Source organism: Homalodisca vitripennis, chromosome 2 (assembly GCF_021130785.1).
Source record: "Homalodisca vitripennis isolate AUS2020 chromosome 2, UT_GWSS_2.1, whole genome shotgun sequence".
Taxonomy (NCBI): Eukaryota; Metazoa; Arthropoda; class Insecta; order Hemiptera; family Cicadellidae; genus Homalodisca; species Homalodisca vitripennis.
This window is the reverse complement of record NC_060208.1, coordinates 187,593,664-187,864,979: the sequence shown is the minus strand read 5'-3', so window position 1 is coordinate 187,864,979 and position 271,316 is coordinate 187,593,664. Positions and strand designations below refer to the sequence as shown.

General features: G+C 33.2%; 6 protein-coding genes across 12 annotated transcripts; 3 read left to right on the top strand and 3 right to left on the bottom strand.

Moving 5' to 3' along the window:
* Positions 1-3,462: 3,462 nt before the first annotated feature.
* On the bottom strand, positions 3,463-51,327 carry LOC124355168. 4 transcript variants are annotated; one of them, XM_046806169.1, is made up of 9 exons: positions 51,144-51,327; positions 27,231-27,373; positions 24,798-24,962; positions 23,373-23,472; positions 14,717-14,925; positions 13,909-14,140; positions 6,721-6,980; positions 5,664-5,807; positions 3,463-3,729 (listed from the first exon to the last, which is right to left on the bottom strand). In XM_046806169.1, the coding sequence occupies exons 1-9, from the start codon at positions 51,151-51,153 to the stop codon at positions 3,643-3,645; spliced, it is 1,350 nt and encodes a 449-aa protein (XP_046662125.1). In that variant the 5' UTR covers positions 51,154-51,327; the 3' UTR covers positions 3,463-3,642. The 4 variants fall into 4 exon arrangements, with proteins under 4 accessions (XP_046662125.1, XP_046662123.1, XP_046662124.1 ...); XM_046806167.1 differs by lacking the exon at positions 51,144-51,327 and adding an exon at positions 40,743-40,891; XM_046806168.1 differs by lacking the exon at positions 51,144-51,327 and adding an exon at positions 40,743-40,890 and having other exon boundaries at positions 6,721-6,941.
* A 9,033-nt stretch (positions 51,328-60,360) lies between these two features.
* LOC124355166 (feline leukemia virus subgroup C receptor-related protein 2-like) lies at positions 60,361-117,326 on the top strand. Of its 3 annotated transcripts, XM_046806164.1 has the most exons (11): positions 60,361-60,432; positions 70,062-70,131; positions 79,294-79,346; positions 86,743-86,969; positions 87,928-88,152; positions 88,646-88,787; positions 91,134-91,345; positions 94,152-94,255; positions 108,033-108,143; positions 115,036-115,251; positions 115,747-117,326. In XM_046806164.1, the coding sequence occupies exons 4-11, from the start codon at positions 86,745-86,747 to the stop codon at positions 115,832-115,834; spliced, it is 1,323 nt and encodes a 440-aa protein (XP_046662120.1). In that variant the 5' UTR covers positions 60,361-60,432; positions 70,062-70,131; positions 79,294-79,346; positions 86,743-86,744; the 3' UTR covers positions 115,835-117,326. The 3 variants fall into 3 exon arrangements, with proteins under 3 accessions (XP_046662120.1, XP_046662119.1, XP_046662118.1); XM_046806163.1 differs by lacking the exons at positions 60,361-60,432; positions 70,062-70,131 and adding an exon at positions 73,104-73,279; XM_046806162.1 differs by lacking the exons at positions 60,361-60,432; positions 70,062-70,131; positions 79,294-79,346 and adding an exon at positions 73,104-73,279.
* A 7,415-nt stretch (positions 117,327-124,741) lies between these two features.
* Positions 124,742-208,257, bottom strand: LOC124355167 (carbonic anhydrase 13). Of its 2 annotated transcripts, none has more exons than XM_046806166.1 (7): positions 208,106-208,257; positions 133,917-134,114; positions 132,293-132,411; positions 130,461-130,556; positions 129,045-129,162; positions 128,003-128,109; positions 124,742-126,291 (listed from the first exon to the last, which is right to left on the bottom strand). In XM_046806166.1, exons 1-7 carry the CDS (start codon positions 208,131-208,133, stop codon positions 126,157-126,159), a joined length of 801 nt encoding a protein of 266 aa, XP_046662122.1. In that variant the 5' UTR covers positions 208,134-208,257; the 3' UTR covers positions 124,742-126,156. The 2 variants fall into 2 exon arrangements, with proteins under 2 accessions (XP_046662122.1, XP_046662121.1); XM_046806165.1 differs by lacking the exon at positions 124,742-126,291 and adding an exon at positions 126,298-126,472.
* A 588-nt stretch (positions 208,258-208,845) lies between these two features.
* Positions 208,846-241,721, top strand: LOC124355164 (ubiquitin-like modifier-activating enzyme 5). Its single transcript, XM_046806160.1, has 8 exons — positions 208,846-209,094; positions 217,813-217,948; positions 223,923-224,119; positions 227,927-228,113; positions 229,882-230,009; positions 232,322-232,536; positions 236,420-236,608; positions 238,116-241,721. The coding sequence occupies exons 1-7, from the start codon at positions 208,958-208,960 to the stop codon at positions 236,605-236,607; spliced, it is 1,188 nt and encodes a 395-aa protein (XP_046662116.1). The 5' UTR covers positions 208,846-208,957; the 3' UTR covers position 236,608; positions 238,116-241,721.
* Positions 236,953-261,614, bottom strand: LOC124355165 (transmembrane protein 41A-like). Its single transcript, XM_046806161.1, has 5 exons — positions 261,321-261,614; positions 247,715-247,870; positions 245,126-245,287; positions 242,770-242,908; positions 236,953-238,255 (listed from the first exon to the last, which is right to left on the bottom strand). Exons 1-5 carry the CDS (start codon positions 261,414-261,416, stop codon positions 238,041-238,043), a joined length of 768 nt encoding a protein of 255 aa, XP_046662117.1. The 5' UTR covers positions 261,417-261,614; the 3' UTR covers positions 236,953-238,040.
* Positions 261,615-262,285: 671 nt separating this feature from the next.
* Positions 262,286-268,386, top strand: LOC124355163. Its single transcript, XM_046806159.1, has 2 exons — positions 262,286-263,220; positions 267,885-268,386. Exon 1 carries the CDS (start codon positions 262,428-262,430, stop codon positions 263,205-263,207), a length of 780 nt encoding a protein of 259 aa, XP_046662115.1. The 5' UTR covers positions 262,286-262,427; the 3' UTR covers positions 263,208-263,220; positions 267,885-268,386.
* Positions 268,387-271,316: the final 2,930 nt, after the last annotated feature.

Sequence of the window (271,316 nt, the reverse complement as noted above, 5' to 3'; positions counted from 1 at the left end):
CTGCCGGGTCCACGACAGCAGTTGTGAAAGATCGCATGTACCCGATGAGGTCATTACTATAAGGTTATGCGTATTTCATTCAACCGGTTTATACCAAACAGATTTACATCATCTTGTCACCTCAACATTATAGAATGAAATGTCAGCTGCTGTTTAGAATGGCTTAGTTTTACATCGTTTTTCATTATGCAGTATTAATATTCCATTGTTTTAATTTATACAGATTGTAGTATAAGTCTAAATGTGTTTTAATACATAAATCTGCAAAATAGTGAGCCACAATTGTAGCTAGGTACACTTTTTGTCCTAATTAGAAAGATTTTGTTTTTATTTTATAAAATTGAAAAAGTTACAAAACAACAGTAATGGAATTACTGCTCGTATTATGTTATACATTTATTTCAGTTATGTTTTCACTATATTTTAAAAAGTAACTGGGAATAAATGGGTAATAACAATAACCAGGTACCTGATTCACAAAGTCAGTGTTGCACAATTTTTTCACTTGTTCATCAGTTGCACAATTAATGAAACAGTGAGAACTGCTCTTCACCTAGATTACACTACAATATTATATTTTGTAGTGTGTCAACAGTGTCTCTGATGTTGAAACGATGTGAAGAGTTCGTTTTGAGCTACTTTGTCACTGACTATTTTTGGATCTCTTCATATGAACATGACTTCAGATTCCAGAAGTCAAGTCTGTGAAATCAGTTTCCAGATACTGCGCTGAGAGGAAAGTGAACTGCAGCTAAACTCAACATTCACATTGAATCAACTCTTCTCAGCATAGCTTCACCATAGCATATTGAGCCTAGGAGGAATAGTTAATATAAATAGATTGTGTTCCAAAATGCTAGCCCAAATATTTACTGAAAATTTATTGTGAATGATTCTGTCTGATGGCATGTGGATTCCCATCTGCTCAAACATGTTTCTTATGGACTCTAATTGTAGCTGTCCTTGGAATTTGATGCTATACATTAAATAAAACTCTGGATAAACAGTTTGGATCAACACACAGTAATGTGGCAATAGAGTTTCGACTTGCTGAGTGCAGTCATGTGGCAATAGTTTCGACTTGCTGAACTTAGTAGAAATATATATTTCTAGAACCCTACAACATTGGCGTCATTGGAATTTACCCGTACATCAATTTCTCTGGTACTCTTCAGGGTTTACAAAAATTTCGCCAAGTACCATGCCCTAAAAAAAATTGCATTACTATTGATTTACAACAGTGCATTTATGTTTAAGAGTGTCATCTGATTTAGGAACACCTGTAAAAAGTGTTTAACTTCTGTTTAAATATTATTAGTATTATTAGTTCTAAAAATTGTGAAATGATATTGTTGATAAAAATACAATTTCTCTGTTATTTGTGAACCGATCTTAATACTTGAGGTGTCAAACATTTCATTAATTATCGAGTTGTTTTTAATGTTTTTTATAATGTTGTATCTACCATGGTTTTCATCAACATTATTATCAATTAATTATTATTATTAATTAAATTTGACTAACTAATTTAATTAGTTCAATTTAGCATAAAAGTGCTTAAACAATCATTTTGTAACAAGTCAAGATTCTTTATTCATTTTTTGCAAAGTATTACATTTAAAAAAGATAGTCATACAAAACTACAATCCGGTAGCTTAAGGAACTTATGTAAAAAAAAAGCAGAAAACAAAGCATTTTAAGACAGGTTTTTTTTCTCTCTCTCGTAGGACTCTTGTCTTCTTAACTTAGAAATTGCACCTTATCCTAAAAGGTCCTTTGCGTTGCTTCCGGATATTCTGGTTGGGTAAGATTGGGAGTAGAGACCACCTCCTGTCGAGATTCATGAGGACGAATTTAGGGCATTAATTTCAGCCATATCCTCTTGGAAGAAGGGGAAGTCAGCTCTGAACCAGCCTCTCCAGTCAAAGCAAGCTGGGGGTGTCACACTCTCTTATGTCTAGGCTAGCAAGAACCTTTGACCCTTAGGGAACCCCACCAACTTCAACAGTCATCTCCCGCCGAAGACTAGACCTATTGAACTACCCTTTCACCCCAGAATTTCGATAATTACAATTAGTGATGTGCTGCTCCTGGACATCCATAAGGTTGCCCAAATGTAAGTGATGCATCGGTTTTTGCTTTGCATAGTGTGGGTTAACTGCAAGGTATAAACCAGCCAGAAGTGAAGCCTCCTGGGGTTAACACATGTTTATAGGAACTTTTTTTCTTTGTTCACCACTATAATTAATAATTTTCTACAATTTCTTAAAATAATTTTGAATCATTCTTTGTAAACTACAAAAAAGGTTACTTACCACTTTTTTACTATTAAATGTTGTGTTAGTTATGAATATGGAAGTGCCCATAAATGGAGTAGGCAACTAAGCAACAGATTTGTACTGTCGATGTAATAGTGTAGTTACAAGTTTGTTACCTTACAACTCTTCAAATTACTATCCTTTATGTAAGAATTAAAAAAAGTTTATATATTTCTATTTTTATATTGCAAAAAAGAGCTTTGAGAATCATAACAAAATTAAATTTTAGATCATCTTGTAGGTCTATATTTAAACAGTTAAATTTATTGACCATTCCGTCACTTTATATATATGAGGTCTTAATGTATACCCATAAAAACTTACTTAATAATATCACCACAAAAGATCATGATTATAATACAAGACAGAGAGACAGACTTACATACCCAATCCATAGAACTAAATTATTTGAAATGTCCCCTTATTACAAAGGACTAAAATTTTACAATAAAATTCCAATATCTCTATCCTCTTTGCCTCCAGAAAAGTTCTCTATAAAATTAAAACATATTTTAATAGAGAAAGAATATTATTCAGAAACTGATTTTCTAAATGATGCAACCTTCATTAATTAAATTACCCCCAACCGTATCAAAACATTTTGATGTATATATATTAATTCCACTGTATTTATTTTATCACTAATTATTTTTAAATGTGTTTTATGTTTTGTAAATTATGTTATTTTAGTGTAATAATAGCTACATCTATCTTTATTTAATTTTAATATGAATTATAATCTGTACCTGTATCATTAGAGTTTACTGTTTTATATACTTACTGGATCACTGTTTGTGCGATTAATATTGATTATTTATCAATGAATTGTTAATTATGTTTATAACTTTTTTTAATTAGGTTTAGTATATTTTAAACTATATTGACGTGTCACCTGTTCATTGTAGATTTTATCTACTACATTTATGTAACGTTATGTGACAATAAATTTCTGATTCTGATTCTAAACAATACAGTAAATAACAATAAATTGTATTTCATGTTATGTTATTATGATAGGTCACTTCTGCTTGTATAAATAAAAGCAGAAGTTATCTAATGAACTTTCTAATTTGAGAGTTCATTTAAACTATATGTAACAAAGCACTGTACAAGAAAATAGTAGAGGTAATAAAATAGAATCATGTCTAGTAAATAAATATCCTTTTATTATCAATATGTTACATATCAATATTAATTGCTGTTAAGCTTTCTGAGTAGAAATCTAAAAAATTGTATAACAGAAAATTATAAACAAGAGCAGCAAGGCAGTTCCCGCAAACGGTGGCGGGATCAGATCTAGGATGGAGAGATGGGGATAGTTCTGTTACTGCTGGACCAGTACTTCATACTCCGGGTATCCCAACTCTTGGCCTCCATAGGGAATGTAGCAGACCGCATGGCTTGGCTGAATCTGCAATTGCAATATATTTTGTAATGTTACTCAACACTGTTATTCCAATATTATCACTGAACACTGTACCTTAAATACATTGCATTTAGTCTTTTCACTTGATGAATGACACTTTTCTTACCTTTGATTTCTTTATCAGAAGGATAATTACTGCTGATGGACAAATACATAAAGTAGTCAGTTGTTCAAGACCTAACTATTTACTGCTGCTGGACAAATACATAAAGTACTCAGTTGTTCAAGACCTAACTAATTACTGCTGCTGGACAAATACATAAAGTACTCAGTTGTTCAAGACCTAACTAATTACTGCTGCTGGACAAATACATAAAGTACTCAGTTGTTCAAGACCTAACTAATTACTGCTGCTGGACAAAAACATAAAGTACTCAGTTGTTCAAGACCTAACTAATTACTGCTGCTGGACAAATACATAAAGTGCTCAGGTGTTCAAGACCTAACTAATTACTGCTGCTGGACAAATACATAAAGTGCTCAGGTGTTCAAGACCTAACTATTTACTGCTGCTGGACAAACACATAAAGTACTCAGTTGTTCAAGACCTAACTAATTACTGCTGCTGGACAAATACATAAAGTGCTCAGTTGTTCAAGACCTAACTAATTACTGCTGCTGGACAAATACACAAAAGTGCTCAGTTGTTCAAGACCTAACAACCTTTGAGTTCACAGTAAAGTTTGAGTGAAATTTAACAATATAACATATAACAATAATTTTGATACATATAACACCTCCCATTTTATAAACTTTTTCAAAAGTTTTGTAAACAAACAATGTGTGTACATATAAAAATAAAAATGTTTTTCTACCTCAACATTTATTATTTCTATTTGAAAACAATGGTATAGTTATAACATAATGTATATTACCAACTTCATTTCAATTTTTGTTTATATGTAACTTTTTTACAAAATCAGTCTATTTTAAATAAAATGTAATTTGATAATCCTCATAAAAGGCCTGTCAACAAGAAATGAAACAACTACAAGAATAATAGTTGAATTTATGTCAGTATAAGCATTTGCAAAGTGTATTTCAGATACTAAAATAATAGAAGATTACTAGTTAAAGATCTTCCTAAAACTGACAAAAGAAAGGTATCTTTTGTTTGGCAAAGACAAGTTTTGGCACTGGATGTTTGCAATGTCTACACAGGTGTGCTGAAAAGTATGAGAAAACTGTAACAACTTATAATAATTTACCCTATATAAATAAAACTTTGCACATATACTGTTGGTGATTCTTAGTCAGTTCACGTAAGGAGTCACTGGAATATGTCATAAATTCAGGTGTATTAAAAGTCTTCAAGAAACAACTGTATAAACAATTTAGACAACACTGAAAAATGGTGGATATTTTAAATTTTTAACTTGCTCTTTCAAAAAAGTGTGTCACTCAAAAAGCTGGCAAAATTTATCTTCTATCTACCACTCTGCTAGATGTCTAAAAGAAATGTACCTACACACTTAAAATTGTGCATGAATCTTCATTTTTATATAACCAACATCAATTTCTATGAGTGTGCCTATCCCTCAATGGAATTTGACTAAGTGTTAGTGAAGCTACAATGTCTGCATGATATCTCAAGAACAAATTATATAGACTCAAATTTTGGATATTTTGCTATCACTAAGAGAACTGGCTTGCATTAGTCGTGGAGCACGGTGGTGAGCTAGAAAATTGTACCTCTCTTCTGAAATCCATAATGTGCTTCTTGCATTTCTAGCTTTATCTTGGTCATTTAATTATTTGAGTTATTGATGATTATTGTTGTTGTATATAAAACAGAATTCTACAACCATGAGGTACTTTACAAAGACTGACAGTTCCAAGATTAAATTCATAATAGATGAATAATGTACCCACATTTCATTGGTCAAATAAAACCTAAATTTGGTGTTTAGTGACATTACCTTGCCAATGGTGGTGGATCCCTCATGTTGTGCTCGGCCGATGAACAAAGTCTCACCGGTTTCACTAGTACCTCCTACAACGGCATTGGGTGGCACCTGGCCCTCCACAGATGGTACCCATTGCAAGTTACTGCCTGTCAATACCTGCACAGAGTCGTGTGTCATTACACTGCCAATGGTGGTGGATCCCTCATGTGCACAACCGCCAAACAAAGATATATCGCTTTTGGAATAATTAATATTTCTATGATTTGAGCAAATCATATATACGTTTGATATACCTGCTTTGAGAGGGTCTGTCATGTCAAGTTATAAGAAAATCTTTAAGATGAATTAAAATTCTGTTTGCAATCCAAGAAAAAAGTTGAACTCCATTATAATGTAGATTAAATGTTAATCTTTAATGTATAACAGATAGATCTTAAAGCTTAAAGGCAATGAAGTTATAATAATACAAATGTTTGTTAAATATTACAACCATTAATCACTTTTTTCCATGTCAAGTTTACTTACTCCAAAACCATAACATACAAATAAAATATACTATATTTCATATCCTATCAAAGTGACATTTTTGTTTATAAATTCAGTTTTGAGTTTTCATTTAATTCAATGGAAAATATCAGTTGATATATCTTTTCATACAAAAATGTATATGGAAAATAAATAAATAGAGAGAAAGGGACCTTCTTTGTCCAGACTAGAAATCCAAATGCTATTTTATAAATCTTTGATCATATATTCAAGTGAAAATATTGTATAAAGATTTATAAAATAGCATTTGGATTTTTGGTCTGGACAAAGAAGGTCCCTTTCTCTCTGATAATAACCAAGTTAATTACAACTCCCTGGGACGACATCAATCCAGAATGGACATCAAACAGTGTGATATGATTTTAAGTAGAATGAGGTGAAATTCTAATCGTACAAATAAGAAATAACACAATCAAGAGGGAGCATAATGTTAAAAGAGATACTGAAATGAATACAATTTATGTAAAACATTCATGACAAGAATAGAGATTTGTGATTACGTGACATTTAAGTAATGATTTACCTCATAGTCCTGTTTGCCGTGTTCAGCACCACCCCAGGCCACGTAGCAGACTCCATGAGAGCTGAGCACCTTGCCGGGTATCACCCCACCCTCGTGTTGGGCTCGTCCCACATACAGGTTCTCATTGTCAAACCCTCCCAGCACGGCGTTGGGCGGGATAACACCACCCTCGCTCGGCACCCACGCCACCTCACCGCTAGCAGACGGCACGTCCGGCGTATCTACAATGTTGCGCAGCGGGTCGATATCATAGTTCTCGTCTGGCCAACAGTCAAGCAACGTGCAGCGTCAAGCAAAGCACATTTAGCGGAGACAGATTAGCAAGATAACGTACACTTAGCCCCAAGTTAGAGAGTTACTTTTAGAGTACACATTTAGTTGCATTTAGTTACTTTTCTAATTCACAGTTGTTATTATTGAGTTTCCCCATTACCTACTAATCTACTACTTACTACCTTCTATGATTACTAGGTCCTCTGGTTAAGCTAACAGTAAACTACTTGGTCTACAATAATACAAATTAAATGCATGATTGTTTCTTTCTAATGGATTTATTGAAATACTTTCTCTCTTTTTCCACTTTTCATTCTGCTTAGAGATATGAACTGACTACCAAGTCTTCAATTTGTTGCTGTTGTAATGAATAGTGATTCAAGCTTTGATATGTAAATGTGCATAATTTTGAGGTCCTTTATAGGAAGTAAAAATTGGGCGTGCTAGAGAAGAACAAATTATTGAGTATGTTTAATTTAATTTAATTCCTATTTTTTGTATATTAATGTTCCGATTCCATAGTGGTGTAACAACAACATGCATGCTACCATTCAATCTATAAACTAGACAGTTCCAAAGAGTATTTTTAGTGGCATAATACTGTGAAAAGACCCTCATGTTCATGTAGAAAGAATCATTTTATTCAAAATCCCACATTATAGACAGGTTGATATCTGTGTCATTAACAGTAAGAACAGTTGTGTTTGTTTAGTTAATCCTTTGGAAAAGTAACAAAATATTATGATATTCAGCTAAATATAAAATACAGGTAGGATACATTTTGAAATTGGTTGATCAGTGATGATGTAGCTAGACTTAAAATTATTATAGTCTGCTAAAAAAGTTATAAAAAGTCTTTGCCACCATTGTTTATGTATGTAAGGAAACAGGTATTGTTTAGTGATATCCTCTTTATGTATACAGAGTAGATAATTTAATCTTCCAGAATAATCTCCATTACATACAAGCACAAAATAAGCCTATACAAATAGTTTGCATGCAATTTAGAAATATTACTTTAAATTTTGCTTTATTTTAAGAAATTACTGTAATCAGTAATTATAGATATTCAAAAATAAATTACAATATTTCTCTTTAGAACACTGGTTTTATGAAATTAATATTCATATTGATTTTTGGTATTATGATCTTAGTTATGTACTCATTTAATCTGGCATACAATTATTATTTTTACCATATTTGTATTTAAAGAATTGGTGTGCAATTACATTATTATGCTTTTTAGGTTTCAATGCGAATTAATTCATTCTTAGTATTGACAATATTTTAACCCTACATCCAAAAATAACTTTTCACAATATTGGAATAAGGTACATATTGGTGCAATTGCATGCAATTTATGTGATTATATATATTACAGTTCTGTAAGTGACAATTGATAGAAGAGCATTCTAGGGATCACTATTTCTCCCTAACCGTAACAAGACAATTATGAAATCTGAGAAGGATATAATCTAATAGTTTTAATATCTAGCCATTTTATATATTGAATTTTTAGTTGTAATAACTTAAATAAACATATAAATGTTGATCTACAAATGAGAAATCTGCATCAATTAGTTCCACCCAGAACCGTTACGATTGGGACAAACCCTTGATCAATTCAGTGTGAGGCAGGCGTGACTTAACTGGTGAGCTTGCATTACAAGTGTGATTCTTAGCAGCTATATAAGAGTAGTTGTAAGATAGTCAATATGTTTTGTGCATGATGTACATTTAAAAATTTGAATTAAGGCAGAAACTCAATTCGGAAGGATTCCCAGAGACAATGGTATCATCGCAACATAGTTGGTGGTACCGAGTTTCATACACATTACAAGGATAATATATAATGGTAAATAGATTTTTGTTTGATAAATTCCATTACCCTTACATTACATTCCAATTTATTTTTTCATAGTCTATTATTTTGCACTTTTTGTGGACATTTAATTTTATATTGACAAGCAGTTTACAGTTTGTTATGACATAAAATATAGTTGAAAATATATCAACTTAAAAAAATTAAGTAAGATAGAATTTCTTAGCTAAGAACAATTTCTAGCTAGTGTAGTTTCTACTTTATATACATCTGGTACTCTTGCTGTGTGTCTAGATCTGGATCTAGCGTTATGTGATTGGTATTCACAAAATATTAAACATTTATTGCCAGGTTTATTGATTTTCTCTTCTTAATATGGCTTACAATTAAATAAAATTAATAACCAGTTAAATTTATTAATTTTACATTATGTAATTACCATTTTAAATCTAATTTTGTAAAATTAAACTGATATTAGAATTAAAATTATTATGTAAAACACATTAAAAGTTTTCTTACATAATAAATGATATACAAATAATAATTTACCATAATTTAGAATAATTTTTTAATAAAGTGAATTTAATGATAAATATAGTTTTAAATAAGTAAATTATTAAAAGTTAACGATAATATTTTGGGTATAATAATACATATGTATATTTTTAAGCAAAAAATAATACTATCCAATATTTTGTGTGTAATAATATAATATATATATGTATATTTTTAAGCAGAAAAGAGTACTATCTTCTTAGATTATATTTGACCATCTAAAGAAAAATAGTAAGGCATTCATTCACATTTTAAAGCATCTAAGTAAATAATCATGCATGAATTTTCTGGCTCAAGTCATCTCGTTTAGGCATTTAAATATAGAAACTTGAGATGATGAAACTTACCGATAGATTCTGCAGTTGATGGATTATGTAACACAAAATGGTACATCAATAGAATAGGAAAAGACACAGTAGTGTTTGTGAACTACCTTATATTCTATGGGTGGACATATTCTACTTCAATTTTATGTAAAGTACTTTATACATGGTATTTAAAAGTTTTAGTAGAAACAATCATATACTGATTTGATCATTTAAGTTTTTGAGAAACCATTCATATGTAAACTCATGATGACGCATCTTCAAATCCAAGAGTTATAGCCATAAAATTGCACAGCCATACTGCAATTGTTTGAAATTATGTTATAAATATACACACCTTCAAATTAACCACATATCAAAGATATCTCCAGATTTTTTTTACTCCAAAAAAAGGCCATACGAATTATATTATATTATATCTTAAAGAAATATTATTTATGGCTTTTGGAGAACCCATTCTACTCTGTAGAGGAATTTTTCTCCAATAAGTCTGTTTTGTTTTAATAAGATTATGTTATGTTTTCAATACAGATCCATCGATGTAACTACAGTGGTACCATTGTTATTTACTGTATAGTTCTTTGCATTGCCAAATAATGTAAATTATTATTAAATTACATTAAGTGCATTAATGCTGATATTGTTGATGTAACTGTGTTGAAACTTTTAACTTTTAACTATCTATGTTGGACTTGGCTACCAGAATGTACTGTATTTATGACTTTGTCAATGATCATGAGATTTATACGACAATAAAGTGATTTTGATTTTGATTTTGATTTTTGATTTTGATTAAATTATACCTTGAATTGACGAATAACTCGGAAATATGTGATATATTATTTGAATATTATACTTTAAAAACTGTAATAAATAAAAATTGTAAACATGTAGTGCAACATGTTTGTGCGTTAATGGACAATGTACTCTTTTATTTCATCTTTATCAAATAGACAATTAGCTGATATTAACCATTTTGAATGTTACATGAAATTAAATTGAGTAATCAGTTCAAATTGTGACAATGTTCTGTGTTGAAAGCAATATATGTTATATGTAATAACAACTGGATAACCCAATTCAATAAAAACAATCTGTTTTTGGGACTAACTTATTTTTTATTTATGCTATGTTATAAAACGAACATCGAAAATCAAACTTAGTTGAACCCATATTACGAGTATGAAGGTTGGAGGGAGTAGGTAGATCATTGATACGGTTTTGCTTAATAAGTATATAATGTTGTATGAAAAATGGAAATCATTTGGATGTAGAATTATCTAATGAAATATGTCGGATAAGCCGTTCAGTGTTTCAAGTTGTTTTAGTGTGAGCTTTAATCTATTAGCCATTCAATAAAACCTAAACTCCTTGCCTTGTACAAATCCAATTAAATATGCAAAAAATGTAAGGGTTTAGCAATACTTTCATCAATTCAGTTCAAATTCAGTTTTATTGCTATTTGGTTGAGTCAGTGTGTGTCTTACACAAATCTAAATAAAAACGAAGAAACAAGGGTTTGGTAAAAACTCACAAAAATTTCAATTTTATTGTGAATTGATTAACTGAGCTATTTATAGTTTTTTAGCTAATGCAGCAGATTAGAATATAATCTCATTTATGAGAAAATACTATCAAACTAATTTGAAGGCAAACCCATGTTCGCAAAATTCAAACTACACCACCATAATAACAAAACAGAAATAACGTCAACCAGTACCATGTTTGTTTACTCAAACCATAGATTATACTGCAGAATTAACATATATCAGAGACATCTAAAATTAATATACAAACTTTAACAAAATAAGACACTGATCGATCGTTTTACCGAAATATAACATCACCGACAATTCAAGTACGTAAATGGTTAGAAATATATATATATATATATTTATATGTATAGTACATGTTTTTATGTTTAATTTAAATATATAAACTTTATTAATTTAGTTCATAAAATGCTTATATATATATATATATATGTATATATATATATATGTAATTACGTCTTCGTCATCACCACGGTACTGTCTTGTAATGGATGTTTTGGTACTGTGTGCCCCATCATGAGACAGCACCATGATAAGTGGTTAATGGGTTTAAACAACAGTGAATAAGGTAGAATTATATAAAAATAAATTACTTCCCAACTGCAGCTATGCAAATAATTCTTTATTTTCTTTTTTGTTTAAAAATTAAAACAGAGCAAAATGATAGTGATTAATGTATATATTGTTGCAGAATTACTTTCCAAGGCACTAACTACAAAGAAGTACTAAGGGAAAGTGTTGGCGTAACGTAAATTAGAGGCTTTAGGATTTGACCTTTGTAACTTTTAGTTAGCTTACTTTCCTATCCAAATACACAGTACCACTATATGATTTTTATCTTTAAAGAAAAGTGTGTTTCTATACAGATAATTTATGCTGAAAATCCAATGCCAACAATTATATGCAACCTCTACTTTCCTCCACAACTTTTCATGTCAACTAAATACTTATGATTTCATTATATTTACTTGTATGTCATTAATTTAAATAATGGTACTTGGTTGAAGTAAGCCTAATACAATATTTATAACCATATAATAAAACATATCCTAGTAAATAACTTAATTAATAGTATTGGAATACAAATTATTATTACCATTGATTGCCGTTTTCTAATTAGGTACCTTCAAATACGTCAAATATAAATGTCAAATATGAAACTGTGTTTAATTAATAAAGATTAATAATGATACCTATAAATATTGTTTATATCTACTTGTACTAATTGGGTTTAAAAAACTCACACACCAACCAAAAACTGTTAAAATTCTAAAAGCACCTTTTTATGACAGCTGATATAACATCAAAGTCATATAATACAAAATAGCTATTAGCAACTAAAATTGCGAGCCAAGCTCTCTAAAACAAATATAAGCAATGCAAACAAATAAAAATAAAAACATATACAACAGGTACTCAGTAACCAACTCAAATTACCAAACAAAATGTCGTGCTATGAAACACAATCCAGAAATAAGGATAAAGTGCAAAAGAAACAGTTAAATAAAACATAAAAACCACAAACATTCATATTTTCTTTAGCACCATAATTTTATAAAAATTATTAGAATAAAAGCTAATAATACATGTAATAATCAATATTAAGATTAAACATTGTGGTAGTTATTGGAGCTTTGAGTGTTTTGTATTGTGTTGTAAATATCGCTGGTATTGTAAGAAGAAAAGGTAACATATACAATTATTGTTGAACAAAAATTATAAAACTCATAAAACATTGTGATGTAACACGTCATGTTAATGGTTGGAAAAAATCAATACACAATCTCTTCATCAGAGACAGTAACAAAATATTCTTAACTGAGAATAATAATTAAAGAAAATATTATTTTCTAAATATCTCCTAAAGAGTAAATAGAATACATATAGGCAACAGTTTAAAAGCCACACAACAACCCACCCCCAAAACGTACAGACATGAACTATCCTATCTGAATCTAGCACTATAACCTAATGTAACATCAGTCTTATGGCAAGTCTGTGACATTTCACACTCCAACATTTAACAGCTGATTGTAAAGCATGCAGTTATCTCAAGCGACACGAACAGCAACCTTTTGATTTTTCCACGAAAGGCATTGGACTGGCACGGAGTGTATAACTTTACAGCTATTTTTATTTATTTCTTTGCTAGACTAAGCATAGCATTTAAAATTCTATGAGTAACATTATAAATTATTGTAAATTTTCAAATAATTCTTTTATTTACATGTCCATTAAAAAATTGTTTTTACGGTCAACCTGAGAATGTATCAAACTAAAATTACAGTTTACTCATGAAATACTGAATAATTTTAAATTTCCAAAAATATAATCTAAATACTGATCATTCACCTTCCCATTATTAAGCTTTGCCTCAAACTTTACTAAGTGTGATTTTATAAGAGAATAAGTTCTTAAAAGAATTTCCTATATCTCTTGAAATTTAATTTGAACACCCAAAAGTCCTGCACCAATTTTTAAGATGCTCAAGGTGTAAAGGCCATCAAACAAACAGAAATTTGTAAGTGTTTGGTAATTTAAAACTATTTTTGTGAAATTCATATCCTTACAGTCACTCTTGGCTGAACTATAAGCGTTACAGGTGACAGTCCAATACCTCCCCACCTCCAGGTTGCTTTAATCAATCACGCGATCTAACCCCACATCTGATCTCCTATGCCGTCCACATCGTTGACAGGGGTGACACTCCACAGTCCTGTGGCTCCCCAGGCCGTACGAAGGCCGAAATGACTCACGCCGAACGGTGCAGGGTCCTGCCACTCCATCAAAGTTCGCCCCTCTGTCTCCACTCGTACTAACCCGCTATGCCAGCTGATCCGGAAGTGTTTGTGATCTCCGGTTGTCAAAAGTCCAGGGGTAGGAACTCGCACCTTTTTAAATACAGGTTTTATCTAAGTATTTTAAATGTTTTTACAAACATCATGCATTTTATTATCCTGTTTCATATATAATTTTTAATTTTTCATTGACAATACACTCAACAGTAAATTTAACTGTACAAGATGTTTACACTCAGATTTTACAGTTTATAACATTTTTATAAAAAATACTTTACAATTCATACTAAACAAAATTCTAATGAAATTTATTTAGCCTGTGTGTTTATACAAAATTTATTTATCTGTATGTTTTAATAATGTTTAATTGAGATGGTTTGATACTACTGTCAATCCTACTTGGTGGTTAGCCTTCCATGTGTTTTAAAAAGTGCAGTGATGATGATAGTGATAAGATTTTTATAATAAAAAAAAAATAATCATATAAAACTTTTTACTGCAAAACAAATTAAAGCTACTATTTAAATTTTTTTTGCAATTAAAATTGTTCTTAATTTACTTTAAAATATTTGTTTAGCACCGACATTTAACTGGCAATACTACTTTTCCAACTTAGTGATTTGAGTACGGTATTTATATTTTTCAGGTTGATATTTGTTTAAAATTCACCTTATCAGGCTGTTGTCGGTTGTAACGGATGGCAGAGCCAGAGTTCTCCCAGCCTCCGAGAAAGATCTCATACATGGGGGATGTCTCCTTGGGTGCACTCGTGAGAGCGATGTGTGCGTTGTGTGCAGCACGTACATGTATGTCCAGCGAGTACCTGGGAATGGGTCGGTACGTGTACTCCAGCGTGTCGTGAGTCACCATCGTCTGACCTACCGGGCCATGTCATTTAGACTCTTCTCACCACACATTCAGTAGACACCATTCTTCATTCTTCTACTAATAAATTTAAATACACTCTTGAAACTATTAAAGAGTGTCTTCTTTTCCATTATCTTGTGAACTAGTTAGAAAAATTGATCTTCATTCTTCATCAATAAAATATAGAAAACAATTAATGTTTCAAATTACTGGGTATATATCATTTCTGTATTTAAAAGACTACAATACAAGTTTTTAAATAATTAACCTATTAATGACCATTCCCGTAGCTATGTGATCAGCCATGATCTCAACGTTGGCCATGCTCATATATATGTTAATTTTTAGAATTTCACACACTATATTGTAGCAGATGACCAGAAAGCTTTGTATTTGATATCAAACTGCATGGAAGATGTTAAGAATTCTTTATTGTCGTTTTGTCCAAATATTTGTGATACATTATAGTGCTTATTGAATTCTTTAAATCAGGTCAGCTGACAACATATATATATATATATATATATATATATATATATATAAGGAAAAAACCTATATATATATATATATATATATATATATAAGGAAAAAACCTATATATATATATATATTGGATATTTACTGTTTTTGTTTGGAAACTAAATAAAATATCAGCCTGACAACATTAAAAAAATATATTTTCTATTGAATTTTAAATATTAAATCTTAAATCATTTACCCTTGAACTGGGAGTAATTTTTTCCTCAGATGGCAGGCCATTTTTTAGTGTTTGGTACTCGTACTTTAGACATTAGTAAAAAAAATTCATTTTTACTATAAACCTATATGTGTAATACATAATTGTTCAGAAAAATGTGGACATAATTATGGTATAAAGACATTACGCATAAACCATAAAAAAAGCTACAATAAACTTTTTGAGACTAAACTTTTTGAGTAGTGGTGGAACTGCCTCTTGTAAACAGGCCCGGCGACAGGGGGGGGCAAGGGGGGCAAATGCATAGGGGCCCGGGGCCACAGGGGGCCCGGGCCGACTAAAATATGTATTTTTATTTTTTTTTTATCATTGCCCATTTACCATCGGCCCAGGGCCTGTGCGGTGAAAATATTCAGGAAATAACATGCAATGTTAATTTTAAACTACTTTCTTTGCTCCGATTTAAACCAATAAAATTGTAAACACTGAGGTGGCGCGAACCGTTGTGGTTGTGGCTGTCAGACGTCGGGCCCGGGGTCCGCATCGCCCAGACGCGAAGGCAGTGACTCTTCTCCACCCCCTCCCCTCCGGCCCCCTCCCCTCCTTGCTCACTACAAGTTGCAACCTGAGCGTCGGATGACAGTGATACCGACACGATAATAAACTAATGTTTCTTTCAATCTTGCATTTCTATGCTGGTTGCTGGTGGTAATGGTTTTATTAAGTTATCGTGATTGGTTGTTTTGTACACTTCTAGTTTTAGTTTGTTGTCGTGCTTAAATTAGGTTTGTTGTTGTTGTTTGTTTGTAAGGAGATTGAGATTGATTTAACCGTGAATTAAAGAAACATACAGGTGAGTTAGTAAAATATTTTTTATCATTTAATTTTAGAAAATAAGTTCCAAATTTCCGAAAAAATTAAAAAAACTGAATAAATTTTACCATGGATCCCACATTTGATTGCGGGCCCTGTTACCCAGGATCAGGCTCAGGGCCCGCTCCTTCTGTTTCACTTGTCATGCTGTAGGGCATATAATTAAAACATGAGATTTTTAATTTTAATGTAACGCAGATTTTTTATTTTAACTGATGATTATAATATAAACATAATAAAATAAAAATTGTAAAATATATAAAATTAGGGACAGAGCCGGGCCCCCAGGGGCCCAGGCCTGGGACCAGGGGGTCTCACCACCCAACCCATGTGGAGCCATTGATTTTTACCCCTCATTATAAATTTGAATTATACAGTAATCAGTTTCATAAAATAAATTAGGCTACAGTTAACTCCCGATTATCCAAGGGCTGGTTAACCTTTAAGACGATCAACAAGGTTCCATAACAGCAAAAAAATACAAATAAACTTAATTATTACTGGGCTGCAAAATTTGAGACGTTGTAATCGTCTTATAAACGTACCTATGTAATAAGACGTGAAATTATAAATGTTACTGACGTTACTGTGTATCTAAATCTAAACTAAAACATTTGAGGAGTAGGATGGTTAAAAATTAAAAAAAACAACACATAAATTCGGTTTGCTACTGCTACTGAACGTCGTTTTTAAGTTTCAATTAATCAAGTTTATCCTATTAAATCAGAGAGAACGACGGCTCATCGCTCACTCTTTTGTGGTTGTTCACATGCTTGTATGCAGTAATGCACGTTAGCACGTAGAAAATATTATTCAATGACGACATAGTTTTGGTATTGTTTTCGTGGTTGGCTCGTTGGCTGATATATTGGTTGTTATGACAACCAACTTGAGGCGACGCATCGCATCACTAGTTGCGCAGTTTACGAGAGGGAATGGGGAGTGAGGACAGGATAAACAGAGAGAGAAAACAGGAAGTAAACCCCCAATATGTTGGCAAGACAGGTAAACAATAGAGATCGCTGGGTGAACGTCTTAAAAAACTTGACCTTGGAAATCTGAGTGAGAGCGCAGCAAGCGATACAGTATCCGAAAATAGCTCAATGACTCATCACATCCCCTCACGTGTCCTGTGATTGCACCTGTCGGTTTTGATTAGTTTAGCCCAGTTGAGATACATTACTACTTTAAACGCAGCGTTTGATAATTTACATTCCGTATTTATTTTAGCAACTGCTCTCGGTTTAGGCCTAGTAATCAATACTAATTTTTAATTGTCTAATAGTGTTTTATGATCAATTTGATACATTTTTAAATTTGTATTTTGATATTTTAGGTTCTAAAATTCTATTTCAAATATTATTTTATGATCTGCCCACATCAATTTATTATTCTTGACTAATCCAAGATATTTATTTTTAGGTCCATTCACAGTATTTTATCATCATTTCGCATAAAAAACACCGTTATATCTCAAAATGGACACTTACAAACATAAATCTGGTGCTCAAAAAACGTAAAGAAAGGCAAAAGAAAATTGAAAGTTCAAATAAAGGATCCAGGACATTATTTGACGTTGGAATCAAAGTAGACGTAGCTACAACTAGTTCTAACAGCGGCCCTAACGACCCTGGCGCCGCCAGGGAGAAACTTTGCGAAGTTTCTCACAGTTTTTCATGAACACCCTAATACTGAAGACAGCGAAGATCTTGAAAGCTGTAGGCCTAATGCTGATGAAGGAGAAACAATGGTAGATAGCTTTACCTCAGAACCTGATCCTAAAGATGATATTGTTTTGGAAGATCACAATCGTGACATTCTAAATGCTAATGTAGATTCGGGGTTAGGAACTATAATTACCAGTTCAGATTTGGGACTTCTGAAAAACAAGGTGGTGACTGACAGTGTGATTGAGACTTTAGTGAAAAGGGGTCCATCTTTGATGCCGTCAGATCTGCCAAGTGATGGAAAAAAGAGCGTTTCCAAAAACGGTTCTTTTTTCAAAAAAGGCCGAACGGAGAGAGCGTCAGAAGAGATTGGCTTGTATGGAGTGAGACTGCTGAGTCCTTTATTTTGTTTTCCATGTAGACTTTTCAATAATAATAGTGGGGGTGAAAAACACGATTCAAATAAGTCAGTTTTGTTAAGTAACGATGGATGGAAAAAGGAATATGGATGGCGGAAGCTTTACAACAAGCTACCTTTGCATGAAACCAGCGCTTCCCACAAAAATTGCTACATCCAATGGAGAGAGTTAGAAAGAGGCTAAGTGATGGATCAGACATACATTCTCAACTCGACTCAGAACTGGCATTCAAGAACCAAATATTGGAGGGATATATTTCAAAGATTGCTCTCCGTGGTCATGTTCCTTGGAGAGCGAGGATTAGCTCTCAGAGGGGACCTCTGAAAAAATTGGGGATCCCAACAATGGAAACTTTCTGGGTCTGATAGAGCTGTTAGCGGAATATGACCCTTTACTAAGAGAACATATTGCAAAAGTAAAAAAGGCCCAAGAAGAGGAAAACGTGTTTCAAGCTCATTATCTGTCTAAAGACTCTCAAAATGAATTCATTCAAGTTTGTGGGGAAAGAGTTCGACAGAAGGTATTGGAAGAAAGGAAGAAATCAAAATATTATGCTATTATTGCTGACTCTACCCCCGATGCCTCACATACTGAGCAAACAACGTTGATCTTGAGATATCTCTTAGATTGTGAATCAGAATTTAAAATTTTGCGAACGATTTTTAAATTTTGTTGACTGTAACAAAAAAACTGGAATGGATGTGGCTAAGTTGATTATTAGCGAGCTCAACAAACACTCAATTCGTTGAAGGAATGCAGAGGCCAGGGGTATACGACAATGGATCCAATATGGCTGGAATATACAAAGGTGCCCAAGCCATCATAATGGAGACCAACAATTTGGCTTTTTATAATAACTGTGCCGCACATAGCCTCAACCTGTGTGGGGTTAATGCTGCTGAATGCTGCGAGGAAGCTACAACATTTTTTTTGGCATGCTGCAAAAGACGTATAACTTCTTTTCTAGAAGCCCTCAAAGATGGGGAGTACTTAGAAAACAGAATAGGCTCTTCTCTGCACAGTATTTCTCAAACGAGATGTCAGCCCGAGTAGATTTAGTGTGCGCCCTTTCGTAAAGCATTTGCCTCTCATCATCAATGCCTCAATGATTGTAAAGAACTGAATCTATCTGCAGAATGCAAGACAGATCTGAAAGGGCTATTGAAATATCTACAATCGTTCGAATGTATCATGATGTCGACAATATGCTAAAGGTGCTTGTTGCAATAGACAACAAAAATAAAGTATTACAAGGCCCGATCAACAACTCTAGACGTTGAAACAAAAAAATCTGAATGATTTAATAGAGGAACTAAAAGTACTGAGAGACAGATGGAGCAATCTCTACACTGAGGCCAAGCTAGTGGCAGGCAACATGGCTGAGAGTGTAGATTGCGAAACTGATTTTAAGGAAAAAAGATTAAAGAAAAGAAAGATTTTTCATGACGAAACAAGGGACGGCACGGAACATCAATTAAAAAACGAAGAGGAACGTTTTAGGATTGATGTCTTCTTCAAGATCTTAGACTCAGTCTTAGGGGGACTGTCTCAGAGATTCGAGTTTGCTGGAAAAATCAGCAACCTTTTCCAATGTCTTTGGAAATATATTGAGGAAGACGACAGTTTTATTGAGCAGCAATGTTTGAGTCTGTGTCAAACATACAAAGAGGATATTGAGATGGAAATTTTAAATGAATTTAAACATTTGAAATCGATTCATCGCACTAACTTGGGGGAACAAACTCTTCAACCATTAAGTCTAATAAACGCTCTAAGGAAGAACAAACTAGATAGTTTATTTCCAAATATCACTACAGCGATCCGGTTGTTCTGTTGCATACCTGTATCTGTCAGCCAAGGGGAGAGGAGCTTCAGTTTGATGAAAAGAATTAAAAGTGCAAATCGTTCTAACGATGACGCAAGACCGCATGAATGACCTGAGTATTCTAGCCATGGAGTCAGATTTGGCACGTAGTTTGAAATATGACGACATTATAGAAGACTTTGCTGGGAAGAAGGCCCGACGAGTTGTGTTTTTAGTCATGTTTAATGTTAGTGAGTAACATAGCCCAATGTTTCTTTATTAATTTTCAATTTATGTTTTGTACAATGTTCATTAGGTTTTGTTCATTTAATTTTTTTTTAGTTTTGTTCGTTAAGTGATTGTTCAATGATATTTAGTTTTGTTTCATTAGGTTTTCCAGGAACCTATTCATTAAGTTTTGTTTTCTACTAAAAAGGAGAGCGACACGAGTTGAACTTTAATTTTAATGATTTTATTCTTTGTTAATTATGTTTTGTCCATTTAGTTCATTAAGTGTATATTTTTTAAGGATGGTGTTTTTGATTTTAATTAAGTTCAGTGAGTTTTGTTTTGTATTGATTTAATAGTAAAAAAATAATCACTACATAATTATAAACCTCAATTCTTTCCATTTGTTTAGCAACATTTATTTATATAACTTAAATTGAAGTAAATACAGGAAAATCACGGATTTGGCATAATTTTGAAGAAGTGAATCATTTAACAAATAAGTAAATCAAGTAATGGAGTAGTAAGTTTTGGAATAAAATAATGCTTGCTATGTTAATATAACCAATATGGGAATTTTGTTCTAAACGTTGGGGGGGGGGTGAATTTTAATGTAATTAGGTTGGTTTGCCTGTTGAATCTTTGGGGGGGGGGGCCCCCGGTCTTCATGATTGCATAGGGGCCCGAGAATCCTGTCGCCGGGCCCTGCTTGTAAAAGTGTATTAATACTACAAATATTCAAATCTGAGATAGCCTATTTATTCTTCATTTGATCTACTTTCAGAAAATATATAATAGTATCCGAGTTCTTTTGAAGAAAAAGTATATATATATATAGTGTAAAAACCACACAAATAGTACACGATAGGCTAAAATTTGTTACTATGAGTTTGATTATTTACAAAAAATATAATTCTTACACCAAATGTTTCCAAAATAAACCACTATTTAGGGAATTATATGCACTACATAAACAATAAATAATTAAAAACCAATTTCTAAAATTTTTTACTTTTGAAAAGTGGTGGAACACACCTAAATTTGTACGGTTATTTGAAAAATTAACAAAAAATATAATTTTTACACTAAATATTTCCAAAAGATACAAAAATTTAGCATAGGATAGGCTAAAACAGCAATAACAAGCTATAAATCAACATTATAAACCATACCCATGATATATCACTAATTTTCAAAATGGCTAAATGAAGACAATTTTTCTGACAAGATTTATGATGTCACTGTAACACCAATGTTGCCAAAACAGCAAAACAAATTTCACCATTGAAATCAGCAAGTCTTTCTGTTTGAAATGGTATTCAAATAGTGATGGTAGTGTTGATTTATGTACTATATGAACTCACAAAACATGTGCATGTCAGATCGACATTATAATTTTGATTGCCACTTTTAGATCGATTTAGATCAACATTGCCAGTTCGAGGTAAAGTAATGTTTTTAAAGCCTCAAACCGTAGAACGCTAGCTAAACAATCAAATGCGTACTGTTTATTACATAGTAAGTGTTAACTGACAATTTCCCATCTACCTGTACTACGGTAATTGATTTTAGCCTCTAGGGTACAAACAACATGTTGTAACACAACGAAATCTTGCGTGTGCATTTATATCATTTACAGAGTTTTTTGGGTTGTCAGTAATTTATGAAAAACGTCAATTTGCTGGAAAAACAATCAGCTAGGGACAGTCCCTAGTATTATGAAATCCAAGTTGTTAAGAGGTTAACCATTAAAGTTTTATTCTTAAAAATGAAGTGAAAGGAAATGAAAAGTAATGAAATGAATTCGTATGTCAGTAAAAAAAGAGATTAAATTTTGCCAAAATGCTTCACTGTTTTTTCAGATCTTAGTGATAATTTTATAAGTTTAACAATATACAACTACAAATGACTAATGAATAATTTAATTAATTTTCTGAAATATATTATAAATAAGCTAAGAAAACAGTTTTATTTCAATACTAAACTAAACTGTAATGATTACCCCAGACCTTAGTAATCAAACTAGGCTAAATGCATACATGAAAAAATGTATTACAACAGACAACAATATGTTATATTTGTTTTATATTTCCTAAGATAACATTTAACTTAACATACATTAGTAGTAAAATATATATATATATATTTATCTCTAGTAGTTTTCGGCTATTCAATTGTTGTCTACAATATAAATGTAGATGTGAATATAACTCATCGCAACACAAAGATATATATATATATATATATATACAATGCATTTCTTGCTGATTTAAATACACATTTATTAATTGTACTATATTTACACATAATATAATTTAATCTGCACAGTTTTAGCATTGATAATTATTTAAACTATTGTATTTAGAATTGAATACACTAATAAAGTAAATATCCCATACCATGTTCCTGTTGAATAAATATATAATAAATTTATGAGCACTTAACGTCTAAGTGGGAACTCTTTTCTGTTCTCTTCTTTTATTGACAGCAAAGGGGTTTTAAGGCATGGTTTACTATTGAACGATTAAAAATTAATTAATTTAGTTGGCAACATGTTAAAGTTATTAAAATATTCCCATTTTGGGAGTTTGATATTGAATTACAATGATTTAAATCCCTTCAAACAAAAAACTTATAAATAAACCTTAATAAAGAAACAAAGGATGTATCGACCACAACCCATGCAAAGGAAAATAAAAAATAGGCGCATCTAAATAGGGAAATCAGCTGCTTAAGCGATGTGAAGCAAAGCTAAGCAAAATTTTCTTACCATCAATGACCCATTCCCCTGAAGCACCATAGCCAGTGGAGACGCCAAAGAATGCTACATTGATAGGAGATGGATCAGTCCACGTGAGAAAAGGTTCAACCTGCACATAAGACAAGTTTTTATAAATTTATAAAAATTAGTAAACAAGCTTAATAAATCAAAGACTTGATTACTTATATACCATCGTTTAGCTCAATAAAAGTGTGTATGATCATGATGTGTTCTGATGCAACTGCATCATTATTAGTTTGTTCATCCGATAGAAATTATTAATTAATCAGAAGGCTTGAGACAGCCAAGTGCCCATGAAGTCCTCCATATTGACTATAAAAACTTTAACTTCATAAATATATATACCATTATATGCATGACCTAAATAAATTTTTCATTCAGATTAGACAATTTGCACTCTTCACAAAATGGGGGAGTGAGGATAACTCAAAATTTTAAATACAAACCTATACTTACTTTTGACACCTCTTTTAGACATCATGTTACAAGAAAAATACCAAGAAAACTAGAATTTTTCTATTTTAACACTGTCTACATTTCACTTAAAATGCCAATAATTACATTTCAATTGTTGAGTGAATTACTAAAAGAGTAATAAACATAGAACTTTCTAAAATTAACAGTTAAAAACATTTGTATTTTGACACTATTGTTTTTAAAGTTGACCCAAATTAATCAAGGAAGAAATTATTATACTCATTTCAAAACCGTTCAAGGAGGTATCTGGTCAAAAAGGCATTCTGCTTAATTAAAGAGGCCTTGGGGAAGGGAAAGGCCAGAATGTATTTCATGTCAATTTAGCGATAATTTTAAAACTATCTTTAAATTTTTATTAATATTTATTGCATGCATCTTATTTAAGAATGTATATAGATTTACACATAAACTGAATGTTTTATTGGGTAAAAAAAAAAATTAATTGAATATAAGTAAAAAGTTACGATCATTCTATAGTGATTTTACTGAATATATCTAATCAGTGGCATGTCCTGATCATGTCAGCACTATAAATGAACTTTGTATACTGTGACGCTCTGTAATAGATCAGAGACTGGTAGTTGTTCTTAGGTCATCTACAGCACTTTCATACACCAACAAACTTTATGATTCATGGGTGAACAAAAATCAAATACATGATTCACTGTTGACTTTATGTCACAGCGACTGAAAGATTATAAATTGAACAACATATTGGACATATTAATACAGAAATTATTTAAAGTTGTATGCATAACTGGTTGATTCACTTTATCACAATGTATGCTGCATACATAATAAAAAATGCTTTAAGAGTTAATCTACCATGCAAAAGTTGTAGATAAGTGTAGACAAATGACACCTACAGGGTATTTAAGATAAGGTTTAACAGTTCAGTAGAGACAGTAATGCTCTCTAACTGCGATAGTATCATACCTCGCTCTCTTTGCCAACAGCTATCGCACCACCAAGATAGTTGATCCAGAAACCTCGCAGTTCATCATTGCTGAGGATATCAGGCGTCTCGACGTTCGCCTTGTCTGGAGTCGCCCTGTCTCTCCGGATAGCGGACTTCTGGTTGGACCAACCGCCGATGAACACCTGCCATAAAAATTTTGATAGTTAATATGATTTTTTAATGAGTTGAAGATACGGAATCACTTCCGAAGAAGAGTTCAAGCTGTCATGGAGTCTTAAAGAGTCTGTTACATTGAAACAGAAAGAATATTCTGTTTAAGAATTGAAGATAAATTATATATCAGTCAAGATCTTACAAAATCTTTCCTAGGTCTACATGCAGGGCCCATCGAGAGCCAGAATGGGCCCCAGGGCAAAACATTGGCAAGGACCCCACATATTTTAATATATTCTTTTATCTTCATGTTCTACTAAAACTAATGTACTTACTAATTAGACACTAAAACTGTTTGTAAATAACTGTAATTTCTTTGTAAAGTGTTATAGTTTTGATCTTGACCAATTATTGGTTTAGTAGGTGGGAAAAATTCTTTATTTTTAATATTAGTACATTCTTAATATTGCTTCCTCTTGTAATCAAGGGTGCGGGCAAGCATGACTGTAGCAATGCTGCCATCAGCAGTTTTAAATTTTAGTTTACAAAATTACATACCCAAAATTATGGTTTTAAGAGTTCCATAATGTACTGATGCCGAATGTTTGAATTCTTTACTGAATATAATTTGATAACAACTTGCAAGTGTACCTATCTTATATAAAAATTTGGTGTTAATAGAATCACAAGTTTTCGAGTTATGAATTTTCACAGATGCAGTTTTGTAGAAAAGTGTTAAAAACCAATACCTTATTTTGTTCTTGCCAACATAAAAACGTGAAATTATATTGTGTAAATAATTTGCTTTAAAACATGAACCCAGAAATAAACTAACTCAATTTTAATGTAACTCCCGTAATTTTATTCTGCTAGTTAGTTTTTGGTTTATGTTCAAATATAGATATCCCCAACACCTTTAACATGTATTAAGGTTTGTAAAAGTTCGAAACACAAAAAATTTACAATAAAAACTACAACAAATGTACTGAACAAATAACCTAATAAAGTAATAAAGTACATTATCACAAAATTATAACTATTTTTACCATTAGGATGTTGGTTATAGATAACAGTAAGGATATATTTTGAGAAAGAAATGAAAATGTCAAAACCACATTAGTGCATTGTTGTTATTAACCTAATAGATTTTTGCTTAATACTTAACGCTTTTCTGATATTTTTCAGCAAATGTTTTAATTATAGACTTAAAAACTAATGCCCCTACCTGGTTTGGATTCAACTGATAAAATTCCAAGCTCGGTCAAACTTAGCAAGGGTAGACTGGCGTGGAGCCCGCCCACATTAAGATAATCAAACATTACGTTCAACAAAATAGCCACACAAGTAGGATGACACATAGTCGTTGTGGCTGTTCTGACATGTTTATGGCTGTTCAGAGGTCAAACAGGAAGCAGTTACAAAAACGATTCATAATTATTTTTTTATCCATTACTTCCATTACTATGAATGTGGTACAAACATCTCTCTCATCTTGAGTTTTGAGTTAATTACAAGTGTCTATATTTACAAGTTGCAAATTAAATAAACCAAGATATTCTGAGTAGTGATATTTTTGTAGAGGTTAAGTGGCAGAGAAAACTGATTAGTCCTATGTTTACTTCATTAGTAAAACATTTTTAATTTCATCTCTGATAACATAATACCACCTCTGTCAAGATAACATAAATCCAGTGCTTGATTTCTAGATTAGAGATGGTAGAACTGTAACCTCTTAGGGGCAGTGGTAGGTATAATCTATAGAATAAACCTCTTAGGGTCAGAGGTAGGTATAATCTATAGAATACCTATTAGTAGAAAGAGGGGCGTTTGGAGCCCTTCTTAAGTAAATTTTAAAAATATGAAGTCCCAAAACAAATGTTATGCCTTTCTAGGGTCCAGTAAAAAAATAATATGCATATGAAAAGAGCTCATTTTTTCAGAGATAGGTATACCAGAATCAGTTTCGGCTCAAATCAAGCACTAAATAAATAAAATTACATCATTAATACCTCAAACTAGTTGTAATTCTTATTCAATTCGATCTCATGATCTTTTTTGTTTTATTTTTTTATTTTTTGTAATTACTCAGACAGTTGTTAAGGTTATGTATATAGGTGTAGATACATTTCTACAGTTTTAGAAGTAAAGAACAACTTCTAAACTTGTTTGTCATTATAGTTATGATCTTTTTTCTTCACCTGTGTGCCTTCCCTGGCACCTGTTTGGTTAGTGAAACAAATTCTATTACTAAAAATCTGTAAAGAAACTACTAAAATACTGAAGGTGATTTCCCTCACCTCAAGGACAGGATCTGAGCCCTCAGGGTTGGCTGTGGCAGACAGCATGACATGGGCATCGTTGGCTGCTCTGACCTTGAACCTGAGTGTCCTGCTAGGTACGGGGTGGAAAACATATTCCAGGGTGTCTTGGGTCTTGAGTTCTGCAACAGGCATTGATTATAAATAAGAATTTGTATAGGATGCTTGAGACAAATTAAATATTAAACAGATTATGCGTGGATGGATGAGAAGTAATTTGTAAACAAGAGAAGTGAAGTAATAACACAGAACAATGTATGTATGTATGATTGTATTAGTGTTTTGGTATTTTTATGTTGATAGTACAGTCAACAGCTGTGTGAGTATTAATTCAAAATAGGGTGTAATAACTGTTAACAGAAGGCTGCAGCATAGGGGACAGGAAAAGAATGTTATATATGTTAAAGACCAAAAGACAATAAAAAAATCATTATATAAAATTAATAACCGCTATATTTTTTTAAGTTCATGCAGGTATAATTTTTAAGACACTGGCATAGCAAACCTCATAAATAGGTTAAAAAATACAGATTTGGACTTTTATGATTTCTCTCTGTAGACAACAGAAGAAACTCTGCAAACAGAAGAATTAACTAGATAAACAACCTTGTTCTAGAGTTGAATAATTGTATTGAAATAGTTACAAAGCAACTCTTAAAAATTAGTCTCTTAAAAAAAAAAAATGGATTTCTTCACTGATCTTTTGGAGAAGTCAGTGAAGTTCAGAGTTTTTATTATAGTCATAGTCATAGTCATAGTCATATTTCTTTATTAACATATTCTTCAAGAACAGTAATAGAGTCACAATGTTATTAATATTATTAATAACAATTAACTAACAACTTCTTATCATATATTAGCTCACACTATATTTATGTATTTTCACAACAAACTTTCAATAGACGTTTTAATAAAATAATTTATAAACAATTTTTAAAGTTTGTACAGATACTTTCCATCTGCCTAGGGTTATAATCATTAACAAATTAATTTTTCATCAGCTTTTAGGTATTAATTATCCGTGAATTCAGGCTAAAAATCAAAACAATATGGTATGATATTTATTTTTTATTTTCTTAGATGTAGATATTTCCTAATTTAGGTTGGAATTTCTAATAATTAACTATTAATTTTAACAGTTTCTGTACTGTTAAAACTATAGTTTTACTTTACTAATCTAAATGTGGAATGAATCAACATTAACTCTGGTTTTAATGAGGCTTTGGCTATTTTCACATTCCTGCTATATCTTGCTGGGTAAACAAACAAGTTATCAGAGTTGTCATACTTCTTATCATAACATTCAGAGTTTGTTGTTACTTTCCTTTCCAGGAATAAAAGAGATATATCTACAAAGAAATAGTGATTATCAATTGCAGAATCTTTAAAACAATTCCATACAATAAACAAACATACTTAAGTTCAGATGTAATTCGAGAGATTAAAGTTTGAAGACTTAGAATGGGGTGAAGAACTAAACTGCTCATTAAATTTCATTCATCATAAGACACAACTTGATTTAGCCATTCACTGACAACCAAGATAGATATATGGTCATTATTCATCTCTATAATGAGTAGACATTGTAGGACGTGGCAGTTAAGATTGTATGATGTTTTATAATAGTGTCTCATGATGTGTCTGTATTATTCTAGTGTTCTTGTTTCTGTCCAAACAATAATATAATGTGTATTACTGTTGTTGGTCTCACAATCCCAGGAAGTAGGAAAAGAGAGGAAATTAGTTTTTTGTTCAAGCCATATTTTGAGTTCAAAATCAGGATTACTCAAATGTGAGGAAGAATCTAAATATTGTTGCCGCTTTTATATACCAATTTAATAATGTTTTTACAAAGCGGTTGCACTATCACTGCCTCTCTAAGTTGCCCATCACAATATTTTAGGACATTAATGCTTCCTAAATAGTGCAATACTGCAATGGTACATTAGTGGAGATAGGATTGTAGTGCATACCCTGTTAGTAAATATCTAAGGTGCAAGTATTTATGAATCCAAATGTACATCGTATTTTTAGCTTGATGGTTACCATCTTCTAATAATTTTAGCCAATGACAGCACAGTTTAGAGATGTGCTCAATTAAATAATTGATCAATTTCCTCTCAAAACCAAGAATCCTTTCATAACTACAACAAAGGCTTTAGTAACTACGACCTGGCACTTACTTATTGTGTTTGCATACCTGAGAAACACTAAGAAATCTATTTATTGAGTATATATTATCTACTTGTGATAAGGTATTAATTCCCATAAAAGTCAATTTAACTAATGTTCATCAGTATTTAAAAATGTTACCCATTGTGGGGATAATTTTTAAAACTGAAGTGAGAATCTTCCAATATTATTATTGCTAAAACATGGTACCTACTACTACTAATAAAATTTACAAACCAAATTAAATTCTTAACAAACTAAGTTTTTGCATAAACATTCTTATATGGATTTCAATAGATAAACTAAATTGCATCATGAATATTCCCCCGGTTTACCTATATGGTATTTTAGGATTATTCTGTAAAAGAGATGTGATGTTTTAAAATATACAGGCCAAGTAAAGATTTGTAAAGCTTGTATAATCCTCTTGTGATGAGGTATTAATTCCCATAAAAGTCAATTTATCTACTGTTCATCAGTATTTAAAAATGTTACCCATTGTTAGGGTAATTTTGAAAACTAGAGTGAGAATCTTCTTATTGTAGCTAAAAAATTGTACCTACTACTGCTGAAATTTACAAACCAAAATAAATTCATTCTTAATAAACTAATTTTTGGCAAAAACATTCTTATACGCATTTCAATAGCTAAGCTAAATTGTGTCATGAATATTTTCCCGGTTTACTTACAGGATATTTTAGGATTATTCTGTAAAAGAGATGTGTTAAGATATTTAAAAAATATACAGTATATTTAAGTAAAGATTTGTAAAGCAAATTACTACATGAATGCACAGTGACGTCATGCACTTACTCCAGACGGCAATTGCTGGGCCAGGAAGTCATCACCCAATCAGCGCATCAACTTCGATTGTCGACTTGACTTCTTCAATCAACTTTGACTTCCTCTCAATTAAGACACTTGTTTTGGCATTTAATGGTTTATTTGCTAAATGACTGAACTCAGGGCTTAAGAGGCTTTCAATTTGTCAAATAACCTAATTCTGTTGACCGTAATTTCATTTAGTAGACTAACAAATAAAAAAATGGAAACCATTATAAGTTCAAATATACATATTTTATTAAATCGTGATATTTTTACTAAAATGCTAATCCCAATTTTTATTTGACAGCTGGTAAAAGTTTCATTTGTTATTGTAGTTTGTAGAATTTCTATTCAACATGTAAGTAAACTGCAATAAAAGATAATCTGAACTATGTTCAGAAGTCGTTAACTATTTCTTAGCATATCTCACTAATATAATTTATTTATTATTCATTAACTAAATTACTAAAATTTATAGATGTGTTGTAGACTATAGATAACTGCAAATAATTTTTCTACGTATTAAAAATTAATACGATTATGTATTAAGTACAAAGACTATTTAAATCCGTGAAATGTTTTGGAAATGCTCACAGTGAAAAGAGGTTTATTTATTGAAAAGTTTGCAAAAACATTATATACAGTTAGTTAAGCCTACCATAACTACCCTATTTTACAACAAAATACAGTAAATAAACAAGATAAAATTTATTAAATGTCAATACAGTACTATTAACTAAATTGATCATTTTCTTATGACTTAATTACAAATAAGTTAGGCAATTTAGGAATAAGCCACACCACGTATTGTGTAACAGACTTCACTAAGTGTGCTTGCAAAATTTTTAAATCTATAGCTAATTTCATTCTTGATATGGCCTGCAGACAGAGAATCATATAGAAGAGAAATGTTTACAACCCCCCTCCCCACCAGCAGAAAAAAAGATTTCTTCTGTGGAAATGAACTATTACATGAATTTACCTACAGATAGAGTCTTTCTCGATATATCTTGCCACATGAAACATACACATTTTTGTTCAATGACTCAGGTTTCATAGTGGTGTTTGAATAATAAAGGTTCCAGTGAGGTAGGATCTGAACAACAAAAAGAGTACACTGTAATCAAACCTTGTCGTCACTGATGTTTAACATTGACTTGCTAGAGGTTTTTTTTTTGTATTTTTACTGTAGGAATCAGCTACAATTGTGTTAATATATCACATTTTAAAATCTTATTTGATTGGGGAAGCAGGAGGTCTGTCCTCCCAAAGAGCATTCTATTTTAAAATAATTGGATTGCCTAGTAGTCTATTTTAATTTCATGTAACACAGAAACTACAAAATTTCATACTCGGTTACAGTACACTTGTATCTACATTGGATCACAAATTTCTGTGTTATGGATTTTCAAAGTTAAGAAATTTGGTTGAAAAGTACCAAAACCTGTATTTGTTTTGTTTTGATCTATATCAAAACTGGAAGTTACGGTTAGTAAACAGTTTAATATGTAGAAAAGTAGAAATAAACAAGCTAAATTTTAATATAACTCCCGTTAATGTTGCTCTATTACTTAGTTTGTGATCAACTTTCAAAGTTGTATATCTATACATTTTGATTGGAGAGTAGACATTAAGATTTAGCTTTGGTCTTCATCTGTGATTTTAAATGAACTTTTTTGGCTAATATTTTGTTTGTGTTATGATTAACTTTTGTTTTAGTTAAATACACTTCATATAAACTGTTACAAAAGATATTAATTATCCCGTAATAAGCTTCCTGGTGATTGATTGGTGGTATTGTGATTTTATTATAACATAACTATTTTAGGACCTAATATTTCAAACTTTTCTCCGAACCCTTCTACTGTTGAGGGAGATTTTCCATATCCCCAGCTCCACAATGTTCCGTACACCCCACAGAGTAGATTTCTTGGTACACCACTGACTCAGCTTGTTTACAAATTTATTTATTCTTGTTTCCATCATGGTTTACCCATAAGACCAATGTAAAACATATTTGCTAAATCTCAGCCAAATACCATGGAGTGACATGCACCATCATCGAATTCAGTGTTGCCTACATAAAAAATAAGTTGCATGCAAACTTTCAAGTCTATGGGTTAGTTCGTTTTGATAGACAAACAGGCAGACAAAAATAAAATGTTTCCTGTTCTTCATGTTCATTTGATGTTCATTAACAGGTTAAAGAAAAAGAATTTATAACATTATTAAAGGTTTTACAAATAAATCCATATTTCATTATAGTTAATACATTCATATAATTTATATTGTGAATTTACTACTCACAATAGAGTAAATTGTAGTTGTAGACTATATAGGCGTTAAAAACTATTCAAACCTCCATCTACTTCAATACAATTATCCTGTTTTATACTTGAAACTAACTTTTTACATACATTTTTGTCATTATTATTAACAATTAAAATTCTTTTCCTATAGTAGCTCTACATTTTTGTAAATATGAGGGATTTTGAACAAAACGCATTATTTTCCAGAACTCTCCAAAATTAAAGTCTGGCTGTGTTTACATGATGTCTGGGACCAATCAGTTTTACCATGCCTTCTGATTGCCTCTTTGAATACATTGTTGAGAAATTCTTTACAATTAAACTGTAATGATGTCAGCACAATCTTGTTTCCAACTAAGGTCTTCAAACAAAATCTTCTTAAGGGGATTCTGGACACACATTTGGCCAAAAATGTCAAATTATTACATTTTTTTATTATTATTTATTTTTGCTCCCTGGACATTTCTCTACAAGAAAAAATTAGGTTTTAGTGTTTTTGGACCTTATTTCCTAAAGAAAAATTAAATTTTCATTAGGTACTACACGGGCGTCAGCGGCAACAAAGTTAGCTATTTCTTGCCCACTGAAAAAATCCTCTAATATTATTATCTATGCACATATTATAGTATGGCTACTAATATACATTGTTTATTTTACATGCCTTTGAAGTTTGTATTTATTCTCTGTCAGCTGTCATAGATCAGAAAGAAAAAAAAAACTGTGTACTATAATGTTATTGTTTTGACAGTTGTTCCTAGTTACACTCAACATTATTATTGCAGTATATTCTTCTTTGTTTTTATTTGGAAGAAGAGGAGGGGATTAAAGAAAAAGAAGGACAGATGTATGGAGCTGGAGAGTTTTGAGGCATATAATCTATGTGTTTGTTTATCTCGTTCTAAAATAATGTTACTTTCCACTCTAAGCAAATAAACATGGTTTCTTATGTAAATGAAAAATTATTTTCAGTATACAGTAGGCCTATGGTAAGAAAGTATTGTTGTTAGTGATAATGGTAGAAAATTATTGTTTATTGAATTAAATTTATATAGGTTAGTTTATGTTTATTTTCTTCAGTTTGTTTCTTTAAAAAAACTAACAAAAACCTTAAATGTCATTTTCCGAAAATCACATTTTACAGCGTTTTGTGAAGAATAGATTTGAATAACTCAGGTAATAAACAAGATATCAAGCTGAAATTTTTACTTCATGTTCTTGATTATATAAAGCAACTTTTTGGGTATAATTAAGTGTCTAGCATTAGTAGATTTTAAAATAAAAATTGGTTTATAATGTGTGCTAATAAAAAAATTTTGTAAAACTATTTTCAACCTGGTTAAAAAATAATATATGCATGGTATGGTCAAACAAATACCCAAAAATTTAGATAGTATCCATGGTTACAAAATGACACAAATTTGAAGGTGTTAGGTGAAATATTAGTCGAGTTATATCAATATTAAAAAAGTGTTACATTTTGCTGAATAAAAAATTTATAAAATGGTACGTATGGTATTTATACGTCCTTCCACCACTTAATGTGGGGTTTCTGAACCCAATCAATGTTTAAAAAATACTAAAAGTCTTCTTTCATCAAAAACTAAAAAAAAGATATGTCTGAGTCCAGAATCCCCTTAATACAGTAATTATTCAATAATTTCAACAGTATTACTCAGTCTGTATATGCTGTACAGTTCAGAAATACCAAATATTTGAACAAGGGCCAAATACCACCGGTCTAGATTTCCTAATTTCTGCACCAAGATGGCCTAGTGTCCTAGTGCAACAGAATTGACCACCTGACCATTCCCCTACACCACTGACGATGACTCATGCCAGAGTGTAGTAGGACGAAGAAGGGGGCACGCCCAACGTACGCCACTGCCCACACCAGTCACCGATACACGCGTGTGGGCATGTCCAGGCATTCCATCGAAGGTCTGCCGCTTGCCGCTATGGATAAGCCAGGCTTGAGTGGCTGGCAAAAGAAGCGTTCACTCTCTACTGCAGCATTACCGCGCTTGTTTCACAGTCAGTTTTCTTTACTACTTCCTCTATCCTTAGTCGCTGCAACACAAGGTCTAAAGCATGTTTGTGATATCAAAAAATTATTCTCTTGGAAACAATGAAACTAAAATGTCCGTGAGGGATGTGTTTGAGTAGATTGTTGAACAATACAATCATTCAATACAAATTGTTTTTAAATGACATATCATACAGTATATACTTAAAACTATGTTTATTATTTGCAAACTTTTATGCCACGGGAAAAATCTTGGTTAGATCACTCTACAGTTGTTAGCCTTTAAGAACTGAACGGCTATTAAGTATTTGTACACGCCAGCGAAGAATCCCTAGGCGCCCATCTGTGCCAATTATCCTGCAGTCGGAAGGAACATCCGGTTCCACCCCACCCATTCATTAGTGTCGGCATCCGGTTCCGAGTGTAGTGACGATGGCGTTGTGGACGGTGTAGTATGACCTGTGATGACCCCACAACACGATGCGGCCCCAGCGCCGCGGCAGCCATCTTGTCTTGCGAAACTCGTAACCGGCGCAGCGGACGAGGTCTTGCCTTGAGACGCTCCTTCCTTGCCTTCTCCCGGTTCGCTGGCTACGGTCACACCTGCGGCTGTGGTCGGATACCCTTGCCAAGGTTACGTCTAGAAATTTGACACGCCGCGAATTCTATACGGTTCACGCTGCACCGCAGACAGACTTTGTGCATTCTTTCATACTTATTCTAAACTCAATATAATATTCGATATGTTTGGCTAATTCACTGAAGTTTATGTTCTTTCTTATTGTAGGTGTTTAATTATATTTTAACCGAAGCGTAGGAAAGAGTATGCGGTTCTTCCTAGAGGTTACGGATTGGACTACAGGAAGGTTATACAATTTTGTATTAAAAACTGTGGACATCGTTCCAACATGGTTAAAGCAGAGATCAAAAATAACAAAACGACTTCATTCTACGAGCATTCCCTGCTGTAATGTGGTGGATAGGAAAATCCTTAAATACGCAAATCAAGTGATTTAACAATTCCTACTCTGATAAGGAGCAAAGCGTTTTTTGTCATACTAATTTTCTAATAATTCTTCGTATTTCGTAAATTTTCTAGATATTTAACGCTACTTTCACAATTATTTGATCAGATCGACAAAGTGGACCACAGTGTGACGGTCTAGCCAGCGGTCCACTGAAAGTGGACTACTTCAATATTATGCACAATCCTACACTATGTGGACACTGTCAAACTAGCCCACCAAGCCAACTATCGTGCAAGAGGGCATTCATTTTGAGAAACTTCTATTTTGAGTAGTTTCCTAGAAACAAGGACTGCGCTATCGGACTGGACAATTTATGGAACACCTAGCGATCAACGATATGTTGCGTGACCAAACCCTAACGGTGCAAACTTGAGAACAGACCTGGAAGGAAGGAGAGGATAGCATTCATACTATGTTGCTGATTTTGTTGCAGCTAGGTCCAGAGGGAGATCTTTAATCTGATGAATTTAGAAAATCTTTATTAATTAGCCGCATTGATAGGGAACTTGGGAACTAGTGTGGTAACTTGTGATAACATGTAGTATGCTGTGTTCTAACAGGACAAACTACTCTATTAGCCGCGTTGACATGGGACTTAGTCTAACAGGCTGCTACAGAACATACGAGTCAAACTACTTACTCTATTAGTGTAAACCGAAGTACTGACTACTAGAAAACCGCTACCAAATAAACAAGCTTATGAGTAGAAACTTGTACGAAGCGACTATTAAAGTACCTTGATTTGACACAACCTTTACATCCTCTTCCCTCCTCTCCCTCCGCCACCAAATAAAGTAGAATTATGACTCAGAATGGCCAGGGAGTGGACAAACTAGGTCGTATGATTTTGCAAGATATCTTAGGAATATTTGATAAGAGAGCTATTATTTTCATAGACGCGTCCGGCAAACACTGTCTCCTATGCATTCAATTACAATCTAATACTATTGCTGTACATACAAAATATCACAGTTCATCTATGGTTCAACGACTGCCAACATTGTAATCTGCAGACTCTGGACTAGTTATGTTATGCGATAAATATGACACTGAACAGATCTAAAATAATAAATAGGATTCTACAGAGAAAACTTGTTTGCGAAGGGATAGGGAATAGTATTTCGGTATATCCAAGTTACCCAAGTTTTATTTTGCAACCTTTAAAAGCATATAAAACTAATAACATCTAGATCACTCTTTCCCAAGCGTTAAATTAATAAAACACCCAATTTTATTTTTATTTTTTTTGTTTCCTTTTGTGGAAGACAAGCAATTTCACAATTCCACTCAACGAAAAAATACAGTAGTGGTAGTGAGAAATCGAAATGTTATCGACGTTAATTTGCCTCGTTTACTTGAAATCCCGAAATATTTTTTCATCAATCGGCATCTAAAATTTGTGTAGAAACTAAATTTTCAAATTAAAATTCTTAGTTTAATTTCTTCGTGGCCGTGTTTCATAGAATGTTTCACTTTTATATCTTGAGTTGGCGCACCCCAATTTAGTGATTATACGTTTTGTAGCAAGTTCTTAGTAACTGAAAATCGGACTTGTCAAATACAAACTAATTACGCATGCAATAGTTTTGGCTTTTTGAAACGCAAAATTACGTGTGTCTTAAATATTGAATAATAATATCCACAACTGATTAATTCAGTAATTGAGTTAATAGGTCAGGTGTTTACAGACATTGCATATTATCAGTTACTTATCGACTGTGGTCTGTGGTTATTATCTAACTGGTCGAGGATGAGACAAAATCGAATCATTGCAACAAATGCAGTTTCCTGGAACCAATGACAATTACCAATAGTCGCTAGCTAGCTCAGTGATAAGAAAGGTCAAGCAAGAGGTAAAACGCGATGCGGCGCCGGTCTAGCAGAACTAGGCGGCCCCAATCAATACAACTCACGAAACTAGGCTACTCCCTTGCCAACTCGGTTTTATTTCTTTACGATTCTCCTACACTGTCATGTCTCGTCTTGTCTGAGTATGGCGGCAGAGAATGCTTTCAGTATTTTACTACAGACGAGTAATTAGTGTGCAAATCCAAAGCGGTTAAAATTAAAGGAAAGATAAGAAGGTGCACATATTTGTACAACTCAAAAAGAAATTATGTGCACTTAAAAGTAAACAATTTAGATCAATTAAAATAACGTGTTAAGTAAAAAGGCTGGAGATAAAAATTATAAATTTTTACTTTATATACATACATTAATTATAGACTCAAAAACATACATTATTTTTGATAATATTTACGATTGAAATCAATTTAATTTTAAGTGAACTATAAACTAAGAGAATGGTTTTTTATACCATATGTTTAATGAAATTATTTTTGTGTGAATAAAACACGCAGTCATCTTCCATATACAGACATTAACAATGCTTATCCTTATCTTCAAAAGTTTTTCTTTGGGACTATCATAAGATAACCTCAAATCTGCTTCGAATCCCTACAATTCCTTGTATAACTATTAAAAACTTTTCTAATTTTCCTAACTCTAGAAAGAGTGCCTCGAAGGTATCTATAACAAACTGTTACAAAAACATATTTCCGCCGAAAACCGATGAAACCATATGAAAGTTTAAATTTAATTTCTTATACACAAGTCATAAAACTAGAACACACTTAGCTATATTTCGTTTATAATTTATTATACTTAGCCGGTTACATAGTAAGATGTGTAATTTGTTATTCATAAATAGAATTCTTCAGAAAATTTTTATAATTTCAGATTTACCAATTTTTGTTCAGAAATATTGGACTGCAATTATCAAGATTTTGACAATGACAATTTAAACAAACTTGAAATAACTTTTTCCTTAACAGCATTGGATACGGTATCCTGCCAATGTTTTCTCTACAAACAGCTAATGAAAGTTTGTAAAAAAAAAATAAAAAGCTAGTACAACACACAAATTTCATTATCAGAATGTCTTACGGACAGATTGACAGATATTCTATCGTACAGAAATAAAATTTTACTCTTCCGGCGCACAAAAGAAAGATTGCATCGGCCTATAAAGTGATAGATTTCAATGACGATTAGTTAAATTCTAAGGTTGGACATGCATCATAATTGGTACTCAACCTGGCCTGCGTGAAAAAGAAAATTCTTGAAACATTTAACGTCTACGGATGAAATATTTCTCAAAAATATCTTGCAACATGAGATATTCTCATTTTGTTCGTCAATTAGGTTTCATAGGAGGATTCAAATAATGAAAGTTCCGGAAAGCTAGGGAGAGCACTACAACGCAAGAGTGCCATGAAAACCAATCTAGTCACTGACTTTAACTTTGACTTTGACTTTCCACTCTACATTTTTTCTGTTTATTCTATAACCAAATAAAAATGTCAGATGTTAAAATATCATACGCTTGTACTCAGTTTGTTTGCACAAATTTATTTATTCTGCTAATTTCTCGCAACCATCATGGTAACCAATTATTTTCCAACGCTCAGTCAAATACCATGGAGTGACATGTACCATCATCGAACACAGTGTTGCCAATATAAAAGTTAGGCTAAGCAAAATTATGTCTATAGGTCAGCTCGTTTTCGAGATGTGCAGTTAGCCATACAGACAGAGACAGAAATAAAAGTTTCCCAGCCCCACGAATCTTCGCTAACGCTCAGCTAATGAGAAGATGTATAGTATCACTGTTGTGTCATCAGCATTGGTTGGCATCTATCCTGTCTCACGACAGACCTTACAGAGAGCTAATGATGCTCCGGTACTGACGATAAACCTCAGTTCTGTTCCGTTCACTTAGGGCAAGTGACTCTTACTGAAAAATGTGCGCTGCTTCCGGAGTGACAGAAAGTACAGGATGTGGATAGGTCCGTCTTCTGTTGAAACCCCATGGCGCCTGTTACAGTAAAAGAAGGGATATCGGATACGAATCTGCCATGTCACCTTGTGAGAAGGCGGAGCTAGCTAGCGAGCTATGTTCAAGCTTCTTCCAGCCAAAGCGGGCAAAGGGACGGTAATTCTCATGTTTAGGCTTGCAAAACCTTTAACACTAAGGGACACTCACCTACTCCAACAGTCATCCTCCAAACCTTTTGCCCTGTCATCTCGAAATTTGCAGTTAGTGAAGTGCTGCTCTTGAACAACAACGGGGTGGCTTATATGTATGTAAATGACACATCGATTTATGCTGCGTCCAGTATAGAAAGAATATAAACCAGCCAGAAGTGAATCCTTCTGGGGGATGATGCCCATCATAGCCATCGAGGTCTTACCATTTCATTTTTCTTCTTATTCACCAAATTGCAGCGTTTACGCACCCTACCACAGGTTTTCCTCTAGTTTCATAAATAACAAAGTTTTTAATGGTTTGAAGTTCGAAAAGCCACCACATCAGAATAAAACGGCCTACCAATTTAGACTTAAATTTCGATAAGCGAGTATCCCAATGAATACTGACGTCATACTATTGGAGATTAGCTATTAGACAAACCATGTAGTTTTATTTACGGACACGAAAATTAACCTAGCTACAATACCATACATACGAGTATTTACACTCGTTATGACATCAATCCTGAACTCACTGCATTTACGAGTGGTTTAATTCTTTTGATATTTTATAATTGCTGTGCAATGTGGGCAATATACATTGGTTTTTTTTTTATATCTAGGTCGAGTAAAACCAACAGTAAGGACCAATAAAATATATTATTTTAAGTAATAGCAACATTTGCATTGTTCAAAGCAATACTTTTATCGATGCTTCGATTTTAAGGGAAAAACCGAAAATACCTCTCAATTAAATGTATGACGCGACGAACTGATTTCAACTTTAATGTTCAGAATTACTTTTCTTTTTATCTAATGAATATCTCATACTATCATTAATAATTATTTGTGTAGTGAATAGTGCTCTTTAACAACTAAATTCTAGAACCGTAATGCTATTTCAACAGTAACATATTTCCGTGTTCAATTTTTAAGTGCTTAAACTCAATGTAATGGATTCAAACGAAGTAGTTGTTGAAAAGTGAAAATAACAGAATAGTTCTAAAGGTACTGTATCATGAATGCTTGAAATTTTAATGTGCCGGTACTCGAAAAACGTGAACGAAATAACTAGATAGCCTACACTTGAATGGTAAGTACATACGTTTTCCTCTTCTTTCCCGTTGTTCCTTTCTCTCCCTCAGGTGCTGGACGATGGGGCTGTTGGCCAACAGGTCCAAGAGGAGGTCACACCGCCGCTTTCCAGCCATCGACTAGAACTACCGTCTTGTAAGAGATACAAGTATTCGACAGGTAGGCTGCAGTTCGTGGCAACAGACGTTACGCGCGAATGACTCAATGGCAGCGACTGACTGTGGTAAATCTGTCATAGTTATCATTTCCACGTAGTATGATATAGCGCGCATGTGTAAACTGTGAATAAGAGTATAAAAAATAGTTCTCTTATAAGATCACGTGACTAAAGACTTTTCATGAGAATTGTGAAACAATTTTAGGTATAACAATTGATAGACGCTGAAAAAATTAATCACCATAATAGTTAAAACTATGAATGCTACATAAGCAAGATTATTTTTATAAAATTACTATAAGGTGTATAATAAGGTGTAAAATTAGTAATATTTTGATTTCTTGCAATTTTTAAAAGGAAAGAATGTTGTGTTCAATTCTTTTCCAAACTTACGGTATTTCTCATGATAATATATATATATATATATATATATATATATATATATATATATATATATATATATATATACGCAATCAAATTGTCGTAACTGAGTTATGAATTTTGTAAGTTATATAAATACATAAACAGCAAAACGATGCAATTCCATGTTTAATCCAATTGTTATATTGTTTACCTGAGAAGTTTTTAACCACAGTTCGAAAAACATCGCGTACCGTAATGAAACATTATTTAAAAACAATCAAATATATTTTCAAAATTAAGGGCACTTAAGAAATTGCAAAGAAGACTAATTGGACACGTATGTAGCAAAGTTTAGCCAATTGAAGGATTGCAGTACGAGGACAATGGAAGCAGCTATTCCCTATTGTTGATACAAATTGCAAATCTAGACTTGGCTGGTTGCCAATCACGCATACTACCGCCCGCCATCACTGCACCATCTCGTGGGTTACGTGAGCTCATCTCTCAGCCGGTACCAGGCTTGTACAGAGAGGCGGCCTCAATAAAATATACTGACATTACCATCCCGAGCGTGGAGTTAGTCATTCCGGGCGTGGAGTTAGTCATTCCGGGCATGGAGTTAGTCATTCCGGGCATGGAGTTAGTCATTCCGACAATGGAGTTAGTCATTCCGGGCATGGAGTTAGTCATTCCGAGCGTGGAGTTAGTCATTCCGAGCATGGAGTTAGTCATTCCGAGCACGGGTTAGTCATTCCGAGCATGGAGTTAGTATACCACAGGTGTCGGTGTCACCAGTATCAGGTTCCTCCACCTTATAATATAGATGGATACTTATAAAAATCTTAAAATTGTATCTTATCTTTAGGTTCTTTAGTTTTGGTCACACAACTTGAATATTTAATCGTATAGGTCTATTATGCATAAAACCCCATTCATTTTGAGTAATCCGGTATTACTCCTTTTATAATTATAGACTACTGACGCAGCAAATAATCTTACCAAATTGTTATAACACATTATAATACTCAATCATTCAATAATGTAAAAACTACTTGCAAGTAATAAATAATACTTCACGAGTAGAGTGCCAAAGTGACAATCAGTTGGCTACAACAATGCCAAACCCCACTGTCAACTCTAAATTCGCTGTATTACTCAATGGGGAATTTATAATCGTTCCATCGTCCTAACCTAAGGTAATATGGGCAACACTGAATTATTATTAAACTAATCCTACATAACGTTTGAACCGATGTTATTATTAACCTAGTGTCTTTTTAGTTGTGTCAATTCGAAAACGTTGATAAAAAACTAATAGATTAAACACAAATCACGGTAGGTAAAATTCTAAATTTACTTTTTGCGAGTCTAGAAAATAAATTCGAAATATTGTTGTGTACCTAGAATGAGTGGTCTGTGCTTCCACTATTAGCTTTCTTATACAAATATTCTTATTGACAACTAACTCAAAGACATCAAAGTATTGAATACGGGTTAAGCCTATTTTTTTATAGCTTGATCTCTTCAGACGGACGTGGACTCCAGCGGATTCCAGGAGTTACTTCTGTGACAGTTTCCGATTTCAGATACTGGATTAAGTGGAAGGTGAAATGACTCAATACTCCCATCGAACCAATCTTTTTCCAACGTAGCTGTGATTTGTGTAGATTAAGCGGTTGTTCCACCGTGCGTTAGATGTCAGTTGTTGTGCACCTGATTAAACAAATACAACACATCTTCCATCTACACATTACATAGGACGGCTGACTAATAATCCAGACACGGCTCTTTTGTGGTCTACGTGTATCGAAACGACGCGAAGAGTTCATTTTTAACGTCTTTGTCGCCGACATTTTTTTTATCCCTCTAGGCGAACGTGAACCTCAGATTCTACGGGTCAGTCCTGTGACAGTGTCAGATTTCAGACGCTGCTCTACGCGGAAGGTGAAATTGTGCTTAACCTCAAAATTCCCAATGTACTATTAGATAAAGATGATGGAATGTTTATTCCACACTGTATATATTATTGGAAAATATATTAGTGGAAACTGAAAGCGTATGCCCAAGAATAACGAATTAAAACTAGTTTACTGCATTTGCAGTATATTTCTTGAAAACATCACTTCTTGAAATCCGTACACATTTGCCGACTTTGCCGAAGGGATATTAAACCGGGCAATTGTAACCTGAGTTTTTGTTGAAAAAGTGATATTTTAAAACAACGAGAAGAAATACTAGCAAATATGTTCATCCTCTGTCGAATTTGTATTGACTGTTCACCATAGCCTCATTAACAATAACATTATTACTTATTAGTATACCTTACATGGTCACTACATTAATGCCAGCAATGTATGTTTATGTACATTGTCTGTAACCTGCATATACAGGGTGAGGCAGACCACCCGTCCTCGATGTACAGCTGAACCGAGAAACCTACCTTCTTTGTTTTAACAAAACCCCCCATATTTCGACCCCACAAAATTCGAGAAAATAATTTTGAATACCAAAAATTCCCCGGAATGAGACTATGGGGAGGGGGAGTTATTTTTACAGGTACTCCTCGAGTACCTTTATATATGAAAATCTTTAAAAAAATTTTCTCTAACTCCCTCACACCCCCCCCCCCCCTCAAAGTACATCACGGATAGGTGGTCTGCCTCACCCTGTATAATGAAATTGTTATGCTTAAGAAACCAAATAGTATTTTTATACATTAAATTTTATGTTTCTGAGGTCATAATTTTAATAAATCTCAAAGTTGCCATTGACGTAATGCAGTTTTTCCCTGGTGTATTTAAAAACAACACTGAGTTTCCACAAATTCAAGGTCAAAATAAACAACACAATTGCACCATCGTACTGTATGTGCCATGTGGAAACGCCGGATGCGGAAGCGATAGATAGAAAGGCAGGCGTTGTGCAGGAAATAGGGAGGTTGTAAACAGATACTCGTATACTGAACGATCGGAGAAACGGTGTTATCAATTTGTATAGTTAACTCTTTCACTACCCCCCCCCATTTCGATCCCCAACACTAACATGACAGAAATCGAATTCATTCTCAAGAGTGTAGTGAAGCGACGTTAGTATTTCCCTATAAGAATAATGTTGAAAACCTCAAGCACTTTTGCGTCCTGATCGAAGCGACATAGAAACTTTCCTATTTTAAATATCTTTTTTTTAATATCCATTTTTAATTTTATTGTAAACTTTATATGTTTTGTTTATAAATGATAAATGAAGTACAAAAGAATTTGATATTATTATATGAATAACAAATAGAAAATAATTTTACCTAACCTTAAAAAAGCGTTAAAATAATACAACGAAATAATTATACGACTAAAAATAGATCCGTACAAGTACAGGACATAGATCGTATGGAGTCTGATACCAAGAATGCCGTCACTATACCCGATACGTAAACGTAGTTTATACTTCTTGCAGACAGTCTGCTGATTTTACGAAGACTGGTTTTAAAGTCCTAGGTTAATCTTGTGACAACTGAAATACTTATTTACTAAATTTATTTCTCGTGGGATTTACATGTAGCCAATACTTCGAAAATTGTTCGAGATACAAAAAAATTGTTTATGACAAAAGAAAAATCGGGTTGCATTAGTTTGTTCAACTTTTCGTTCGCATTCCATGTCTTGTCCACAAAAGCTCCACACATGTAGACTTCAAACAAAAAGATGTAATTCGTGTTTTCCATTTTTACGCAGAAAACATTGTATTTTGTCTTCATAAACACTAAAACGTGTATCGAAACTGTTTGCAAACAAATTCCATACACAATGCATACAGTTTGTAAACTTATGCAAAGAATCTGTAGATTGTAAGAAAACAATCTGAAAACGTCTCCACTTAAAAACTACGAACAAGATGTACATCTTGGATGTATTCTCCATACAACATTTCCGAATACAAATCTGAGAACGTCGAGGATTTAGAAGAAATTCCTCCGTCAATTTCACGAAAAACTAGTTTGTGTTATTATGCTTGAGACTGTGAGACAGCTATTTCTAAATACAACCACGACAGATTATTTAAAGCTCAAAAGAAAGCTGTCAGAATTCTTTACAAATTAAATGTACTTGTACATGTACTGTAAAAAATTAAATCATACAAAGATGACTTCAGAGACCCTGGATTGCATGGACATAACTTTACCCTGTCTCTACATTTTCGACGCCACGTCGCGTCGTTCTATACAGTCGACTCAAATTCGAGTTGGTCCAAGGCAGTGATGTCCACCAATACAAGACTAGAGGCAGGGACAACTTTCGGATTGTATATCAATAGAACGACGGCGAGCGTTTGAACGCTTGCCGTCCCAAGTTAGTGTAAAACTGATACAAGCTGTCAGAGGGAATTAAACATCTCAATGATTCTAAACAATTCAAATTTAGATTAAAACACCTCCTGGTGTCAAAGGCGTTTTAATACGTTGAAGAGTTCATGTTGGGTCGCTGGGATAAAAATTATTGAAAAATGAAAATAAACCTCCAATCCTGATATGTAACACAGAATGTTATATAATTGAATGCATCTGACGCATGCATGCAATTTTTTAATTGTTGATGCAATAAAGATTATTATTATTGTGCGAGTATACAAAGCAAATCGGTTCATGGCTCTCGGAATATTACATCATGTGGGTGTTGACCGATCGCTACGACCAAGGATTTTTCTTCTACGTATACTAATTATTATACGGCATTATGTTTAATTTGGAACTTTATGTTTTGTAACATTTTTTATAAATTATATTTTAGTCAAAACCTCTTAAAAAGAAATAAAAACAACACTGTCAAAATGTATGATCTCTCATACATGTCCCTAGAAAATCCTAAAACTATGTTCCTCCAAAAAAGTTCCAACGCCCAACATAAATGCTTAATAAAAAAATTAATAATAAATAAAATGATAGAACATTTTATTTGTACCAAATTTGGCACTGTATCAAAATGTTACAAGAATAGGTCTAGCAAGAATAAGTTTTTTTTTTAATATAGTACCATGATTCTAAAAGAATAAATATAAATGCACTTTAAAAATTATTTGTTTTTACAGTACTGGCGCGCATTCAAGGGGACATATAGTTGTGAAGCACCCTGAAGAAGAGGATAGATTCCAATATTCGAAACGTAGTGTTCTATTTTTGTAGGTAACATATAACTACAGTAAAAGTCCTAAATCCTATTAACCAGTTTAGCCTTTAGCCTATACCTGGAACATACATTTTTTCGATATATGCAAGTCGAAACGATGAATGCAAACTCTAACGCAACGGAAATGGCGTTTTAAATTAACATGTTTCGTGGCTGGGAGGGGGGAGTACACAACCCTCCGACATACTCCTGAATTGCACTGCAGTACTGGCTACTGCCTAACATATCCTGCTATATTTAGTCGAACGAGTTCATCATTTCTTTAAATACTACAAATGATTCAATAGTCAACTCGGCATTGCAGTCTAAGATAACGGTGGTCAGTGAGCTATTAACAGATTGTTGTAAACTTACTAAAGTCTGTTTCAAGTGATTGAACTTTGTAGTAGATTTCAACGGGCTATGTAGATTATTCTTATATTTGCAAGACAAAGTGAATAAATGACCAAAGCTTCGTAAAAAAATAATACTGATAACCTCAACACATATTTTCATAAGTATTTAAACACCAAATTAATTACGCCTACTAAATATATATATATATATATATATATATATATATATATATATATATATATATATATTATAAACACGCCAAGAGTAAAAGGCATTAAATCTACAAGAACTAATGTCTGTCTACAGTTATAATTGAAATCCTACGAGTCATCTATTTACCAAAAAATACATTTGTTCACTTTCAGGACTTACGTCTTCAAACTATTAACAGATTTGTACCACTGAACGTATAGAAGATATTCATACCATTCGTTTTACGTATTGATCTTTTTAAATTCCAGCTAGAGTGGTTTCCAATAATAGAAAAGTAATTTATAAGTAAAACAAAAATCCTTTGTATTTTCTGTAGGCTACAACTTTCTGTCCAATTACAACCCCCTTCCCACCCCGCGATAACAGCCTGCTACGTACGGCACTGAGTAGTTATGGGGTGACGTCATAGTGACTCAGACCGGCTAGCTATCATGTCATGTGACTATATGACTAAACTGGCTCGGTACCGGTTGGTCAAGGCGGTTTTATCGTGCTGTTTACAACGAGTGTTCAATGCCATTGATAGACCAGAGTTGGAGATTATCTTGAACATTCCCAAGCTACACGTGGTCACCTGCTCACTGACACACATAAGACACTTCCCCTTATGTTGGGAACTTGAAATTTTGAATAGGCTATAAGTTGGGATTTTGGGCATAAACCGGAACAATTTAAAAATTGCTTACATTCCGATGTTTAGGGGCAAACGGCCACCCATTACTTATGGAAACAGTGTTATATAAATATATTTTTTTAATTAAAGTTCACCCAAAAGTTATTATCATCAGATTCAACACATAAAAAGGTCTGAAAACAGTATACGCATACTGTAATTTTGAATCTCCATTTCAAAACGTTCACGTAATCGGGACCAAAAATAGGCAACTGGAAAATATAAAATATAACAATATTGCTCCATTACAAATCAGTGGTGTGCCAAATTAAAAACAACCCCAGGATGAAACATGAAAAAGAAAACAATTTGTCATCGTTAGAAAACAAATAAAATAGTTGTGACAAATATATTTCAACATTCTTTACATTTCAAAATTCTTAATTCTAACGATTATAAGTACTATATTTGTCTCCAAGTAGTTTAAAATACAAAACGAACAAAATTAGTGACTTCACTCATGAATACCCAAATTAATCTAAAATGTTGCACCATTCGCTTATTTCCAAATTTGAATATTTTAATAGGATCACGTTTTCCATTACATTGATGTTTAATTTTTATGGGAATATGCGTTGATTTGTCAATGCCAAAGAATGTATTATATATTTCTGCTGCTCATCTTTAAAGGCTAAAGTCCGATGAGACACTACGGAGTATGTTGTTCCGTATGCAAAACTAGTATGAAATTATTATTAGCCTAGGGTATAAAATTGATACTATATGCCTGGAAACCAACGTTTTTTGCGATTAATTCAGTACTTTTACGGAGGTTATTATTATATGTGTTATATTTTATAATATGAAATAAATCACTTCTTTACGAGTATAAAATGAAATAAATAGCTAAGATAGAGATCTGGGTCAATGAATTATACACAGTCTAAACTTATTAAATAAGTTTCAAATAATCTTGGTACAAACTCAAAGCATATGCTTATATCCAGTATTACACAAATGCTTCGATTAATAAAGCTAAAGTATATCCTTCATATACTCATGGGTGTTCAATCACTGGATAAGTTTATTTGGACTAAATCTATTCATTTCCACTTCTGCTACAGAATATCGAACTTTATATATTTTTTTAATATGGATTAATATGGAGCTATGGATTACAATGGACGGAAGTGTTAACCAGTATACCGCCTCTCTGCAGTATGTATTGTACGCGTGCGTGCACTCATTATACTTCCGGTTTGCAGTTCAAAGAGCACAATTTAACTCCGCAAATTCCATTTCTTAGTTTTTGTTTTGTTTTTACGCTACTGTCTAATAACATACAATGTAAAATTTCAGATAGGTAAGACCAGAAACCAACACAAATATGTTTTCGCTTTTTAATTCAACTTTTAGTATTATGAGGGCAAGACAAAGAGACCTTGAAAAAAACTCTGTTTGGGAACTAATCACTCTAAACTATTCAATTTCCCATGAAATAACCATATTGTTCTTTCTTTTGTATGATCTGGAGGCCACTTTGTACACTATTTGATATTTGGCAATAATTAGGTTAAATTACATTGTACTATTATAAACAGACAAAATTAAAGTTCACATTTACGAGCGTCCACGTGATCTGAGATTCAATTTAAGTACTACATCGATTGATGTTTTCCTTTTTATGCCAGAAATGCCGAAGGTGCCGCAACCGAATCCCGCACTGATGGGACGGCATTTCCGATCGGTACTTTCCCGACCACAGATCACGCAAATTTTCCGACGACAGATCACGTTGGACGGTCTTCTCGAGAAAAAGGAAAAAACACCCCTGGAGATAGTACCCCAATTCAAGCTCAAATCACGTGATCGCTCGTAAAGGTTAACTTTAACTTTGGTACAACTGGTAAACTTATTTTTTCTCGCTCTCTTTCAAGCATCAGCCTTAGCTATGTCGGCTTCGAAACACACTGTTTTTTATTGTCCAAGTACACACAGTGTATCTTGTCTACAGTATACACGATTGGCCCTCTCCGGGATTTGAATCCGTGATCTCCCAGTTAGAGCCGAGACTATATCCATTAGTCAACGAGGAGGACTGATAACATATTTATGATAACCTAACCTAAACCTCATTATATCGCGTAATAACAAGTAGTAGATAGGGACATGGTTACATCCCGATAATAACAAAATACCCTTTTTTCTGGTATTCAAAGATCCCAAGGATTGGATTAGTTACCAAGATGTGTTTTATTTCCTGGCGTATTTATTTATGTTTAGGCGGTGCATGTTTATATATAGAACTTTTGATAGTATGTCGATGAAGACATAAACAAAAGTATGTTTATATGAAACGACTGTTTGAATTAAAACCTGACGATAACATGTTAGGTGTTGAAAGGCCTCATGGAATTTTAAATTATTGGACAACTGCGTATTTTGTATACTGCAATAATTTATAGACAGTTTCAAAAGACACACAATAACGATGTACTATTGCCATATGTTTTTTTGTTATTAAATTCAAACCATAAAATTACCTACTTCTGAGTCTGGAAACTCGAAATAGGACGTGTAGAAACAAATGAATCGAAACAGAAAAATCTTACCATTGTTGGCAAGTTTACAAAATAATATTATATGATTCATAGATCAATTGAATTCCATCTGCACATTTCAGATTGATTAATTTATTAAAATCCGAGTCAGAGCGCTGACGCAGCGGGGCGCAGTGATAGCCGAAGGGTCAAAGTTCGCAGTGGGTGTGTCATGCGGGCCAAAAATATCCCTCCTCCCAACAATGACATCAGGTCTAATACGGTCCAGCTGTCAAGGTCATAAATAGTTTCTTCTTCCTCTCGCGCATTCCATTGCAGCTGTTTTATTTAGTGACCAGTAACGCAGCTCTTCCTGGTACGAAAAATAGCCAAATTACCCATCTCGAAGGACTGGTGCCTTCTTTTGGAAACGCACAGCTACAAATTCTACTGTTCAGCTATATATTTAGGCTATTTATTTCTGTGAAATTAAAATTAATTAGGCTAAAAGAATGCTATCAATTTACAATAATCAAGTAAATTTCAGTAATAGAGTGAAATTCTTCTGTACACAGTAAATCTTAATAGGCCTACTACAATGTACTTTTATCTCAATTGTTGAATCCATAATTTGAACGAAATCCAAGTACTGAAAGTAGAACACATATTTTTATATATCATTTTTACTTTTTTCAGAGCCTGTACACTAAAATTTTTGAAAATACGTCAATATTTTTCAAATACAACAAAATCACAAGTTTCAGATAAAAAAAACTTCCACCGATCTAATTTATACTATAAAAATCGCAGTCATTATTATACTCGCATTATTTGCGGTTTAGTTTTTCCCGATTTAGTGGCCATACAGAACACAAAACCAAAAGTCAACCTGTGCCGGCTGTCATTGTAGAACGAACATTTCTTGTGTAGAAATAGATAGACATGATGTTAAACTATACATATATCTATGATATGCACATTATCACAACTACTGGTTTAAATCATTACTTACCAATTGGCATTATGAATAAGTTTTCTCACAGAACAACTGCAAAGAAACGCGGATGTCTCTGATCAGTCACACTCCGCCTGTCTAACCGCGAGGAACCGACGAGCAAGTCCGAGAATATGTAGCTGTCTGTCTAGGAAGTTCTGCCACCGCCCGAGTCCACTGGATGAGAGAGACAGCGCTGCCGTCGCGTAGGAAAAACTGCTCACGCATGCGCAGAGGATCCTCGTCATCGACGCCGCCGGACGCTGTGGATCATTGTTGGCGCATCAGATTTATCCAACGCGTGATTAATTTACACGTCAATCATCGTAATATCGGTATGACGCGTAGGCTATAGTGCGAATAGAAAGCATCATTAATAACATCTTGTACATTATGAGTAAGATTAATATTAGATACTTTACCAGTTTGAGGAATCTACGGATTTTGGTTTAGGCTAAAGCAGCATTGTAAATTTTTTTTATTCGCTTAAAATGTTTTTTTTGTAAATCTTATGTGAGTGCCTCATATGCCTGTTAATGACGATAAACAAGAATGTTGTATAGAACAACAATTTCATGCTAATTCTTTGTTTGAAGTTTGTTTTTGACAATGGAAGGATTGTGAAGGAAACAGGACTTTTTCCGGAAATTTGCCACCGTTCAGTTATACAATAAAATCAGTAACACTACGTTTCGAGATCTGCAATCTGATCTCTTCTTCAGGTAAATAATTTGCAGATCTCGAAACGTAGTGTTACTGATTTTTTGCATCACTGAACGATGGCAAATGTCCGGAAAATTCTGTTTCCTTTACGAGAATGTTGAGATCAGCTCTATCACGCATTGTTTAACATTCGCATTAAATCAACCCTTCCCAACAGAGCTACGTTATGTGTAGAATAACTTCATATTCGATATTATCTTAGGTTAGGAAAACGTCCTTGTGGAAATAAGAAGTATTTGAAAAATGCCTAAATTCTTAACGAGTAGGTTAATGGAATCTCTGCTAATTAAAAAATCAACCCACCCAGTTACTGATGGCGGTGTGGGAAATCACAGATACACTCTGTGAATCGTCAATATTCTAGACTGGTAAGCGGAGTGTGAAATTGATTTCAACTTTAATTCCATGTCAATTGGTGTAATTCACATCACCAAGCCAATTCGTACTTGAAAACACTATGCAATTTAAGCCTTCATAGAGATTTTTTTAAAAATAATTATTTGTTATTTTTTAATAATTAATTATATAATTATTAATAATTACAGTATTATTTACCATTTTAAGCCGAACACAATAATTTTGATATCGACAAATTTATTCCACATAATATACTGCTCTTGAGTTTGATTTGTTTTCAAAATATTTACGATCAAATACAACAATTTATACACTCAAAATACGTGTTGTCAACAGTTCCCGCTCTGTTTTTCTTCCTCTATGTATATACACTTTCCACAAAGAGGAACAGCTAATATTAAAATACGAACCAAGAAAAATTTTTCACTGGCTTTAATGAAAATTTGTAGATAAATTATGAGATTTGTTCATAATAGTAGTCCTATGTGTAATTCTTCCAATTACTTTCAGAACTGATTTTTTCTTTCAAATTGTGTAATTTAATACATGTAGCCTATGTGTTAGATTAAGTAAAAGTGAAAATATCTTTAAAAGTTGTACACGTTTTACTTATTTCGGTTAAACAGCCCTTTCGAAACAGTGATAGTTTTGACGAAATATAGAATACATTATGAAAAGAGATTACTACGTTCAGGATCACAAATTGGTTATCCCTTATAAGAACGACTAAACATCAATAAATAGGCTTATTAACTTTGCCATAAACATCTTTGAACAGTGATGATCATATTAATGAGTTCAAATTATTTAATTCCAAAACCAAATATCTTATATCCAGTTTTCTTTTCTGAACCAGGATCCTTGATGTTGCAAGATCAAATCGTACGCCGGTAATAAATGTGAGGCAGTTACCAGTAACGAAGAATATTCTACTAGTATTCTAAAATAATGAAGGCGTTCACTACCGATGCATGCCATTTTGAAAGGTACATAACTTGTTAATTTTGAACAAATTTAATTTCGTCAGAAATTACTGCACAACTTTTGTATATATTTCAAGTTTTTCATTATTTTTACTATCTATTGATATAAAATTTTAATTGCATCCATTAAGTTTGCAATATAAAAATCTTAATACTTATTGCAATTTGCTCTCAATAAGGTAGTGAAGTTATAATACAATGAAATATTTGTTTTTTAATATGTGATCGGAAGACTAAATGTCTGTCTGTCAAACGACTTTTTATTTACATGACTTAAATTTAAGTAGCACTCTCACACGGTATATGAGAAATCGAGTCCCGGCGGAGCAAGTACTTTTTGTGATTCAATGTGTATTGAAATTAAATTAGGCTATTGCCATTTATACAAATTTTATGAATATGTGTGCTTTGTACAGCATTACTGGCTTTTAAAGGTTAATTGACTCGGTTTTTCCCACAAACAATCATATCAAGTGATAACACTTCGAAGGCTACAACAATCAATCTATAATTCATTTTCGACAATAATTTCATTTAACTCCTTCTTTCCCTTAGCTGTATAAAAATTCTGAATCAAGTTTAATTTCCTTTAAAAACAGTGTTATAGGTTTGGTTACATTTTCATTACTGTACTGCAAATCAATCAATTGTGTGTTTTCAATGGAATTCGAGAATGGTTTAGATTCACAATTTGATCCAATTTAAATGGTTTATTTAATTAATTTTTAATGTATAAATTGTTGTTGATGTTGGAGTGTTTTATATTGGATCCGACAGACTGCGCTACGACACGTAATACAAAGCGAACTGATACTTAACAGATGTTAATACTTTCAGCTGAAGTTCATCAAAGAGGCAGAAACATGTGTTTACATTTAAAATTTAGAAAATTGTTATTGTAAAGTACTTGATCAGTAGTGTAATGCAGTTTGCACAGAAGACGTCATTGCCTAATTTTAAATTTAGATTGCACCAATGATCAATAAACTATCTAATGCAATGAAAATACTGTTAAACGCTATTATGAAAACAACCTCATTGTACAAATCCGTGAATGTTTGCACATAAGGTAATCGAATTTGGTTAGATCGAAGGTAAATGAAAAGAGCCGAAAGAAGACGCTTTATGATCGAAATTGGTTTTCGTTGATACATTTTCTTGAAGGCACACTCCTCAATAATACTGGAAATATCTTAGACAGAAAAATAATTTTAACAGACCGAATTTGATTCTTTATAACCTAATTAGTTTATCGAGATTCATCCATATAAATTAATTGTTCTGAATAACTTATCGACACCTAGCAAAAACCACGAAAGATAGAGGCAGGAAATATGGTACATACCTTCATAATGCGCCCAAGAGGCTCACGAAGGAACGACTATCAATTATCTCAGCAATGTTTAGAATGTGATAGAAAAAGAATATGTGAATATAGTGTAGTGTTTTGTTTTTGAACGAGAAATTGCGTGCGAAGCCGCGGGCAACTGCTAGTTTTATTATATTTTACTGGCGATACCTTTACGCATGTATTACAGGTAAAATTCGTAAGAATTGATAAATTGGGGCTCCATATCTATAGTGTATTGTACTGTCCACAATTTACAGTACATATAACTTCTCCTTGATTCTGAATAAAGTGTTCACCTCAAAAAATATTTAAAATATTGACATTGAATATGATTTATTGGCTTAGTCAATAAATCATTCATTCATTGGCTTAGTCAACCTCACCAAATCAATTAAATTGTAGTAGCCAACTCACTTTTTATGTTTAACGGCTTGTTTAAAGATAATTCAATGTTGAAAAAACACAAACGTGTTTCGCTCGGTTTACTTATTTCTCAAGACAAACTATTTCACTGTTGTCTGGTACCATCTCCATTGTCATTATATGTTCTTCAATTGTACAAAATGAAATAAAACCTTATCTGTAACTGTTTTTTTTTCTAACTGTGTTGACGAAACGCGGCGAATTAAAATTTATGCCAGAATCGGGCAGTGATTCGGACGGTAGGAATTCTGAGAGATGCTGAATCGGATTCAATTTCCGCACTGAATCGAGCTTATGAAATGCCAGTCTATTATATTCCTTAGTCTCTAATCGATCCACTACAGCAGGGGTTTCTTTAATAATTAACTTGTACTGTATTTCTTTCTCGTACACATATATGTTATAATTATGTAATCTCTTAACTTTATTATTATCTAGAGCATCTGAACAATACATCCTGTCTTTATCAACTGTCAGGAACAACAGGTATTAGTAGTTCTACAATTCGCTACGTGATGGCACTCAAGTCGTGAACTCAAATAGCTTAGTTTGGTGTCTGCAAGATTGTGCTAGTGTCTTATAAAAACTTTATACTATGTAAATATGTTATTATATTTTATTTAAAAAATTTTTTTAGATAAAAATTATCAAGATATTTATAAACAAAAATATTATTAGTACTAAAAATAAGTTTTTCGGTTTATTCTCTTAGATTTCCTTTTTAATTTTCTAAATAATAATGATTAACTTCAACCGGTGTACACTTCCTATACACACGAAGAGTTTTTAAAAAGTCCCGAACGGGCTTGATAATTTCCAAACGAATACAGGTAAAGAAATACAACTTGGTACACCATTGTTGCACCTATAAATATACTTTTTGAGGTAAATATAATTTTTTCTCATGTCCGGAGATGGGTAGCAAAGAATCAGAAGGAAATCTTAAATGAGAGCATAGGTCGAGTATTAGATCAAATTAAAGTTCTTTATTAGTAGAGTACAATCCCGCAAATCCGATCTGTAAAGGTTCAGTCTAAAAAAATTACGCTGATTTAAAGTTTGAAACATTCACAGTGTAAGTAAGTCCTGTTCTAGATGGTTTAATATTCTTGTCTTGGGTCAAGTAGTGAAAGTTAAAGTTAGTAAATGAATACTGGGCCTAATAAATAGTTTTTGAGGTAATTATTGACTCTTCACATCCAATGGTGTACAAGGAGTTCGGCATAAAATTATAGTAAGCATAACTCAATATGTACATCGATTGAAAGTGTAATACAGTATAAGATGTGCATTAAGTCAAGTCCAAATCCCAAGCCAAAATAAGAACTTTGTATTATAATAACTGATACCAGGGTTTCCTTTTATCATTCAGATCTGCTAAGCAACCCCTTTATAATAATGTACATCTTGAGCTATGCTTACGTTAACATTGTTGCCGATATTACCGATATCATAATGTATTCGTAAGAACATACAGGAACCTACGATATACATATACCGAAAACCTAGTTATCATATTTAAATGTGGGTAAGTTACATGCTATGCTGTGAAATTGACCTACTCACATTTATTAAAAGCTTTAAAATTAGTAATATTGCTGAAACCAATGAATTTTTATCAGAAGAAAAAGGAACTAACGATGTACTGTATACGAAAAATGTGGTATAGTTATAAGTTGGGTACGTCAAATTCACAGACCTCTGGGGAACGATGACGCTCGGTCACAATATTGTTGCCTGAAGACACAGACTGTACTATACTCTCGCTCCAGGAAGCAGCCACTGCTCACCCGTTGTAACCACCAGAAACTCTTTTGAAGTATCTTCTAGTTGTGGGATGATGTAAAACTTAAGTATCACGAATCCTAATCAGTATTCACGACCAGTGCGTACAGAATCATGGTCTTTTAAAAATCTCAAAATTATAGCTAATAACTGATATTGAAAGGGTTTACAAAATCATCATTTCCTCCTTTAATTATTAACTTAGAACTCTCAATGTTTGTTATATCGTTCTTCAAGAGACATAAAAAACATTCTGCATAAGAATTATTTTTACTGTCAATTTTACTGTTAATTTTTGAATAATGATAAGTTAAGGTAGAGAAATCCTAAATTTTAAACAGAAAACCGTTTTTTCAATCTTTTTGGCTGGTACTCGAAAATATGGGTAAATACTGTCCAAAGAGTAAAACATTATTTCCGAGGTAATATATGTGTATATTTTAATATGGTAGAAGTTTGAAGTGAGATGTTTAGCATGTGAGAGAAGTCGCCGAGGCTCAGTTAGAGATAGTCTTTAGAAAAACAAACTGTAGTGACTCCTGAATAACTTCCAATTTCGGCTGTTTTTTTTTTTAATTCAACAATTTTCCTGCCATGCGTTTCATAACCAAAACATTTGAAAAACTTTCATGACATGAGCCAATTGATATTCCAACATCATCTTTGAAATGTTATTTATAGCACTCGTAAACCCTTGTTTTATTTAAAGCAGACTCATCATAGGCCTTTTTTTAACACTTCCCGAACTTTGGTACACTTTATTTCATATTTCACACACAATTTGATCCTTTTTTCCAAATTGATCCATTGAATATAGCTGTAAATTATATTTGGCTTCAGGAGCACGAATACCAACATAATAAAATATCTTAATAATCGGACTTTTCGAACCCGCGAAACTTAAAAATTACCGTTACTTTTTTGACTCACCTCGTACATTAGTATTTTTTCTCACTCACTATTTTTACTATTATATTGCATTATTTTTATCACAATCAAACTTTAGCACTTACTGTTTTTAACGATGCCTTTACACGTGTTGTTACATTTAGACTACACTTTTACACGAATGTTTCCACAATTAAGACATTGTATTAATATCACAGAACAGAGCAACATACATCTATATATATAAAAATGAAAACTGTTCGTGTGTAACAGCATCACTCACAAACGGCTGGACGGATTCGCCTAATTTTTTTTTAATTTGTTCGTCTTGATCTGTAGAAGGTTATAGGATACTTTTTATCCCTTTCCCGATTCAGGATTCCGCCCCACTGGTTACAGAAATACCCGTAAGAAATGCATTGCAGCAAACATATGTTATTAAGTGAAAGAGTCTTTTCAAATTTTTAATCAGCTGTTCTTTGTAAACATATATAATGCGACAAAAAATTGTTGTTATTTTTGACAGTAACTAAGTAAACATAAATATTTTTGACGTTTCTATGTAAACAAACATTTTTTGACATTTACAACGTGTCACAAATGTCAAATTTTTGATAAACGTGATTTGATATCTTTTTTACAATTTCCAAGAACAGTGTTAATTTCCATCAGTAAAAGGTTTAAAAAAATAGGCAAGTATTTTTGTTTTCTCAAGGCAAACTGTACGTCGGTGTTGGAAATAATATGAGTCACTTGAAGCAAGTACACATACACGGGCAAAGCTTACGAAAAGCGTGCGAAGCCGTGGGAAACAGCTAGTTTAGGATAAAAATAGACTAATGGTGGGACTGTAATATATTTTCTAGCAATTTTCTCAAATATCACAGTTAATATCATCATATTCTCTATCTGTAGTGAACCTACGTGTACAGGTTATTAGAGGTATTTTGGACACAGCAATCCGTACGAAGATATTGCAAAAGGTGAACGTAACGTTAGAAAAATGTGTAGAGATCCTCTTTAATACCAATATTAAGTGTTTAAATAGATTTTTTTAGAAAAAGTGTGGTTTTCAGAAAAAGCCTAGTTATGAGATTGTCAGACCGGACACTTATAGTAGGTGGGACGAGGTAGCGATCCGCAGTGTTGCCAAACTGTGCAAATCGGAAGTGAAAAGTTTGGAAGCACAGAGTGTAGTTGCAAACAGATTAATAGTGTATACGCTAATCTCCAATACAATCACATGAGACATCAACCCAGGTACTTTGCTCATAGCGGATCAGGAAACCGGTTTAATCTCTAAGAACTTAATGTTATTATTCTGTTACATTTTATTCTGGGCTATTTAAAAACAAACTACCTGTATTTCATGTAATTATCTACAATAGGGCTTTTACACTCATATATTTCTTACGAGTTAAAAACTGGAATTGTACGCAAACATGTGACCAACAAAGTTTAACGAAATGGTCTTCAAAATTATAAATGCATTTTCAATTTAGTATTTTCAGACAAGAAACACTCAACAAATCTACATTTTTCCAACTGTGTTTGAAGAGACATTTAAATTACTTCTCGATCACATTCAACGATTCCTTTAATTGATTGTCACACAACAATAACCACGCATATTCCCGCACCGGATAGCGGTGCAATAGTTTGGTCTCGGAGTAGGTGTCAACCTGATCAATGGGCCTGCTGACAGTTTAAAATTAGACGAATGAAAATAAATTCAAGGCTCACTAGGAGCGCCTATTGGTGTTAAACATGTTTAATTCTAATTGAGATCAGTTTATAAAATAGAAACTGAAATTAACAGTTGCCAGGTGCTGTGTGAAGTGTAAATGAATTAATAAATGTGAGCATGTGTTTAGTTAATTGCATGTAAGTTGAGAAGGCGAATGCATGGTTTAGATTCTTCTGTACGAGTATTAATCAGGCTATTGTAATTATAAAAATAAAATCTGATTAGATAGAATTACTATTATTCATCTACATATGTAAAAATGAATTGTTGTCTTTATGTCCTTTATAGACTCGGAAACTATTTGACCTATCATTATAAAAATGTGCATGTACGAGTATGTGAATTAGTCTACGTAGAAGGTTTATATGTTATGCCTATTAATTGTACTCACCACCAGGTGGCGCTGCAAAATATAATAGTTATCATTTATCAAAGCACATATAAACTGCAATTACGAGACAGTTACGTATATTGAATAGCCAAACACTATTTGAAGGCGCTAAGTTTTGATGTACATTTGTCTTTAAAATAAATTTCTGGTTGAACTTAAAACTTGAGTGTTAGACCACTTTATAATAAAGTACATGTACGTGTACAATGGCTATAAACATACACTTTTGACAAGTTTTCTTGATCGTAGAAACAAGGTAAACTCTACATCGGCGTTGGAAATATAAATCACTTGAACCAGAAGAGCCCATATCGGGTAAAGCTTACGAAAAGGGAAACAGCTAGTTTATCATAAACGTTTTTGCTCTGTTATTTACATATTTTACCAAATATTAATAATTAAATGAAAATATTCATAAGCTGTTCTTCGAAGCTGTTGAGACATTCTGCTCACACATGTCAACACGCAAGATGAGCTTGGCTCGCATTATAATGTATGATAATCGCGGGAGCACACGAGCAGACAGATTGCGAGGGCCGTGCTCTGAGACCGGTTTGGCACGCTGCCTTCTGAACGGAAGTTGCCAAGTCGGTACCAAGTTTGTAATCATTCCGGCCGCACTTACACCAGCTGACGGTAGACGGCTTCCATCTGTCCAGGTAAGCCGCAGGCAGTTTATTGCTCTTCTATCATCACGGTGGTCGTAACTGAGTGAACGTTCTGTCTACGTGAAAGGGCTACTAATTTGAACTTAAAAACAATCTTGTTAATTAGCCAAATAATATCAGAGCCAGCTGTCAAGATGGTTTCAAACAAATAATTGTTTAGCAAGAAAAGAATAGGTATGACGTTAATTAATTTGTCCTGCTTTTGATGGGTTTCTTTTTGTAAATGGCTTCTTTGTTTCACACTTAAACTATGAAGTAAAAATTCTTTAAGAATTTTAAAACAACAAACAACAAAATTTAAAACTAAAAAGCGTTTGGAAGGCAACTCCCCCATAATGCTACAATAATAACTGAAAAGTGTTATACATTGTTAAAAGAGCTTATACATTGTTTTTATACAGTTAAAATCCAAGATGGGCGTTTGTACAGCCGACTCAGGTTTTTTCTACATAAACCAAACAAATTCTACTGACTATGTACGAGTATTTTACCTAGTTTCGTAGCTCCTATCATCATGTTTAACGTTTATAATCATAGTATTCACACTCTTTGTTAAAATAAAAGCATAAGCTTGAAGAAAAAAGTATTACTGGCTGAGCGTCAGCGAAGCCCAACTCAATGAACAAAAATGTGAATGTATCATTTGGTAAGATATACCGATAAAGATCAACTGCAGACTTTAAATTTTGGGTAAAACTCCACAGACTTCTACATAGACATAATCGACCCTGTGGTGGTTCATGGCCAAAGATAGAATTTGGCTGAGCGTCATTGAAGCCTATTACTGAATAACCAGACACAATTTCTTTCTTTGTCTACTGGATAGATGTAAACATTTCTTTTCTATATGTTTTTCTGTTTATCTACCTGACTGCAGAACATCTCTAGATTAAAATAGCTATGGGCTTGAAATTTGCTATACAATCTTAGCGAAGCCTGTTACGCGACAATTTGGTGTGTGGCGTAAGCCTTCTCCTACTTTGTTATTTTTTTAAGGAGACAGATAAAAAATACCGTGATTTAAAATTGCAAAGTTTAATGTTTGGTTTAGCTTAAGCCTTCTGTACATTATTATCCATTTTATATATTAAATGTATATACTCGTGTTTGAACAAGAACTATAAATAATGTGGGGATATTGCTATTTCATGTACTACTAAACTGTACTAGACTGTAGTTAAATATTATTTACAAAGCACTTTATTTATGTAATTTCGGACTTTCACACACAAAGTACGACACTAACACATGCTTACGATCGGTTAATAACTTTTGTAATAATGAACGAACGTAGGAACTCGAATATAAATCAACAAAAATTAATGTTTCTTGGAAAGTTTAATGTTATCCTCCAAATAAGAACAACGGCTCTACTGCTATATTCCATATTCTTTTTAGTTACAGTTTATAAGCATTGACCTGATGACTATCAGATAAGGCAGGGCATAGACAACATTTTGTTATTCTTTCACATAACATATTTTGAAACTCTCCAATCTTGCTTGTTTGACAACGAAGTCTTTTTATTTAGCAGTTTCTCAGTATCAAGTATGTATACTGAACCGTAAAAAATAAAACTGAACATTTTTAGTGAGAGTTTAAATAACACTTTCAGAAAATGTCACGATTAGAATATTGGAATTATGTTTTCAATAAAACAGATGTTGATAAAACAGTCCACTAAATGTTTCTAGGTCTACACACTTCCAACGAAGCGTTCCCTTTAATTCAGATAGCAATATCAGTTAATGCAAGCTGAATTTGGTTAGTCATAGAATTATAAATAACAGACAAGAACTTCAAGGTGCCTTTATATAAGGTTAATGGAGCTCAAGAATTGAAGAATTATTGTAAATTAAAGACGTTTTAGCATTTAAAATAAAAACCATGGAAGCGTAGGCTACACTGTTCACTGTGTTTTAGTCCTAAAGCTGTTAGCACATCTAATTTTTCCAACTGCACCTTTGTTAAATGAAATAACAGCATTATAAACACCAATCTTCATTGTTGCAATTCTAATATAAACAGTTTTAGGAATGTGTTTCCAAATAACCCCCGAAGAACTTGTTCGGGTTTAGAGTTCGCCCCACAGTACACCTACTCATAATAGTGTAGTTTGTCAAATATTGAAAAATGGGTTTCATCTCTTTTAGCTTCTCTTCAGGAAGAGAATGTATGTGGATGTACTTTTCCTTGGCTATTTTTGCTCTGTTCAAACCATAAAAACATATAATATCAAACATAAAATCCCTATTTTTACTGTGTGTTGCCTTGACAATTTAATCTTTTTGGGGTATAAATTATTAGAAAAACATGGGAGTAGTAACAAAATGTTAAGAAAAAAAAACAATAACCAAATAACAAAAAACAGAAAATGTGAAAATACGTTAGTACCATGTCACCTTAAAATAGTTCTACAATCATTTAAACGCTTCATAGCATAACTTCCTATGTAGTCTATCATAAGTTATGGTATTTTTATAGGTAGGTTATAAAAACACGTTTCCATAAACATAAGATTTGTATATATCTGACTTTTAGTTGTGTTGTTAAAATTGTCTACCAAAACTCAATGCAAAGTGTAACAATAACAGGGAGTGAAATAAAAGATTTGAATATAGTTTAAGCATCAAACTGAAAGAGTGCTAAAAGCATCAACTTATTTTTTTCATTGGTACTTATTAACATAATTCATTAATAAACGGCTAGCGTCAACAACCAAAGCGGTGATAACGATATTAGACTTCTAAAATTAGCCGTTCCAAGAGATACTCGGTAGGCGTTCATTGTGATTTGTCGCTATCTCTAGCGCTCGAAGCGCGGTAGCTGTAGTAGAAGTGGCTACATTGTACACATTTATCAACCCATACAGGTTGCATATGGACTTGCCATTTTTAAAAATTACTAAGCGCATGTTTTGGTGTACTGTCTGCCAGCCATTATAGATAAATATCTAAACACATACAAACTATGAAACATGGTTCGACTACGAGTACACATTCAGTTTAACGTAAGTTGAATATAGTTTAACACTAGTTTAATATACCAGAAATGTTGTATCATTGCGGTGGGAGGAGGGGGAGTTACAACTCCCAAAACCACCTCCTGAATACGCCTGTAATAAATAACAGTAATAAGCTATATTTTTATAGTTGTAAAAGCGGAACGGAACTATAAAAAATAATTAAATTAACACTTAGAAAGTTAAACAAATCTTAAGACATATCCTACAATATATAAAAGTACAATGTATAACAAGTTAATTATCTTTTTTAAATTATCGTAGGAATTACCGATAGAAGTTGACTTTATCACAAGTCACACTAAAATCATTGTTTTAGTGTAGCTACTTAGAAGACAATACGCAATGTGACTATATTTCATTACAAGACAACCGAGTTAGGCGAGGAAACCCCGCCTACACCTCCTAACACTTCAAATAAATAATAAGATTAATGTTCTAATTCATACGTTTGCTCGGCAACATTAAAGCAGTTTGATGTGCCGTAAGTACTACAATCACGGAACACTTGTTGGTTTATACTTAGTGCTTTTAAACCGTTATATATTTGCTATGTAATATATTTTATAAAAATGTCTATATTTTAACAGATATTTTGTTGCTGTATTCTTGTAATAAAACCAAGAAATCTAATTTTAAATCAATAAGTTTTAGAAAGTTAAAATGGTATAATTCATTTTACTTTAAGGAGAGGCTGTACCCTTTTGAGCCCGAATCTGCCCGTCCTCACTGTGTGGAGGATCTTATCTAACAGAACAAGGGAGAGAGTCAATACAGTACAATGTCGATGGTACTGATAAAAATGCAACGGTTACACACGCTATCTCTAATGTAGATCCAAATTCGATTCGATTCCAATGTTTTATTGCGTTTAGAATCGGCAGGCAAACTAGTGGAAGCGTATTTCATCGTTTTAAGATAAATAATGATAATAAATAATTATAATTTCACAAAAATTTGCATCTTAAGATTTTAGAGTAAAGCAAAGATTTTAGTTAAAAGCCTTGAAATGTAGAAAAATGCAATATGTCTTTCAATTCTGTTGTAATAAAAACTCTTTTATACATACATTGCATGGTTCAAACTAAACTAACTGTATTGTAGGCTATATATTCGGTAAAACTAAAGAATAATACTGTGCAATTTCACAAAAATGCTGGCCGTTACGCAAACAAGTGGAATGAGTTTACTCCATGGTCTTTATTTTTTTACTTTCGTTACTGATTTCAAAGTCGCAGTCATTTTAGATAACTTTTATAATGGCAAAAAATATAGTAAAAACGTTGTTTCGAACGTTTCACGAGGTTTTTTTGTAATCAGGCCCAAAGAAAAACGGGTGAAGATAGGAATGTGAATTGTTTACATGACTGTATACGAATTATGGCTGCAGGAATTAGCATGTTTCAATTATTTATGACATAAGATAACTGAAATAATTTATTTTACCTTACACCATTTACTGAAATATATAATTTATGAAAATTACACCTTTTTCCATAAAATTACTTAAGAAAAATAACATGTAGCATTTGCCTTAAATAATAGTTCACACTGTACAAATGTATATCTTTTGCCGTTTTTATTAAGCCTAGTTACATAACTCTTCTAAATGACTACTTTAAATGTTTGTTGTTATTCGTAGAGTAACAATTTTTTTCTATTTTTCCTTTCCAGGAAATGTATTCACTCTGATTTAGCGTCTGATAATTGTGTGTCATCACAGAACTTCTCTGTGCCATATGGTGGTAGCAAACGTGTCAAAGGGCTATGACTATGAACTGAAAAATAACCCAACTATGAACAGATCATAACATCTCATTCTGTTGGTTAGTAAGTGAGTTATTTCGATCTACCACCAGATCTATACATACACCTCAGCATGTAATTTTACCGATTGCAATCTGGTTAATCAGCTTAGACCATTGACTGATAATAATTACGGCACTGGATAGCTAGCTACCTTTAGAAAGCCGATGGTCGCTTGGTTCATGACGTGGGACTTTGGATTTGAGTCATACGAGGCCCGTCTCCAAAAGTAAGTAAACTGATTCTCACATGAATAAACTAGTAACGTAGCACCTTCATGGTGTATATACGCACATATGCTCACTCTGGTTGCATGTTCAAATTTTTTTCAACGGGATTGGTTGAATCAGTCGTGAACTAGTCATGTTTATGTTGCCGAATTTCATAACCACGTTGCGTTTGTGATGGATGACAATACGGAACAAAGGTGTGAACAATACGGTCGAACTCTGTGTGAAACTCAGCAAGCTTGCCACAAAGACATTTCATTCTTTAACTAAAGCTTATCGAGACGTCACTCTATTGTGAACATCTTTGTGGTTCAAGTATTTTAAAGAGGCCCGATAAAATGTTGACGATTATTCTCGTTCTGGAAAACCTCGTTGGCAAATGAGAACAATGTGAGGGTGGTATAACTTACGCCAGTGTAGTGTTAGGATGATATTTGCATATGCAGAAGAAATGGGATTGGATAAAAAAGTTGTTCATGGTATTTTAACAGGTAATTTGCATATGCAAATATTCTTTTCAAAAATTGTGCCGGAAAATACGATAACGCGCCAGTTCACACTGCGCTTTGAGTAATAAGACAGTTTATGGAAAACAATTCCCGTACTACCCAAAGCTCAGATCTATTTCCTTCCACATCTCCCTATTCACGAAGTTAAAGGGTTATCATTTCGGGACATCATAAAACACAAAACAAAAGAAAAAAGGAACCCGAAGAGCTGTACACTTAAGGAAAACTTTTTTCGGTAATGCTATGAACAATAGAAGTTGGAGGAAGTTCACATTTCGAAGAAGATAACTTACTGAGAAGATGTCTCAACCAAGAAGGTCGATGGTTTTCTGGTGTATAGTAAAGACATCAAGAAACATGATGATAGACGTGATGAGCTATTAAAGCTTCATCAGAGCGAATAGTACAACGCTAAACAAGGAAAATGTGAGTTTAAAACAACTTTTCTTGGATTTTTAGGCCACAGTTTGAAAAGTGAACAAGTTAACCGAGTTCCAGATAAGGTATATGCATAAAAGCTGGCCAATCCTCTCCGAATTTCAAGAGCTTGAGAATATACATCACTGGCTTTCAAAAAGCCTCTATTGATCAAAAGCTCTTTATTTTGTCATTTTGCTGCTAAAAAACAACTTTTAAACATTAACATATGTTTTGGGCTTCAGAAATATCATTCGGCACGATAATGAATACACTATTGTATTAGTAGTGTAGTATTCATTGGCAATAATCGTGAAAGATATATTAGCAAACAGTTATTTTCTTTACTGGAAATCCACATGAGTAATTTTATAAAAACCAAAATGAGGTACGTCGTTTTAAAGAAATTCGCTTTCTTATACAATTATTTTAATAAATTTGAGTTTGCATTCAAAGTTACATAGATAAACATATTCATATTCCCACCACCTTATTATCCACATTCCTATGGTTAAATAGGATAGTGTTAGGTTAGGTTAGGCTTGGTTAGGTTGGTTATTTTATGTGGAATCTCAAATAAATCAACAAGGAAAGCGCTGAGGACGTTTATTCTAAACATTTAGGACAACCTTAGCAACAAACAAACTACATAAATGGTACATAATACTTTGACATCCACATTCATATATTCTTCGGCGTCTATTTAAAAATTGTTTATCGTTCTGTTGAAATTATACGCATCATTTTAATATATAATATGCATTTCGTTTGAAAATGTAATTTTGCGTCATATTGTTTTCTAACCCTTCCTTTTGGTGGATTAATCGACACAATTATGAAAAAACGTTTTACTAGATATAAAAGAGGAAACATCTTTTCAACTATTCAAGAGACTTGTACACTTCATGCCGGTGTGTTTTACAACTTGGCATTAGAACTAGTTCCCGGTCCCCTGGCTTGCGGTCGCACGACCCTGCTGCAAGGAACGTCAGTAGTCGATGAGACGTAATCTGAACTTGTTTATTTGCTGTGGTATCAAGTGTAGGCTACAATCTCACTATTGAGTCATGTCTGGTATGTTTGAAAACTTACTTAAGTAGTAGTTTATGTGTCCACTAAGTGTTTCAAAATAACGCATTTTCCATTGCTAACTTAAGTTTTTTTCTATAATATGTAATAACAGTGATTTGCCACAAATTATGTAATGTATGTATTTGGTTTGTGTTATGTGTGTAAATACAAGTTATTTATTCACTAACATCTCACAAAACAGCATCAACTGGATTGGAATTATTTTACAACATGTCGAAATAATGACTAAGTTCTTTGTTTAAAGTTTACTTTTGACGATGGGAAGATTGTGAAGGAAACAGGATTTTCAGTCGAAGATGGTTGGTCAATGAATGCAGACGTATTGTGACCTGTATTATGTAGTTCAGTATTAATAATTAGTGTTGTGTTTAGTTTTTTAATAAGTGCATGTTTCAGAGTTAGTGTAGTTGACACACAACATGGTGGTTGTGATTCCTGACTTGAACGTATCCCACGTTCTGGTACGATTTTTTTAAATTTTAACATACTGTAGTTTGTAATTAATTATGTGTTAGGTTAGTTATTTACCTGAAGAAGAGACCAGATCGCAGGTCTCGAAACGTAGTGTTATTGATTTTTTTGTATAACTGAACGGTGGCAAATGTCTGGAAAATCCTGTTTCCTTCACAATGACTAAGTGAATAACTTCAGTAATTTTTTTTTTCCGGTTCAACGGGGTTCATTAGATTCATTAATGATTTCAATAAATGTATGGGAACAATACAAAACCACACACAAAATAAAAACTAATAAATAATAATATATGAAAAATAAAATTAAAAAATAATAATTCATTGATAACTACTTCAAATATTGCAAGGACGATGCAATTAAGTAATGTATTATAAACATTAAATAGACTATACCAAATCAATAGACTAATTTAATCATAGCGTTAAAATTTGAGAAGTACTTAATAGAATACCAGTTTAATTCAATTCAATTTTTCGAGGAGGTTTATGAGATGACACGTTACTTTTCCAATTTTGTAGTTTACGAAGATTAATAATTACGGTACTTATAAACTAAAGTTGATTAATCCAGCCAGTTGTAATTAATTATACAATATGTTTGTCCTATCTACGGTATGTGATGGTGAACTAAACATAGTTACGCAATATTTGCAACACAAGACTACATTCCATATCGACACAAGCCTATCATTTTTAGTTTTGTACCCTTATTTTAAAAATAGCATAAAATACTCTTACATTTAAAATTGACTGTTGGACTCGATTGAACCTTGACTGACAGTCTTGTAGACTGACGCTGTCGAATGCCCGAACGTGTACGCACAATCGGCAGGCATTATGGGCATAGTTTTTCGCAAATTATCGAGGTCGCTGATCTTTTACGGTGACTGGATATAACCTTAATTTTATCATCTCCGACGCAATTCGCTGTTCTTTACCATTCCTATTAAAAATGTTTATTCCAGTTAACTACTCAGCTATGGCGCTTGGTAAGTTTGTTTCCCGTACATGTATCGTACCTATGGCATGGTACGGTTAGGTGTGTATATGTACCTGCAGAGAGGATATATGTTGGTAGTGCATTAGATTTTGTGGATAGGAAAATATTTTTAATTTATAGCCTCTTAACATAATGTTTTTGGAGACAAAAAAGTCAGAAATGTTTTGTTATCACTTCACGACTAATAACAGGTATTTTAAGTAGGAAATTTAAGACTTTTATAACAAGGCCCAAATTAAAACTTCTAAATGTAAGTGTCTTATAGATTCTGGGAATTATATGTTTTGTTCATTTATGGCTTAAGGAAATGTTTAAAAAGTAACACGTTTTATCATAATTAGTTTCTTAAGAAAATTAAATAAAAACACATCTAATAAACATAAAAATTTAACTCTTGCTCCAGTTATATATCATGTAGCCTATACATTTAAAAACGTTAATACCCTGACTTTAACAGTTTTTATTTGAGCCGGATTATTGGTCTGATTCAGGTTCCTACCACTCCTCATTGAATAATTAACAAATGCCTTATTTTAATATACGTTATGACCAACATTATTGTTTCATGAATTGAAAAAAATAATCGAAAATGAGCTGTACCATTTGGAGATGGGTGTGGCGTCTATCTTGATTGTACTGTAGCCACATTAAAACAATGTTAAACTTAAATACTTATACGCTCTTATTTTCTGTAGTAGAATTATGTGAGATTCCCAATTTATACATTTTACATGAACACCTCCAAACTCTTCAGCTGTTTCGTAACCGTATCGTCCTCCCCGTTTTATTTATAGGTAGTATTGATCGCTTCGATTTCCAATTATAAACTTTGCTTAGCAGGCTTTACCAAACCATTAAATTGTGTATACAGCAGATTGTTTTTGAGACTGATTTCCCGAAGTTTCGAAAAGTTTCACAAAAATATATAAATTATTTAAAAGAAAGTAGGCTTTAAATAACAGAACAATTTGAATTAAAAAGGGGAATTATCATCATGTATATGTAGGTTATTAGATGAATAGATATTATATTCATGCGAATGTGACTAAGTGCATGTGTATGCTCTAACAGGAGCAGCCCAGCCCGAGAATGGAGATGACGCCTTCAAACCACCAAGAGCAGGCTCTGAGGAGCACTTCAGGTAATATAGTGATTGTCCTACTGATAGTACAGATGGTATTGATAAATTATAATTTATGAGTTTGGTGCAGCACAAATACTCAAGTTAATAAACTCAGAAGTAAAATACAGGGAATCTCACAATCACACCATACATCTGAAATTTAACATCAATTTTGATAAATAATTAAACCAATGATATTTTATACCACCTGGCTAATAGACTGAATTTTTATTAAACGTCTATAATTCATTTATGGTTTAATTTAAAGTAGTGTCGATTTAAATGGACGATTAATTTAAATTGGCTGGATTTTGTTCAATACTAGAATAAATTAATTTTATTATGGTTTTTTAAAACTTTGCAATTTATAATTTTATGTTCACAAAAATCGATATAGCAGCAAAATACTTAAAAAAATAGTGTATCCTGGAATAATATCTTAGGGTCAGGTAAAGAATGATCGATAACATGTATTTTAATTACTATTCTTAATATTAGACAAATAGCTATTTCAAATAGTACTGTATATGTAAAACATGATTTTATAATGTTTAAAGACAAAAATGGAAACATAAAAAGACGCTATGAAAAGCTAAATCTGAAAAATTAGTAATTAGCAGCCAATATCATTGTAGATCAGTACCAATAAGATGTACTGTTACACTTTATAAATATAAGATATATTATATTATTTAACGCTGTGTTTAAATTATTAAATGTATGAACGGTTTAGCCTGCAACCTATTTCAACGTGGTCTAGTCTATGGTGGATTGAGAGTATATTCATTAATGTGCTGAAAACACTGTTTGTCCCGTGTATACTGGTTGGATAAATATAGCTGATGTCAATGAATCTACTATTGATGACGAAACTACATGTGCTTGCATGTCATTGTGTGCTAAAATATCAGACGGCATTTAACGCTTACAATTCGAGTGATTAGCTCTAATAATTGTACTTTTTAATACAGTAGTTTACTTAGTTTTTTAATAGAACGAATATACACAACGCCAACTAAAGTAAGTAAAGCAATAGAGACAAACTTATGTATAGGTATACGCTTATTCTTCCAGTATTTTGATAGCGACCTCTGTAAATAATCAGATGTAGATTGCGTCTAAAGTTTCATAACGGGTTAATATTACAAGTATGACTTTTAAACTTTTTTCTGAGTAACTTTTTGCACTACCATTTGTACGCATTGATTGGTTAACTAGCTTGTAGCTTCCATTACTTCCGTATATACGATTGGTGGATGATGTAAATATATACAACAGCTGTAATTAATATAGTATGTAAATATAGTTATTTATCGATATTGCATGCAGTTCATTAGTTTAAGTACTATGTAGATGAACAATTAACAATTAACCGATTTCGGACATTATCGTTTCGCTATATTTTTTGTTTTGAAAAGAATTTCTATAAGACCTTTTGATTTGCAAGCGTACAACTTTCTAAGAGTTAGTTTAGTTATGTTATTTATTGATAATCCAGCTTTTTCAGAAGGAAACTATTGATATAAAAAAACTATTACGTTAGACACGTTAATTTATACTACAAAATAATACTACCTACAAAAGAACCACATAATATATGAACTAATTAACAAACAAGGCTTTTAAGAAAACAAAATTTAGTAACTTGTATTTGAGTGTGTGTTTATGTGCGTGGGCATGAATGTGAGAAGGACTAACGGAATAGCAGACACATTACTTAAGCTTTGAATGAAGACACAGGCGGCATGTAGAAATCAAATTCTGCAGTTTCCTTCCACTCTATATCAGCTTTGAAATTCCATAGTGCAGAGTTTAGTTGTTATTTTTAATCACTATAATCGCAATAACACCTTCTGCATTTGGTTCCACTAGAAAAACAATGGTCTCTTATTTCCTGATTACGGAAGAATTGTACCGGTAACAAACGTTTTCGAAAATTAAAACTAATTAAAAGAAACTTTTTGCAAAATCTTTAACGTGTTAATCATTTGATTCATAATGTATATTTTAAGAAATAGGAAATTTATACCGTCGTAACAAAACAATGTATCTTTGTTTTGCACACACACACACACACACACACACACACACACACACACACACACACACACACACACACACACACACACACACACACACACACACACACACACACACACACACACACACACACACACACACACACACACACACACACACACACACACACACACACACACACACACACACACACACACACACACACACACACACACACACACACACACACACACACACACACACACACACACACACACACACACACACACACACACACGCACGCACGCACGCACGCACGCACGCACGCACGCACGCACACACACACACACACACACACATTTATATTTATATATGAGATCCTACTTCATTCAAAAAGCGCTTCCTTATAGTAATATCCTGGTTTAGGTATTTCCGATGCCAGATCTGTAAAGTCTACTGCACAAAAACATCTACTCCCTTATATACAGCATCACAATATCTTGAGAATTTCGTCAAAAAGTTATTTATCATTCATATCAAAATTGAATTATATGTCACAGCTTATCAAGGTCGTAGACATTTCTGTTTCATAGTGAAATTTCGAATATCGAAAAACAAACATATAGGTTTTCTAGGGGTTCCAATCCTTTTCCAACCCCAATAGGTGTTTGGTCTGCTGAAAAATGTTTACTTAGTCTGTTGAGAGTATATAACACATGTATTTAAAATTTCATCTTCCTCAAAAATTGAGTAGTTATAAAATCAAAAATATATTTTTGAAAATAAATTGTTCTTTTAAAACTCTAAGATATGTAGTAGCTTACGTAAGGATATATACATATATTCTGTCTCATAACTTTATTCTATTTCAAACGTCTTTGAAATTTGATATGGGCACAACAGCTGATTTACTACCCCTTAACTACAGCACCTGTTTTGTCGTCTGCTTCCCTCCCTTTCCACTACGAGCAACAGTATCCACCCTTGTTGTTAGAGCCTGTCAAATAGATTGAAATGTAAAGGTTAAGTTATCGTGTCCATTTTATTTCGTTATTATATTTCATAATATAATAGCCATAAAAATATCCACAATGAATTTGAAGAAATAGCTTTAATTTGTTAGAAGCGTTAACTTAAACTATGAAGAGTAAGTAAATAAATCTGTGTATATGTTACTCTAGATAAAATTTAATCCAAATCTGGTTTCTTCACTTTATATACTGTTTATGAAGTCGAGTACGTTTTCAGTCTTTTGTTTACTCTCATTTACATTTATTTATATTTTCAACCTTAGCATGTAGGGATAAAGCAATTTTGATTTTTACAAACACGTTTTGTGATAAATTACTTAGTAGGCTATTCTATGTTTTTAGAAGTATAACAGAAAATTTTAACTCATGAAAAACTACGAGATATTTTATAGGTAAAATACACACTTTTTATAAAGTTGTAAAAACCTATGTAGGCCTAAAGCTCTCAAGTTAAAAACAGTATGTATAATTAGAGTATTTAAAGTGACAAGACTATTATACAGAGTGTTTAATTTATCACAAGAAAGAATATTTTGTTAATAAATCAGACATAAAAGTCAAGAAATATATAAAGTAATGGTATCAATTTACAATAACGTGACCATGGAAAGGTATGTTCATTTTTTTTTTCCTGAAAACTACAATTTTTCCTGAAAACAATAGTGAAGAAAAAATTCGTCGGCAACGAAAATCAAAGGAGTTACGATTTTTTGAAATCCTCTGAAAACTCTGTTTTTGACAGTACCTCTGGCAATTTTACTGAAATGATGGCGTTAATCCTGTCAACGATGCCTGCCCGCTGCGCAGTGCTGCGCACTGCTTGCTCTTTTAGAAAAAAAAATTAACTCGAGCTTGCAAAAGTCGAATCCCAGATCACGTGATGCCCCTGATCCTTAACCCTCCAAGTGTTGTTCGACAAAATTTTGTCGGTTATTTTCCATCTTTAATGCAATAATGCCCGAAAGGCATCAATATAATACAATGACATACTTTCCCCCCAGTTTATATGCACCTGTGATAATAATACTTGGCTATAAATGCCCAACCCATGAAAAAAAAGTCCATTTTTCATGGTCACGGTATTGTAAATAAATACCAAAGTAATTAATTTAATATCACTAAATAAAAACTAATGAAAGTATACCTGTGCAAATTGTTTTATACATGATACTCTGATATCACATAATCAATTATACAATAGTAAATAACAAGTTAGCATTGCTTCAGTAATATGTGCATTATTAATTTGCTGATAGTTTTTAAAGACTTAACGTCTTAAATATTTCTTTAAAATTTCAAATTGTCATTTCGGCCTAGTCGGAAGAAGTAGTAGATTTCGTAACAACGAAAACATTATTAATTTATTATCGTGAGATCTACATATAATCAATATCTCATAAACTGTTCAAGATAAATAAAAGTAATTACATTTTAAAAATCACAAAAGTTTTTAGATATGTTATAAGCATTGAAGAACACTTTTTATTTTTCTCTAGGTTTAAAAATAACAGAGATGTGAATTTTTTAAAGTTTGAATGGTTGCCATATTGAAACAAAATGGCGTACCAAGCTGCCCAATCAAGTTAGCCGAATTATTAGCAAGATCAACTTCTTTACTATTTCAACTTGTTTGGACATTTTTTGGGACAGTTGCTGTTTTCACAAGCCATGTTATGTAACTTTTAATATATATAAAACTTGAACTGCGGTAGTTTTGGGTTCTGGGGGTCAAGTTAGATGAAGTAATTTAGAAAGTCGTCTTTGGTGCTACTATAAGGACAATTGCAATTAGCCTGATTTGAAATTCAAAATTTACCTAAAAAGTCAGTTCTAGTAGTCGGCTTACTTTCATCTTTTTAAACAAAGGACATCTCACTGTATTATCTGTAATATTTTGACATCCACCTTCTTTGAAGTATGAATATGGTATTGATATTATGAGGAATGCTGGTGATCATTGAAGAAGTTATGGCATTTTGTTTATTTTTTAATATGTTTAAACAGTAAAACTATGTGATACATTAGCTTCCTCCTAATATGAAGTGGCTGCATTCTGAACTCTGATAAGGGAGCTTTCACATACCTACTACCACATAGCTACTCACATCATAGTCTAGATGTGAATCTAGAATACAGATTTGTAGACCTGGATTTAATTTTCTTTACTATCTAGATGTGACCCTGTTCGTGAGAACATCAAATGGCTGACTGGTACTTCACAGTTAGCCAGACAATAGTTTTGTGCGTGTTGACCAGCATACAGAGAATTAAAATTAACCCCTTGTAGATTCAAGAACATCCTAGACTAAAAAGGAATTTATTACGTTTGTGTGTCAGATGGTCAACTGAGAATGAGGTAGAAGTCACAACCTTACAAAAATAATAGATCCGTCTTACTCTTGGAGAATAGTTCCAAGTATGTGGTGATTGTCGATTTGATACTCTTCCTATACCTAGTGTAAGTGAGGATTACACACTTGATTGTAACTTAGTCTGTTGCATTAGTTTCAATATACCCTATTTGCATTTATCGTGGTTTATGTGTCTCTTTATGGAGATTGAAACGGTTGTTTAGTAAAATTTTAAATTATCATGGGTTGTAAGCTTTAGACAACATTTGGATGGATTAGGATGCCAAGAGCAAAAAGAGAAAATTGGATACCATAGAAAGATGGGGGCTTTGTGGAATTAGAAGGTTAGGAAGAAAGACATCTGCCAATAATTTATTAGTATTAAGCTAAAATTTTTTGTTTGAAGAAATTCTGTTTACACAGGTCTAATTACAATTAAAATTATTAGTCAAGAACATTAGTTTTATACCTAGCAAATGTAACAACACAGTAGAAATAAGGAGAATGTTTGAAAATGTATATATTTCTTTGTGAAAACTGATTTATGCCTCCAGATTGCCAAAGTTCAATTTTGTAAAGGTTTTATTTAAAATTAATTATTTTTGTTTTTTATTCAATATAGACCTTCCAATTAGACCTTCACCGTAGCGTATGGGTAAGGTTATAACTCTTTTAACTGTGAGGTTGAGCAATTCAATTTGTGAGCAGGTCAATTTTGCAAATTGGTTTGGATTGCTTTCCCGTAAAAATGTTATGTTTGATAGTTATTCCCTCAATGGTAGATAGCACATATGTAAAATAAAACGTTTGTCAATAGAACATACTGGACTTTCATCCTATTGTTATGATTTGATTTAAAACAAATGTCTTTTTTGTAACCAAAACTAAAACAATCAAAAATAAAATGATTTAACCCTTTGAGGAGTAATGACGTCTTGGAACGTCACTAGGTTCTGTTCCATAGGAGTAACAGCTGAAACATGAAAATATACAACATAATTTTTTGATTACATATAAAAATGTACAAAAGTTGGAATGTTTAAATTTTTTTGTGATTTACAGGTGATTTACAAATTGTTTTGGTGTGAAATTCCTCAAAACAAGAGTAAATACACAATGCTACATTGCAGTCTGGGCAGTGAAATGTGGTATCCTTCCTCTTCTTTTCACGGGTGGTTGTGTTGTAGCATACATAACACCTGTTTTGAGCTTTCCTTGCTTGACCTTCAGGAGTAGTTGTTGTTTCCAATAGATGGCGTGTGCCATATGTACCAATCTTATGGTCCGCTCGAGAAATAAGATGGTTGATAATAATGTCTTATTTGCCGATTATTCTGCCTCAAAAATTACACTACCAACTATGGTTTGGTTTAAAATTAGTTTTAAATAACTATATGGTTCTAAATGGATGCAAATAAAACGAAAACAAAAGAAAAAAATCAATTTCGTAACAAACAATAAATGACGTTTCTGGAACGTCACTACTCATTTTGACTTGGTTTTCATTTGACGTTCTGGAAAGTCATTATTATTTTGAAGCAGTTTCCCGTACTACTCAAAGGGTTAAAAATACATCAATCTCCCTTTTTAGTCAATACAGTCAATTCCTTGGAAGAATTGAAGAATCCCCTTTTGTATGAATCATTTCCTTTCTGTACTCTTGTAATATTTCACATCTATGTCTTTCTCTTTCCTTTCTTTTCTATAAAAGTAAACAAATGTATTTGAATATGGAACAATTTTAATAATATATATGTGAAAAAAAATCAGCAACAGTTCCTTTATATGCTCTTGCTTATTTTCCGTAAAATAAAAATTTGAATTGAACGATAGTAACTTAAAGGCATTGGCAATAATATTATTTAAATTGTCAAATTACATATAAGTTACTATTTAGTACTATTCAATATGGATTAAAAGAGATTATAGTTTATCGTTTTCAAACTATAAGTAAAATTAAACTTCATATAAAAGTCCTGTATCGTTGGATAGTGCCGTCAAGCCGTTGTGTTGTACTTAGCTTGAGCTCAGTGTGAGATGTCATCTCGCCAGCTGGCATAATGCCAGCTTGTCAGGGCTATTGTAGGTCAGTGCCTCATACCCGACACCAAGACTTAGCAGATTGAATAGCATATTCACAGAATTTACCAGTTGAAAAACAAGAGTATTAACGTATAGGTTGTTGATTGGATTTAAATAATATTTATTGTACATGCCAAGGGACATTTAATCTAGTAGGCTCTTTGACCTTCTTAATGGTCCTTTTTATTGGTCTTGGCAATGGCTATAGTTAGGTATTTGCCAAATGGGAGGGGGAATTTAAAAGTTTCATTCATAATTTGTTTGGAAAGAATTTTCAATGTTTGGTTGTCCCAATCTTTAGTTTTTCAGTATTAGTTTACATGATGAGAATGAAAATGAGATTGAGAATATCTTTATTTGCAATCTTTGAGATTATAAATAGTGTCATAAATACAATAGCATGAGGGGAAGGATTTTTGCAGAAATTCTTCTAGCATTGTAGAATTGGCGTTCTATAAGCCATTCATGTTGAGCGGTCTTCAATTTCATTCCTCTTTTGGACAACAGGTGAGGTTGTAGAGCTTCACACCCATGTACAAAGGTTTCCGCTCTTAAAGCCTCAGACGATGTGCTGGAAGGTTGTAGAGTTCAGCATTTCTGGTATTGTAGTGTGATGATTAAAGGGATGGTGGTAGAAATCATGGAGTTGAAAAACTCACTGTTCTTAAGGCTGAGGGGGTTTACTATTAAGAAACAGAGGAAGATAAGGTAAGAGGCTTGGGGCTGAATGAATTGGATCCAATAAGATAGGCATGGATTTTGTTATCATTTGGATATAGTAATTAATCCAGAGTTCCCAAATGTTATTTAAAGACAAACCAACAAAGTTTGAAGATGCCACCATTTTGTAAACCACCTAAAGGTTAGGATAGCAATATTCTGTGATCCAGAATCAATTTTTAATTGATCTTTAGTTGTCAATGTGTTTGAGACATCCATTGAAACTGAGATGAGTGGTTTAATTTTCTTTTAATTTCTCTTATGACATCGTTCATAGATCAGGAACCTTTCCAAAAACATGTTGGGAGATTAGAACTGAGTGACAGAGGATCAGTAGATTTGGCATTGAGATGAAGAGTCAGCAGAATATTGCTTGCTGGACTGTCCTTTGATCTTGAGCACCTTCAGGAGTGAATTGAAAAACCTTTTCCTGAGCCATTTGACAAGAGATAGATAGACCAAGAAAATTAGTGAATTTGCAACGGTCTGCAACTAAATGGGAAGTTATGGTTAAGGGAGTAAAAAAGATTGCAATACTGAAGGCAAAGCCATACTCTTCTCAGTCAAAAAGATATAGGATTTTGAGGCAGTTGGGGATAATTGGTGAATTATGTATAAGATAAATGCATTGCAATGTGTAGTTTTAATATTATCTATTGATTCGTAAAAATAGGTTTTAATTAATAGCACTAGTGAGTGGGAAAACATTAATGTCTATTTTGTAGTGTTGGTTCCATAGATTTGTATAATCTTCTAATTATTTTGAGTCATCACCCACTATTATCATTAAGCATGCTTGGGATAACTTACATAATGTTTAATTAATTCAATTAGTTTCAACTGGTCAATAATTTAATTAAAATACCATTAGTGGTTGAGTTCTTTATTGTTAAATGCTTTGGCAATTTCAAGTTAGTTTTACAAAAATACAGGATCAGATTTTAGTGTATTCAAATTTGGCATCTTTTTCTTTTCAGATCATTTGCCTCCTTAAAGAACCAAAATCTTGAGTGCCAACCTTTGCTCAACAGTAAGTACTTCTCAAAAGTGTTAACTTCTGTCACTAGACACATATTACTTTAACCATATTCACATATATGTACATACAATTTGTTAAAAGTAAATTTAATAAATATTTATTAACCAATATTTTAGAGTGTGCAATATTTTTTGTGGCGTACTATATTTTACACTAAAAGTTCTCTTATTCTTAGTGCTAGATTATATATTATTGTGACATGAATACCATAAGAGAAAGTAAAGACGTTCTTCGGTTGACCATCTAACACATATCACTATCAGTATCGTATCATGGATCTTTCTGACTTATCTAATGCTGCGGTTTCCAAATTATGTTCCTTGTAAAAAAAATTACGGTTGCCTGTAAAGTCGGTTTTACGGGCGAAGATTTTACGTGACAACGTCTTTTTCTCGGTAGAATATTTATTGATATGAATATTATTAAATTGCACAATAGGAACAAGGAATTGAATGAAAATAAGAATTGCACAAATTTTAACTATAGAAATATATTTTGTTTACTAAAACATTGTACATAATTTGAAATTAATTAAAATTTGTTATTGTAAATGGTAAAGTTGAATAAAACATTTACTAAAATTGGAATTTGAAATTCTTGCTAAACACAGTTAAATTCTAACTCCGCGAGTGGTGATTGGTCGGTTTAGTTCGTTTGTTTGGTCGCACTGTTATGACAGGTTAGAGGTTATAATTTGTTATTTTAAATGTTTGACTAGCAATACGCGCTGTTTCTTCTCAATCGACTGAATTACGATTGATTGCAGAGTGATTTAAACTAATAATTTACTTAACACTATCAACATTTGTCAATAGTATGACATAACCTATAAACTCAGTTTTCTCAACTTTTGTGTCAATCTAACAATTAATCAATCAATCATAGTTTACGATAATGAAATATCAGTGTACAATTATTTACCTTTATTGTTGTAGTTGTTGTAAATGACGAATCTAAGCACTCCACATTTTCACGAATAAACATAGTTATCTGCTTTATCCCGTGCGGCGGACCCACAGTTATCTGCTTTATCCCGTGCGGCGGACCCACTGGACGGGCATCGTAACGTTACCGGGCGTTACACTTTTTCATGAGTGACTCCGAGCCGCAACCTAATTTAAGACGTTGTCACGTCAAAAAATCTAGTCCAGGAGAGAGTGCCAACCGCCCCACAGACGGTCAGCGAAATCAATTTTGTCAATAAATAAATTAGAATTTTATTGCCAGCTTTAAATTCAAGCAAAGTGAAACCCACTATATTAAATTATATTAATTACTAAGGACAAAGTTATCATACAATAAAATCCAGTAAATCTAAAAAAAAATTAAAAGACAGACAAAATAATTTAAATCAACTGTTGTAACTTAATATAACGTAACAGATATCTTATAAAATTTCACATTGGCAGTTCTTTGGATTCAAAGATTGGATAAATTACTTTTTGGAAATAGTAGTACATGAAAAATATAGAAGATTTGTGACAGTTAACAATTGTAATTTTTTTTAAAGAGGTTTGCAATTATCCAATTTGTGAGAATCTGTGATTACTCTAACAACCTTTTTGGAAGTAGCAATATCATTTTAATTTGATTACTATTGCCCCAGAGTAAGACTTCTATTGCCAATGGCGCAGTGTAGTGGGTACGGCGGTTATCGCAAGATAACCAGGTTAAGCAACGCCGAGCGTGGCTGCTGCTTGGACAGGTGACCGCTGAGCGATCCTGTCCTTGCAAGCGGCCCGCCTGCCCGGCCATTGGTGGTGGTTCGGAAGTCACCTTTAAGCCGTTGGTCCCCAGGTTAAGTGTTAGAGAGGGCTTCTTAGCCCTAACTTCGCCTGGTAAAATAAGACATTCTTTACTTTTTTTTTTTTTTTTACTTCTGAGTAAAAATATAATGAGTAAAAATATAACTCGAGACAATGTAGCTGAAATGTATGCTACATGAGACTCCCATGAAAGTTCTTGATCAATCTAGACACCAACGATGAATAGTAATGCAACGATTGATTTCAGTACTGTGAATAAGAAATTCGCGCCAACTAGGCTGTCTTACCTATTAGTTAGAACTCACCTTATAAATAAAATCTCTAATAGTATTCCTTACATATTATGGTATTATATTTAAGTAGTAAAGTCTATTTTACTTTAATTTACCACTTGTAACTGCTCATAAGTTGGAAATATAAGCCTTTTGAGAATTAGTTTTTCTATTTTTAACAAGCAATTGTGTCACAGCGGTATATGTTCATTGTCACAGAAAAGGAAAGAAAGTAATACCCCGATTATATACTAAAGTCTATAAGAGCACTGAATTAGGTTATGAGTTCTGTACAGACCAAACCAGGCAGTGTGATGCCTAAAGAGGGGAGAGTGACAGTTCTAAAAGAAAAGGTTGATAGTGAGTGCTGTGTGTTTAACAATAAGTAGAGTTTTGACTACTTTATGGTTGAAAATGACACTGCTTTGTGTTTAATTTTGTTATATAGTTAAATTATAGACTAGTACCGAGCAGAATATATGTAATCTTTGAAAAATATATGCATCTCAATGTGAAATCTTTATTGAAAATAAATATTAGAACGATGCTGCTGTTGTAAAAGCTGTAAAAGTCACCAGTTTGTAGATGCCTGAAAGAAATTTGAGTGGTATTCGATTGCTTTTGATGAGTCAATGGATGTGTCAGATTTGGCGTAATGTTATGTGAAATGTCTCAATTTAAAGATATAATTAATAAGCATTTAGGCTTCTTAATGTCATTTTGAAAGTGTATACTTTTTAAATATTTAATTGATGAAATAAACAAAAGTTTTTCCTGAGCTGTTCCTTGCATCCCAGAATCTAGACATTTACGGTTAGTGATGTGCCGCTCCTTGACATCCGTAAGGTTGCCCAGATTTAAGTGACACATCAGTTTTTGCTGTACCCAGTGATAGATTCAACTGGAAGGTATAAACCAGTCAGAAGTGATCCCTGCTGGGTTAGTAAGATATGTTTGGAATGCAGTTAAAAATGCTGGAATTGAGAAATCCACGGAATTCCAGTTTCATGTTCATCACCAAGTCTTGTGCAGAAAGCCTTGAGAATTTAGAAGTAATGCAAGTTGCTTCTGGGACAATAAATGATGTATATTAGGTCTCAAGGTCTGGAGCATCACCCGTTTAAGAGTTTTCTTTTAGAAATCAAGAGTGAATGTCCAGACGTGCCATATCATTGTGAAGTATGTCGGCTAAGCAGAGGAAATTTGATGGAAAGATTTATTCAACTATGCCAAGCTATTGACATTCTCATGGTTTAATATGCCAAGTCCGTATGAGAGCTTTCAGATGAACAACAGCTTTGGGAGCGTGCATTTGTAGTGGATCTCACCAATCATCTCATTAGTAGGCCTATGAACTTGAAACTTTGGTCAGATTCTGTTATATGCCCCCAACGCTTAAACTTTTTTCAATGAACTTAGAACGTTATAAAACGATGTAGTTGAGTGACAGAACTAACATTCCATCAATCAACAAGCATTTCCAGGTATTGCGATCGGTATTGTTGTCGCTGTTATCTTATCTTTCTCGAGAATCCCAATTACGGCAGGCCGTGCGGCATCAGATGATTATGTAAGATTTTTTGCACGGTACATAATTGCCTTTCCATTACAATTTAATTTATATTTCTGATCAGCCCCTCTAGAATTTGATATTTTACTGATAGGTACTATCTCGAGGGATGTTTTTCTTTTGTTGACATCCTTCGGTGCTGCCCCGCGCTGATGGCCGGAGGCACTTGCATTTTGGGTGGCGGAGTGTGATCAAGAATAAAAACAAGTTTTATGTGTTATTTTCAATAAAGAGTAGTTAGTTTTTGTTTGGTAATGTTTGTTTTTGTTGAATTTTTGTGTTTGGAGAAATGTAGAGGTGTGTCGATATAATACGTAAGTACACTTTTTTCTTAGCTAGTAACCAATTGTAATTCATTATAATCATCCGTAAATTAAAAATTAGCGTTGGGGGCATAATGTTTGTTCTGTTACTCAACTACATCGTTTTATAACGTTCTAAGTTCATTGAAAAAAGTTCAAGCGTTGGGGACATATAACAGAATCTGACCGAAACTTCAAAGCAAAAATTGTTTCTGAACGATTTGTCCCAGAATGTGAGGTTTTAGAATATAACTAGCTCTCTTTGAAAATCAATTGTGGAAAACAATTTCTTTTTTTAACTTGTAAGAAGTTCATAAAACTGCGTCTTTCCCGTCGCATTGTTTACTTTATATGATTGGGAGGAATTTCATTCTTGGTTTGCTGACTTTGATGATGCATTAATTAACATTGGAAAATATAAAGCTGTTAATATAAAATTAAAAGTTAAGGTTAATCTGCTACAAGAATGCAGATTAAATAGATGGACAGATTTTACTGATATGTTTTCAAATGTACTCCGTTAATACACTTTATTAATGTATTATATTGAATATTGCAAATTGTCAATCAGCAAATTGTTACATATCCAGAATCTAAACTTTTCCATTGCTGTGATGACTTATAAGAAACAAAAAGTATTTGCAAATGCAATGTTATCAGTTTATGCATCAATAGATATTTATGAACAAACCTTCTTGAAAATGACTTATGTGAAATTCAAGTATAGAGTAAACCTTTCTCACAAACACCTAAAATCTACATATTATAACATAGCTACGGTAGGAAAGATTGATTCAACTTGAATATTGAATTTAGTTCCAATTGACCTTCCTTTTATTGCATCATCTGGTATCTTGATTCTGTCAAACTAAATAATTGAAATTTTAGACGTCATATTAATCAGTAAATTCTTGACTCTAGTATTTATGGCTTTCATTTGGTTTTTAAAAATGCAGTTATCTCTAAATGCTGCACTACGCTGAAACGAATGCAGTAAAAAACTTGAGACTTCTCAGTTCACTTCAGATCTTACAGTCTGCAGTAACAATACAGGATGGGTTTCAAAGATGAAGTTTTATTTCAATATCCTTTACTTGAGTGAATGATGCTAGAGAAAATTGTACTGTTAATGTTAAGAACCTATAGATGTTGGGGCCAAGTATCCTGGAGCATCAAAGAGTGGGAAGATTATTTCTGCAAATGATCATGACTGACTTTATCAATGCCAGTGATCAGATCATGTCTTCCATTGGAAACCATACAGTGTGTAACCTGCTGTCAAGAAGTAAGATGGCATATGAAGCAAAGATGATGTTTTCATGTAATGAGCACATCTTAACTTCTATTTTGGTAAAGAAGGTTGTGCTGTTCATGTTGATGATGCGGAATCAATCCTAAAGAAGAAAATTGGGACAGAATTGTAGAAAGAGATTTCTTTAAAATACTATAGTATTTATCAGTGATGCTAGAGACAAGGTTTTGCATAATGCTCTGATTTGTACTCATCTGGAGAGAGATTTTGGACTTAATTTCAGAGTGTAAAATTGATGCTGCTCTTAGAGGCCTTTTAAAGGCACCCAAAAGTGATCCAAAATCTTTGAGACTAGCTAGATTGCTATATTTGAGGAATATTACTATTGACCACAAATGACCATATAGATGCTAGGGTAGTTTTGTACAAATTCAATATGAAGTGTAGAAGTATTATTTTCCAATCAAGGTAACTTTTTTAAATTTAGAGGAATAAATTAGATTAGTGTAATGAATTGGCATTTGTACACAATTAATATTTATTTTCTAATTAAGACACTTGGAGATATTTATCTGCATGTAGATGTCTTGTTTTTCTGTAAACAAAACAAAATGGTCAATATACCTGGTTCTAATAGATAAGACATTATTGTAACAAATAGATTATTAGGTTATTAAATTTAATTGCTTGTTTGAATATAAAAAAAATCATTCTTAGTATGTATTCTGCAAAGTTAAAACACTCAATATCACTTTAATTAATCGAGGCAGATACATAAATCAAAAGATATGTTTTAGGTTGTAACTTTAAGATGTTATTATACTTCCATAAAAAGCTAAATGTGTAGAACGTTTTTGTTAAATAATTGTGTTTCTTTAACTAAAACCATTTTTGATTAAAAATTAAAAACATTAAATTGTTTAGTTAGGTATTTACTCTTCTACATATCAAATTTGTTTATAACAGTCCTTTTTCATTCATGTCCTGACTAAGATTAACATTAATTTATATATTCATACATAAGATCACTTACCTTGAAGATTTGTTCAAAAACCACTTTTCTTAACTGGTACGTTCAAAATATATTTCTTCACTTATATCTGAGCTTCAATTTTTTAGATCACCGTACTACAGTCTGTAATACATATGGAAAAGGTAGTAAAGAACTGTGTCAGTTTCAATATCAAAACTACTCCCACCCCATCCTAATGAGACTAAGTGTGACCTTGACTCTGAGTATGGTGCTACACTACATAATATCAAAGTCAGTAGTGTACCTAAACTTCATTACTGTGTCAAAAGTTGTTCTTACTAACAATAGTAAGCAAAATAAAGAATTGTTTATTCTATATTAAATAATAAAAGAAAAAAATCTTTACAAATCAATGTGTACTTTTATGGTCGATTCATGCTATCATGTCTTAGGTTATATAATATTTGAATTTTAATATTCTTCATTATATTATTTTTAAATATATGTTTCAGGAGACTTAACCTACTTAAGCTTACCAGTGACAATGCTATGGTCGTTTGTTTTCAGCTGAATGATGTTTGCACTTGATAATGTTATCTCTTCAAGTACCCCCTTTCTAGCAGATGGTTATTTAAAAGTACACTCAGTTATCTCCTGCTGAGATTAAACATTAGTTTTCTGCGGCACAAATGTTGAGGTGGTTGCTATTGATTCCATGATTTATGTTAGTTATGTGATTGATATTTGTACTTTTATGGATCTTAAGTTACGTCAGTGATAAATGAGATTTTAATTTCAGAATTGTACAGAGAGATCAAATCATTTGATAACGTGTATTTATGAATTTAATTGATAAAACAACTTTATTGGTACAAAACAATACTATTGGAAAATTCAAAATTTAATCTAGATAGTATGTAAAGGTAGTCAATACATCAAGTATTGATGAAGCTGAAGGGTTTGCATCTTACATGCTCTATACTGATAATTAATACATTTTTATCAAAACTTATTCCACTTTTAGTTTGAATTATTCACAATTATTACTTAAGAACGTAAGGTTTCAATTTAAGGATTACACTGATCTAACTTTGCACTGCTTTAATATTAATTAAACTAATTAGTATTCATTAGAATGCTGTTATTAAAGTGCATACTAGTAAAGTATTCTGAATTCTTTACTAAACTGACAATGAGAGTATATGAGTTAAGTACTTGTGCCTAAAGTGATATGTTATTTTGTCTGCTGTAGCAATGGGGGAACACTGTCGCGTCTACCGCAGACGTTGGGTCATGCTCTGCCTGTTTGCTCTGTGTTCTTGCGCGAACGCTACTCACTGGATCCAATACTCCATCATAGCGAACGTCTGCATGTATTACTACGATGTAAGTGCTCTCTACATCAACTGGACCTCCATGATATACATGGCAGTTTACATCCCTCTGGTGTTTCCGGCATCGTGGATATTGGAGCGGCAGGTGAGCAATAAAGAATTTGAGTTCAGTAATCTGTGGATGAGTGTCCTAATGCTCTGGGAGAACATGAAACCACTAACTCTACTCAGTGGCACAGTTTTTTTTTTTAAATAAGAGAAGTACTACTCTACATTGACACAAGAGTTTGGCTCTCAATGTATCTGGGGGGTTTATGAAATTGTTCACTCCCCTTAAAATACGAGGTAGGAGTACGTCACACCATGTGTCACACAACACGGCTTTGTTGAGATTACTTGCAAAATTTAAAATTTATAGCACATTTCATTCCTGAGATGTCCTGTGGATAGACAGACAATCATACAGAAAATAAATGTTTATATTCCCCCTGATATACAAAAAAAATATTGTATCAGCCTTCAATGATGCTCAACCAAATTCCATGGTTGGTCATGCATCATTACAGTACTTATTCTTGTCTATGTAGAAATAAAGTTATGTAGAATGTAACCAGATATCTCGAGAAAGATTTCATCATTACACTTTGAATTTTGCATGGAACATCATTTCTATATAGACAAGAATGAGTTCTATGGCGGTGCATGTCCAACCATAGAATTTGGCTGAGCTTCATTGATGCCAATCACTCAGTAAGCTAACACTCATCTCATTTCTCGTTTGTCCGTCAAGAGGATGTAAACATTTATTATCTGTGTGATTGTATGTTTGTATATCTGTTTGCATGAAATCTAGAGAATGAAATGAGCTACATAGATTTGAAATTTTGTATGAAATCTTAGAGAGCCTGTTAAGAAACATGTGGTGTGACATACTCTTACCTTGTAAAAGTACTCTTCACAAAATGTATTACGTCATTAATTAGAGATTAAACTTGGTCTATATAAATATTTTCAAATAACATTGAAAACTCACTATTTTGGTACGAGTTGAGATTACTTGTTATTTTCCTGCTCCAGTTACACTGTATGTTAATGTGTTACAGGGACTGCGAGTGTCAGTGATACTAGGTGCGGCGATGATGTGTGTAGGGGCCTGGATCAAAGTGTGGACGGCACAGCCGGACCAGTTCGCCCTCACCTTCCTCGGTCAGCTGATTGTCGGTGTAGCGCAAATGTTCACTCTGGGCGTCCCTGCGCGCCTTGCTGCCATCTGGTTTCCCCAGCATCAAGTATCAACAGCATGTGCCATTGGAGTCTTTGGAAACCAGGTATTTCTTTAAATCACGTAATATTTTAAAATAATTGCGATTAATTACCTTTTACAACAGTAAAAAAAAACCTCAAAACTTGTTGACTGTTTCTGTTTCAGTAAGGGTGGGATTTTTTACAAAAAGTTACTCTCTTTTTTAAAGTAGATAAAATATGCAAATGTTTTAGACCAATTGCAGCTCTGTAAATCTATGAGTAATAGAAAGTCTTTTTCCCAAAAGTTAAAAATTTTTGTTTTAATCATTTGTTGGCTAGAATATTGGCTCAAATGCTCATCCCATGGGGGAAGTCATATGAAAGGAAGTATGTAAAAATGACTACACTAATAAAGCAGTCAAGCTGAGAGGATGGGAGATTGTAATCTCAACTTGGATACCATGAGGAGCATGCTTTCTTATTTTCACTCTGTAGACCACTTCCTACATGCAAAGATGAACATCTATAGCTATACATAAGGTATACAAAAGATAAAGTGGTTTTGTATGTTCCTAGTTGGGGATTGCCATCGGGTTCCTGGTTCCCCCGGCAGTGGTGGATGATGTCAAGGACAAGGAAGTGATCGGAGAGCAGCTGCACATGTTGTATTTTGGCATGGCTCTTGCAGCCTCCATCGTACTGTTACTGCTTGTGCTGTGTGAGTTTCAGTAATCAAATTGTAGAAATAATTAGATTTTACTTCCATCTAAGTTACTCTGTTCCACTCCCATGAGCAAGTAAAATTCAGTACAATTATGAAAGGTACATTGCTTTTGACAGAGAAGTGAAAAAGTATTCAACCAAAGTTAAATTCCCAATGTAAACATAATGTGTCTGGTAGAATAAAGTAAATTAAAATACACTGTATTTAACCCTTTGAGTGCCGCAGCGTTTTGCTATATGGTATGCATAAAATGCAGAGCGAAAATGCCTGATTCTGCAAGGGTCTGGTTAAAAATTCATAACACATTTATTTGGTAAATTGTCTTGGGTTTTGGTTTTATTTTTTAGATAAATATATTTTCTTTATAAATATAATACATTGATCACTTATTTAACGTTTTTATACAAATAAAAAAAAATCATTAACAAACACTTTATGAGCAAGAACATTTAGTTTTTTATTTTGACACAATTTAGTGTTATTGAAATATTTTATTTTTTCACTTTTAGTTATTCTATCTTATACTCCATTTCATTCTTTACAAAAAGACATATAAACATTTTTTTATACTTATAAATAAAGTTTGGAAAATAAATATGAAAATATGAACCACTATAAAACTAGAAATTTTCTAACCTAACCTAACACTCTGTGTATTGTCTACACTGATAAATGCCTGCAATACTAGGTCTTCATTGTCAGCAATGTTTTTACGACTCATTGTTTATAAATATCACTGAACAAACATAAAAACTATATAAACGTATTTAGTAAAGTACTAGATGCTTACGATCGCCGTAACTCGCGGCCGTCATTGTTCTACTTACACACAGACTAGAACAACATACACAAACGAAATAATTTGAAGATACTAACACTACAAACCTATTTACACTTAAAAGCTTTCAATATCATTTGTGAAATTAACAGTAGCGCAAACAAAACACGTGACGGCTCGTCCGCGTAGGGGTCGATTCTAAACGCGACTGACGCGCTCACTTTACAACCGCCGTAAGAATCTGAATCTAACCAAAATGCAACAAAACCTACATCAAAAATTACGTTGAAGCCTTTGGAATGCGTATGTATAGTCATTGAGCCAATTTAGATAAATACCATATAAAATATAAGCGCTACTGCAAAAGTCGCTAACAGTGATTCTGGCATTTCTTGCATATAATGTGGGATCGCTGACAGCGATGCTCCGGCACTCAAAGAGTTAAAGAGAATAAACATCAAATGTGACCATAAAGTGAAAATCTATCTTTGTCAGATTATAGAGCACCACAAATATTTAAGAAGTTATTTTTAAAAGTTTGTCGAGGTTACCTCTGTTTAGTACTAGTTCAAGAATGAAGTATTTCTTTCACTCACTCAGTGACCGTTTGGTTAATGAGGTGGTAAAGCATTAATTGTTCACCTTGTGAGGTGTACCAGTAAGAATCAGAATAGTGAAGTTGTCCAATATATGCTCAGGCATTATTAAAACTATAAATGATAAAACTGTGTAGTCTTTTAACAGAATGTAGACAGTCAAAATCAGTCGGGATTAAATTTGAAATTATGATGAGTTCTATTATGGACTTTGTTCAGCAACTGAAGTTAGGTGAATAGTTTTTGGTACACTAGACATAATTATCCAGAATGTGGTTATCCAACGAACATTATAAGGATCCTTCAATTTTGTTTTATTATTTATTCAATGGTATTCCAGTTCATAAAAAATGTTTTCCGTAATCCAATTGTTATTGGTATACATCCATTTTAGAACAGAAAGTTACTCAATTAAAACAGTTTAAGAATTGTTTTATACATTACTGCATAGCATGAAAATCATACTGTCAGACCACAAAAAGTCTTTCAAGAGTGATATGGCAGTGATAAGTCATAAGTGACTGCTTTTAGAAGCCAGACTGTTAGCGATGTTATTGTGTACACATCACATTATTATTATGCTCACATTATACTATGCGTTGTAAAATATGTGTTATTTTGTAAACGTTTCCTACATAACAAAATTAAACTATGAACTAGTGCTGTATGTAATATTATGCCATTAGCTTGCTTTCCTTTTAGTAATGATTACATTCATTTTAGGTTTTGGTAAAACCTATCACTATGATAAGTGTAAATGAAATGAAAAGCTAGTTTTGTTTTTCTGGAGAATTCAGCATGATAATATTATAGTTTTTATATTTCATTTAATGAATTATACTTGAAGTTATAAATAATTAAAGCTTATACTGTTTACTTCTCTTTAAATCAAAAGAAATTCTAACATAGGTTAACACATTTTCCTGTAACTCATACTCATTTAATACACATATAGCGTTGTTGCAGTGTTTGAAGCTCGCCCACCCCTCCCACCCAGCATGGCCCAGCTGATTGCACTCAAGAAGGCAGGTGAGGGTGAAGGGGGACACTACCTCTCTTCCATCCGACAGTTGCTGCAAAACCGGGACTTCTCCCTGTTACTGGTCAGCTTTGGACTCAACATCGGAGTATTCTACGCCTACTCCACACTTCTCAATCAGGAACTTGTCTCTTTCCCGGTCAGTTCTCGTTGTTTGGAAAATTTTATATTTTTAAGTAAGTCAGCAGTAGGATAATGAAATTGAGGTTAGTTTTAGTGGTGTTGTATCAAGGTCAAGGAACGCTACTGGAACTGTTATATTGACTCTTCTAGTTCATAGTTTGACGTTATACTAATCTATGACTGTATTAGTTGTTTACTAGAATGATCATGGTTTGGGTTCATTGATTATCAGTGTTGAGTAAAATAGTAAAATAGCACGAAAGAGGGAATAATTATTAACAATTATAAATTTGTAAATAAGTTCTGATGAATTAGTGGTAATATATAGGAAGTTATTAGTACTACACCATGAAAGATAAAAGTCCATAAATGAGGTGTAAAATTACATTTTAAAAGGTTTTAATACATTTTAAAAGGTTAAAGTTACATCTTAATAATACTGTACAGTTAGAAGTTGACAATAAGACTTTAGTTAACCCTCCATCGGGCGCTCACGGAGGTTTCCTTTAGGTTAGCGAAAAATGGATATCATAGTCGTTTAAACTGTTTTTATTTGTTTAAATATTCATACTGATTTAATTACAATGTAATATACTAATTTTTAGAAATTAAATAAAATTACTTCTTATGTAATGAATTTTTCAAATAAGAAATTCAAAATCTTAAAAAATGTTATTGTATAATAACAACATGATTAATTTTAAGGAATAATGCAATTAATTGTAAAAATGTTTAACCTACTGTAATAATATATGGAAATTAACTTAGTTTTTTAACTTCTTACAAAAACAACTTACTTCAATTCTTGAGATATTATACAATTGTAATGTCAATTATTACTCTGAAATCAAAATTTATTCTTTACTAAAACTTTTTTACACAGTACAAACAGTTTCAAAACATTTTCTTTCTGGTTCTTATAACGACAATGTTCACTCCATAAACAGTACTGAAATGTTCCCTTGCACACTGGTACTGTACTGACAAGTCTCTCGTCTTCATTCTCCATTTCACAAAATTCGAATGAAATATATTGTAAAACATAAAAAGAAACCATCACAGGTCACACATTTAGGCGCACACGGATTATTACTCCATAAAAACTAAACACAATAAGGCGCTCACGGAGATTTCGTCCAAGCACTACAAACACAACATCGGGCACTCACAGAGGAATCGTCCAGTCTCGCACGGAAGTAGACCACGTACTGACAGATTTTGACAAAGATAAGCGGGAGGCTATTGTTTCGCTTCCCCAAAAGATGCTCGTGAAGTACACTGCGGGAAACGACTGCCAACATCAGAAAAGAAGTACTATTTTTAATAATAAAAAAAATACACGGAGGAAAACTCCGTTTAGCGCCCGATGTAGGGTTAAAGCAAAACTCTCCCAATAAATTTTTAGTTGTAAAAATTTCTGATACCCTTTTATGTTTTACTCTTCACACTGTTTAGACAGATTTAGATCAAATTTCTTAGGACATATTCACTATATCTCTTAAGACACTTTCAAAGAAACACTTTTTTAAACCGTGCAATGTATCTGTGGAGATTCTCCAACTTTAAAAAAAAATAATGGTGATAATTTTGGTTCATTATTTAGTTCTAACTAGAGAAATCATTTAAGAACCGTGAGACTACAACCTTTTCTTAATTACAAGGATATTTTGCAAACTATTGAATCAATATGTATAACACAATATTAAATAAACCTTTTAACACTTTTTTTGTAAACTTTTATTTTTGTTACAATGTACATGTATATAAATTTATAATATTGAATCAAATTCCATATAATCTCATTCATATTATCTCTAGGTGCTTACTAAAAATTGTTTTCTGTCCTTTCTCCTAATAGTGTTACATTTAATATATTACTAAAATGAAATCTTAAGAATCACTGACATTAATACCCTGTAATTTAAAAGGCATTTAAATGCCTACTGGATTTTTAATACCTTGAAAACTATCAAAATGTCACAATTCATGAACTTATTAAAACTGCCATGGATCTTTGTACAGAATCCTATTGGTCAGAACCACATTATAAATGTTAATGCTTTAGAATTTCTACAGATCTTGTACATATTTCCAATACACTGCTTCATAGTTATTCAAAATTTTCAATGAAGATTATTAAGAATTTAAAATTAATTCTGAATATTTTAAAATAATTATACTAATTAAACTAATATGTAGATATACTATGACATTTTGTGAAAATTATTGTTTCAAATGGATAATGGATAACCATTCCTAATATTACATATAATTATTTTCAGAAAATGTCATTGTATAATAATATATTTGTTATTAATGTTTTTCATTACAATGTTATCAATTATAATAATAAAAAATAAAAAATGTTAATAATGTGAAAAAATCAGTGACATTATAAGGAAATGGCTGTGTGTTAATAAATGAGACAAAATATAGTATTTTAGAGCAGACCTCTACAAGAGAGTTTGTATTATTGTGGTCCCCTAGTTAAATGATGTGACCATGCTATTTTAGTCCTTGAATTTTTTAATATATCTATATATATTAATGTTGGTGTGGTACCCAAAGAATTAAATTAAGTTTCGGTGAACAATATTCTCTCTTTACATAAAATTCAAGGACTAAAAGAGCATGGTCAAGGACTAAAATATATATATATAAAACATTCCATATAATAGGACGTTAGTATTACTCTAAATTTCTTTGTGCATCTGAATATCGGGGCATATACCCAAGGAGTTAATTATAATATTATGTTCAAAATTGATAACAGCAACAATTGTATTTAGGATTGTTTTAAAAATATGATTAAATGTTAACAGGAAGGGTTTCAACATGCCGGGCGAGTTGGTCTGACTCTGGTGGTGGGAGGAGTGATCGGTTCTGTTGTCTGGGGTGTTGTCCTTGACAAGACCCATATGTACAAGTGAGTAGTCTCATGAAATCTGTTCAGCTTTATACAAGCTTAAATAAGTATAATATACCTACATACTGTAATTAATATAGTAGCACCTGTAAAAGAGAGAGTACAATTAGCCAGGGCCTAGTATCAAGGGCTGCACCATTTTGCCTGCCGGCGTGACCCCCTGGTCACGTGACCGCATACGTCACGAACCTGACGTTTGCTGCGTCTACCCGTTTGCCACTATGGGAGCGTTACGGTTTACACGCTATTACACATCAGTAGAATAATATAATTAAGGACATCCTTATATTTCTCCTCATCTTTAAGTAGAGTTACTGGTGTTCCACAGGGAAGTTGCCTTGGGCCCATTCTATTCACCCTGTTTTTCCGCCACTATGGGTTCAGACTTGCAACATAGTCGCTTGTACTCATACGCCGATGATGCTCAACTGTGTGTTTCATATGAAGCCGGAAGAGCTGACTCAGCAGTTTCCATTTTGAATGCTGACTTAAGCATTGTCCATGATTGGTCTGAGAGGCATGGGATTAAACTGAACAAGGAAAAGTGTAGTGTGTTGTCGATTCCTTCCAATGTGGGTTCGGAGACAGTGGGTGAGGTGTTGCTTGGCAGTGTCAGACTGAAGGAGTGTGAATCCTCAAAGCTCTTGGGCCTCATGCTTGATAGTGGCCTCACACTATCTGGTCATGTAAGTGCTGTTTGTCGGCGAACACTTGGTCGACTGAGAATGCTATACAAGCATAGGCACATGTTTCCTAGAGAGACCAGGCTTCGCCTTGTCCGGGTTCTTGTGCTCTCTGTGATCGATTATTGCCTCCCTGTCTATGGCAACATTGTGTCTAAAGGAGATTTAGAATAATTACAGAGGGTCCAAAATATGTGTGTGTAAGGTATGTATGTGGTTTAAGAAGGTTTGACCATGTTTCGGAGGCTCGACAATCGCTGGGTTTGTTGACTGTAGCTGATACTTGTACCCTGCGCTCCTCATGCCTGGTTTACAGAATCCTGACCACTGGCAGGCCGGGATATCTGAGAGAAAAACTAAAAAGCAGGTCTCAAGTCCGATCTCGCAGTACTAGACAGGATCAAGTGTTGGAGATGCCTCGCGTTCGCCGTGAATTTGAAAGAAAGCGATTTGCGTACTTTGCTCCCAAATTATATAATGAACTGTCCTCCAGCGTAAAAGGCCAGCCAGGGTGTATCTGAAACGACATACAAAGAAAATATATACAAGTATTTAATGTACAATACAAGGTGATATAGCCATATATAACTGTATGTCTAATATTATGTTTTATTTATTAATAACTATAAAATAAGCTTTTAATTTTTTAAGAACTATAATAAGACATGAGTCGTTTTGTAAACCAGCAATTATTGTTGAAAAACCGCTCCAAAATAAAGTCCTTATTTATTTATTTATCTATATATATAAAAGAAAGTCGTGTTAGTTACACTATTTATAAGTCAAGAACGGCTGATCTGATTTGGCTGAAAATCGGTAGGGAGGTAGCTAAGAACTGGGAGAAGGACATAGGATACTTTTTATCCCGTTCCCGATTCAGGATTCCGCCCCACTGGTCTCTAAAAGTTGCAAAAATACCCGTAAGAAATGCATTGCAGCAAACATATGTTATTAAGTGAAAGAGCCTGTTCAAATTTAATCAGCTGTTCTTTGTAAACATATATAATGCGAGAAAAGAAATATATGTTTATATCATTTAATTACTATTTTTAAATTTCTTTACACCTATAGTTTGAAAGCATAGAGTAAAAAAAACTGTATCTTGAAAAAAACAATTGCCTGAATTCCAAAATGTAAACAAACAACTGTAAATTTGATTGACACTTTGACAGCTGCCTGTGTCATTTTTCTGGGTTACTCAGTCAAACAAAATGAAATCATGGCTACTGACATATAGATTGTCCTTTCAGTTTTACTTAATAATCAGTCAATCATTAAGTGATTTTTTTTTACCTTTGCAATAATCTGTTGGTTTTTAAAAAAAGACAAACAACTTATTACTTTGATTGCTTTCGGTTCGGATAACTTTGTTTCGCACGAAATTAAACGAGTGTTTGTGAACATTGAGAGGATTATTATAAAGATGCCACGACCCAGAAGATCAAATCTGTCTCAACAAAGCCGTAATGCAAGAAGGCTTCGTAACGTTGTGAACAATTCTACTGAAGAAGAACGTGAAATCGGACGACAAGAGCGTCGTGTTGGTATGGCCCGACTTCGTGCTTCTCAATCTCAAGAGCAAAGAGAGGAAGCCCGTGAAACAGCTCGCTTGGCTATGCGAAATCGGCGAGCTAATCAAGAACTAGATCAAGTTTGACACGCAAGAAGGAATACATCAGCTGTTGATTTGAATAGAGCATCATTTAGTTATGATTGCACTTATGATTACAGTTCGCATGTATCTGTACTTATTGGTCCAATGGATGTTGTTTGTGGGCATTGTAGTGCATTGAAGTTTGTTGGAGAGTCGCTTGGATTGTGTTGTCTTAATGGCAAAGTAAAATTGCCAATACTGACTCCCCCTCTTGATCCATCACTAATCACAAAAATAACAATTGGTTGAGTGAGCGAGCAATCTTGGCAGCTAAGAACAAGGATGTGGATGACTTGGACTTTTTAATTCAGAGTCAAATTGATGGTACTCTGCAAACATTCAAATCTATTGATTGCGTAACAAAGGAAGATGAGGCCACTAACTATCCAACTGAATTTTTAAACTCTTTGGATGTGCCCGGTTTACCACCCCATAATTTACTTTTGAAGGTTAGTGCAATAGTCATAATGCTTCGCAATCTAAATCAACCAAAATTATGCAATGGAACGCGTTTGGCTGTAAAAAAATTGATGATAAATGTGATTCACGCGACGATTCTTAAAGGAAAATTTAAAGGTGAGGAAGTTCTTATTCCAAGGATTCCGATGATTCCTACCGATATGCCTTTTGAATTTAAACGAACTCAGTTTCCGATTCGTCTTGCATTTGCCATGACGATCAATAAATCACAAGGGCAATCTTTGAGCGTTTGTGGACTAAATTTAGAAAATCCATGTTTTTCTAATGGACAACTATATGTGGCATGTTCACGTGTCGGCAAACCATCTGCTTTATTCGTTCTTGCACCTAATAACAAGATAAAAAATGTTGTATATCACAAAGTACTTGACTGAAGAAAGAGAATCAATATTAATAAATTAATGTATCTGTGGCTTTTCTGCTTATTGCGATTTAAATTATTTTAGATAACTTACGAATTGTGATTTTTATTTTGTTTTTCTATTTAAATTTCAGATTAGTTGTGAAGGAAACATAGGACCTAATTTGATTTATTTTTTACTTTGTCTTTTATTCTGCACATTTCAAGCACCAATGTGGATGCTGTGGACCCTTTAAGGCGGTACGAAGTTCGCCGGGTCAGCTAGTTTATTTATATATTCTTAAACTGTGTGATCTGCTGAAACTAGCAGTATAAATATATTTCCGTTTATATCGATTTGAAAATTGTACAACCACAAAAAGGCGTGTTTGAACTCCGAAATGCAATACATTGAAAGTTTATAAGCCTTATTTTTTTGGTTGAAAACAAACTTTTAGCGGCAAAGTTATAGTAAATTAGTTTATCTATAAGTTTCATTGGAAGAATTGGAATAAAATATTATTAATATTCCCCTAGGCTTTTCTATACAAATGAATAATAGAATAATTTTAGAAAGAAATAATATCTGTTGAATCTACTTTTTTTCAATTTGCACACATCTTATTGGTTAATAACTATTTAAATAATTTTATGGATATGTTTGAAAATATTTTGTGACTTAACTTAGGCAATGTAAATGTCTAGTAGAACCAATGACGAAAAGATTGCAAGTCCAAATAAAATTAGTTCGTTCATTTTACAACATTATTTGTTTACTGTTTTGTCAATGTTGTTTACTTAAGACGTCAATACCTAAAACTACAATTATGCATGTTAATAGATTGATACCACTTAATAGTTACAGCACTCATTTATCTAGTTCAACACTGTTCTTCAGTCTTTTTTTATTGAATCTACTTCTTAGCTTTTTTAAGCTGTTTCCTCTTGCATTCTAAGTTACTATTAACGTTCCTTAATCTAATAAAAGTTCTCACTCTGGCATATACGTGTATGGCTTGATGCAAACATTAGTTTTGTCCTCAGGGTCTTGACAGTTTTTGCATGCCTTCTTAAGGTTTTAGAATGCATTTTCCTTTTTTTCGCAATGGATTTATACAATATATCATGCTCTCTTCTCAGATTAGTTATTTTTTGTTCTAAAACATCAATGGAAGATTTCAGATTGTTGTTTTCTTCTAACAGATTCTCGCATTTTTTGCAAACAGAACTTGGTTGTACGAGGTTACTTTCGTCTAATCGGTCTGTATTTAGAGATTTTTTTGGACTTAAACTGTCTAATCGTTCAATTGCGTTTTTACGAACACGTCGTTTTTCTATCCGTTCATTGCGTACATCGTCATCGTCATTACTGATAGTGGGAAGTTTTATTGATGGAACAACAAAGGGCTTTAATAACAATTTCTGAGCCCTAATAAGCGATTTTTCATGTCATCAATGTAGTCAGATGGTGCAAAATGATCACTACACACATAGGCATACTTACAATTTACCGTGTCTCCTCTTTTACACTTTGATAACCAAATTTTACAAGTCTCACTGTCTTTTGGAAACTTATAGTACATTACTCACTGTTCACTTCCTTTAGTCTTTTTAGAGTTATTTGGACAAGTAGCCACAGCACAACAACTCATTTTGACACTGCACAAATAGACTAAATCCACATCAAATCACTGAGGATCAACCTCAATTAAATCACTTCGGCATTTGCAGCAGCGTGTAAACGACAGTGCGCCAATGTAACATATGTTCAACGCCAACACGGCCAGTCCCTACAAGTTGCAACGCGGTGCAGGCGCGGTGGCGGTATCTGGCCTGATCAGGCCAGCGACGTCACGGCACCCCCCTCCCACAACTCCGCCTGCCGTGGCGGCACCGCGCTGAGATCAAAGAAATGGCTCAGCCCTTGTTACTAGGCCCTGACAATTAGCACTTATGAGTGTGCAAAGACCCTTAGGCTACCATTGGGCTCAATTCGTGGGCTCCAATGATCCTAAAATATTGAATTATTTTATGTTACTTTACTGCAAAACAAACAAAAATCAAGAATCAGAATCAGAAAGTATATTGTCTTTAAACATGAACCATGCAATCGACAGTCATCTTTTACAGTAAGGAATCACAGCTTATCATGAGATACATGTTTTCTCAGTGTGTTAAATCAAAATATGAAATAACAAACAGTCAACATAAAAAATGCATTCCATATATCTCTTAAAAGTAATTGCTGCATAATTCTAAAATACTAAAACGTAACATTACAACAAAGACTTAACAACAATATAACAATGTTTTAGATAAAAAAAAACTACAGGGTGCGGCAAAACAAACAGTGCAGTTTTGAAGTGGTATTAAAGAAAATCGGTACGAGTTATGAAAACGTGGTTTATTTTTCTTGAATAAGTACATTACCCCATTTTTTCTGTTAAGATTTGAAGATCACATCAGAAAGATGGCGTCCTCCAGAAGCAATGCACTGATGTAGGCGATTTCTGAAGTTTTCCACTGCATTTTGGCACATATTGATTGGAATGGCGGTGATTTCCTCTCTAATACGGATCTTGAGTTCTTCCAAGTTGTGAGGACGATGCTGAAAAACCTTGTCCTTGAGATAACCCCACAGGAAAAAATCGAAAATGCTCAAATCAGGTGATCTTGCAGGCCACCGCAGGTCACCTCTCAGAGACACGAGACGCGCAGGAAACATCTGCCGCAATTTCGTCCTTGAAACATGTGCTGTGTGGGCCGTAGCCCCATCTTGTTGGAACCAAATATCCTCAAGATGTTGTTCTTCAATCAACTGATTCAATTCTGGCTCAAAAAAATCTTGCAGCATCGAAATGTAACGCTGAGCGGTCACGGTTGTTGTAAGCCCATCCTCCTCAAAGAAGTAGGGTCCAATAACACCAAATTTGGAAATCGCACACCATACAGTCACTTTCGGGGAATGGAGAGGTCGCTCATTAACTTGTTGTGGGTTTCTGTCCGACCAATAACGGAAATTCTGTTTATTAACTGAACCTGACAGGTGGAAATGGGCTTCATCACTACTGAAGAAGGTTGACCTTGGTGGGATACGTTCTAAAATTTCTTGAGCGCAATTCACGCGGTGTTGAAAGTCTGGAGGCATTAACTTCTGAACCAACATAATTTTATAGGGGTGGAAGAATAAATCTTTGTGTAAAATCCTCCTAACAGAGCGATCAGACATGTTTAACGCAGTTGCGTGTTTCCGGGCAGAGCGTGTTGGTGATTGTTCAACAGCTGCCCTCACTACTGCGACGTTTTCGGGAGTTCTCGCTGTTTTCGGTCTTCCCATACCTTTAGGCCTTTGTGTTGAACCAGTTTCTTCCAACGCACGAACCCAACTTGCAATAACATTGCGATGTGGAACGGGATCATTACGCGGAATGTTAAAGTGCACTTGGAACGCTCGTTGAGTCGTGATGTAAGAACGGCCACTTTCAAAAAACGTGCGAACGGCAAAGCCGCGATGCTCTCCGCTCCAAACCATTGCTACGACTGAAAACGGGGTGAGTGACCGAATGCAGTGAGCCCCCTCCCCGGCTCCTACCCCCACCACAGCGGATGTAGAAGCCCATCACAACTGCACTATTTGTTTTGCCGCACCCTGTATAAAAAACAATAACAACAAATAAACAGGTTTACACCTAATTTTAAATCTTAGGTATCACAGGTCAAAACACTTTTTGTAAAAGGCTTTATTTATCCTCAAGCCATTTCTTTATAACTTTTTTTAATATTCTTAATGGTACATTCCATGTTTCTTGTGGTACTTTATTGAACATCAAATCAAATCAAAATTTCTTTATTCATTTGGCACAACATTGTACACTGAATGGTGTCATCAATAGCATTGTACATCTAAAGTATTATTATTAACTATATAATTTGACATGTTCTGTATTTAAAATTCGTTTTAAAACTATAAAGAGCCTTGTCAATGAGAAAATATTTTAATTTTGATTTGAAAGTTGATTAAAAACATTTTCTGACTTTAAATATTGAGGTAATTTGTTATAAAATATTGTGCCCATATATTGAGGTTTTTTGCGGAAAAATTCTAAATGATGTGTGGGAATGGCAAGGTCATTTTGATTGCCTGGTATTGTATTGGTGAAGTGTACCAAGCTGTGGCAAATTGGAAAATCTGAGCTTTACCGATAATATTGTTTCATAAATATACATACCATACACGGTCATTATACCTAATGAAATAAAATGTTCTTTTGACGATGTGCCTGGTTTAAGTTTAAAAATTGATCTTACTGCTCTCTTTTGGATTTTTAAAATTGAGTCTAAATTTCTAACTGTTGTGGCACCATATATTGAAATCCCAAAGGAAATAATGGAATGAATATAAGAAAAATAGACTGTTCTTAGAGTTTTGACATCACAAAAATTTCTTAATCTATTTAAAGCATAAATGCCTGAAGCTGCCCTTGCAAGAAACACTTTCAATGTGAGAGCTCCAGTCCAGGTTCTCGTCAATCGATAATCCTAAAAATTTTGAATTTGCTACTTGGAAAATATGGCTATCTTTATTTATTGTTACTGTTGGCTTGATTATTTTTTTCATTTGTTTGTGGTTAAATACTATAAAGTTTGTCTTATCAACATTCAAAAGTAATTTTATTGCTTCAAAAAAATTGGGCTAAAAGTGATAAGTTAGTGCTGGATGACTCCTCCACTCCCTTTATTGAAGGTGCAGAAATTTTTAGGTTTGTGTCGTCGGCATAAAAACAAAGTTTTTCCAGGTTGCCTGATTTTAGGTACATTATTGATATAACAAATGAAAAGTAAAGGTCCCAGTATGGAACCTTGAGGAACCCCATGCTTCACATCTGAAATCGAGGATTTGTAAAGTTGTTTATACATTGTCCCTTTGTTGTGGGAGAAATATTCCAATTCGACAAATTGTTTTCTATTATTCAGATATGAGTTTAACCATTCAAAAGCTTTACCTTCTACGCCAATTTGTTTTAATTTAGACAACGACAAAACATGAGAAATTGAATCAAAAGCTTTGCTCAGATCCATGAAAACTCCAATTACCTTTTCATGATTATCTATGGAGTCAATAACTGATTCAAAGAAATTCTGTGGCTGCGGTTTAAAAACAGATTTTCCCTTTTGGAAACCATGTTGATTGCTGTTAATTATATTGTTTTTTTCCAAATAAATTTTAAATTGATTGTAAAAAGCACGTTCAAAGATTTTGGAGATTGATGGAAGCAAAGCAATGGGACGATAATTTTCTACGTGGGTTCTGTTCCCTTTTTTAAATAGAGGTTTAATCTTTGCAATTTTCAATTTTTCTGGAAATATTCCTGAAAATAAAAGAAGAATTTATTAAGTGAGTGATAGGTTTTATTAGCGATTTTCCTGGCTTTCTTAATGAGAACAACAGGAATGTCGTCATATCCAGCACTAAGCTTGTTTTTTAGACTGATCATAATTTTCTCTATATCTTCTTCTGTGACTGGCTCTAGTCTAAATCTAGAAAAATTACAAATAGGTTGTTGTTGAACTGAGGGTCCTGTGGAGCTTGACAAATTAGGCAGTATAGATTTATCTACTAGATCTGAGAAATATCTGTTTATAAATTCGCCTTAAGTTACCAGGGTCTGTACAAAGTTGATTTCTAACCTTAAGCTCTATATTTTTTATTACTATTGTTGTTTACACCAACTTCCTATTAATCATCCTCCAGGACAGTGGCATTAACATTCACAGACTTTTCCAACTGGACTATTAAGATATTGTTTCTTTTGATGCAGAATATTTGTCTTAAATAATTTGTTTTCTTGATTTTACCTCACTATAAACAAGTGGGCTTTGAAGTTCTCTAGCTAGGCTACTTAATTCAATAATATCTAAGCTTTTCTAATCTGAGCTCATCTGTTAACCACATATTTTTATTCAACTGTTTTCGACTTAAGGTTTTAGGAAAATGGAGGTTAAAGTAGAAACAATAAAATACTATGAAAAACATCATATTTTGAAGTAACAGGAGCTAAATATAAGTCTGTCCATGATTCTTGTTGCAATGAATACAAAAATGAATGTGTGTTTAAATCTGAGAACTTTCTAGTATACATTTGAATGATTCATTGGGATGAACAGTAATTTTACTTTTATGTTTAATAGGGGTATGTAATTAATGCTAAGAACTGCCCATTCATGGTCTGAGAGTTGAGTATTAATTCCGATTTAGTTTGATAAAACTCATATTAATGTTGGTGAAAAATGTTGTCTATAGTTGTGGCTGATGACTCCGTAATTCTAGTTGGAAATTTTACTAAAGAGCACATTCCATTAGAAACTAACAAGTTGTTCAGTTTCAATGCACTGTTGGATTGTCCCATCATATCAATGTTTATATCCCCCGCTATTAAAATGTGCTTATATCTTTTGTCTACATGTTTCCAATAAAACTTCCATACTTTTTAAGAATTCTGGTTCATTTTTTGTTATGGGATTTCTGTACAAGCCCACCACTAATAATTTAGACTGTTTTTCGAGAAAAATATTTTTTATTTCAACCATGCAACATTCAAATATTTCATCCTTCAATAAATATCCAATGTCTGGAATTTTGATTTCTTTCCAAATCACACTTGTTTTGGATAAAATTACTTACACCTCCTCCTCTGCAGCTTTCTCTTGCATAGCTAGAGTTTAAGACATAACCATTAATATTTAACCTTTGAAGCATCATCTTGGTCATTTTATGCTCAGTTAAAATCACCATATTTAGGGTTTATTTCACTCAACGTAATTTCTAAAGATTCTAAGGTGATTGTAATCCTCTAATATTTTGATGGAACAACCCAAATGTGCTATTGCTTACACAATGCTTCCAAAGTCACATGGCTTATCTTTAATGACAGTACATTGGATTATTGTAAGTACTGTCTGAAACATAATTTAAATTGTAACTACTACCTAGGTGACGCTCCTGTGCACAGGAGGAAGACAGTTTTTTTTTGAGGTGTAGCATTCAAAGAGCAAACTGTGCAGGTTACTGCCTGATTTAATGATTCACCACAAAACACCATTACTCTGCTTTAGCGCCCTCAGAAAAATGTGAGGTCGCCCGGTGCCACAAAACACATCACTAGCCCGATCCTGTGATTCTTGCTGATTCCTGGATAGCGTCACCAAACTCACTGGAGACCTCACTGCTGCTGGTTGATGTGACTCAAGATTGATGATTTCTGATGGGTGGTTAAGAGCTGGTAAGGTGGGAGCAGTCTTTGTTTTTCTCCTCAATAAGGTTCTTCAGTTCCCTGTTAAAATCTTCATGAGATAAAACCATTCCTTAGTGATCGAAATGATTTTTGAAAATATGAGACAATGGTAACAGTGGCTCCTGTGCATTGTTGAAATTTTTATTACATTGTCTAGAAAGAGTGTCAAACTGACCCTATCACGTACGCAGCCCATTGGGGAGCATATCAAGTGCTTCAGATCCCTCCTTTTAAAATTTTGAGACAGGTCAGAAAAAAGCAGTGTCATAGTCCTGTTTACTTGGTTTGCCATAATGTTTATCCTTAGTTATAAGACTATACACTGTTGCACTGTTTGCATTATCTTGTAGAGCCAGATGGCGTGTTAGGCAATGTGATAGTTTAGGCTGGCCAAATTCCTGTTTGAAGACGACAGCCACACCAGCTAACATGTGACGAGGGTCATCCAAGTCCCCGGAAATGCTGTGTGCGAAATCCGACAGTTTTGTCATATCGAAAGCGTTTAATAACATCTCTCATAGGTGTTTCAGTAACATTGACGTTATTACAATTTATTTGGTATTCTGTATTTGTTATACTATTGTTTGGTTGTGTATTTAATTTCAGAATATAGTCAACAATCATTGATGCAAGTTTCTTTCTTTCCACTGTGATTTAAATGAATGCCTTTTCGGGGAGAAGTGAAATCTTTGAAAAGAGTCGAGATCGATAAGACTAAACGTTGTTCATTCTAAGAAACTAGTTCCCCCTAATATAGTTGTTTTGCCAGAGCTATGTTGTAATGTATCATATGGTCTGGCTGGACATCATATCTAGGAGGAATTGTTGTGATACAGACTGGTCTGTTTCTTACTCAGGGCATTTAATTCGCATTCCATTTTATCAAAGATAACTTGTGTTGAATTTGCAGTTATATTATTTGTTACCAGCCAGCAAAAAACAGGGGTCGAGTACGTGACTTGCCAGCCTGACTACAGACATATTGTATATCTGCACCAGGCTTGACCAACCCATCAACATGAATTTTTCCATTGCTAAACAGGACCGATAAGCTCAGGTATGCCCTTCCCTGGCTGTCAGCGTAAAAAACTCGACTTTGACTGTTTCCTTCTCACTTCTGCAAACCTTAAGATCGATGGTGTTTTTTGTTTTACCTTCATAATTAGTTTTAATACAAAAGGAAATCGCCTTTAACAGCTAGATTTGTTTGCCTTGGATGGGTTTAAATTTGCAAGTGCAGTGAATCTATTTTGAAGTTGGGATAACAACATGTTTTTCCGTGTTACATTTTTTGTCTTTCATACATCTGTGATTTTGTATTCTAACCCAATCATCACTTGACTGCATGCTTATATTGCTGTCATCAATATTCTGTTGAGATTGAGACAATAAGGGCTTGAACATCATGTCTGATTACTATATGAGGATCCAAACGTAGATATTGGTAATTCTGCCACAAAATAAGCTAGTTGGGCTCGCTTTGACATAACATCTATGTGTCTCAATGAGCATTGTAGTGTGGTGACAATTGCCCTCAAGGAGTCCTCCATCCCCGATTTTACCAGATGTAAAAGAATGTCTGTAAATAAAATCATATAAATGCCACAATCAACAGTATTGGTTTGTTGTGGAACGTTAATTACTTGAAGAGGAATTTCAGCTTCCAATTTAAGATGTTTTCTAACTTTTTTGGCAATAAGCTGGGCATGAGCAAGGTTGTAAGTGCCACAAGAATCAAAGTATAGAAATCTTTGCAGTTCTTTATCATACATCATCAGGCTCCAATGAGATCCTTCTGTTTTATACAGGTTTTGTGTGTCATCCGGATCACTTTAATTTATTTGGTGTTGTACATCATGAATAGGGAAAAATATATGTGTTTTATTTACTTAATTCCAACGGTTCTAAGAGGTGGTCGGAGTCTTCAAGGCATTTAATGGCGTGTGTTATTACTGCGTTCATTAACACAATGTTTGTATCAGATCTCAAAACAGAGAAAGTAAGTGTGTCGTAGTATAATTGAATTGTTTCATCTGTTACCCACTTGTTTTCCAACACAGATAAAACAATGGATAATTTCTCGTCGGTATTTGATTGCTTATTGAATTTTTTGCATCTTGAAAGGGGTCTCCTCTGTTTGAGTATTAAATAGTATTTGAGGAGGAAGAGACTCTTCTAGATAATTTTGGTAAACCCCTGAGCATAGGAGTTCCCTTTTGTATGCCAATGATGTTTTGTTTAATCTGTGTGGTATTTTTTGTAATTGTTGTAGGTGTTTTTTTATGTTCAAATTCAATTTCATTTAGTCCTACTTTGTAACTATCCTTGTTTTTCTTTGCTGCTGATTCAAGTGTGTACTTATTCTTATTAAACTCATTATAAGGACGTATATCAGTTTCTGTTGATTTTTAGCGGTTTCATTAGTTGAGAAAAACACAACAGTGTACTTAGTGCCATTGTTGCATTTATTATTATCTATATGAGTTATTTTTGCAGGCCAGAAGGGAAATCCTCTTACTTTGGCAAACACCAAGTCATTATTTTTAAAATCATTGTTGTCAGTTATAGCAGACTTATGGTTTTCTGCTGGTGACATAAACATTTTAACAAAATAATACTGCAATAAGCATTTGATAAACCTTTATACAAAAAAGCAATAATATATACCAAGTCTAAAATAAAAGTGTGATCAGATACACTGTCTCATATGGATAGTCTATTTTCATAATGAGCAATATTTCCATATGAAAGCAACATATTTGCTTTCATAATGGAATGACTATTTCTAGTTTTTTCCAGTTTTACTGGTAACATTTCAATTGTATGGTTCATTTTAGTAGGAAAACTATGTATCTCTAGCCTAATCTTGTATATTGCATACATAACTTGTTGTTACCAGGATAACAAATTATGTTAAACCCCAAGCTCAGTTGGGTTTCTGAAAATAAAATTTTAGTAGTGAAGATACATGAATGTCAATAATGAAAATAACTGGGTACATTATTAATCTTTACTTAATAATAATAATCTAAAATAGGATTTTCATAAGAAACATATTATCCTTTATTATCTTTGCTTAGAAGAAAATGGAATATTTTTTGAAACAATACCCAAAGATATTTTCCTAATTTGTCACCTGGTCACTGAATGGTTGCTATCTCACCTTATTACAACAGGATCCTCCGTTTGAATCCAGTTGTGTGTATGATTTTCTTATGCTGACAAATAACCTAAAGTAATGTGGTAAACAGTTCTTAATTAGAACTTCAGATCATTCTCAAAAGTCAAGAAATGTTCATACGTATAATGTATTTTAAATTCTGTACAGGGAGACCACTCTGGGTATCTACATCATGGCTGTAGTAGGAATGCTCGGTTACACCTTTGCTCTGTACTCCCAACATCTGGTTTTGGTGTATGCTACTTCTGCATTTCTGGGGTGAGTGATAATACCATTGTACAAGCTAAGAATGATATTCAAACAGAGCTTTCTAGTATTATGTGTTATAAAAATCACTATGTGTGTACACAGATCTTTTGTCTGCATTAAATGTTCATTACAATTATAACATTATCCCCTCATTATATAGGCTGTTCATGGGATGCTTGCCTGAGTTTAGGACTTTTAAAGCTGTCAAATTTATTATCCCTACAACTGATATGAGTCGTTAATTACAACTCATTTACTTTCCCTTTACTGATGAAGTCGTAATTTACGACTCATTTTTTTATATTGACGTTGCTTGGCAACCACTCAATTTATTTCTTTGAAATATGCAGGAGTTGATTCCTTGATTCATTGGCTACATCGACTATAACAATCGAATACGTAGAATAATAATATTGCACCATCACCGGTAAAATAAACCAAGCGCCTCGCCGCTTGGTCAGCTGACCGCTCTACGTCTCGCTGCCTCTCAGCTGGGGCTGCAGATGACGACGTTCTGCCGTGGTGGTTAGTGTTTTAGTGTTACAGCCATTGATCATTGAGGTTATAATAATTATTATTATTTATTATGGCTGATCCATGTCGTTCAGGTGACATTAGAGATATTTTGCAAGAGGAAAGTTCTGGTGAGAGTGATATACCCGGTGATGAAATACCAGCGATATTTATTTGGCAGATATCTCATCGGATAGTGATTATGAACTGCCTGTTGATCCCGGTGAGTCTAGTGATAGTGACTCAAGTGTATCTAACTCCGACATTCCACTTTCAAATAGATTTTCACGTCCTAAATGGGTTCGTATTCTGCCACCTGAGCCAGACCTAATGATCGAAAATGAATTTACTGCACGACATGTAGGTATACAAAATTGTCCTCCTTTGAATTCTAGGCCTATTGCATACTTTTTTCTCTTTTTTACTAACTTTGTATGGGACTTGCTAATTAGAGAAACAAATGCATATGCTAACAATAAAATTAGAAGCAAAAGAGGCTCAGGTGACATGAAACAATTTTCTAGGCTAAACAAATGGAAGGATGTAACACTTACTGAAATAAAAATTTTTATTGAGTTGGTATTGAGCATGGGCTTAGTTAGAATGAAAAATATAGAGGACTATTGGAGTACAAAGAAAAATAGGGCTATGAACTTCTTCTCAAATACCATGTCAATCAATAGATTTCAATTGGTCAGTTCTATGTTTCATGTCAGCTCAAAAGAAGCATTACCAGTAATCCACCCAGACTATGATCCATGGTACAAAATAAGAGATTTTTATGACTATATAAATAACCAACTCAAAGAACACTTTGTGCCCGGTCAGAATCTTTCAATAGATGAGTCACTTATCGGGATGAAAAACAGATGTGTTTTTATTCAATATTTACCAAAAAAAAACATGCTCGATTCGGTATAAAAAAAATTTGAGCTTTGTGACAGCCAAACTAGCTATGTCATGAATGTAGGTTGTTATGGATCAGATGGCCAAATGCAATCTTTTCAATAAAGGTTATCATATATTCACGGACAACTACTACACTAAGTTACCTTTAGCCCGTGCACTGCTTGCTAAGAAAACTTTTCTAACTGGTACAGTGAATAAAAACACTAAGGACCTATCAAAAAAAGTAATTGAAGAAAAACTGGGTGTTCAGCAGAGTATTTACTACAGGCAAGATAAAATTATGTTGGTAGGCTATAAGCAAAAAGCTACAAGGAAGCCAGTGTATTTACTATCAACTGGATGTCATGCGGAAGACAAGTTGGTAACCAGTAGAAGTGGCCTTCAAGGTACTAAACCAGTTGTTATCAACAAATATAATTTACAAATGGGGGTGTAGATAATAGTGATAAAAGTATTTATTACTTGTCCTGTAGCAGATCTACCAAGAAGTACTGGAAAAAATCTGTTTTAATTTACTTGACATTGCTGTATTCAATGCCTTCATTTTATATTCTAAAAACACAGATCAGCCTATGGACAGAGATGATTTTGTTGACATTGTCCTTGAGTTGGCAGAAGGTGATCAAGAAGTTGGTCAAATTGGTCGGGGGGATTGTGAGCATTCACTCCAACACTTACCAGGTTGGAAGGAAAGATTATATGTAATTTGCGCAGATATTCCGAATATAAAAAGAAAACGGAGCAACTTGATGTAAGCCAAATTTGATGAGATGTCAATTTTGATGAGGACCCCTCGTTCCTGCGCCTATTGATGTAGGTCAAATTTGATGCAAGTGTAAATTTGATGAGAGTCCCAGGTTATAACACCAATTTGCTATGTGTCACTCCCACGTTGGTTACGATAATTTGCTGAAAGTCAGTTCTTTAGAATTATTCACTCACCATGTAGTTGTACGCGCCTTGTCACCAGTGGCACGTTGTTATACCATGTTGTTCATCATAGTATCGGTCGCCATCTTGCCCAATGCTAGCTGTATTTCCTCGTATTACTCAAAAATTATTAGATTTGAATGTCTCTGGTGTTATCACCAGAGACAAGTCTGTGTGTATGTCAGGGTTCCAAAATATATTAAGTAATAATTACAAAATTTAACATCACTCCACACTTTTTGTAAAAGGGATATTTAAAGAAAGTTAAAGCAAGTGACCACGAGATTAGTTTATTAAATGTCACACTCTCAACAATATTATAAACTCACTCACCTTGCAGTGCTTTGATAATTTTAAAAGTCTAAACAATATCCCATCCTTGATTAAATTTCAATATACTATACAACAGATCATTACTTTCCCAGGAGAACTAACACAACCTCCTTGCTTCGAGTCTGATGGTAGAAGAACGAATCTCCGTATAATACGACGGATACTGATTCAAAACAACACTCATCACTTCTCTCGTTCAAATCAGCGTCTTCACGAATAAATTTAATTTAATTCTTTCTTATAATTGTCGAAATTTATCACGTTTACTATAATTAATCAATTTAAGTATTTCTATTTTCTTTTTATTAATTTTTCAAAGCTTTTTATTTAAATTTTTAGCAACATGTGCTTTATGACGTCATAAATTTACAAGTCATTCATACCACAATTGGCTCTTCTGCGTAATTCTATTTAATGTTTTTGTAAAACACGAATTTTGGTTATGTTTACTTCATTTTAATTAATCAAATCTTTTCCCGTATAAAGTTCAATAAATGTCTTCGTTATTAAATAAATCTCAATTCCGACAACATGTGATTCACTGATGTCACAGTCTGCCGATTCATTGACGTCACAGTCTGCCAATTCCCCGCGAATATTCAAACGTCGTAATTTGACCTGTTACAAACTACTGGTGTACAAATGTAATTGTGGTTCCATCCAACCTGCTACCACAAATTACAACATTGTTATAGGCCTAACAAAGTGGGGAGAAAAAGAAAAACTCCTGAAAGTGATTCAGACTAAGAGAACATGCCAGTAGAACAGTTGTACAAAGTTTTAGTTTTGTGTGTGTAACTTTTTTATCTTTAGATTTAGTGAACTTATTCATATAAAACATTTTGATCCTAATGAAACAGTGAAGATGTTATACATTTGAAGTTTTATGCTAAGTCTTATGACATTGGAGTTATTTGCTGTGAAATTTGAAAAAATATTTTCATTTTTTAGTTTGTTATTTTTCTTCAGTGGAAAAAAATTTTTTTGACAGGTATGTACCATGTTTTGTTACTATAGAATATTCTCTAGTTTATACTGATTAAAATGGTATGCTATACTATATAGTTTGAGTTCATTGTAATTTAGATTAAGCTATGTAATTTTTATACAACCATGAAATCTGTACCAATGACGCATGTACTGGTCTCAACGAACATGTCAATAAAGTGTATTGTCTAGTGTCTATTGTCATTATTTATTTTTTATGAATTTTTAAAAGTTTATCAATAAAACTGCCAAAATCGCTGTATCAGTAAAGGCATTTAACCGTATCAGTTCTAGGGTTAAAATACTTTTATTCGTTAAAGCTTTTAAATTTTAATTCTTAACAATTGTGCAGAAAATAATGTAAACAATAACTATTACTATCCATCTCAATTTAAATATTTTTCTTATTCCTGAAAAGTCGTTTTATATTTTATCAAATAATGCTGTCTTAAAAGACCTTAAAAACCAAAATATGGGTTTTTGAGGTTTTTAATTAGTTGTATTGGAGTTGCTAAAACTTAATTATTAAAAAAGCGATAAAAATACTTTATTTGATAGTTATTTTTAGAAATTTTAGCATTAGTTAATAAGTAATAAACTTATTCATATTTGAAAAAATACACAGACTACCAGAATTTGCCATAAACGTAATAAGCGAGCCAAAAAATCATTTTTTCAATAAGTAAGGTATAAAGTTTCCTAGAAGTAATGTTTTTTAGTAATGTGAAGGGTTTGTAAGCACTTTAGACATGTAGAACATTTGTAATAGTTGTGGCTTGCACCTTTTGTATCCCAGCACGCAAACGAAGATAGAATCATGCAACTGCCATCTATTGAGAGCAATGGAAACTCTGTGAAAGTGTTCTTAAACTGTTAAGTTGCATACACATTCAGGACGTGATCAATTTTACAATGTAGAGAATACTGTTAAGTGCCGTGGCAGTCCCTGCAAGCTAATTTCTCTGACGGCTTAAGATGCGCTTCAATGTAGTTCTCGAAATTACTGGTCTATGAGTTTTAACTATTTGGCCTGAGGATTAAGGTATAGGCCTATTTCCATTTATAAATTCATACCATTTACATATGTAATATTTTTTTAACTAGCTTGAATGCCTGAAACATCTTTATGCATTTAGTCTTGATGGCAATACAATAATACTTCTCATTTCAACCCATTCTCTAAACATTATTGTGCTCACAGTGTACACAAATAAAAAAATTAGTGGTTATAGTTAAGTTACTTTACAATATAAATTTAAAAGCACACATTAATTATACAGAGTTCAATTACAAGTATACTTGTATACTGCAGCAAATAGAAATAACAAAAAAAAACTATCAAACTTTACTACAGATAGTAACAATATTCAACAGCAGGGGTCTCCAACCTACGGGCTACAGCTACATCCGGCCTGAAAACTGCTCGTGGAAAGCTAGCATACTGAAAAAAGTATTTTCGTTTGATAATATATTTTCTTTTAAGAATTTTTACCATTAAATATGAGTACAGTACTCGTCTCTCACTTGCCACTTCTTTTCTCAATAAGTGTAAAACTAGCGCTTAACAAGTAGTGACCAACCATTGAGTGATAGTGAGTGGTCAGCACGGACTGTACGTGTAAGGGTAGAAAGCTCAGCACTGTTGTACTTTACCCTGACTGTACGTGAGCAGAACCAAAATAACCTCGTTGTGTCAATGCACCCTGCCGCATGATTCATCATTGCTTTCTAAATTCTATTTTCTTGTCAATCGCTTTCCAGTGCCAGTTAAAATCACATCTACTGCAATTGTAGGTTGATGTTTGTGAAGTGCACAGTTATCATGGACAGTGTCTTTTACTTTTTTCTTTTATTGCTCATAACAATGGCTTCTTGTACAAAAAAAAGTTGAATTTGATTGCCGTGCTTTTAATAAATAGTGGATCCATGACTGTTTTATGGCAATAATAAAGAGTTATCTTATTTGTAACGAAACTGTCATTGTTCTCAAAGAATTTAATGTCAAGAAGAGTAAGTATTCCAAATTAACAGACGAATAGACGAGGACAAAATTGCTTCTTTGAAAAATTCGCTTTCAATTCACAGACAAGCAATCTCAACAAAATGAGTCTGCTGTAAAAGCCAGTTTCAAAGTTAGCCATATTCTGGTTAAAGGTAGTAAACCCTTTAACGATAACCAATTGGTGTAAGATTGCATCTTGAAGAGTGTGAATGAAATCTATCCTGTTAAACATTTACTGTTCAATGCTATTAGTTTGTTGGTGAACACAGTACTGCGCCATATGGAGGATTTTGGAAATAACATTTTTTTTTATCAGCTGAAAGATGCATGCAAGGACTTTGAATGGTTCTTAATCGCTCTTGATGAATCAACTGATGTCAGTGACTCGGTTCAAGTTCATTTATTTGTTCGTGGTGTGAGCAATGATTTTAAAATCACAGAATAGTTGACTGACGTTCACGCTATGGAGAGTAGTATGACCGGAGAGAAAATTTGTGCAAAAATTAGAGAAACCATTTCTAATCTTGGGCTCGACTTCAAACGCATGAGGGGTGTTACCACTGATAGTGGGAAAAATACGTCTGGTGCAAAACCTGGAGTAGTTGGAAACATTTGCAATTCTGTTAAAACAGCTGGCGGTTGTTTAACCCATGATTTATCACCATATTATCCATCAACAAGCATTATGTGGTAAACACATAGATGTAGCTGAAGTAATTGTTAAATCTTATTATAGATTTTCCTTGTCAGATGAACATTTAAAATCAATCCTAACGATTGGATATACAAAATTTGACCCTAAATGGGCTAAAATTTTAAGTGGCAGACAAATGCAATCTTTTCACTAACTTGTTCTTTATAAGCTTTACACTTGTTGTAAACTCATGTATTGTCAAGTTTTCTTTAATATTCAATAAAGTACATTTGTAGTAATTTGAAAAGACTTGGTTTTGTATCATCCTGTGTTTTGATTAGGCCTACTCGAAAACTTCTTTTACAGGACGAATATTATTTTGTAGCAAATATAATTATTTGATTGGTCACAGCTTTTTTACAACTAAAGAATTTTAGTTAGCCAACCACAAATATATATAAGGAAATATAGCAACTTAAAAAATTAAACAAGATAATTTCAAAAACCATCAGCAGCTCCTCATTAGAAAAAACTTTTTGGGTGAGGGCTTGACTTTATGAACAGCAATAAACATAGAATTGCACTCTTTGCAGATTCTTCATGAATGGCTACCTGACAGTAGGCTATGAATTTGGAGCAGAATTGACCTTCCCACATGCAGAGACCACAACATCTGGCCTGTTGAATGCTGTGGGGGAACTGTGTGGCATGGCATCGGTGCTGGGTGCAGGTGCAATGCTGGAGCCGTATGGTTCCACATTTACCAACCTTGCCTTGACAGTCATCCTGGCCATGGGGCTGGTGCTCAGGTCAGTCAACTGCTGCACATGTAATTGTGTCCAACTTAGGTTACATAGGACGTACAGTGTTAACTGTTGCAGTCTACTAGTTATACACGTAATGCAGCTATGGTGAGAAGGGTTTATTCAATGCGAATGTTGAGTTCAGCTCTACTTGAGTTTAGCTTTCTGATGTCAAAATGATGCAAGATTTCGTTTTGAGCTTCTTCGTTCTTCGTCACTTACTATTTTTGGCTTCCTTCAGACGAACATGACTCCAGATTTCAGGAGTCTAGTCTGCAACAGCATCAGGTTTCAGATGCTGCACGTAAAAGGAAAGGGAACTGGAGCCAAACTAAACATTCGCATTGAAACTTGTATTAGTCTATAATTCTTTGTTTATAAAAAGCAATAACCATTATTACTATGTGCTTAATTTATGAACAAACACTCCAATAATTAAGACATTTCTATTTTGTATTTTTACAGTACTATTTATTTACTGTTATTAAATTTTTATTGCAGTATGCCGATATCCAAGACCAAGTTACGACGATTGGCTGCCAGCAAAGTTAGACCTGAGGAAAACCACTTGCACATCTTTCAAGAGTAATTGATCACCAGCTCGGGTTATTAATTAAAGGGCAATCTTAATGATTTCAGCTAAAGATGCCAGTGTTTACTTTTACAATCTTCAACGACTCACTGTTGTCTGTTGATTTTTTGGTTTATAACAACTGTTTGTATCTCATACTTTGGTGCTATGAAACTAGTCGAAAATAATCCGCCCCTTCATGACTAGAGGTTGCAAGCCCAAGAGTTAAATCGTATCTGTTCTCTTAACAGAAATATTTCAGTACATATATAAATAAATATACTTTTCATCCTTTAAAATGAAGTAATATTTTATTGGCATATTCAATACATGGCAAAATATTATTTGAAAATCTAGTAACATGTAATACTTTGTTGAGTTTTATTTAATTGTGTTAGTTGCCTTGTTATGCTATATTTTTACCAATTCAGAGAGTTTGACTATCTATTGGAAATATTTACTTGTACATTTAAACCGTAAGGTTCAGTTTAAAAAATATAAAAATAAAATTTTACTAGGTTATTGTCAAAACAAACTTCATACCCATGGAAAGAATTAACATAGCATTTAAAAATTTCTTTTCAACATTTATTAAGAGTTACCTTAAGTACTTACAAATATTAAGCAATACGGAACAAGTTTAATATTTGGATATATTGATTTCACTTTTACATGCTCTTCTGATTGTCTTTACAACTTATACTGCAATGTTAATTTTTTCGAGAAATGTTTTTTTTTTCTTGGGTTAGATTTAAGTTGTTGTTACATTTATAAGCTTGGTGTTTTTATATCTATTTTTATAGAATGATCTTTATTTAAATAATCAACATATATGTTTAAAACTTTTGTGGTTGTGATTGCTGAACTAGTATTATATTGTATTTTTCTCTTGCAATTTTCTTGTTAGTACAAAATACTTATACCATTTGCCGCTACATATCATGGAGTTTTAGGATTAATACTCCAACCTAGGTAGTAATTAGTTTGTTGTACTGTTGTTGCACAAGTGATTCATTAGATTTTAATAATGCACAGTTAGGTCATGTTTAGTATAGATTTTACTAATATTATTCTTAAGTCATTTAATGTTTTTTAATCAACATTTTGTAGTATTCAATATCATGTTACTCTGCAGGCACAAAAACAACATTCATTAAGGAGAAATAAGAAAATAATTTCGTTAGCAAGAAATAAAAGTATAGAACCACAACAAGATGATTTTTGCTTTCAATTTTGTATATTTTTGAAATATGGCAAGACTAATAGAAATTAACGATGGCTTGTCTTTGATCTATTAAAATCAGCTGAGTGACTTGTGAAATAGTTGTTTCTAAGGTCTGAACTGGATAGAATCAGGTAAATATGATGATTGATTTTTGATAATAGTAATTCATTAATGAGGCAGTGGAACTTGTCAGTATTTCTATGGAACATAACAAATTTAAATATGAATCGATTCCTAAAACTGCAATTTCTGTAAATGGAAACATCCTATAAATGACTTTTAAAACAATATTGTCGTCAACTGTCATTTGTTTTACCTATTTGAACATTCAGATATTTTATAAACAAAAGGAATAAGGAATCAGGTACGTCAGATACCTAGCATTGCAAGGTTAGAAGTAACTCAGACAGGTGTAGTGTACAAGAACAGGCTCTCAAGAGAATGTTCCTCCCACTTAGAAATCTAAATAAGAAAAAATGTCAGGAATCGAGCGATATTTCATATTCTCCTCCTAGTCAGTTCATTCAGGTGTTTTTATCATACGTATTATAATTCTTGGTTTAACATCTTCATTGTCCTCGTAATGTTAGCGTGATGATAAATATTAGTATCTAAATCAAACTGTTTAGTACCTATAATCTTAGATCATTGTTTTAAAAAAAGCTAGTAGGAAATCAGCAAGACACATCTAAATGAAGAACAGTACATTTAATAAGTCCTATTAGATTGCTTCCCATTTATCTTAACATTTCATACCCGGAGCTGTTTTTTGACATATCGTAACTATTTAAAAAATCATTAATTCAAAGAGAGTTATCTTTTTCATAAAGATCGAAATTTTTACTCAGTACATAAAAAGTTTGCATTTATGTGCATGTCTATAAAAGTACAATTTAATTTAACCCTTTAAGGAGTATGGACGTCATAAGATGTCTCCTTTTGATAGGTAGGCTACAATGAGTAATGGATAAAATCCAAAAAATACCAAAAGGAGTAAAAAATTAAAATCTTTAAAATCTCTTAAAAAATGTTTATTTGCATTTGAAAGCTTAATAAAAAAGGACTACGTGTTCTAAAAGTCAATATTTCAGTACCTTTCAAAATCAAATGTCTTATTTCCTCACTACGGCAGACTCAATCAATATTGCCTGCCATTTACACAACAGTAACAAACTAGATAGTTGCTCAACAAATATGTCACTTACAAGATAAATATGGCCACAGTACACAGTATACAAGGAATGGCTAGTATAATGTGGCGGCATATTCTGACAGCAAAGCGATGCGCGCGCGACGCGACCTTGAGTCAGGGGCTTCTACCAGGTGGCTATTGCAATCTGGTGGTAAAATCAGATTACAAGTGAATGCGAGCACAAACATGGAAGTTAAGTATGTTGCCGATAGATGGAACTACTTTACAGACAAATCTACTTAAACTCAATCAGTAATAGCAATGCATTTACAAAAATATAAAGGCTTAACGTCATATGACGTCTGTACTCCTTTGGGCCACTATAAGAGTATACATCATATGACGTCCTTACTCATTATGTAGAGTTTACACGCACTCCTTAAAGGGTTAAGTAGTCTTGATTTTTAGAACTGCTATCAGGAACTATGAATCTGAGTCGAATAATCTGTATTAGAATTGGAACTTAAAAGTTACATCCAATTCATCACTACCAAATTCCAAAGTTAGCTGACTCTATCCAATAAAACCTTTTAGATTTTTGTCTTTGCAAAATATATAAATTTAGTATTGTGCCAAAGTATTTTTTTGAAATGTTTAATGTTTAAATGCTCAATATTTTTCTACCTATCTATAATATGTCTTGCCACCATGCTTGCATAGGCTAGGTTAAGGCTGTATAGTATACAGGAGGGGTCAACAGATATTTAGTAGGAAACATTTGTCATTTTTAAAACATATGATTTAAATTATGTTACTACCAATATGTATATCTTACTATTGCTTTTGAAGCATAAGTATTAATATAACTAAGAATAATACAATTTTTTTCAAATAAATTACTCCATTTAACATTTAGTCTTGTAACAATTAAATATATAACAATGTAAGTTTAAATTTTTACATACAAAAGATATAGTTTGCTTTTGAAACCGTATTAATATTGAGTCCATTATGGCCTTGGTTGTAAGTTTGTGTTTTAGATTGTAGTTAAATATTTGCTGATTTATTTATAATTAGGCCAAAATTACATGTAAAAATCTAGAAATCACTGTTAACAAATTATTTTATATTTACCATACTATTTTCTCTTAGTGGTGGAATATTTGTTAAACACATTTAACTAACATTATGATTTTTTTTTTATTTACAACAGATTACAGTTAACTAACAATGAAATTATAACAAGTTACAATGACATGGTATTTCAGAGACATACACAAGTGTATTTATATCTATTTATAAATTAGTATAAAGAAGTTGCTTATATTACTTAGAGAATGTTCCACTAGACAATTTTACCCATCCTGTAGAACATCTTGTGCTGTGAAACAGAGTAAATAGTTTTATTTTGAAAGGTTCATTCAAACCATCCTGTATTTTTAATGATTGTGCCAAAATCTTGCTTTACAATGATGACAAAGATTATAGAAAATAGAGCTATTTATAGGCATGTCTTTGAATTTTTTATGAAAATATATTACGTGTTAGCAACTTATGCCAATTTTTTAAACTGTATGGTTCAATCTTGAACTGTTTTATTGCTATAGGATGTACTACCAAGCTACATTGTGTAAGCCACTTTTCCTGGTTTTCGGATAATGATAGGATGTATAAGATGTGACCAATTAAAAACCATAAAATAATATATACATTCGCATCATACAATTCAAAAAGTTCCAATTTGTACATTATACATTTTTACATTATTCAATGGCCTGAATAGAAAAGGGAGGTAGTATTAAGAAGGGAAATGTACACTAATTTTAGTTTGTGTAATGGAGAAAAAAAACATGTTAAATCACGTGATTGTTTATACAATGGTGTAGTATGGCTTAAGACCACTTAATTCTTGCATTGAAAGGAAATTTGAGAAATAAATTTAGTTCAAAAATCTTAGTGGTGGTGATAACTCTTTAACACATTGGAGTCTGGCTCGCTATTTGCTGTTTTTATAGCCTGGTCTGCATAAATTAATGGGTTTTCAGATTTTTTGTTAAGAAAACTCTTAAATATTATGTATATGATATTATATTTTCTTGAAAGTTCTATCTTTCCTCTTTAAATTGATATGTAAAACTTTATTCCTATAAAATCTAATTAATTTTTTTTTTAATTTCAAAACTTACCTTTTTTGAAGAAAAATAAAAACTCCTGCATGTCTTGTGTTACTTGAAAACTAACTTTTGAATAACTAAAACAAGTAACAACAATTTTTTTAAAGGCATTTACTATATACATATTAACAAATAACTTTAATTGCCAAAAAAATCAAATGCTAAAAAAAAATCACACAAAATCCTTTTTAGTGTGATACTCTTCAACACAGTCAGGTACGCAGAGTGCCACATTACAGTCCTTTCAGTAGAACCTGCTGAAATCCAGAGCATCATCGGTGTCATCAACAATATTAGAGTCCGTATCTAACTTTAATTTAGCTAATATACTGCAATCTTCCATTGTTTTTTTGAAATACGCGCCTCTCCATGACTGTTGTCGTAGACAGACTGACGACGCGCCAGGCCACGTCAGTCGATAAACAAAAGCCTCAAGCGGGTATGACGTAGTAGCGCCTAGCGGAATTTTTCTGAACTAACCATCAAAGCTGGCTTTTTAATGCAGCAACCGGCACTCGAATATCACTCACTCGGGCAACTCTGTATATCAATCGGCAAAGCTGTGCTCGAGTCACGCTCGAGCGCCGGCCCGGTGATAAAACAACGGCGCTCGAGTCTGGCTCGAGCGTAGACTCGAATGTGTTAATTTAATTCAGCTGCCAGTATACTCCATGGAGCTGTATGAGGAGTAGCTGTCAATGACAGATATCTGGTGTGAAGAGCTGTTAATGCCAAATGACTTGCTCGTGATAACAATGTCTCGTGTGCATGGGTACGTTGGAATCACCATGTAACCTGCCAGTGAAGTCAGTAGCTATGTCCACACATACGATTCCATATTCCGTACTCCTCTCACCTTTTGGTTTGGTTTTCCTTGAATATATGCAGTTTTAAGGGATAATATGTGCTAAAAAAGTTAATTTTGTTACTGTCCTGACAGAAAGTATTGGTAATTTCCTTTCCAGTGATGTAATTGCAATATATATATTGTAACAATGAACATTTTTTTATGTTGTGTTTCATTCTGTGGGATCATTTGATGGGATCAAATATCGTCTCCAAGAATGATGCATTCGATTTTGAAAAGGATTTAGTTCTGAAATCATCAAAATGTGAAAACATCTGTTTAGAGTGTAAAGATGAGGCCAATAGAAAAATGCATAGTGAGCTTTACATTGCAATAAGAATACTGGATATGTGTATCAAATTAATAAAACTACTAAAAATTAGATACAGTAGACCTTGAGTATTCAGTCTAATATTCTCAACAGGAGAGTTGAGTGCAAGGACATGATCATCGATCTTGCAATAACCGTTGTGTCCACCAGGCTACTGTTGGCTAAGAAGAAACGAATCATAGTATTGTATAAGTAATTTTCCATTATTATGTTTATTCAGTTCTGTGGTGGACTTTGTGTACAGAACAAAACTGTGAAAAACTATAATTATGAAAGGTATGAAGATAAGGGTGCATACTCAAATTTTAACCTCGTTTAATAGTAAATCCACGAGAAATATTCACCACATATTCCTATGCTCATTTAATCATTTGTTAAAAAATTTTAGTAAAAATATTGGTGGTAATTTTGTGTGATTGTAAAAACAAACTGCAGAGAGGAGTTACAATAAGGCCTAAAATCTAGCACTTGAGGGGCAAAAATAAGTATGATTTCTCAGGAAAAGTCATGCCATAAGTGAAGGCAAAACTGTGTATGTGTGGACAGAGCATGATCCATTAAACAATGTTTTTTTTTTTTTTAATTATAGCCTGAGAAACTATTGTCTAAAGTAGTGGCAGCTATGGAAACTGCTTTGGTCCAATTTAAAATTCTGAAACTTGTCAATGTACTATTCAATACTTATAGTGTACTGTGTGAGGTAAAATCAAAGTGTTATAGTGAATTATAAGGAAATTGTTAAAATTACTTATGCAAGTGGCTATTACATAATATTATTGTAATGTTAAGAATAAATAAGGTTCTGTGATTGTAAAGAGTTATTGCTGTTAAGAAATTGAAATTTTGGAAATGGAATAAAGAGAGGTATTCTTTAATGTTGGTGTAATTTTAATGCCCTCTGAAAATAACTTCCTTACACCAATAACAACTTGGATTCAGTTATTTAAATAGTGTTTTGTTGTATTTAAATCATTCAGGTTTAGTTATTTAATACTGACATTTACTTTTTGTATGCTATTAGTAAAACCAACATTTTTAAACAACTGATACTATGTGCCCAACTATATACTACATACTCAAACTTATAATTTAAAATTTCAAAAGCGTAATCACACAGGATACTTCAAAGTTATATGTAAGACTTTCAGATTAGGTTTATGAGTGGCAGTAAAATTTTCATTCCATAAACATTATGCTCTAAAATTAATTCCTTTTAAGCTACATTTCCACAACTTTTGAACTATTATCTATTTTTGTGGGAAGATTTAGGTGTTAGGTATATTTTACTTTTAACACGTTCGCTACCAGGCGGCGCATATTTGCGCCGCCCGGGTCACCGTAACAGACCAACGTTACAAAATGTGGTTGTTCTACACAGACCGAGAATAATTGGTGTGAGACTAACCACAGACCAAGGATAAAATATTGTTGAATTGAGCTATAATTCAACAAAATAACTTAAAATGTACGTCTGTACTGTCCTTATTTGATATATTGCTGATTTGCGTAATTTTTACGGTGGCTCATATGTGGGACGCTCGGTCTATAGCATCAAAATCTTAACATAGACCAAGCGTCCCATATATGAGCCACTATTTATTTGCTCAGTTACTGTAGGTTTTAGGGTAAGTTTCAATCAAACATGCATATCTTATTATGAGAGTATTTTATTTCATGGTACAAAAGCTCAAACAACAGAGTCATATAAATATAGGTTCATTTAATGTTTTATTATACATGTCTTATTCGGCTATAGGCCTACAAGAATTTTAATTTTAGAAATAAAAAAAGTAGCATATAAGAAAATAAAGTAGGAATAAAGTTTATTTTATTTCGTGGTACCAAAACACAAATGGGATTTTTTTTACTCTACAAGACATAATACACGACTGTTAACCCATATCTTATAACTATCTTACAAAATAAGTGAACATTTATATAAGTTATTAAATTTACACAAATATTCAGAATGTACCACGTTACATTATATTTAAGTGCTCACACATTCATATTATAATTATTGTGCCACTGGTTATAACAAGTTAGCATGCATAGGCCAAACGGTTTATTATTTGAGTCTCTGCAGACGGAGCAGGTATAAAATGTTTGCTTCCTCCTCTGGTTTCTCTCTCTGCAAACATGGCATCTCAGACCCTTGTACACCCTTCACGGGAGTATGGGCAGACTGTGAAGAGTGGCTGGAGCGAGGATTCCTTGGCATGGGCTCTATCTGAATGTAATTTTTTATTACGATGTCCCTGAACTTCAGGTAGGTTGTTTTGGTGGCAAGACTTGAGAAAATGTAGACACCGTTCGACAGGGAGACGTCTAGCAGGGAAAAAAATTTAACAAAACTTAACCTCAACCCTAGTTCTGAAGAAAGAAGCCCGTGGTGTGAGGTTTACAACAAGAACAGTGTAGGCTGCAATGAACAAGTTTATCAACTGTGCGGGACGTAATATTTAAGACATCCCCATAGACCAATACAAAAGTATCAAGCCTCTAAAATAGACTAGTGAATTTTCAAGGCAATAATAGTGGCATGCAAACAGCGGCGCAAATATGGGACGTCAGTCTATTTGAGGTGCCCCGAGCGGCGCATATTTGGGACGCCGGTGCACGGGTAGAAACCGTGCGGCTCATATTTGGGCCGGCTGGTCTATGGGTATACGACTTTTCTTCACATGGTGGTAGCGAACGTGTTAAATCTATCTTTAAACACAAAAGAAATTGTAAAAATCTCTTAAAATATTTGACTTGGCTCTACTTAAACAATTTGAAATTAACGTTTTCTGGTTCAAACTGTTTTGACAAAATACCAGCACAATTGAAATCTTTTAGCCCCACTGTGGATACCCATCTACAGTCAACAATTAATTGTTAGATCAAAACGCATTTGTATATTGGAGATTTTTTGTATGAAGATGGCTCTCCATAGCGAAGTCGAAAGATTAAAGATTTTAATCGTGTTAGCAATTCTTTGAAGAGGTTTAAACTGTAAAATCTTCATGCTAGTCTTTACGCTGGCCGTGTTAAATTTGATAATAGATCATAAATATACAAATTTGTAATAGTTCATCTTGCTGATTAAGAATAGAAAATCTTATTATACCAGCGGATACAGCAACAGAAAAAATAAAGAAGAGCGGTTCATAATTTGTGTATCTTACAATATAGCTTTCTTTCTGCAGCAATCAGGATAAAATAAACAAAACATTTTATTTGACTCAATATTTTTATTGTTGAAGCATTGTTAAGACACTAATATCAGGTAACTAAACTAACAGCACCAATAATTGGTCATTTTTATTTTCTTTACAACTGCACTCATTAACATTGCTAGGAAACAATAAAGTAGTATACATTTTGTACTAGTCCATGAAACTAAAACTAAGCTCATGTTGTGTCAACAAGATGTAATTTGAGACAATTACTCTATGTTCAACCCTAGAAATCGTGTTTCAAAATCTAAAGACAACATTATCTTTCAATCATTATTATAAAATATTTTCATGTTTTCTATTAAATTGGAATGATATAAATAATATATTCATATTAAAGTTTTTTTTTTTATTGAACAACTATTTTTTTATTATGTAGAAAAATATGGATATTATGAAATTGATTTTAAAATCAAAAGTATTAAGTAATATTTAGTTTATACTTCTCTATTCCATTATGGGATATGTATAAACATGGTACCAGCTGTGCCAACTTTTCTAGGGTAAAACAGGTTTATTTACATGTGAAAATCACTTTCACCTTAAAAGAGTGTTTTGCTACAAACCTCCTGCTATAAAAATATTGCAACACAAGGTAAATAACAACCTGTCCTAAGTAAAGCTTTGAACCATTAAACCTATTTGTTGGTGCTAAACAACATACAGACTAGCTCCACTTCTATAGTTTGTGTTTCATAAACACCAACCAACCTCTATCTACATTGCACCCAGTGAAGAAACCTTGATCACAACTTTATTGCTTTTCACACTTTTACACACAGTGTTATTTTGTATTATTTTACTAATTCAACAATAAAATGTGCAGCCTTTTATTTTAAAGTAACAAATTAAATAAATAACTGGTCTGACACAAAAATAATTTAATCAGCATATCACGTTGCTGAACTTAGTCAAAGAATCGACTGATACAATAACAAAGTCTTAATTTTTCCTTAGTGTTAAAATAATATAGCTCTTATGTGATTAATTTGTGGGATGATAAATAGAATTAAGTTAGTTGCGACTGATAATATTATGTTATTTCAATTTCAAACATAAATTGATATACAAAACAACAAATATTTATTAATATCACATTGTGAATATATTGATTTGTTCTCTCAAATCTCATGGTAAATTAAACAAATCAACAACTTAACAATAACAAATGCCCGGTATACATAATTCAACAAGCTTACACTACAACAAAATAACAAAACAACATCAGTTCTTCTGAATTTCAGAATTAAAATAGAAATGAGTTTCAAAAATAAATAGTTTGAAAATTAACGTCCAAAGTCAAATCTGTGGACCCGTGGGTAAATGCCAAGTGGTTCTCTAATTCTAATCAGATCATAACGTGCGCTGTAAAACTAGCGGAGACTACAGCAGTTGTCGGACCAACCTAGCCTAGATCTGGCCGCACTCCCGTAGCTCCCGGTTACCGAGAGGAAGAGGGGGTCGGAAGTTGATGACAATATTCTCCTCGTCGGCGTTGCAACGTTCTTCCGGCGATATTCGCTTGATGCTTCTGAAAACTTTAAGCTGAAAAAGAAAAATCAATTCAGGGTCGCACCATGAGTATTTCCCGCTCCCCAGCAGGCAGCGGAGGTCTGAAATTTTGTAAGATAAAACCTCCGTCACAACCGTCCACTTCACAGCCTGGAGCGTCGCAATGGATCTCTTCGTCCTCCGTGTGCTTCTTGATACTGCGAAACACGGAGAGCTGAAACAGAACAATGTAGTCAGTGGAAGGAAATGGATGGAGGTGAATTCTTCGGACAGACGCAGCAACACTGAGCGAATCAGATGAGCAGGTTCAGCAGAGGCATTGTATTATCACTTACCACTTTAGTATTCAGAGATTGTTACATATTTACACAGCAGACAGTGAAAAATTTTTTTTAATAAAAAATTATTCATTGTGAATGATAGGTATTTATTAGGAGTATAGCATTACAATGTGCTTTTACTTATCCAAACAAACGGACAGTATTGATAAAAGTGAACTGCTCAGGTTGATTGTTTTATTATTTCATGATTTAATTGTCTAAAGTAAACCTCAACAAACAAAAGCAGTGGTTACAGAAATTAATAAATCACATTTCTTGAATTTAAAAAAATGTATAATATTAATTTTAATTTTGACTGACAATCTGACAAAGTGGTGAGTGACATGACAATACAAGAAGCTTAGCTGGAACATTGCCTGTCATACAGCCAATGTTTAATAAGCAATACATTAATATACAATTGCCCAAACATAAAACAAATATTATACACTTGTTCAACACATCTGCAATACTTGACATAATTTACTTATAGATTAATAATCTAATTTTAAAAGATATTGATCCAAACGATAAAAGAAGGCAATATCATATTGTGAAAACTAAAATAAAATAGTTAAAAAATAATTTTTATTAAGTACATTATGTTCGTAATTTCTTATTGGACAAATATATGTGAAGTAGACATCATAAAGAAATTTTCTATAAATGTTACACCTTTAACTGTACTTTCAAACTTGGAATTACACATGAAAATATGAAAAAAAATTATATTATTGTCAATGTAAACTATAAAATTCAGAAGGAATAAATGTTATTGTATTTGAAATGTGGCAGTGTTTTGTTTTTTATAATTGATTCCAAAACTACCTTAATGTAATTGTATACAAAAATTAAAACTCAATTAATATTATAAATTAAATCTGAGAGATATTTTCACTGAAATTTGAAACATGACAACGTATATATTGTCGTTAAAGCTTTCTTTTTAATGATCATGCACATCTATAACTTATTATAATTATAATGTATTTGAATGTTAGTTTAAAAAATGTTATAGTATTGAATGGTTAGAAGGTTAATAATTACTAGCTAAAAACTATTTTAATTTTACTAGCATATTTTAACTTTCTTGGTAATTACTTTGGTTAAAAGACAATTTGTTTTATCAACATTGTTCATTAGTATGGTATTAAACATATTAGTAGTAGACATTTTATTTTATTAATGTTAATTCACTAAATGATTGTACACTGGATTTATTATGATGTTTTAAAGAATAATTTTTAGTTTTATAAAATTTTGATATGAAGCTATTTTCTGTTAGATATGTTCTTTTTAAATTCTACCAAAATCAAATAGACGTGAAGCACTCTAACACCCACACACTTCCACACCAGTGAGTAAAGCAAAACAAGAAGCTAAGCCGAAGCACAAGCTGTACGGAAGCTCACACAGATACAGACCTGGCGCTCGGATATTTGGATGGGCTCCTTGAACAGTATCCAGGTGACACTCTCAGTGCAGGGTGGAGTGGTCAATGAGCCCAGATATGTCCAATAGTGCGTGTTTTCTAGAACATTGAAGCTTGATCAGTCATAGTAGTACCTCAGTGAGGAGAGGGTATGCTCAAACTTCGATGGCATAAATCTTAGATGTCATTCAGAGTCCCATCAGAATGACTCAGATTAACTTTATTCCATTATTTTGAGATATACAATATATTGTTTGAAGTCATAAAGACTGATGAATTTCTAAACATTAAAAATTGTATTCATTTTAATTAGCTGAGCGTTAGCGAAGTCTATTACACAGTATATCTCAAGAATGAATTAACCTATAAACTAGACATTTTGCATGAAACTTCATATCTTCAAGATTGGATTAGATGATGACCCTACAAACGATATCTCTCATTCTATTCTTGGTGAAGTCTGTTCCAAGACTTGTGGTTTGGCGTATTTCTAACTTGTTAATTACCAATCGAGATTGCAGCATGTGAGATATAGGTACAGGCAGATTATGGGATAAAATGATCAATTAAGAAAATTAAATTATTAATCTTTAGTCTCTTAAAATAGCACAGTGGTATGTATATTTGTCTATTTTTTCTGACTTAGATTTTGTGAACATCACGTTCTAGCATCAATAATTATTACGTAGAAAATATAAAAATGTAAATCTAAGGTCTTACTTTCTCAAACAAAATAATGGCTAAGATCCTCTCTTTAACATTTTTTTAAGCAGAGAACCAATTGATTAGGGATGATTTCTAAATAACCACCAACACACAAGAGAGCTGAGTGCAAGGACATGATTGGTTAGAACCCATCAAAGTAGCAGTCATGCTCATCGATCTTGCAATAACCGCTGTGTCCGCCAGGCTACTGTTGGCTAAGAAGAAATTAATCATAGTATTGTATAAGTAATTTTCCATCAATCTTTAGTCATCTATAGAGTAGTCAGAAGAATATTAGTTGATAAACAAAATATGTTGATTAACCTCACCTGGAAGGAGCTTGGTGGGATCGATGGGGGTGGAGACCGTGACAGTTTGACCTTTGTGTGTGATGCTGGGTATTAGTGATACAATCTTCTCCAACTCCGGGTGGTCAGTGGGTCCGGCCTGCAACATTACCTCAGTTTAATGTTACTTCTTGTTGGTTGCGGGTCTATGATGAAACCAATTTTAATTCAGATGCAAGTCAATCCATGTGGACCCGAAACGTTCTTCTTCAAGTCATTTCACTTTCCATCTATCTGTGTGATTACTCTTGATAGAAAGGTCCTGGAGAATTGAAAAATGCTACATAGGTTCCGCTTGGTCGAAGGAAGTATTGATTTTGGGGTCTAAAGGACAAGATTAACCCTCAAACTGGCAGTCATTCTTTCCTCGGATGGCTAGCAATTTTTGAGTGTTTTGTACCCGTACTTTAAACATTTTGGAAAAAATGCTTTTTACTATAAGCCTATATGTGTAATACATGTTTTCAGGAAAATGTGGAGATAATTATGGTATAAAAACATTATGCATGAACCATACAAAAATTATCACTAAACCTTTTTATTAAAGTGGTGGGACTGCCCGTGGTGAAGTGTGAGAATATTATAAATATTAGAATCTGAGAGAGCCAATTTATTCTTTATTTTATCTAGTTTCAGAAAATATATAATGGCATCTAGGTTCTCTTGAAGAAAAATTATATATGTCATAAAAACCATAAGTAGTACACGAAAGGCTTAATTTCTTACTATGGGTATGATTATTTTATACCCAAAATGACTAGATGAACACAATCTTTCTGGCAAGTTTTATGACATCACTCTGATATCATTGTTGCCAATATAGCAAAACAAATTTCACCATTGATATCAGCAATTTTTTCTGTTTGAAATGGTATATAAATAGCGGTGGTAGTGTTGATTTATATACTGTCAAAACATGTGGTGTCGATTGCCTGTTCTGGGGCTAAAGATAAAAATATAACAACATTGGTTTTTTGGGTAACCTTAATGGCAACAAGAAAATCACAGAATAAACAAATTTGTATATCTGAGTACAATTATATGACATTTTATTTTGTGTCATAGTAACACATGTGATAAAGGTACTTTTATAAGATTGGATAGTAAAAACGTTATTACATTCAGTCAAACCCTTTGATACTTCACTGCATCGGTTCGTGTCTCTTTTACTTATCTACCATTATTCCTCTCATATTGTTTCCCAAAATACAAATATTTTTAAAATTTTAGAATCTCAAACAATTGACAGGCATAATTGATTGGATGTTTTTGTTGCTATTTTAAAATATAGTTTACCGGGTTTATTTATTATATTATCAATGGTTTCCAATAATTAACAAGTTGCAAAGATTGTACTGTTTTTTAGGAAACATAGTTGGACCCATCAGTGATACTTACGTCTAGGAATACTCCCAACACAGCTAGGCCGTCAGGGTGTCCCGCTGCCTCGCCGAATGTTTTGTATTTGTCACAGTTCCAGTGTACGAGGTGCAGCTGCAACAGAGTCAAAGTGATATGATTAACAAAAGAATCGCAGCAAACATTTTAATTTTTAAAAAGATGTGCAGCATTTTGAACAGCATGTACATATGGAGCAATAACAAACAGGTACAATATTGCATGTCGTTTCATAAATATCATCACCTTTTTAAAGCTATTTCTCTCATCCTTTTTTATACAATGCAATGAAAATTTATATGCATTTTACTACATAAAATGTTAATTTCTTATTCTTAAATAAATTGTGAAATATACACCAGAATATAAATTTGGTAAAATCTTAGTAGTTCCATATCAAATTCTTATAGATTTTATATCAATTACGTTACAAAAGAGATGCTAAGAATTTTTACTGGCATTTGCTACTAAAGGTGACAATTAAGTTACACTATGTACAACTGCTTTAAGGTGTAATTATTATTTGCAGTATATTGCCGCCTCATACTTCAATTCATCATTCAAAATTAATTTTCCACTAAAACTATTGATTTTTTATTGTATTTTATTGTGTATTCAAGACTTGTAACATTCCATTATTAACAATTCCATGCCCTCTTTGAGTCACATCTTAGATACGGAATTGCTGTATGGGGGGGGGGGGGGTACTACCGCAGGAAACCTACAACGTGTCCTTGTACTCCAAAAGGGAGCTATTAGAATCCTAAAAGACTTACGATTGAGAGTCACCTGCAGGGAAGCCTTTCAAGAACTCAAAGTCCTCACAGTTATTGGCTTGTACATCTTATAAGCAACAACTCATGTTTACATCAAGATGCCAGACCTGGCAAACAAGGGAACACAACAACACCATTACAACACCAGGCACGCCTCCAACTGCTGTCTACTATCGGGGCCAAGATGTGGAATGCTCTGCCTGAAAACCTGAAGAAATCAAATAAGCAGCTGTTTGGCCAATATCTCAAGACGTGGCTGCAAGAACGCCCATTTTACTCTTTAAATGAATTTTTCAATCATTAACTCGAATTGTATTGTTGTATTGTATTGACCTGGTTGGACCTGTATTGTTCTTGTGTATTGTAAATTCTCTGTGACACCATTCTCATCTTGATGATGATGTAATAAAGATATTTTGACTTTGACTTTGTAATGAAACTAAGAGATAGAAATAGTGTTATTACTTCAAACATCATACTTATGAACAAATATATAAGAAATTTAAAAGATTCTTATTCAATTTTTATTGCTTTCAAAAGAGTTTATTTTTGGAGAGTCATCAAATCCATTGGTTTTATTCTTCTGTGAAAATCAGGTACTTACATTATATTATATAAATTCTTTTGACCATTGTCATATGAGCTTGAGGACAAATACCCAAAACACAGACTTTTCCTGCCAATTCTATGAGAGAGGTTTCTAGTACATGTAATCAATAAATAGGATAAAACAACGTTCTATGTCACTGGTTTCTGGCAATGATTTGGTGCACAATTTTGGTCTATCCAGTGGAAGTTACTTTATAGAATTAGTGCTTGTTGGAATTTATATTATTGATTAAATTTGCATAAATGGCAATAGCCTAATTTAATTTCAATAAACATCGAATCACAAAAAATACTTGCTCCACGAGGACTCGAACCCGGATCTCTCACTTGCCGGGTGAGTGCGCTACCACTAGACCACACACACACACACACACACACACACACACACACACACACACACACACACACACACACTTATATCACAGCAATCTCCAGTATTATACTGACCTCCCCTGCGTAACATTTGCCATCCACCGTGTGTTCCGAGCCCTTGTCACTGGTCGGTCCCCAGTGAGCGTGAAACTGTTCTAGCTTGTAGGTAGCTTGCAATGGGCCCCCTACCAGTTCTGTAACAGAATTAACATTAGTTTTGTGGTTAGCAAATGGATGCTTCACTATCTTTATTGAAAAATGGAATAAAAACTTCTCTGATCGCTTTACTGTTATTTAAAAAATGGAAAGGATCTTATCCAAAATTGATATGCTTAGCATATTATGTGGTTTACATTATTTTACAGAAAAATACATCTAACATTGTAAGTGTGAACATGTTTGTAATTATATAACTATGAATTATATCCAAAAATGTTTTAACATTGCTAAAAAAAAGAGAAAAAGAACAACAAGTGTGAACATAGTTATGTGATTGAAAAACTAACAAGTATTTATAAATGTTAAAAAAGTTATAAGTAATACTTCGATAAATTACTTATCATGGTTTGTTGTATTATTATAGGATAAATTGCTCACACATTATCATCATTCTCTACAAGCTAGATAATAAATTTATTTACAAGGTGTATTTTTTAAGTAAGTGTTGTTTTGATATGTAACAAAATCAAGTAAACTTCTAACAGTTTTATTTTTATATAAAAGCCCACACTTTTACATACTTTTCCACATAATTACCATCAATATTAAGGCACGTATTGTATCTAAAAACAACCTTTTGTGTACTGTCCTCATAGAACATTGCTGCCTGATTTAACAGAGAGTGCAACACAACCATTTTGATGCTATTGTCATCATTGCAGTATTGACCATCAAGATGCTTCTTGTGAAAAAAACAAATGCTAATCACTTGACTCTAAATTGGGGCTGTTTGTGGGGTTATCAAATTGTTCCTAGCAGAATACTGTAATGAGATCTTGAGTTTGTCAATCACATGTGGACGGACCTTCTCATACAGCAAAACGTTTCTCGATAAAAATGTCGTAGAAAACACTCCTTAAAATGAAGAAATTTTGAAATGCCTGCTTATTTTTATTGTGTAATTGTTTTCCACATGAAGTCATTGGTGACTTCATTAAGAGTTGTCAACTCTGTTACCACTACCATTATTTTGATCGTCTTTTAAGGTTCTTACCTACTTGAAGGTCATTCTATCACTTATAATGTTTTGTCCATACACTTCACGATTCTGATAGTGGATTTTAACTGCTTTAGCACCAATAAAACAATAACAGAACTTACTTCACAGTCGGTGGGTTTATCAATTGACGGGAACATTTGAAATATGTATTAATACGTGTCAAAATAATTTATTTTTGCCGTAATTGCATCTGTGACTCGTTAACAAATGAAGGTAGGCCAGTACGCAAGCCTTGGACACCAACGGCAGTGCTGCAGAGGCAGAATTTCAAAATAGTACTTACTTAAAAAATATGCCTCGTACTTTTTAATTGATTATAATTATACCTTTATCAAGCAAGCACTTTGGAGGAGAAAAAACATTACTAGTAGGTTAGGGAAAATTTCGTTATTGATTGTTTAAAGGTAAAAGTGAACAAGTGAATTGGTGAGAACGAATTAAAATAATGGAAAAGTGTACAATAATCAATGGCAAACATACCAGATCCTTCACCATTGACATCGAGACGCCAGCAGTAGCCAGGGTTGGCAATAGCCTTGCAGTTGTCTGGGACATAGCGCCAAGCAAGGGGTCGGGACCGCAGTGAGGTGTCAGAGGTCACAGCGGAGGTCACTACATCGATGGGTGACTGGCGGGGCCCGAGGGCATCAGGAAAGATTTCATGCCAGGTGTGGGGTCCTGTAACATGCAGAACAGTTTTGTTAAAAAGTCACAATAGACTCAAAAGTACACTTTTAACCACATTTCACAAAAATAACTTTCTAATTCTTCATCATGTATCACAAAAATGTGTAATGTATTACAAAAAAACACTCAATGGAGTTTCAGCATTGGATGTGTTTGGATAATAGGGGATATTCATATATTTTTCTTTAGTATTTCCATAGTAGTTAGAGAGCCACATGCTAGTCTACCAATAAATGTTTTGTTTAAATTAAAATTATTACAATACATGATATTTAACAAGAGTGTAACGATATATGAAAGGCTCGTATAACATCTTACACAAGTAGAAGAAAATATTTTTGATTTGTACATTTTATAAACAACTTAATTATGTTCATCATACAATATTAGTTTATGAAGAAACTTTTTTAAATTTTAGTGGGAAAAATTTGTGGGATTGTGTTACTTAAATGTATGAATTAGTGCTAAGTTAAATGTTATTCTGTATGTATGTAGAATGGCTCGTATTTGTTCCTGATGATCAGCCGTGGCACTCAGAGGATGAAAAATTATTTCTGGGTTTATAGGAAAACAATTTCTATGCAGTACTTTTAAGTAGAAGAACAGGATTTATTACATGAAAGATTTCACTGCTAAGTGGTAACCATACTTTTAATCATAAAACATATTTTTCAGATTTATAATCTATTGGTGTCATTAAAAAAATTCTATGAATGTTACGAAAAGATTTCAAGTAATACCCAATCTTTGGATAAAGAAGGCATCTATAATTTTGCCTTGATGAAGCACTGAACTAAAGAGTTACCAGTTCAGCCCTGCTGTGAATCATTAATTGCTCAGATAATTAACATTGTCTGTTGAAATGGCTCATTGGTTACCATATCTGATTGAACTGAAGAGTTTTAAAGTTATTAAAACAAAAGAAAAACTGTTAGCATAAAAATATATATATATATATATGTATATATGTACTGTATATTTTGAACTCAGAGCGTTTTTTTTATGTTTTCAACTAACTACAACCGCAGGGTTATAGAATAATTTGTCTTTGCATAAAGGGTATTATTTTCCAATGATCACTTATTACCTCCACATGTGCAAAAAAACCTCAGTCACATACAATCCCAATTTAATTTAATATGTTCCTAACATTTAAAATAGGATGGTATGTCATCATTTTAAACGAGTTTTTGAGCTCGTAAAACATTATAATAAAAAAAATGCAAAATAATATATTAGAGTTGGTAGGAATCAAATAATCTAGTAGACATTTAGAATGACATTATGGTTCTAAAAGGCATAATTGAAAACTAGCAGCATATTATTGATTGTGAATATTAGGAACACACTAAATTAAATTTGTTTTCCTGTAATAAAACCATGTTAATAGTATGCTTAGACATAATACACAAGTATAATTCTTAGTTACTTACTCACAATGAAAAAGTCACATCAAATATATCTAATTATCATGGTTTATAACTGTATCTACATTGCATTTTCAAGTCTGAAGGAGCTGTGTAATTAGTTGAACCTACTACTCAGGAATAGAAAGCAGTTTATCAGTTTTCAAATTTACTTTATCTGTCTTCAAATTAGTGCATGTAATATTATCAATAATAACTGATTTACAAAACGAAGTTCTATCAAATGAACCATATTTACTCCTGTTTTATTATAGAAAAACCAATATTGTGGACACCACTATCAAACCAATTAGAGAAAAAATATTCATAGGTGAGGTTTTACCTGCACTTTAAAACAACAACAAAAGATTTGTATGATAACATTTCCTTTTTTTCTTTGTGTTGTTAATCATTTCTGTGTGTTTTAAACTTTGATAGATAGTTAATAATTACTAGTTTAAAGCAATACTGATTAACTAATTCTCGATTGCTATGATTTTGTTAGCAATCCTATCTACGTTGTTTCGTTTAGTCAGACGTTCTCTGGCGCGCTTAATAAGTTAAGCACCGAAGAATATTATCAAAATATTGTCCCTGAATTTGTTCTTCGTGTGTAACGAAATAAAGCGCTGTGGAAAACACGTTCATAAACGTAATCAGGCGGTTAGAGCTGATAAGAAGTCCTCGTGCCTGTCCGTGTAAATACAGAGCGCAAGCTTCTTCTTGGTAACACTGGTTATTACTATAATTCGTGGGTGTTTAGCCTGCTGCCTACGTAACTAACCGTTGAGATTATTTTTGAAATATACTTTCCTCTATGTAAAACGCTGACAGTATAATATTAACAACAGTGAATTTGTTATTATTGGGCTTTTTCACTGAGCTGTATTTTAATTTCATAACGGGTTTTCTTGTTTCAATTAAAAATTAATAAATCATATTCTCAGTAAAAATCATATTCTAACGTATACCTAACAAACTTTGTTGATAAATAATTAGTTCTAAGATTGATCCTTGTGGGACCCCATATACATCTCAAAGATAGAACCGGAAGCATACGAACAAACAAAACCAGTTTCAACTGCATTGATATGATAACTAACACCCTTGCAATTCATATATTTCGCATTACTTATCTAACTTAATAACTCAGTGAAAAATCCAGTTTACCACACGTAATTAAATCTCTTATCAACGCGTTATCAACTGATTGTTGAGCCGAAGAACTGTCGAATTGTTGGTGACATCATGCCATGCTGCGCTCTGCCATTACTATTTGATAACACGCTAATATTAGGCCATTAAGAGTTTAGTATTCCATAATAGCTATGCAATTGATGAGATAAGGGATTATAAATAATATTCTCACAATGTTTTAAGAATAAATGAGCCATAATGGCATTTATAATGAGTTATTTTGTTCATAGGGCTGTCCCGATTATCTCGTACTGTACTAAATAAAGTTGAATATTATTTCTAAATCTCATAATTGTTTATAATATTAATCAAAACTACTTTATGGCTTTTTTTCTTAATCCTTAAAATTCGTAATTTACACTAAGGCCTGCATAACATAGTGTTACATACAATTAATTGTTTTATGAGCATGATTCTTGTAAGGCTTACATAATTTAGTCGATGGATCATGACATTGCTTTTTTGAATCGTGTATAACTTGTTAGAACTGCAACAGACATTTTATAGGAATAAATGTAATAGTTATTGTTAAGCCCTACAATTAATACATCGAACTAAATCGGATTGATTCAGTAAGTATTAGGGATCGGGTCTATTGAGTAAGAATATTAGGCTACTAAGTAAAGACGTATCGATATACTTCAAGCACATCAATAGTTTAGTGAAGGAGAATATGCGTATTTTGGAAAAAATTAAATAGTTCCCTCATCATATTCTCTAATGACGACAAAATAGTAAAATGCTCAAAATATTCATGACATTAACTGATGTCTTCAGTTTTTCTCCCTGAGTTAATGGTATTCAAATGGTACCATGATAAAATGGGTCTTATGAACTATCAAAAAACCAGAACATAAAAACACAAACAAGACACAGACATTGCAGGGACTACACTATCATTACCTCCTTGGAAAATAACCTATTTTCCTAATACGTGAACCAATACTTTACAGGTCATAGCTAGCCGACGCGACGGTTCCGTTTATAGCATTGGATTTTAGTTTTGGGTGCGTTTACATTAAAATGAACGAAACTGTTCAATACAGCTGATTTGTTTTAAACTGTTTGAATTGTATTGTCCATACCCACTTGATATATTTAGAAAAGACATTTCCGTCAGACTGCCACCGACAAAAGCGACAGTTACCTAACAAAAGCAACAATTTGTAGGAACAGACCGGATCTGATCCGCTAATCGGGACCGTGCCGGCCGCGCACTCTGACTCTGGAACTAACATTGCCAATGTTCAGGTTTGTGAAATCATTGCGAACAGAGGCGGAGAAACAGTAGCTTACTGTGTTAAAGTGGTAGTTTCTCCGATAAACTTAGAAAACTTGAATAACACGAACAGTTTCAGACAGCTTAGTCTTGTATTCGATGTGTAGCTTAATCGACCAAGAATGATGTCTCGTATAACTCAAGATCATGCTAGAAACGGACTCTTCATTGTGTTACGCTTAAAAGGTGAATTCCACGTTGACTGTAAAACATTCCAGTCCACATTCGAGATGAAGATAAGTCTTGGTCCCTGAAAGATTTTTAATCGGTCATTACTCACTAAAAGCACACTCCGAGAGCTGATCGCAGTAACTGAGCACTTTCTTATTAGGTTGCTACATGACCTATTGTGAATCATCAATTGTGTAGTAAAAATGGAAAAGGTTGTAAGTGCCAGAAACTAAAATTTTCAGTATTCAATAAAATATGTCTAAAACATTGAATATTTACTAATAAAATATTTTTTATTTATATTTATAAAAATATAAAATCAATAGGAATAACATATAATACAATTTTCTGCTATAAAATATATAAGCGGAAACCAAAAAAATATGGAAAAAGATATAAGAGCAATCGGTTTTTTTTGTGGAAAAGGATGTATGTGCCTTTCTTTATTTAATAAATGATGTAAGTGAAGGGTTAGTTTAAAAAAAAGGATGTAAGTCCAGTATTGTTTAGAAGCGTTTAATGTACACCATAACATCAAAATATGTTACAAGGATACATGATAATACGTACAAAAGATAAAACACTTTTAGTCATAGTCTTGACTTTCTGAAAAAAAGTTACATAATATCCGTAATATTATTAATATTATTTTTAATATTATTAACTCTAGGACTTTGTACATTAAAATACCTTACTTTTAATACAACTAGTAGTCCTTGTCTTCAATGTCTGCATTCCACCTCCATGACACCATCAGGAACGGTGTCTGCTGCCAGAAGATCTCTATAAAAAACTGCTTGTCTTCTGCCTTTTCTATGTAGTCTATCATTCCTATCAGATCGTTCTTCTTTTCTTGTGAGATTTTTGATTTAAACTGGATTTTTGGCAAGTCCTTTAAGTCGGGAAGATTGCCAAGGTCGGCCTTTTTCTTTAAGACGTCAACTTTGTTCCATGTTACCCATACCATCATCTTGAAGTGCCAAAACTGACGCTACCTTCACTGTGCTTGGATTCTTATGAGAAACTCGGAAGTGGGAAATTTTGCTGATAGCTAGATCTTTTTGTGTTAATGAACTGATTTGCAAGACCTTTAAAATCTATAAAGTCTTCTGTCTTCATAGAAACAACTGTGAAGGGGGATTTAAATTTTGCACTTGCAACTACATCTTCCAGGTCTTTAGGAACCATTTGCTTTTGCATTTTTGCGGCGCGTTTTTCAATAATGCCAAAGTCTCTGTCACAGTTCATATAAAACTGTGCCCACTTACAAGATACTTTCAAGTTAATAGAGCGATAAAACCCTTTGTGAACTAGGTAAATAATTGCCATTAAGAGCATCCTGTTTTTATTTTGAGCACCACAGTTGTCGCACCATATTACAAGTCTTCTCCGAGAAAAATGGCCTTGAACAGTAGCAACTTTAAACAGACAAGAAGCTAATCATTGGCTCCCCGACCTCCGATGCCCTCATGCCACATACACATAAACGCTGAGTCATTATCCCCCACATGTATTCCTAGATTATAGCAAGAAAGTTGTCTGCAGTAAAACATGGTGCTATGGGTAAGCATGGGCACGAACATCACCTGTTGCAAGTCCACCATACATAATGTTGTAGCGGGGTACCAGTTGGAAGTTGGGACAAAGTAATATCCTCTTTCATGCAGACATGGGCCTTTTCAGCTTTTCGATGGTGAATTCCTTGTTTAGTTTTAACTTCCCGTTTTGCCCTTTCATTGGTCGTTGATGAAATCTGCACTTTAAAAAGATCACATTTTTTGCAAGTATCAGCTGCAAGAGCCTTGAACTTGAGTTTTGGGAAATCTTTTTTTAATACTTCTGTATAAAAAACTATAGTTGACTGGACTTGTAGGGTATTGGGTTTTAAATGCCATAAAACATTCTGTGTTTGTTCAGGTCTGGGGACAAAAACTCATTGCTTGATACTTTTCGGCAATAATGGCTTTTCGTATCTTGGGAAAGAATTTTATATGACACCTAACCAGATTACGGTCATTTTCTGTATACTTCACCTTGTGTTCATTTGATCCAGGTGTTTTCCCTCTTTTGTCTTCGAAAATCAAGCATCCTGTTTTTTTTTTTAGTTTGTAAACCAATCAACTTCCTTTCAGAAATAGCAAAAATTTCTTTAAAGTTTTTTTTGCAAATTTGTATGTTTTTGCCAGAACCATCAGGAATGTTGTATGCAAACGAGCAGCAGTGCGTCTACTCTCACTGGGATCATCGTAATTCCCGTGTCTTCTACGGGCAATAGGTAGCATCTGCATGTGGTTGAGTAATATGTTCCCTGGCTTTTTTCGTCAACTTTGTAGAATTCCATAAACAATATCAGTTTTTGTTTCGTTACTCAAGTTTTTGCATTGGTACTTACATGAACAGCTTCGTTCAGGAGGTGGGGGAATTTTTTGCGGGGATAGTCTTTCCTTTACAAGTAACATAACTGTCTCCTTTTTCCCGAGCCCTTCGTCTTCTCTCCACTAGAACTTTCTTACGAACAGGAGGTGCTTCCATTTTTAGTAAGATAGAACACTGCACTAATAAATACTTCAACGCCTGTTACACGCAACACACTTAAATAAAATAATCACTACGTAAAACAACACAAAACGTAAAAGCGGCGAGCATGCGTAGCGTCACTGCCCGCCCGGCAACAGCAAATAACTACGGAATAGACAAGGAACATACATCATGGCGGGTGGACTTACATCGTTCTCCACTTCAAACCCCGCACGGCTCTTACACGGTGCTGACATCTTCCGACTGCTCTACAAACTAGGGGCAATTTTTTCTGGCACTTACTACCTTGTCTATCTTATTACGCTTGGCTTTTACTTCGCTTTTCACTGAAAAAGTCATTTTTTTTTATTTTTGGCACTTACAACCTTTTCCATTTTTACTACACAATTGGTAAGATACCATGGGGAGCAGAAACTATGTTATAACGTTTTTTAATGTACTGAAATAATTTCATAAAGTATGCTATCTCCATGAAAAAGTCTAAACCAGACATAGTGTAATGTGTTTTGACAGGGATGATGATTTACGTAGTATAACTCTACGCATTTAAATTTCAGTTTTGCTATTTCATGAATATTAATTTTAGTAATATAAATCATTGAATTAAATAAGAATTAACAACATTAATCAATGCTCACTGGAAACTCAGTCGATGATTGAAGAGATTGGTGCTGTGAGTGTGCGTGCGTGAGTGTGTTTTTTTGTTATTACTTTACACCACCTTTGACCATATGTGTAAGACGAGGTTGATAACAAAAGCCAATAAGGATTTTAAAAAATAGAAAAGAAACCAGTTACAACATTGCAGCTCTTTCCTATCAATTAAAGTTCACTTAATTACGGCAGGGCAACTGCAAAATATGTCTCCTACGTAATTTGTGTAATTTGTGTAATTCAAGTACAAGTTTTGTGTGGGAACTGACATCACCTTTGTGTTGTATGTTTCCATAACTGACCGATAATTTCATGTAAAACAGATTTTTAAAAAAGATGACAATTCAGTCAGTTTAAAAGACGGTTACTTTTACTAATCAATACAGTGTCTTTTTGTTGCTGTTAGACTTACGAGGGAATAAATAATATAAATAGTTTCTAGACACTACAATCCTTTAAATTGTACCTGGAGAAAGGTTCAATTCATTCAATGTCCCTTTTGACATTGATATTTTAATATTTATTCATCCTCGATAATACTGCAGTGCTTAAAACATTCTTCCAGTCACTGAAAAAGTAGATAAGGTTCATATTTTTTATAAAGACAAAACTTTTGTGTCAAAATGCTTCTTCTGTTATTCCACTTTAGAACTTTAAACTGTCGATACAAAAGCTTATTCTTATGGCAATATATTTTGTCTTCGTCTGTGTTTGTTTTATTAGTGACCAAATCAGTGTTATAAATATATTCACAGTATAGAATCGCTCCTCTGGTTTTTCTTCAGATGGTTTCTTATTTAAACATCAGCTTAACCTACTTAAAGCCTTATAAGAGGGATTCATTGTTTTTGTTTCATTATTTCCTAACGATTTAACCAACTTACAATTTGTTCTCGGAGGCTGGCTCGTTTTCAAACGTAACGCACACAAAGACGGACAGATAAGGGCAGCACGACCGGAGTAGATGGCTTTGTTTATCCGACATCACCCGCAGACAGTTCATATCATTGTTGATCAATTCAATTACGTCGACTCAATTGGTAATTCAATTGTCCGCGCCATCATTCAACTCGAGTGAGGCCGGACAGGAAATCAGCTGTGGACCCCGCACAAAAACATCTGGCACAGGAGATAAACAAACAGCTGATTCTGTTTGTCAACTGAGGCGACTTATCAGAATACAAATGATCCAGAACTAACCACACTCTTGCTCCGTTATGAATACACTGCATTTATTTAAGGTTGAAAACCTTCAATATATACAGAGGGTGGCCAAATTATTAGACTAGACATTCAAATTTACGACATTTTAAGTTATCTCGTAACTATGCTTTATAATCCTGGAATATATTGTTATTTTTCATATATTTGCATTCATTACATTATATTAGAACTTTATATTTCTATTTGAGGCATTGAAGCTAATGTCATATCCAGTTGGTAGCACTTAAATCAGCTGACGATTTTTAGACAATTTTAACTGAACATAAACTCAACTTCTGTATGTATCTAATATTGGTTATTCTTGTTTTTAGTGGGGTTTCCTTGTAATATGAGCTGGTAACAGTGTTAGTAGTGGATTCTGGTTGTAAAACCGTCAAAGGTTGTGTGTTTTTTTGGCTTTTAATATTTTAAGAATACTTCAAGAGTGAGGGCACTTTTTAACGGTCATGGGAAAAAAATTGTGTTTTTTCTCATAAGAAAAGCTTCAGTAAAGATTCTTTTGAAAGAAAGATGTTATTCACAAACTGAACTAGCGTAAAGGTTGGGTATTTCTAAAAGATCAGTAAGTAGGATCAAGTGAACCTGTGACCAAAACCTAAGTAATCAGACACATCGAGTTGGAAAATGTGGCCGCAAGCCCAAAAGGAATGATAGATTGGTCAGGAAACTAAAGAATATTGTTAAAACAAACAGGAGACTTACCACAAACAAATGGCTGACCAGATAAACGAGTATGGAGCCAATATTTCACCTAGAAGTGTGAAAAGATTGTTAAACACAGAAGGACTCAACGCTCGCAGACCAAGGAAAAAGCGAAAGGTCACGTCTACCATGGCAAAGAAGCGATTAGAGTGGGCTAAAGGCTTAGACCATTGGACAACAGAGTATTTGGAAAAAGTAAGTCATAAAATATCTATGTGCTGCAAAGGAGACTAATTCCACAGACTCAAGATCGGTTTCCAAATGGGGAGATTATTTTTAAGAATGATGGTGATCCATGCCATAAAGCCAAGACAGTAACAAGATTTCTCAGTGAAACAGACATCAGTGTGCTTCCTTGACCAGGTAACAGCCCTGACATGAATCCAATTGATAATTTGTGGTCAATTGTCAAGAAAAGAATGCTAAAGAAGAAGGTGACCACACGTCAAGGGCTTGTGAATTTTTAATTAATTAAAGCGTGGTACCACATTGAAGAAATCAAAGAGAACTGTACAAAATTGGTCCATAGCATGCCAAAGAGTTTTGAAATGTTGATAAAGAACAAGGGTATACACACAAAATATTAGTTATACAATTTGATGTACACATATTTAAAAACGATTTAATAAAATAATTTTCCCCGAAAACTAGTTCTAGTCTAATAATTTGGCCACCCTCTGTATATGCCATCAGATATAAAATGTACAAGAGCTGATGATTATATAAACACTAATACATAGTTCATAATTAATTAAAAAACCAACTTAATTTCTATCGCATTTGTGTACTGTATATAGGAGAGGGTTCAGGTACCTGGCTTCCTTAGATATTGACAATAACTACAGAATACTTATTTACACACTGAAGTGAGTGAAGAATGGTGAAGGGAATAATACTCTTAGTCACAAAAACACAAAAGATGCTGTTTTCTATATGTAACTCCCATTGTAATATAGTCTGCAAAGTACTAAGAAATGGCAAATAGAATATGATGTTACAACTTCTACCGTACTTTCTTCTCAGTGACGACGGATCACGATAATCGTTGTCATTATGCTGTGGAGTTCTTATATTGAATTACTAGATGCCAGTTATTCTAGTGAAACATAGATGATATATAAAGCATAGATCGAACAACGCATGAGTTCAGCTGTTTTATAGGTTTGCATCATGACTTATGGTTCCTTCAAAAACGTTGTTTAGTTAAATTAACTGGCTTTGTGGAAACCTAGCCAAATATTTTATAAACGGTATTTAAGGTGACGTTCAAATAATTACATTAGTATACATTCTATAGAAAAATTTATACTTTATTCCAAATGATGTCATAGTGATTAATTGTCAACAAATTTCTTGACCCTTGTTCTACTCCTTTCAAAAACTGTAATTAACTTCTCTAACATAAGTTAACTCAGAAACGTTGTATCGAATTTTGAAATAAAATCCTACTTTCTAAGGTACTTCATTAGTACCTTAAATAAAAACTTTGGTTTATAAAACCATAATTTTCAAACAATTTCCGAACGAATTCTTAATACATCGCATACATAGTATTAATAATTTCAGAAAATTTTAAACAATTGTATTGGCGCCGTTATCTTATAAGTGCTATTAAAGTATGAAAAAGGAGAATAATTCCTAATCTTTTTCAAGAAATTCCAACCATTAACTTCGAGTAAGAAGCTCGTGGCCTTCTTGATCGTGAACTTTGCATCATCTTAAGATGCTATTTTGAAATATCAAATGAGACACGAACAAGCTGATGTTTTTAAAATGTCAGACTCTTCCTTCAGAAAAAACTCCGCATGATGATGATCTTTGCTGTAAGTTGAAAAGACTACGAGACTGTAGATGACCTTGGGCTCACGGCTATACTCGGCTGTGTTTATCACGACCTTGGGTATGATGATGATGGAAGATCCGTGAACATCGCGAATAAAAAGTTCTTTTGATGCGTATTAGATTGGCTCCAACAAGTACATCTTATACGTACCCTTGCGTTTCCGTGACAAATTGAGGTTCTTGTATTTGGCTTTCTTACGTCCTCTTAATGAGACCGAAAGGCTTCACCACTGAAATTTAAAACAACTACTAAAATGAATACAATACTTTCCTCATTCAATTTTTTGCCGTCAATATTAATTTATCTTATATGACAGCTTATCAACGATATAGCATACATCTTCTCTAATGGAACATTTATTTAACACTAAAATGTTTGCTATCTTGTACTTCAGCTTACAATTGATACATCGACTTGTCACGCTAGCTTCTTCTGAATCCAACGTACGTGCAGCAGACCTTGTTGGATCGCGTTGTTTGTCATTGTTATCAAATAATGTAAGAAGTGTCGCAAACAAAATAAATCACGCCGTGTTATCGTATAGTACACGTTATCAGCGCTTAAACTCTTGTCACTAAAGCCCCCAAACTCATCATCATCTCGAGTTACGTTCAAACTAACGTCAGCAAGGACAATCTTGTTGACGTTGACTGTATCACGAGGCTGGTTTTAACGTATCCACTCGTTTTTCTTGTTAAGACTGAAAAACTGATGATTTAACTTAAGAATATAATGTTTTGCCTGATGCACTCGTACATTTAGGTCGTTACCAACAGTGCAATGATGTAATAAGGGTGAAAATTGAGCAATGGTGACGTTGAAATTTGAGCACGACATAATCAAATTACGATGACTAGAAGTCGCTGTGGCGTTCTAATTCATTCGGGAATTTGGACAACCTCAGTTTTAGAGTTCTAGTGCGATTGGATTGACCGTGTTGGATCACATATGAAGACAAGTTTGCAATTAAAACTCAGACTCATCTCACATATGAGCGGTCCGGAACCTACTTTAAATTGTAGGCCTCTTCGTTCTCTGGTCACTGTCACAATAATCCTTTTATAGGTGGATCTACCTTGGATTATAACACAGAGCATCCAAACATATTCAACACATTAGTGAAAAACTTAAATCGCTCTCTTTGGTACCTAAATATATCCTTTCTAGCGGTCAGCAGAAAGGATAGACGTGAGAAAAATGTGATAAAGATCCACTGCTAAAGTCTGAGAGCCCAGGCTCAACATTTGCATTGTATTACACTGAAGTGGGCTTTCATTAAATCCATAAAGGTGTTTCCTCTAGAAAAGAAATCGTTTATCTGCCGCGCTTGTTTTGGCGGAGGTCGAATTGCGAGGGTATTAAAAGGGGTTAAAAATACTAAATGCAATTACTTTCTTAAATGACATTTTTTTGGCTTGAAAACTTAAATTCGACAGTTGGACACGAAATTAAAAGTTAAACCGTCGTCATCTAACCATACGAAGGTCGACATTCGCTGATTATTCCGTTTTGAATCCATATGAGGTATCAATAACCCTATAAGGTTTTTGTAAATGATCTGTGAATTCTCAACCCGTTATCAGTTATCTCCAAATCTTAACCTTTTCCTCATCCCTAATTCGATAATAAGTGGTCAAAAGTCTATCATGAAGGGCTTCTAATTAGACAGACATTTATTAAAATCAGGGCACCACAAAATCCCCGCTCTTATGAAGGAATTCAATGAGTAAACGGCACAACAATAGACTGAAGATAATAGAGGACTCATAGCGAGCGTTATCCTGTATTAAAACTCACAACTGATAGTCAAGTACGCTTAAGTAACCTAGAGTACGTAGTGGCGAGACAGGAAGACGCTAACTCAACTTCCCTTGCTGTCCCATCATCCAATTAATTAAACACAGGTCCCACCTCGACTCGTCTTCCACATTTGGCAACCTGGCAAGTTGACATTAGTTGTAGTTTGTAACACTAAATAGACCAAGAAAGTCGAAACCCACAACTGTCAGTCTACCGCTCAAGTAACCTAGAGTACGTAGTAGCGAGACAGGAAGACGCTAACTCAACTTCCCTTGCTGTCCCATCATCCAATTAATTAAACACAGGTCCCACCTCGACTCGTCTTCCACATTTGGCAACCTGGCAAGTTGGCATTAGTTGTAGTTTGTAACACTAAATAGACCGAGAAAGTCGAAAACCACAACTGTCAGTCTACCGCTCAAGTAACCTAGAGTACGTAGTGGCGAGACAGGAAGACGCTAACTCAACTTCCCTTGCTGTCCCATCATCCAATTAATTAAACACAGGTCCCACCTCGACTCGTCTTCCACATTTGGCAACCTGGCAAGTTGACATTAGTTGTAGTTTGTAACACTAAATAGACCAAGAAAGTCGAAACCCACAACTGTCAGACTACCGCTCAAGTAACCTAGAGTACATAGTAGCGAGACAGGAAGACGCTAACTCAACTTCCCTTGCTGTCCCATCATCCAATTAATTAAACACAAGTCCCACCTCGACTCGTCTTCCACATTTGGCAACCTGGCAAGTTGGCATTAGTTGTAGTTTGTAACACTAAATAGACCGAGAAAGTCGAAAACCATAACTGTCAGTCTACCGCTCAAGTAACCTAGAGTACGTAGTGGCGAGACAGGAAGACGCTAACTTAACTTCCCTTGCTGTCCCATCATCCAATTAATTAAACACAGGTCCCACCTCGACTCGTCTTCCACATTTGGCAACCTGGCAAGTTGACATTAGTTGTAGTTTGTAACACTAAATAGACCAAGAAAGTCGAAACCCACAACTGTCAGACTACCGCTCAAGTAACCTAGAGTACATAGTAGCGAGACAGGAAGACGCTAACTCAACTTCCCTTGCTGTCCCATCATCCAATTAATTAAACACAAGTCCCACCTCGACTCGTCTTCCACATTTGGCAACCTGGCAAGTTGACATTAGTTGTAGTTTGTAACACTAAATAGACCAAGAAAGTCGAAACCCACAACTGTCAGACTACCGCTCAAGTAACCTAGAGTACGTAGTAGCGAGACAGGAAGACGCTAACTCAACTTCCCTTGCTGTCCCATCATCCAATTAATTAAGCACAGGTCCCACCTCGCCTCATCTTCCACATTTGGCAACCTGGCAAGTTGGCATTAGTTGTAGTTTGTAACACTAAATAGACCGAGAAAGTCGAAACCCATAACTGTCAATCTATCGCTCAAGTAACTTAGAGTATGTAGTAGCGAGACAGGAAGACGCTAACTCAACTTCCCTTGCTGTCCCATCATCCAATTAATAAAGCACAGGTCCCACCTCGACTCATCTTCCACATTTGGCAACCTGGCAAGTTGGCATTAGTTATAGTTTGTAACACTAAATAGACCGAGAAAGTCGAAAACCATAACTGTCAGTCTACCGCTCAAGTAACCTAGAGTACGTAGTGGCGAGACAGGAAGACGCTAACTCAACTTCCCTTGCTGTCCCATCATCCAATTAATTAAACACAGGTCCCACCTCGACTCGTCTTCCACATTTGGCAACCTGGCAAGTTGGCATTAGTTGTAGTTTGTAACACTAAATAGACCGAGAAAGTCGAAAACCATAACTGTCAGTCTACCGCTCAAGTAACCTAGAGTACGTAGTAGCGAGACAGGAAGACGCTAACTCAACTTCCCTTGCTGTCCCATCATCCAATTAATTAAACACAGGTCCCACCTCGACTCGTCTTCCACATTTGGCAACCTGGCAAGTTGACATTAGTTGTAGTTTGTAACACTAAATAGACCAAGAAAGTCGAAACCCACAACTGTCAGACTACCGCTCAAGTAACCTAGAGTACGTAGTAGCGAGACAGGAAGACGCTAACTCAACTTCCCTTGCTGTCTCATCATCCAATTAATTAAGCACAGGTCCCACCTCGCCTCATCTTCCACATTTGGCATCCTGGCAAGTTGGCATTAGTTGTAGTTTGTAACACTAAATAGACCGAGAAAGTCGAAACCCATAACTGTCAATCTATCGCTCAAGTAACTTAGAGTATGTAGTAGCGAGACAGGAAGACGCTAACTCAACTTTCCTTGCTGTCCCATCATCCAATTAATAAAGCACAGGTCCCACCTCGACTCATCTTCCACATTTGGCAACCTGGCAAGTTGGCATTAGTTGTAGTTTGTAAACGTTTGGGCTCTTCAGAATATACGGGAAGCTTTATCATACACTATAACACCGGATACAAATATTTTGAAGTTTCAAACCGTTTTATTTCTATATCACGTGTCCCTTTTATTTTTATCGTTACGTTTAACATTTAATTAGAATTTAATTGGTCTATATTTTGATTCTAATTTAAGTATTACATTATGCAGAAGTTGTTGTTTCACCCCTTCAAAGTTGGTCAGAAAACTCAAAAGGAGAAAGAAAGTTCTGTTTTATAACTGCGCATCACTTATTATAGTTTGTGAAAGAGAATGTTTACGTTTTCCTAGTTTATAATTGGCGCAGTTAAAAGTGGAGTAGTACAGCTTACATGGGACAATTGATATGAAAGTTACGTCCTCATCTATAAATAAGTACGTAAGGAAAACCACTGCTAAAGTCAATACAATACGAGTACATTCAGGAAAAACGTAACACCTACCAATGTGCAAATATATTTTTGTAAATTATTTGGTACAAAAACTTTATGAAAGCGAGCTAGTAAATGATAAAATATTATATACAAATAATATTTTGGACCAATTGCCAATTTAAAGCTCATCGTCACGTCAAGAAACCCCGAATTCTTTGCAAACATTAAAAATTCTATACATCACACCACTGCTGAAGTAAGATTATTCATCGAGATTTTAAAAAGTAATAAGACACTGAGAGTCGATGATTTCCACCTGTATAAATGTTTAATTAATTCAACGAATATCAATTTAATCCTGTGAAGAGATCAATAAACTTACTAATGCTCGGGAAATCTTGTGAAAAGTATTATTTAATGTACTATTTATTTGCATAATTTACGGTTAAACACAGAAGTCGGTGTTGGTTTAAACCAAAACCATGAGTGATTTATCGATGGGAGTTTTGAAGGAGAATCGTTTCTGAATTTGATTTAAATTTTTAGTGACCCTAGAACACCAGCAAAGTCAGAAATGGCCGTTACCCAAAAAGTAGAAAACACTTCGTTAACAGAAGATCTTAAATTGTATTGCAATAAAATAGGGATGTTTTCAATGAACACCCTGAATAGACCACACAATACATTCTGGCACCTATCAGTTCCGCCCCATCGATTTCCGGAATCCTAATCCTGTTAAAGACTGGCACTCCAATACGATTCTAACTTGTATTCGAGAGTGGTCACCCTGTCATCCTGTCAATCATCATTGAATATAAATTTAATACCTATTACCTACACTAAGTGTACACAGGGAGATTAGCAGTATTCATGATACATACATTATGCATTGTCGCGCCTTCAAAATGTGAATATTCAATTAAACGCTGCCACCGTGAGTTGAATAGATAGCAAGAATGCACAAGTCATGTCTCGTGTCGTCGGTTTGGGTTGGATCGGATTCGTGATGAATATTAAACCTTTGGGAACTTCCAGTATTTGCTAATCTGTCTTTAGATTATCATCAAGGACACTCCTCAAATTCTTAATCATACTATGGCAACATTTCTGGGAAATCGATTCCTTCCTACAATACACCTAAAATCACTGTAGAACGCAAGTCGTTTATCTTTAATTTTATGTTGCTATCAAACTATATATAATTTCACGTTACTGTACGATTGGTGGCGTAATCTTATAACCAGTTACTTAAGAGTCGGTTGCTGTGAAGCAACCTTGAGTTTTAAAACCCCCATACATAATTAGAATCAAGAGAATTGAGGCATATAAAAAAGACGAGCCCACAAAAATAATAAAACCTTCTGATAATTGTATAACCTTTAATATTTAATGAGTTTTTATTATTCACAGTCGAATAAAAACTAGTACAGTATGAAATAATTATTTGCCTTGCTTATTTCCATCCAACCAAATGGAAATTAAAGTAACTGATAAACTGTATATGCCACATTTTACATGCAGTTGACTGTAGCCGTAGCCGTAGTATACAAGCACAGTACATATTATTTCGCCAAAGTAAATCGAATAAATCCGCTCCCTCTTTTAAAATAACACAGGAAACAGTGGGGTTTGCCCGCTTCAAATTCAACCCTGGATATCACCACCAAATGTGAAACTTTTTTGAATTTAAGATCCATGACATAACATAGCATAAAATATCTTTTAAAACGTTAAAGCCGTGACTACGACTATATTATTAGTACTATGCTGTATATGTACATACTCGTGCACGTATTGTATGACCAATGAATCGAGGATCACATGGCAATATTAAAGTAAGCAATAAGTATGCATTGTAATGTTTTTTAATTTTCACAAATCATTTATGTAAAGATCAAATTCAGTTCAGATTCAGTTGCTGAATTGAGAGCCAAATGGATGTACAAATAGATGAAACATTACGGAAAAAAATTAGATTATTTGAATGTTTAAAGAATTAAAAACATATGTTGATGATGTTGTAAATTTTGAAATAGACATTCTTCTATGAGACCATCGCGGTGCGTTGACTTTTTAAAATTATACAGCAATCGCCCATAATCCAATATCCCGATTACGATAACCCATTCTGTTTTACGGCAACCCTCTTAAAACTGCTTAAATTGGGCCATTAAAACTCGACACACCCAACTCCGATATGATAATACGGGGACGGCTTTCTCTGCTGTCATCATAAACACAATAGTGGGCTGAGAAGAGGACAGGTTACAAGTTTGGGTTCAGGGCTAGGCATTGTTGTCAGTTACGTAACCTTATCCAGCTGTCCAGCCGCGCGTGCGCGTGCTCATTGTGCTCATTAACAGCTGATTAACTGCTGCTATCAGCTGAGCGAGAAACATCTGCGAGCGATGAACGATGAGTCACAGACATACGACTGTAACGTCTCCATTTCTATTGTCACATGATATCTGATCTAGTCTAAAAATAAAGTCAAATACTTAAATGTACTGCAATCAAATATATTATTTATTAAAACGTAAATAACATAAAGTACAGGAGATTCCACCCACGTTTTTTTCTTAATTGTTTGTGTAGACTTTAAAAATCTTGTATAGGGATTAGTACGTTTAAACCAGCTATATAATTAATTGGTATATTTCCATATTCATTAAAGATGTTTTTATATACAGAATAGTTTATTTAACTAAAATGTACTTCTGCCATGCTTTTTGTCACAAATTAACCAACCTGACTTTATTATAGCATATGTAAATCAATGTAAATTATGGAATGGAGTTAACTGACATAGATTTAAATAATATTCAAAGAAACAAAGTAGCCTGAAGATTTTATTTACCCCAACAGTAACACATTTCATGGTATTTCTCATGATTATTGCAATGGTAACAACCACAAAATTGCCAATATATCAGATTTATTTTCCGACCAGCCTAATAATATTCTTAAGGAAATGCTCGAATTCGTAATGTTATCATTATTTATACTGCATTTATAAACTATATTATTATTGTTGTATCATTTGTAAGACTTTAATATATAATATAAACATATAAACATAATGTAACAATAAACAGCCTTTTTTAATTAATAAGAGTAAATTGACTTAATGTACTTACTTTAGTTTTATTTTTTTTAATATACTGTGACATAAAATATGAATTATAATATAATGGGTTTTTAAGCCTAAATTAATATTATGTGTCCCATATGATTATTCCAACATTATATTTCATTAATTGTAATATTTTAAAATTGTTTAATACCTGGTCTAATTAGTGAAACTTTATAGTCTAATATCAATGATTATGTAATATTCTCTTGTAAATTGAAAGCTAAAACGTAAATGTCAATAAACAGTTAATTAATAGAAGTGTTACAACGGCAGTAGTAATAAAATAACTTAGTTGCAAAACATGTATACCGTTCTATGCATAAAATAACTGTTTACAGTTCCAATGTTCTGTAAAATGCTAATTTTTTACAAACAGCTGTGTACATAATCTGATACAACGGAGTCTGATAATCAAAGATACCGACAAAACATAACGAAGGAGTTATCGCACACACGGACAGACAGACAGACAGACAGACTTCTTGACCCCACAATCTATAGATCTCTTCCTTGGGCCGTTTAGAATCTGTATAGCTACCAAATGTCAAGTTTCTAGGACCTTACTATCCAGAATTATCACACATACAGACAGACAGAAAGATAGTCAAACGGCGTACTGCCATGCAACCTTTTGATCCCAAAATCACTAGAGTTCTTCCATTGGACCAAGAGAAACCTGTGTAGCCTACCAAATGACAAGTTTCTATAGTACCGTAATTCCGGGTTACTTTGGCCCTGGGGTGTTACTTTGTCCCAGAATGGAAAAAGAAACATAGCCTAGTCTGTAACAGTCCGATCGCATACGGTTCGAGTAGTAATAGGCGAATCCGCAAGGTCACAGCACTAGTCAAGGATGGCTACCTTCAAAATAGTTCATAAATTGGCCGCTAGGTTGAAGCAGTTCTTATTGCATAACCTTGTCGAAGAGTCGTGTTTTGTGGTTGTCAAACTTTCATCAGTACCGGGATTGTTTAACATACTTTAGTTAAGGTAAGTGCTACAATTCAAAGCCAATATTATCTTAATAAACAATATATATCAGGTTTCTGGATAAACTTTTAAGATATTATGTTGCTAGAATAGATAAAAGAAAGTGTGTTGGTAACTGAAGAAAAACGGGTAAACTTTGTCCCAGTAAAAAAGTGGGCCAAAGTAGCCCGTACTATGATATAAATTGACTAAAACTGTTGAAAAATGGCGTTCTATCCATTTTTTATAATGCTATTATTTATTGTTTGAGTTACCAACACTATGTTATTTATTTCAGATACAAAAAGATGCAATCAAAGTACAAGAGGCAACCAGGGAGTAGAAAATATCATGATTACACGGAAGCCAAACTTAACGACTGCTTAGAAGCTATTAGATCAGGACAAATGAGTCAACGACAGGCTGAGTCACATTTCAAAGATCTGGCCGATGCACCATCAAAAATAAGCTGAAAAACCGGCACACCTCTTCACCTGGTCATCCAAATATCTTTAGTAAAGAAGAGGAACAAGCATTTGCAAGCCACGTAGATAAGCTTTCTGAATATGGCTTTCCCATGGATGATGTTGATTTACGTTTTGTTGTTAAAGCTTATCTCTGTAGGCAAGGAAAGGTTGTTAGACAATTTAAAGACAATTTACCTGGACGAGACTGGGCTAAATCTTTCTTAGCAAGACACCCTTTATTAACAAAGCGGGTTTGCTTCAAAACATTAAAAGAGTACGGGCCGCAGTGACTGAGGATTCAATAACTGAATTTATTGAGAATCTAGAACAAGTTTTGACAGATGATGAACCGGTACCACCCAGCAATATATATAATTACGATGAAACTAACATGACTGATGACCCTGGACGTAAGAAGATCATTTGTCGTAGGGGTTGTAAGTACCCCGAACGTGTTATGACCCACAAAATCAAGCACAACAGTAATGTTTCTGTGCTAATGCTGCTGGAGAGCCAATACCACCTTATGTTATATACAAGGCTGAAACATTTATGGAACACATGGACAGAAGGTGGCCCTGTTGGAGCTAGATACAACAGGACTCGACATGGATGGATTGACTTACCAACGTTTGAAGAATGGTTTACATCACACCTCCTTCCAGAATTAAAGAAAAAAAGAGGGGAAAAAGGTAGTAATAGGGGACAATTTAAGCTCTCATTTAAGCATCAATGTACTTCAACTATGTCAGGAGAATAACATATCTTTTGTTTGCTTACCACCAAATTCAAGCCACTTAACTCAGCCTCTAGATGTGGCATATTTCAGACCATTAAAAATTAAATGGAAAGCAAACAATGGAACAATGGAAACAAACCGAAAGTGGAAAAAATGTTGCATCTCTGCCTAAAGACTTATTTCCTAGGCTTTTAAAAAAGACATTGGATTCACTTGAGAAAAACACTTCAACAAACATAATATCTGGGTTTTAGAAAGTCAGGAATTTATCCACTTAACAAAGATGAGATATTAAAACACCTCCCATCAAAAAATTGTATCAGCTGACTTAGAACTTGTTGGAGAATCTTTTCTATCTCATCTAGAAAAGAAAAGGAGTGAAATTGTGACACCCCGAAGCTCTAGAAAAAAAGAAACTAAATGTACCAGCTGGCCAAAGCATCACTGAACAAGACTTGATCCAACAACAAGAAGAAAAAATTCCAAAAGAAAAACCAAAACAAAAGAAAAAAAGAAATACGAAGAAGAATAAATGTGGGGATTTTTTTGTCATCTGATGAAGAATGTGACACTTTTAGTATTGTTTCATCTGGGCACAGTGATTTGATATTTAGTTCGGATGAGGAAGTGTATGTATCACAACCCACAAAGACTCGCAAACGAGAAAAGTGTGAAGTAATACCCCAATCCTCTGGCTTAGGCAGTAAAACTCACAACAGTTCTGTTGTAGAAAATGAGCCAATGGAATCAACTTCTACAAACAACTCTGGAAACTCACTCTGTAAAGGACGCTGTAGAAGAAGGAAAATTTGTAGTGGTTACCTGGAATGGAAAACAATTTCCAGGACTCGTTATGAGTGTACTAGACACTGGTGCTATTGTGGATTGTATGCAGCCTACACCAAGGTATTGGAAGTGGCCCAATGAAAAAGACTTGCTTTTCTATAAATGGTCTGGACATTGTACAAACTGATTAATCCTCCAAAATTGCTGAAAAGAGGACTTTTTTCTGTAAATATGCCATAAATAACAGACTTACATTACATGATATACCATATACTTAATGTTACCTACTTATATTAAGACTGATATTGTTTCACTTTCTTTTTCCTTTAATGTTTTTTAACCATTTTTTAAGTCAAGCTTAAGTCAATTTTTACTTTGCTTTTTGTAAAACATGTGAAAAGCTAGTGAAAAATAAAAATAAATAAAGTCTGATTATTTACAATGACATGAGAGAACTTTTTTATCCAAACCAGGGTGTTACATTGCTCCAACTATGATTTACAGTATTGTGAGATAGGGATATATGAAGTGGGACAAAGTTACCCTAACCAGTGTCTTACTTTGGCCCAAGATAAAAATAAATAAATTTAATAAATCAACTATTAAAAAATGTATTTTTAATATAACAATCTTTTAGAGAAAGTTTTGAACTATTAAAAATTAGCCTTCAAACTTGAGTACTTGTCAATTGTTATGTTCCAGTAACAATATCAAACAGAAAATCTGGTAAAAGTGGGCAAAGTAACCCAGTTTTACGGTACCTTTCTATCCAGAATCATCATACATGCGGACAGACGGAGAGATAGACAGACGACATACTGAACTGTAAACTTTTCGTCCCAAAATCACTAGAGTTCTTCGTTGGACTAATAGGAATCAGTATACCTATCAAATTTCAAATTTCTAGAACCTTTCTATCCAGAATTGTCACACATACGGACAGACAGAGAGATAGACAGACGGCGTACTGCCCAGCAACCTTTGGTGCTAAGAGAAAGCTGTGTACCCTACCAAATTTCAAGTCTCTAGACATTTCTATCTAGAAGTATCAAACATACGGACAAACGGAGAGATATGTAAACAGCGTACTGAACTGTAAACCTTTTGGTCTCAAAATCACTAGGGTTCCTTGAACCAAGAAAAGTATATATATATATATATATATATATATATAAAGTTTTAACTCTAAGACTTTTCGACCGAGACGGTCTGATAACGAGGTGATATAAAAAGTCCTCGTCTGGCCCTTAATAATTTTGAGCATGTCTTTGAATAATTAGTCCCTCTAAAATACGTCACTAGAGTGTATAGTATTGTACATTCTTGATAGAAGATTGGACACACTAATTGAGCAATTGACAGTTGACTATTACAATTGATAAACAAACCAGTGGACTTGCAGTACGACCTTCACAGACTACTGCAGCCATCTGAATACTCGATGATTCACGTGACATCAAATACACTTCCAAACCAACCTTCCATTTCTCTCCATATGATTCCCCTGGTGCCAATTTTGAACCCAGGGTTAACTGGCGGTCTCAAAGGTGTTCATGTTATGTCATTCAGTTGTAACATTCCCGTTGTAAAAATAATTAATATTTACTACATAATATTGGAAATATAAGTGATCTTAAAAACACAACTAAATAGACGACAACGATATATATTTAAATGATCTTATGCGCATTATTATATCTGAAATGTATAAATAGTAGTATTGATCAGGTGTGTGGAAACATTACCTATTTAAAGTTTGAAAAAAATATAGTCTATATTTTACTTTTATAAAACTGAAGTTTTACCATGATCATCGATTTTGATCTATTATTTATTTATTGTAAAATTACTGTTGGTACAGCATATACGAACAACAACTTTTAAAATATTAACAGACAGTATAACAGAAATAAAATAATTTATAACTGTTAATAAATACCACGTTAACAGATTCATAATAATGGTAGTAAACTTTGGAACAGGCACAATATTGCATTGAATGAGTCGTAATATCGTAACCTTAATCCTAATCCTAATAATATTATATAATACGAAAAGTGCCTTTTTTGTTAGTTTTTCTTTCACGCGTAAACTACTCATCTGACTGTACGGAAAATTGAACATGGACATTCTTATGGTTCTGGGATGAATGTAAGCTTATTCTTATTTCAAAAACCTCTCCGTGCTAAAACACTTAAAACAGTGAAAAATCGAATCTTGGTCTCTAAAATTTTGAAATATCAATATTGAATGAGTCTATCAAAATTTGATCAAATGTTCTGTATAAACACTGTTTTGTAACAGCACAACCATGTGTTTACTTAATTTAACTAGTATTATCAATTTGTTTACATTTATAGAGTGAAAACAACATAAGTAACAAACTTCTTATTTCTAAATCGTAGCAGCAAGGCAACCCAATTAATTTATATTTCATTTTATTAATTAAATTGTGTATGTATTCATGTAAGGTATTGAATTTGGTTTCCTTAGACATTGTGGGACAGCGTATTTACAGTAGCTAAAGGCACAAAAACGGGGAGACTGCGCATTAGCATGATTCAACAACACACTCGCTCCGTGACATATCTAAGGAAACAAGCGAGCGCAGTGAGTCCGTGATTATGACAAGTGGAATCGCAAAGCAAGAACATGTACTTTACTGTACCATGTTATCTTTACATATGGATGACAAATGCCATAATGTAATTATTATTAATGTTGATTTTTGTTTTTAAATTTCAATAACAATATCTATAACCATAATTTTAGAAAATTGTACTGTTTTGAATCCAACCTCATTACAAAATTATATGTAAGTCTATATGTATTGTTTCTCGGAGTAAAATAGCAAACTCCAAATTTGCGTTGGAAATGTAGTTATTTCAATACAAGTGCAAAACCTGAAATATGAACTATTCACAATTTTGGTCCTTTTAATCATGAACACTGAAAAAGGCGTAATTTCATTTTAAAATATCGTATTACATCATAAGTACTTTCACTAAGAGACATATGAACTTCTACTTCCTGTGAATTGATATAAAATAGTTCAAGTGATGTTGAAAATTTGGGAGCTATTCCATCAAATACACGGAATGTTGCATAGATGTTGCGGGCGAAGCCGCTGGTATGTGCTAGTGATGAAATACACAAATTAACACTTTTCTTCAACTGGAAACCAACCGGATAAATTCTGGATGTAAGTCATATTTTTCGACAATCCGTAAAGTAAAATGGATTATTCACAATATACGTACTACGAGTTTAACCATTAAAATACACATAGTTTGAGTAGCCACGTTCACTAATTTAAGTCATAATTATCAAAAAGTTTATTTTTGTAACAAAATGTATAAGTTAAAAAAAGTTAAAAGTCATATATCCAGGTGGAACGGTTGACTAATTTGTTTTGGGTTAGTCAGCCAATTTTTAATCCATCAGCATTACGTAAATGATCGTCAGCGTCTTCATCAGGAATGGCGTCAGCATTGTTTACGTGATTATTGTTGTGCTGAGAGTGTCGGTGAGTTAGAAGACATCACCTACGATCTTAATGTTGCTGCCAATCTATATCCTGTTTTTACCATAGATTTTTTCTGCCTGGAAACTACAAAGACGATGAATTAACATTTTTATAAAAGTTTTTAATCAGCAATGAATATGCTTATTATATCAGCATCTCGGAACGAATTTAGTGTTACGCAATAAAAACAACATAGTAAATCAATATGCTCGTTTGAAATAATACGGCAAAATAAATATTTTATTCTGTACTGGTCACGCTGTTTATTTAACAATGTTTGGTCTTCTTCTAAATCACGATCTCCTAATATCTCCATATGTCTGTGTGGTAGGTTGGGTCTAAACCTACCAACCGGTTTAGTTCACACTGGTAGGCCGATCGATGATCGAGTACCGGTTGGTCTAGGCAGCAACCAGCCATAACATTACCATACATAGTCCCTGTGTTATGTGTTATAACTTTCTTCATACATGAAGAAGAGGTCCTTACATAAACTACTGTCATCAGACTTTAATGCGTCTTGTCGACATGACGTACGATAGTTTTAATTGTCTGTAAGTTATATTGTGAATGTAACTCTACTTATTTATAGTGATTATTGTAATTGTACGCTTCAATTGGAACGTGAACAGATTTTAGGATTTGTGGTTCGCCACGTGCTAAAGTAGTTTTCCAAAGTCTAACCGGTTATCTCTGCCATAAACCGCACACTTCTCTAACACACTCTTAGTGTAAATATTACAAAGCCGGGTCCTCGAGTAGGAAACTGGGTTTATGATGTAATTCATCAAGATAACCCACACTTGGCGATAAGACAAGGTCACGATATCAGAGTACCGCAACTTTGGCAAGGCATGATAATTGATTAAGATAAGGAACCTCTTAATGATTTTGTTATCAATAGGAGAAGCATGGAATCGAATGTGAAAATTTGTGGTAATAAATTAAGATAAAGAAGGAAACGAAATAGGATTGGGAGATGAGCGGATAATATACAATTAGAAGATAATTTACTCTAATAAATATTGGAGATATTAAAACATAAACAATTATGTTTAATTTGAGTTAATACTGAACAAATTCATAAACTGGTAAAACGAAATTTGAAATCCAAAACATTAAAGATAGTCGGTAGTTATGTAGTTATGTTATTCGGTTTATCTCATATTTTCTTGCTCTTAAAGATAAAGTAATATTTTTTATTTATTACAATATAACACTTGAAACTAGAGAGTAACATATTATAGTTCACTTTCATTTTGGGTCATTAAGTAAGTATTTTATTGTTTTCCAGTGACAGGTTTTTTAGGATAGCAAAATTGATGATTAAACGGTTCCTTTTAAAAACACTATAACTTTACCATTTTCATAAAAAAAACAGATGGGTATAACACTAAGTATTTTTATGACAACTTTTCTTTATTAATGTGTTCATTATAAATGTAAAAAAATTTCTAAGGGACAATTTAATAAGGATCGAATAAATGAGCTGAGAAAATTAAGTCCTGGATAGAGTTTTGGTATTTAATAGTTTTTAGCAGTATATTTCAAATTTTTCTTCGTGTGATTTTGTGGATTTACCTATGCTTAGTATAATATCCGTGAATACATCCTATTAAATGAAACATATTCAAATTTTCTTTCGCAGAACATTGTCGACAAGTTGGTAAAGCCTCAGACAAGCAAAAAACAAAAAATATACAGTGTGTCGGTTTTTGGGAGCTCGACATTTTAACTACTAACACAATGTTGAATATGGTTAAGGCAGTACAATCATTTTTATATTGGGGTTTAAAAGCCAAGATACCTTTAAAATGCCTTTGCAAAATACAGGAAAATAAAAAAAAGAATCTTTTTGAACTATCAAATGGGAATTGTAGGCTTGTAAGGTATTAATTTTGGTCATGTTGAAATCAGGCCCACAGAAAAGGCTGAAGACACATTTTTACAGCACGCATATAAAGATGAGATTAATTACAAATATTACTGAGCCATACATCTGTACAAAACACACTTGATGAAATCAAATACATGCTGTAAAAAGTCTCATCCTTATCTTCAACCGCTTCGCTTGGGCTTGATTACATAACTGTGCAAATCCCTATATAAAACGCATACAAGGCCTCGTGAAGTTATTAAAACAAAATGTTAATGTTTTTTCCTATTTTAAGGGGAGGTATCTTGAATGGTTTTGAAACAATTAATCCACGGGAAACTCAATTGTACTGCCGGATGCTGAATCTTCAGCATTGGTCAAATATAATTGAGTGTTAAAACAATACCTCTGATCCGCGAGAATTTTACAATTAAGGTCCATCTTGTGTTCTATCGCGATTGTCTTTTTCGGTTTGGTAAAATTTGTATATAGATAAATGTCAATTTTATAGAATCTTGAGCTAGTAAAGCACAAAATGCACATTTTAGTGGAAATTTTACGTTTGATTTGAGATAATTTAACGATGTGAGGTATAACGTCACATTCCAAGTTATGGCGCATACTTTAAACCCTACTCTCGTTGTCCGGCAGTTGATTCAGAGTCAACACACCTGTACGAGCTAATTACTATCCTCTAATCTTTATCTAACCCATCTGACCGTATCCAGAGCCAAGGCCCCGCCACACCTCGCTCTCCAGTCCTTGAGCCTTGCCTTGCCTCTGTATGATATGCGTTCCTGCGTCCCACAGTCCGCGTCCGCCGGTCCAGAGAGGAACAGTGGGCTCGTGGCTTGCGTCAGGTTACGCGATCGTGCTGGCATACTCTGCTTTAAATAATGGAGGAAAACAAATTCTCATGTTTAACGAACAAGAAAATAACAAGCAATCAATATTGTGTATTCTCAAAAGCTGACCGTTGATTCAGGGAACACTTCATCATCACATGTCCCTATAATCCAATCTGCTTTAAGGAGCACTCTTAAGAGTACGGAGTCTTGTGAGAAATTCATGTTTAGAACAGGTATTAGCTATAATCACTGCTTTAATTTGTACAGTTGTGTACAATCTAATGATGTTTAGAACGAAATATTTTTTTAAGAAACTGATCGTAAGAGACCATTTCTGAATCAAGAATATATATATATATATATATATATATATATATATATATATATATATATATATATATATATATACACACACACATTATTTTATTCCTTCTTGAAGAGTGGTTCTGTACAAGTCACTTTTCACTATAAGTCGGTATATATATATTTTTACCAAAAGAAATGTTATATGAATGGTTGCAATTCAAGTGAAGTTAAAATGTTATATTGTGTTAATTAGCTAATAAAAGTACTCAAAACACAATATGTAATTGAAGCAGATCTTATAGTCAGGCTCAAAGACAAACCGTTAACGTGGTACGTATTATGTACATGAAATATGATCGACGGGAAGTGTACATTTTATATTTATGAAAAAGTTAGAATCCGTAAGGAAAAATAATTTTAAAAACATGTAATTTTCTCAAATTATATGAAATTGACAAAGCAACCATTAAAAAATCGCGTCCATACTGTGAACATTCCACATTTTTATCTTCAGCCTTTTTTTTTAAATTATTCGGCCCTAATTACAAAATTACCTGAATTTCGAACTTTAAAAATCCCTCGTGTAGTGTTCTAGAACGTGTCTTCTACCTTTTCTGACTTCAGGGAAGTTATCTCTAAAGGCTATGAATTGGAACAACATATGACAACATATAATAACACATTGAAATTGTTTCCGAACCAAAACTCGACTGCACCATCTAAAGACAAGGTAAGATTATTAGAAAAAGTATAACAGTTGCAATTCCCACGTTTCTTTCACTGATATAGGTACTCGTATTATGGAGGTAACGGTTTTAAAGTATTTTTAACGTCGCGGTGAATGTTTAAAACTGTTATAATTTGCGAGCCCATTACGACTTTTGTTGTGACAGCGCCATTCTGAAAAGTTTACCTCTACGGTTCTCAACCCGGTATTGTTTGTACAGCTGTCACGCGACGGTAAGAGCCAGTAGCTGTGGCTCTGGGAGACGAACAGACAAACAGATCGAAAATGGTAAAACAGGTTATGTCATTCTCGCCTTCCCTCTGCCAGCGAGATACGGTCCAACCCTCGTCGTGGAGAATATGTTGTTTACAGACTGTTCCTCGCATTACAATAAAATATGTTTAATGTATATCACTTGAATTTGGATTTGGGTATATCTTTAAATAATGAAGAATATCACAGTATACATTATATCTCTGATGGCAATCTTCAGGTTGAGAATTAAAACTAAAAAGTATAGTTAAATATTTTGTAATTACGTTTTTTTTGTCCAAGGTCAAATGGTTATAGCATCGTTTCGTGACATACAATGTTATAAATTTGGGATTTTTCACTTTTTTCCCACTGTAGTAAATTAATTGCTCTTGAGTTTTTCTCTATAAGACTATGTTACACCTTGTGCAGTTTTGCACCCTTATGTTTATGCGTATAACTTATTGGAGGTACTTCGTTTTAAAGAAATAATGAAAACAAATCGAAACGCTTTTTAGTTTTTCCCTGTTATTTTTTTGGTTATTTCGCAAAAAATATGAAACATCGTTGTACTTTATTGTTTAAATATTTTAAAAGTGTACAATTGTAACAAACTAAAAGCGGTCGAATGCGTATTAATTGTATCTTTAAAATGAGACATCACATAATGCTACGATGAAAAATAAGGGCATAAAACTGTACATGGAAAAAATTCATATTGCACATTTTCAGGAATAAATATTATTTACTATTATATTATTAAAATATAGTTATATTTAACTTAATTTCGTATCATTACCATTAAGTTAAACGAAATAAAAACGCGAAATATTCAGTAATGAGCTCCAACCGTATATAGTACGAAAGTAACAGAATTTTTTCGACATTTGCAATAATTGTTCAGTAATACACGAAATCAGTAATACTGTGATTAATATTAAACTAATTTTACTCTTGCAATGCTTTCGTCGTTAAAACGAATTTTAAACTCAAATACGAGTTTGAATGTTGAGTTTCACCTTCCTTTTATAGCAGCGTCTGTTATCTGACGCTGTCTCAGACTTAACTCCTGGAATCCGGAGTCACGTTCGTCTGAAGAGATCTAAACAAATCTGTGACGAAGAAGCTCAAAATGAACCTTTACGTCGTTTTGACATCAGAGACATCTAGAATTAGGTGAAGTGGCAGTCACATGTTCTCATTAGGTAAACAATAGTCTGAGACAGCGTCAGATACCAGCCACTGCAATAAAAGGAAAGTGAACTGGAGCAACTCAACATTCAAATTGAATCAACCCTTCCCACCATAGCTATGTCATGTGTGAATACGAGTTGGTCTATTTTAAATATCGGAGAGCTGTATTAATGATTCGAATTCATGCAAATAGATATAGTTTTAATTTTTGAAGAAAATTTAACACGAACTTTATTGTATACTCTGCTTATAAACAACAAACACAGCTTAAGGTTTCTAGATTTAATAATACATTATTGTTTGTAATGTATTTATTCAACTGGTGCGAGCAGAATGAGTACCTTTTTGGTACATTCATAGCAAAAGAGAAAATTATAAAAGATAAACACGGCTTGCTCATAACTCTTTTAGTTTTGTTGTTATAGTGAATAATCATTGCAATGTGATAGAATAAGTATCGATGTACAAGACATAGTACTTGGGTACCCCACTGTACTGTAAAAATTGGTTTGTAGATTTAATAATACATTATTGTTTGTAATGTATTTATTCAACTGGTGCGAGCAGAATGAGTACCTTTTTGGTACATTCATAGCAATAGAGAAAGTTATAAAAGATAAACACGGCTTGCTCATAACTCTTTTAGTTTTGTTGTTATAGTGAATAATCATTGCCATGTGATAGAATAAGTATCGATGTACAAGACATAGTACTTGGGTACCCTACTGTACTGTAAAAATTGGTTTGTAGATTTAATAATACATTATTGTTTGTAATGTATTTATTCAACTGGTGCGAGCAGAATGAGTACCTTTTTGGTACATTCATAGCAATAGAGAAAGTTATAAAAGATAAACACGGCTTGCTCATAACTCTTTTAGTTTTGTTGTTATAGTGAATAATCATTGCCATGTGATAGAATAAGTATCGATGTACAAGACATAGTACTTGGGTACCCTACTGTACTGTAAAAATTGGTTTGTAGATTTAATAATACATTATTGTTTGTAATGTATTTATTCAACTGGTGCGAGCAGAATGAGTACCTTTTTGGTACATTCATAGCAGAAGAGAAAATTATAAAAGATAAACACGGCTGCTCATAACTCTTTTAGTTTAGTTGTTATAGTGAATAATCATTGCCATGTGATAGAATAAGTATCGATGTACAAGACATACTTGGGCACCCTACTGTACTGTAGAAATTGGTTTGTAGATTTAATAATAAATTATTGTTTGTAATGTATTTATTCAACTGGTGCGAGCAGAATGAGTACCTTTTTGGTACATTCATAGCAAAAGAGAAAATTATAAAAGATAAACACGGCTTGCTCATAACTCTTTTAGTTTAGTTGTTATAGTGAATAATCATTGCCATGTGATAGAATAAGTATCGATGTACAAGACATAGTACTTGGGTACCCTACTGTACTGTAAAAATTGGTTTGTAGATTTAATAATACATTATTGTTTGTAATGTATTTATTCAACTGGTGCGAGCAGAATGAGTACCTTTTTTGGTACATTCATAGCAAAAGAGAAAATTATAAAAGATAAACACGGCTTGCTCATAACTCTTTTAGTTTAGTTGTTATAGTGAATAATCATTGCCATGTGATAGAATAAGTATCGATGTACAAGACATAGTACTTGGGTACCCTACTGTACTGTAAAAATTGGTTTGTAGATTTAATAATACATTATTGTTTGTAATGTATTTATTCAACTGGTGCGAGCAGAATGAGTACCTTTTTGGTACATTCATAGCAGAAGAGAAAATTATAAAAGATAAACACGGCTTACTCATAACTCTTTTAGTTTAGTTGTTATAGTGATTAATCATTGCCATGTGATAGAATAAGTATCGATGTACAAGACATACTTGGGCACCCTACTGTACTGTAAAAATTGGTTTGTAGATTTAATAATACATTATTGTTTGTAATGTATTTATTCAACTGGTGCGAGCAGAATGAGTACCTTTTTGGTACATTCATAGCAGAAGAGAAAATTATAAAAGATAAACACGGCTGCTCATAACTCTTTTAGTTTAGTTGTTATAGTGAATAATCATTGCCATGTGATAGAATAAGTATCGATGTACAAGACATACTTGGGCACCCTACTGTACTGTAAAAATTGGAAAAAATTGTTCAGTCACCCTGCTCTTCTGGGAATTAAGATAATGAGTGTAGACATTGATGAGTAGTCAAGTGAGTTTGCATTATAGCGACAGCGAAGGCAAGGCTGGCTTGTGTAGTGATAAGGCCGCGGAGTAATATTAAGGTCGCACTTGTCGGAAGAGGTGACGAATTATCGCACGATCTTTTCATCTCAGGGCCATTCGCTCGGTGTGTCGACGTTGACCTAATACAGGTCCAGAACACGGGTTCGGTTGGACTCTTCTGAGAATGGTGTAACCTCTTGTTCAGTGGAAATTTTGTCTTGTTTCAGTCCTCTAAGAACTCATAGAAATTTAGAATTTAGGACAGTTCTTTAAAGGTGGTGCGACTGGTTCTCATTCGGGTAAATTAAAAAAAAATGTTTAAACATAATTTGGTTACACCTCTCTGAGATACCTTCCCTGAAGAAGGGAAGGTAGTGCAAATTTAACTGTTACACGAATTACTGAAGATATTTAAATCACCAAATTATTAGAATTGTCTTGAAATCAAATATACGTAAAACTGTTGAAGAAGAGGATGTTATTATTTATTTACATTTTATACAGAAAAGATAACATACAGTAGAAAATCAAATATTTTTTATACTTAAAGATTTAATGTTCTTTAGTAGAGTTTGTTGAAATGTTTTTTTTAAATATTCTTCATAAAACCATATCGTTTTCTTAAGTCTTAATTAGTACACATTGTGTAAATAATTCACATGATTTATCTTTAGCAAAACTGCCATTTGCATTTTGCAAACGCTTTACGCCTGATTACAATGTCACCGATGATGCTTGTTTAAATGCCTATAATTCCTTGCGGAGTAATCACAATTTCCACTTATTTTCCGGTTTGTAAGGAAAGTATCTTAAGCATATGACTTTAATTGCTTAATTCAATAACTCAACTGCGAATTGAATATACAACCTCAAAAATGCCACAATCGTTCACTAAGTACTCATTGCTCCTTACTTCCCATCAAATTAAGCTGTAAGACTAAATTCATATAATTATTTATAGAAATTGATGGGTTAATTTTGATATAGATTGTTTTAACATATTGTATTGTCAGTTAAATTATCAATTCATAAATTAATCTTCTCTTAGCGCATAATATGGTTTAATATGTACAGTTCAAAATAACACAGTTTCGCTAACAAACAATATTATAATTGTTATTAGTAATTTATTATTATTTTTTATTAAATTGTGCTCCGTTTTTAATTCAATGAAAATGCCTGCACATTTTTATAGCTATGCATATCTTACATGAATTAGACTACGAGCCTCTGGTGTATAAAGAACACCTACCTTTAACGTAAAATAGTATATTTTCGTTGCTGTTTTATACGTCAGTAACATAATGAGGACAACATTGAGTTAAACTAAGCCTAATACCTAATAAGAGTATTGTATTGAACTAATGTTCACAATTTCTGACATTTAGTACGATTTAAAAAGTTATTTTAACTGAATTTCACATCCCACCGTTTGTTCAATTTTGGTTCTTGGTCACGATAAAACTTGTTTATCATTCAAGACCTCAGGTATGTATTCGCAATTTTCGCCGTTCTTAAATTAGTTTGGCTATCGTAGCTTCGTTGCGCAACTTCAACAACAAAGACGTATAAAAACCACAAATTGGCCGAGCCAACCAACAAAAACCTAAACTATTGTTGCGTTTTTATCATTGAAATCACCTCTTTCACTGTGATGCCTGGCCTTCAAATACTATCCGGGTTTTAAAGCATTATTGTATTACTATTTTGCACATAAATGATACACATATTTCGTATCTATTAAAAAACATTACTAGGTTAAATACTCGTAAAGATATTTATACACACAGAACCCACATTTATGACCAGAAAAACTAAGGAACTGGTGATCCAATTTATTGGGGTATGAACAAAGAAGTTATTGGCTGATTTGTCCTAATTCCTCAATTGCAGAGGCGTAGCCAAATTTCCATTCAAGGAAGCCGAGATTACGATAGAGCTTGAGCAAGAGTGGAGAGACCGAATGTGCAACTCTGGTAAAACTCGTAATAAATCCTACAAAAATAAGTAGCCTACTGATTCAAAATTTTCTGTGATTACTAAAAATAAAATACTCTAAAAAGCTGGTCGATAGGTCTAGTCTAGGATAATTATTGCAGTAGGTGGGGTTTCCATAATGTATTTTTAGCCTATTTAGCCTAATTATTAGCCCATAATTAGGCTATCTGAAGCCTAATTGTGAGGGTGTAATGTTCCCTGCTCCCTTTGATTGGAATAGGCTGGAACAGAGTTGAACTACTACTCTTTTTCTAAGGTGAATGGCTGAGATAGTGTATGTTATCCTTCCTAATGAGGATCGATAAGAAGCCAATGTTCCCATACTCATTCCGAGTATCCTATCAAACAGGAAGCTGTGTAAATGTCCTTTTAGGATTACGTGAAATTAGTGGTTTCCTCATCTTTTTGTTCAAAGTGAACAAGGAAAAATAAAAAAGATAGACACATGAGTTACAGGAAATTTCCGTAAATTCTCGTTATGAAATAATGTTTAGTTCTTTAAAAATTATGTGAACTTGGATATTGGTTTACAAATCAAAGTTCGCAAAGATACTTGATGTCTGTGAGCATATCTAAAAATTACGATGATTAATGTAGCATATCTTTGGTAAAACCATCAACAATGTAGTTCCATACAACTTTTAAAGCACCGCAGCAAACAGTTTAACTTTCTTAGTTGTGTAAGTTCTAATGCTGATTATATAGAATGATATAGAACTATCTAAGGCTATATAAAATCATATATTGACCAGTTAATATTAAACATTTTAACCTAATCCTAATGGTTTAACAGTTTACCATAATTAGATATAATTTTGTACACATCTTTATGTTTTGAATTGGCGTATTTTCATTACACACTTTTCTGTGCTCAGAGTTATATAACATATTTAATTATGAATTACATCAACCTCATTAAATTTTACCATATACACGAATAATTATGAAGTAAACTTCTGTATATTCAAGCAATTATGACCACTATTTAAATCAAATTTAACACGTTTAAGAATATTACTTTTACTTTTCAGTGGATTTTTAAGTATATTGATTTTATTTCGTATAAAAAGATATTGACATTTTTAAATACAAAGACAGTTACATAAACAAAATTAATATAGGCTAATTAGTTGTTATTTACATTATAGTTTTTATCAAACAATTTAGAGTATGGGTTAAATTATGACAGTATATATGCTAATTCTGTTTACGCTACAGAGAATAATATAATAGTGTTATCTGTGTAACCTACAGACTCATTCGTTTTGGTATTTTGCTAAAAAAAGGAGACAGAATACCGGAGATAAGTGTCACATTCTCTTGACCTACCCCAGAGACGCGACTTTAGTAACCTGATACTCAACACTCGAGGAGGAAATACGACCGCAATAATTGTAATTGCTTGTTTCGTAAGCAAACCTCAGGCAGACGAGCACGACCTTGGGCGGCGGTCGGCAGACCAACGACAGAGGAAGAGCCGTCGTGTCGCCAAACATGAATGGAGTGGGGACACGGGCAGTAGTGAAGAGTTGATGAAACTACTTCTGTTCCAATTACCTCCTATTGGTAACAACAGACAGACGCACAATGTCTAATTATCAGTCATTATTGTTGAATGCAGCTGAGTGTTACGCGACCTATTTTACAATGTCTCTCTATTCGATTGTTTGCAACTGCATATCTGTGTGGTAGTTAGGATATAAAAATGTCTATATGAAAAAATATAAAGTACAGAACATTGTGAATATAATAATACATTTTGTTCCATTTTTACAAGCACCAAAAGTAACTGAAGAAATTCATATAATTTTGGATACAAATTGGTGTCTTCATTTTGATATAGGTTGTTTTCAAATGATTTTATTGACAATTAAATTGTCAATTCATAAATTTATTTACTCTTAGCGTATAATATGTTTTAATTTGTACACTTCTAATTGACACCCTTTCTATAACAAAAAAATATTTGATTGTTATTATTAATTTATTGTTTATAAATTGAGTTCGGTTTTTAATTGAATGAAAATACCTGCATATTGGTATAGCTAGGTGTATCTTACGTGAATTAGACTTACTGAATATATTAGCACCTTGGTGTATAAAGAACACCTACATTTAACGTAAAATAATATATTTTTATTGCTATGTTTTATACGACATAATGAGGATAGAATTTAGTTAAATTAAGCCTAATACACTTCAAGTTTTATTAACATTGAAATGAAATTAAATTAAATGAAAAATTACTTTATTAGAGGCGAAGTTAGGTGTAATAGTCCTAACTTCGCCTTAATGTCCTATGTTAGGACATTGCATACCTTTCAAAATATTATGATCAAAAACGATTAAACCTATCAATATGTGTCGCATTTCTTGTTTTAATGAAAGATAATATAATTAACTATAATATAATTTTTTCATAAGAATTTAATATTTAAAATAGAATTTGAAATTTATTTAGCTAAGTGCAGGGTAACAAAATAATTCTGTGAACTAGCAATAAAATTATGCGTGTAAGTTTACAGTTAAATAACTAATTAATAAACATAAAAAATTTTAACAAAATAAAATAATATGGTTTCCGTTTAACACAATTCGACTTGAGGTAGCTCGACATAGGTAGGTCGAAATATTGCAGGAATTGAATTGAGAAAGTCAATAAACACTGTAATGTTGAAATAAAACTTACATGTTAATACTTCTAGTGTTGCCATATGACGTTGTCATAAAACTCGAGAAACAAAACTTGTGAAGTTAACTATATATAATAGGATTTATTGAAAAAGGTTTCAGAAAGTAAAAGCAAGCTAGATTGTTTTTTACCTTTCGCTCGGAAAAAGGCTCGGCAAACTTACCTGTAAAAGAGATAAATTATGTAAAAACAAAAACATAAAAACACATTTACTAAACAAATGCAATAATTTTGTACAAAACAACTGTACGTAAACAATACACTGCACGTACTCACAAATTTGTAGATTGTTGACTGAAATTATTCATCACATCTAGACTAATATTATTAATTGAACAAATCAAACACAAAAATCATATTTATGCTGCCCCTAACATAAAATATTAAAGTCACTTGAATCATGTTAAAAGGAACTTTTCCATTAAGCACGCATTAGCACAACGTAAGTTTAAACGTTTTTTTAAAAACAATATTATAGTTGATTTTACTTCTTTTTTATAGACAATTAAAAAACAGGGTTAAGGCGAAATTCATTGAACTCACTATGGCACTATCTTATCATCTTCATGCTTTCAACTAGCGCTGATAATAATTCCCACATGCCACAATCACGTCAAGTAATGGGTACTGTAAGTATGATGACAATTTCATAATTATTACGGGTTAAAGCTGCCTTCAACTTCTGCCTGTCTTCTTATATTGATAAGATAAACCATTATCTATCATGATAACCCCTACAGTTTAGCAACAACTTTATCACACCGAGTTCGTCGGTTCTTATCATAAAAAGAAATTCAGAGTTCAAGCTTTTAAATCATTGTAATGATCAACTAACGTTAAAGTTTTTAGATCTATCACTTGAGTTTGTGAAAATTCATGTTCATTTAGTACTTGGAAATACTTTATAGCCTCTTCGGATTTCCGTGAATTTTCATGGTTGGATTGGAATTGTTTTAAAATACGTTATGTGCTATCAGTAAAACAATTCATAGTATGAAATTTCATTAAAATCTACTTGGTGGTTGTATAACCATCATCATATAAGTGAATAAAAGAGGCCCTTCAAATAAAAAATTCATCAATTTGTGTGGCCTCATATATAGATTTAATACAGATATTTAATAGTTGGAAGTCCTGACGGCTACAGATTTTATATAGATCAAATAGCGTCACATTTCAACAAGATCACTGACTAACAAGCAATTAATACTTCTCTGTGCACAGACTAATTTCACAGCCCATTGAACATCGTCTGGCTATTTCCCTTAGTCTAGTCTTCAAGGTCATATTGATAACCGGTTTGTGTTTCCTACGATTTGTTCTCTCCCTCTATCTCTGCACGCTGTTTAGCAACGCTTTCCGTCTTATCTCCTCGTCTCGTGACCTCCGTGATCGTCTGTCATGATTTCTGCTGCCTTGCTAAAGAGCAGATAACCTATTTGACGTCTCTTGGTTTGTTTTGTTCCTATGCGAGAGAAAACCCACCAACATCGGTTACAAGTCTACAAGATATGTTATCTAACAAAAGTAAGATCATAGAATACACTTTTCTCTATCAATTTTTAATGTACAGTGTCCATTAAAGCTCTTAAAGTGATAACCTTTATAGCGGAGTTTGGTGTACTTGTTCAGGAAGTATTTCAGGAACGTATACATTTCGAGCGAGCCAACTTACTATACACTTTTACGCGCACTGTACGTATTATTTTAATATTAAGTATTATCTGAATCAAATATCAGCAGATCGATTTCGGTATATCTTTTTGAACCCAACAATATTATCGTCGTCAAGCTTGAGTGTGAGAAGCCAGAAAGCGAAGATTTTTCCACCGCTGCGTTTAATGCTTTCAAAACCGGTATTCATTGTATCCAACGCTTATTCGAATTTCTTGCTTTTTATTAATTATTTGTATAATTGTTACATATATTGAATAATATAAATACATATTATATACATGTGAAAATATTTTAAAATCTATAGTCATTAAAACTTGTTCACAACCCAAGAATCACTCTTTCTTAGTACGTTGCGTTAATATACCAATTAGTATACCCAACAGTACGTGGGAATAATATACCAAAGCGAAAATCCTCCAGTTTTACGTCGAGTCAGGACACAGGAATTCCGGTTTCGTCTATATTTGTGGACTTCCTAGAATTCGTTTTCCAGTGACAAACTTTATCCTTTCACCTCGCAAGTATTGTATGAATACCTTTACAAAGACCCGTGTTATTGAAAGGGCTAGCTAATGAGGACGTCACGTGACACCAGATACGTTCTAATATTCTCAAAACGTTCTCAAAATCCGATTTTTCAAGGAGGTAGATTACACAATACCATCAGTCCACCGTCAGTCCAACATCAGTCTGCCATCAGTCACACACAATCTTATTCAGCGCAACTCTTTCCACTTTAGTTGCCACCAAGGACGTATCCAGGAAGGGAGTCCAAGGGGTCCGGACTCCCCCCCCCAAAATTTTCGACTTTTCAATGACTTTTATGGTAAACTATTGTTATTATTTAAATAATTCGGTATTACTGACATGTACTGTTGAAAGATCGTTCTGAACAAACAAACGGGCCAAGAACGTTTTAATGAACAAAATGGGGCCTTACTCTGTTCACTACGGGAAAATATCAGTTGCCCGGATCACCGTAAATTATTTCTTTGCTACGTTCTTGGTTGCCACCATTATTTATGCCTGAGTTAGTTAGCTACGTAATAAGTTTTTGTATTTCTTAATGCAAAGGAAGGACGACTGGTTAATCAACTTAGCGGTTAGAAGACTAAATGAATTTAACTTTTCATTAAATCTTGCGCTTCTATTAAGGAAATATACAGTGTGCCAAGAAAAGAAAGTTTATTCCCGTTCAGGGCACACAAGATTTGGATACAATTATAATTAAAATATTGGGAATAATTGCCCTATGTCGTTGTACGAACAACATATTCTGTTGAGAAATGTTTTCTTTTCTTTTACACTTTTCTTATTTCCAGTTATTATAGTCCGACCGCACTGTATTTCTTGTACACAGATACACCGACATATCAGAGTAATGAAGGACCTGACTACCGAAGTGCTATCACATAGAAGGATGTACTTATTGATACTATTTAGTGTAGGCAATTGTAAACGTTTACAAAATAACAACCAGTTTATTTTACAGCACTTTGTTTTTTGTTATAGCATAAATCAGTAACTGTTCTTGTAACTTCGATAATCAAGGAAGGCCAATAAAACAAGACAATACAGTCTGGTAAAACTTTCATACGTTCACCTTTGAACCATAATCGACGACCGAATTAGATTAGGAACTTGTTTAAAATTGCAGGTTCGATTTCGCCTGGAGCCCGGTGAAACTGGTTTCCTACGCGCTCTACGCAACTGTTAAAGCGCTTTGGGGTCAACCTATCACGAGGCTGCTATAAACAATCCATTAAGAAATTATTAATCGGCGAGAAACTAGACTCAGTGTCCATATTTGCGCGCGTGCGCGCGCGTGTGCATAAAACAGATTTATTTTCTTCAACAAAAAAAAAATCATTGTATAATGGTTTAAAACATTTGTAAATGTTCGTGTATCTAGTACAATACTTCAAAATCAATAATAAATAATTACAACAAATATGAAATGAAAAGAAAGTAATAAATAACACAAGAAAAAAAAAAACATTTTAAATAAATACAATGGATCAGCAGTTAATGGTCCATAATTATTGACGTTCGTGAATAATTAGAACACAATAAATTTATTTCAAATTAAGACCTTTCGGACGTCTTGTTTGAAGTACCAGCTGGCGTGCAGTTTCACTTTCTACAATTTTAATGTATTAAGGTTTTAATTTAAACTTTCAGGGATCTTATTTATACCTTTGATGGTGTAACAATTTTCTAAACGATTTTGTTTGTGTACATTTATAGCGGACTGGCTAAAGGTTTTTCTATGGTGCTATGGGCAATGTCAAATCGATGGCCAGTTACTCTTATGCGTAAAGGATTCGATTTTTGGCCGACATACTGTTTTTCACAGAAATTACAATCATTTCTTATTATATAATTCTTATATAATATAATATAATATATAATATAATAATTATAATTCTTATATAATCATCTTATTCATAAATAAGATTAGTGTCACAATTATATTTCCTTTGATAGGACATACTTGATTGGTTTTATTACTTTTGACATTTTGCTTGCTGACATGATTGATGACTTAGGTTCCACAAAGAGGTTTTTGCAAGGTTTACAACCAAAAGGCTGTGATTCCTTGTTTACCTGTTCTATAAGATCATACCAGCACAGACCAACATCTGTTTGATATTGTTGGATATAATCCATTTTAATTACAACTCTTGGAGATTTAGAAAATGAACATTTTAGTTTCTTTAGAATGTTGAAGTAGGTTGAATACTTTTCTCATAATTGAGTTAATATTGTTCACAAATTTCAGGTCAGGGTAAATTTTTGTTATGAATTTGGGATTATTTTGAGGAAAGGAATATTTATTCAGTTTTATTCTTTTTCGATTAAAATGTTACTTGATAACTTTACCAGGGTATCGTAATGTTCTAAAACCACAAGGTAAATAAATAATTCTGTCATTGCCGCATAGATGTTTTTCCACAAATAGAAATACTTCGAATCTTTTTCACATGAGTGGGGTGACTGCTATAATTCAATTTCTGCATTGTATTTGGGTCTTTTAAATGTGTTTTAGTTTATAGTCTAGTTTAATATTAAACAGAGTTCTAGAGTATGAACATTTTATCGAACTAAGGTTGATATTAAACTGTCTCAGTGAACGATAAAATACCTAAATTACGAAAGGTCAGGCGGAAATGATGCACAGATGATCACCGGGTAGAATTTATGGAAGCAGAAAATTGTTTGTGGGAAAATTGCTAAGGTCACTCCAAGTATTTCATAACATACCTATTGTCTCGGGAAGAGTCTCGACTCTCAATATTGTGTGGCACGAGACATTCTCTTTTATTCTTCACTATTTACAGAGACTCATCGGTACGAGAGAAGAAGAAGAAGAAGAAGAAAAGATGAAGTTTCAAGTACTAATAAAAAAATAGTTTTTCATACATACTTGGTGTATTTCATGAGTGTTTAGTCTTTAAATTGCTAACAGAAAGTATGTACAAATCAAAGACATCTCTATACATATTAAATTCCTGGAAACTGACGTTTTTGTGAATAAATTTGAATGATAGTCACATTTCTTAGATGCATGCAGCGCATTGCAAAACAGTACCTTCCACCAGGGAAATTACGGGGTTTTTTAATGTGATCCGTGTAAGTATTAATTAACAGTTCTGCCCACAATCCTACCGCACTGCTTCTTTAGTATTCAGCATTAAAACCCATCACGTAAAAACCGATCTGTAGATCTTTGTAAATGATATCAGACTAATTAAAAGAAAGTAATAATTCAATAGTGGTCTCAGGCAACACACAACGCCATTTTAAATGTATTAAAGTTATCCAATTAGATTAAAATCAATCAAACTCTAAATATCATTATTTTTTGTAATAGCCCAGGAGCAAAGGCCCAATTTGCATTGTATAAGCATATGTCCTGAGCATTCTTAAAATCTAAAAAGAAATTTCTCCGAAAGAAAGAATTATCAAGCACGCTAGTTTTGATGGAGGTCAAAAAAGAGTACAAAAGGTTTAACTAAAATTTGAAATGATGATTTTTTTCTCATATAATTTATCTTAGATTGATACACTTAAAATCGAACGTCAAAAACGTATTTAAATATTAGATCAGTGTCAGGTAAATAACCATATACCGGCCCTTAAAGATCAAAAGACCCTTCAGTTTTTAGTTAGCTGACGGTGTACTATTTGTGTGGTTGACGGTCAGTTTTAAAAGTAATTTTCTACGAAAACTACCAAACAAAGGATGTAAGGATATATGTTTGAAAGAGCCCATAAAAAATATTAATATGATATAGTGTAACAGAGTACTAATTGTTCTCGGAGTGATGATGATTTCAATGTCATCAGTAATTAGGTAGGTACTCCAGCATCAAGTAGCTTAAATGTTGAAAATTTTTCAAATTTGCTCAAAAATGTGTCAATAAGAAACCGTAGAACATACAATGAAAGAATTTAGTTTTTATACTGTTTACAAACGGTAGAGAACCATTAAAAATAATTCCCCGATAACTGAAGTGACTAGATAAGACCACAACTAAATAACAAAAGAATGGAATTGTTCTACACAATGACTGAACAGTCCTCAGCCTTTATCTGCGTTGTATGTAAATTGCTCAGTGATGTATTTGAAGTACAACACTCGTCTAAAAAAAGATAAGCTTTAGGGTAGTTTGTAGACAAATGAATATTTTAACAATGCCGGTATGCTACCCGGGATATATTGAATTACAAAATTTAGGCTACTTAATTTATAAACAAACACTACAATAATTATGAAATTTTAATTTGTTGTAAGGCCTTTCGTGTTTAAGGAACACATCATCAAACCCACATAACTGGAAAAAGTGGTTAAAGTAATAATACAAACATTTTAGACTTAAATAAAAAGACATGTCATTAAAAATACAAAGAGTCAATTTTAAAGACCAGGAAGTATGTCTACTGTATACTCGTATGAAAAATTAATATTTAATTAGATTAAAGGCAGTAACGGTGAATTTTGGAAAGGTCATTCTTTAATCATTCATTTTGGTTCTTCTGTATAAAAATCGTTTTGTAAGCATCGAGGTTTTTTTATTTTTTATTTCTTTTAATAATTTTGTTTGTAAAAAGTAGTGTCCAGTATGAAGTAGCCTACATGTTTTGCCATAGCCGATCTTTCCTCTTGTTGCTATTTCAGACATGCGTTATGTTCCTTGTCTCTCTTTTTATCTTCTTTTTTATTTGGCCAAATTGTGTAATTTTGTATTTTAAATTAAAGTTGTCACAATTAATTTGATAAGTTCCAGATTTTTCACCATCATATATTTTATTCTTTGGATTTCCTGATATAGTTTTAGTATGATTTTGGAATTTAAGAAAACATTAATATTGACATGATTTTTAAAACTTCTAGTAATTAAATTGTTGTAAGAAACAGAGAACCATTTTTCAGAGCATATTTTTATAAATTAAGTATTTGATTCCAATAAGAAGAAGCTGATAGAATGTAAATGTAGGGTAGTTTTTATTATAAAAAAATACGATTTGCTAGAATTAAATTAAAATAATATTGGGTGATCCTCGATTTTGCACTCGTAAACTTGAAATTTTGTACCTAAATGTTAAATCTGAATCCAAATTATACAGGTGTTTGATTTGGAACCAGCCAGGTTCCACCTACAGGCTGCGCCAAGGAAAATTTGCAAAGTTTCCTCATAAGGAAATCTGCGCTTGCGCACACAGTATCCTGATAATCCCGACCACAAATTGCAGTACGGATTGCTCTATGTGAAAGTCAAGTTGGACTAATCTACAACACTGCAATCGAAAACCGTTTGATGGAACACAATCCACACCGTATCAATGTGGACCGTTAGTCCTTACTTAGAGATGAGAATTATTTGCGCAACATCGGACTCCAAATTAGTATTTTGGGAAATTCCAGAATAGGTGGAAGAAAGTGGGATTTCCAATGGTCTGAACGGGTAGACCAACGCACGAACAGGTAATAGAGGGCTTGGCGCTCCCACCATAGCATTGCATCAGACCGCGGTGCGGGGACAACCTGCTTTGAAGTAGGAACAGAGATCGTACTATCCGATACAGACCTTCGTGAGCTTTTCATTCATCAGTAATTAGGTGGGTACTCCAGCATCAAGTAGCTTAAATGTTGAAAATTTTTCAAATTTGCTCAAAAATGTGTCAATAAGAAACCGTAGAACATACAATGAAAGAATTTAGTTTTTATACTGTTTACAAACGGTAGAGAACCATTAAAAATAATTCCCCGATAACTGAAGTGACTAGATAAGACCACAACTAAATAACAAAAGAATGGAATTGTTCTACACAATGACTGAACAGTCCTCAGCCTTTATCTGCGTTGTATGTAAATTGCTCAGTGATGTATTTGAAGTACAACACTCGTCTAAAAAAAGATAAGCTTTAGGGTAGTTTGTAGACAAATGGATATTTTAACAATGCCGGTATGCTACCCGGGATATATTGAATTACAAAATTTAGGCTACTTAATTTATAAACAAACACTACAATAATTATGAAATTTTAATTTGTTGTAAGGCCTTTCGTGTTTAAGGAACACATCATCAAACCCACATAACTGGAAAAAGTGGTTAAAGTAATAATACAAACATTTTAGACTTAAATAAAAAGACATGTCATTAAAAATACAAAGAGTCAATTTTAAAGACCAGGAAGTATGTCTACTGTATACTCGTATGAAAAATTAATATTTAATTAGATTAAAGGCAGTAACGGTGAATTTTGGAAAGGTCATTCTTTAATCATTCATTTTGGTTCTTCTGTATAAAAATCGTTTTGTAAGCATCGAGGTTTTTTTATTTTTTATTTCTTTTAATAATTTTGTTTGTAAAAAGTAGTGTCCAGTATGAAGTAGCCTACATGTTTTGCCATAGCCGATCTTTCCTCTTGTTGCTATTTCAGACATGCGTTATGTTCCTTGTCTCTCTTTTTATCTTCTTTTTTATTTGGCCAAATTGTGTAATTTTGTATTTTAAATTAAAGTTGTCACAATTAATTTGATAAGTTCCAGATTTTTCACCATCATATATTTTATTCTTTGGATTTCCTGATATAGTTTTAGTATGATTTTGGAATTTAAGAAAACATTAATATTGACATGATTTTTAAAACTTCTAGTAATTAAATTGTTGTAAGAAACAGAGAACCATTTTTCAGAGCATATTTTTATAAATTAAGTATTTGATTCCAATAAGAAGAAGCTGATAGAATGTAAATGTAGGGTAGTTTTTATTATAAAAAATACGATTTGCTAGAATTAAATTAAAATAATATTGGGTGATCCTCGATTTTGCACTCGTAACTTGAAATTTTGTACCTAAATGTTAAATCTGAATCCAAATTATACAGGTGTTTGATTTGGAACCAGCCAGGTTCCACCTACAGGCTGCGCCAAGGAAAATTTGCAAAGTTTCCTCATAAGGAAATCTGCGCTTGCGCACACAGTATCCTGATAATCCCGACCACAAATTGCAGTACGGATTGCTCTATGTGAAAGTCAAGTTGGACTAATCTACAACACTGCAATCGAAAACCGTTTGATGGAACACAATCCACACCGTATCAATGTGGACCGTTAGTCCTTACTTAGAGATGAGAATTATTTGCGCAACATCGGACTCCAAATTAGTATTTTGGGAAATTCCAGAATAGGTGGAAGAAAGTGGGATTTCCAATGGTCTGAACGGGTAGACCAACGCACGAACAGGTAATAGAGGGCTTGGCGCTCCCACCATAGCATTGCATCAGACCGCGGTGCGGGGACAACCTGCTTTGAAGTAGGAACAGAGATCGTACTATCCGATACAGACCTTCGTGAGCTTTTAGTTTTATAACATTGAATATGTGTTGTGTAAATGGGCGGCTTTTACATTTCTTTATATATACAAATAAACAGAAGTAGATCTATTATCACCTGTTTTTACTCGCATACTCTTTTTTGTTTTATCTGTTGCCCTAAGTTACAATTGTTCTTTCCCTTGAGACGAAACACATAGCTGAAATGGATAACGTGCAGTTTTCACAAAGGCAATTAATTGAAATCTCCGAAACCAATGAAACCAAAAGATCTGCAATAGACAGTTTAACCAGAACCAGGTATCGGCCTAACTGAATTAACTAACTGGCAATGTCAAAGCTTTACGATAATAAACCATTAATGGTTGAACTTTGATAACACCGCGTTGGTGTTCGAGGTTGTCAATGATAATGGTTTGGAGGTATTGGGGTCACTTCCGCGCCGTCGCTATTCTCAGTGTAATGAGGTTTGGTATTCAGCTGTCCGAATACATCAAACGTGGCCCCCAATGTTGCGCCGCTTCCGTGTCAGGATAGCCCACTTCTGGATCAGGTTATAGAGAAGCGGCGCCTCGGGGCGTTCATGAGTTCAAACCGAACCATTAATTTCTAGAACAACTTGCATTCTCAGTATGTTTTAATGACGGCAGACATGGGACGAATACCTGAGTGGTGATGATTATGATGTCATTAGTATGGTACAGTAATTCCAACGTCGAAAAGCTTCAATGCTAGAAGGTTAACAAATTCTGGTAGGATCTTTAAGCCAAAGACTTTTTCAAACAATATTATGTCAGTAGTATCTTCTAACGGTTCAGAAATCTGATATTCCTAAAGAAAGGTTATTGTCTCAAGAAGCTGAGAGAAATTCCCACTGAGATTCTTTGGAGAAGCTTTAAACCCAGATCGACGTTTGGATTTTATCTTGGTAATGAGGTTCAGCCTTACCAAATCGTTACACATGGATTGAGTATATCTCACTAACCTTCTATGATGTTAAAGCAATTGTTGAAAGCTGTTACTGATCCCAGATCCTTGAACACAAGTCTCTCGGAGAGTCCATGTAGTGGAGGGGGAGGGAGTGCAGCAGGAACCGTGAAAGTGTCAACATAACATTACTGCACAGCTGATAGCAAGGCCAATCGTCGAACCTTAACCCAGTTCAGTAATGTCCACCACTTCCTAGCTGGTCGCTTGGCTCCGATCTGTTGTACGTCCTGAGACAATCATTCCGGTCCATTGGTCTTGTAGGTACAATTCACTAATACGACAAGGTCTCGGCGTTCCTCTCTCTGACTGGTTATTCAGTTACACTCATTGAATTTGTTAATAAGGAAGTAAATTTTTGGCTTAATGTATTTGACCAAGAGTTTCTTAGTTTGGCTTACACGGCCGATGTCAGGCTCCTGTTTTCCGATTCATACCACGACAAAACACTAATAAGAAAATTAGAATCTTGAAATAGGCCTATGCAAGTTTCACTGTGAACAGCCATATTTATTCAAAAGATTTAAACTTATAAGGTATTTTCTAACAACTCTGTCAGCAATGTTTTTCCGCGGTTGAGTCAGAAAACCTAGAAATAGTAATGGTCAAGAGGATTGTAGTCTACATTGGTTTATTGACATATAAACAAACACAGAATTTGGAAATAACGCGTTGCGACAAATAAAATGTCCAAAAGTAAGGTTTCTTCGTTATTTTATTTTTCATTGTGTTGAAGCCGACCATTCATTAACAAAACTGAATCCAGCCAATAAGTTTTAAGCCTATTAAAAATTATGCAAAATATTTCAACCGAAACGAAAGTTTCTAACAATTTTGTTAGTGGTGTTTTACGTGGTTGAGGCAGAAAACCAAGAAAATAGTAATGGTCAAGAGTACATTGGTTTGTTGACATATAAATTAATACATAACTCTGAAATGTTCGATACAGACAGATAAAACTCCAAAAGTAAGGTATTTTCATATTTAATTTTTCAACGTGTTGAAGCGGACCATTCATTAACAAATGAATCCAACCAATAAGTTTTATGCATATAAAATTGACAAAACAAAGGAAGGGCACATACTCGTATTTTACACTTGTCGCCATTTTGTCGATATCCACGGTTAAAAAGTTATGAAAGTCTTGTTCACCATTGTATCATTTTTAAGGAAGATATGAGGACTTCACAAAGCAGTTGCTATCAACTTTAAGCATTTCCACCTGAACAAAACCAGTTTTGTCTTTTGACTTTTTTTCATAAATCACGCAAATAATACTGACAAAATGTCAAAGAAATTCAAACAAAACTGCAGTAAATCCTAATGGCTCACTGTGTCACACCTGACCTGATTAACCTTGCGCTAGATCCTCGTTGTTTACTGACCATTAATAGAGAGACCATTTTCATTGTCGCGTCGTTGATGCAAGGCCAAGAATCTGAAGCTTCACCAGTGACTCGTAGATACTATTAATACTAAGGCTTACAATAAGGCCGATCAAGTGTCTTCGTCATACTACAACTGTTTTATTATATATATATATATATATATATATATATATATATATATATATATATATATATATATATCACTGGCAAAAGACAAATTAGATCCCTCTTCTTGACTATAAATAATAAAAATAAACTCCCTACATTTGTGAAGGTTCTCTAAAACGTCCTTTTTAATAGACGTATATAAAACACTTGTTACATTTTTTCATCGGGATCCCTCTCCCGGAGTAGACAGGTTGTAATAAAATAGCAAATCTTTGAAAAAGGTGTTCGAACGAACATCGTTTTGGCACTGCGATATTTATTTGTTTAATTGATCACCAAATTTTAGTCCCAAAAAACTAGAGAATTTTTGGAACCATAAGAAACAAAATAGTCAAAGTCCTGTTTCCTTAATTCCTTCAATTTTAGAAAAAAACATTGAATGTTGTTTTCATTTACTTTAGTAGTACAGTAGTTCCAAGTCAAGTCGTCAGATCGAGTCGTGTAGTTTTCTAGTGAGACACCTGTATTCTATATATTGTGTGCTCTTTTTGTTCATAAAGCACATTATAACAAAATATTGCTTCAATTTTTAATAATATTCTCAGAATCCTTAATTTTTATTCGTGATCTCAATGCAATTCCCTGTGGTGTACTATACTGTGCAACATTTAGTTCCCAACTTCAGTTGTGCAAGTCTTGAAAAACAGTCACAGGAAGGTAGTGTGTTGATTTTTGTGGTACGGCCATTCTCAAACAAAGGGCTCATGAGCCAGCTGCGAGCACGTTTTGTCCATTGTAATGGATTAGGGTGTGGTGACCGCCACTCTACATGCTGTGTCGCGCTGTCCCTTCAGTGTCTGTAACCTGATATTACCTAAATTATGCTCCAATTGGTCCAATTACTCTGTTACAGCATGGGAGGGGCTGAGCTCGTATCGATTTAAAACTAAGTAAATAGTGCGAGTTTAGGTTACTTTGTATTCCTATATTATTGTCCGAACAATGACAAAATTGATACGTCAATATATAGTTTTATAAAGGGCGTCCAGATATTATTGGCGCCCAAATTTCACAAAAATAATACGTAAGGTCAAAATATAAAAGAAATGTTATATATTTTATGGATGAATGTAAATACATTTTCAATATTTTTGAAATGATGGACGTTTCTGAAAAGTGTCAAAACAAATCTAAGAAGAATCAAATTGTCAAAAGACATAAAACTCAAACAAAAATAAAAATCCCATAAAGCGTTCCATAAAATTTATGAAAATAGGTTACACAATATCAGTAAAATTGCATGCCCCCAGTCAGTATCAATCATCCGATCATTAGATACTAAACGCTGTCATTTTTTACGAGTTAGTTTTTATGTCTTTTTACAATTTGTTCCTACAGTGGTTTCCGTGTGATACAACTTGAAAGTTTTAAAGTGAAAATATCCTTTTGGTTTATTAGTAAGTTAAGGTAAAATAAGATAAAATATTCATGCCAAATGGCAACTTAAATCATTGAATAAAGAGTTTGTTTAAGGAAAAGCACACATACATATTAAAGACTATATGCACCAAATAGTCATCAAAGTATTCTTTTCTAAACCTGTGACTGTACCGACAATCTTACGCACCTATATTAGCTTTCTACGCATTATTTACGCGGAGGCGGGAATAATAATTAGTATGTGCCTACACTGTACAAGTCGCTGACCACGGCAACGCCCTACTCGCTGCCATCTGAGTACTGTCCATGTGGAAGGAACTGGGACAATCACAGGAAGTCCTGCAGCGACTTCTGGCGACTCCCAAGCAAGCAAGTGAATCACCCCGAGACTGTACATCCTCTTGCATAACATAGTTGACCATGTAATCCATGTAAAGGTCGAGCCATGAGGATGAAACATTTCAAGTCACAATTTTTGTGACTGAATCTTCTATTTCTATTGATAACTAGTGTTGCCCGTGGCTTTTCAAAATAGAAGTCCTTATATTACTTAGTAAAAGCTCTTATGGTGTAATATGATGGAGCCCTGTACAGGTATATATAATTTAAGTGTTCATAGTTAAGAGTATAACAGTTTAACTTGACTTTCTATCGTGTTTTGCACATTAACGTTTGTTACGTTTTTCGGCATAAGGGGGAAATCCTGTTTAAGCTTATGTAACATTCTAAAATACTTTTGGTTATAAAGTTTTGCGTTATAGAAGTTTGTTGTTTTTCAGACTGTAGTCTGGGAAAGAACGTATCGCTGAGCTATGTCAGTGTTAATTTTTACGTGTTTCCATAAGCCATTGTAAAATACCATATCACAATGTGAAGGAAGCCCACCAATTTTGAGTAGCTTATGCGAATAAAATCACAGATCTGTTCATTAGGGTTGTACTGTTGACGACAGAGCTTGTTTTGGTTTTTATTATTTTAATCGCCGTATTGAAAAATCAAAGCGACTAAAAAATTAGGCAATATTGGTTGTGATCACCTTCCAATACAGTGATTAAAATAGAATAAAACATAAGATTGGTTTTATAACAGTGTTTTGCTAGTATTTAAAATAAATTAGATGTTTTAAATTCATCACTGGTGCAATCTGGAGTACAATTTTAATATTAATAAATTATGGTATTTTGTCTGCTGCTTGCATTCCACTACTGTTCAACCACTGTATACTAAATATTTTTTATAAAATGTATTAATGTTTTAGTCAATTTCTTGAACTACAATTAAACATGTCAATAGCTGGTTTAGTGTCGGTTAAATTGGGATCATGAAACATAAATATTAAAATTTTCTGATTTCAAAAATATTGTAAGGTACTTTTCTAATCTTTTTCTTCATATAAAGCTTCCTCGCATTTCATATTCATATATGAATATTTTACAAAAAGAATTAGCCGAATTGGTCCAGCTGTTCTCAACTTTAGCGCTTAGATACACATTATGCTATTCATGTTTATTTATAATATTTATCAATTTAATCTTAATGTTCCTAAAGCTTGGATTTTTATCATTACATTATCGACTATTTATTTTATTTTTTAGGTCGGCACTGCTCTTTATAAATATCATTCGTAATGCATTACTAATAAAATCCATTGTTTTAATGGTGGCTGGAGATCAAAAGTTGCGGGTGGTCCAGGATCAGGTTCAAACGCATCTAAACATCGTTTATCCTGCTTTCTTTCATGGAGATTTCTTCTTTTCCGTCTGGATCAGTTTTTTGACCGGATGCGTCTGGTGCATTTGACGCACCACGCAGACAATTCATCTGATGTAATGAAGACCGTAGATGTCTGGTAAATGGCGGTGTGAGAAAATGGTGTACACAGATTTACTTACGTGTTGTAAGCAATTAAAATTATACAAATTAAATGCTCTAATATTTAATTTATTTTTGCTCTCCCGAGCCATCCGGATTATCGTTGATTCGGATAACTTCTGAATGCTCAGTCCGGATAAACGAGGTGAACATGTACAGATTACTGGAAAAGCAAGACCCGATCTATTATGCTGATTGATAAATCGGTCCACATGCTAATGGCAGAAGGAATAACAGGGTATGAACAGGGAGGTGATGATAGAGCTTATGTTTATAAATTACAGCTATTTGGCGGACTAAATTATAAATAGCTCCAGTTATAATGTGAATCAACGTAAAATCTAAGTCGAAAATCTGATACCAAATTTATTTACTTTCGTAAGAACCAAAACTACAGTAAATATTTATAAACACACAAAATAATTCTGTATTTATGGCAAGAGCGTATTTATTTCCCTCAGAAAATTCAATTTAATATATCTTAAGTCTTGTTAAAAACAAAATACGAACAATTGTATTTACTTGAAAGCTGACATTTTGTGCAGATTAATCTGCCTGCACGAGCAGATCGTTAAACTTTACCGACTTTTAATACAAACACACCAACAATAGATCATTCGTTCTGTTGACTATTAAGAACAGTACCTAAAACGTTATTAGCTACCTAAAACAACAAGATTGTGCCTGGGTTTTTTAATGGCCGTACCAAACAACGAGATGTAATTTTACTGCCTTTTATTACACACAGATCTCCCAATTCTAGTTACTCTCATAATGCATGCATTATTCGTGATTCGAATTCATTAGCAATGCTCCCTTTTGAATTTAATCGAAAATTGAGTAGTATCCTTACCTCCGTCAAATCTAAAAAATAACATGTTTCGGAAATAATTCTACCATCAGATACAGAGTGAAATATGATCCACCGAATGGCTTTGTTTAGTTGAAACTGTTCATCCGCGTGGTGTGCCGTGTATATGTGGGCCTACACAATTTTTAGTATGTTCTTGCGAAATGAACGCTCGTTTGTTTGTTTTTTCTGTGTATAAAAATAATGTGTTATCTGATTTTAACTACAAGAACGAAGCGATTCGGCGTATCATATTTTACCATGTGATCTGATGATGGAGTTTTCATTAGTTTCTTTAAAGCTATTATCATTTCAGTTTCCATGACATTTTAAAAACACCACATTTCAAACCCAGAGAAATCTGTGTCATCTGTCTGATTTCGGCCTTAGTGGGAAAGTTAAATATCCATGCAACGTTTCACTTACATCATTCATGAGTTGTGATTATTATTTTAAGTTCATACAGATCGTTCAAATTAATCGTTTTAAACACATTGTTATATTAAAATTGTGTTTTCCTGACACTAAACATATCCGAAAACAGTTTCTGATCCCATTGTGTAAAAACAGCTAACTCGAAATATTTTGTAAAAATTTTACAAACGGTTGGTAAAAATATAACTGCATATCACATATTTAAGGAGTATTATTTGTGTGATTAATAAATTCTAACACTTAATTTGATTAGGAATTTAAATCCGTAATTACGAGTATATAAAAACATAACAACAGCTGTATACAAGTAAAAGTATAAGACATCAATTTTGATTTCCTACGTCGCATTTTTAATGAAGAATATAATCATATTATAAAATATTACATCTCAAAACGTTAAAAACAAAACAAACATATAAGTTAACTGTAGCCAACTTTAAAAATTAATCTTTGAAAATAAGAAAATGTTCAACAAACTCTTGTAAATCGACAAGGAAAAGATTCATGCTGACACGGGGATTTCCGACCAGAATGCTCAGAGTCCATCAAGGCCATGTTGTCGGAGGCCTTCAGAAAACTCTACACAGGACTCTCGATGAGATTGGAGGCCAACGACCTGTGACACGGACCACAGTAGCGAGCAAACTGCCGCTCGCCGCATCGCCATCTGCCTTCGGGGTAGCCGATGGACCTGTAGAGTTGTCCACTTTATAACGAGAAATGTGAGGTAAACTTCAAAGATGTTGGTGAAAGAGTACAGAACGATTGCAAAAGAACAATCTTTCTGCAAGGGTATTACAGTGTGCAGTGTGTAAAGTGCTAAAGTGTATTGCAGCTGAAAGATACATCCATGGGTAAAAACTAGAAAGTTGATTAATAAGAAGTTTAAGTTAAGAAAGACGTGACATTTCAAAGTCTCATCAGGAAAAACGAATTGGTGACGGAAGGGTCTAATGACATGATAGGAAAGCTCTATGCGTGTATGACGATAGGAATGACCACAGATGGGTTAGGACTGTGACGGATGATGATAATGAGAATCAGCGTTAAAGAAAAATGGGTTGGATTAGATAGACGGAAAAAAGGAAAATGGTGTAAGACGTTTGCTCCAGTTTTAGGGAATTCACTTCTGGAGGTTATAGGATAAGTGGAATAAGAGCTGTTCTCAAGGAGGTGGAGGAGATGTGTGCTGAAGGTATTCTTGAAAAGAGATTATAATGGTACTTGAACGATAAACTAGTACAGATTCGTTATATTGATGTCAGCAGAGATGATGATTATGGGGAAATAATAAAGTTTTCGAGAGAAAAGTATTAAGCATTGTATAGAGTATGGCTGTTGAACAATTTAAATTATAGCATAAGGCTAGTGACTTGGGTTCGTGAGCATCTTGAGCTCAGTTGGAAGAAGGAATGACAGAAACTAGTAAGTTTGGATAATGAGAAGAGGTAAAGGCCAGCGACTAATGAAGGAAGGAAACCTAATGGGCTTAAACGTGCAAGGGCGTTGCTCAAGAGGGAGCACAGACGAACCTAACCCGAATTGAAGAAGGAAGCATGAGCACTTATAGGCAGAGGTTGGGTAATAAATTCCGCGAGAACTCTCCAAAACGTTTGTCCACTCATCAACCTCTATTTAATATATACACACGAGCGGTGTAGCGAGTTCATCAAGGTCATGTTGACCTAGGCTTACGGGAGACTTTCGCTTGAGATTAGAGGCCAACGACCTGTGAGACCTACCACAGCAGCAAACAACCTGCTGCAACCGCCGCGCCGCGGTCGCAGCCCTACCTCCGCCGCCGCCGCCGCGCCGGTCCAACCACTGTACTCTCTGCATTCATTGAATTAAAAGAACATAGAGCAAAAGTTGATCTGTTATGACCATGTTGTTCAAGGAGATACTGTTGAAGAGACTGGGATTGGAAACCAATATCTTATGGCAGAATCTACTATCTTATGCCACGATTGCCGCTTCGGCCTACATTCAGTGTGAAGAATCAAAGCATAGGTTTTTATTAATTATCACAGCGTGTAAAATCAAAGGAAGATGGGCATCGTGTCCAATCACAAACTCAATTTCTTTATTAAGTGGCTGATCAGTTTTGAGGTCCTAATTGATAAGAAATATGTACAGAGTTTGTTTTTGCAAAGCTAATTATAACAATCTAAGTAAGAATTTATAAAAACACCTTATATCTTTCAGAAAATAAGGGCAATTACTTAAATAGGGTTCTAGGATAAATGTACCCTGAGTCCGGCGAAAGCTTTCAAGAAACCTACAAATTTTAGTAGGGTCCTTCTATGAATGGGACATGTACACGTTTCTTGCTTAGAACATTTTCCTCTTAACTCTTCCATCGGTTCTCTGTCTCATCCTCGCCAATAAAATTGTCTTATTTAAACACATATGTTGTAAATAATAAATGTACTAAAATAATTCGACACGAAATTATGTTAGATTTAACATTTCCTTTGTTTATTCACAATACTTTTTATATATTTATTCTTATGTTCCATTTACACTTGTTGAAATTATAGATTGTGAGATATTTTGCTGATCCCTCTGAAAGCATGCGACAAGAACGTAGCCAGCGAAGGAGTCCAGGGGGTCCGGACACCCCAAATTTTTAATTATTTAAATTACTTTTTTAGTAAACGGTATTTATTATTTAATTAATTCAGTATTGCTGACATGTATTGCTGAAAGATCGTTCTCAAAATAGATACGTATCAATAACTTTTTAATTACCAAAAAAGCCTTACTCTCTGTCCGTTTTGGGAAAATATAAGTTGTCTTGACTCCTCCCCCCCCCCCAAATCTTTTCCTGGCTACGTTCATAGTGTAACTATAAACGTATATGTTCAAATTAGTGTAACTATAATTTGTATATAGTTACACTAATTATTGATGATTGTTTTTATTTTAAGATTCATTTAATATATAGTGTAAATAAATAGACTAAGTTTTAGTTATAAATGTATTCATATATATATGTTAGTTTAATTTTTATGAGGTTAAGTGGTAGAGAGGACTTTATAGTCCTAACTTCGCCTCTAATAAAGTCATTTTTCATTTTCATTTTCATTTTCATTTTTTTCATGGCACTCGATTAAATGGCTTATCACTCGAGTCAAATCTCTCATTAAGTTTAAAAGAGAATAAATATTTATAAGTAGCTGAAATGTATGAAATAAATAAAAATGGGAATATAACCAATAAAAAGAGCTAGAGCAAACGATTATCATAAATGCTTTGCGGGTAGGTGTTGTCTGTTATCTTGACGTTATCGCGGTCTTAGTGCTGTCACCGCAATTTGTAAAGATATCGGCGGTAACCTGCGTATCATCAGCGATTATCTGAGGTTCGGCCAAGGTTCCCTGTGCGCTGTTGTAGTGCTCGACACCTAGCCAAGTGTCATGGGCTGTCAGCTATTATTACATACGGTGTGAGAGCTACTGACAAGCTGGGCCAATGTAAACATGAGTTACGACAATGACCTTTCCCAACTGACCTGCAGCACAATCGAACTTGAGCCTGGAATGAGTGAGATGATATTCGTTGTGTCAAGTGCAGCAAATAAAACGTTAAAAATTACTAATAAGCAAAAAGTTGTATTTTAATTTATACTTTAATATTTGTGTCTTTTTTCAATAAATCGATACAACGAAACATCAAAGAATCCGACAAAACCAAGCAATCCGACAAAGTAACAATGTAATAACAGTTGTCAAACACGGTTAGACAGACGGGCAGTTAACAATACATTTTTAAGAAAGCCATGTCGGGCCTTTAATAATTAAATTTTAAGGCTTTATTCGAAATACGCTAAATCAAACAATTTTTCAAATACAAAGAAATAATGGTATGAATTTAATTTCGTCAAATCCTCGTGTATTAATTTGAAGCAAATCTTCACATAAATATTTAATCAAATTGACACCTAAAAATTTCAGGTTTCATTATAGGCTAATAATTATACCAAACCAAAATTCTAAAACTTGAATAGCCTTGATCAAACCATTTAATCGAGTGTGATTAGATTGTTTAAAAAATACAAATTTAACTCATTTAACGCATAGTCGAACGATGAATACCAATTGAATATGTCAATCGCCTTATGTCAATAATTCCTGAGTTGAAGACCTCGGTTTCAATTATATTTCACCACAAAAGAACATGTATAAATTGGTAAATCAAGTATGGTACTATGCAAAATAATGTTTATAAAACAATCCTTTTATCCTACTAGAAATCAATCCAGTTAAACAAGTTTGATCCGGTTCAAAGTCAGTTAAAACCGGTTTCAGTTATTTGTTTTCTTTCACTCATAGATGTCACAGATAGTTGGACCAATAGTACTGAGAATTAACAGATGATCTAGAGTAAAAAAGATGTAAAATTCACTACCGAGAAATTGTCATTCCACATTACATTAACAATGTGTTAGACTTGCGTAGAGGAGAGTTTTTGTAATGCTAGAAATAGAACAGACCAATGTAGGACTAAAACTACTAAATTTTGGAAAATTATGAACTTGAGACAGAAGGGAATAGCATGTTTTGTTCTAGACGTATTTCCTTCGGTCACGTACTATACAGGCTGCGAAGGCAAATAAGGTCTATAATAAAATAATTTTATTGTAGGTCATACGTTAAAAATCTTAATAATTCCAAACCTCTAAGGAAACTCTTTGACGGCGATATCATGTTCTCGCGGTTGGTCAATGCTGCTTGAATCGTATTTTGTAAAGAATACCAAATAAAAAAGGAGTTTTGTATGGGATAATTCTAGACAAATTTTAAATTGCAAGTGTCCTTAGATTCTGCGAAATCTCCTAAAAGCCTGACAGAAAATCGATCATTCCTGAACCCCCACAAGTATCGATGACTGTGTAATGAGTGTGGAAATCCTATATAATGTACAGCCGCATGTGAAACTGACTGTCTGACTCACTGATACATAGATACAAATTCTAACATAGTTCTAGAAGTGCTGGAAACTTTAAATTTGGCACGCATATATAAACCGCAGAAAAGTCTAAAACCGAGAATTTTTACATTTAAACCCTCAAAAAAATTCGAGAGAATTCGCGCATTTTTCACCCTAACAATCCTTTTTTGTAAGTCCGATAGCGGGCGAACCGTTGGACCTAGCTCGGATCTGACGAAAAACGTTAGTCAGAAATGAAGCGAACTACAAAAAAGTCCAGTGACTTTTTGTTCTATCTCTTAAGTGACAAAACGCTGGAATATTTGCCACTCCACATATTTCTTTTTTTAATATCTCACAAAAAACATCACAACTGGGTTTTAGTGGTCGTGTGGTGTATGTTTCTATAAAGACTAATTCTGATTCGTATATTGGATTTCGTTTTACTGATTTCGGAATCACATTTGTCCTGACAATGCAGAGTGTCAAAATACTTATAATAATACAGATATGATATTTAGATTGTTACATTATAATACTGAGATACTTATAACAGAAGATGTATAATATACTGTATATGTACAGAAATGTACGCGTGCGAACATAGGTACAGTGCCCAGCGGGCCGGTAGGTTGTAACGACTGCAATTTGCATTACAGCCGTATTCGAGTCAAGGACTGCCATATTTCTCGGTACAGCCTCTCTACGGTTCTCAGTACAGTACCGCCCGGTATATGCTGTAGCTGTCGAGTTAAATGTCTCCTTGTGTTCTATGAGGAAGTTTTATAACATGTATTTTTCCAAGAAGTCCAGTATTGTGCCGGTATATTTTAAATACTCAGAAACAGATTTTGCTCAGTGCTGAATATGAAATGGAAGGGTGTAGTGGAAAAAAAAACAATGCATGAAGCGATTCAAATACAGGCTATAATTACATGCTGGATTTGCTTGTAGCCTCCATCTAGCACTCTGTTTAAGAGTAGGCAACGTTGCGGATTTTCAATTTAAATTCGATTCAAAGGCACTCATCAATACAAAGTACCAGATAATTCTGTCGGAACGTTTATTCTTTTAGGAATTTGTAACTAAAGTCTGAAATACACTGGCCTATTGCAGTATATCCAGAGTTTAATATGTCGAAGTATATTATTTACAGCATGATAACAAAGTCATAAATTGGAACTTTGATAAGAGTGACAAAACAAACATGCCACTCACGAGGATGTGTTAGTTAAAAGATGACATAGCCACATCGGATTGCACTTATCAAATATTCAAGAAGAAAAAATAGTTCTCTGTACGATCACGAAATAAGTTAGCATGATGTTTGCTACAGATCAACTCGGTAGCAACATGATTCGTGGTGAACCAAATTCAGAATTTACAAAAGCAAAGCTTTTACTCGACGCATTCTTCAAAAGAAATGTATTATACACTTGGAGCGTAGACTTCATATTCCTATTATAGGTAATTCACATTCCTCTAAAATCTTCTTCCGCGATTTCCCTGATTTCCTGCTTTCAGAAGACTACGTTCTTGTCAAGAAGCTTTTCGAGTTGCCAATGCGTAGTAAACAATCCAGTGACCGCCTGTTTAGTTTTCTGTTGTAATACGAGCTGTTTCCTTATAAACTTATTACATTTTTGAACTTATTTCTTTTGAGTAATAAGTTACGGTTATTTTACTGTGCCTATTCCAATAAACCACTCTATTGAAATCTGAGTTGAGATTTCCTATGGTTTATATTATAAGTTTCCCTTAGGCCTCAGTCACGATACGAGCGGTAAACGGTAAATGGTAAAGCGACAGATCGGCAGAGCGGTAATGCGGTAAAGTGGTAGTGGCCATGGTACAGGCGGTGTTTTTGTGTTCATACAATCATCGAAATGGAATTTCCGGAAAGTGAAAACAGCATTTTTGAGAGTACTTGCGTTACACAGGCCTAAAATATACGTTGTTCACCCTATAAATACACACAGAATTCGGTTCTATGAGTATCCGTCATCTGTTTGCTGGTTTGAGAAAAGATACAATTCGGTTTTTTGAGTACACCAGAATAAATATCAGTTGGAATTTTTCCCAGACCTGATAAGATATCCTTTGGTGAAGAAATTATTGGGTTTGCGGCATAAAGAGAAGAGGCTAGGCGGGCGTTATGGGTTCGAAATTATGCACAGAAATTTAAGAATGAGCTGAGCGCTGAGCGGCAGGAGAAAAATTAAATGTCAAGAGTTGGCGGAGTGCGGCGAATCAGCAGCACTGTGTGGTATCATCGCCCTACCGTTCATGTCTGCATGGCCGTGTCGAGCGTTTTCCGTACCACACAAACGGTAAACTGCCTTCCTGATCACGTATGTCTGTCACTGTTTTGTCAGCTATTATTAACACAAGTTGACAATCAGCTGGAATCGGACAGAAAAACTTCAGAAACTCCATATCGAGTCGCGGAAGTTGTCCCCATTTCTTATAACTAATCTAAAGTAATTGTATACACTTTTAAAATTTCTGAGTTTCGTGGGTAAAAATCAAAACCACTAGTATTTGCTAACTATACGTTATCTCCTGCAGAAAATATTAAATGCCATTAACATCTAACAAAACAGATAATGTAATGCCTTTATACGGTTAATAAAAGTTTATGTATTACATAAGACATACAGATAACATCAGTGACGTACTCGGAATTTGTGTTTAGGGGGAGCCTAATGTTATATAACGGTGGGAGAGAGCATTCGAAATAGCCATTCGAGAGCCCTGATGAAAATGATTGTTGCCTTTACACAAGTAATCAGATAAAGTTGTACAACACGATACACTGAAAACAATTTGATCGCTCTTCAGATGATCCAGCATACTTAACAGGTACCGAGATCAGCACCGTGCTGATGCAGGCAAACAATTACTACGTTGTGAGTCACAAAAATGCTGAGTCAGCAGCGCAATAGCCACAGGTCGTCGTTGTAGGCAAAGCTAGGCCGGGGCGGAAAAGGAAAGTCTGGTAGTGATAACAATATCCTTAATCAGCTGTTCTCTATTCCCGGCTTGCAGCAGTGCAGCCAACACAAACAATCGTATTTCAAACACTGGACCTCGCCTCCATCAAACTAAATATAAACATCGTCTTTCAGTTCCGTTTTTATTGCTCTGTTTGCCGATTACTCTAAAAATACCGACAGTTCGATTCGCTGAGTTATATTTATTCTGGAACTCAAAGGCACAAGAAACTTTAGGGGGAGTTAGAGAGAATGGAAGTTCCAAAATTAATATGGATTTCTATCGTCTACTTTTCTGTGTTTGTAAAATTAATGTTATGATATATTCCAAAAGCATTTAACCGTGAAAACTCGAATTTTTTGCGCCATTTCTCAACAAAACTTTATATACAACAACTTAGTTTTTAAGAGAGCTATTGATAGATGTAATAAAAGTTATACCTTACTATTTGGATTTTTTAAGTTTTACGAATTTAAAATATCCTAAATTTGACCAATTTAATAAAATTGGAAATGTGCTGAAAAGTGACAACTGTAACGTATGTTTTTCTTTGGCTCCCTTGGATAAAAATGTTAATTTGCTGACATTTTCGACCACCCTGTATATAAGAAGTAAAATAAATTTAGTCTTTTTTTCAAAATGATCAGTAAGTACATCTCTATCTTTGAAATGAGTTACGGCTCAACCTTCCTTTACATTTGGAAATCTTTTAAAAATGATCCCTAGCCCCTCAGAAGTGCCACTTTTTGGCATTTTTAATTGTTAAAAAATATTTCCCCGAATTCTATAGGATAAAAATATAGGGGTTTTCGTGAAAACGTTACCGATCAGCTGCTATACATCGTGGATGGGTGGTTTGCCTCACCGTGTATACCTCTTTATTTCATATGAATAGAACTTTGAATAACAATAAAAACAATTATTTCTACAATATTATAGATTAAATTAAATCGTACCTAAATGGTGGAAACAGCGAACAGAAGAATTACTTATTTACTTGAATAGTTATATTCTTTTCTTCTTCAATACAGTTTAATCTTTGCTAGTTGGGTTAAAAATTTATTCTTACAACCTGGTTTACTTTTCTCCATTCTGAAATTACTAAGTCAACTACCAGCTGAACTTTGGTAAAAAGGGTTTTCGATTGCGGGTTTTCTCAATTGTTTTCGGATAATTTTATAGTGACAGATAAATCACTGCTTTGAAGGTAATGAAGCATACTAGATACCAGTTAATAACACAAATTATGAATAGTTCCCCAATTGTTCCACGGTGACCGCAAACACTTGACCGTGATACAATGCCCTTGCTCCCATTATTTGATCACTATGCAAATGGAAGTTAGATCTGCTTGTAACACTGTTTCATGAATATTCTAATATGTCGGAATAAATTAAAAGAGTCACCTGAAACTATAAGAAAAACTAAAGTATCAACGAGTTTACTTGCAAAATGAAATTTGTTGTATTCATCCAAACTGGAGAGGTTGCTCAATTATAAAAGATCTTCTTCATAATTAATTAGAACTTACCACTCGCACTAACCATAGTACACAGTTATATTTTGTAATTAATATAAAACAAGGGGCAAAATTTATTCCATTGCGATCTAATACTTAATTTAATAAATAATTATTGGTGGATTTAATTTTTTAGTTTTAGTTTTTTTACTAATTCTTAAATTTTATTTTATTAAAATATTTTTGGTCACACGAATTACAAAAATTGTTACCAAACCTGTTAGATTTTTGTGTTTTTAAATTTAACATTATTTAATAAAGTAAAGCTGTTAAAATAATTTATTTATAATATAGTTTATATCTATTTTTTATTCTTCATATTATCTAAAACATAATTATATTCATTAACCATATCTAGTAACGCTTTTCAATCCCATAACGACAATAATGTGTTAATTAATACAACCTTTAATTTCTCCGTGCACAGAGTTTACCAGCAGTAACCGATGTGGGTGTTGAGAAACGCGCCAGTGTGTCCACTAATCGTGTATTAATGGGGCAACCAGTGGTCAAAACAAGAATAATTAATTGCTGCGCCATTTTAGGCCGAGTCAAAACATCTCGAACTGAACGCTGTAGGTTCTGTCAGAGATATTAATCCTTCAACTGACGCAACCAGTGTTATGAATATCATATACAACGTAGTTTGGTCGGTTCATGACACGTGCTGAAATCACTAGGAAAGCATGCAAACCTTGAAATATTTTCGCATTGCTATAAAGAGTTATGTAATTTTCCGACGTTGTGTGAATCGAGATATTTTACAGCCAAAATGCATTTTAGTGCTAAATAGTGAACGTGTATTACAAAGAGAATGACAGTATTGTAATAAATAAATTTAATCTATATGATTGGAATAAAACCTTTGGTTTGTTTTAAATAGTGTTTTCTAATTAAGTGTTAAGAGTAAGAATATAGAGGTGAACTACATGTGATATGTAATGAAGAAAATATTGATATACGTCTAGTAAACGTTGTAAAAAGAAACAAACATGTAAAGTTTGTAATCAGAACCCTTTTCTCTTAAAAACTTTATTATTATAATTGACTAGTGTACATTCCAGACTGTTGTTGTTTTTTATAATTTTATTGTATTTTTACATTTGCGTAAGTCTGATAACATAATGCTCTGATTTTTGTAAATGGGTTAAATTTATGATTTTGATCTTTCATCTTTATTACAGACTAAGTTAATTTTTTTAGTTTCCCCTTCCTCGAATGGAATCTTTGCTAACGCTGAGCCGATTATAAATTACAAATATAAATATATAATAACATTTTAATATATATAACATTTTTATGTACACAATAAAACATATTTTAATTATATTAGGTGCATGCGATGAACATATTCCGTTTATATTCTTACTACACGTATTACCATGTAAAGTGTTTTCTGAAAAATTATTATTTTCTATCGATATGTTGTTCTGTGATAAAATATTTTATGAATTTATTATTTTTTACCTATTTTGTTTATTTCTTTTGAAAGTGGTGATGGAGGAAATAGTATAATTTATATATTTGTTATCACGGCTATTTTCAGCAGTATTTATATTTATCCTATGTTAGTACAATGAATGGTCAACTAAGACCCTTTTTTTAATTATCCTATTTTGTATTATTCTAACGCTTTAAAACACTAGTTCAAGTTTGGTAAAAGATAATGTTGTTTTAAGAACTCTGTATATTCTTGGGCATAATTTAAAATTCAATTAGGGCTCTAGCCATCACGTTTTGCACCATTGTAACTGTATATTACTGTAACGAATGTTACATTAGTACATTTTTTGTCGAATATCAATATGGTTAACAAAATATATTTTTTTTATTTCTGTATTTTTAATTTGTAAATGTATTGAATATTAATATTACTATACAATTCATTGCGCTTTTAATCTTATACTTATATTATTGGTATCATGCATGCATATTCGTGTGTATCTTATACATGGCAACTGATTGATCTAGAATCCTTAATATTTTAATCTTTAAAACAGGTGTTTCAATAAGAAAGTAATAATGTATTAACGTAAATGTTGTGTACAGTCGGTTGCAAAATGTCTGATTTATAGTTAAATAAGGTAATAGAACACCATTCAAAACCTGCAAGAAATTCTATTTCGTCTTTAAATACATTTTGCCATTCCTGAAATTAATTGGTCATGACGTAATAGAAACTTGTATAAGAGACTTGAACGTTAGGTTTGTCGAGAGTTGTGACGGTTGTTATCACGACGCGACGTGTTGTAGGTTACTTACTAATTTTAATATTTTGCTTGTTTATTATCTATTATACATTTATGCACTAAAAATACGTTTTAAAAGTCACAAGACATGAATTTATAAACTTGATAAACAGCTAGCTTGAAAGTAAACTAAATATGCGATTTGGAAATATTCAGTATAAAATCTTGTGTATGAACTCAATTAAAATTCGAATAAAATAGTTTTTGAGTGTACAATATCAAGTGTATACACAATTTTTGGCAGGACGGACATGTAGAATAAAGAGAGCTTAAAATTATGTGTTACAAATGGTTTTCACCAATATTTTACATTTAACATTACACTTTTAATGTGGGATCACTGAAAAAAAATTAGGGAACTCCCCCCATGATGTGCCATGATGCGTACTTTACTTGTTAAATATATCATCCTAAATCCATTTTTATTCCGCTTCCTGCCAAATCTCGTGTATGAAATACTGTCTTATTTAATATCTCCAATATGAAACACTTTTTCAGGTCATCCATTTTAAGGAGTTTTAATCATTTTGGTGCTTTTTCTGGATTAATCGAAACCTTTAAAATTATAATCTATGCTATTATTAAATATCCTCCAAAACGCAGGCCTTTCCGCTACACACAAGTACGATAGGTTAACCAATTACTGCAAGTATACGAGCAATCGAATCCAAATATATCGTAACTTATTATGTCAATAGGCTATTAGAAATCACGTTAAAGTTAGCTAACTGTTAGGTAAAAGTCTATTCATGTTGATAACACAAAAGCCAAACAAATCTCTGTAAAATGGCTGAAAGTTTTAAAGAATGTATAACATTGCACTCTGTATTAGAACAACACGTCAACTAGTTTTCGTAATATCACAGCTCGCCGGAATGTCATCACTTCCGCACAGTAGTTCTACATATTGCACAAGATCACTCGTCGTAAGCGACATTTGGAACGTGTCATATATATGGCTATAACACATAAGCTAAATAAGTGTCAAATTGTTTAATAATAACCGTAAATTAAAGTAATATCCGTACATGTTTATAACGTTAATTGAGGAAAATAAATTGTCCACTGTAATTGGTGTGCCGGCGTCCACGTGAAACACATAAGCTTTCGTTTAGTTAAACATAACTTCTAGGAAAAAATTAAAATGTTAAACCAACGGAATATAATCCATGTTTAAAACTTTGTTTCAGAGCTATTAAAATACAGTAATTAATTTAAACTGAGGTTTTATTTTGTGCCAAATAAAATTACACAAGTATTACTATCATAATACATAATATACACACATAGGTTTGTATAGCACGTGTATTGCATTTTTTAATTTAATTTGTGTTACTGTATTAATCACTTAATCTTTCAAAATTTATCCTACATTGTTTAAAATTTTTCAACTAATTAATGTTTGTACTTTTTGTCTTACAACAAAAAAAGTCGGTAGAGGAATAATATTCCTTTTAAAGTGGAAAACCCAAAGAATTGCACACCTTGCTGTGGCACGTCATGGCACTGTCACCTGCACTGTCTGGCGACAACAAATTCCTGGAAGTTCGGCTAATGTTGCCAACCAGGAAAGTGGAAGTTACCGGTGCGTTGTGGCCGGAGACAAATACCGGCTTTGACTTCGTTATCTCCGCCAAGGCAAGGTCTCGGCGCTCAGTAAGCAAGTCGACCGCCTCGTGTTTGTATTAAGTATGTTTGCTACAACTCATAAAGAATAAAAATTTAGTAAATGTCGCATGCTTGAAGATGGATTTGTAAATGTTACGATGAAACCTAAATATTGTCATAGCTATTATTAGAAATATGCATAATGTGATTCAGGTGATGTTGATCTTGTTATTATTTATTTTTCAGATAGGCTTATTTGTTAAAATATATTAGTTTATTTATTGCAGTTAAATTATTATTTATTTTCAAAAATGTGTTAAATAAGTATTAGTTTAATAACAGTTTTTAGCTGCATATGTGGAGTTTTATTTGTGACTTTTATTATTTTGCCAAATTTCATTCATTATGAATTAAATTTTTTGCCTTTTTGTAATTATGTAATACATATCAGTAGTTGTACATTGGGAAGTATATGTAGCATATGCTGTTCTGGTTAAGATCTTGCACAGGCTCGTCGTAGGTACTCTTTATTCTGATGTTAAGTTAGACTCTAAGCTATGTATTGCTAAACCATCGCAACTGGTTAAAGATGGTTTAGTATTTTCAAATCAGTATTTTGTAATTTAATTGTAAACATTTAATGAAAAATAAATCATTATTTCAAGAATGAGACTGACAGTAAAATAATGTGTGTCGGATACACACAGCAGCTAGATGAATTAATTATATTTTGGAAATTTCAATTTCCTCCCTGCCTTTCTCTGACAACAGTATTTCGGACAATTTATAAACTAATTATTGTTGTTAATATAGTAAATTCAAATAAACGAAAGCAGGCACAAGAACCTCTTGAAGGCACATTACCACGAGTATATTTGCCAGGAATCTGACCACGAAATCACTTCACCACTATCACTAGGAGTCGAGACCATAGAGACACGGTAAACCTCTCAGACGGGTCAGATGTGTGATAGTGACTACAGGTGAAAAGGTCTGAAAGTCACTTTACTATTATCTATACCTAGTGTTCTTCACTTCCCCGTGACGTTGGACTGTTTCCCGACGCTCTCAACCTGTCGTTAGCGGTCAATGGTCAGGTCAGCAAATTGAGCCAGGACACTAAATTGGATGTTTTCCTTGTAAACCTCCTCGCAAGTCAATAAACTGATACTGTGTAATACCCAAACAAGCAAACTGACATCATGTATGTATATAAGGTACATTAGTGTAGAATTTCTAAGCAATTTATTTGATGATGAATTTAATGATGGAATTTAACATTAAACTGGAGCAACTGAATCCTCGGAAGTGTTTACCAATTAGAAAAATAAATTTATAATTCACCAAAAGACAGTTAAAAATCTACTTTTTCTAAGCCATTTCATAAACACTGTTCTATCTACAATTAATTCCAAATGGAGAGTTTTCTTGTAGAATATATACAAACAAATGTACCTATGTAATAAAGTAAAAAGAGGTTGTAAACATGTTTTTAATTGTTATTTTTCGTAATCAATTAATTTCAATTTGATTTTGCTAAAAAGACAGGTTTGCTGGATACCGTTTTTGGTAGATAAATAATTTACCAGATGCAAATAAAAGGGAAAATTTAAAAAGTTTGATTCAACAGATATGTATATATGTATATGTATAGATATGTAGGGAACAGTCAATCAGCGTACATGCGTGAATGGAAGGTGCCTAATATTCCAACTGCTTTCCTGGACGGATACATTATAGATTCAAACCATATTGTTAGACCTTAAGAGAGTAAGATAAATGTTATGTAATATACGTTTTAATTTTGAAAAACTTTTGTTTATCAACTAAACGTTACCCGAAACTCGATAGTAAAGGTCTATTTGCGTTACACCCATTTGCGTAGTCACTAAATCACATTTTGCATTTTCCATTACAAAATTGAAGAGATACGGCACTTTTATTTTGTAATTATTTTATTTTATATTGTAACGTACTTTTATTTTCTTCTATGCGAAAGAACTGATTATTTGTTTCCTCTGTGCCCCACATCCAGCTGGTGTCGTGTGATCGCTAACCAGTTCAGGTGATCCTCAGTAGTTAGCGGGAAACCGCAAACTGGGCCTTGGACACTAGTCTATCTGTTTCACACATTCGTTCGGCGAAAACATCTTTTAGCCGCAAAACACAATATGTAACACAGACTTAAATCTTTGATTTTAAAAGAAAACAGACCGTGTATCAATATGAGAATTATATGGTACACTTTCGTGCAACAACATTAATTCTAAGCGGCGATTTGTAAATAGCGTTAAATAAACAAATTATTGGAATCGTCTACTAATGACCTCATTTTGATGAGTTACATTTAAATGTTGAATATGTTGTGCTGTTTTCGGAGTTCACTCACTATAGCATGTTTAATAGCTTTTGTGTTATAAATACATCATCACTTTCTTTCTTTTTCAGTCACACAATGCGCAACTGCGTTTAAGCAGATTTAGCATTGTATGAAATATCTCAGACTGTTACATAATTAAACCTTTAACTTCGAAATTAGACAAGTTAAACTTTATATTAATCGTACAAACAGTATAACACATTAATTTTTACGGCGGGCATACATTTTTTTCCTTACAATCAGGAAGGTAACGAAGTATTACTTATACCTCGCGTCAATATTAGACCATAGAGTAACAGATTATTACACCTTGGTCTGTGAAGTGTTTTATAGCTGCTCCATTATTTCTAATCAAAGATATTGTTATTATTGTTATTGTATATATTGTTTATTGTTATTGTTGTTGGAAACAACGTCTCCATTCTGTCAACTAGTTTTGACGATCGAATCTGGGTGTCTTAATAATTTGTCCTTTTGGAATGTCTCAGTTCTGATCTTAAACATTTCCTCCATTTATAGTTTGATTTTCCTTATCCAACAATTAGCCGTAAAGACAATGTCGGTTTTAATTAATAAGTACAGAGTCAAATCTGTTTTCGTTTTACATCTAGACTTTTTGTGTGGATGATCTGAAACTGAGACCCGGGTCAGTTTATCGTGTTACTTCTGAATAGGCTTAAACCATTATTTGCATTCAGAAATAGCGTGCTCTAACCGAGATTTGAACCCGAGTCACTGCGGTGACAAGCTGAGACGCTAACCACTCAGTTACCGACACCGGCAAATTGTGCATACTTCAACATGTACAAAGCTACCATATTGTTAATATTTAATGGCAAAACAGTGATTTGGCCTGCAGTAAAAAACCTCTACTTCACGGTTTCTTTACGGTAAGCTTTTACTATCACATAGGTCTACTTTGATGATTGGTGTCATATTGGAATGTTAACTCAATTAGCCACTTTGTGTCATGATGGTGTGTACTCAAGTCACATTTAAGAGCCGGTTATACTGACGGACATCCAGGTTGTAGTACACTAAAAACAATGTACACTTCGCGACCTCATACGGCTTCATTTTTAGTCGTAAAATCAATGGGAGGTGTCTAATTTTAAGGATATAATTAATATGCATCCATACAAATTTTAGTTTATTCAACATTTTAAAAATCCATTCATACATTTCTCGACTTTTTTGTCCTTTACCGTTTAAATCAACAAAAAGTATAGGCTATACTTCAAAATTCTAAAAAGCGTTTGGATACGTAGTAAGTGAATGAGGTTTAAGGTTGTTTTCATGAGCAAAAACTCAAGGTCGATAGACTCTTAAGAGCTATAGCTGTGTTGTCACTTGTCACCGATACCCGCATTAGGCGATGAGGTTATGTAAAAGACGCGCTGAGTGAAGCTCCACAACTGTCTAGGTCAGTGGCGACACTCAGGGCTTGCTGTCGTAACCGTAACGTAGAACTATAGACTGCATCTTCTGCTACAGATGACATACTTACGCTCAACGTTGTTTAGTTATTTAATAATCTAAACACCGATCAACAAAAAACCTAGTATGAAAGTCCGCTGGAAAAAAACTGATTTGGATTGAAATTGGCACAATTGGCATTATTACAGAATATTCCTTTAGTGTACTGTATATTTTGAACACATCATAATTTACCAAATATAATAATAGTTATAATACCCGATTTAAGAACAATGCGTACTAAACTTTGGAACAGCTTGTCGGGGCTTTTTTTTCAATATAGAGATTTCTACAGGAACCTGACATCGTTATTTCGTCTTAACTGCGATTCCCGGCAATTTTTATCTTTATGAAGGATTTTACCAATTGCAGATAAGGAGAGCTACAAAAAAACACATGACATGCGAAATGAAAAATGGCTTAATTTTGAAGGCCTTAAAGTAAATTTTATCGTTAAATAATGTCCAAGTTAATTGCTATACTCGTATGTAGCATTAACAATTAATAAGAAGTACAGCAAATTACGATTACATTTTTAATACGAACGAAATAATAAACTAGCTATTTTTGTTTTTTAATCAATTTCTTTAGTTTTTAAGACTGTTTGATTTATTAGTAAAAACCATTCCCTCCCTCAAACAAATCCATGTTTATTACATCCTTGGCCTACATTTATTAAATTGGAAACTAAATTATGAATCAACAGTACATTGAGCCTATCTATCTTTTTTATAAATACGTGTTCGCATTTTCAATGCAAAATTTCTCATTAATAATTTTATAGGTGATATTTGTCCTAATATACGATTTAAGGTAATGGTTACATTTCTATCTTAAAGCTGGTTACAACTGTTTTAACGATTATCCAAGACTGTTATGTTCAAAATAAAATACACAAGACACCAAGCCATCAAATAACCATTTCTGAACCCCAAATCCATATAATAACGTATTATATAATTTTTACATATGTAAAATATACCCTTTGACAAAACTGCGTTTTACAAAACATTATATCAATTTAAAACCCTATTGATTTATTAAAGGCTTAAGTTATTTTTTTATTTTTGAATAAATTTCCTTAATTCCAGGAATAGAAAAAAATAATGTTTGTGTTTTTTGAAAATTGAGAAACTTATAAAGGGAACGATGATAAATGTTTAGAAAAGTCTTCTTTAAGAGTATTTTGTATTATCTTAATTATATAACTATAAAAGTATATTGCACAATATTTTATGAACTTTCTTTCTTCATAAACTGTGAAGTTTCCAAGTTGCGCAAACCTACACCCTTTATATAGCCTATATATACATATATAGCCTATCTTTACAGAACTTGTATTTGCTTGTTACAATAGTTTAGGACGAGTTGTGATTATAGGCGGTTTATTGTAATTCCACGGTGGTAATTATAATTCTTATCACATTCTGACAACAACTGGACAATATGATCATTGCTACTAACAACATGACTAACATTTGGTGTAAAATTAAAGTGGTGCGCATTTCTTACATTAATTTAATCAAAGTTTCCATTCAAAATGCCATTTCTTTCTAACATTAATTATAAATAGCATGTTTGATCGATAAACTGTTCAGTGTAACAGTGTATTAAAAGCAATTTTACATAGTTATACTTGAAATTATTATCATAAACTTTTTAATTGCATTAAGTCTAATGCGTTTAGATTGTTTTTGCAATCAGAATTTAGAATTTCAGATCAAACTATATCAGTTACATGTGTAAAGTTCTTTGAAATGAATGGGCGTGGTAACTTATTAACTTAAGATAACTTATTTTAACTAATAATTAACTCATGTTAATTTCGTAACCTTACTCTGTCGGTATCTTTACTATATGATCTAAGTTATTCAGTTCAAACCGTGTCGAAAACACTCGAGTTCGTTTAACGTCTATTGACTGAAAGTGGCTCTCAACAGGCCGAAATTTATCAAAATTGTATTGATAATATTAATTGATTATGTAATTTTTGACTCGTTGTGAATTGGGAAACGTAGGCTAGACTTATATAGTTACTTATGCGGTTATGACTGCCTTTGTCGTTTTCGTGCAGTTTCAACTTTTTCTAAGATACAAGTGACAGTCACATGTTTATACAAATTTGCAATTGAATAAGACAAGTTTGACACAAATAATAGTTAACAAAACTTTTTTGATTAACTGTATTGAGATCTATAGCTTTTAATCACATCTAATTTTATATCTAAGATATTTCTTTATATAAATTGTATTAACCCCCTACGTCTGAATTAAATGTTAGATCATTGCTTAAAATGCTTACAATTAAAGTTTAGTCAAATGAGTCTATTTATTACTAGGCCCTTTAAGAAATAAAATATAGAAGGTTTTAATTTTAAATTGCCCAAACACCGATTAATTCAATTAATTATGTTCTCATAATTATAATCAACAATTTTTAAACTAACCTAAAAGTAAATTGGCAGTTATAATGTGTAATTATTTATTTTTTTTTTTTTTTAAAGAGACCAGATTTCTAAAATGATTTCCTTACTTATCAAAATATTCCTAAGAATATAATCAAAATAAATAATATAGTTGTAGTAGATAAGTACTTTTTGAAGTGGTATTTATTGAAACCATAATATGTTAAGTTATAGAATTTTACAAATACTAAAGTAATAAATATCCCTGAGATATAATTTTATTCACTCTAATAATAGTGAATACTTCAATAATAATAGTATAAATTTGTTCAAATAGAAGAATTTCGGTAATGATAATGTAAAACTATTGTCTAAAGGTACAAACAATTTAAGAAAATTTCATAAATGAAAATCAAATGTTTAAAAACTATTATATTAATTCAAATATTAATGGCACGAGACCGCCGATAACAAGACATTGTCGGTGACTCACCGTTGAACTCAGTGTATCCCCAACTCATGTTGTTTACTTGCGCGTCCTTGGCGGAAATGAGCGTCTAGAGTATCAAGTGCAGGATTACAGGCGCGATTCGCGAACTGTGCAGTGATTATGGTTGTAGGTCTTCTTGCTTTTAACATACCGGTCCCTCGACGGTAGTGGGGGTAGAGCGTCACGTGATTATTCTTCTCCCACTTCGTGGTCGTAAACTGATAACTCCTACACCAATCGTATGCCCTGAAAAGTTAGTAGAAATTATGCAAGTAACTGTAATAAAATGCTTTAATTAATAGAATGTTTTTCGAACCAAGTTATGTAGTTTCAAGAACACGATTTCATCAAATTTTGGCTGTGAAATTATGGTTGAATATGTGAACAGTTCAAAGAAACCGGCATAGGCAAAGACGAACAATAAACAATGTAGTCAGTGCCTTCATGATTGCATTACTATGTTTACACTCATGGCCAATTTGTTCCTATAAAAAGTTGTTGTCTTTATTTTTAACTTGATATACTTAAATTATATCCGTTATCCTATGGTGTATTAAAATAAAAGTCACTCTAAGTTCTTTGCTATTGTGGAAATTTGTAAAGTTATCGAGCTTTTAACAGATTAACTGAAAAATTCGTACCGTTACGTTGGCTCAACTGTAATAGAAGACTAGTTTTTCGACACGTGTTTCTGACGTTGCGATGTCTGCTAGCTCGATCAGCTGAGCAAATGAAAGTTTACGGATGACGATTGGTGAATACTGACGGTGGCTTTACTGTCTGTCATATTAATTGAACTGTGGTGTTTAGGTTAGGATTTGTTTTTAATATTACTTTAAGGATTTCTTGTTGACCATGTCAGTACAAGAGCTACTAGAAAAAATTAAAGATTTAGAAAACCAACTAGAAAAAGAAAAATTAAAACATGAACAGCCTAGAAGAGCGAAAATTAGTGAAATGTCATCAGAAGTCGTTGATTCTAACCCCTACAGGTAACCCATATGGCAAATCTTTACTGCAAAATTTTGACACTCATTAAGTATATTTATTTTCCTTTTCTTGTTTACGCTAATGTTTAATATTGTGTTATAGTAACTTTATTAACAATTACATCAATATAACTAAGGCTTGAAGTGTCAGAACCTTGCTGTTAGGCTTCTAATTAAACACTAGGAAACATAGGCCTGCGTGTAATCAGATAGTGTACATGTTTTCTCGGTTATACCGACCACATTCCTATTGGGGACAAAAGAAGAGTTCTTAACAATTTTTAGCACAAAAAATTGTGTCTCTCTTAACTATATAACGGGTAGGGTACGATAAGCGGACCGGGTCAATCCATTCCAAATCACCCAATAAAAATAAAATTTGTTGCTCAACATTTTTAATTTGCTTAATTTTTTTATTATGAGTTCCCTATGGGTAGACAATCACAAAACACTATTTGAAAAAATTTTACAAGCCATAGTTATTTCCTGGCGGCCATTTTAAAATGGCAGTTTTGCAGATTTTAGCAAAATACGCGGTTTGCGAAAAGTGTAATTGCCAAGCTATTTTTAAAGATATCAGAATAATCCAAAAACCAGTGTGTTCAGCATAAAATGAACTTCAATTTGACATTATAATAATGTTTCTTTTGTGCAAGAAAGTCAGTCAAAGTTGTTCTGCAAAATCTCGGAAGAAAATCATCAATTGTTACTTTTTAAGACTATAAAAGTTTAAGAAGGAAAAGAGACTCACAACTAATATTTTATTTCTTTGTTGAAAACTAATATAACTACCTACTGAAAAAGTTTTAGCCCTGAGAATGCTCTCCTTTTTTTTCTAGAGCTTTTCAAAAATGGCCGAAAGCCTAATAATGTCAATTTTCTAGGGTTAATAACTAAAAAGGGACTGAATGAAAATTTTACAGAATGTTCTTTATACAAATAGGAATATCTCATAAAAAAATTATGACTGAGACTTAACTACATTTAGAGATATACAGCATTGAATTTCAGTTAAACGCGCTACCCTTTTTCTCGCTTGTGCGGTACCAAGTTAGCAAACAAGGGCTTGTTTAAATCATTATGTTAACAATAAACTTATATTTAATGCTCAAATAATTATATTCCTTATTTAAACCTACTTAGGATTTACAATAAAAATTATTTAAAACCAGAAAATAATGGTATAAATAAACAATACTCATAACCACAAAATACCACTTGCGCACTTTAGGAAAAATAATTTGCTTAGGTCTATTATACTGTCAAAATGTATATGCATTTCAATTTATGTTCTAAAATATAATATTATTAAATACATTTTATAAAATATATGATGTAAAAATATATGTTAGTACCTGAGGAATATTTTAAAATAGTAATAGTAAAAGGTGAGTGACTTGTCAGCTGAAGAACAATGTTTGCTAAAATTAAGAATTTCGAAAGAAATTACTAATATTTGCCACTACCACAAAGATAAGTATTTAGACAAATACAACCACATTTATGGGAAAAAATGTTGTGGGAATAAATGAGAAACTATGTAATGAATTATCATCTTTATTTAATTCGCTGATGAAAATTGCAGCCAATAAGTAATTGAAACCAATGTTTTAAATCTAAATGCACAGAAGAACAATATTATGTGGATACAGTATGCAAGTGTAGTACAAAAATTTTATCGGTAAGTTAAGTTGGAGAATTATAATTCTTACCTATTGTTCTCACTGTGTAAGATTATGAGTTACTATTTTAAAATATTCCTCAGGTACTCGTAACATATATTTTTACATCATGTATTTTATAAAATGTATTTAATGATATTATATTTTAAAACATAAATTGAAATGCATATACATTTTGACAGTATAATAGACCTAAGCAAATTATTTTTCCTAAAGTGCGCAAGTGGTATTTTGTGGTTATGAGTGTTGTTTATTTATACCATTATTTTCTGGTTTTAAATAATTTTTATTGTAAATCATAAGTAGGTTTAAATAAGGAATATAATTATTTGAGCATTAAATATAAGTTTATTGTTAACATAATGATTTAAACAAGCCCTTGTTTGCTAACTTGGTACCGCACAAGCGAGAAAAAGGGTAGCGCGTTTAACTGAAATTCAATGCTGTATATCTCTAAATGTAGTTAAGTCTCAGTCATAATTTTTTTATGAGATATTCCTATTTGTATAAAGAACATTCTGTAAAATTTTCATTCAGTCCCTTTTTAGTTATTAACCCTAGAAAATTGACATTATTAGGCTTTCGGCCATTTTTGAAAAGCTCTAGAAAAAAAAGGAGAGCATTCTCAGGGCTAAAACTTTTTCAGTAGGTAGTTATATTAGTTTTCAACAAAGAAATAAAATATTAGTAGTGAGTCTCTTTTCCTTCTTAAACTTTTATGGTTTTAAAAAGTAACAATAGATGATTTTCTTCCGAGATTTTGCAGAACAACTTTGACTGACTTCCTTGCACAAAAGAAACATTATTATAATGTCAAATTGAAGTTCATTTTATGCTGAACACACTGGTTTTTGGATTATTCTGATATCTTTAAAAATAGCTTGGCAATTAAACTTTTCGCAAACCGCGTATTTTGCTAAAATCTGCAAAACCGCCATTTTAAAATGGCCGCCAGGAAAAAACTATGGCTTGTAAAATTTTTTCAAATAGTGTTTTGTGATTGTCTACCCATAGGGAACTCATAATAAAAAAATTAGGCAAATTAAAAATGTTGAGCAACATGACCTGGGTGATTTGAAATGGATTGACCCGACCCAGTTTTTCATATAGAAGAATGTAGTCTTCGATACCTAATATTCGCATCTCAAATCCTAGACTATCAATTGATATAAAAGTATCTATAGTCCTCAATAACAATCATATGTTTTAAATAAAAATATGGATTTAATATTTACAATGATGAAACAAATTATTATAACAAAAATTAGGAAAACTTAAGACTACCATATTTGCTCCTCTCACCATCAATCGATATAAAAGTATAGTCCTCAATAACAATAATATGTTTTATATTAAAATATTAATTTAATATTTTAATTAAACAAATTATTATAGCAAAAATTTAGAAAACTGAAGACAACCATATTTGCTCCTCTCACAGTTACAGTTGTTTCTTTCCCACAAATTTCACATAATGGGAGTCCAACATGTTGAAGCCACAAAAACAATATATTTTATTTATGTTTTATCATCTTTCAAAGCAATGTCGTGTAGTTTTCTAAAATTGACTGCCATTTTTAATAATTAAAATTATTTATGTAAAATTGAAATATTACCCTATGAGTATTATTGTAGTGTTTACAGCCGTTGGTATAGACTATTTAAGTTAATAATTCAAAATAATTAATCAGTATCGATTGATTATATCGATGGTTATGATTAAGTAATATCGTTTGCCAATTTCGATATAAAAAACCGGGTCCGCTTATCGTACCCTAACCCTATATAACTACCATGGAGGTTATCTATAGGCCTTTATAAACAAATTGTAATTTTCTATAAGGGTAGGGTACGATAAGCGGACCCGGTTATTTATATCGAAAAATGTAATCATCAATACCTAATATTCGCATCTCAAATCCTAGACTATATATCGATATAAAAGTATCTATAGTCCTCAATAGCATTCATATGTTTTAAATTAAAATATGAATTTAATATTTACAGTGATCAAACAAATAATTATTATAACCAAAGTTAGGAAAACTGAAGATGACCAGATTTAGCGTCCGACCAAGGATAAGCGGACCCGGTTTTTTATATTGAAATTGACAACCGATATTAGATATTACTTAACCATAACCATCGATATAGTCAATCGATACTGATTATGAATAGTTAACTTAAATAGTCTATATCAACAGCTGTAAACACTTTCAAATAATAACGTAAGGTAATATTTCAATTTTACATAAGTAACATTTGATCATTAAAAATGGCGGCAGTCAATTTTAGAAAAATACACGACATTGCTTTGAAAAATTATAAGACATATTTTACGTGGTTTCAACATGTTGGACTCGTACCGAAAAACCCATTATGTGAAATTTGTGGGAAAGAAACAACTGTAACTGTGAGAGGAGCAAATATGGTTGTCTTCAGTTTTCTAAATTTTTGCTATAATAATTTGTTTAATTAAAATATTAAATTAATATTTTAATATAAAACATATTATTGTTATTGAGGACTATACTTTTATATCGATTGATGGTCTAGGATTTGAGATACGAATACTAGGTATCGACGATTATATTCTTCAATATAAAATACCGGGTCCGTTTATCGTACCCTACCCTTTCAACTTATTAGTTATAGCCATTTTAATGTAAAAAAAAGAAGTAACATATTTTGAAACTTTTAAAATGGCGATGAATATGGGGAAAATATGACAGATATTTCTCAAGTAACGAGATTTGTTTACGTGGCTTACAACATGTGGTTTTGGCTGCTGGTAACACTTGGGGAGAATTCTTTTCTCCATTATACAAAAGCGGTTACTTATTGATATCAAGCTGGGAAAATTATAAACATTGTAAGGTTTCTTTGATATCTAAGTCTAGGCTATAGTTGGTTTTGTAACGTTATTATAAAATTTATGTATTTAAAAGTGTAATGTTGAGATTATTCTTATTACGGTAATTTATTATAACTCTTATTGTGTACAATTTTTAAATACATCTAATTTGGATAATATATCGAATTGTTCGATAACACCAATCGAATAACGAGTGTAGGCCGCTTATTAAACTCTCCCCTACACCATCAATACAAGTAGCAGACACTTAGTAGCTCAGATCATGCAGATGTTCCAAATTTGCGGTAGAGAATGCACATGGTAAAAAGGCTGAAATAAGACTAAACGATAGCCCATCCTGATTTCGGGGCATTCGTGTGAGTGATATGCTCTGAAAAAGATCATGTAAAAATAAAAAACTGTTCTAAGTTTGATCAAATGAATTAAATGCTTTTAAAATGAATGTTTTGTCAATTAGGGTGTAGAATTTAACTGTCCGCAAATATTTAGATTGAACCATCACACTCACATTTTCCATCATTTTTTTTAATTTTAGAGGTGTGTTCACCTCCAATCCATTTCTAAATTTGCTAGTGTAAGAGTCAAGAAATCAAATATCTTCATACATCCATGTTCATTTACCATACTGAATTAAAACCCACACACACACACATATATATATATATATATATATATATATATATATATATATATATATATAGATTGTGTGTATAGCCTATATATGTATACATATACACTTGTGAGTTACAAAAAGTGAGGGCTTAGAGGCATAATGATAGCATGTTCATCTGGCAGGTGAAAGGTCCTGGCAGAGCAAATACATTTTTGAATCAGTCTTTATTGAGTTCAAAATAGGATATTGCTTTTTATACAAATTCAAGGAACATAAAAAGTCATTTACAGGTATTTGGTCTTCCAATCACATGTTAGTTTGCATATGCCATATGCAAAATAAATTTAATTAATGTTATGTAAAAAAACATACTGTCTAATGTTGTAAACGTAGAGGGTTTAATGGTTTAACATGTTGACTGCGACAGATGCCTTATGTAAGTTAGTCTCATGTTACTATTTACAATCACTCAGAATAGAGCCTTAGTGAAGGTGTTACATAAAGTTATTCCTCTGCTGGCTTTGGAACCTAGGCTCATTTAGCGCATGGTGTTGCTGTAGGTCCTACTAATTTAGTTGTATTGATTTTGTTTATTGGAATTTCACTTTCTCTTTGTATGTACTTGTTAGGGTGAGTCTGAAACAATAGTGTAGGATTATGGAAACAATAGTGTAGGATTAGGGAATGTACCAGGTACAATCTGATTTTTAGTCTTTCTGCAGAAAAAAACAGGGGTTTTCCTATCGCAAGTGCTAACTCGTGACTTAATGACCTGTAGTCATTTTCATCAAATGGTTCCTACGTCTCCATGCCTCCTTTGTTCATTTAACACTTCAAGAATGGATTCCTTAAATATGCTGCATTCAGTGGTATTGGTTATTAAGCATTTAAATTCATCTTATGCTGCTTCTCCCCACTGTTCACCTTCTTATAACCTCACTTCCAGATTAGGAAGCTTTTCTGAAAAACTTTCAAGTTAAAAAAAAAGTGTGTCAGCACTGATTTCTATATCATTGATGGTGTATATTTTAGTCAGTAAGCCTGAAATTGGATAATTGGGTTAATACTGCATCATATATCTTGGCTCTGTCAATGTGTTAACGTTTAATTAGCTGTCAGCTGGGGAACAATACCATTTTTTCCAGCGCCAATATATGCATTCTGTTTTAGGAACTTTCGCATAATAACAGTGCAACCAACAGAGACAGTGTCCTTCACATTCTGTGCTCTCTTCCACTTCTAATATGACTTTTACATATAGATGTTATTGGAATTCATTACAGGATTTGAAATAGCCATTAATATACAGCAAGTAATGTCAGCCAAATCAGTAAAAACTATGAGTGTTTGCAAAGAAGTGTGTTTACAGTTAACAGAATGAATAAACAGGTGATGAAAATTTGTATTCACAAAAATATGGTCAAGTTAATATTATGATTTCTAATTTGATATATCAGAATTTACCTTAACTATCCTCATTAACTGGCACACAACTTCTCAAACAAGGAAAAGTAAACAAGAATTTTATAACTTCAATACTTCTTTTATTGGAAAATACTGATACCATTACTGACATATTTCCAACTGAAAACCTAAAGTGAATCACTTTAAATAAATTAATAATCCCATGAGAGAAATTCTATAAAACAACAAAAGAACTCAACTTTTGATTTTACTCACAGCTGACATTTTGGCTATTAACATGACTGTTGTATACAGGGTGTACTGTAAATTAAGTATTGATATGCCTGGATGTATTCAAAATGGATTGAGATATTGATATACAACCTTCAGCATACTTATTAAAATACGTTTTTGGATTTTTTTAATGATAAAAAAATTCCCCCCTTTTAAAAGGGGAGTACGGGGGGTAACTTACAGAAAAGGTAACTTTAAATTTTCAAATTGCAACCCCTATCTTGTGACATGTAATTTTAAAGGTATATTTAATAGAAATACAGTAGCACTAAGGAAACATCTCTACACAGTTTCTAGTTAAAGTTATGGGGAAATAACACAAACAAATAATAATCTATAGGGATAATGCCAATGTCTTGTGCATTTCAACACAGTATATGCATGATATCTTTTAGTAAGACCTTGAGGTGCCCAGTTTATCCCTTTACATAGTACTAATGGTTCTGATGTGCAGGTTCTTTGGTTCTTGCATGGTTTGGTTTTGATGTCTTTTTCTAGGTGGCATTACAATGTGATGGGTTATTTGCCCATAACTTTTACTAGGATCGTCGTAGCGTTGTTTTGTTTGTGCCATTGTGTTTCAATTGAATAGATCTTTAAAATGATATCAATCAATCAATCAAAAAAATCAATCAAAATCCTTTATTGCTCAAAATAACATTTTCATGCATTAGCAACGTCATTAAAGTATACACACAGGGCTAGCTTAACTAACTTATACAGTGTTACATGTTATGCTAAGTATACATCAAAGAAAAAAAACAAAACTATATTTAGTCTACTATTTACAATTTATGCAAAAAATCCTGGACACTGTAAAAGGAACCGTCGATGAGGAACTGTTTTAAGTTATTTTTGAACAAGGTTAAAGAACAATCCACCTTTAAAGCATCTGGAAGTGAGTTGAAAAGTTTAATGCAGTTGTAAGTTACGTGTTTTTGAAAAAAAGAAGTAGAATGTTGTGGAACTGGAATGTTAAGCCGGGTTCTAAGTGAATAATCTGAATTGGTGTTAGCTAGTGTCATAAAGTATTCATTCTTTTTAAAAAAAACTAAAGATTCATAAATAAATATGCTTGGGAAAGTAAGAATGTTGTTGTTTTTAAATACATTTCTACAAGATTGATGCCTACTTAGCCCAAAAATAATCCGCAAAGCTTGCTTCTGCAATTTAAAAATGAAATTGGTTCTGCAGTTCCTTCCCCAAATGGGAACTGCGTAAACAAGATGAGAATAAAAGCAGCCATAGTACAAAGTTAGTAGTAGTTGTGAATTAGCGAAAGAAGCCAATTTTCTCAGTGCAAACAAACACGAACTTAGTTTTTTTTTATTTTATTGATATGCAATTCAAATGTCAGGTTGCAGTCAAGATATGTCACAAGATAGGGGTTTTACAATTTAAAGGTAACACCCCATACTCCCTTTAGAAAAGAGGGAGGGGGGATTTTTATCATAAAAAAATGCAAAAAAGTATTTTAATAAATATTGTGAAGTTTGTCAATATCTCAATCTGTTTGAAATATATCCAGGCATATCACGACTTAATTTACACCCTGTATGTACATAAGTGTGTTTACCACTCCGTACAGATCAGCAGAAAAGGTGTTAAAGTGAATAAAGTAAAATGACGATTTCCTAAACTCAGAAGGTCGATTTTACTGTTCAAAATTTACTCATTCTATATTTAAAAAAATATTACATGAGAAGAAGCTATATAAAATATTGTTTCATAGTTTCCAATAAATTAGGTAATTTTAAGAACATTTATTGTTTAATCTCATAGGTACGTTTGAAGCTGCCTAAATGCTACTACATATTATTACAATATTACTTAGTTGTTTAATGGATTTTCAGTCGGTTGATGGCTCTGAAACGCATGGGAATTGTGGATAACTACGAGAGAATCCGGGAGTTTACAGTGGCAGTGGTTGGAGTTGGCGGAGTCGGCAGTGTTACTGCAGAGATGCTCACTCGTTGTGGGATTGGCAAGGTAAATTCCAATCACTAAATTAATAATTTGTTTCCAACTAATTGTATAGAACATATTTTTAAGTAACTGTTTTGAAATGTGTTGCAGTCGGTGTCCTGCTCATGAGCAATCTTTATATCTGTTGGCAAGTCACAGATGCCAATTATGACAACAATCTACCTTGTTTATCCACGTTTAAGATGCTTTCACTGATTGAGAAGCCACTGACTGTAAAATATGTTCTGTTACTTATTATCTTAATACTGAAAGTGTGATAACAATTGACATTAACAATAAAATTTGTAAACCGTACGACCAAAATTTATGATTTTCATGACAGGGATAGAGCGGGTGACTTCCAGTTATCACTGAAAATTTGGAGCAAAAAGTGAACAAACAAGTTAAAAACAAACATTACTATGATTAATTTATGTTGCCTTTTAAATTCTGCAAATGTTTATCACTAAGTGTGTGTAGTATGACAAGGCCAGTATCAGGCACAAAAGTTGTGAGGTGATATTGGTGTCCTATGGTGCAAGGGTGTTTAAAATTAAAACACTAACCTACAGGTTGAAAATGAACAAACTTCTTGTTTCTTTATTACCAGAAAAATTCCCTCAAGTTTCAAGAAGTGTTCTCTGTGACATTGTTACTGAGTGTTTAAGGTGTTGAACCAAAATGGGTACAGAATACTTTGTGGTAGGGCCTGAGCCAGGCTGTTGAGTAGATTTCTCGTACAGCTAAGCTCTTTGAAGCCTATCACCGCAGCACATCTCGAGAATGAAATGAGCTATATACCTTTAATTTTGCATGCAACCCTGGTGAAGCCTGTTATGCGGCACGTGCTGTTACATACTCCTACCTTGTACTATCTTGTGTATAAAGATGTTAGCCATTATAAAAAGATTTTAGCAATATGAAGCTGACCCTATCTCGTCCGTATTGCTGATAAGATAATATTTACAACATTTTCACCACAGCAATCATCAAAACAGTGTGGAGGCTGTCGAGCCAAGATCTTAGGAAGATCTCTGATAAAACCGACATGGCTAAAACTCAACTGACTTGAACTGAGTTACTTTATAGCTACAATAATTGTTCGCTAAAGGAAAATGTTAGGGAAACCACTAAAAATTATGGTCTGTATTTCCAAACATTTAAAATATTCACTTACACAATCATGTTTGAGTTTTTATTACACAGATCAGATTACATTTTCTACAATAATATTTCTCAACTACCTCAGTTAGTACCTACCAATCCAGATAGGTATAAGAAGTCCTACTTTGGAAATATGCTTTCATGTTATGCTAAACCTCCTAATAACACTGTGTGTTATCAAACCTTAATATTTAATTTGTTAAAAATAGTTTCGGTTTTAAGCTAAGTAAATAATTCTATGATTTCTTCACATTAGTTTTGAAAACTAACTTGTAAATCTGTAATTTAAGCTCTATTAAAAATTTTGATCTCAATTTTGCACCACAGTATGTTAAATTATATCTTTGGTTGTTTGTGTATCACCTAAGTTTTCTTTGTGCAGTTTTTATGTAATATTGAAAGTGCGTACACTCAACAACAAATTTTTTACAATAACCACTTAAAGAAAACAATGAGTCAGAAATGATGGATTGAGTTATTCTCAGATAAAGAAACACACTTGAAAATGAAGACAAATAGGTGTCTTGTTTCATTCATTCTATAGCACATAACTTTCCTAATCCTCAACAGTCACGTGATATTCAGTGACTGGTTAGTTAAAAAATACACTGTATCACAGATAAGATAAGAATTTACACCAGATCCTACAGCAATGTTTTCTGAACTACTTACTGATTTCCTTAAACAGCATTACGTCATTCAATTGAAATATGGTGTTAGTGAACTTGCAAGTGATTGTGTAACATGTGCAAAGATAACATATTTACGTAATTTATAGTTTCCTCAATGACTAATTGTACAATTAATTATGAATGTCTCATTCTGTCATAAGTTTAAATTTTTACCTGATTTGTTTTAAACGTTAGGCATTTATTTATTGTTTTGATGTTCTAGTAAATGTAACTGTATACATATAAACAACATGGATTTCTAAACAAATATTCACATAAACATACATCTATTTACAAAGGGGGTCATGGTGCTCAGCACTTGGCTTGCAAATGCGCATTAATCACTTTCCCCTTCCAAACCACATAGTACAGTCATTTTATAAAATCAACGTCTTGTGTAAAACAAAATCATATGCATTTGCTTTCATCTAAAACACAAGTTTTTAGGATTTTTGTATTGTTTGTGTTTTTGTATAATCAAAGTCAGATGGAAGTTAGATTTTGAACATACTGTACACAATTGATGTAGGGGAAGCATGGTGAAGGATATTCACTATATCTCTTGCACACTTCACCATTTCTTCACTACTTCTCCTATGCACACAGGACCATGGGCAGCACTGTAGTGTGTGGCAAAATAAATTTATAAAAGTTATCAACAGTTATTGCCAATAGGACACGTTAGTCAGCTGTCAGCTACGCATCAAAGCCTCCGCTTTTAACTCTGGGATAATGTTTAACGCTGTGTTATAAAAATAGCAACTTGTCTTAAATTCATAATGTTTCAATTCAGACACTTCGATTTCAGTGTCTCAATGCTTAATGATTTGTTAACAATATGTTTTAATAATGATGGTTTATCATTTATATTCAAAACTAGCTGTTAACCACGGCCTTGCACGCTAATTTTTAAATCAAAGTCCTTAGCCTGCTTGGGTACATTTGTGATGTAATATTTTTCCTATGACATTTTTTCAACACAAATAAGCATACATCAGGTAAGTATTATTCTGGTATTTATGGTTAAAATGATCAGAGGTTAAGGGACTGACTCAGGTTTTGTGCATATAGGAGCATTTTTGGTTCAAATGAATTGTATTACCGTTAAAGTTCAGTTTGCTCTGTTGTCCCGATCAACACAATATAAACATAGGTCTCACTAACCCAAATCAGTAAAAACACTTTTATTTCCAGCCCAGTAATCTAATTCCAGTCTATGATATTTTCAGTGGAATAATTTAGTTTGCCTTTTTGTCTCAATAAAGAAAATATATGTACATATGTAGAACTGAGTAGTCTATTTCACTGAAAGAGTGACTACTTTAAGCCAAATTGGCTTCTAAGTCTTATGTATTTACTGTCTCAAATTTGCGTTTGTCTTATTGTCTTGATCAAGACAATATATATACAACAATTCATTAGGTTTGTGACACTAGTCGATGTTTCTGAAGTGAAATATTTATGGATTGGGACGAGTTCTAATTTATAACACAGTTTTAAACGTAACATTCATCTTTAAAGCAGAGCCTCAGATGCACAACCAGTAGCTGACTAGTGTTTCCTCTTAATGTACACATACACTGTTATAGTAAAAATGAAAATATTAATAAAATAACTGTATACAAGATTGGATTTATATTTGTAAAGTTATAAGAATTTAATAACATTATTTAGATGTACATGTGTTTAACATTTTAAATTCTTACATACAGAATCTGTGTATTGTATTCTGTGTAAAATATTTTTTAATTCTTGTAAATGAAATTTATTTGGTATAGGTCTAGTTTAAATGTTTCTTGATAAAAAACAGGGGCGAGATTATGTCTGTTCTCTTATATTTATATTGTGAGGAGATAGTATTGACTACATTTGAAAACAATTGAAAAAAATTATTGAGCAATGTCTATAGGCAATGAAGAGTAATTGATAATCATAGGAATAGGTAATAGGTAAATTAAGAGGAATTAGTTTTACACATAGGGTAGTTATGGTGGGATAGGTTGATTCATTGGGAATATTCAGTTAATCTCCATTTCAATTGTTCACCTCATGAGATAATGTGAATATCTCTTCATCTAGACTACACTGGATAGCTGCTGGGTAACCAGACTGAGCTCCTTTGTAGTCTAGATGTCTCCGATGTCAAAATGATGTAAAGAGTATGTTTTGAACGCCTTCGTCGCTGACTTTTTATGGATCTCTTCAGACAGATGTGGACTCCAAATTCCAGTTATCAGTCTGTACCCTTGTCAGATTTCTGATGCTGCACCAAGCGGATGGCAAATTGGAGCTTAACTCAATAATTAGTTTTGGTATCAATGAGCTATGATTGAAACTACAAAAAAGTGCATGAAGTAAAATTTAGCATATCCTTTCACTATAAATTTCTTGGTTTTGTATCCAATAAAAACAACATACTTTCATTAACATCTGATTTAATAATTTGAAATAAATACATAAGCAATAATTATACCATATATGAACTCTAAAATCTATTTAAAAATTATTTCATTTGATTTTATAATGTAAGGATCCAATAAATGTTTTATTGTTATCCAGATTAACTTTTATTATTAACTGTGCAGTTCTGATTTGTTTATTTTTCTTCAAATAAGGCTAGGTGTCTTGGTAATGGTCAGTCAACTATCCCTCCATGTGACCTATAACCAGATTAGTTTCTGACTGTCTGTAGAGGCGTGGAGTTCTTTCTTAAACTCAAACACTACCTCGGCTGTGAGCAATTTACAAAGGCACATTCCGCCACATTTTGACCATTAGCAATTTACTCATGTACATAGAAATTTCTTATAAAATTCAATGCTAGTCAATATTGTATAGTTCAGAAAAATGTTGTATTGCGCATCTTATTGTCAACATGTTTTGTTGTTTTCAAGAAAGTAAAATATTCTCACGTCAATAGCAAAAGTTCACAGAGACACAGCAATTTGCTAATGGTGTACACTGCAACGTAGCTAAATAAAACTGTGACTTTTATGATGTTAGGATAGTATTTATAAAATATTTAATTAATATTATTGAAGAATATCCAAATATTTATTTAAGTAAGGTACCAAACAATACAAAAAAAATATCAAAATGGATTATATTTTGAGGCTGAGAGACAACCTAACAATAAGGTGAGCATCGCAGAAATAAACTCTTGTACCTGCGTGTTAAGGTTCATTCTTAACCCAAACACTTTGACATAAGATTCTTAGAATACTTATTTTGTTGCTTCTCTGTAAAATGAAGAATACAGGAATGTGAACAAGGTTTAACTTTGGCTCTCACACAATCTGCTACTCGTTAAGATAACAGACAAGTAGGCATTGTACGGTCATGGTTTCCTCTAATAATGAGTGATGGAATCAATTGTTCTGTCCTGAAGAATCTTGAAAGTTGTTTGTCTCAATTACGTTAATCAGCATGTTTGACGCAATATTGTCAGACTTTCAATATTTACACTTTCTAAAACATATTGTTATTAAGAGGATGAACTCATTTGCGAATGTAAATGATACATGTAAAAATATTGAAGTTTTCTTTTTAAATCTGATTATTAGCTGACTGTTGTTTTAAAAGTGTCACTAAAGATTACAATAATAGCTTAAGTGGCAGTGATAAGGTAATTAAGGAGTCCACTGTGCAGAAAAAACAAGAACCTAAGCGATCGGATGGGAGAGGATTTGTTGTGGACCATTATTTTTTTTTATCTAGCCAGCTGTTGACCTTAAAGGATAAACAACTTTTACCATTATGTGAATGTTGAGTTTAGCTCCAGGTCACCTTCCTCTTAGTGCAGCGTCTGAAATCTGATTCTGTCACTGATGTAACTCCTGGAATCTGGAGTCATGTTCATCTAAAAAGATAAAAATGCCAGTAACGAAGAAGCACAAAATGAACTCTTTGCATCATTTTGACATTAGAGACACCTAGACTGCAAAACATAGAGTAATTTTCCCAAAGCGTGATGGAACAACCCAATTTTCTACACATAACATAACTATGGTGAGAAGGGTAGATTCTTCTGTAACTTATTTGCTACAGCACAAGAAAGTATGACTGTTGTCATTGTTAGGTAGATATTTGTCCCAGCCTTATTAATCTTCTTATGAGGTAAAGCCACATTTTAACAAGTATTAGAAAACAAACAATTGTTTCAGCTGCTGTTGTTTGACTATGACAAGGTAGAGTTGGCCAATATGAACAGGTTGTTCTTCCAACCGCACCAGTCAGGACTGTCTAAGGTGGAGGCTGCGGCAAACACTCTGACCTTTATCAACCCTGACGTTACCATTGAGACGCACAACTACAATATCACCACAGTCGACAACTTCACTCACTTCATGGAGAGGATCAGGTGAATCAGTCAGTCATATAGGGTCGGAATAGTATGTTCATCTCTAGGTCAAGATGGCCATAACTCAAAACCACAAATAATTCATACATCATAAAGCATAATAATATTAAAAAAACCTATAAATAAAGTTTTCGTAATAATCCAGTAGTAAATTTTGAAATAGTGAATGAAGTAATTGTATTAATTACTATAAGAAATAAGAAAACACAGTCCTAAAATTTTATATTAATATTAAAAAGTTTTTCCGCAAAAACAAAGGTTTAATGATTCAGAGACATAATAGTAAAATAAGTTAATGTCTGTACGAGGAAGGTTAATACAGTTTGTACAAGGTAAATGATATGGCATTATTGGGGCATCTCAAGTTTATATATACAGGGTGACTGCCGGGAACCGGACGTATTTTAAATGAATAGTACAACCTTATTTTATATAGTAAAATTATTTAATTGTGGAATATATATCGGTGAAAACATACCATTTCAAAAAACATATGTTTTATGGAACCTTTTATCCTAGTTTGGGTTTATTTCTTAAAGATGATATCATGCATGTGATGGCCGTTAACCTGGATACAGGTTTCCAACCTCTGGAGAAAATCATTACGCACTCTCATCAACATGTCTTGTCCAATCAAATTCACCTCTTCGGTGATTGCATCTTTTAGCTGCAATAATGTTCGTGGTTTGTGAACATAGACACGAGCTTTCAAATACCCCCATAAGAAATAGTCACAGGGCGACAAATCTGGTGACCTCGGCGGCCACGGCACGTCACCAAAACGTGAAATCAACTTGCCGGGGAACATCTTCTTCACAACTCGCATCGATGCAGCGGCAGTATGCGCTGTAGCCCCATCTTGTTGGAAGTAAACATTTTTCACGTTTATTCCTCGCCTCCGAAGTTGTAGCTTGAGATATGTTTCCAACATGTGAACATAGCGTGCAGAATTCACTGTCACTGTGACTCCATTTTCCTCAAAAAAATACGGACCAATTATCCCAAAGTGGCCTACAGCACACCAAACCGTTACTTTTGGAGAGTGGAGTGGTTTTTCATGAAAGTTACATGGATTTTCAGGAGCCCAATATCGTAAGTTTTGTTTGTTCACTGAACCGTTTAAGTGGAAGTGAGCTTCGTCGCTCATTAACATCATTACATCAGGATTATCAGTAAACAACACCTGCATACGTACTGCGAAATCTTCTCTTTGTCCATAGTCCCTCTCTTTCAGTTGCTGTACCACCTGTATTTTATAGGGATGAAATTTCAAATCTGATTTTAAAATTATTCTGACAGAATCGCGCTTCATGCGTAGCTCTTGTGCGTGTCTTCGTGCAGAGCGACCCGGGCTCCTCATCAAAGCAGTTCTCACTCTAGCGATGTTGTCTGGTGTTCTCACTGTTCTTGCTGGACCGGGTGGCTTTTTCTTTGATACTGTTCCTGTTGTTCTGAACTTGTGCACCCATCTTAGCAATGTATTCCGGCTTGGAACCGTGTCATTTCGCGCAATATTAAAGTGGCGTCGGAAGATACGCTGTGTTTTGATAACGGATTCGCCATTTTTAATAAATGTGTCATATGCAAAAACACGATGCTGAACTGACCACTGATCCATCGTGACTAAAATGGTAAAGCTCACTCAAAACAATGACATAACCTCAATCTCCCTAGAACGTGTAACAACAATGTAACAGCTGTTGCAAATTCGTCCGGTTCCCGGCAGTCACCCTGTATATATAAAATGGAAATAAGAATTTTCAGCTGTATTGAATTATTGCCCTATGTTAAACATTAATTTAGACCAATCGAGTTGATTACTTTAAAATGTGTAATAGTTCCAAAATAATTTGTAAGGTGCTCTAATGATAGTTTGCAGCTATTTTAGTGAAATCCAGGTGACTTTCATCTCTGGATGAAACAGATTCACTCTTGTTTTCCTGACATCAAAGAAGAGTCCAACCAACAGTTTTTCATAGAATCTCTTCTATGCTGCTAAATTTGAATGGCGACTATGTTAAAAAGTAGTATTTAAGTGTGGCTTTCATATGTATATAATAAAAATTGTTTCCTATACTTTGTTCATTTGCTGCAGCATACAATGTAAAGGCTGTTTTTTCATCTAAGAACAAAATTGGCTAATCAACTTAATCATCACAATAATATATCAGCATTCCTAATTCAATTTGGCTGTAAAAAATTGAAGGAGACATAGTTAAAATATGATCCATATCTCCAGGGTTTTCCAGATATTTCAATATTTGGGATAGAGCAAATTATCCTAGAATAGAGAAAAACAGTTTCCCCAAAAACTCAACCCTTGAGAATCAAACTGCAGACACATAAATTTTGGAACACCTTGTAGTTAAAAATTCATAAAAATATTTTTAAAACTCAGTTTTAAGATTCCGTTGAAAAACAGAGTCAATCAATCCATTCATTAATGTTTTTTCACATTTTAAAATCACTTGAGCACTTCAAATACTGTCTTCTTAATTCAAGTTCTCTTAATAATGGTGTCATCATGAAGCACACAATGACTCAAGATATTGATAATTAATCCCATAAACCTTCTATTAAGCCAAGTCAATTAAATAGTAATCAGAATAATGTGTGATCTAATCATTCCAAAAATAATGACTGAAACAATTTTAAACTGTAAATGTTATTACCTAATTCTTTTAATCTATGCTTATAAGTTCAGTTGGCAAATTTATTAAATTGTATTTTAACTTTTCTATATGAAATTTAGAATTTGCGTTAATTGACTGTGCAATTTAATTTTATTATTTTTAAGAAAGGAGAGTGTCTCTATGTGCATATTGAGAAAAGGCCTTGTAAGCGTATAAATGAACTTGACAAGGACTCATTTCTGTTTAGCACAAAGTGAAAGATTTTGATATCAAGTGATGTGGTAAGGCAGGATTTTACCTGCGCTCTCATCCCAACTCAAAACGTAGCATCTCGTCTTTATCTTCTCCCAAAGCATTAAGCCTGCAGATCCTTGGCGATTGTTATACATTAAGTTTACAGAGTAAGGTAACACTTTTTTATCTGAAATGAGAAGTATTTTAAGATACATTCAGCTCTCACATATCAGCCGTTCCCCAGATTTAAGTGACACATTGGTGTTACCCAGTTAGGTTCAACAGGAAGGTATAAACAAACCAGAGACAATCCCCTTGAGGTCTTGATGAGTAATAATACGCACTTTAACAATTAGTTACTTTTGACTTGAATTCTCAGTGTTCTAATAAAGTAAAGAACATATATCTTCTGTTGTATCTCAGTGCCGATGACATTGTGGCATTGGGATGGTGAAGAAAGGAGTTGGTGGGATTTGCAACCTCCTACCAGCCTTGATTATAGATCCTTCTGAGGAAGAATCTGTAATGAAGACTACCAGACATCACATGAGTGTTTATCATGGAGTCTGAAGCTTTTTAGTAACAATAAAATTGGCCTCAAATAGAAATTAAAGCAGTGAGGAAGATAAGCTGAAGATGTGTGATTTTGTAACGAGTATGTTGCAACTGGGAACTTCTTGCATTAGTAGATATAACTTCACAAATTACATTCTAATTTTATGACCATTACATTCCACTTTCTCAAACTTGATGTGCATGGTACAGTCAGACCATTAGACAGGTAATATGTGTATAGTTTGAAAGTGAAACTTTGTGTGATCAATTTTCCATTAATAAACCATTATAAACATTGATAAAATATATTATAAATTTAGCGCTGAAAGGAAACTTTTATGAACTATATTAGAGCTAATATCATTTCAACTATTCATCTGTACAGCCATGGCAGTCTGACAGGCGGTCCCGTGGATCTAGTGCTCAGTTGTGTGGACAACTTTGAGGCACGCATGGCCATCAACACGGCATGTAACGAGCTTGGCCAGACATGGTTTGAGTCCGGAGTTTCAGAGAATGCTGTATCTGGCCATATTCAGCTCATCGTGCCAGGCGAGTCTGCCTGTTTTGCTGTAAGTTATTTGAATCTTGATTTGATATGTCTTGTGAAAACGGGCTATAAATTATTTTATTGTTAGCTTGTAGACCTGTCTAACATATGTACAATAACTCTCCAAGTATGGACAATAGATTCCACTCATACAATACCTTAGAGAAACCAGACCTGGGTACTGGATCTACAAAATTAGACCTTAAGTTTGATTAAAAACTAGCCAAACCAACCAAATGTATTTTATCATTTTTGAATGAATGACTCACACGTAAAATATATTACAAAATTTAGTAAAGTATAAAAACATTATTCATAGCCTTTTTATCCAACAAGCATTAATAGTTTTTAAACATACCATATTTGCCGTTCCGTGGTCTACCTAAAAACTGGTATGAAATACTACTTACCCACAGAATATCTGAACTTTCATGCCTAATTATGCAACAATACTCCTTCACAACTATATGTACAAGAAGGAACCAGAATTACTCATTAACTGGTACATACACAACAAGTATAAAAATGACATACATTCTTTCCAGACCAGCTAAGCCTCACAACTCCAAAGTTTAGCAAATCCAGTGGTTCCAATTACCAGTGACTCATCTAAACATCTGGCCAGTCAGGAGGTAGACTAATGTAAGATAAATGGTAGCGTTACCATTTAGCACATGATGCAATTATTATCACCATATTTGATAAACCCTTCAACTACTGAGCAATCCGGCCAGTCTAGTACCATCAGCGCTACTTTCGTGTTTACACGTTTTTGACTTGCAGGAGCATACACTCTATGGGATTTGGTTAGTATAAGCGAACATTTTTACATTGATCTTATGATCAATAATAAAAAAAAAAATAGAGTGGAAAGTCAACTTTATAAACTGGTGACAAATTTGATTTCAGAGCACTCGTAGTACCCACCGTAGGTCACTGAAACTTTTATTATTTAAACACTGCTATGAAACCTAACTTAATAAACAAAAATGTCTGTGTGTGTCATGTGGCAAGATTGAGAAAGATTTCGTCCATAAATTTTGCATGAAATAACTGTATAACTGAATGAAATACTAATAACTTTTACATAGACAAGAATGAGTTCCATGATGGTGCATGTCTAACCACGGAATTTGGCTGAGAGTTGTTGAAGCCTATGGCTAAGGAGGCTGACACAGTTTCTCTTAAGGATGTAAAAATGATAGTCCGCATGTCTAACAATCTGTCCGTAGGATATTCTAAGAATTAAATGAGTTATAGATTCAAAATTTTGCAAGCAACCTCAACGAAGCCTATTTTGTGACACATGGTTTGGTATTCTCCTACCTCGTACTTAATGAGATCTATTAAAGAAGTTGATATGTTGTGTTAAATGTATTGTTAGGCACAATTAATCTGTGTAATTTACAGAGTTAGACATGCACGTTTTAACTAACTGCAAGTTTTTAGTTGTGTTTTTAATATTGTATTCCATACTTTTTTCATGGTTATTATAAAAAATTACATGGTTAGTGAATGTATCTCACATATAGATTTAATGAAAAATTAGTTTATTTAGTTAATCAAAGTAATTGTTCTCTCCAGCTTCTCTTTATGTGATCACCTAGAAATCATACCATCAACGATTTCTACAGTATTGTCAGCCACATAACACTAATGGTGGTTTGATAAGAGATACAGAATGACAGGCAATATATGGTCATGTTTTCCTGCCTAACATTATTCTCTGTAATCATCCAAATTTAATTAGAAATTTTAATATAATTTATGTGAGTTTATTATTTTTATAGTGTGCACCTCCTCTCATTGTCGCCTCCAATATCGATGAGAGGACGTTGAAGAAGGATGGTGTGTGCGCTGCCAGTCTACCAACTACTATGGGCGTAGTAGCAGGGTTTCTAGTACAGAATACCCTCAAGTAAGACTCTGCAGTTTCTTTATAAACTTTAGTTTTTGTTTATATTACATGCGGTCTCAATTGTAACTGTATTAGAGATCTTTATTATAACTTCCAACACTTGATAAATATTATCAGTCAAAAACGTAGACAGTCACTCTTCGTAGATACTTAGATAATCTTTGTCCAATTTTATGCAGTACTCCAGATAAATGCACTCGAAAGTTCTCACGCTTGAGAATTCTAGTTGTTGTAAAGTTTCTAACTGGACGTATTAGTGGCACAATTTCCAATAAATAATGTGAACATGATTGCGTGTTCAGATGATTTGTTCTTAGAAATTTGGAATAAATCTTCTCTTTAATATGAACTGAAACATTCGCTTTAATACACTAAGCAAACAAAACTCTCGATCACTGTCAGTGTCAATTTGAAGTGCTTTGATCAGATTCTGTAAGTGCTGATAAGATCTCTACTCAACAATAGTCTGGAGTGCAAGTCTTTATTGACTAAAACAAAGAATGGGTTGAGACAGCCTAGGGTCTAACAACCTGGCTTTGTTATTCTGACTCTTTGTAATCATCCCTGTTGTAAATAAAATAGTCATTATTGCAAAAAAAAGTTATAACAATATCTTTAAATAAATGATTTATTTTTCTCTACATGATCAGACAATTCTAAGGTCCACTTTAGAAAATAATAATAAATCATGTTTGATATATAACCATTAATTGAATCCATTAAAAATAAACTACCATGGAATGAACCTTTAAAAAAACAAGTGTCAATTTTATCTCAAATAGATCAGACAATTCTAAAGATTACTATAAAAAAACATAATAACAAATAACTTCCTACAAAATAAATAATTCATACCAGTGAATTTAAATGTACCTCGGTGAATACAGTATTATAACAATTACTATTCCAATAAACAATTCTACGATTAACTATGACAAATTAAGGATATATTCATTAAAGATAATATTGATTGTAAGTAAACAATTTAACATGGACTAGTCCCGCCCCTGGCGGCCACAGCGCAAAACGTAATCAACTTTCCGAACAGCCCTCGTATATTACTTTCTACAAAAAACAGTTTAGAAGAAATTGAATGTTAGCTATCTTGAAAAACATGTTTTACACATTTTTTCAAACAGAATTTAGTTACAAGTTTTTATATTGGAACTGCATATGAACAAGTTAATTTCTTTAAAAATAAGTTTAAGCTGAACCACTGGATGGTTTCTGATGGAGTGATCCATAGCAATGTTCTTGTGTAGTAAATAAAACTCCAATGTAACACTTGAATTTATATCAGTAGTCATTCATACAATATTGCTAAATTTTTAACAACAGCTCCACTAGTTTACTTATTGGATGAGCGTTAGTGAAGCCTGTTACTAATGTATCTGCAAAAATTTCATTTCTGTGTGACTGTCTCTCTGTCCACAAGATATCTCGAAAACTAACTGACATATAGGCTTGAAATTGTATTTATATATTAGCAACACATTCGATGGTGGTGCATGTCACTAAATGGAATTTGGATGAACGTTAGCAAATATTTTTTCACCATGAGATTTCAATATGTGACATAATAAATCTTAAGATTATTCATGCAATAAAAACAATAGAGTGGAAGCCAATGTTTAAAATCGGTGGCAAGATCTTATTTCTCTTGTAGTACTCTCTCTATGTCACAATAATTTTTATTATTTAACTGCTATAAAATCTAACTCAACAAATAAAAATGTTAATGTATATTGTGGCAAAATATCTTCGATATAGATCATCTGCAGACTTAAATTTTCCATGAAACATCGATTTTAAAAAGCCAAGAATGAGTTCTGTGATGGTTTATGTCCAAGCATGGAATTTAGCTGAGCGTCATTGAAGCCTATCACAATGGCAAAATTTTGTTTTGTTTGGTGGGGGATGTAAATTGTTTTCTGTATGGTGTGTGTGTCTGGCTGCAATACACCTTGAGAAAGAAATGTATTGATACATTTATACAGTTTATAGATGGTTTTAATTGAGAAACTTTGGAGTTTTGAGAATTTAGTAATCACAAAAGCCTTGATTACGTAAATGCAAGTGGCCAACGTCTAGGCCATGTTTCAATTTGTTAAATGGTGTAACATTCTCCTTGACTGACTGGTTAAACGCATGTGTAAACACAATAAACACAAAACCATTCATATTTAATTAGTGCTGTTAGGAGCAATTCATATTTGTTTACTGCACTTGCTCCATGCAAAAAATTATTAGCTCCTAAATTTAATAACAGTAAAATTTATTTAAGTTCTTAAGCAAAAACCTTTATGTTTCAGAAAACTTCTGAATTTTGGCGAGGTCTCTTGGTACCTAGGATACAACGCACTTAATGATTTCTTCCCCCAAATGAAACTCAAGCCAAACTCATCATGTGATGACAGGTTCTGTCGCTCTCAGCAGGCCGCACGCCCTCCCCCCTCCGTCCAACCTTCACCCTCCAAGGCTAGTGGAGATGTGGAAACAGCTGTTGTACATGAGGACAATGAATGGGGTGGGTCCTAACTGTGGCTAAGGCCTGTGTTATGTATGGATTAAACAATAGGTTCTTAATAAATAGAGTACTTTTAATATATTGAATGCAGTAACACTTGCCATTACTTATTGTAGTGAATACAAATAGTTAAGTTAAACTAACTAAGTTATGTAATTGAGAACCAATTTCTGCAGATTGAAGGAAAGTTGTCTGGGATAGTACAAAACACTGCAATAGTGGATGTAAAAAGTATTCCACTAAATAAGAATAAGATTTTTATTGTTAGGATCAGTTGAAGCTCATTATGATAGGATTTACATTTAGTTTAGTACATTACAAGAAGTTATTTAGAAGTTAATAATTAGACACAAAAGAAGAAAACTGGAATAAAAGTTATAGTTTGCCATCTCTTCTCTTTTTATCCCTTTCCATGTAGGTTTACAAATACACACAATTTACACATCTCACATTTAAAGATAATTCAGTATGTCTCATTTGTTATTTTGCACTGAGTTTTCAGTATTGTTACCAATAAAGTAAAAATGATCAATACTAGCTCTCTGAGATCGTGATTATATTAAGTTTATATGACTAAAGTATTTAAGGTGGGCTGCCAATAATAACTTTTTTCTGGTAGGTACGAGGGTGGTTTGTTAAGTCAGTGACTTTTTGAATCAAACAATTTTTTTTTTTTTTTTCGGCAAATAAACATTTTATTTTTCAATATGATCTTTTAGTTCAATACGTTTAGTCTAATTTGTTCTAATTTTGTATTCCCTCGAAATAATAGGTTTCCTCAAGGCTCTCATAATAGGTGTTTGTTTAAGTAATGACTTCTTCATTCGACCCAAATCTCCTATCGTCCAACTATTTCTTTAGGTTTGGAAATGGAAATAGTCACAGAGGCCTAGATCTTATTAGTCAGTCCAGACTAATATCTGGTTTGAACATTTTACTACACATCAAATCTGTCCCCTGACTTCCAACTATTGCTATGTTAATCTTTTGGGGTCCATTTATTCCCCACCAGGTCCAATTAATTTCAAGTGAATATGTCTATATTTCAAAATGCAATATGTAAATAAACTAATAAATTTCAATAAACTCTTGTTTTTTCAAGGAAGAACCTCTTACTATTGTTGTAAAAAGTTAATTAATGCAAAAAATGTGTATTCATTATTTTTTCATTTTTAAAGTAAATATAAATTTGTGTTCAGGTTTTCACCTACTTTATTTTCTTCTGATTCACAACTGTAAGGAATTATTCATCACAAGTATTAGTCATGTTCTAAATACCTACATAATTAAATTCATGGATTAGGAAATATATCAGTTAAAAATTTAAAAAAAAAATATTGTACTATTATATGTACACCGTATTTCATTCAGTAAAATACCCACGTGTTAGCTTATGAAAGTATGTAGTATTAATTACATAGGAAACTGTAGAAGTAGTTACTTGTAACATAGTTAAGCCTACATAAATTACTTAGCATCAAACAATCAAACATGCATCAAACAAAAAACCAGCCCAAAGAACCAACCTTCACAACTATAATACAAGACATGCAAACCGCTTCAATCTCCCAGCTCATCGAACTTCTCTTTTTGCAAAGCAACCAATATATGCCGGTATAAAGATCCTCAACCACCTACCACAAGACTTCAGACAGGGAACCTAAAGAACAGACTGAAGAATTTCTTGTTGGACAATCCAATCTACTCAATGGACGAATTTTATCAAACAACCTGGACTTAAGTATACATATTATATTGTATTACAATTTTATGTAAATACTCATGTTTGTATACAGTATTGTTTTGACACCATTGCATTTCTTAAAGAAATTGTAATAAAGAATATTCTGACTTCTGACTTAGGTTCCTTTTCACTTCAAAACTGAATATTACATCAGTATGAGAGTAAAAAAAAAATAAAGTAGTTGTTACTATAACAATGGCTTGTTGAACTGTAAATCAAATTAGAAATGAACAAAAAGAAAATTTACTGTCTGGATCTATTTACAAAATACACACATCAACCAACAGATATGCTTAGGCCTATATTTTTTAGTTTTTTGTAGTATGATACTTGTCAAAATACGAGTAGATGGAGTCTTAAGTTTGCATGGGCATAGGCCTAGGCCTAACCCTACCTGGTGCTGAAGATTGTTGTTCAGTCTCTGTGTTATCTAAATCACAATCACTTACTTGTTTCTTGTTGACAACTAAATAATCATAATACATCTGCATCTAGTCCTAAGAAACAAATTCAAAACAAATATTTGACGAAACAGCAGCAGACACTACCAGTTGTAGGTTAGTTGAAAATAACACTATGCAGGTTTTCAACTACGCATTGTAATAATGCCAAAAGTGAAACTGTAAAGGAAGATAACTTATGTCTGGTTATTTAAAGCCCTTTCAAAAGACTTACAGAGACGTTACCTCAAACAAATATGAGGCTGAATGACTTTTTTAGTTAGATATTCACGATGCAACAGATGTCAGACTGAGTCCGACCTTGGACTGGAACGGCCAAGGTAGCAATGTGGGACTGAGTTCACCTATGGACCCCAAAAGGTTAAAACGTAATGAAAACTACTCTAATTGTGATTTCATATTGCTAAGGGCATCAAGAACATTGAAAACAAGTTCAATATTGCATTTAAAAGGTTTTATTGTTAAGTTTATTTTTTATTAACCCTAGAACTGGCAATGGTGTCACTCTGTACTGGCGGCTCTATTTTAACAGCCTCGCAGACGTTTCTTATAATGTATCACGTTTCATAACTGTTAGTCCAAATATAAACTATGATATGTCAATGTATTCACAACTATATGGAGAGCATTATAATTACAATATCTTATTGTTTCCATGGAAACATATTTTATTTTTTTTACAAAATGTAAGAAAAATGTTTTTTGGAAATTTTTTTTATAAATATTCCGTTGTGTAACTGCTTAGCAATAAGCTTTACATCAAAACCGTAAATGTATAACTTATTCGAAATTTTGTCCTGATTCCAAAAATATATAATTATTGTAACTTTTACCTCAAAACGTATGTGTTATAGGGCTTTGTATGAAAAAGCACCCATATTTACTTATTTAAAAAAATGCGTACATTTCTAAATAAATATTATTGTTCGTGGGTAAACATAATCTCTTGACTGCATTTATACTTATATAAGTATGACAGTTAAGACAAAAATAAAATAAAATAATAAATTTTAATCTTACCTTATTTACATATGTACAAAATATACAAAATTTCATTTTTCACTCAGCATCACTAGATCCCACCCTGCAAGCTCTCTAAGATCATTTGATCGGTCTCTAAAGTTTTCACCCATACTGAACAACTAAAACTATAACCTAAGAAAGCTAAAAAAAAAACAATAATAACAACACCAAATACTATCGGATTCGTAACCTCTAACACAAAACCCGGCACTTGTTTACAGTTTCACAACAATGTGGTTGACCCGTACTACGTTCACGTCAGCTGTCCAAAAAAACGATGTTTTACAGTAAACAAAGAAGACAATAATCAAAGTAAGAACAGTAAATCGGTACTATAGTTATTGCTCTTCCAGAATATATCAAATAAAAATCATTTATATGACCTTAATTGCCTAAAATTTCAATAACTGTACATGTCTACTTTGGCGACGAATATTCGTTGTTGCCAAATCGGACGGGCATTTGGCGACAAAAATTCGTTTCATACCAGCTCTAGGGTTAATGTAAGGATATAAACAAATCGAGCCAATTTTCAGGGACACATAGTTGAAATTGGAAGAGGCAAGTATTCAATTCCAAGCCTAGCAAAGCCTTCAGTACATACCATTGAATTAGATCTGTTGGAAACTTTCGTACTTAAGAAATAATGTTACAGGTATTAGCCTAGTGGACGAGACACCTGCAGAGCAACTACAGGAAGACACAGCTGCAGGTATAGAACTGGTGGCGGGAGTAAGAGCAGCGTACGTTGTGCCGCAGAGCTCTACAGCTGATCCTCTCAATACTGTAGAAGACACGCAGGCTAGTCTGGACGAGCTTATGGCACAGATGAAGAACATTTAGTGTGAGTTAGAAGTACTTTTGCTTTCATTTTGTTTTTTTGTGTTCAGAGTGTCTCCTGGCCACTAAAATAACAGAATTTAATAATTTAATGTTTGTTTTTTACTATTCTATTTAGTGACAATTTTTTCCATGATCTAAATGTCCTTCTTTCAAATTTTCCTGAGTTGGCTAAAATTTCCTACGAGCAATGCTTGCATGATGATACATAACCTTCACGATGTTTATGTCTACTAATTTTGAAGACTAATATTTCTGACCATGCCTCAATTTGTCAAAGGGTACTTTATTGTAGGTAATCATTCTATTTAGTTTGAAATAATTTCATGGAGTAATGAATTAATAAGATTATATGAAAACGTGTTTTATTTAATAATCATGTAAATAACAGTGTATACATAAATTGTTATAAATACCAGTTTTTTTATAAATATATCCTTATTTACATTTCAATTTCATTGTTTCCTACCTTTAGTTGAATACATCACAGTATGCAAAATCTCTCAGTTTACAGTTTAGACACAAACAAATGCTGCAAAAACATTGATTACACAAACACTCTAGTGGCACAGAAAATGGCATACATAAATTTCACGTGACATGTGCTAGAGTTGACAAAGACAAAAGGCTTATTCAATGACGCTGTTACCACTTTTTATGTCACTTCAACTTTTAAAAACAAATCCTTTTGAAGTGAATAATATTCAGCATTAAACTGATGATGTTAATGTAAGCATTCATTGACATGTCACACAAATGTAAACATCAATGGCACTTTTATAATTTTCCTCTTATTGACAGGTTTGAGGCCATTTATAGTATGCAAGTGTAAGCCAAAAGCAACAAATTACAACTTTATTATAGTATTTAGTCATAAAAGTAAAGTATTGAATGTTTAAAACAAAACTTTATGATTAATGTTGACTTTGGTAACTCTCCTTAGATAATTTGCAATGTCCACACAAGCGCAACTCTGAACAGAGTAATTGATAAGCACCATAACTAGCACCGCAGATTTCTTATTATATGAACAGAGTATCTTACATAGACCAATTTTAGTTAGCTGTCATAATAATGAAAAAGAAGATATTATGTAACAGCAGTGTAGAAATTATCACCAAATAAATCCAACAGTCATTTGAAGACTGAACAACTCATAATATTAAAAATTGTATGCATTCTTAGGCTACATGCAAACTGGAAATCATTTTTGGCCACTATAGACTATGAACAGTACAGTTTTATTCTGTGTATTGACTGAACTAAGGGAACTAAATATAAAAATGTTATGTTTCAAGTTTTCCCCAGTAATCTGGTAACAAAATAAATAAAATTATAGTAACTAGCTTCTAAATTAAAGCTATGTAATATAACTATTCACAACCTTTTTTCCAGAACTCGCGAAATGTTTGTATATATACATATATTAAAAAGAATCACTGTGACTTTTTGGTTTCTGTGGTGGTGTCAACCTCTCTGAATGAGTCTCTGAAGGTATTGTTCCGTTTCAGGAGAAAACTGGGACCGAGGGCCACCACTGCAATTGTTGCCAACTGTAGCAGTGTTGTGAAGCTAAACACGTCTTCCAGTGTCCGCAGGGATGCCAACATGCCCCCTGCCTGCACACACAGGAAGTTGTACGGCATCAGACCTGCAACATTTTAAAATTTATGACACTAATTTATAAACTAAATTCTACACATATACTTTCAATTTTACAGGCCTTCATAAATAACAAATTTTACTATTGGACAAAGAATGTTCAAAGATACCATAAATGATGTGTATATTATGTCATAAGTTATACAGTTTGGCTTACAGTTCAAATTTAAAACACCACATAATTATGAACTAAAAACACAATTGCATCAAAAATTATCTCAAAGCCAAGCTTTTGCTTATTGTAATGTCTTTGTACTTTTGGTTTTCACAACAAATTATTTAACAAATGTACAAAAATCATTGTTAAAAAATCCAAATTAGTTTTATGCTTAGAGTATTATTTTGGTTGTTTTCTAATCAATTTGTTTTTATATTCATTATTATCAATGTTAATTTTTTTACTTGACTTGTATTTTATCTAAATAAAATATATGATTATGAAATCTGTATTATTGAAACCAATGTGTCAAAGGTACAACAAACTTTGGAGTTGGATATCTTTTTTCTTTTATTGAAGCTACTCTATTCTGTAGTTATAAGCCCTCAATAATCCGGCACTCCAACAATCTAAAATATTTTACTGGTTATGGAGGAGGATGTAAGTTCAGACTCCTTATGGAGAGCTTCTTAAACAAACATCACCAGGGTGTCTACTCATCGCTGGGAAAATCTGGGCTAGAATAGAATAGAATAGAATATATCTTTATTGAATAGAATAGAATATATCTTTATTGAACATATTCTTAGAGAATAGAACAAAGGTCAGTGTTTATGTCACAATCAGTGCATGAGTCAGTGTATGTAAATTACAAAGCGCTTGTCCTCCACTGAAGGTACTCCTGGACACTGTAGTATGGATGCTCCAGCAGCCAGCTTCTTAAGGAGGCCTTGAAGTTCTTCTCTGGAAGCTTTCTTAGGTAGTCAGGTAGATTGTTAAAGAACATGGCTCCTTTATACGATGGTTTTTTCTCGAACAGAGTCAGATGATGAGGGTCAAGGAGGAAGTTGTTTCTATGTCTGGTGTTGTAGGGGTGGATGTCGCCAGTTCTTGCGTGCCCTGTTTTTGTGGCAAATAAGATCGTCTCTAGGATATAGAGTCCTATGATCGTCAGTATTCCTAGATGTCTGAAAGCTGCTCGGCATGAGTCCATTGGTCCTAATCCACTTAGAGTCCTGACAGCCCTTTTTTGTATAACGAGCACCCTTTTAAGATTTCCAATTGTCGTACCTCCCCAGGCTATCAGTCCATATCTGAGATGACATTCAAATAGGGAAAGGTATGCTGTCAAAGCTACTTGAGGGCTACTGATTTGTTTTATTCTTCTCACTGCATACAGGCTACTATTAAGTTTGTGGCAGAGTTGATTGATGTGAGGTTCCCATGAGAGGTTTTGATCAACAGTTAGACCAAGGTACTTTCCTGATTTAATTGTAGTTATTTCTGGGAGCCCGTCATATTGGTTTGGGTTAGGTGTAAAGACTAGCTGTTGGGTCTTTGAGTCATTTAAGACTAAATCATTGAGGTGGCAGTATTGCTTAGCCACATTGTATGCAACAAAAGAGTCTATATCTAGCTGAGATTTGTTCTTATTTGCTAAAATCAAAGCTGTGTCGTCAGCATACATTACAATTTCACAGTGGTTTTGGAGATAATTTGGGAAGTCATTTGTTAGGAGAATGTACAAGACGGGTCCAAGCACGGAGCCTTGAGGTACTCCTCTGCTTACTGGTATTGGCTTGGATTTTACTTTCGTCACAGTGTTTTTCTCCAAGTAAGTAAGTTCTACTACTTGTTCCCTGTTGCTCAAGTAGCTCTTAAACCAGTCAAGTTCCTTGTCAATGACTCCAAGAGAGTGTAACTTTTTCAGTATGAGTTCATGGTCAAGGCAGTCAAACGCTTTGCTAAAATCCAAAAATATGCTTGTTGCAATTTTTCCTTTTTCCAGATTGTCGATGATTTCTTCAATTAGTTGAGCTATTGCTGTTGAAGTTGATCTGTCTTTTATAAAACCGTGTTGTCTAGGGGTGAGAAGATCGTGCTGCTTGAGGTGGCTCAGTAGTCTATTTAGTATTACTCGCTCCAGTATTTTAGAAAAAGTAGAGATTAGGGAAATTGGCCTGTAGCTGGTGGCTTCATTTGTTGCTCCACATTTGAATTTCGGATAGATTTTTGCGAATTTTAGTTCATTTGGAAATATTCCTTGTGAAAGTGATTTATTAATGATGTGAGTCAGTGGGGTGATTATTTCGTGTTTGCACTGTTTGATCAATTTTGATGAGATCTCATCCTCCCCTGCTGATGTTTTTGCTTTTAAAGAGTCAATGATTTTTCCAATTTCTTGTTTGTTGGTTTCAAAGAAGGCTAGGTTTGGTGTTTGAAGTGTTTGGTTGTTATTGTTTGGTGCTATTACAGGTGTCGATGTTCCATTTCTGAGGAGTGTTCGGTCAGCGACTGTAGCAAAGAAGTAATTTAAATGATTGGCAATAGTTATTGGAGAGTCAACGATTTCTTCCTCTATTTTTAGGCATTCTAGTGGATTTTTTGAAGATTTTTCTTTTCTTTCATTATTTATTACATTCCACACAGCTTTTGATTTGTTGTCCGACTGTTCTATGAATGAAGAGTTGCACTGTTTACGAAGAGTTTTGAGTTTTATATCATAACATTTTTTCCTTCGAGCTGTTTCTTTTTTGTCATCAGGGTGGCCAGTAATGATTTGTTTATTCAGTGCTTCTAAGTATGATAATTTTAGGGCCTGACTTTCATTGTCCCATATATTTTTGTAGGGGTTTCTTTTCTTCTTTACTATCTTGAGTGGACATGCTATGTTCAATGCAGTTTGAAAAATTCCACTAAATGCTTTATAAGCAGTTTCCACATTCTCGGTGAGAGTGACTTTAGTCCAGTCTTGGGATTCCAGATTGTGCTTCAATTCTTGCACTGTTCTTGCATTAAACTGTCTTCTTTTTGTTTGGGTCAGTGGCTGTTTCGTAGAATCTGTGAGAATCGTACATAGTTGGGCCGTGTGGTCTGAGAGGCCTGTCTGTGTTATTTTGGTAGCTATTTCCGTTTCTTTTATGTTCGTGCATATAAAATCTATAGAGGTCTGGCTATGATTTGTTATTCTGGTTGCGGGTAGATGAAGTCTGCTCAAGCCATGGCTAAGGAGCATTTCATCCTCCTAAATGTTTTGTGGCACTAAAAAACCAGAAATTATGCTTTAACTTTACAAAATATTGGAAAGGTGCATGAATAATTTTGTATTTATTGCGAATATTTCTTGTATTGCAATTATGGTTAGGAAACTTCATAACTAACCAAAGTGATGTGTCATTTTGTGATGTGTCTGATGAAGATAGCTAGATTGGTATTGAAAAGCCTTACAAAAATAAAAAGTTATTAGTATTGGTTAGTGTGTTAACAACGTAGTGAATAAATGTTATGAGTAAACTCATTCTGCTTGTACTATTACCATTGCCCTGAATGATGTGTTCTGGAGCCAGTAAAACTATTCACCATCTTTATGCTTGAAATTTTCACTGAAACCTGGGAAAAAACCATGATTAAGCACGATTAAAAAAATATTACAGGAAATACCCTGAATGCAATTGCTCAGAGATCAGTTGTCTTATTGTTATTTATTGCAACTGTACATAGTTTGTGCTTAATTTATATTCTAAGAAAGTTAGTAAATATGTCTCAATGTAAAAAAAATATAAATCGTAAACTTTGATAAAAAAAACAGATTTTAATATGACTTAATAAAGGCAATGATGAGCTTAAGGTCACAAACAAACATGGAACAACAGTACACAAAATATGGAAAATTATACCTATAGCTAGCTGCTTGGAGTAGTTTTCGCCCACTTTTATCCGTACTGGTGTGATGTGTGATTGTGTTTCTCATACTCGTGACTTGTGCTCGGGACTTGCATTCTCTGCAGTGACAACGCCTGGACTAAACTCCAAGCAGCTTTTTTGTACGTTTGAACCCTTTTCTTTTCTTCTTTATTTTTGTTTTTGGGGAAGTGGTTCCCCATCTGACGATGAGGATAGATTCCAATCCTCGAAACATTGTCTTATACCGTTTGTAACATATAACGATGGCAAATGTCCGAAATCCTGTTATCCTGTCAAACCTTCCGTCATCAATAACAAACTTTAAACAAAGAACTGTACTGATAAATAATAACATAGACAAAATTTCAAAAGACACATTTGAAGACTTTCAAAATGAACTCCTCATCTAGAATACACTGGATAGCTGCTAGGTAACCACACTAATCTCCTTTGTAGCCTAGGTGTCTCTGATGTCAACAATGTAAGGAGTTCATTTTGAACATCTTTGTCACCCACTTTTCATGGATCTCTTCAGCCAATTTGTACCAGTTTCATATATCACACTCTGCACTAAGCGGAAAGTCAAATGGAGCTGAAATCAATATATTCACAGAGTAAGTACTTCCAAATCTCAAGTAACTTAAAGTACAATCAGTGATTACCGATCAGCACGGTAAGGAAGAAAAGGTGGAGTGGGACTCCTGCGATTGGAGACAGAAGGTTGATCAGCCAGTTCGGAGTCATAGGAAACAGCCTCAGAAACAGCAGATAATACACCAACCGGTCTGCATTTTTGTTAACCTGTAATCAAAAATAAAACAAAAGAATGTTAACATCATAAACGGAACAAATAACTCATTACCATCTGACTTACATTAATACAAATAACTTTAGATGGCTGATACAATTTTTGAAAGTGCTCACTGACAATTCCAGAATATTTTATGTATAAATTAATGTTTGTAATAGTCATAAAACTGTGATAATAGACTAAATTATATGTATTTTACCATGTCAAACAGTTCCAAAATTGGTTTTTAGTGATGACTTCGAAACCAGTGTATCATCATCATCAGGTGTTTAAAGACGCAGTAATTAAAAATGAAACAATAAACAAAAATAATACATAAATTCACTAAATAAGATGAAAACATGACAAATAAATAGTAGGCTACACAGAATACCAACATAGTACATAGTGGTAGGTACATAGTACGCCTACTTCACACGTGCAATCACAAACCCAAACCGGTCAGTCAACAGACAACCCACTGAAATGAAACATTGGAATGAGTTGTAAATTTGTCACACACAAAATTTTGCAACTGTTTAGACATATTATTTAGTGTTGTCTGATATTTTTAACCAGATGTGTAGTCTAAAAAATCTAATTATAAGTATATTTAACATAATGTGGGTAAATGTCAAAATGTTTCAGTATTTAATTGATAGTAGGTTTTAATGTTCACTAACTATTTTTATAATTGTTATTTATTTATTATATATTTATTTTTGTTATTTATTGACTATCCAAAAACTACTTATTTTTTATTTTTTGTTTGTTTATATTATATATTATTTGTTAAATCATTATTGAAATTGAATGTTGATTCTATTGATTTTATCAATTTGACATACTGAGAGAAATATTTACAGCCTATATTACATATATTTCATAACTTGTATTGATCTTGACTTGTTATTTGGAATATCTTGTGGCTGAATAAATATTCTATTCTATTCAATGAATTTAACATACAAATTATTTCCCAGACTGAAAATCGATTGCACAACCTTAGAACTTATTATTGAAAATGGAAATTTGAAATGCTAACACGTATTCGTACATTTGCTATTTGCTATGGCAAATGTCAATAAACCTGTACTGTGATGGCCAGAATAGTTCGCATCAAAAACCTTAACCCTTTGCGTGCCACGGCGACAATACATCGTCGCCAAAAACCCTTGCGAAAAGTGCCACGGCGACGATGGATCGTCGCCGACTTACTTTGCGAAAAGTGCCAGGCGACGATCCGTCGTCGCCGTCTGTTATCGTAATTTTTAACGCTTTATTTTTCATGAATTCTTTTCACAACCAATATTGTTTTATTTGTTAACTATCCTGCAATAGATAAATAATAGTTCACATAGTACTTTATATTAGTGAAGATAAAAAAAACACAGAATAATAGAAGCAACAACAGCTGGCGGTGATCAACCGGGCGCGTAACATCGTTGACGCGTAAACAACTCGCTACGTATAGTATGCGTAATATCTAAAATAATACGTTCGGTCAAATGGTTGTGTTTACATCGTTTTGAGGTTAGGATCTTTAAAATGATTTTGTTAAATTGATATCTCCCGTGCGTGCGTGCTTGCGTGCGCGCGCGCGCGCTTGTGTGTGTGTGTGTGTGTGTGTGTGTGTGTGTACATATGTTTTGGGAAAATATGAAGACCATATTTTAGATATACTTTAGAACCAAAGGATAAATGTAAGTAATGCATTAATTATTTTTGTTTTAGTGTTGTGTTACCGGTACTGAAAAATGATTTTTTCATTATGTACATAATTTCAAGCATTGTTATGTAACTATAGTAATTATATAAAAAAGTTAACCATTATTTTTTTTCACATTAACAATGTTATAAAGAATATTAAAAAAATTCTTCCCATAGTAAAAATTGTTTCTTATTAATTTGTCAAAAAAAATAAAAACTAAAAATAAAAATTGCTTTATACATTTGTTGGTTTTGACATGCCAAAACTAATATTATTTTATGTTGTTTCATTTGTTTTGTAACATTTTATTGTAATACAATTTTTTACAAACATTTTGATACCTGTTTCATAAAAATAGTATGAAAAATAAAAAAAATATATTGTTTTTCCTGAAGCCCGGTAATACTTCTTATTATTCCCTGGCATTTTTCGCATATGACTTGCAATATAGTTGCTAGTGCATTTCTTTTGTACTAAATTTTTTGCCTTGTGGCATTCAAAGGGTTAAAAGCAATACCTTTTCTTGAAGGAATTTGATTTGTGCTGGGCAGTATTTGTGGAGAACAGAGGAACCAAACGTGCGAGACATGAGGTAACAACAAGTGGCTCCCACAGCAGTCAGCACACAGCACAGTGGGAATCCCTTCATCACACCAAATAATGCCCCAGCCAGAACATTCTGCAACAGTGATTTAAAAAATTAGTAAAAATATAATTCTTACACTAAATGTTTTCAAAATATACCACAGCATTGTGTGAACTACAAAATAAGAAATAAATTAATAACAATTTCGTGGTATCTTGCAAGTGAAGTTTCATAGGTGCATAAGTGACAAGTGATGTTGAGAGAAACATCTAAAAAAATCAAATGTTTCTTATGTAAATTTTAATGTGGATATATTTCACTGATTACATTAATTTAAAAATAAATAAATATTAATTTTGAATTTTGCTGAAATATTGGCTTTGTTTGGGGATCCTGAAAGCTTAAAGGGAAACCTAGGTATCACTGTCAAGGCCTAGGTTGTCTGAGTCTTGACTGGTCAACAAGTTCTCAAATGTCAAAATCAGCAAAATGTTGGCACATTATAGAAATGAGAGCCTATAACAAGCCATAAATTAACATAATAAACCATATCCATGATATATCATTAATATTGCAGTTCCCAAACACATTCACTGCACTGCACAATAGCCTAGATTATCCTAGACGTACTAATTACAACATATCACATGAAAAAAGAAATTACTTAAAAAAAAACACTACGTTATTGATTTAATAAGATCCATAATAAACTCGTTTATAAGTAATTAACACTATCTTGTGAAATAAATACCTTTTGAGACTAAATCTAAAGACCAAAACACACAAACACTTGTTTTTTTTAAACACTATCACAAGTTTGTACAATATATATATCATCACCATAAGTCTATGACTGATTCTAGTTAACAACTAGATTTTTTTATCTATAAAAATATATAATATGTTGGTTTGTACTACTTGTTTGTACTAGAGAAATGCGTTTGAAAATTAAAATGTGTTTTATTGTAACAATATAATGACTTGGATTGTAGATATTAATATTCCAGAGCATTAATATTTAAATTATCAATAAGACATCCAAGAGGATATAAAACATTTTTTGATTAGTAAGCTTCTAGTGAATATTAAGTACAATTTATTACTAAATTTGTTAACTATTAAATATTATCTGGTTTGTCTAAAATAAAAACCACAGTTCTAAATAAAAACAATGGATTTATTTTTAAACTGGCAAATTAATAAGTTTAACGTTAATTTTCTTCACTCTATTTTCCACAAAGAATTGACAAACCGTTTAGTAAATTTATTAAGTTGCTTTGGCAAGAAATAAAAAATATTAATCAAATATATCAAACTAAAAATCTCTTCTAAAATAAAATAATAAAGTTTTTAAATAAAAATCAAATACCACTTGGAAATAACTAAAATAAATGTTCACTTCTAAGTACACCCACAATTAAAAAAATACAAAATTTAAACTTCTCTTTACACTAGTTGAACCTTAACTTTTAAGTCTCTGCAATTCAGATTACAACTCTCTCAAACAATTATTAAGGTTCAATTAATTTCCAATTAATAATTCACAATAAAACAGTTCCAGTTAAATATTAATAAATTACTATTTTTCCAAATCTCAATTAAAGTTATTAACAAAGTTCAATTTTAATTCACTTTTCTTGCAAGTATGAACCAAATGTAACTTGTATGGTTCTATTATGCTCTATTGTTCCTCGAGAATAGGTTATTCAGATTGCTCTGTAGTTTCTATGAATTTAATTTTTTCCTATAAACAAGACAACAAAATTAATTTAATATCAGATCTGGAAGACTATTTCAATAAAACATACAATAAATTTGGTGCTTACCTTAAAATCCCTCACAAAAAAAAAATTTAAGAAACACGTCGCACTGTAATTAACTTAACTCACGAAAATTACCAAAAGAAGGGCAAAAATTATGAGCGGGCGCTTAAATACTTTCCTTTCCAATCAACTTTGCAGGACATCCGTTGTGTTCCCTCATTGGTCCAGCTGTATCAAACAAGGAGAACAATAGTCGCACCAAGACAAGTTCTAATCAATTCAAGGCAGTCAACCTGCCTTCCTAACAATTTAAAACTACCAGTACTAACTTGCCAACAGATTACATGTTCGTTTTTACCCTGATTTTTCACAATCTAATCTAAAATTAAATCCCAATATTTCGATCCCAAAATTTTCATTTAATTTACGTTTAAATCTTTTTTAATAAATCAATGTAGCTTTAAAAACGCTACAAACAATAAATTCAACTTCAAAATGGCTATACGAAGACGATCGTTGTGGCAACTTTATGACATCACTGTTGCCAAAACAGAAAAACAAATTTCACTACTAAAATCCGAAATAGTGGTGGAAGTGTTGACTTATGTTCTACATGAACTGTCAATAAGAGTGCATGTCAGATCAATATTATAATGTCGATTACCAGTTCCAGAGTTAAATTAGACACTAAATCTACAATATTTAGGTAGAGTGCAATATAATCTCCTTTTAATACTTATATTTGTGAAAGACTTACCATGAAAACTGATCCCGGAATGATGAAAGCTTGCTTGTATAAGTAGGCACTGCAGAACAGCACGATCACATAGTAGCTATTTTGCTTATAGTACGACTCAAGTAGAGAAGCTAGTTCCCTCAGTTCTTGTAGACTTGTAGGGAAATTGAGTTTTACCTGGTAACAAATAACATTGGTAATAATGTCAATATCTAATCAGATTGCCTGTTATATTATTATAGAATGTGTTACACTTGTACAACAATACAATTCAATATTAAATTAGTTCAATTAGTTAAAACATTGTTTAAAATCTCTGATGATAGTACTTTGGTGCCTGTATATATGACAATACTTTATTCACATTTTTAACTCTAAAATGAAGTGGGAATGGGCGTTACAGTAAATAGGCCCATCATGTAGCAGCCCACAAGTAACTGTTACAGATAAAAACTAATAAGTTGTAATAGTTATGATTTGTAGATCAAGAAATAAGTGATTCACCTTGTTTCCTTATTTTGTTTATGGCTTGTTTATAGAAATCAGTAGGTTAATTGGATGTTTGCAATCTATATTTTTTGCTTTCCAATAAAATTCTACCTGAATGTAGATATTACATTATACTATTTCCATCTCATCAATTTAACAAATAGAGAAGTTGCAATATGGTTGGAATTTTGGAATAGAACATTATCATGCAAGTCACTGTCAGACATATACACTCTTTTATATGGATAGAGATGTACAACTGAATCAACAAACAGTATACTTGTTCATCAGGATTGAATGTATATGTAAAATATGACACAGAACCAATTATTTATTGTATAAAAATTTGACTTTATCTATGATAAAAGTATGATTTTACACTTCCTTCATAATTTAGTTGACTAATGTTGATTAGTCAGCTAAATTATGAAGGAAGTATAACATCTTATAATATACTAAATGTTATTTATTTTATTATTTTGCAGTGTACACTGTATTATTTTGGGCTTGAATATATTTAAATTTTTTTATACATTTCAAAACTATAATAACAAAAAATAACATAAATTTCATAATATACTATTAAATAAAATCTAAATATGTACAAACAATTCAAAGTTCTTAGCAATCAAGAATCAAGAAATTTATTGCAACATAACATCCACAGTTATACATACATGTTGTGTGAACAGGTTGCTTGTCAATAATACATACTATATGGTAAAAACAGTTTGTACAACATTTCATACATTAACAATGTTTTTGTCAAATTCACTAAAACTACACAAGCTGCAGATTGTCCTGCAAGAATTCAGAAATATTATAATAGGCCTTATTAATTAGTAAGCTTTTCACTGCTTTTTTAAAACTGAACAGTGTTAGCTGCTTTACATGTAGAGGTAATTTGTTGTAAAATTTAATTCCCATATAATTTGGAGAGCTTTCAAATAATGTTAATTTGTGAAGAGGAAATTGCAGATTGTCTTTAAAACGGGTGCCATACTGATGTTCATGATGAATTATAGTTTCTGAATTTAGGCGATTATGAATAAATATTAAACAGCTATAGATATACAATGATGGAATGGTCAATATTTTCATATCTCTAAAAATATCTTTGCATGAATCTCTCTGATTCAAAAATAGCATGGTTCTAATATATCTCTTTTGAGCTTTAAAAACAGAGAAAATACCTGAACTACATTCCCACACTTGGATCCCATATTGTGCCAATGAACAAAAGCAAGCATAATAAACTATGAGCCTAGTCTTAATATCAACCAGCTCTCTCAATGTGTACATTTGGTAGCAAGCTGAGCTCAGTTTTTTATTTAGCAGTTCTATGTGTGGTCTCCAAGAAAGATTCTTATCAATAACTAGCCCCAAAAACTTAGTGTTATTTACTGTAACAATCACTGAGTTCTTAAAATCTATATTAAAATTGGACATAGCCTTATTTTGTACAGTCTGAAATTTTACAATTTGTGTCTTATCACTGTTTAATGCGAGCCCATTACAAGTAAACCATTTTTCTAAGTCTATTAGGGAATTAATTATTTCTAATTTTAAATCTTGCTCCCTGTTACATTTTACCAGAGATGTTGTGTCATCAGCATACAAAATCAGGTCATTTCTAATATTATGTGGCATGTCATTTATAAAGATAATGAACAACAAAGGGCCCAGAATGGACCCCTGTGGTACACCAGCACATATATTCACCCATGATGATATACTTTTTATGCCATTATTGTTGATTAGCGTTCTTTGCTTTCTACCATGAAGAAAAGATTGAAACCATGCTAAAGAGTTGCCCAAAATCCCATAAAATTTTAGTTTACTAACAAGTAAGGAATGATTTACACAGTCAAAGGCCTTGGAGAGATCACAGAATACACCAGCAGTACTCTGTGACCCATCCAAAGCCCCCAGGATCTGCTCAACCATATTAGAGGCAGCCTCAACTGTACTATGGCCAGAGCGAAAACCATACTGACTTTTACACAGAAAACTATTACTCTCTAGGTAGTTACATAACTGTTTGTGTGCTATTTTTTCAAAGACTAAAGATACTGGATAGGATGGAGACTGGTCTGTAATTGTTTGGATCCTGTTTTTCACCTTTTTTAAAAACTGGTTTTACATCTGCATATTTCAGTTGGATGGGAAATTCACCAGACATGAATGATTGGTTAATAATCAAAGCCAGAGGATGTGAGATGTACATTGCAGTAGCTTTGAGCACTCCCACTGGGATCTCATCCCATGCTACAGACTTCGTGTCTCTCAGACTCATTATGACACTATAAACCTCTTGAGCACAAACACACTTAAATACAAATGAGCTTGTTTATTACAAGAAACGTTACTTAGTAGCTGAACAGCTGAATTGATCTGTGGTTTGGCACCAATATTCTTAGTTATATTTACAAACATTGTATTGAAATAATGTGCAATATGCTTAGCATCTGTATACATTTCATCTTGTACCTTGAGATTCATGCAGTCAGATTTTTTAATTGTATTCATACCTAATTCAGTTTTTATCACATTCCACACAGCTTTGCTTTTATTTTCAGAATCTTTGATATATTTACAATTATACATTCTTTTAGCAGCAGCACAAACTTTTTTTAAAAATATGTTTATAATCTTTTACATATTTCTTAAAATTTACATCATTGCTATATTTTGCCATTTTGTGAAGAGCCCTTTTTTTCTTACTTGACACAATTATCCCATTCGTAACCCATTTCGCACTTTGGGAACCACATTTAAATTTGACAGATGTATAAGGAAAAGAAACTTCAAAACATGTTTTAAAACTATCTAGAAACCTATTAAAATTCTCTTGTGCTGTGCTAAACTCACAAAATTTCCATGAACTCTTACTAACAGAGCCTACTATACAAGCCATATTCTGAGCCATATTCTGAGTTGACTTATTATTAAAACTTTCCATATGAACTTTATGATTTATTATGTCCATCTTGGTCTTTCTGTTACAAGTTGTTAAACTTTGAGAAAAAAAGTTTATAGTAATATAAATAGGGTATTGGTTTTGGATAAGAATTGATGAAAGTGATAACATAACAATGATTAAATAAAAATTTTCTGAAATTTGTACACCTGTTAAATTAAATCAAACTAACATTTTGAAAAGCCCTCAAGAAAATTACTGACAAACATCTGCATTTGGTCTTCTAAATAATAATTCTAATTTCCAAGATGTTGATGTTTTAAATGATTAATTTTGTCTTGCCAAAAATATGATACCTTCAACTACAGTTGGAGTCTTGTGCTTCAAACCTAAAATTAAACATCTATGTTACTGTAGTTTTGCTAAGCTATTAAGAGCTTTATGACCCAGCAGGGATCACTTCTGGCTGGTGATCCCTTCCACTTGAACCTACCACTAGACACAGCAAAAACGTATCACTTAAATCTGGGCTACTTTATGGATGTTCAGGAACAGCACATCACTAACTGAAATGACGAGATTCTTTGGTGCAAGCGTAATTCGATTCTACTGAAGAAGATAACTGTTGGAGTTTGGTGGGGTTCTTTCCCTAACTATCAGAGGTTCTTGCTAGCCTCAAGTGTGTGCCACCCCCTACCTGCTTTGACTGGACAGGCTAGTTCAGAGCTGGCCTCCCCTTCTTCCGGGCAATTCTTCTTCATGGATCTCGATGGGAGGCGGCCCCAACCCACTAACCTTTTTTTTCCCTTGGGGCGGCCTACTGCCAGTGGCGTAGCGAAGGGGGGGGTCCAGGGGGGTCCGGACCCCCCCCGAAATTTTAAGACGTATTAAAAAATAAAGCATGGATCAGGAGAAAAAAGGAGAGTTATCATTTACTCTTGTCTACAAACATTAAATTGATTGATTTAATTGATTAAAGTGACCGTTGTTAAAAATATAATTGTCCTTTCGTTTAAATCATAAAGTATCAAACGATAGTTTTGGGCTCGGCCTTTCGGATAGTGTAGTATAATCATGGTAATTTCTATAGAGCGCGGTCACGTGACGTCGCAAAGCAGCCTAAATTGTAACGTTCGACCTCCAGCGCTCGTTGTGTAAACAACTACTGGAACAACATGAGTGACATCTTCAAGAAGATGGCACAGCGTGCCTTTGGAAGCGCCGGGAAGCCAGCTAAGAGGCCTAGCTCTCCACCTGCCAGCTCGGCGCCTAAGAAAGGTCGCTGCTCCAGCAAAGGGCCTTTTTAAAGGCCACAACGTCACCACTGCTACTGTGACATCTGACCAACCTACGGCTTCGGTTTTCTACGCCCAGGATACCCTTGCTGTTCCTGGACAGTGTTCCGGACTGGCCTACCCACGCCAAGAAGTTGGAGGAGTTGGCGCGGGACGGCCTGACGACAACATTCCACGGTGCTCACTATCGCTTGAAAGTGACCACCGTGGAGGACTTCAGGGCAGTTCAGCGGTACCTATGTTCCAAGAAGCTGCCCTTCTACACTCACAACCTTGGGCGTGAAAGATCGCTTAAGGTTGTGATCAGCGGACTGCCCGACAACCGATGATGTGGAGCTCTTCGATGTCTTAACTGACGAGGGCTTCGCCGTCGTCGAGGTTGCACGACTTCGGACAGCCAGGAGACCTACCAGGAGCTGGCTGATCACGCTGACCAGGGACAGTGAGCGAGAAAATCCTGACACCAAGCGGGCTTGCCAAATCTACAACGTGACAAGCCTGCTCCATGTCAGGGTCTCAGTCACTGTCTACAAGAAGCCGGTCGGCCCGCCGCAGTGCTACCGGTGCCAAGGTTTTGGCCACGGCTCCGGCAACTGCGGGAGGCCGAGAAAATGTGTCCGCTGGGGGGAAATCATCTGAAGATGAACTGCCCCAAAGTCTCGACGGAGAAGGGTCACTGCTGCAATTGTGGCGGCGATCACAACGCCAACTATCGTGGGTGTCCAGCCTACAAGGAGGCCAGAGCGGCAGCTGTCCAATTAGGCCGCAAGTCCCCGGCCTACCAAATCATCGGCGAGGCGATTCAACGGCCCAGCCGCCCAAGCGACCAGCGCGAGATGAGTCACCAGCGGACTCCGTATCGGAGAGTGAAGCTGAGGACGACATGCCGCAGAAGAAGAAGCGCCGGAGGAAACCCCAGAACCCAGCCAACCGACTTCCTCGCCCGCCGGCATCTGTGGCTGACCTTCCGGTCACACAGAGGCCCAGGCGACTCCCAGGCAGAAACTAGAGTGGCCCACATTCACCAGCCACTCTGCTGCAACAAACGGAGGTGCCAGTAGCTGATGCAGCAGCAGAACCAGCCGCCCCCGTCCAGCGCAGCCTACAAGCCGTCTTGAAATAGCTGCGCAGCTGACCGCCCTCACCCGGCTCTTCAATGAAGCTGTGGCCGTCAGTGGCACACCGACCAACTGCTAGACTGCTGCAGGAGCAAATTGTACATTTGACAGGCAAGTCATTGAGCTCAAATTGCTCAGATACTGCCCACAGACCAGGAGGAGCGCCCAGAGGCCATCCTAGCGACCCGACTTGGACTTGGACAGTTTTAAATTAGCGACCACTTCGTTCAAATTCGTCTTGGAGACGTAAAATAGCTGCTTAGAATTAAGTCACAACACAACGTTTATTTAGTGTCATTAAACTGTAGACGTGTATATAATTATCGAAAAAAATAAAAGATCACTTTCGGTCGGAAAATACACTTTAAAAGCTCTACTGATAAGAAGTTCCGACTACTTTGGATTTCACTGACTGAGGTTATTTGTGTTTGCCTAGATTTTTCTTAGTATATTCCGATCGGAAGTGATTATTTTTGTTTTTTTTTTCTCGATAATTATATATTTATATTCGTCGGCGTTTGAATTAATACCTAAAATCAATGTCCTAACAAAATTATAAATACCACTTTTACCTCAACCACTCAACCAGTGAAATCCAAATCGTCAAAACTTGAATCTGTAGAGAGCTTTTCTTCGGTATTTACCGACCGGAAGTGATTTTTTGTCGATAATTATATAGGTAGTCGAGTACAGTTTAATGATAACAAAAAAATCGTCGTCCTAACTCAATCAAAAAACCACGTTTTACCTCTATAACCGAAGTCCGAAGTAGTTTGAAGTTATAATCATTAGAGTTTTTCAGGTGTAATTTTATTTCCGACCGAAAGTGATTTTTTGGATTTTTTTTTTCCGATAATTATATACTCGTCTACAGTGTAATGATACAAAAAATTGTCATTATAACTCATTCATAAACACCTCAATCAGTGAAATCCAAAGTAGCCGAACTGCTAATCAGTAGAGTTTTTCCGGTACATTTTCCGACCGTTAGTTTGATCTGTACCCGAGCAACGCTCGAAATTTGCCCTCCTTTTCTAAAGGGTTTCGGCCGTCAGTGGCCCAATGTCCCCGAAGGGGTATTTCATTTTTTCCACAGAATATAGCTGTGTCAATTATATGCTTGAGTGAAGCTATGTTTTGTTCTTTTTCTTTCTTATCCAGTGAATCCAACGTCACTTTGGAGCCATATACTCGGCCAGAATCGAACTTCGTAAAGTTTCTGTAGCAATACAAGAAAATTTGTGGTACTAGAGTTGTTGTGAGAGTTGAATTTTGCCTATTACATCTTTCCACTTTCTAAAGCTCCATATTTTTGGTATTTACCTTTTACCAGTGAACTCATTGGCAAATAACACACAAAACGTCCCCCCGGATCTTCCATTTTCGGACCCCCCCCGAACGAAATTTTCTGGCTACGCTACTGCCTACTGCCATGCACTTAAGCCTCAAGGGCTTTTTGCGCACCCCGGAAACACCATGAGGCCCACCAGTCTACAACTTCAGCAGTTCAACAAACCGCCGAAAACAACCTATCAAGTCCTCCTGGGAAAATTCACCACCCCTGTCCAAACTACCAAAGATGGCATACCGCTCTCTTGCTATTGCAGGGCAATCAAAGAGCAGGTGCTCAGCAGTCTCCTCCTGCTCATTACACCTTCCACAGAGCGGATCCTCCTGAAGGATGCCGACTCTGTGAAGATGCTTCCTCAGGTGACCATGCCCTGTAATGAGACCAATGACCTTGGAAGACATTGATCTGTTTAATGAGAGAAGGTCCGAAGCCACCCTGGAGGAAGGTGACTGTAATACCATTCTACTCACTCTCAAACCCGGATGCAACCTCCACCTTCTCTCATGCTCCGCGCGAATCCATTTCGAGACAACCCTAGAGGATTCACACCCTGGAACACCGCAGAACGGTTGAGGGCCCGTCATAATTGTCGCTGAGCCCTGGTTAGCGACTAACCTTACCCATCCTGAATACCCTGTCACTCCAGAAGCAGCGCTAAGGTTCTTGTAGGACTAAGTGCAATTTATAAGCTTCTTGTCCTATGAGAACAAAAAACAAACAAAAAAGAGCTTTATGTATCAATAAGCCTAATGAGATTTTTAAAGGAAAAAAGTTTTGGAAATAACCGTCATCACATGAAAAAACCCCACCCATCTGTCTCCATCTTCAATTTTGGGCTGATAGTGGTTTCTTCCAGAAAGTAACAGGGAATACGTTTTACTTATTTTCAATAACGGAACAGTAAATTGACACTTGCCAGCCAACTCACACACAGTCTGTGAACATTTTTCACTGCTCCATATAAAAAGGAAGAAAAAGAATTTTAAATTCAATAATAATTCATTAAACAAAGATTTATTAACTTAGTCGCTGTCTAAAATTGAAGGAAGAGAAATTATAATATTAAAATAAATGTTTAATTAATTCTTAATATTAGTGATTATTAAAATGTGAAATTAATAAAATATTACAAAACCCTCTAACAGGAATTGCCGGTCATCTTTTCCTAAAATGCCAAAAGAATTTTATCCATGATTGCAAGATATTTTTTTCTAATTTGTTAAAATTGGAAGTAATAAAATATTCAAATAGTTTTGTATATGTTTTTCAGCTAAATACATAGATTATAATGGCATTTGTCTCATACAATTAAAAAATATATGTATTTTTGCAAAAAGTAAAATTTAATTTTTATTTACGTTATTGGTTTTCAGTGTATGAAAAACCTGATTATAAAAAATCCAGGGTGTAGTCAAAATGCAGTGAATTTCACGTATGTTTTGGATTTGTAATAAATTAAAAGCATGCTCTTCTTTTATACAAAATGAGAAAATTATAAATTTTCATTGTTAAGTTGCTTAGTAACAATAATGAGTTTTAGCCAAACTTGTAAAAATAACACAGGAAGTAAAAAGTACGACTTTTAACTCTACAGAAATATGAGTCATGATCACAATACATTACAGTGCTGTCAAAGTTATAAGTGTGCGAGCGCTACAGGAGCAAAATTATAAGTGAGTTATCTGCACAACCAAGACATCAAGTCAGGATGGCTGTGTGGCCTAAGGCGTTACTCTCGGGCATGCGAGTTGGCCTTGAAGTCACAGGTTCAATTCCTGAGTCCGACCTGAGGGACTTTTACAGTTTGGTGAGTCATTGGTCTGTAGTCAAGTTGGTAGGAGGACCCAGTGATTTGCTTGGGTGGAGGTTGATATGATCAATGTATTCTTGTAAAAATGTACCAGGCCCAAAACCATGTAAAGACAAAAAGATGTAAAACTCGATTAGTAGTTAATATCTTTTAAAGCATTTATTGTTAAATGATACAACTGATAGCTTTTAAAAGTCAAAAAATCCCATTTTAAAAACCATACCTAATGTTTCATGAAAAAATACCAGCAGTTAGAGCCAACTAATAGAAAATTTTTGGTTCTAAGATATAAAACACGTCATTACAACAGTACAACAAATTACATAAAATTTGGCTTATTTCAACACTAAAAACCACAAAGTGCATCATAAATATTGTGGTGGAAACAAAACTTGAATACCACTAAACTTAGATTAGAATAAATAATAAAAACATGACTTTGATACCATAAGGTACCGATGGCATTTCATAAATGGCCGAGCCAGGAGCTCCAGAATTAAACTATGTTTTCACTCAAGAATTATCGTAAATGGTCCTAAATAATAAGAAAAAGCACTATTCATTAACCCTAATAAGACCACCAACGATGTAATGTGGTCAGGTAAAGCCTATCTGTAACAGTTTATGTTGGTCTCTAGAAGGTTAAATATGAGATCAAACTACTCAAACCTAAACAAATTTACAATGTAAGTCACAAAATAGCTTATTTGGTTGTTGGTGAATGCTTTAGTGATATGAACAATAGCCTTATTTATTAAACAAATTATTAAAATAAATCAAAAGCCGAATCATGTTAAAACTATATCTTCCCAGTATCCAATGTCTAGTGAAACTACATATTGGCACTTTTAGCACTTTCCCCAACATCCAGTAAAGTCTGGAATTGGCATTTCTTACACACTTTTCAATGTGTAGACTTGTCTCTAAAAGGTTTAATGCTGCTGTACACATTCAGCCTTCCTATTTAAGGCATGTACGAATATAAATGTTATACTGTGCTTGTGTTTGGCTCCATACAATCTACTTACAAACGAACGCTGCAGTATAATAAGCGGCCACCACAACAATCAAGTTAAATACAAATTGAAAACAGAAACTATCGAATATTAAAGCTTTTAACCTATAAATATTCAGAATTAATAATTGCCAGATGTTTGTATTTTACAGAATAACAATATTGTTTAAAATTCAGTAATTCAAACAAAGTATAATCAATCATTTGTACAGTACAAATTTACGTGTATATGTGTCTGTGTATATGTATTTATGTATGTATGTGTCTGTTTATATGTATAAGATAACTATTTATTACCATAACTTATAATGAATGAATGTTTATTCTAGCAACTGTGCATGAAATACACTTAAAAATTATAATAGTAATCCTAGTACTAATGCTTATGTTGGTTAATACTTTATAAGTTGATGTTAGATAATTTTTTTATTAACTATGATTGACGCTATTCATTGTACAATCTGTGCATTTGTTTTATGAATAAAGAATTTCTGAATCTGAATCTGAATCAGTAAATTGGAGAGAACAATGATGATGAACATGAGCTTTTAGTATAAAAATGTATTTTTTATCATTGAACAATGTATCAAATGGCTAGATAGATGATCTTGCTCCTTTAAATCCAAAGTCTCCATTTTGTATTGAGGAAATAAAATGTAGAATTAAAGATGTAACTCAAAACAAACACGACATATCAAAAAACCGCACTTAAGAACACTTTTTAAACATTAAATTTGGTTTAATGAATAGCATAAATCATGAACTATGTTAGTTGGAACCAAACAACTATGACTTTCTGATAAACAAGTGTAGTTTTAATGTCATCAGTTCGTTCTGAGAGGTTTGTTTTGTATGGTTATAAAAATGTAACTTGAATATATTTATTTTCTATAATATTAGATACTTTTATTTTTTACATATAAAAATATAACCACTAAAATACAATCTCAAAAGTCTATAACGTACTTCAGTTCGATATTATTGTTCCAAATTAATTCAAACAAAGTAAAATTATGTATAGACAGGACATGTTTATCCTTCAAAATAGTAAAATGTCACTGTATTGCTGTTACATTTTATAAATCTATGTAGCCTAGATAGTTCATTATTCATAGTTAAATTATTATTTTTCAAGACCTATAAACATACAAACTATAATGTAATTTTAAATAGGCTTAACTATAATGTAAATTGGTTCTATATTTTGGTTTTAGTAGTTTTAGATAAACATGAATATTAAGGATTCGATTCTCGTGAATATCGATGATTCAATAATCACGAATATTGATGATTCGTCTGTTATGGTGGTCGCTTACTAAACTGCAGCCCAAATCCACCTGGTAATTTCCAATTGCATAGAGATATCTTTTCTAAATTAATAAATAACACATGATTACATGACTAACTCATATACTCACTCGGAATAAACAACCGATTAAAAAGGAAAATATTTTGATTATATTAATTTCAAAATATTTTAACTCCTCACTTAATCCACACTAAAAGAAGTAAATAATTTACAAAACTAATTGGTAGTATTAGAGTTAACGCGCCATGGTTATCCATAAAGTAGTTAAGGCAGGTAGAGTATGATAAGCGGATCCGGTTTTTTATACAGTTTAGTACAATCACCGATACTTAATATTCATTTAAATCAAATACGTGTTTATAAATCATATCAACATATCTATGGCCATAAATACAATCACATTTAAATTAAAATAAATAATACAATCACATTTAAATTAAAATAATGGATATTATAAGATTAAAGGCCGAGGCGGCAAATCACGAAATTGACGTTATCAACATATTCTGCTCACCCTCCTGAACAAAAAATATATAGTACTAGGGGGTGCAAATGACAAATAACATGATTTTAGGGGGTATATTCATAAATAGTTAAGTTTCTAATGTTTTAATGTTCAGTTTGTGTGCTGTGTCTGGATAATCTGTTTACTTGAATATTATCTGCGGCCGGGACTGATAGCAGCCTGATAGTGTATCTGTTATCTGAGTTCTTCGGGACATGAGTCAGTGCTTCACAAGATATCGTGTTCAGTAGGTTGGATTGAGTGAGTGCGTTACAATTATGAATCAACCATCCAATAGTTCGACCAACCCTAGTGAATTGTGTGTATCGGAGTGTTTAGTAGGGCACGTAAAGAGTTTACGTTTTAACCTAAATGAAATTATTTCCTTTTTAATTGAACATGGAATTTTTAATAATGAGTGTATTTGTTCGTCGTGCGGTCGCGTGTTGTTTTTAAACTGGGAGACTTTGTTCTTTCGTTGCGATAGGAAAATTAGAAAAAGTATTTTTTTTAAAAGTTTTAAATGTTGCAATTTTAAAAAATCCACATTTTTGTTCCTGCTGCTCAGCTATATCCGCCAATACACTAATGGTAAGTGTTCTCTGTTAATATCCATCTATATATTTATATTAGAGTTTTTCATGATTTATTAAGTTTTTTTCACTTTACATAATTGCCTTTACATTACATTTCAATTTATATTTCTGATCAGCCCCTATAGAATTTGATATTTTACTGATAGGTACTATCTCGAGGGATGTTTTTCTTTATATTGGCATCAGTGCGGGGTAGCACCGAAGGTGCTGCCGAAGCCCCATGCTGATGGCCGGAGGCACTCGTCTCATTTCGATAACAAGTAATTAATTTGTAGCTCGATATTAAGAAAAACATTGTTCATTTGGATCAAAATTCTGCTTATTTCAGTATTATTTTTCATTTACGTTTGCAAAGATGGCGACGCATCCGATGATGTTATCACGATGTTGAATCATGGTCACAAAAGTTCACGTGACGCTCGACGTGGATGTACAACATGGAAATATTATTCCGCGTGTGAACAGTTGTTCCATGTTTATGTTTATGTTCGAGAACTTCGTTATTTCTCATTTCCACCCCATCAAATCTTATTTTTTTTGTTCTACAGGACAATTCCAATAAGTCAATAATGCAAAACTCGTATTTTTCCACTCCGGCCGTTAATATGATAATTACCAAAATAATTGATACAACACACATACAATCTTATAAATAATAAATGAGCTCTAACGATCAAACTATTAGAACTGGAAATATGAAAAACTCATAAATAATACTGAAATTATAACAACATAAAAACATTTATAACAGGAAAATACGAAATATGCGTAATTGTTTGTTTTCTCCTGTATAGCAATGATTAACCGTTTTCGAGAAGTTGTTGAAGCATCTTCTCTAGAATACCGTACTTCTCTTCAGCACAAATACAGAGATATTCTGCATATCGAGCTTACGACTGTCTGTTATTATCTATAAAAGAAAATACGTTTATTATGAGTGTTTATAGGCTAGTTGATACAAGTTAGTTATTGTTCAAAATCATTATCAGTTAGTTATATCAAAAGTTATAATTGAGTAATATCGTTTGTCAATATCGGTATAAAAAACCTGGTCCGCTTATCATACTCTACTGCACTCTTGGATGACAAGCAGAATAACAATTTTGATTGAAGTGTATTTTGATAATGAGGGTGTGTAACCATAACGTCATGTTTATTTGTCAATTTAAACAGAGTTGTTTAGTAGTTGACTTTACAGCAATAACAAAATTATACTTACAGAACCATTTGCATTTTCAGGTGTCAAGCATGTTAAAAAGTACAGCCATGTAGTTGCTAAAACGATTATTGGAACTAAACAAAGCACGTTATTCATTTACAAAAAAATATTTCTAAAGTTCGTTAAAAATGAAGTAGGCCTAAGTATCGTACAAATACATTAATCATTGAAGGTTATCACGTCTTGTTTGTTTTGTATCTGTTATTCTGTTTACTGTTTCATGTCACGCCACAACTATGCCCTCCAAATCTCAACAAGGCTCATTAAAAGGCCTCGTGCCAAAATACTTCTATAGAAAGGCAGACATACAACTATATACAACAAAGTGTAAATTAAATAAAGTCAACGCAACTTTTAATGATTTAACTGAGATTTTAACGATAAAAATGAGACTGTACACACCAAGAAAGAACACCCTGATCTTGGTACTACATATTTAGAGGTTAAACTAGTCAGCACATCAATTTTTTAACTATAAACAGTTTATTGAAATTAATTCTTTAAAATTAAAGATTTTATTTAAGGGCCTACACTACTATGTAAGTTTCAACTTTAACTTAGATTGGACACTCCAAAAAGATTGGAGACAATATTAATAGTAATATTATTTATTACAATTTCTGAATTTCGTTGTTTGCTAAATGTTTTTGGTCCACTAATAGTCCAGATTTTAAAGTAAGAGCATACACTCATCGGTGTAACTGTAAATACTGTGAGTACTTTGTGGACAAATTTTACAATAGATTACTATCCTTGGTTATAATCAAATTACTAATTAATTGAATATAATAAGGCATGCTTATATATAAATAACACATATTTGTGACTAAAAATTAAAATGTGATTGAGAACATATATTTTTATTACCCATTGTATACAAAATAAAGCAACATATCTAAATAATGTAACATGTGGGGTTGCATAGTTTAAACATGTAACCTGCCGCTAAAACGGCAAATTAAAAATTCACTGTTTTGTTATGTTCTGTGTTGCTTATATGCCGACTTATAGGTTATGTGAAACCTTTCAAATTCGATTATCATATAAATCTTTATACTTATGTGATGAACAATTTCTTATACTATTTTGTGCTGGAGTGTCGTAAGAATGAGTAAAATAACACACTTTATCGTCATACGTGATTATAAGCCTGGAGATGAATATCAGTGCCGTGAAATAGTGAAAGAAGGTACAATGGCAACTGTAAACAATGCATTTTTCTCCTTGATTGAAGTCACTTTTCAGTTAATGGTACTTTCTACTGCTGCAATGTTCATATTCTTTGGCCTCCCTTTCACAGTTTGTCTCGGCTCAATTCCTGGAGTAATTATTTTTATGTATATGTGTGTATGGGCAGGCCATTTATTCAAATCAGTTGAACTCACACAAGATTTAGGAAATATTCCTAGAGTTTATATGTCTTCAGATTCTACAGGATTTTGGGTTGCAGAGGCATTTGAACCTGTTTTTATGAACAATGAACCATCTCATTTCAAATATTCAATCTTCTCAGAGAAAGAATATAAACATAAACAAATTGATGTAAGCTCTTATCGCAAGACACTTGTTGGAACTGTAGGTATTGTAAAAAGTCAAATTTCTGAAGACTGTGCCTGGCTACGTCGAATGGCTGTCAGGCCAAAATATCAACGCATGGGCATAGGAAAAGCACTCTTAAATGAAGCATTACAATTTTGCAACGAGAAATATCAAGGGGTTGAATTGGTAACAACCGAATGGCATGATAGTGCAAGGACTTTGTATATCAAGAGAGGCTTTCAATTAAAACAAATGTATCACAAACAGTTGCTTGGTAGTATTGTTGCTATTCTGATTTACCAGTTGCATTATAAAGTTCAACCAAACCAAATTTCAATTACACCTTAATACTAAAAGATAGGTAAGTCGCTTGACACAATATCAATTAAATTAATGCAAAATCTTGTCTTAACCATTTGGAGTCTTAAGTAGGCTATAAGTGTGACTGGAGTAGTATCTTGAGAGTATGTAGACCACTTGGTATCCAGTGTACCAAGGATAAAGTCTTGTATGAATATAAAGGAGTTGGCTGCAGTTTTGTATCGGGTCACCAATAGTAGAATATAATTATGACAAACAATTATCTATTATATCAACTTTAAATAATCAGTTTTAACCTTTTGCTGGGGAGACTTTAATAAGCGGCATACACTCATTATTATCGAACTATTTTATATATTATCAAATTTCCATATTATATATTAACCGTACGAAACGAGAATTAGCCTACAGTATAATAAGCCCAACACAATTGGATTATGACTATCGATCTTAAATATTGATACTATCGAATATGACATTTGACCTATAGATAAGTCAGCTAAGTAATCATTGCCAGCTTTCTTTATTTAGACTAGTGACATCGTTACCAGCTGTTGCTAGTGACGTCATTACCAGCTGTTGTTATTTTGTCTATGTAGGAGAAGGCTAGTGATGACAGGCACAATGGCGATGAATATGCAGATATTGGCTCAAAGTAATTTTATAAACACAGCAATGTTTTATGGTACTTTGAGATTATACCGACCACACTCAGACATGAATCTTTATTTGACATTTTGCTTCTACTGATTACGAGATTAGCGTAGAACAATATTTCAATATAAAACAGGAATTGTCTTATCACAAACCCCTCCCCATCCTCAGACAGAGGTCAAAGTTGAGCGGTCTAGTAGATAACGTGACTGCAGAGTCTCGCCGCCCGTTCAGCTGGTGCGCTGCATTGTTGTACTTTCGTGCCGCAGTGTCTGTCGAGTACGTCGCTTTGAGAATGTGGGGTTCAGCTAAATGGCGTAATAAAAAACGAGGAACAGCACGACACCATCTTGACTCATACCTAGGTGAATACATGTGGCGGTCGGCAGTTGCGACTGAAGGCGGAAATCCACTACACTCACTCATCCTTGATATTGCTGCATTCTGGGCACATTAACAATTTATTGATAATCGTAAGTTTGTAATTAAACAGTTGTTTTTTCGTTCTATAATGTTTGTTTTATATAAATTTATATTTTTGTGTTCCTCATACTGGTGTAGTCGGTATAATCCTTAAAGTACCGTTTTAAATGGTTACAAGATAATAACCTTGCTCCTTTAAATCCGAATTGTCCAGTTTGTATTGACGAGATAAAAACTAGAATTAAAGGTGAAAAAAAAAAAATAAGAACAAACATAACGTAGCTAAAAACAATCTTGAGAAGACTTTTTTTAACATTCTAAATTTGGTATTATAAATATAATGAAAAATCCTGTACTATTTTAGTTGAAATCAAACGAACTATGACTTAATTATTAATGACCTGCAAAAATGCCATTTTAGATTGGCTACAGTAATCATAAGTACTGCGCTGCTTAAACATTTAAATATAGTTTAGTTATTTTATGCAATCTGAAACAAATACATTTATTTTACATATAAAAGTATAGCTTCACCATAATATGATTTTAAAAGCATAAAACAATTTAGTTAGCTCAAAATTTACTTAAAGTAAAATCGTGTTTGGAAATACATTTAAAATTAAAATCATGTGTTTCGTTACTGACTAATGGTGGCAAGAAAAGTGACGTACGTGTCTTCTTTGTTTCACAAGCAATCACTTTGATCCTTGAAAATACGTCAGGTAATGACAAGTTATTGTTTTGTTGTAATTATATTAATATTTATACGTTAATTTCTAAGATTGAAAACAAGCAAGCATATTGTTCTTTGAAATATCTATTACGTTATTTTGTCTGACATTTTGTTTTTAGTCTTTTGACAGTTTGCTTTCAGTTGTTTGGATAGTCATGAATATAGATTATTCAAATCATTCGATAATCAATCCGATTGTGTTGGTGGCGGCCTCTTATTATACTGCAGCCGAGAGAATTATAATACATTTACTAGAATAATACATTACAATTTTTAATAACAGATTTAACAATAACATTATAAAATAACAAATCCAACTATGACCTTCACATCACAAATACGTTACAATATTTATAGATTGCGCAGATAGCAATAGATAGCAGATAGTGCGCAACCGCTTTTGTGAAGGCAGTAACCAAACCCACATGTATGTTTAGAAATTGATCATATTAATTTATCATTTTCAAATTCTCAACAAATTAGTTACTTCTTGCAGTTTATTGTTTAGTGTGAATTCCAAGTTCTTCTAAGAGATCCCAAAAGTTGAGAGCAAAGATATTCTCAACGAACTCTTTCGATCGTTCCATTATCAGATATCTAGACTACAAAAGAGCTGTGATTGGTTTACCCAGCCATCCAGTGTAATCTAAATGAAGAGGTGTTCCTATTGACTCTTTGGGTAGTTCCTCTATTGCACAGTTAATAATTGTAAAATGCTTAAAAATGTAAAATGGAGCTAAGCTAAATGTTTGCATTGAATCAACCCTTCCCACCATAGCTATGTTAATTTTATAGTTTTTGTACTCAGGATATTCAGTTAGGTTGGTTATGTACTTTTATAACTTTCATTGGATTTGTATCGACTTTCAATAATTAGGCTACCCCTTCTAAAGAAACTTTTAGTGATTGCTCATCAGCATGTTAGTAATATTTTTACATAATATTTTTTTAGTAGCGTTTACAAGAAAAGGTTCCTAATTAATCAACCACAGATTGCATTCTATTCCTGTTTTCAAACTATGGGCTAGTGTGACTTTTGTAATTTTTTAATTTATTGTGTTCATCAACTTTCCATCTGCCCATATAGTTACTTCTGACAAGTCCACTTTGGCAGAATTACTGGTTTTATACTGTACTGTTATATTATGTTCATGCTTGATGCAAATATACACTTATTATTTATTTTATTTTGCCAAATTAGGCTATGCAGAAGTTGAACATTGAACTGGAAAAAATATTAGCACTTATTAAAAAAAACCTTAAAAACTAGTTGTTGGTGAGCAAAAGCACAAATTTAGTATATTAGAGTTTCCTGGTTTTGTATAAGATTTTTAGTAAAAATCCAAAGTACAGGCAAGGTGCAGAATTTATCACACAATAAGAAAATGTGAACGTCTGTGTTAGTGACCTATAATACAATAAATTCCATTATTTTGTGTGAAGATTCATTTAATTAACACAAGACAGGAATACACTGAGATTGCATGCAAAATTTCAAGTTTATAGCTCGTTTTATGTCCTGTAGACATAGACAGGCAGACAATAATACAGAAAAAAATGTATAAATTATGCCAGCTTACTTAGTGATTCAATGATGTTCAACCAAATCCCATGAATGGCTTTGCACCATCATAGAACTTACTCAAAACTTGCACATGTAGAAATGAAGCTTCGAGCAAAATTTGAAATCTACAGGTCAGTTCATTCTCAAGATATGTGGATAGACAGAAATGACATTTTTCCTGCTTTTCAAGTGATAGGCTTCACTAACGCCAGCCAATAAGAGGCCTTTTGTAAATAGTGTGTAGTAAAATCAATTTTTAAGCTATTATACGTGCATCTGCATGAATTATTTATATTAATTATTATTAGTTGTGTGGCAACAAAATGAATGATCAATTTTGATTTATGTAGCCTATACATTTCTTCTCTCAGTTACTATGTCCAATAAAGTTTGTATTAAATATTTTACTTAAAATGGAATGCTTCATTTTTTGTTTCGAATGGATTGTGTATGCAGTACCACTGTATGAACACAATTTTAATATACAAGTAAATAACGAGTTTAAACATATAAAAACAGTTTTTTTGAATTGAATTGGAATTATCTTTATTCAAATATTACACAATGTTACAACAAATACATATACAAGAATGATGTTAAAACAGTGCAGTTAAATAATGTATAAATATTATACTAGATATTTATATTCATAGAACATAAACACACTAAAACTCATTTGTTTGTTTCTTTTTTTATTATTTCCTTACAATCCACAAGAGCATCTTTCTGAAAATAAGCTAACTTATGTTATATAATAGGAATTTGGGCTTTATTTCTGGTATTATAAGAATGGATCTCTTAAAAGTGGCAATGATTGCAAAGATTGCTCTGTAACAAAGTAAATTTATAGTGTACCAGCAAGTACAATAAAAGTCTGACCAAAATTTTATATCAAAACTCCCCTTGAAGCCATGTGATTAAAATAATGTACTATAAGATTCTCGAGTCCAATAAAAATAACATATACAAGTTTTTTACAACACCACCATTGAGAGAAAATGAACTGCTAATTCTAGAGTCAATTTTATTATTTTACTTGTGTCATTGCTTTCACTTGTTCATTTCGTACGTAGTATTTGGATGTGTATCTCTTTATTTTACTTAATTTCATACATTAGTGCATCTTACTTACCAAAGAGAATAATGTTAAAAATTATATTAGTTATGAGAATAGACCAGGGACATGCACTTGATACACTCTAATTTATTTATCTGTGGTTATATGATTATCAATAATTTATTTAATCTAATTTTAATTTTTGTTCTTATTTACTTGTTTAAAAATACACTTATGCATTTTATGAATGTGGATCATGTATTTTTGTTCCAGATTTTAATTCAGTTTGCTTTGGACACTAAAACAAGCTAATAATTTAAATTGGAATTAGCAGAAGTGTTTTATATATGTATATAAAATAACAAATTTCGTTTTTTAAAACCACATTCTTTTCTTATGGGTAACATACTGTTGGAATTAATGTTTGACAATACTAAAAATTAGATTAAATGATATTTTTTATAAGCTTCTCACCAATAGTATAAAGAATAATGAAATATTGTTATTTAGTTAGTTTAATTATTATATTTTAATCAATACATGTACGTTTAAGTATTATATTTTTAAATCAATATGTTTACTAATAATTTTATTACAAATGTACTGTTATAAGATCTAGTTCTCTGTAAGTTAGTTTTTCTGTTTGGTAACCCAAACAAATAAAAACAAGGCCAAAAAACAGTGGTTCTTCCTGTTGCTTGTACAAAATAAGTAACACTTCATGGCATTTCTATGTTTTTACAAATAAATATATTTATTTTTATGTTTATAAATAGCAAACTGGTTCATTTATTAATTACCCTATTCTCTTATGCGTGATTAAGGTTATATTGTTTCCATTCACTATCATGTTAGCTTAAGTTACAATACTAAGTTAAAAGTGAACAGAATATACTTGAACAATTATTATAGCTGTACCTCACTGTACAACTTTCATTCATCCAGATCCTTGATAAGATAGAATTCTTAAACATATGAAAATAAATATGCAGTAGTTACACACAATTTTGTCCATATATTCATAATGGCATAGTTTTTTGTATAAAGCTGAGATTAATAAAAAAATATATTTTTTGTATTGTGTTGTGTATACACATCAGAAAACGTAGACACTCTTAGAATAATTCAAAACTGTTCAGTCACATAAATTGACTCAACTAAAATCCATTTATTATACCTTATACAATGATAATTTGTTATTTCCATCCCTTCTCTCTACTTTCATTACTTTACATTTTTGTATGTTCATCTCTAAACCATATTTCTTCGCCACTTTTGCCCATTTGTTTAACTCTCGTTCTAACTCTTCTTCCCTATTTTCCCATATCATTATGTCATCCGCATATGCTATTGTCTTAAGTTCTTCTGCTCCTCTGTTTCCTTGTACTTCTAGAATAATTTCATCCATTATAATATTGAAAAGGAAAGGTGACAATATGCTTCCCTGCCTTACTCCTCTCTCTGTTTTAAAAGTATCTGTATATTTTTCTTCAATTCTTACCCTGTTTTTACATATGCCGTACAGGTTCTTTATTCTTTCTACTATTCCCTCACGCAATCCTCTCTTTCTCATACTCTCCCATATCCTTTCTCTCAGTACCTTATCATATGCCTTCTGTAGGTCTATAAACGCTACCATTGTATCTTTTCCGTATTCCCACCTCTTTTCTAACACTTGTCTCATCACAAAAATAGCATCCACCGTTGACCTACCTTTCCTAAAACCTAAAACGTGTTAGTTGAAGACGTGTTAGTTGAAGGAAAAAGACTTGAAAAGGTGAAGGAATTCTGTTATTTAGGAAGTATCATAACAGATAGGGGCACAATAAGAGAAGAGATAGGAAACAGAATATGGAAGAGTGGAAAGTTTTTCAATATGGTAAAGAAGATTGTGTGGAGTTGGAACATTGGGAAAGAATCAAAAGTATTGATGTATAAATCTTATTTCCAACCAATTTTATTATATGGAGCAGAGACGTGGACGTGGACTAAAAATGATTTAAGCAGATTGCAAGCTGCAGAAATGAGATTTTTAAGAGGGATAGAGAAGACTACAAGAAGAGATAGAATAAGGAACGAAATAACCAGAGAAAGATTGAAGGTAGTTTCACTGCAAGAGACAATGGAAGGAAGAAGAATACAGTGGATGGGGCATGTGAAGAGGATGGGAGATAATAGAATGCCTAGAATAGCACTGGAGAAGGAGGAAGGAGGAAGAAGACCAAGAGGAAGACCGAGAGGAAGATGGGAGGACCAAGTGTGGAAAGACATAGAGAGAAGGGGACTACAGAAAATACAGGTGGATGAAGAGGAGACATGGAACGATAGACTAAAGTGGAGGAGGCTGTGTACGACGACCCGTGAGAACGGAAACGTCTGACGATGATGATGATGATGATGATGATGACAATGATAATTGAGATTTAAAATGTTTCTTCAACGTACTTAAAAAGTGAAATGACTACTTATACATATACCGCTGTCAGTGGAGCACGGGAGTGGTGGAGTATGCAAGATGAAATTCCTATACTTGCAGCTAATGCCAAGATCTGACAATAGTTAAATTTTATAGCTGGTGTAGACTTCCATATAGTGATATCCTTTACAAAATTAAATCTACCTTATAGTTTTAAAACAGTTCAGGATATATCTCCTTATACATGTCTGTATTTAACATCAATAATACACAGACTAAATTTGGCATGTTTACGTATACAACTTTTATGTACAGTTATTTTATCAAAAAACAAATTGATTTAAAAACAATATGTATATGTGTGTGTCTATATGTATAAACATTGAATCACAAAAAGTACTTGCTCCGCCGGGAGTAGAACCCGGTTTTCTCACTTACCGGGTGAATGTGTTACCATTACACCACAGAGCCCTCACTTTTCCCGATTCAATTATTTTGTATTTGGCCGTATCTGTCACATATGCGTTTAAATAAGCAAACTAACATATGATCAGAAGACCAAATACCTGTCAAACGACTTTTATTTACATTAAATTGTATAAATGACAATAGCCTTATTTAATTTCAATAAACATTGAATCACAAAAAGTACTTGCTCCGCCGGGAGTCGAACCCGGATCTCTCACTTGTAACATATATATACACACACACACACACACACACCTTTTGTGTACAGTTATTTTGTCAAAAACAAATTGATTAAAAAAATTATGCTTTGTAGTTTATTTTTACGTGTACCAAATCAAACATTACAAAATGGCAAATATTTCATCCTTATAAAACTTAAAAACCTCATTCAAATGTTTGTCTAAAAGCGTGCAGGTCTTTTTATGACTAAGTGTAGTGTCTTGACTCATTTGTAAGGCAGAACAATTTTGATAAAAGATGCAGTTATAGTTTTGAGTAAAACGCAATAGAAATCATGATAGATGCATTGAAAATGAAAATGTTTACTTTGCAAATAGGTTTGTGTATAACATAAAGATAATTCATTCATTATTATATTGTAACATATCTGTTCATAAATAATGTTAGGAACTAAGTGGTACTGTTAAACATAAAACAATATTTTGGGAATACTATGAGTTTTTATTGTTAAATCTATATCAAATTTTAACTGTTCTGAGATTGCTCTAAGCAATTTCTAAACATCATATTAGCATCCTACACAGATAAGGAAGAGTTATTGCATATAGTCTGTCCTGTTTAAACTGAAAATGCATATTGTC

Excerpts from the sequence above, each read along its gene's own strand:
- LOC124355168 (XM_046806167.1), bottom strand. The coding sequence starts at position 40,848 with ATGGCTGGAAAGCGGCGGTGTGACCTCCTCTTGGACCTGTTGGCCAAC. Across the intron at positions 24,963-27,230 it reads GCTCAGATCCTGTCCTTGAG|GTGTTCATCGGCGGTTGGTC; the intron begins GTGAGGGAAATC and ends TTTTTATGGCAG. Across the intron at positions 14,926-23,372 it reads AGGGGAATGGGTCATTGATG|GTCAGACGATGGTGACTCAC; the intron begins GTAAGAAAATTT and ends ATGGCCCGGTAG.
- LOC124355166 (XM_046806162.1), top strand. Across the intron at positions 88,788-91,133 it reads ACTGTTACTGCTTGTGCTGT|TGTTTGAAGCTCGCCCACCC; the intron begins GTGAGTTTCAGT and ends GCGTTGTTGCAG. Across the intron at positions 94,256-108,032 it reads GACAAGACCCATATGTACAA|GGAGACCACTCTGGGTATCT; the intron begins GTGAGTAGTCTC and ends AATTCTGTACAG.
- LOC124355167 (XM_046806165.1), bottom strand. The coding sequence starts at position 208,133 with ATGAGTTGGGGATACACTGAGTTCAACG. Across the intron at positions 128,110-129,044 it reads TCCCACCAAGCTCCTTCCAG|AAAACACGCACTATTGGACA; the intron begins GTGAGGTTAATC and ends TCAATGTTCTAG. Across the intron at positions 126,473-128,002 it reads TCCAAATATCCGAGCGCCAG|CTCTCCGTGTTTCGCAGTAT; the intron begins GTCTGTATCTGT and ends GTTCTGTTTCAG.
- LOC124355164 (XM_046806160.1), top strand. The coding sequence starts at position 208,958 with ATGTCAGTACAAGAGCTACTAGAAAAAATTAAAGATTTAGAAAACCAA. Across the intron at positions 209,095-217,812 it reads GTTGATTCTAACCCCTACAG|TCGGTTGATGGCTCTGAAAC; the intron begins GTAACCCATATG and ends ATGGATTTTCAG. Across the intron at positions 228,114-229,881 it reads GCGAGTCTGCCTGTTTTGCT|TGTGCACCTCCTCTCATTGT; the intron begins GTAAGTTATTTG and ends TTATTTTTATAG.
- LOC124355165 (XM_046806161.1), bottom strand. The coding sequence starts at position 261,416 with ATGAATAACGTGCTTTGTTTAGTTCCAATAATCGTTTTAGCAACTACA. Across the intron at positions 247,871-261,320 it reads CTGAAAATGCAAATGGTTCT|GTAAAACTCAATTTCCCTAC; the intron begins GTAAGTATAATT and ends ATTTGTTACCAG. Across the intron at positions 242,909-245,125 it reads TCAAATTCCTTCAAGAAAAG|GTTAACAAAAATGCAGACCG; the intron begins GTATTGCTTTTA and ends TTTTGATTACAG.
- LOC124355163 (XM_046806159.1), top strand. The coding sequence starts at position 262,428 with ATGAGTAAAATAACACACTTTATCGTCATACGTGATTATAAGCCTGGA.